The sequence below is a fragment of the Taudactylus pleione genome, unplaced genomic scaffold, assembly GCF_031769625.1.
Source record: "Taudactylus pleione unplaced genomic scaffold, aTauple2 ptg001059l, whole genome shotgun sequence".
Taxonomy (NCBI): Eukaryota; Metazoa; Chordata; class Amphibia; order Anura; family Myobatrachidae; genus Taudactylus; species Taudactylus pleione.
In genome coordinates, this window is record NW_028285460.1 from 21,714 (window position 1) to 310,071 (window position 288,358).

The window sequence follows — 288,358 nt, forward strand, 5'->3', positions numbered from 1 at the left end:
CATATCATACTGTCTCTTATTACCCTGCAGATAGGAAATGACTATGATTAGGATGTCACTGAGTAATATTGTGGAGCAGGAGGCCGGGTACATTGCTGTGTGCACTATACAGAGAGTATAATGTACATATCATACTGTCTCTTATTACCCTGCAGATAGGAAATGACTATGATTAGGATGTCACTGAGTAATATTGTGGAGCAGGAGGCCGGGTACATTGCTGTGTGCACTATACAGAAAGTATAATATACATATCATACTGTCTCTTATTACCCTGCAGATAGGAAATGACTATGATTAGGATGTCACTGAGTAATATTGTGGAGCAGGAGGCCGGGTACATTGTTGTGTACACTATACAGAGAGTATAATGTGTATATCATACTGTCTCTTATTACCCTGCAGATAGGAAATGACTATGATTAGGATGTCACTGAGTAATATTGTGGAGCAGGAGGCCGGGTACATTGTTGTGTGCACTATACAGAGAGTATAATGTACATATCATACTGTCTCTTATTACCCTGCAGATAGGAAATGACTATGATTAGGATGTCACTGAGTAATATTGTGGAGCTGGAGGCCGGGTACATTGTTGTGTACACTATACAGAGAGTATAATGTGTATATCATACTGTCTCTTATTACCCTGCAGATAGGAAATGACTATGATTAGGATGTCACTGAGTAATACTGTGGAGCAGGAGGCCGGGTACATTGCTGTGTACACTATACAGAGAGTATAATGTACATATCATACTGTCTCTTATTACCCTGCAGATAGGAAATGACTATGATTAGGATGTCACTGAGTAATATTGTGGAGCAGGAGGCCGGGTACATTGCTGTGTACACTATACAGAGAGTATAATGTACATATCATACTGTCTCTTATTACCCTGCAGATAGGAAATGACTATGATTAGGATGTCACTGAGTAATATTGTGGAGCAGGAGGCCGGGTACATTGTTGTGTACACTATACAGAGAGTATAATGTACATATCATACTGTCTCTTATTACCCTGCAGATAGGAAATGACTATGATTAGGATGTCACTGAGTAATATTGTGGAGCAGGAGGCCGGGTACATTGTTGTGTGCACTATACAGAGAGTATAATGTACATATCATACTGTCTCTTATTACCCTGCAGATAGGAAATGACTATGATTAGGATGTCACTGAGTAATATTGTGGAGCAGGAGGCCGGGTACATTGCTGTGTACACTATACAGAGAGTATAATGTACATATCATACTGTCTCTTATTACCCTGCAGATAGGAAATGACTATGATTAGGATGTCACTGAGTAATATTGTGGAGCAGGAGGCCGGGTACATTGCTGTGTACACTATACAGAGAGTATAATGTACATATCATACTGTCTCTTATTACCCTGCAGATAGGAAATGACTATGATTAGGATGTCACTGAGTAATATTGTGGAGCAGGAGGCCGGGTACATTGCTGTGTACACTATACAGAGAGTATAATGTACATATCATACTGTCTCTTATTACCCTGCAGATAGGAAATGACTATGATTAGGATGTCACTGAGTAATATTGTGGAGCAGGAGGCCGGGTACATTGCTGTGTGCACTATACAGAGAGTATAATGTACATATCATACTGTCTCTTATTACCCTGCAGATAGGAAATGACTATGATTAGGATGTCACTGAGTAATATTGTGGAGCAGGAGGCCGGGTACATTGCTGTGTGCACTATACAGAGAGTATAATGTACATATCATACTGTCTCTTATTACCCTGCAGATAGGAAATGACTATGATTAGGATGTCACTGAGTAATATTGTGGAGCAGGAGGCCGGGTACATTGCTGTGTATACTATACAGAGAGTATAATGTACATATCATACTGTCTCTTATTACCCTGCAGATAGGAAATGACTATGATTAGGATGTCACTGAGTAATATTGTGGAGCAGGAGGCCGGGTACATTGTTGTGTGCACTATACAGAGAGTATAATGTACATATCATACTGTCTCTTATTACCCTGCAGATAGGAAATGACTATGATTAGGATGTCACTGAGTAATATTGTGGAGCAGGAGGCCGGGTACATTGCTGTGTACACTATACAGAGAGTATAATGTACATATCATACTGTCTCTTATTACCCTGCAGATAGGAAATGACTATGATTAGGATGTCACTGAGTAATATTGTGGAGCAGGAGGCCGGGTACATTGCTGTGTGCACTATACAGAGAGTATAATGTACATATCATACTGTCTCTTATTACCCTGCAGATAGGAAATGACTATGATTAGGATGTCACTGAGTAATATTGTGGAGCAGGAGGCCGGGTACATTGCTGTGTGCACTATACAGAGAGTATAATGTACATATCATACTGTCTCTTATTACCCTGCAGATAGGAAATGACTATGATTAGGATGTCACTGAGTAATATTGTGGAGCAGGAGGCCGGGTACATTGCTGTGTACACTATACAGAGAGTATAATGTACATATCATACTGTCTCTTATTACCCTGCAGATAGGAAATGACTATGATTAGGATGTCACTGAGTAATATTGTGGAGCAGGAGGCCGGGTACATTGCTGTGTGCACTATACAGAGAGTATAATGTACATATCATACTGTCTCTTATTACCCTGCAGATAGGAAATGACTATGATTAGGATGTCACTGAGTAATATTGTGGAGCAGGAGGCCGGGTACATTGCTGTGTACACTATACAGAGAGTATAATGTACATATCATACTGTCTCTTATTACCCTGCAGATAGGAAATGACTATGATTAGGATGTCACTGAGTAATATTGTGGAGCAGTAGGCCGGGTACATTGCTGTGTACACTATACAGAGAGTATAATGTACATATCATACTGTCTCTTATTACCCTGCAGATAGGAAATGACTATGATTAGGATGTCACTGAGTAATATTGTGGAGCAGGAGGCCGGGTACATTGCTGTGTACACTATACAGAGAGTTTAATGTACATATCATACTGTCTCTTATTACCCTGCAGATAGGAAATGACTATGATTAGGATGTCACTGAGTAATATTGTGGAGCAGGAGGCCGGGTACATTGCTGTGTACACTATACAGAGAGTATAATGTACATATCATACTGTCTCTTATTACCCTGCAGATAGGAAATGACTATGATTAGGATGTCACTGAGTAATATTGTGGAGCAGGAGGCCGGGTACATTGCTGTGTGCACTATACAGAGAGTATAATGTACATATCATACTGTCTCTTATTACCCTGCAGATAGGAAATGACTATGATTAGGATGTCACTGAGTAATATTGTGGAGCAGGAGGCCGGGTACATTGCTGTGTATACTATACAGAGAGTATAATGTACATATCATACTGTCTCTTATTACCCTGCAGATAGGAAATGACTATGATTAGGATGTCACTGAGTAATATTGTGGAGCAGGAGGCCGGGTACATTGCTGTGTGCACTATACAGAGAGTATAATGTACATATCATACTGTCTCTTATTACCCTGCAGATAGGAAATGACTATGATTAGGATGTCACTGAGTAATATTGTGGAGCAGGAGGCCGGGTACATTGCTGTGTGCACTATACAGAGAGTATAATGTGTATATCATACTGTCTCTTATTACCCTGCAGATAGGAAATGACTATGATTAGGATGTCACTGAGTAATATTGTGGAGCAGGAGGCCGGGTACATTGCTGTGTATACTATACAGAGAGTATAATGTACATATCATACTGTCTCTTATTACCCTGCAGATAGGAAATGACTATGATTAGGATGTCACTGAGTAATATTGTGGAGCAGGAGGCCGGGTACATTGCTGTGTACACTATACAGAGAGTATAATGTACATATCATACTGTCTCTTATTACCCTGCAGATAGGAAATGACTATGATTAGGATGTCACTGAGTAATATTGTCGGAGCAGGAGGCCGGGTACATTGCTGTGTACACTATACAGAGAGTATAATGTACCTTTATGACAGCAGAGGGAGAATACTGTAGGAGTGTAAGAGTTATGTTTGTGTAAGGAAGAGGTAACCCGGCCGCTCAGTAGCGCACGTCTGTGTGACATCACGTTCCCCAGCATTGTCCCAGATCCGCGTCCATAGATCAGCGCTTGTCCTCCTGTGTCTCTGTTACAGACCATTAATAACAGCTCAGCACAAGGCGTTTCCCTTGTTATGTATATAACGGTCACACCCTTATTACAGTGACTATTCAGATGTTACCATAAATAGAGTATTAGCTTAGTGCCTAATAGAATCTGTGTCTGATTATTATATACGTTACTTTCAGTTTTTGTGAAGGACGATATATTGAGGTTCTCCCCTGGTCTGTCTTTTGCGTTGTATGCGTAGCTGTCCCACGCTGTCGTGCTGCGGTTATCTGCGTTACCCTGATCTTATAACTACTGCAATGAGCAATGGTGATTATATAGCTATCAGTATGGCGTACCGGCCGTTCTGCGTATTTTCACACCTTTTGTCATTTCTGCTTCTGAGACTGTGAAACTTCTGAATATCATATAGCTATCAGTATGGCTGTTTGCGCCATTCGTACACGCAAAACAAGCGTCTGACGTCAAGTGTCCACGTTCTCAAGCCACGTCCAACACGTTACGTCATTAAGGACTTCGTCACGATCCCTTTTTATAGCGCTTTATATATACGTACGTACGTACATACATACATACATACATACATACAGTCAGGTCCATAAATATTGGGACAGTGACAGAAGTTTCAGATTTTGGCCTCTATTCACCACCACAATGGCTTTGAATTGAAACAAACAAGATGAGCTTTACCTGCAGACTTTCAGATTTAATTTGAGGGTAATTACATCCAAATCAGGTGAGCGGTGTAGGAATTACAACAGTTTCATTATGTGCTTCCCACTTTTTAAGGGACCAAAAGTAATGGGACTATCAACTCAAAAGCTATTTCATGGAGAGGTGTGGACTATTCCCTCGTTATTTCATTATCAATTAAGCAGGTAAAAGGTCTGGAGTTGATTCTAGGTGTGACATTTGCATTTGGAATCAGTTGCTGTCGACTCTCAATATGAGATCCAACGAGCTGTCACTATCAGTAAAGCCATCATTAGGCTGAAACATCAAAACAAACCCATCAGAGAGATAGCAAAAACATTAGGTGTGGCCAAATCAACTGTTTGGAACATTCTTGAAAAGAAAGAACGCACCGGAGAGCTCAGCAACACCAAAAGACCCGGAAGACCACGGAAAACAACTGTGGTGGATGACATAAGAATTATTTCCCTGGTGAAGAAAAACCCCTTTACAACAGTTGACCAAATCAAGAACACTCTCCAGGAGGTAGATGTATATGTGTCAAAGTCAACAATCAAGAGAAGACTTCACAAGAGTGAATATAGAGGGTTCACCACAAGATGTAAACCATTGGTGAGCCTCAAAAACAGGAAGACCAGATTACAGTTTGCCAAACAACATCTAAAAAAGCCATTACAGTTCTGGAACAACATCCTATGGACAGATGAGACAAAGATCAACTTGTACCAGAGTGATGGGAAGAGAAGAGTATGGAGAAGGAAAGGAACTGCTCATGATCCAAAACATACCACCTCATCAGTGAAGCATGGTGGTGGTAGTGTCATGACGTGGGCATGTATGGCTGCCAATGGAACTGGTTCCCTTGTATTTATTGATGATGTGACTGCTGACAAAAGCAGCAGAATGAATTCTGAAGTGTTTGGGACAATATTATATGCTCATATTCAGTCAAATGCTTCAGAACTCATTGGACGGCGCTTCACAGTGCAGATGAACAATGACCCGAAGCATACTGCAAAAGCAACCAAAGAGTTTTTTAAGGCTAAAAAGTGGAATGTTATGCAATGGCCAAGTCAATCCCCTGACCTGAATCTGATTGAGCATGCATTTCACTTGATGAAGACAACACTGAAGGGAAAATGCCCCAAGAACAAGCAGGAACTGAAGACATTTGCAGTAGAGGCCTGGCAGAGCATCACCAGGGATGAAACCCAGCGTCTGGTGATGTCTATGCGTTCCAGACTTCAGGCTGTAATTGCCTGCAAAGGATTTGCAACAAAGTATTAAAAAGTGAAAGTTAGATTTAGGATTGTTTAGTTTGTCCCATTACTTTTGGCCCCTTAAAAAGTGGGAGGCACATATAGAAACCGTTGTAATTCCTACACCGTTCACCTAATTTGGATGTAATTACCCTCAAATTAAATCTGAAAGTCTGCAGGTAAATCACATCTTGTTTGTTTCATTTCAAAGCCATTGTGGTGGTGAATAGAGGACAAAATATGAAAATTCTGTCCATGTCCCAATATTTATGGACCTGACTAGGAGAGAGCGGCTTCTGTAACTAATCTGGCTGTGTGAGCAACAGCTTTGCAGACTTGCAGCCCAGAAATGTTGTGTAGAGCTGGGTGCACACTGAGTGATCTGTGCCCAGCTCACTGGCAGACATGTCGGATCCTGGGTGCACACTGAGTGTTCTGTGCCCAGCTCACTGGCAGACATATGGGATCCTGGGTGCACACTGAGTGATCTGTGCCCAGCTCACTGGCAGACATGTCGGATCCTGGGTGCACACTGAGTGATCTGTGCCCAGCTCACTGGCAGACATGTCGGATCCTGGGTGCACACCAGAACGATGTAATGACCAGCGATCGCTCATTTCGGCCCTTATTACACTGCATGGCGCCGCATGCGATATCGTCACGTTTCGTATGCAGCTCATCAGATCTGAAGACGTTGCATTTAACCGCAGGAGCGCGCGTATCGTGCATACACACGGCATGATTTGGCCAAATCGGAACACAATAGCGCTAGTGTACCCAGCTTAAGGATTGCTGAATGCCCTCCCACATCCTATATATCCGGGAGTACCCTCCGCTGTCTGTCATGGAGTCAGAAGTTAATAATTTCTAAGTGATCAGTAATGTCGGCACTTACACCGCCCCTGCCCAGACCCCACCTTCATCTTCTGAAGAGCACTTGGGTGACACTAATTTCTCTTTAGAGGTCCTTGTTTCTGGGACACTACAACAGTCCCGCTATCACAGTGCGCAGGGGCTAGAGTATCTCTTCATATAATAACACTTGTATAACAGACGCGGCATATGATGCGTCACCTCAGTCTCTGCCCTCCGATTTCGGCCTTTCTGCTGTTCCCAGTCCTCCCGTGGCTCCGTCCTGCCCCCACCCCCATCATTTTGTTCCGCTCCCATACGTACCCCAGAGGCCGGTCATCCTCTTCCAGGTCTGTCCCGTCTGCCTCACTCGCAGTAGGAGCGGATGGGGTGCAGGACCAGGCTTCCACTGCCGGCGAATTGAGGAGACGAGGCGGTTTTACACAATTATTATATAGATGTGTCTAGTAAAGGGTTCTGTGCGCGCTGCAGCCCGGGAGGCCTGAATGATGAGACCCTGCTCCCAGTCCCTTTATTGTAATGCCTTATAGCTTATACCCCTGGCAGCTGTTGTGCCCCTTCCTTTATCCCTGGTGATCTGGAGCGGAGGAATGCTGCATTAGTAGCCCCCAAGTCCAGAAGCTGACACTCAGCATTCCAGCCGGCAGCCGCGCTACGTCCCGTTGAAGGTAACATGTGGCCTCCAGAGGTGGAATGACTGTAGCTAAGGAAGTGCGGGGCAGGGTGAGACTTCCATCCTACAGCTTTAAGGGTTCCAGGATCCAAGTGACCGTGTCCTGACATCTGGAGGCCAGGTTCAGCCAGGAGTGGCTAAGTGCCCCAGCAGATACCCCGGAGGTATTCTAGGCATCGAGACTTTCAGATGCCCGCCAGTGTCCAGCAGCTGTGTCTTTCTCCCTGGTAGCTGTGAGTATACAGCCCCCACCCCCCTTTTCCCCCAGCAGGTGGATGCACGTGGCCTGGTGTGTAAGGACCCCCTGCTGTCTTGTGTGCTGGATCTGAATAGGAGGCTACAAACCTGGTTTTAGGGGGAATTCAATTATTTTTTCACTCCCATAAGTAATAGGCGTCCGACAGGCGATATTCATTTGTATTGCTGATAGGCGCGAGTTGGGTGGTCCAAAACAATTCCCCCCTTTGTGTGTATCCTCTTGAAAATCCTGGGGGCGATTCAAATCTTTTCATTTTTTAAGGCGCTCTAATTACTGGACCCCCCAATGTTGCCATTCTGTTGTTTTTGGGAGCCCATTAATGATTGCGCTTGGCTCGCCTAATTACGCCGGGTGCAGCTGTGTGCAATGGCCCATCTAAAGTCCAGGGTAGTCCGAGCAGAAATGCGGCGCTATAGTGCCAGAAAGGATTAACAATTCTCCGAGGGGCACCAAGCACTGACCGCCGACGGCGCCAACGTGAATCACCTACCCCTTGAAATGTGTAACATCTGATTTCTTAATAATATTTATGTATATATAATAATAAGAAATGTGTTTGGTTGTTGGCAAATATCTTCCACAGCTCTCAAGGTAACTCTGCCAAATCTTACATAGTTTTTTAGTATGGAAAAAGTCATCTGTTACACCACAGAGCGGCAGTGTGACGGAGCGGCAGTGTGACGGAGCGGCAGTGTGACGGAGCGCCAGATCATATACATACAATTCATTGGTCGGTCGGTCTGTCTGTTTGTCTGGTTATGCATTCGGACACCCCTGCACTGATTGGGATGAAACCATCGTGAGGTGGTCCAGTTGGATCCTGGCCAGGTTATGGGGGGGTGGGGGGGCCAGGGTCCCGTTGGTACACACTGGGCAGAACTGTGACTCGGGCCCCTGTTCTGGGCCTTTCCCTGGATGGATTTGGATGAAAACTTCACGGAGGGGTGGCAATTGGTCTGGGATGCCTAATGAAGTGGTTTGGGTCCCGGTCGGACCACCTGGCAGAGTGTGCCAAGAGGAACTTTGACCCAGGGAGCCTGTTCTGGGCCTTCCACTGGGTGGATCTGGATAATATCACATAATAAAACTTAATAATGGCGGGTACTTCAGCTAGTCGTCTTCTATATTGCTGATTCCCAATACCTTCTGTTGAGGATAAATATCCTTTTTATTTGGAGCTAATATACCTCACCCGGCTTGGGAGGCACCAGCATCTGCCTATCCATTCCCTGGCTGTCGGGTGTTTAGTGTCTCAGAATTCGCTGCTCACTACCATAGCAGACTGGTGCCCAGTAAGCAGATGGCGGAGAATTACCCCTCACCATAGAGGAGGCACTACGGCAGCCTGACCACACAGACCTAGAAGTAGCCTGGTGGTGGCAGCAACCCTTTATGGCGCAGTAGGAGGAGTTAATAACAGGCGGTTACTGATGGTGAGAGGGAATCCATATACGCCAGTACAGTATCGTGTTTATCCGGCCACCTAATTAGGATGTATTGTTTCTTTGGCTGTGCTTTTGTTGTAGTAAAACTTAATCTTTGGGAGTAATAATCAGGGATCAAAGATAATATTAGGCGCTGTGTTACTCTTGTACAAATACTGCGAGACGTCACCTCTGTAACCAGTGACTACATGTACAGGTGCCTGAAACCCCTCGGAATGCAGAAGGGCCGCTAATGTATTGTGCAATACTTTCTTTTGTTAATGGCAAAGCTACTAATCTGCTCAGCTCTTGTGTAAGTGTACCAGTGTACCAGTCATTGGCAGACACGGATGGTGATCGCATTATTCATGGGCTATGAGCTAGTGTGTCAGCAGGTCGGGCACCTCCAGGTCTCTATTGGGGGTGAATGGAGCCACTTGGCGAGCACTGGCACTTGGGTCTGGTACAGTTGGTGCCTTACAGACGGCATATCACCAGCGTGTATCGTGCCAGTATTATACAGTTACAGACAATGTAGTGATCCACCTATCTATCATTGCTCCCATGTATAGGTTCTCCATTACAATTCCTGTGTTCAGTACAATATATAACATTCCTAGCGGTATAGTTTCTAAAGTGCGGGTTTATAGAAGGAGATGTTGCCCATAGCAACCAATCAGATTCTACTTACCATTTATCTAGCACCATCTAGAAGATAACAGCTAGAATCTGATTTGTTGCTATGGGCAACATCTCCATTTCTATAACCCGCACTATACACCCCCTAGTGTTATCCTTAATGCCCTTGTATCCTGGGGAAGAGGGAGAGATACGTGTTCTCTTTGTAGGGTGAATACAGTCATGGAGAGTGTGTGATCACTGACCCACAAAGAGCCCCCACCATCATACATTGCGTCCCCACGTCAGCAATGACTTCACACGTTCATGTCTCCCTGCATGCGTACGTACACCACGTCAGCAATGACATCACACGTTCTGTCTCCCTGCATGCGTACGTACACCACGGATGCAGGTGCTGGACTCTATGTGCTCTGTGCTGCAGTTAACCCAATGTGCTGCGTTATGTGCTCTGCTTTGCTGCTGAACCGCTGGCGGTTGCGGTTGTGTTACGGGATATACATCGTCTTCTGTGTGTCCTTGGCGGTTGCGCACTGATCGGCGTATGGTTGTGGTGCGGGATATACATCGTCTTCTGTGTGTCCTTGGCGGTTGTGTGCGCACTGATCGGCGTATGGTTGTGGTGCGGGATATACATCGTCTTCTGTGTGTCCTTGGCGGTTGCGCACTGATCGGCATATGGTTGTGGTGCGGGATATACATCGTCTTCTGTGTGTCCTTGGTGGTTGTGCGCACTGATCGGTATATGGTTGTGAGTGGAGCTTTGGCGGCCATGAAGCGCTTTGTGTACGTGTATATTTATATAAAACAGATGATGTATTGTTCAGTTATTAGTCCAGGCAGAGCAGTGTCATTGCGCAGAGAGCGGCGTTAGTGTCATTGCGCAGAGAGCGGCGTTAGTGTGATTGCGCAGAGAGCGGCGTTAGTGTGATTGCGCAGAGAGCGGCGTTAGTGTCATTGTGCTGTGAGCCCCGTATGACGCCGGATATGTGCGGGAGAGAAAGTGCTGGAGCAGCTTCAGGACGACACAGTTTTATCCCGTTGGCGTTGTGCTGACGTAATATAATGTCCGTGTACATGTAACATTGCAGTGAATTGAATGGCTCCGGGACCAACGTGTCGGCGCTATACACATCGCAATGAATGGAATCGCCCCCTGTATTCCCTACCACATGGACGCACACACTAGGGCTCATTTTTCTGTCGGAGACCAATTAACCTTCCAGCACGTTGTTATATTATGGCAGGAAACTGGAGCACCCCGAGGAAACCCACGTACACATGGGGAGAGCATACAAACTCCACACAAATAAGGCCTTGGTGGAAATCAATCCCAAAACCTCAGTGCTGGGATGCAGCAATACTAACCACTACACTGTGCGTGCTGCCCTACAATGGCTGGTGTAATTACCCCATTCACTATTGTAATGCGTCTAAAATAAAATATATTTTTTAGTTTTTTTTTCTGTAGCACCAGAAGTCTGCGCACCTCACCTGTACGTGTGCTGGGGTAGAAGTGAAGCACTGCGATGATAAATGTGATAATAGGTCTAGACAGGACGCGTGAAAGGTGGGAGTTCTGGCCCCTCCGGCAGGGAGTTCTGGCCCCTCCGGCAGACCTAGTTTCCATGTTGGTGACTTTCGCTATTCAGTGGGGGTGTACCATTCTTCCTCCCTTTCCCATAATTCCCTGATCTTCTCCCAATGCTCCACCTGCTTTTGGATTTAATCTACGTAGGAGCATATCCTACAATTACGTCTAGTGTATGTATGAGTGTGTATAGATAGATATCTACAGTATATAGCAAATACATCTTTGAGGTTACAGTCTCTGTAGCACAAGGTGTTTCACCCTAAGGGAGGTTACATGCCGCGTAGGTCTCGCAGGGTGGTTTGTCCCCTGAGAGATTTGTCTGAGCGGAAGATGACCGTGTGGCGATATTCTCATTACCGACAATCGTTACGACACAGTGAAACTTTTTGAAACGTTGTTTTTATTAGCTTTGATGTAAGAGATTTCAGCAGGCGCACAGCCTGTCGGCAATGTACGAGACCGGCCTCTCCTACAGTAGTACAAATTGGAACTCGTTAGGCCACCCCCCCAGCGCTCTCTGATTTATTCTATATCGCTTTTTTCCAGCCCGTGAGGATTGGAGTATTTGTGGGGACATCTCAGATGCTTTTCTATAGAGCAGTAGTCTCGCTGCAGCAGTGTTGTCTTGAGCTGAGGGTAATAGAGTAAAGGTGCGTACACACTAAGCCATGTATCATTCCAACGCGGATTAGCCACATTGCGCCGTGTGTACTGGTAATTTAGTGTGTACGAACCGCCCAATACGTTGTGCCGTTACTTCTTCCGTCACATAGTACACACATCGTCTACTGTGTGCCCAGCATTAGAAAGAGCCAGTAACCGTGCTGCAGTGCAGGGGAGGGGGCAGATGTAGACTGTGGATCTTGGTAACACCGTGCTGCAGTGCAAGGGAGGGGGCAGATGTAGACTGTGCATCTTGGTAACACCGTGCTGCAGTGCAGGGGAGGGGGCAGATGTAGACTGTGCATCTTGGTAACACCGTGCTGCAATGCAGGGGAGGGGGCAGATGTAGACTGTGCATCTTGGTAACACCGTGCTGCAGTGCAGGGGAGGGGGCAGATGTAGACTGTGCATCTTGGTAACACCGTGCTGCAATGCAGGGGAGGGGGCAGATGTAGACTGTGCATCTTGGTAACACCGTGCTGCAGTGCAGGGGAGGGGGCAGATGTAGACTGTGCATCTTGGTAACACCGTGCTGCAGTGCAGGGGAGGGGGCAGATATAGACTGTGCATCTTGGTAACACCGTGCTGCTCCGCAGGGGAGGGGGCAGATATAGACTGTGCATCTTGGTAACACTGTGCTGCTCCGCAGGGGAGGGGGCAGATATAGACTGTGCATCTTGGTAACACCGTGCTGCTCTGCAGGGGAGGGGGCAGATATAGACTGTGCATCTTGGTAACACCGTGCTGCAGTGCAGGGGAGGGGGCAGATATAGACTGTGCTGATTAAATTGAAATATAACCCGTGTATATCTGCTGCGACTTCGCCTGTACACAAAGCAAATCTCAGTCGCACACAGATATAATTACTCAGCACAGTCTCCTGATTGCATCACATTGAGACTATAGTCCCATACATCTGCAATTTGCAATCGATTGTGTGTAAAAATCTTTCCCTTTTTCAATCGATTGTGGCAAATCTTAAGATTCATTTTTGTTCAAAAAAGATGGCGGTCACTAGCACAGGTACCAATGAGCTGGCCCACTTGGCGCTACTGCAGCAGGAATGTATGAGGACACGTGTGTATGCTGGAAGTAGAAGCTTGGGTTTATTTATGCACATACTGCCCGTGGTGATTGTGGGTTGTTTATAGCAAGCATATGTGTAGCGTTCCCGCTAGGCTGTTGTAGCAGGACGCCGCGCCCTCCGATTTCAAAAGGGCAGAATGTGTCCTGCCCCTTTTGGCGGCGCCCCGCTAAAATTGTTTGCTGGTGCCGTCCCCACCCTCGGGCCGCAGTATCCTGCGGGTGGGGAACATTGCGGTGAATAGATGCCGGCCTTTTCTCGTGGCCATGCCCCCTTTTCGGGTGCGTGCTGCGGAGCCCTTTCTCTTGGTCCTAGAATGAACACTATGGGCGGCCCGCATCTCCCGTCTAAAGTGACAGGAGATCGCGGGCCGCTATTCAATTGTGCCAGAATTTCACGCTGATCGCGCCCATAGAGGTCAGGTTTAGCCGCGTAAAGCAGCTAAACCCGACCAAAGTGCTGTTTGGGAGCCCAAACATGTCACTTTTCGCACATTTCAGCTCTCATCCCCCAGGGGCTGCGAGCTGAAATGTAGCGCTTGGCAGCTGATCGCGCCCGACAGGAGCAAGAATAGAATAGCTCCGTCGGGCGCGATAGGGAGTGGAGAGAATTGAATTCCGCCCTATATGTTCATACTGAATAAATTTCATACGGCTGCTTGAGATGGAATAAGTGAGGGTCCTGTGTAATTTAGGTGGTGAGAAGGGCAGTAATTCTCTCTCTGGGATTATCATTGGCTGGAGGCAGGTTCTGCATGTGCGTAACGTCAGGAAATATGAGAATTGCTGATTGTTTTCTATAATTGTAAATGTAAGTTTAGCAACTGTAGGAGCACCTCGCCCTGTCGCCCTATACCGTGGCGTCTGCTGATCTCCTACATCACACAGCTTTGTTACGTGTGACAGGACGGCCTTACTCTGGCTGCCACTCAAGGTTTTAACGAGTAATCTAAAGCCGGGTACACACTGAGCGACATACCGGTACGACAGGCCGACATATCGTACCTCGGCTACACATTAGAATGAGATAATGAACCGCTAAACAATCCCTCGTTCCTTCCTACATTACCTGCAACAGGGCTGCACGGGCGCTCAGGCAATACCGCATGCGACCACGAGAGCGCACATATTCATACACTGAGCTATGCGGTCGATGTGTCGTTCTGATTTGGCCAGAAACGGCATATTGTGCCGACATCATCTCAGTGTGTATCCAGCTGCTGATACTGACCACTCAGACCAGTGTCACCCAGCGTCCAGGCTCTCGTCCCTCTGTAATCTCCCATGGCACGGCGGTAGTAGGAGAGTAGTCCCTTTACCACCAGCGCCTGTAACCACTTATTCTGGGCATTGGTGTAGCCGGTGCAGCCCCTGGTTATTTGCGGCCTTGGCTGGTTCCTCCGGCATTGACTCAGGACAGCCAGGGTGACGGGTCGGAGTGTCATCTCTTCTCTTTAGGCCTCAGGTGTCGGCAGTAGGATCTTATAGCGGGAGTGGTGTTTATTGTTCTAATGCAGATGACGTGTGGTGACCATCCAGGGCCTGCCGCCCGCTTTATACAGTATTTAATAAACAATAATAATCTAATGCGCTCCCCCTGGTGCTGTACTCGTGTTGTCTATTGTAGTTCAAGGAGTATAAGACTGATGACTGTAGAGTAGTACGTAGAACACAGTGGGCGTAATACCGTGTGACGTAGTGATGTATCACTATCTCTAGCGCATAGTGTGTATGAAAGTACACAGCATTTAACGTGATGAAAAACAACAATAAAATACAATAGGATATACTGTTTCTAGCCAGTCACAATGGGGTAACTAGAATATAGGTACAGCAGTACAGAAGGTGAGTCCCAATGCACGTGATAGGTAAAACTGGTAAGGTGGTTATGCTGATATAGTAGGGGGAAGACAACAGGTGGCGTCCTAACCTGAGCTCATCCTTTTCAGTCACTTCTTCTACAAGTGAAGCGATGGGTATAAAGAGGATGATCGCACTGTGTGGGGTAACACAAGTGCGGGGGTACCTGTATGTTGGAGTCTCTTTTTCAGGCTGTCTGGAGTTCTCCGGGTTTCTCTCCAGGGACGCAACAAGCGGCACACCTGGTCCTGGTGGTCCGCCGAGCGTTGACCTGGAGTGTAGCTCCGTGGTTGGTACAGCAAGTTTTGCGGTGTTGCCGGTGGGGGGTGAGCCGCGTTACTGCTGTGCCTTCCCCTCCTTCTCTCATCCTGAGTGGAACAGTCTCCTCTGCGTTGCAGCGCTGATCGTCCGGCTCCTATGTTCTTCCAGGTAGAGTGCGCTCTAGGGGCAGGTAGTGGTCACGTGACTCGGGGAAATATCAGTATCATGCTGGAGATTGAGTGTGGGACCCAACGCGTTTCGGCCCTTTAGGCCTTCCTCTGGGGGTGTGTTAGCATATGTGCTGGTTCCTGCTTGTATTTATAGGGACAGGTAACCATTGATTGGTTCTTGTTGTCATCTATCCAGCATTGTTGTTCCAAATGGTCTTTCAAAGTGGCCATTTTGTTGAAGATGTTTAGCATGGAACAGGTTAATCAGCCATTTTGGGTGGGATATTCTTGATAGAATGTCCCAAATTTTACGTCTGCATCTATATCATAATGTAATTCTAACAATATCCCTGTCTATACAAGAGACAGATTAAGATCATCATTAGGTATACAGACTATTGAATATCAATACTTATGAATACTTAACACCTGAGGACAATGAGAAATCTTGATAAAAAATTCCATCACTACGTCACACGGTATTACGCCCACTGTGTTCTACGTACTACTCTACAGTCATCAGTCTTATACTCCTTAAACTACAATAGACAACACGAGTACAGCACCAGGGGGAGCGCATTAGATTATTATTGTTTATTGTATTTAAACCTAGAGGGATTGGCACCCTCATATCTAAGTGCCGCATACCCCGCGGCACTTAGATATGAGGGTGCGCAGGAAGACCGCATACCCCGCGGCACTTAGATATGAGGGTGCGCAGGAAGACCGCATACCCCGCGGCACTTAGATATGAGGGTGCGCAGGAAGACCGCAAACCCCGCGGCACTTAGATATGAGGGTGCGCAGGAAGACCGCATACCCCGCGGCACTTAGATATGAGGGTGCGCAGGAAGACCGCATACCCCGCGGCACTTAGATATGAGGGTGCGCAGGAAGACCGCAAACCCCGCGGCACTTAGATATGAGGATGCGCAGGAATACCGCATACCCCGCGGCACTTAGATATGAGGGTGCGCAGGAAGCCCGCATACCCCGCGGCACTTAGATATGAGGGTGCGCAGGAAGACCGCAAACCCCGCGGCACTTAGATATGAGGGTGCGCAGGAAGACCGCATACCCCGCGGCACTTAGATATGAGGGTGCGCAGGAAGACCGCAAACCTCGCGGCACTTAGATATGAGGGTGCGCAGGAAGACCGCAAACCCTGCGGCACTTAGATATGAGGGTGCGCAGGAAGACCGCAAACCCTGTGGCACTTAGATATGAGGGTGCGCAGGAAGACCGCATACCCCGCGGCACTTAGATATGAGGGTGCGCAGGAAGACCGCATACCCCGCGGCACTTAGATATGAGGGTGCGCAGGAAGACCGCATACCCCGCGGCACTTAGATATTCCAGTGCGCAGGGATACTGAATCTCTTATTATACAGTATTTATACTTGTTGGCAGGGGGTAAACCAGTCCCCTACCCCTGTTTATCACTCTCCTCTGGGCTATTAGTGTGGCAATGCTCTGCTGCAGGATGAGGCTATAGTGGCTCGCACCTCTGCTGTGGCTCTTACATGTCTTTGAGCTCAGAATGGCCTGTATGGTTGCGCTCTGATGTTGTTCATGATGGATGGTGAATGTGGTCAGGAGATCTGACCTATGTGGACTTATTTGATCGTATGATGTGCATTCAGTGCCCCACCCTTTGCCTATAATAGGTGCTGAGTGTTGGTTATTGCCAGGCAGTTCTCCGAAATACCTATTATTGAGATAGTGTTGGCAGATGTGGGTGTGCATAATAGTTGATTATACTTAATTATATTATATGAATTCATAAAACTTTACAGCATCATATTTCACAATGACCTGTGAAATATTTACCAACATCTCCTACCCAGTGCTGACCATCAATATTCTCCCCTATCTGGTATGGCCTTTCCTTCAGCTACATCCGGTCTTCAGCTCAGTTTCAACAACCAGAGGCTTTCATTAGAGCTGGTGTTATAAAACGGTATTAGATATAGTGAGCAGAGAGCTACTTCTATAGGGCACAAGAGAAGGGAGAGGACATGGAGGAGGGAGCGCATGAGAGAGGGGAGGGGAGATGGAGGAGGTAGTGCACAATAGAAGGGAGGGGAGATGGAGGAGGGAGCGCACAATAGAAGGGAGGGGAGATGGAGGAGGTAGTGCACAATAGAAGGGAGGGGAGATGGAGGAGGTAGCGCACAATAGAAGGGAGGGGAGATGGAGGAGGTAGCGCACAATAGATGGGAGGGGAGATGGAGGAGGTAGAGCACAAGAGAAGGGAGAGGAGATGGAGGAGGGAGGGCACAAGAGAAGGGAGGGGAGATGGAGGAGGTAGCGCACAATAGAAGGGAGAGGAGATGGAGGAGGTAGCGCACAATAGAAGGGAGGGGAGATGGAGGAGGGAGGGCACAAGAGAAGGGAGGGGAGATGGAGGAGGTAGCGCACAATAGAAGGGAGAGGAGATGGAGGAGGGAGCGCACAATAGAAGGGATGTGAGATGGAGGAGGGAGCGCACAAGAGAAGGGAGGGGAGATGGAGGAGGGAGGGCACAATAGAAGGGAGAGGAGATGGAGGAGGTAGCGCACAATAGAAGGGAGGGGAGATGGAGGAGGGAGCGCACAAGAGAAGGGAGGGGAGATGGAGGAGGTAGCGCACAATAGAAGGGAGAGGAGATGGAGGAGGGAGCGCACAATAGAAGGGAAGGGAGATGGAGGAGGTAGCGCACAATAGAAGGGAGGGGAGATGGAGGAGGGAGCGCACAAGAGAAGGGAAGGGAGATGGAGGAGGTAGCGCACAATAGAAGGGAGAGGAGATGGAGGAGGTAGCGCACAAGTAGAGGGAAAGGAGATGGAGGAGGTAGCGCACAATAGAAGGGAGGGGAGATGGAGGAGGTAGCGCACAAGAGAAGGGAGGGGAGTTGGAGGAGGGAGCGCACAATAGAAGGGAGAGGAGTTGGAGGAGGTAGCACACAAGTAGAGGGAAAGGAGATGGAGGAGGTAGAGCATGAGAGGAGGTGGTGGAGGTAGCACACGACAGGAGGAAGGGGAGTTTGTAGAGATAGCATACGAGAGGATAAAGGGAAGGTCGTGGAAGTAGCTAATGATAAGAGAGTGGCTAGGTGGTGGAGGTAGCGCATGATTAGAAGGAAGGGACTCGGTGGAAGTGCTGCACAAGGGGCAGGTGGGCAGATGGATTAGTGCACAAAAGGAGGATTTGGTGTGGGAAGTTGGTGGAGGTAGTGCAGAGGCAAGGACAGGGAGGTGGTAGAGTTAGCGTATAATAGGAGAAAGGGGAGGTAGTACATGACTGGAGGGAGGGAAGGAAGTACACGAGAGTAGTTTGGGGAGGTGGTTGAGGTAGCGAAAGAGAGGAGGGAAGGGAGGTGGTAGAGGAGGTAGCTTATTAGGGGAAGAAGGGGAGGTGGTGGAGGTAGCCCATGAGGGGAGGTAGCAAATGAGAGGAGGGAAGGGAGGTGGTAGAGGAGGTAGCTTATTAGGGGAAGAAGGGGAGGTGGTGGAGGTAGCCCATGAGGGGAGGTTGGGGAGGTAGTTAATGAGATGGGCGAAGGGAGGTGGTATAGGAGTTAGCTTATTAGGGGAAGAAGGGGAGGTAGCAAATGAGAGGAGGGAAGGGAGGTGGTGGAGGTAGCCCATGAGGGGAGGTTGGTGAGGTAGTGAATGAGTGGATGGAAGGGAGGTGTTAGAAGAGGTAGCTTATTAGGGGAAGAAGGGGAGGTGGTGGAGGTAGCCCATGAGGGGAGGTTGGGGAGGTAGCGAATGAGAGGAGGGAAGGGAGGTGGTAGATGAGGTAGCTTATTAGGGGAAGTAGGGGAGGTGGTGGAGGTAGCCCATGAGGGGAGGGAAGGAAGGTGGTAGAGGAGGTAGCTTATTAGGGGAAGTAGGGGAGGTGGTGGAGGTAGCCCATGACACATGTATATACTCTTTACAATAGTGGTACACAGCATATTTTTATGTTACGAGAATACTGTGAGACAGTGGTTCTCAATCCCAGCCCTCAAGCACCATCAGCAGCTCATGTTTTCTGGATTTATGTAATCACGCGCAGGTGGTCAGTTATTATCCCACCGGCTGTCACAGACAGAACTCCCTAAAGCATGAATGTTGGGAAGGGTTGAGGTGGAGAACCACTGCTTTACAGATTTGATTTTCATCTTAATCAGACTCTGGACATTATTCCGAAGCTAGAGATTAAAAAATTAATTTCTGGGCTAAATAATAAGCATTATGTACTATTTAATTAGTCAGCGGTTCAGTCAAGTGCAATATAAAGCAAAACCTTGACCAGTTGAGAACACCTTTGAAAAAGCTGTGAATTTATAACCGCGAAATGTATTAGCTGACCTGCGACATCAGTTCTAACTACTTATGGAGCATACACACGATCAGATTTGTCAGATGAACGATTTGAACGATTTTACCAAAGTTTTGAACGATGGAACGATTTTTGACTGCATTAAAATGAATGGAATCGTCCAAGTCTGACTGCAAACACATCAGATGTCAGATATCGTTATCTGACAAACGGGAACGCGCATCGTTCATCGTCCATCGTTCAGTCATGTCAGATATGTCAGATTTTCCTTCAGATATGAACGACTGAACGATTTTTAAATCGTTATCGTTCAGATCTGAAGGAAAAATCTGACCGTGTGTACGCACCAATAAACTGTGTCTATGGACCAGACTATTGGGACCTCGAGCCTCATCTGGACATTTACAGCTTACACACACTGGATAAAGGGAACCAACATTGATGCTTAGTGCTTTCTTCACTAAAAGAACCCGATACTTTTACACAGAGCTGGATCCATACGACTTACTAGGGACGGGGCATTTTGAGGATTTCATTTCCTATCCACAAGCACTTTCATAATAACTGATGATTGCAAATATTACGTCATGGATTTTTAATACCATCTAATGTTTTTATATTTACCAGTACATTTTATTGTTGTAAAAATAATGTATGGATATTTTTAACAGCACCAGTTATATAGTACTAATCATTGTATACTGTACATAGACCTGAGAGGCTGCTGAGAGCTGTTTTCTTTTTTGTTTTTAAATAGTACCTATTTGTTGGAGACTGACTCTCTCCAGTTAAACAGCTGCACTTTGGAACAATCACCCTAGGTAGCTCCTGATTAGTTATATACTTGCTATAATATCCTTCTCACAGTAAGGTTCAGAGGCCAATAAAAAACGCCAATCTTGAACTTCCCAGCACCAGCTGTCATTCCTGTTACTCGGCCTGACTTCCCACCACCAAGTGCTATTCCTGTTACTCGGCCTGACTTCCCACCACCAAGTGCCATTCCTGTTACTCGGCCTGACTTCCCAGCACCAAGTGCTATTCCTTTTACTCGGCCTGACTTCCCAGCACCTGCTGCCATTCCTGTTACTCGGCCTGACTTCCCAGCATCAGCAGCCAATTATATTGCTCGGCCTGACTTCCCAGCACCAACTGCCATTCCTTTTACTCAGCGTGACTTCACAGCACCAACTGCCATTCCTTTTACTCAGCGTGACTTCACAGCACCAACTGCCATTCCTTTTACTCAGCGTGACTTCCCAGCACCAACTGCCATTCCTTTTACTCAGCGTGACTTCCCAGCACCAGCAGCCATTCCTTTTACTCAGCGTGACTTCCCAGCACCAGCTGCCATTTCTGAAACTTGGCCTGACTTCCCAGCACCAGCAGCCATTCCTGAAACTTGGCCTGACTTCCCAGCACCAGCAGCCATTCCTGAAACTTGGCCTGACTTCCCAGCACCAGCAGCCATTCCTGAATCTTGGCCTGACTTCCCAGCACCAGCAGCCATTCCTGAATCTTGGCCTGACTTCCCAGCACCAGCAGCCATTCCTGAATCTTGGCCTGACTTCCCAGCACCAGCAGCCATTCCTGAATCTTGGCCTGACTTCCCAGCACCAGCAGCCATTCCTGAATCTTGGCCTGACTTCCCAGCACCAGCAGCCATTCCTGAATCTTGGCCTGACTTCCCAGCACCAGCAGCCATTCCTGAATCTTGGCCTGACTTCCCAGCACCAGCAGCCATTCCTGAATCTTGGCCTGACTTCCCAGCACCAGCAGCCATTCCTGAAACTTGCCCTGACTTCCCAGCACCAGCAGCCATTCCTGAAACTTGGCCTGACTTCCCAGCACCAGCAGCCATTCCTGAATCTTGGCCTGACTTCCCAGCACCAGCAGCCATTCCTGAATCTTGGCCTGACTTCCCAGCACCAGCAGCCATTCCTGAATCTTGGCCTGACTTCCCAGCACCAGCAGCCATTCCTGAATCTTGGCCTGACTTCCCAGCACCAGCAGCCATTCCTGAATCTTGGCCTGACTTCCCAGCACCAGCAGCCATTCCTGAATCTTGGCCTGACTTCCCAGCACCAGCAGCCATTCCTGAATCTTGGCCTGACTTCCCAGCACCAGCAGCCATTCCTGAATCTTGGCCTGACTTCCCAGCACCAGCAGCCATTCCTGAATCTTGGCCTGACTTCCCAGCACCAGCAGCCATTCCTGAATCTTGGCCTGACTTCCCAGCACCAGCAGCCATTCCTGAATCTTGGCCTGACTTCCCAGCACCAGCAGCCATTCCTGAATCTTGGCCTGACTTCCCAGCACCAGCAGCCATTCCTGAATCTTGGCCTGACTTCCCAGCACCAGCAGCCATTCATTTTACTCGGACTAGAAAAAATTGAAGCACTCAGATATAAGATAACCTAAATACACAATCAAACCATCTATGGCTCAAACACCATTGGGAAACATAGGAGATGAGCTAGATAAATCTGTCCATCCAAATCTTTCTTTTTTTCTCCTTCGTCGGTGGTTCGGGAGAGAATATATAGAAAGAAGGGAGAAGAAAAGACTATGGGGAAATCCTTTTTTCAACTCAAATGTGGTCACGATAATAAAACTCCAATAATCACTCAGCGCACCTTACTCACATTGACAAGTAAGTATACAAAGGTACCTTTCAACACGCTCTTATTACTTTTAGAAAGAACACCTTAAGTATGTAAGGGACATACCCTACTTAATCAAACATTCGTTTGCAATGCGTTCGCAAGCGGGTCGATGTTGCCCAAGTGCGCATGTGAGACAAGGATTTACGACGGCCAAGCCGTCGTTATGGGTCTCGCACCAAAGGGGGCATGCTGTCGATGGTGATTGACAGCACGCCCCCTTTGGTGGGCGTGCCGTGGGCGTGGCTGCCCAGACGGAGGCGTTCCCATGGGAACGCCTACCGTCTGGGGCCGGCTCCACTGACATATGTCAGTGGGAGTGCTTTTGGCTGTGATAGAGCCAAAAGCACTCCAGGGCTTGCGGCAGCGAGACCATACCGCAAGGGTCTCGTCACAAGCCCGATGGTCGCGATGGTCTTGACCATCGCGACCATCATTTTGTCCGCTCACTATAGCTGTGGGGTGGTCACCCACAGCTATGCGAGCGGCCAGGAGGCCACTCCAAAAGGTAGGTGGGACGGCCCTGATTCAGAGCGAGCGCTCTGTCAGAGCGTCCGGCTCTGAATCAGGGCCTTACTTCGCAGTGCACCAGCAGTCAATCATGTTACTCGGACTAACTTTGCAGTGCACCAGCAGCCAATCCTGTTACTCGGACTAACTTTGCAGTGTACCAGCAGCCAATCCTGTTACTCGGACTAACTTTGCAGTGTACCAGCAGCCAATCCTGTTACTCGGACTAACTTTGCAGTGCACCAGCAGCCAATCCTGTTACTCGGACTAACTTTGCAGTGCACCAGCAGTCAGTTTACACCTCACAGCAAATTATGAGTTTCCAGTTTTGTGTGCTCATCTTGGTTTCATTTGTGATCTGATAGAAATATGTCCTACAGCAGCGTAGGACTGACTCTGGCCGGCAGGTGGTTGATTGATACAATCCAGCATCCGTCTCTCTTCATGTCATGTGCTGATCAAAAGGCTGGCACATCTGGATGCAACCTGTGTGTGTGCTTAGAATCAAAAGGGAATTTCATTTGAATCTATAATGAAACATAGTAAAAAGCTGGGATGCTGCATGTTGATGCACTTTAATAATGATCTATGTATAAAATTGACAAATTCATCTTTCAGCTGAAAGATGAATGCAGTTTTCCCCACCATATGTACATAGACTGTTATTTGCTGGAGTCCTGCCTCAGTGTATGGATAATAGAACCTTTCAAAAGCACCTGTTTCCGCAGATAGGCCAGCGCCCAATGGATCAGCAAACAAACCTAGAATGCCAGCGCAGAAGAAAGGACTTGAATGATCAGTGCATGAGCCGCAGTGACGCCCTGCTGGGCTTTCTTCTAATTTTACCTTATATACTGTTGGTTTTTGTTTTGTTTTTCTTCCATGGAAACCTTTTATTCAATGTAATTTTCTCATTTACAGTGGTGACAATGCTCGTGTATATCACTAGGCTCCATCCTCATCCAGGGTGTCTGATAGGAAGGTCCCAGGATAGACAGTGGTGACAATGCTCGTGTATATCACTGGGCTCCGTCCTCACCCAGGGTGTCTGATAGGAAGGTCCCAGGATATACAGTGGTGACGATGCTCGTGTATATCACTGGGCTCCGTCCTCACCCAGGGTGTCTGATAGGAAGGTCCCAGGATAGACAGTGGTGACAATGCTCGTGTATATCACTGGGCTCCGTCCTCACCCAGGGTGTCTGATAGGAAGGTCCCAGGATATACAGTGGTGACGATGCTCGTGTATATCACTGGGCTCCGTCCTCACCCAGGGTGTCTGATAGGAAGGTCCCAGGATATACAGTGGTGACGATGCTTGTGTATATCACTAGGCTCCGTCCTCACTCACGGTGTCTGATAGGAAGGTGCCAGGATAGACAGTGGTGACAATGCTCGTGTATATCACTGGGCTCCGTCCTCACCCAGGGTGTCTGATAGGAAGGTCCCAGGATATACAGTGGTGACGATGCTTGTGTATATCACTAGGCTCCGTCCTCACTCACGGTGTCTGATAGGAAGGTGCCAGGATAGACAGTGGTGACAATGCTCGTGTATATCACTGGGCTCCGTCCTCACCCAGGGTGTCTGATAGGAAGGTCTCAGGATTTCCAGTGACGGCTGTCAGTATGGAACAGACGCTGTTATAACCTATACAGGGATCAAGCTTTGCCTAATGGAGACCGAGGGGTAAATTTATTAAGCGGTGGCTTTTTCATACTACAGTTTTCGTGTTGCCGTTTTAAATTTCCGGCTTTAAGTCCGCAGAGTGAAATAGTATTGTCTGCTGAAATGTGTATTTGTGTATGGCTGCGTACATCCCCAGGAATTACGGTAGACCAATGTCGCACCTGTTGCTGGGTGCCTCTATGGGGTGCTAGGGAAAATTTGCTGATGTTGGTGTTAGAGAGGTGTTTTCGCTCTGACCGGGACCGTAGCATTCCGACGGCATTGTGCAGCCATCACTGAGAATTCAATTATTCACACAATTTCCCAGCAGCCTCACTGACTGACCTTTTCTGATGCATAGTAGATCCTACTGGGGTAGTGTCTAAAGTAGGGGTTCCCAACCTCGGTCCTCAAGGCGCACTAACAGTCCAAGTTTTAAGGATAGCCATAGTTGAGCACAGGTGACTTAATTAGTACCTCAGTTATTTTGATATAACCATCTGTGCTTAAGCATGGATATCCCTAAAACCAGGACTGTTAGTGTGCCTTGAGGCCTGAGGTTGGGAATCACTGGTCTAAAGGATGTGTGTGGCTTTAGGTGTTCTTAATAGATAGGGGGAGGGGCAGTTAGCGGCAACTCTAAGGGCGTTGCAGGAAAGTCCCTGGGAATATAGTGCCGCACTGATAGTTGTGATGTCACAGTGGGAAGCGCCAGTTGTGATGTCACAGTGGGAAGCGCCAGTTGTGATGTCACAGTGGGAAGCGCCAGTTGTGATGTCACAGTGGGAAGCGCCAGTTGTGATGTCACAGTGGGAAGCGCCAGTTGTGATGTCACAGTGGGAAGCGCCAGTTGTGATGTCACAGTGGGAAGCGCCAGTTGTGATGTCACAGTGGGAAGCGCCGGTTGTGATGTCACAGTGGGAAGCGCCGGTTGTGATGTCACAGTGGGAAGCGCCGGTGGCGATGTGAGTGGGAAGCGCCGGTGGCGATGTGAGTGGGAAGCGCCGGTGGCGATGTGAGTGGGAAGCGCCGGTGGCGATGTGAGTGGGAAGCGCCGGTGGCGATGTGAGTGGGAAGCGCCGGTGGCGATGTGAGTGGGAAGCGCCGGTGGCGATGTGAGTGGGAAGCGCCGGTGGCGATGTGAGTGGGAAGCGCCATGCTTTGTCAGTGGTTCAGCTGTTGATGTTGTGTGAGGGGATGGAAGCTGAATTGCAGATCGTGTCTCTTGGTCAGGGCTTGGCCTGGTGTCCGGTTTAGGGGGAGTCTCCTCACACCCAAGTAACTATTTGTAGGCTGACACCAATAAGCACCATATATGAATGAACAGTGCCATTGCTTAAGCCCCTACCCTGATTTTAAGACTTTGTGTAATTAGGCTAAAATGTAGGAACTGTTCCTTGTTGTTCCTAGGCGTGGTCCTCTGAGAGAAGTGGCGTTTGCATTGTAAAATGGCCTCACAGGCACCAATTAGTACAGTAATATCATTCATAAATATTGATGTTGTGAAAGTGATGAAACAAAAGCAAAAAGAGTAAAAGAATTTCTTTGTCCGGTTCTTCTGGGTAATCTGTAACCCGTGACTGGAGAGAATCTTTACAACTCGGTCATTAAAAATGAATCATCTTTCAGTCCAAACAATCCAGGTCAGTGAATACAGCGTCATCTCTTCTAATAAGATCTATTTCTACTCCAGGGTCCTTAGGGATCCACAGGGATAGCTTGGGGTATAGGCTTGGCTCCAGCCATGGGCACCACATATATAAATCTTTAATCCCAGGATGCACCGGGCCCCTCCTATACCCCGCCCCTCAGTTTCAGTAGGTGCACGGCCGGAGCTGGGTTACCGCACAGGGGGGCTGTGTTTCACGGCCCCTGAAGATCTTCAAGAGCAGTAACATGGACAGTCCAGCGGACGTCCGTGTCACCGCTCCGACACCCCTGCCGGCGCCAATCACCAGTAGCAATCCGGGGAGCTCTGGGGGGGTTCCAGCTAGCGGAACCCCCAGGGGTCTGTGACTGCGGCCGGATGTACGGGGACATCATCAGGTAAGCAGCGGGCGTCTGCGGATAGGCGCGCGCTGATACGCAGTTCGGCGTCCCCAAGGCTGGGGGCTCCCAGGGGACGGCAGTATAGTGGAGCCAGGCATGAGCCTGCTCTCCACTAGACCTCCAAGGATGAGGGTCTGGGAAGCGTTAAGGACGCGCTCCAGCATCCCGGGGGTTAATGGCCTACCAAGGGAGGACGCCTTCCCTGTTCAGCACAGGAGGTTCCTCCCCTTTCACTGTCCTCACACGCCTTACTAATAGGCTTTGGCGGGCTGAGGTAGTGATCCTCCCAGGCCCGCCTCCCTTCACTCCGGCAGCCATTTTATGATGTGCAGGACGCGGTGGATAGCAGGGTGCGGAGCCTGGGTGCCCCTTACATACCTCTCCTTCTAAGGTCAGCGTATGTAAACCTATCACTACCGTGCTACTGCTCTGGGTAGTGAATAGTACAATTAGTGCAGGAAGTTTATGTGCATTGTATGTGACCTTTATGCTAGCGCTGTGTGTCTGGACTTCTCTGTCAGCCATCTTACTATCCCTATTCTTTTTTTCTGCTCAGCCCTCTCTGTGCCAGTACTGTCAGGGTGGGAATCTGCCTTACAGTTTTTGCAGAAAATTGTATTACTGGGCCAGAAGTCGCATACAGATGTGTCCAGTCAGGATTCTGTGTCCATTGGCGCACCTCTCCTATTTTCCTGCTCTAAATGTAAAGCAGGTGTGGGGGAGGGGGCGGTACTTCAGGATGGGTTATGTACTGCATGTTTGGCCTCTCCGGGTACCTCTACTGCACCCAGCAACCCCCAGGAACCACCTTGGGCTTGTTTTGCACAGGCCTTAAATGTCCTTATAAATAGACTGACAGTCCCCATGCGTTTCCCCCAATTGGGGTTCATACAGCAGACAGTAGTCCCGCCTCCAGTACTAGGGGTTCAGGGGCCGTTGGTAATGGCGCCGTGCCCGCAGCAACAGGTTATTGCTTCGGCAGACCCTGGTTGGTCTAATCCAGTGTCAGATCCAGTACAAAATGCTGCGGAGCAGGATTCAGCAAGACCTGCTAAGAGGCCATTATTGTCGTATCCATCCACTCAGGATGATGATGACGGGTCGTCTGAAGATGGGGAAATTCTAGATTTGTCAGACACTGACACCCTTCAAGCAGGGGCGGAGGTTAAATCTAGTATATATATATATACCAGGTCTTATACGAGCGGTCCTTGCGGCCATGGTGATTACTGACGATAACCTAACTGCAGCGCCTTCCCATGCTTATTTCAAAGAAGTTAAAAGTGCTGCAGTAGTGTTTCCTCTATCTGGTCAGCTAGTAGATCACCTAGAGGAGGCGTGGAAATCTCCGGAAAAAAGATTCCAGCCTCCCAAGCGCCTGGCCCGAGCATACCCTTTTGCGGACGATTATTTTGCAAAATGGGAGTCTTAGCCTTAGGTGGATTCTCATGTGACGCGCTTAGTAAAGAGTGCGACTTTACCGATGCCGTCCATGTCTTCTCTGATGGATCCTACAGACCGTAAGGTGGAGATGTGCCTTAAGTCTATCTATTCTCTCGCTGGAGGAGCATCCAGACCAGCTATGACAGTTTGCTGGGTGGCCCAGGCTATGGAAAGATGTAACAGGTTGTGTTAGTAGGTAACATCCGGGATTCTGCTACATATATTAACGAAGCGGCCTTGGATTTGAGCCTTCTAACCCCTAGAATTTCCGCAGCGGCTGTGGCTGCTCGACGCTCTTTATTGCTACGTTCTTGGAGGGCAGATGCAGAATCCAAGAAGGGCTTGGCATGCTTACCTTTATAATGGACAGGTCTTGTTCGGACCAGCTCTGGACAAGATAGTGGACACGCTGGCGGCAGCCAAGTCTGCATGTTTACCTTCAGCTCCGAACCCGTCGGGTTCTAAAAATCCGTCCTTTCGGCCCTATCGCCCACAGGGCAAGCCTAAGGTACAGTCCTTTCCGAGACCTTCAGGCCCCAAAAAGGCCGCCAAGCCCAAGAAACAAGCTTGGAGTACTAGACGTCCAGCCACCAAGCCGGACGACCAACCCTCAGCCTGACTGGTTGGGCCTCCTTTTGGGGGACCCCAAGGTGGGAGGCCGACTTCTGCAATACGCCCAGTGTTGGAACTAGACCACCACAGACACTTGGGTAAGGAAAGTGGTATCTCAGGGATATGCCCTTTCCTTCCCCTCATCAGTTCTTTGCAGCAGGCCCTCCTTCAGATCCAGCGAAGGCTCTAGCGATCCAGGGGGTAGTACGCTCTATGCTCCAGATGGGTGTCATAGAGCCAGTACCGTCACCCCTAAGGGGGACTGGGTACTACTCGAGCCTCTTTTTGGTCCCAAAACCAAATGGATCGTTCCGACCTAACCTCAAATCCCTGAACAAGCTTTTAAGAGTCCCTCTGTTCCGGATGGAGACTCAGCGTTCTATTGTGTTAGCTATGCAACCTGGGGATTTTATGGTGCCCTGGATATTCAGGACGCTTACCTGCATATCCCCATTGCCAGGGCGCATCAGCGTTACCTCAGATTTGCAGTGTTGGACCAACATTACCAGTTTCAAGTGCTACTGTTTGGCCTTTCCATGGCTCCTCACAAAGGTGATGGCGGTCATGGCGGCACACCTGCTGTTGCAAGAAGTTTGCCTGTTACCTTACTTGGACGACCTTCGTTGTTGGCAGGGTCATCACAGATTCTTTGCAGCCATCTGCAACTGACAATATCAGTGTTGCAGGCTCACGGCTGGTTAGTGAACTGGCAGAAATCATCTCTAGTTCCTTCTCAGAGGATGATCCACCTAGGAGCGTTGTTGTACTCTCAACAACAGAGGATCTTTTTGACGGAAGAAAAGATAACCCTGATGCAATCCAAGATACGCAGAGTTCTAAAGAGTCGGCGAGTGTCTCTTCTCTTGGCAATGAAGTTACTGGGTTCCATGGTGTCAACGTTTGACATGGTGGAATATGCCCAGTTCCATTCCAGGCCTCTGCAGATGTTGATCCTCTCCAGATGGGACGGAATTCCCCGTCAAATAAAGACTAGGATGATCAGGCTCACTCCGGAGGTGCGCCTGTCCCTGACCTGGTGGTTACAGAAGTCCCATCTCAGCAGGGGACATCAGTTTTGGATTTCGGATTGGATCCTTCTAACAATGGATGCCTGCCTTCGGGGCTGGGGTGCTGTGACGGGTCCACACGTCTTTCAGGGTCGGTGGACGTCAGAGGAATCGATTCTGCCAATCAATATATTGGAGCTTCGGGCAGTACTCAGAGCACTGCAACAAGCAAGACCTTTCCTGCAGGGAAATCCCGTGCAGATTCTATCGGACAACGCCACTACAGTGGCTTACATAAACCATCAAGGAGGAACTCTAAGTCTAGCGGCTCTAAGGGAGGTATCTCGCATTCTGACTTGGGCAGAACGCAATCTTCCAGCCATCTCGGCCGTGCTCAACTTGGAAGTGGACTTTCTCAGCCGCCACGATGTACACCCGGAGGAATGGTCTCTTCACCAGGAGGTGTTCCAACTTTTGGTGGACAAGTGGGGCCTTCCTGAAATACACCTCACGGCCTCAAGACACAACCACAAGCTGTGGGCATACGGGTCCCGAACAAGAGACGCAGGGGCTCTCCTGGTAGACGCTCTATTGACGCGGTGGCACTTCCAGTTCACGTACCTGTTTCCTCCATTCTCCCTTCTGCCTCTGGTAATTCAAAAGTTCAGGCAGGAAGGAGGCAAGATCCTACTAGTGGCTCCTGCGTGGCCCAGATGGAACTGGTACTCGGATCTTCAGTGTCTGTTCATCAACACTCCATTGCTGTTACTTCAGCGTCCGGACCTGTTGTCTCAGGGTCTTTGTCTCTACCCGGACCCTGAGAGTCGTCTGTCTTTGACGGCGTGGCTCTTGAGACTTCCCTCTTGAGATCAAAGGGTTTCTCCAGAGCGGCGGTTAATACCATACTTCAAGCACGGAAACCTGCTTCAGCTAGAATCTACCACAGGGTGTGACATACTTATTTCGAGTGGTGTCGCCCTAGAGAGGTATGATCCTCAGGAGTTTCGGATATCCAGAGTGCTGGCTTTCTTACAGGCGGGCTTAGAGCTAGGTCTACGACTCGCTTCACTGAAGGTGCATGTTTCTGCCCTGTCGGTTTGGCTTCAGCATAGGATCGCTACTCTCTCTGATACCCGCACTTTTATGCAAGGTGTCCTTCGCATCCAGCCTCCCTTTGTCCCTGCGGTGGCTCCTTGGGACTTGGCTGTGGTCCTAAGGGCGCTTCAAGGTCCTCCATTTGTACCTTTTGGGTCAGTGGATTTGAAATGGCTTACAATAAAGACAGTGTTCCTTCTAGCTATTGCTTTGGCTAGAAGAGTGTCGGATTTTTGTCGCCCCCCCCCCCCTTTCTGATTTTTCATTCGACAGGGCGGTACTTCGGACCCACCCTGGTTTCCTTCCTAAAGTGGTGTCTAGTTTCCACATCAACAAGAAAATTGTAGTCCCAACCTTTAATTCATTGGATCTCTCAGCTGGTAAGGCTTCTTTGGACATGGTACGGGCTCTGCGTATTTATGTGGATCGTACCAGTCCTTTGAGAAAATCGGACTCTTTGTTTGTCCTCTATGGGTTCCATAAGAGGGGTTGGCCTGCCAATAAGCAGACCTTGGCACAGTGGATTTGCATGGCTATTTCTGAGGCTTACGCTCATGAGGGTCTTCCGGTGCCACCCTCGGTGAAGGCTCATTCTACGAGGTCTGTGGGTCCTTCGAGGGCTACTCGCCGTGGTGCCTCGGCTGTTCAGCTTTGTAAGGCGGCCACGTGGTCCTCTGCCCATACGTTCGTCAGGCATTATGCAATTGACACCTTCGCTTCTCAGTTTGCTTCCTACGGGCGGAGGGTGCTCCTTTCTGCACAGGAGCGTCCCCTCCCTTGAAGGATACTGCTTTGGGACATCCCCAAGGTATCCCTGTGGATCCCTAAGGACCCTGAGGTAGAAAACAGGAGATATGGTAAGAACTTACCTTTATCTCTGTTTCTACGAAGTCCTTAGGGTCCACAGGGTGCCCGCCCTGACGCCCTGTGCTTCTGTAGGGTGCTGTTCTGGTCACCAGTTTCTGTGAGAATGTGAATCTCGTGTGTTCCAGACTTTCTTCTTCCTTTCTCTCCTGCTCCAGCCTATGGCTTGTTACTAAAACTGAGGGGCGGGGTATAGGAGGGGGCCCGGTGCATCCTGGGATTAAAGATTTAACTGTGTGTTGCCCATGGCGGAGCCAAGCCTATACCCCAAGGTATCCCTGTGGACCCTAAGGACTTCGTAGAAACAGAGATAACAAAGGTAAGTTCTTACCATATCTCTTGTTTTAGCAGATGTTGGAAGGGGGGGGGGGGTAGTGAGGATTCAGATATTCAGTTATAATAGATGTGGTCGGCTCCTGAGCTTGCCAAACTGATTTATTCAAAACTGTTAGATATGACCAGTTATTGCAAGAATACTACATTAAAGGACGGCAAGAATGGGCGCCAGGGCGCTCTATTGTTTATGCATCTGCAATAGGTTAGTTTTACATTCTGTGCTCTCACAGATACTGTAGTCACCAATCACTTTACAAGGGGAAAGTTTAACCATCTGATAAGTGCAAGAAGTTGGCATAAAGCTGGGGAAAAATTAAATAGTTTCCATTTCTATATATGTACATTCCAAATGATTGAATTACTTTGGTGCTTTCCATTTTCTTAGATAAAATGCGCTGATGCCGTAAGCTGTTCTGTCTGAGTGCTCTCCTAGAAACAATGCCTAAAACAATCTTCTATAGGGCACTGTATATTCCTTCTGTGCCCCCCCAGTATGACATCAGGCTGGAGGTCTGCAGGAGGGCGAGCACTGTAGTGATGGAGGAGACTGTACATTCCCTCTGTGCCCCCTCAGTATAACCTCAGGCTGGAGGTCTGCAGGATGGCGGGCACTGTAGTTATGGAGGAGACTGTACATTCCCTCTGTGCCCCCTCAGTATAACCTCAGGCTGGAGGTCTGCAGGATGGCGGGCACTGTAGTGATGGAGGAGACTGTATATTCCTTCTGTGCCCCCTCAGTATGACCTCAGGCTGGAGGTCTGCAGGATGGCGGGCACTGTAGTGATGGAGGAGACTGTACATTCCTTCTGTGCCCCCTCAGTATAACCTCAGGCTGGAGGTCTGCAGGAGGGCGAGCACTGTAGTGATGGAGGAGACTGTACATTCCTTCTGTGCCCCCTCAGTATAACCTCAGGCTGGGGGTCTGCAGGTGGGCGAGCACTGTAGTGATGGAGGAGACTGTACATTCCTTCTGTGCCCCCTCAGTATGACTTCAGGCTGGAGGTCTGCAGGAGGGCGAGCACTGTAGTGATGGAGGAGACTGTACATTCCTTCTGTGCCCCCTCAGTATGACCTCAGGCTGGAGGTCTGCAGGAGAGCGAGCACTGTAGTGATGGAGGAGACTGTACATTCCTTCTGTGCCCCCTCAGTATAACCTCAGGCTGGAGGTCTGCAGGAGGGCGAGCACTGTAGTGATGGAGGAGACTGTACATTCCCTCTGTGCCCCCTCAGTATAACCTCAGGCTGGAGGTCTGCAGGAGGGCGAGCACTGTAGTGATGGAGGAGACTGTACATTCCTTCTGTGCCCCCTCAGTATAACCTCAGGCTGGAGGTCTGCAGGAGGGCGGGCACTGTAGTGATGGAGGAGACTGTACATTCCTTCTGTGCCCCCTCAGTATGACCTCAGGCTGGAGGTCTGCAGGAGGGCGAGCACTGTAGTGATGGAGGAGACTGTACATTCCCTCTGTGCCCCCTCAGTATAACCTCAGGCTGGAGGTCTGCAGGAGGGCGAGCACTGTAGTGATGGAGGAGACTGTACATTCCCTCTGTGCCCCCTCAGTATAACCTCAGGCTGGAGGTCTGCAGGAGGGCGAGCACTGTAGTGATGGAGGAGACTGTACATTCCCTCTGTGCCCCCTCAGTATGACCTCAGGCTGGAGGTCTGCAGGATGGCGAGCACTGTAGTGATGGAGGAGACTGTACATTCCTTCTGTGCCCCCTCAGTATGACCTCAGGCTGGAGGTCTGCAGGTGGGCGAGCACTGTAGTGATGGAGGAGACTGTACATTCCTTCTGTGCCCCCTCAGTATGACCTCAGGCTGGAGGTCTGCAGGAGGGCGAGCACTGTAGTGATGGAGGAGACTGTACATTCCTTCTGTGCCACCTCAGTATAACCTCAGGCTGGAGGTCTGCAGGAGGGCGAGCACTGTAGTGATGGAGGAGACTGTACATTCCTTCTGTGCCCCCTCAGTATAACCTCAGGCTGGGGGTCTGCAGGAGGGCGAGCACTGTAGTGATGGAGGAGACTGTACATTCCCTCTGTGCCCCCTCAGTATAACCTCAGGCTGGGGGTCTGCAGGAGGGCGAGCACTGTAGTGATGGAGGTGACTGTACATTCCCTCTGTGCCCCCTCAGTATGACCTCAGGCTGGAGGTCTGCAGGTGGGCGAGCACTGTAGTGATGGAGGAGACTGTACATTCCCTCTGTGCCCCCTCAGTATGATCTCAGGCTGGAGGTCTGCAGGATGGCGAGCACTGTAGTGATGGAGGAGACTGTACATTCCTTCTGTGCCCCCTCAGTATGACCTCAGGCTGGAGGTCTGCAGGTGGGCGAGCACTGTAGTGATGGAGGAGACTGTACATTCCTTCTGTGCCCCCGCAGTATGACCTCAGGCTGGAGGTCTGCAGAAGGGCGAGCACTGTAGTGATGGAGGAGACTGTACATTCCTTCTGTGCCACCTCAGTATAACCTCAGGCTGGAGGTCTGCAGGAGGGCGAGCACTGTAGTGATGGAGGAGACTGTACATTCCTTCTGTGCCCCCTCAGTATAACCTCAGGCTGGGGGTCTGCAGGAGGGCGAGCACTGTAGTGATGGAGGAAACTGTACATTCCCTCTGTGCCCCCTCAGTATAACCTCAGGCTTTATCTGGTTGTATTTGAACCAATAAATAGCAAAGCGTCTACTCATCGGGTACCAGCTGAGAATGGTCAGCATATTGATGCAAATGTCTTTGAAACATCTGTGTGGACTCGTCTATCACAGATCTGCTTGAAACATACTCCGTCCTCCTTACAGAAGATATCACTCTGGAGAGCAGCGGCTCTGTGACTGAAGGCTGTACATTGCAGCTCGTCTAGTCCAGCTCATACAGCCATGGCCAAACGTTTTGAGAGTGACACAAGTATTTGTTTTCACAAAGAGGGGTATTCAATATGAAACGTTAACTTCACTGTCGAAGTTAACGTTTCATATCGGAGTTTTTTTCTGCGTTAAAGTCTGGTGCGCGCTCCCACTTATCCCCGTATTCAATATAAAATTAACGAAAACGGGAAACTCCGAAGTTGGATTTGCGTAAAGTTACAAATTTTTCCTTAAAATAATTGTAAGACCCCCCTAAAGTTGTAAAAACATGGGGGAACACTATGGGTTTCCCGGTTTTAGCCTTTAATTGAATTTCGGGGATTTAAATAGCCTCAGCAGGTGTTTTTTTCCCGACATTGAAGAAGTGATGCAGAAGAGCACTTAGGTTATTTTTTTCGTTTTTTTAAGTCGTCCCATCAAATTTGGGGTACATGAAAATGGGTTCTAGCATATGTTTAAGTCCCTAAAGTCAATTTTAAAAAATTCTGCATTTGTGCACCTGCCGCTATAATTCTATTCTTCAAAACACCTGCCGATATAAATCTATTCTAGAATACAGCTGCCGCTAATAATCTATTCTAGAAAACATCTGCCGCATACTTGCAGAATAACCCTGAACCTATTTCCCTATTGTTTAACATTTTTTTTCCATTTTTTTTTTTTTTTTTTTTGCACCTCAATTTTTTAATTAATTTTTTGGGGTGTCCCTATTTTTTTTTTTTTTTTTTTTACTTTTTTTGACCCAGTTCTTTTTTAAATGTCATTCCCAGGGGTGCAGGCTATTTTTTTTAGGCCTAAACCCCAATTCTGCACTTTTTTTTGACACCTATTCAATGGTGAAAAGTTATCACCGTTTTTTATCAAAGACTTGTCAAAACTGCGATAAGTCTTTGAAATTGAATAGGGTGTAAAAGTAAAACCTGCGATAATGACGTCATAAATGCGATATTAACGCAAAAACGATGTTATCGCACCCATATTGAATACCCCTGTTTGTCTGCTGCTTCAGTTTTTATGATGTCAATTTGCATATACTCCAGAATATCATGAAGAGTGATCAGATGAATTGCAATTAATTGCAAAGTTCCTCTTTGCCATGACAATGAATTTAGGGCCTGATTCAGACCCGGTTGCGAGCGATAAGCGCTCACAACCGGGTCGATGTTTGCCCACTGGGCATGCACAAGACGGAGCCGGCTCCGTCGTGCGCATGCGCGAGCCCCGGCTAGTGATGGGTGCTCCGTCGCTCTGGGTCTCGCACCAAAGGGGGCGAACTGTCGATGGTGATTGACAGCTCGCCCCATTTGGTAGGCGGACGGGGGGGGTGGCTGGCCAAACGGAGGCGTTTCCGAAGGAACGCCTGCCATTTGGGGGTGGCCCCACTGACATCACCAGTGATGTCAGTGGGAGAGCTTCCGGCTCTATTAGAGCCAGAAGCTCTCTGGGGCTTGCGGCCACGAGACCCTACCACAAGGGTCTCGTCTCAAGCCCGATTCTCGCGATGGACTTGACCATCGCGAACATCAACCTGGCCGCTCGCAATAGCTGTAGTGATTACTCACAGCTATGCGAGTGGCCAGGAGGCCGAACAAAAAAATAAAAAATTAAAAACTCCCTGATTCAGAGCGAGCGCTCGTTCAGAGCGTCCATCTCTGAATCAGGCCCTTAATCCCAAAAACATTTCCACTGCATTTCATCCCTGCCACAAAAGGACAAGCTGACATCATATCAGTGATGTCCTCGTCAACACTTTCACTTGTGTTAACGAGCAAAAGACTGGAGATCACTCTGTCATGCTGATTGAGTTAGAATAACAAACTGGAAGTTATAAAAGGAGGTTGGAGCTTGGAATCATTGTTCTTCCTTTGTTAATCATGGTTACCTGCAAGGAAAAACGTGCAGTCATCATTGCTTTGCACTAAAAGGGCTTCACAGGCAAGGATATTGTACCACCAGTGCAGAGCTAGCTCAGGTATGGCAGCAGGCAGGTGTGAGTGCATCTTCACGCGCAGTGAGGCGAAGACTTTTGGAGGATAGTCTGGTGTCAAGAAGGGCAGCAAAGAAGCCACTTCTCTCCAGGAAAAACATCAGGGACAGACTGATATTCTGCAAAAGGTACAGGGATTGGACTGTTGAGGACTGGGGTAATGTTATTTTCCCTGATGAATCCCCTTTCAGATTGTTTGGGGCATCTGGAAAAACGCTTGTCGGAGAAGGAAAGGTGAGCGCTACCTTCATTTGTGGGGTTGCTTCTCAGCCAAGGGAGAGGGATCACTCTCACAATTTTGCCTAAGAACACTGCCATGAATAAAGAATGGCACCAAAACATTCTCCAAGAGCAACTTCTCCCAACCATCCAAGAACAGTTTTGTGAGGAACAATGCCTTTTCCAGCATGATGGAGCACCTTGCCATAAGGCAAAAGTGATAACTAAGTGGCTCGGGGAACAAAACATGGAAATTTTGGGTCCATGGCCAGGAAACTCCCCAGACCCAGAGAGGGGGGGGGGTCGGTCACCAGATCAGTGATACAATGTATCTAACCAGGTTCTTTGGCATAATGGGGCACTTACGGTGCCTAAACACATAGCGATGTGCTCGCCATCTGACCTGAGGCACAATTTCCCCTGAACTCTCCCCAGGCAGCTCCCCGGCAGTCGTGGTCATGATTTGGAGTAAAAAATGTCCAATCTGACTTAAGATCCATCGTGCAACCAGTGCATTGTGTCCCTGATTGGCAAATCTGCCCTACAGCACGGCAGATCTGAAGATGCAATGTACGACCAGCGGGTACGCGCATCGTGATCGTGAGTAGAAACTCACGATTTGGGCATATTTTACACGATTCGTCATCACGATTTGTCGAAATCGGGCAAATCGTGTAAAAAAGAAAAAATCGCCATGTGTGTAGGCACCATTAGTGTATTGTCTCATCCTAAGGCTGTCTGTTATAGTGTGCATTGTACAGAGCTGTATAATCTGGTGGCATAGATAGGTCATGGCTAACCCCCTCCTTATCCCCAGTACTGCCCCAACTACTATCTACCCTTATCGTCTCCCTAGCACTGGCCCCTAACCCTCTTGCCCCAACTGCTGCCCACCCCTAGCACTGCCCAAACTGCTACCTACCCATACCATCTACCTGCCCTAACTCCTGCATGCCCTTACCTTCCTCTACCCCAACTGCTACATGTCCCCACCAGTGCCCAAACTGCTGCCTGCTCTCATTACTGCCCAAACTGTTACCTACCCTAACCACCTACCTGTCCTAGCTACTGCATGCCCTTACCTCCCTCTGCCCCAACTGTTACCTGTCCTTACCAGTGCCCAAACTACTGCCTGACCTTAACCTCCTCTCACCCAACTGCTACCTGCCCCCAGCATTGCCCAAGCAGGCACCTGACCCCACCCCCAACTGCTGCCTGCCTTTACCCCCTCTATGCCCCCTTCCCTGCTGCTGTTGGCTATGTGAGATGACGGCAAAGCATTATCAGTACTGAATATATGCCTATGACTTGCCATGATGCATGTGGGGTGGTCTGATGCTTTGTGAGGAAGATATGGTGATGGATCCAGAAATAGTGTAGGACCCCCCCCTGGGACCCACATTGTTTTCACTTCGCGCCATCACATTCTGGGGATTAACTGGGAAATGTAGCATAATGTTTTGTATGGTTGATTGTGCCCCATCGGGAAATAGTTGTGGGATGATTTTAAAGGTGTGGATGGTGATATTGTTACTCCGTGTAACCATCATAGCAATGATAGACCATGGTTGTGTTTACTCCAGAGAGTCGCCCTTCGCAAGCAGCTATTTCTTTACCCTTTGTGTCTTGACTTACATTCAAAAAATACCCTAAAGCTGGATCGATCCTGCAGCGCAACTCAAGGGCCCATTTTGTTTCAATTAAACGCATTTTATGGTCAGGCAGTGTAAGGGACATTGTAATGTTGGGCCTGGGTATGACAATAATTTCATTATTGTACTAGCGTTACAATCCAGTACAGGTTGAGTCTCCCATATCCAAAAATTCCAAGATATGTAATATTCCGAAATACAGAATGTGGTTAGCGCGAGATAGTGACACTTTTTGCTTTTTGATGGTTCAATGTAAGTGCACAAAACGATAAAAAATATGTTATAACTTCATCTTCAGATGGCATCCAGTTAAGAGGCAAAAGGGGGGGGGGTGTTCTTTGGTTTAGGTTCCACCAAGGGTGTTAGGGCTAGGCTGCGGGGGGGGGGGGTGTTAGGGTTAGGCTGTGTGGGGGGGGTTAGGGTTCGGATGCAGGAAGGGAAGGTTAGGAGGTGAAGGGGGGAAGTTTAAGCACTAAGGGGGAGGATTAGGTTTAGGCAGTAAACGGGGAGGGTTAGGCTGTCGGGTGGGGGTGGTGTTAGGTTTAGGCAGTAATGGGGAGGGTTAGGGAGTGAAGGGGGGAGGTTTAGGCACTAAGAGGGGAGGGTCAGGTGTAGGCACTAATGGGGAGGATTCAGATGTAGGAAAGTAGGGTTACGGGGAGGGTTAGGATACTTATCGAGCCCCTGTCAGGATTCTGAGCATCGGAATGTCATTGTCTGTCTCGAGACTGCTGGTCTCCCATATGTATTCCCTTTAAGCTCTGTGTGTATAAGGTGTATAGAATGAGTTGCAGGCTGTGTGTGTATGTATAAGGTGTATAGAATGAGCTGCAGGCTGTGTGTGTGTATAAGGTGTATAGAATGAGCTGCAGCCTGTGTGTGTGTGTATAAGGTGTATAGAATGAGCTGTAGGCTGTGTGTGTGTATAGAATGAGCTGCAGGCTGTGTGTGTGTATAAGGTGTATAGAATGAGCTGCAGGCTTTGTGTATATAAGGTGTATAGAATGAGCTGCAGGCTGTGTGTGTGTGTGTGTGTGTATAAGGTGTATATAATGACCTGCAGGCTGTGTGTGTGTGTGTGTGTATAAGGTGTATAGAATGAGGTGCAGGCTGTATGTGTGTATAAGGTGTATAGAATGAGCTGCAGGCTGTGTGTGTGTATAAGGTGTATAGAATGAGCTGCAGGCTGTGTGTGTGTATAAGGTGTATAGAATGAGCTGCAGGCTGTGTGTGTGTATAAGGTGTATAGAATGAGCTGCAGGCTGTGTGTGTGTATAAGGTGTATAGAATGAGCTGCAGGCTGTGTGTGTGTATAAGGTGTATAGAATGAGCTGCAGGCTGTGTGTGTGTATAAGGTGTATAGAATGAGCTGCAGGCTGTGTGTATAAGGTGTATAGAATGAGCTGCAGGCTGTGTGTGTGTATAAGGTGTATAGAATGAGCTGCAGGCTGTGTGTATAAGGTGTATAGAATGAGCTGCAGGCTGTGTGTGTATAAGGTGTATAGAATGAGCTACAGGCTGTGTGTGTGTGTATAAGGTGTATAGAATGAGCTGCATGCTGTGTGTGTATAAGATGTATAGAATGACCTGCAGGCTGTGTGTGTGTATAAGGTGTATAGAATGAGCTGCAGGCTGTGTGTGTGTGTGTATAAGGTGTATAGAATGAGCTGCAGGCTGTGTGTGTGTGTATAAGGTGTATAGAATGAGCTGCAGGCTGTGTGTGTATAAGGTGTATAGAATGACCTGTAGGCTGTGTGTGTATAGAATGAGCTGCAGGCTGTGTGTGTGTATAAGGTGTATAGAATGAGCTGCAGGCTTTGTGTATATAAGGTGTATAGAATCAGCTGCTGGCTGTGTGTGTGTGTGTGTGTGTATGTATAAGGTGTATAGAATGAGCTGCAGACTGTGTGTGTGTGTGTGTGTGTGTGTAAGGTGTATAGGATGAGCTGCAGGCTGTGTGTGTGTATAAGGTGTATAGAATGAGCTGCAGGCTGTGTGTGTATAAGGTGTATAGAATGAGCTGCAGGCTGTGTGTGTGTGTGTATGTATAAGGTGTATAGAATGAGCTGCAGGCTGTGTGTGTGTGTGTGTAAGGTGTATAGAATGACCTGCAGGCTGTGTGTGTGTATAAGGTGTATAGAATGAGCTGCAGGCTGTGTGTGTATAAGGTGTATAGAATGAGCTGCAGACTGTGTGTGTGTATAAGGTGTATAGAATGAGCTGCAGGCTGTGTGTGTATGTATAAGATGTATAGAATGACCTGCAGGCTGTGTGTGTGTGTATAAGGTGTATAGAATGAGCTGCAGGCTGTGTGTGTTTAAGGTGTATAGAATGAGCTGCAGGCTGTGTGTGTCTATAAGGTGTATAGAATGACCTGCAGGATGTGTGTGTGTGTGTGTATAAGGTGTATAGAATGACCTGCAGGCTGTGTGTGTGTATAAGGTGTATAGAATGATCTGCAGGCTGTGTGTGTATAAGATGTATAGAATGAGCTGCAGGCTGTGTGTGTGTATAAGGTGTATAGAATGAGCTGCAGGCTGTGTGTGTGTATAAGGTGTTTAGAATGAGCTGCTGTGTGTGTGTATGTATAAGGTGTATAGAATGAGCTGCAGGCTGTGTGTGTGTATAAGGTGTATAGAATGAGCTGCAGGCTGTGTGTATAAGGTATATAGAATGAGCTGCAGGCTGTGTGTATAAGGTATATAGAATGATCTGCAGGCTGTGTGTGTATAAGGTATATAGAATGAGCTGCAGGCTGTGTGTGTATAAGGTGTATAGAATGAGCTTCAGGCTGTGTGTGTGTATAAGGTGTATAGAATGAGCTGCAGGCTGTGTGTGTGTATAAGGTGTATAGAATGAGCTGCAGGCTGTGTGTGTGTATAAGGTGTATAGAATGAGCTGCAGGCTGTGTGTGTATAAGGTGTATAGAATGAGCTGCAGGCTGTGTGTGTATAAGGTGTATAGAATGACCTACAGGCTGTGTGTGTGTACAAGGTGTATAGAATGAGCTGCAGGCTGTGTGTGTGTGTAAGGTGTATAGAATGTGCTGCAGGCTGTGTGTGTATAAGGTGTATAGAATGAGCTGCAGGCTGTGTGTGTATAAGGTGTATAGAATGAACTACAGGCTGTGTGTGTGTATAAGGTGTATAGAATGAGCTGCAGGCTGTGTGTATAGAATGAGCTGCTGGCTGTGTGTGTGTGTGTATAATGTGTATAGAATGAGCTGCATGCTGTGTGTATAAGGTGTATAGAATGAGCTGCAGGCTGTGTGTATAGTGTATAGAATGAGATGCAGGCTGTGTGTATAAGGTGTATAGAATGAGCTGCAGGCTGTGTGTGTATAAGGTGTATAGAATGAACTGCAGGCATTGTGTGTGTGTATAAGGTGTATAGAATGTGCTGCAGGCTGTGTGTGTCTATAAGGTGTATAGATTGAGCTGCAGGCTGTGTGTGTGTATAAGGTGTATAGATTGAGCTGCAGGCTGTGTATATAAGGTGTATAGAATGAGCTGCAGGCTGTGTGTGTATAAGGTGTATAGAATGAACTGCAGGCTGTCTGTGTATAAGGTGTATAGAATGAGCTGCAGGCTGTGTGTGTATAAGGTGTATAGAATGAGCTGCAGGCTGTGTGTGTATAAGGTGTATAGAATGAGCTGCAGGCTGTGTGTGTATAAGGTGTATACACACACACAGCCTGCAGTTCATTGTATACACCTTATACACACACAGCCTGCAGCTCATTCTATACACCTTATACACACACAGCCTGCAGCTCATTCTATACACCTTATACACACACAGCCTGCAGCTCATTCTATACACCTTATACACAGACAGCCTGCAGTTCATTCTATACACCTTATACACACACAGCCTGCAGCTCATTCTATACACCTTATATACACAGCCTGCAGCTCATTCTATACACCTTATACACACACACAGCCTGCAGTTCATTGTATAAGGTGTATAGAATGAGCTGCAGGCTGTGTGTATAGAATGAGCTGCAGGCTGTGTGTGTGTGTATAAGGTGTATAGAATGAGCTGCAGGCTGTGTGTATAAGGTGTATAGAATGAGCTGCAGGCTGTGTGTGTGTGTGTATAAGGTGTTTAGAATGTGCTGCAGGCTGTGTGTATAAGGTATATAGAATGAGCTGCAGGCTGTGTGTGTGTATAAGGTGTATAGAATGTGCTGCAGGCTGTGTGTATAAGATGTATAGAATGAGCTGCAGGCTGTGTGTGTATAAGATGTATAGAATGAGCTGCAGGCTGTGTGTGTGTATAAGGTGTATTGAATGAGCTGCAGGCTGTGTGTGCGTATAAGGTGTATAGAATGAGCTGCAGGCTGTGTGTGTGCGTATAAGGTGTATAGAATGAGCTGCAGGCTGTGTGTGTGCGTATAAGGTGTATAGAATGAGCTGCAGGCTGTGTGTGTGTATAAGGTGTATAGAATGAGCTGCAGGCTGTTTGTGTGTATAGAATGAGCTGCAGGCTGTGTGTATAAGGTGTATAGAATGAGCTGCAGGCTGTGTGTATAAGGTGTATAGAATGTGCTGCAGGCTGTGTGTGTGTGTGTATAAGGTGTATAGAATGACCTGCAGGCTGTGTGTGTGTATAAGGTGTATAGAATGAGCTGCAGGCTGTGTGTGTGTGTGTATAAGGTGTATAGAATGAGCTGCAGGCTGTGTGTGTATAAGGTGTATAGAATGAGCTGCAGGCTGTGTGTGTATAAGGTGTATAGAATGAGCTGCAGGCTGTGTGTATAATGTGTATAGAATGAGCTGCAGGCTGTGTGTGTATAGAATGAGCTGCAGGCTGTGTGTATAAGGTGTATAGAATGAGCTGCTGGCTGTGTGTATAAGGTGTATAGAATGAGTTGCAGGCTGTGTGTGTATAAGGTGTATAGAATGAGCTGCAGGCTGTGTGTATAAGGTGTATAGAATGAGCTGCAGGCTTTGTGTGTATAGAATGAGCTGCAGGCTGTGTGTATAAGGTGTATAGAATGAGCTGCAGGCTGTGTGTTTATAGAATGAGCTGCAGGCTGTGTGTATAAGGTGTATAGAATGAGCTGCAGGCTGTGTGCATAAGGTGTATAGAATCAGCTGCAGGCTGTGTGTATAAGGTGTATAGAATGAGCTGCAGGCTGTGTGTGTATAGAATGAGCTGCAGGCTGTGTGTATAAGGTAGAATGAGCTGCAGGCTGTGTGTGTATAAGGTGTATAGAACGAGCTGCAGGCTGTGTGTATAAGGTGTATAGAATGAGCTGCAGGCTGTGTGTGTGTGTGTGTGTGTGTGTGTATAAGGTGTATAGAATGAGCTGCAGGCTTTGTGTATAAGGTGTATAGAATGTGCTGCAGGCTGTGTTTGTATAAGGTGTATAGAATGAGCTGCAGGCTGTGTGTGTATAAGGTGTATAGAATGACCTGCAGGCTCTGTGTGTGTATAAGGTGTATTGAATGACCTGCAGGCTCTGTGTGTGTATAAGGTGTATAGAATGACCTGCAGGCTGTGTGTGTATAGAATGAGCTGCAGGCTGTGTGTGTATAAGGTGTATTGAATGAGCTGCAGGCTGTGTGTGTATTAGGTGTATAGAATGAGCTGCAGGCTGTGTGTGTATAAGGTGTATAGAATGAGCTGCAGGCTGTGTGTGTGTGTGTGTATAAGGTGTATAGAATGTGCTGCAGGCTGTGTGTATAAGGTGTATAGAATGAGCTGCAGGCTGTGTGTGTGTGTATAAGGTGTATAGAATGAGCTGCAGGCTTTGTGTATAAGGTGTATAGAATGTGCTGCAGGCTGTGTGTGTATAAGGTGTATAGAATGACCTGCAGGCTGTGTGTGTGTGTATAAGGTGTATAGAATGACCTGCAGGCTGTGTGTGTGTATAAGGTGTATAGAATGACCTGCAGGCTGTGTGTGTGTATAAAGTGTATAGAATGACCTGCAGGCTGTGTGTGTGTGTGTATAAGGTGTATAGAATGTGCTGCAGGCTGTGTGTGTATAAGGTGTATAGAATGACCTGCAGGCTGTGTGTGTGTGTATAAGGTGTATAGAATGACCTGCAGGCTGTGTGTGTGTGTATAAGGTGTATAGAATGACCTGCAGGCTGTGTGTGTGTATAAGGTGTATAGAATGACCTGCAGGCTGTGTGTGTGTGTATAAGGTGTATAGAATGTGCTGCAGGCTGTGTGCGTGTGCTTGTGCGTGTGTGTGTGTGTGTGTATAAGGTGTATAGAATGTGCTGCAGGCTGTGTGTATAAGGTGTATAGAATGACCTGCAGGCTGTGTGTGTGTATAAGGTGTATATGATGAGCTGCAGGCTGTGTGTATAAGGTGTATAGAATGAGCCTCAGGCTGTGTGCATAAGGTGTATAGAATGAGCTGCAGGCTGTGTGTGTATAAGGTGTATTGAATGAGCTGCAGGCTGTGTGTGTATTAGGTGTATAGAATGAGCTGCAGGCTGTGTGTGTATAAGGTGTATAGAATGAGCTGCAGGCTGTGTGTGTGTGTGTGTATAAGGTGTATAGAATGTGCTGCAGGCTGTGTGTATAAGGTGTATAGAATGAGCTGCAGGCTGTGTGTGTGTGTATAAGGTGTATAGAATGAGCTGCAGGCTTTGTGTATAAGGTGTATAGAATGTGCTGCAGGCTGTGTGTGTGTGTATAAGGTGTATAGAATGACCTGCAGGCTGTGTGTGTGTATAAGGTGTATAGAATGACCTGCAGGCTGTGTGTGTGTATAAGGTGTATAGAATGACCTGCAGGCTGTGTGTGTGTATAAGGTGTATAGAATGACCTGCAGGCTGTGTGTGTGTGTATAAGGTGTATAGAATGTGCTGCAGGCTGTGTGTGTATAAGGTGTATAGAATGACCTGCAGGCTGTGTGTGTGTGTATAAGGTGTATAGAATGACCTGCAGGCTGTGTGTGTGTGTATAAGGTGTATAGAATGTGCTGCAGGCTGTGTGTGTATAAGGTGTATAGAATGACCTGCAGGCTGTGTGTGTGTGTATAAGGTGTATAGAATGACCTGCAGGCTGTGTGTGTGTGTATAAGGTGTATAGAATGAGCTGCAGGCTTTGTGTATAAGGTGTATAGAATGTGCTGCAGGCTGTGTGTGTGTGTATAAGGTGTATAGAATGACCTGCAGGCTGTGTGTGTGTGTATAAGGTGTATAGAATGTGCTGCAGGCTGTGTGTGTGTGCGTGTGTGTGTGTGTGTGTGTGTGTGTGTATAAGGTGTATAGAATGTGCTGCAGGCTGTGTGTATAAGGTGTATAGAATGACCTGCAGGCTGTGTGTGTGTATAAGGTGTATAGAATGAGTTGCAGGCTGTGTGTATGAGGTGTATAGAATGTGCTGCAGGCTGTGTGTATAAGGTATATAGAATGAGCTGCAGGCTGTGTGTGTGTATAAGGTGTATAGAATGTGCTGCAGGCTGTGTGTATAAGGTGTATAGAATGAGCTGCAGGCTGTGTGTATAAGGTGTATAGAATGAGCTGCTGGCTGTGTGTATAAGGTGTATAGAATGACCTGCAGGCTGTGTGTGTGTGTGTATAAGGTGTATAGAATGACCTGCAGGCTGTGTGTGTGTGTATAAGGTGTATAGAATGAGCTGCAGGCTGTGTGTGTGTGTATAAGGTGTATAGAATGAGCTGCAGGCTGTGTGTATAAGGTGTATAGAATGAGCTGCAGGCTGTGTGTGTATAAGGTGTATAGAATGAGCTGCAGGCTGTGTGTGTGTGTAAGGTGTATAGAATGACCTGCAGGCTGTGTGTGTGTGTGTGTGTGTATAATGTGTATAGAATGTGCCGCAGGCTGTGTGTGTGTGTATAAGGTGTGACCATAGGCTGTAATTACTGCGATGTGACCGTAGGCTGTAATTACTGCGATGTGACCATAGGCTGTAATTACTGCGATGTGATCGTAGGCTGTAATTACTGCGATGTGACCGTAGGCTTTAATTACTGCGATGTGACCATAGGCTGTAATTACTGCGATGTGACCGTAGGCTGTAATTACTGCGATGTGACCGTAGGCTGTAATTACTGCGATGTGACCGTAGGCTGACTCTGTGCTGTACCATCCTTATCGGGAGAGCAGCAGCTATTCAGAAATTTCTAATAATACGCTGAGTACTCCCCTGTTCTTCTACCTCATGGCCATGTCTCCCCTAATCTCCCTTATCTCTAGCACCCCCGCTTTCTGATGCCCCCACACTGGCTCACTCCTTGTGTCTCTTCCCTCTAGATTGTAAGCTCCTAGGAGCAGGGTTCTTTTCCCTCTTCCCTCTAGATTGTAATCTCCTAGGAGCAGGGTTCTCTTGCCTCTAGATTGTAAGCTCCTAGGAGCAGGGTTCTTTTCTGTCTTCCCTCTAGATTGTAAGCTCCTAGGAGCAGGGTTCTTTTCCCTCTTCCCTCTAGATTGTAAGCTCCTAGGAGCAGGGTTCTTTTCCCTCTACCGTCTAGATTGTAATCTCCTAGGAGCAGGGTTCTTTTCCCTCTTCCCTCTAGATTGTAAGCTCCTAGGAGCAGGGTTCTCTTCCCTCTAGATTGTAAGCTCCTAGGAGCAGGGTTCTCTTCCCTCTACCGTCTAGATTGTAAGCTCCTAGGAGCAGGGTTCTCTTCCCTCTAGATTGTTAACTCCTAGGAGCTGGGTTCTCTTCCCTCTTCCCTCTAGATTGTAAGCTCCTAGGAGCAGGGTTCTCTTCCCTCTAGATTGTAAGCTCCTAGGAGCAGGGTTCTCTTCCCTCTAGATTGTAAGTTCCTAGGAGCAGGGTTCTCTTCCCTCTAGATTGTAAACTCCTAGGAGCTGGGTTCTCTTCCCTCTAGATTGTAAGCTCCTAGGAGCAGGGTTCTCTTCCCTCTAGATTGTAAGCTCCTAGGAGCAGGGTTCTCTTCCCTCTAGATTGTAAGTTCCTAGGAGCAGGGTTCTCTTCCCTCTAGATTGTAAACTCCTAGGAGCTGGGTTCTCTTCCCTCTTCCCTCTAGATTGTAAATTCCTAGGAGCAGGGTTCTCTTCCCTCTAGATTGTAAGCTCCTAGGAGCAGGGTTCTCTTCTCTCTTCCCTCTATATTGTAAGCTCCTAGGACAGTGGTGGCTAACCTTGACACTCCAGATGTTGTGGAACTACATATCCCAGCATGCCTTGCCACAGTTTTAGCATGCCCTAATAGCAAAATGGTAGCAGTGCATGCTGGGATATGTAGTTCCACAACATCTGGAGTGTCAAGGTTAGCCACCAATGTCCTAGGAGCAGGGTTCTCTTCCCTCTTCCCTCTAGATCAGGGGTTCCCAACCACGGTCCTCAAGGCACACTAACAGTCCAGGTTTTAAGGATAGCCATGGATGAGCACAGGGGACTTAATTAGCACCTTAGGTATTTTGATTTAACCATCTGTGCTTAAGCATGGATATCACTAAAACCAGGACTGTTAGTGTGCCTTGAGGGCCGAGGTTGGGAATCACTGCTCTAGATTGTAAGCTCCTAGGAGCAGGGTTCTCTTCCCTCTAGATTGTAAGCTCCTAGGAGCAAGGTTCTCTTCCCTCTAGATTGTAAGCTCCTAGGAGCAGGGTTCTCTTCCCTCTTCCCTCTAGATTGTAAGCTCCTAGGAGCAGGGTTCTCTTCCCTCTAGATTGTAAGCTCCTAGGAGCAGGGTTCTCTTCCCTCTAGATTGTAAGCTCCTAGGAGCAGGGTTCTCTTGTACTCACACACCAGCTACACATTACACTCTCAGCACTCTGCTCTTTCCTGTTAGTCTCACCCACACTATTGGGTACAGGTATGAGCCGATGCTGAGTGCTCTGCCCACACCCCGTGCTGCTGTACTGTGTAGTGTACTGAGGATTGTATGGTATTACTGCACTGTACGTATTGTTTGCCCTATGTATGGCGCTGCGGAACACTTGTGGCGCCCTATAAATAAAATGTGTTAATAAAAAATCCTTTTTCAACTACAGCTAAATAAATGAATGAAAAGCACATTCTCTTTATGTCCAGGAAATTCTGTTCTTAGTTATAAAGAAACAATATGTATCTTCTGGAAATGCAAAATCTTCTGCTCTAAAAACAAAATATTGCAACTAATAAGAGGCACCTGTTAGTGTCAGCGCGGGGAACACACAGGGTGAGTGTTAGAGGCTGAATCTGAGCCCTAATAGCCTCAGTACAAGGGTGGGAAAAGCCTCAGCAGAGAAAGAGTTAAAGCCTAGCGATCCGCGCTCTACCAACGTTTGCCTGATGTTTAATGTGTTTGAGAAGCAATCATTAATATTATTCTGTTTACATGCGTTAATATTTAATCCTGCTGACTTGTGGCGCTCGGTCCTTACTGTATGTCACCCACAGCATGAATTTGCCAAAGATCTGTGTAATCCGGCTCCGTGTGCCGTCGTCGTTCCTTATTCAACCTGTCTGACTTGAGAATATTCAGGTTTTGTCACCTGTGTCCCCAGTCTCTTGCATGGGATGGACTGTAAGTAATCCTGCTGAGTGACTGGTGGTGAGAATGCAGAGTGACTGCACGGAACGTCTCTGTCCAGGGTTCTTCATTCCACTTTCTCTATTCATCAGATAAGCTGTGTGTGGCCACTCTCCTCCTCTCCTCCTAGTGCCACAAGCTGAGCTAGCGGGAGGGGAATTCCGTGCTTCCCTGCACATCCTGTGTACCTGACAATGCTGGGACTGGTGCTTCCCCTGCACATCCTGTGTACCTGACAATGCTGGGACTGGTGCTTCCCCTGCACATCCTGTGTACCTGACAATGCTGGGACTGGTGCTTCCCTGCACATCCTGTGTACCTGACAATGCTGGGACTGGTGCTTCCCCTGCACATCCTGTGTACCTGACAATGCTGGGACTGGTGCTTCCCCTGCACATCCTGTGTACCTGACAATGCTGGGACTGGTGCTTCCCTGCACATCCTGTGTACCTGACAATGCTGGGACTGGTGCTTCCCCTGCACATCCTGTGTACCTGACAATGCTGGGACTGGTGCTTCCCTGCACATCCTGTGTACCTGACAATGCTGGGACTGGTGCTTCCCCTGCACATCCTGGTACCTGACTATGCTGGGACTGGTGCTTCCTCTGTACATTATAATCCTGTGTACCTGACAATGCTGGGACTGGTGCCTCCTCTGCACATTATAATCCTATGTACCTGAATAGCTGGGACGGGTGCATCCTCTGCACATTGTAATCCTATGTACCTGAATAGCTGGGACGGGTGCCTCCTCTGCACATTATAATCCTATGTACCTGAATAGCTGGGACGGGTGCATCCTCTGCACATTGTAATCCTATGTACCTGAATAGCTGGGACGGGTGCATCCTCTGCACATTGTAATCCTATGTACCTGAATAGCTGGGACGGGTGCCTCCTCTGCACATTGTAATCCTATGTACCTGAATTGCTGGGACGGGTGCCTCCTCTGTCATGTATGCTGTCTGAGACCTCTTCCCTCTTTATTGTATTTTGCAGGCTGAGAACATCTGGCATGCGTTAGGACTGCTGGCTCAGCTGCACATGACTCCTCCGGCAGCCCAGATTCCCCGTCCGCCTCCTGTGCCTTACTCCTCGCTGCCTCGTCCACAGCTTTTCTCAAGTTTTTTAATTCCTCTTCTGTATCAAGTTCCTTTTTGAAGTTTCTCTGCGTGCAGAAAGTGATGAGCTCTGGTGTACTGGTTTGGGTGGGAAACCAGTATGAACTCGCTGCTTACTGAACCTTACAGTGGAATATTGATATACACGATTGCTTCATCCATTGGGTTCTGCCACCGTCATCACTAGAACAAAACATGGTCATCGCTAAAGGCCGTTACTTGCTCATCTTCCTCTGCGTCCAGCTGGTGGTGATGGCGTTGCTGTACCGGGAGGGCTATAGGAAGAGAGTAGCGTACTTCTTTGGTATTTTTTACAAGAATGAACCCCAGTCTATAACGCTGCTGAACCCCCAAAACCTCTCTCTGCCTGGTGACGTTTATGCCAATTTAAGTTTGATCGCCAAGCTCGCCGTTCGGGACGAATTGCTGCCGTATTGCCCAGAGACCTCTCCGTTCATTGGTAAGCTTTAGCTAGCAGGATTTTATGTATTCTGATCTTATTTCCAGCATAATCTAAAATAAAATGTCAAATGTCTTTGTTATGTTATATAAATATAATTACCAGCTTACATGCAGTATTCAGAACCTTGAAGTGCGATTTGTAGGGGGGGTGCTGTGAAATAGGTGTATATCTGAACTCCAACTGGACTGCGCTGAGATTCCACGGTTGTTATTATTATTATCCTTTATTTATATGGCGCCACAAGGGTTCCGCAGCGCCTCACATAGTACATGAACAAATGAGCAAAGTCGTAAAACAGCGACATACAGTACAAGACAATACAGAATAAGAACATGGTATATAAACATTGCTGCAGCGATCATAACGCTCAAAAAAGCAGCATGGCGTCCGCTACCAAGTGTTAGGTGCCATTGTGGGGAGTTTTGAGTAGATAATCGTATGAGCGAGGGAAGGAAAAGCACGTGAGGGAAGAGGGCCCTGCTCCTGAGAGCTTACATTCTATAGGGGGGAGACAGACAGGGGTGACACAGATGGGGGGTAGACGGTGAGGAAGAAGCATGTAAGCAGCAGGTTAGGGTGAGAGCTTACATTCTATAGGGGGGAGGCAGACAGGGGTGACACAGATGGGGGTAGACGGTGAGGAAGAAGCATGTAAGCAGCAGGTTAGGGTGAGAGCTTACATTCTATAGGGGGGAGGCAGACAGGGGTGACACAGATGGGGGTATACAGTGAGGAAGAAGCATGTAAGCAGCAGGTTAGGGTGAGAGCTTACATTCTATAGGGGGGAAGCAGACAGGGGTGACACAGATGGGGGTATACAGTGAGGAAGAAGCATGTAAGCAGCAGGTTAGGGTGAGAGCTTACATTCTATAGGGGGGAGACAGACACGGGTGACACAGATGGGGGGTAGACAGTGAGGAAGAAGCATGTAAGCAGCAGGTTAGGGTGAGAGCTTACATTCTATAGGGGGGAGACAGACAGGGGTGACACAGATGGGGGGTAGACAGTGAGGAAGAAGCATGTAAGCAGCAGGTTAGGGTGAGAGCTTACATTCTATAGGGGGGAGACAGACAGGGGTGACACAGATGGGGGGTAGACAGTGAGGAAGAAGCATGTAAGCAGCAGGTTAGGGTGAGAGCTTACATTCTATAGGGGGGAGACAGACAGGGGTGACACAGATGGGGGGTAGACAGTGAGGAAGAAGCATGTAAGCAGCAGGTTAGGGTGAGAGCTTACATTCTATAGGGGGGAGACAGACAGGGGTGACACAGATGGGGGGTAGACAGTGAGGAAGAAGCATGTAAGCAGCAGGTTAGGGTGAGAGCTTACATTCTATAGGGGGGAGGCAGACAGGGGTGACACAGATGGGGGGGTAGACAGTGAGGAGGAAGCATGTAAGCAGCAGGTTAGGGTGAGAGCTACAAATGTTGCTGAGAAATTACAAATGGCTCCGTTTTAGTTTGAGTTTAGAACCAGTGGTTTCAGCTACAAATCCTATATCAGTTGCCAGAAGTTATTCTGATACAATATATTACTCTCTACAACTTATTGGGTAACGTTGTTTATTGCAGTTATTAGTATTCATTATTAGTACTTATTATCAGTGACATAGCGCGTTACAATTGGGAACAGCGCAGTGATAACATGATACAGTCAAAGTGGTAAGCGGGTGTGCTATATTTCTGGGTGTATACAGTGGTAAGCGGGTGTGCTATATTTCTGGGTGTATACAGTGGTAAGCGGGTGTGCTATATTTCTGGGTGTATACAGTGGTAAGCGGGTGTGCTATATTTTTGGGTGTATACAGTGGTAAGCGGGTGTGCTATATTTTTCGGTGTATACAGTGGTAAGCGGGTGTGCTATATTTTTCGGTGTATACAGTGGTAAGCGGGTGTGCTATATTTCTAGGTGTATACAGTGGTAAGCGGATGTGCTATATTTCTGGGTGTATACAGTGGTAAGCGGGTGTGCTATATTTCTGGGTGTATACAGTGGTAAGCGGGTGTGCTATATTTCTGGGTGTATACAGTGGTAAGCGGGTGTGCTATATTTCTGGGTGTATACAGTGGTAAGCGGGTGTGCTATATTTCTGGGTGTATACAGTGGTAAGCGGGTGTGCTATATTTCTGGGTGTATACAATGGTAAGCGGGTGTGCTATATTTCTAGGTGTATACAGTGGTAAGCGGGTGTGCTATATTTCTAGGTGTATACAGTGGTAAGCGGGTGTGCTATATTTCTGGGTGTATACAGTGGTAAGCGGGTGTGCTATATTTCTGGGTGTATACAGTGGTAAGCGGGTGTGCTATATTTCTGGGTGTATATAGTGGTAAGCGGGTGTGCTATATTTCTGGGTGTATACAGTGGTAAGTGGGTGTGCTATATTTCTGGGTGTATATAGTGGTAAGTGGGTGTGCTATATTTCTGGGTGTATACAGTGGTAAGTGGGTGTGCTATATTTCTGGGTGTATACAGTGGTAAGCGGGTGTGCTATATTTTTGGGTTTATACAGTGGTAAGTGGGTGTGCTATATTTTTCGGTGTATACAGTGGTAAGCGGGTGTGCTATATTTCTAGGTGTATACAGTGGTAAGCGGGTGTGCTATATTTCTGGGTGTATATAGTGGTAAGCGGGTGTGCTATATTTCTAGGTGTATACAGTGGTAAGCGGGTGTGCTATATTTCTGGGTGTATACAGTGGTAAGTGGGTGTGCTATATTTCTGGGTGTATATAGTGGTAAGTGGGTGTGCTATATTTCTGGGTGTATACAGTGGTAAGCGGGTGTGCTATATTTCTTTGTGTATACAGTGGTAAGCGGGTGTGCTATATTTCTGGGTGTATACAGTGGTAAGCGGGTGTGCTATATTTCTGGGTGTATATAGTGGTAAGCGGGTGTGCTATATTTCTAGGTGTATACAGTGGTAAGCGGGTGTGCTATATTTCTGGGTGTATACAGTGGTAAGCGGGTGTGCTATATTTCTGGGTGTATATAGTGGTAAGTGGGTGTGCTATATTTCTGGGTGTATACAGTGGTAAGTGGGTGTGCTATATTTCTGGGTGTATACAGTGGTAAGTGGGTGTGCTATATTTCTGGGTGTATACAGTGGTAGGCGGGTGTGCTATATTTTTGGGTGTATACAGTGGTAGGCGGGTGTGCTATATTTTTGGGTGTATACAGTGGTAAGCGGGTGTGCTATATTTGCGGGTGTATACAGTGGTAAGCGGGTGTGCTATATTTGCGGGTGTGCTATATTTGTGGGTGTATACAGTGGTAAGTGGGTGTGCTATATTTTTGGGTGTATACAGTGGTAAGCGGGTGTGCTATATTTGCGGGTGTGCTATATTTCTGGGTGTATACAGTGGTAAGCGGGTGTGCTACATTTCTGGGTGTATATAGTGGTAAGTGGGTGTGCTATATTTCTGGGTGTATATAGTGGTAAGTGGGTGTGCTATATTTCTGGGTGTATACAGTGGTAAGTGGGTGTGCTATATTTCGGGGTGTATACAGTGGTAAGTGGGTGTGCTATATTTGTGGGTGTATACAGTGGTAAGTGGGTGTGCTATATTTCTGGGTGTATACAGTGGTAAGCGGGTGTGCTATATTTCTGGGTGTATACAGTGGTAAGCGGGTGTGCTATATTTCTGGGTGTATACAGTGGTAAGTGGGTGTGCTATATTTCGGGGTGTATACAGTGGTAAGTGGGTGTGCTATATTTCTGGGTGTATACAGTGGTAAGCGGGTGTGCTATATTTCTGGGTGTATACAATGGTAAGCGGGTGTGCTATATTTCTGGGTGTATACGGTGGTAAGCGGGTGTGCTATATTTCTGGGTGTATACGGTGGTAAGCGGGTGTGCTATATTTCTGGGTGTATACGGTGGTAAGCGGGTGTGCTATATTTCTGGGTGTATACGGTGGTAAGCGGGTGTGCTATATTTCTGGGTGTATACGGTGGTAAGCGGGTGTGCTATATTTGTCGGTGTATACGGTGGTAAGCGGGTGTGCTATATTTCTGGATGTATACAGTGGTAAGCGGGTGTGCTATATTTGTGGGTGTATACAGTGGTAAGTGTGTGTGCTATATTTCTGGGTGTATACAGTGGTAAGTGGGTGTGCTATATTTGTGGGTGTATACAGTGGTAAGCGGGTGTGCTATATTTGTGGGTGTATACAGTGGTAAGCGGGTGTGCTATATTTGTGGGTGTATACAGAGGTGGCCAAAATTGCGGACACTTTTTGAAATTTGAATGTTTTTCAACTTCGAATGCTTATAAAAACTGTTACACGTCACGCAGTGCAAGGATTCATGTATCAAATGAAAGGTAATTTGATGCTTAATTAAACACAATAAACAGAGGTGAAATATTTTACATTACAAGGGAAGTTATGCCGTGAAATCAACAATTTGGGTGAAAATCCCTGTGTACTTATGATGTTACTGTCCTATCAGTATTTCGTTGGGTATCCTTGATTTTTCAAGACAGCAGCACAGCGATGTGTCATTGAGCCAACCAGTGTTTGAAGCTCTTCCTTCTTTATTATATGGTGCCATGTGACAATTATAGCCTCTGCGACCAGACGCCTTTCGCCTAGGCCGTCCCTGGTCACGGGTTAGCGCTTTTGGACTTCCACCTGTTTGGTGTCGGCTGTTCCCACCTGATCCCTCGCAATGGACCAGGTCTGCACGGTAGCTGGCAGAGGGCTTGAACTTGGAGACACGGAGCTCTTACCCAGAACAGCAGGAGAACGGAATAACGTTTTGGCACAATTCTGTTGGTCGCAGGATTGAGGCAATTGAAGTAAAGGCAAACGGTGTTTATTTACTCAATGTCTTAAAGAAGACCCTCCCTTCCGTCTGAAGTGGAATATCACACAGAAATCAAACAGCAATTCTCCACAAAGGATTTCCAAAGATGTACCACACACAGGAACCTTATCAGCAGCTCTTCTCCTCAAACAAGTTACAGGGTTTTACCCATACAGGGCTCACAGTCCCTCTTTTTATGTCATTCTTACACACAACATCACAGGGGGCAAATCCACCCTGTGTTCCTTCTAGCCAATCAGGCTATCTCAGAAAACATTAATTAAACAACATATTACATTTCAAAGGAGTCTCTCAATATCCTCCTTCCTAATCCACCAACACAAACTGATTTATCATACATTATACTGTCTCCTAAAATGTTGATATAACATGTCACAGGAAATGGTAAATGACATTTATCCTTATCAGTTTGACATTTCCAACCTTAACACATTCAGCTTTTAGAAGTGGCATCCAAAAGGATCTTCTTAAAAACAAATTAATTGTCTTTTCAAAAGTAAGTTCTGTACATGAAGAGTTTGGCTATATGACACCATTCACACCTTCACACAGAGACCTTCCAGCCAGAGTTCACTGACCACAACAGGTCTTCCTATTCATCAGACCTCCTGCTAGTTTCTGCAGACACAGAGGCTGGTCATGTCATATACAGGCATATATTCAAGAAGTGCATTTTCTCTACAAAATATACATTTAAACCATATAGTGCATAGCCTATTATATATATATGTTGCCTCATGCACTAATGCATTGCAGATCAGCTGCAGTGCATTACAGCAATACACATATACTTTAATACAGTTTATTATAAACCATGTGCAGTGTTTACACTGTCCTTTTAAAAATGGCGCAATGGCATGAGGGTTAATCCCTTCAGTGCTGTGGCAGCCATTAACCCCGTGTTGCCTGCCTCTGGCCACAGCCTCAATTACTTGCATTTATTGGATGGACGCCTCAGATGTACCAGTGTTTTCAAACGGGACCTCAAATGTTCTATGGGGTTCAGGTCTGGGCTATTCCCTGGCCATCCCAGCACCTGTATGTCATTCTCCGTGAACCTCTTTTTGTATGACCGTGCAGTGTGGCAGGGAGCTGAATCCTGATGGGAGAAAAATGGAGCATTATCTGGGAAAAGATCCCTGATAGAAGGTAGACGTTTTGGTTGTAGGATTGTGTCAATGTACTTTCTGCTGTTCAGTGTGCCATCTATGACATAAAGGCGTCCTACAGCATCTGCTGTCATACATGCCCAGATCATAACACTTGTAGGATGGTATCAGTGTGCCATCTATGACATAAAGGTGGCCTACAGCATCTGCTATCATACATGCCCAGATCATAACACTTGTAGGATGGTGTCAGTGTGCCATCTATGACATAAAGGCGGCCTATAGCATCTGCTATCATACATGCCCAGATCATAACACTTGTAGGATGGTATCAGTGTGCCATCTATGACATAAAGGCGGCCTACAGCATCTGCTGTCATACATGCCCAGATCATAACACTTGTAGGATGGTGTCAGTGTGCCATGTATGACATAAAGGAGGCCTACCGCACCTGCTGTCATACATGCCCAGATCATAACACTTGTAGGATGGTATCAGTGTGCCATCTATGACATAAAGGCGGCCTACCGCATCTGCTGTCATACATGCCCAGATCATAACACTTGTAGGATGGTATCAGTGTGCCATCTATGACATAAAGGCGGCCTACAGCATCTGCTATCATACATGCCCAGATCATAACACTTGTAGGATGGTATCAGTGTGCCATCTATGACATAAAGGCGGCCTACAGCATCTGCTGTCATACATGCCCATATCATAACACTTGTAGGATGTTATCAGTGTGCCATCTATGACATAAAGGCGTCCTACAGCATCTGCTGTCATACATGCCCAGATCATAACACTTGTAGGATGGTATCAGTGTGCCATCTATGACATAAAGGCGGCCTACGGCATCTGCTGTCATACATGCCCAGATCATAACACTGGTAGGATGTTATCAGTGTGCCATCTATGACATAACGGCGGCCTACGGCCTCTGCTGTCATACATGCCCAGATCATAACACTTGTAGGATGGTATCAGTGTGCCATCTATGACATAAAGGCGGCCTACAGCATCTGCTGTCATACATGCCCAGATCATAACACTTGTAGGATGGTATCAGTGTGCCATCTATGACATAAAGGTGTCCTATAGCATCTGCTATCATACATGCCCAGATCATAACACTTGTAGGATGGTATCAGTGTGCCATCTATGACATAAAGGCGGCCTACAGCATCTGCTGTCATACATGCCCAGATCATAACACTTGTAGGATGGTGTCAGTGTGCCATCTATGACATAACGGTGGCCTACAGCATCTGCTGTCATACATGCCCAGATCATAACACTTGTAGGATTCTTTGTTGTCGCTTGAATGCAATCTGGATGTACCTCTTCCCCGATGCGACGTCTCCGATATTTTCTCCCATCACTGCCTAATATGGATATCTTAGTTTCGTCACTCCATATCACTTGTTTCCACTGACCTTCTGTCCATGCAATGTGTTCTTTCGCCCACTGTATTCGTTTCTGCCGCTGCTTTTTATTCAGCAATGGCTTTTTTCGGGGAATCCTACCTTTTTAGGCCAACCTCCGTTAGTCTTCTCCGTTCCGTTCTTGCACTGACAATAACACTATTTGCACTCAGGTCACTGCTAATGGGCGGAGATGACATCCATCTGTCCCTGACGCAAATTCGTTTTATTCTCCTATCATCAACAGCTGTTGTGCACTTTTTCCGGCCTTTTCCGTCTTTGTTTTGTATAGATTGTGTTTCCATAGAGCGTACACAAAACTTTCGTACTCCTGATGTCACATTCCCACCAACTTCTCTCACAATTGCTGCATAGGAAAGACCATTTTCACGTAACACCACAATCCTGGATCTCTTCCTGGCTGACCAGTCCCCACTTTGCCTGGACGACATTGTTGTATTTATTTCTTACACCGTCGTTAGCACTAAACAATACACACAAACATCCGACCGTAATCGCACTTCAGTAACCAACTTTATTCTGCAACATGAAACAGCCAAACTGACCTTTCCCAGCTTTGTACATGACCTCGCACCTGCTCATACACCACAGCTGATTGGTCCTCAGAACGACGATTCCGATTGGCTGGTAGTAGCTGTTACTACAATCCGCTTCTTGAATCTCACGTATCTGTGGTTCTTTGTCTGACTGAAAGTAGCAGAACTTCCCTTGTAATGCAAATATGTCACCTCTGTTTATTGTGTTTAATTCAGCATAAATTTCCTTTCATTTGATACATGAATCATTTCGCTGCGAGAAGTGAAACAGTTTTTATAAGCATTCAAATTTCAAAATGTGTCCGCAATTTTGGCCACCACTGTATACACCCAGAAATATAGCACACCCACTTACCACTGTATACACCCAGAAATATAGCACACCCGCTTACCACTGTATACACCCAGAAATATAGCACACCCGCTTACCACTGTATACACCCAGAAATATAGCACACCCGCTTACCACTGTATACACCCAGAAATATAGCACACCCACTTACCACTGTATACACCCAGAAATATAGCACACCCGCTTACCACTGTATACACCCAGAAATCTAGCACACCCGCTTACCACTGTATACACCCAGAAATATAGCACACCCGCTTACCACTGTATACACCCAGAAATATAGCACACCCGCTTACCACTGTATACACCCAGAAATCTAGCACACCCGCTTACCACTGTATACACCCAGAAATATAGCACACCCGCTTACCACTGTATACACCCAGAAATATAGCACACCCGCTTACCACTGTATACACCCAGAAATATAGCCCCGACCACTTGTTAATACCCTGTGAAATGCAGCTGTCTCAGTGATCACTGGTCTCGGCTGTTCTGTCTATTATACTGACAGAACAGTGCATGTGCGATGAGGAGTGCATGTGCGATGAGGAGTGCATGTGCGATGAGGAGTGCATGTGCGATGAGGAGTGCATGTGCGATGAGGAGTGCATGTGCGATGAGGAGTGCATGTGTGAGTGTGGCCGGAGGCCGACCACACGTGATTAAAATGGCTCCCAAGGCATGGAGGGGATTAACCCTCATGCCATTGCGCCATTTTTGAAAGGACAGTGTAAAAAGCGCACTGCACATGGTTTATAATAAACTGATCTGCAATGCATTAGTGCATGAGGCAACGTATATATAATAGGCTGTGCACTATATGGTTTACATGTATATTTTGTAGAGAAAATGCACTTATTGAATATATGTCTGTATAAGACATGAGCAGCCTCTGTGTCTGCAGATACTAGATGCTGATTGTGATTCCCTTAGCAGGAGGTGTGATGAATAGGGTGACTGGAAGGTCTCTGTGTGAAGGTGTCATATAGCCAAACACTACATGTACAGAACTTACTTTGAAAAGACAATTTGTTGTTAAGAACCTTTTGGATGTCACTGAATGTGTTAAGGTTGGAAATGCCAAACTGACTGATAAGGATGAATGTCATTTACTATTTCCTGTGACATGTTATACCAACATTATAGGAGACAGTATAATGTATGATAAATCAGTTTGTGTTGGTGGATTAGGAAGGAGGATATTGAGAGACTCCTTTGAAATGTAATATGTTGTTAATTTATGTTTTGTGAGATAGAATGATTGGCTAGAGGGAGCACAGGGTGGATTTGCCCCCTGTGATGTTGTGTGTAAGAATGACATAAAAAGAGGGACTGTGAGTTCTGTGTGTGGTACAACCCTGTAACTTCTGTGTGGAGAAGACCTGCTGATCAGATTCCTGTATGTGGAACATCTTTGGAAATCCTTTGTGGAGAATTGCTGTATGATTTCTGTGTGATATTCCCCTTCAGACGGAAGGGAGGGTCTTCTTTAAGACATTGAGCAATAAAAATCTTGCCTGAATTCAATTGTATCTCAATCCTGCGACCAAAAGAATTGCGCCAAACGCTATTCCGTTCTCCTGCTGTTCTGGGTAAGTGGATGGTGACCTACCAGTCTGACAGTGCCTGGTACGTATAAAGGGGATTTATCACATCTGCCAGAGGGATAATGTGGATTAGTTGTGCATTTATCTAACTCAGCCTGTATAATAACATAAGCGGATTGGTTGCTATGGGCAACTTCTCCACTTTATCTCTCCGAGATTTCATACATCTCCCATTCAATTTGCAATCGTACCCCAACAGCTGATCTAAGAACCCATTCATATTATCGCATGACATCCTTTTTTGGCAGGGAGATCATGTATTCTGTAGGTCGCTTGGGATATAGATAATATATATAAATATATATATATATATTTAACTCTAGCTCCAGCGGCAGGCAGGGCGCCAGAGCTAGAGAGGGCAACCTTAAGCGCGCGTGGTCATGAAAAGGGGGCGTGTCTATAAGACTCGTCCCCTTTTCGTCATACTTGGGGGCGTGCCCGGCGCTTACGGACATGCCGGGCAGCCCCCAAGCTCTGCAGAAAGGGAGAATAGATGACGGGCGCATGCGCCCGGCGTCTATTCTCCGGCGGTGACCGGGACGTCACCGCGACACCGCATGTTTCTCAACCCGCGGGGAGAATGGCACCCGCAGGCTGTGAGGGCAGGGCGCCGCGCCCCGCTAAAACAGCCTAGCGGGAACGCTATATATATATATATATATATATATATATATATATATATATATATATATATATATATATATATATATATATATATATATATATATATATATATATATATATATACATATATATATATACACACATATACATATATATACATATATACACACACACACTGCTCAAAAAAATACAGGGAACACTTAAACAACACAATGTAACTCCAAGTCATTCACACTTCTGTGAAATCAAACTGTCCACTTAGGAAGCAACATTGATTGACAATCACTTTCACATGCTGTTGTGCAAATGGAATAGACAACAGGTGGAAATTATAGGCAATTAGCAAGACACCCCCAATAAAGGAGTGGTTCTGCAGGTGGTGACCACCGACCACTTCTCTGTTCCTTTGCTTTTTGGCTGATGTTTTGGTCACTTTTGAATGCTGGCGGTGCTTTCACTCTAGTGGTAGCATGAGACGGAGTCTATAACCCACACAAGTGGCTCAGGTAGTGCAACTCATCCAGGATGGCACATCAATGGGAGCTGTGGCAAGAAGGTTTGCTGTGTCTGTCAGTGTAGGGCCAGTACATCAGGAGACGTGGAGGAGGCCGTAGGAGTGCAACAACCCAACAGCAGGACCGCTACCTCCGCCTTTGTGCAAGGAGGAACAGGAGGAGCACCGCCAAAGCCCTGCAAAATGACCTCCAGCAGGCCACAAATGTGCATGTGTCTGCTCAAACAGTCAGAAACAGACTCCATGAGGGTTGTATGAGGGCCCAACGTCCACAGGTGGGGGTTGTGCTTACAGCCCAACACCGTGCAGGACGTTTGGCATTTGCCAAAGAACACCAAGATTGGCAAATTCGCCACTGGCGCCCTGTGCTCTTCACAGATGAAAGCAGGTTCACACTGAGCACATGTGACAGACGTGACAGAGTCTAGAGACGTCAAGGAGAACTTTCTGCTGCCTGCAACATCCTCCAGCATGACCAGTTTCGCAGCGGGTCAGTAATGGTGTGGGGTGGCATTTCTTTGGGGGGCAGCACAGCCCTCCATGTGCTCGCTAGAGGTAGCCTGACTGCCATTAGGTCCCGAGATGAGATCCTCAGACCCCTTGTGAGACCATATGCTGGTGCGGTTTGCCCTGGGTTCCTCCTAATGCAAGACAATGCTAGACCTCATGTGGCTCAAGTGTGTGAGCAGTCCCTGCAAGACGAAGGCATTGATGCTATGGACTGGCCTGCCCGTTCCCCAGACCTGAATCCAATTGAGCACATCTGGGACGTCATGTCTCGCTCCATCCACCAACGCCACGGTGCACCACAGACTGTCCAGGAGTTGGCAGATGCTTTAGTCCAGGTCTGGGAGGAGATCCCTCAGGAGTCCATCCGCCACCTCATCAGGAGCATGCCCAGGCGTTGTAGGGAGGTCATACAGGCACGTGGAGGCCACACACACTACTGAGCCTCAGTTTGACTTGTTTTAAGGACATTACATCAAAGTTGGAGCAGCCTGTAGTGTGTTTTTTCACTTTAATTTTGAGTGTTGCTCCAAAACCAGACCTCCACGGGTTAATAAATTTGATTTCCAATCATAATTTTTGTGTGATTTTGGTGCCAGCATATGCAACTATGTAAAGAACAAAGTATTTAACAAGAATATTTCATTCATTCAGATCTAGGATGTGTTATATATATATATATATATATACACACACACACTATGTACAGTAGACAAAAGTGATAGGACACCCCTGCTAACACAAAATGCAGTCATTTTACACGCGTTCCAAATGGACACTACTATGGCGGTCTCTACAAGAACACTCGGTAGGGGGACCCATGCACCTGCAGTTCTACAGAAACAACTAATGGTTTTATCAGGATGTCACCTCTCATGTTTCTACTGCGGCACTGGACTGGCATACAAAGCATTAATAACCTGGATGGACTGGCATACAGAGCATTAATAACCTGGATGGACTGGTATACAGAGCATTAATAACCTGGAAGCCCTGGTATACAGAGCATTCATAACCCGGATGGACTGGTATACAGCGCATTTGGTAACCTGGATGTACTGGCATACAGAGCATTAATAACCCGGATGGACTGGTATACAGAGCATTAATAACCTGGATGGACTGGTATACAGAGCATTAATAACCTGGATGGACTGGTATACAGAGCATTAATAACCCGGATTGACTGTTATACAGCGCATTTGGTAACCTGGATGGACTGGTATACAGAGCATTAATAACCCGGATGGACTGGCATACAGAGCATTAATAACCCGGATGGACTGGTATACAGAGCATTAATAACCTGGATGGACTGGTATACAGAGCATTAATAACCCGGATGGACTGGTATACAGAGCATTAATAACCCGGATGGACTGTTATACAGCGCATTTGGTAACCTGGATGGACTGGTATACAGAGCATTAATAACCCGGATGGACTGGCATACAGAGCATTAATAACCCGGATGGACTGGTATACAGAGCATTAATAACCCGGATGGACTGGTATACAGAGCAGTTGGTAACCTGGATGGACTGGTATACACAGAGCATTAATAACCCGGATGGACTGGTATACAGAGCATTAATAACCCGGATGGACTGGTATACAGAGCACTTGGTAACCTGGATAGACTGGTATACAGAGCATTAATAACCCGGATGGACTGGTATACAGAGCACTTGGTAACCCGGATGAACTGGTATACAGAGCACTTGGTAACCTGGATAGACTGGTATACAGAGAATTAATAACCTGGATGGACTGGTATACAGAGCATTAATAACCTGGATGGACTGGTATACAGAGCACTTGGTAACCTGGATAGACTGGTATACAGAGCATTAATAACCCGGATGGACTGGTATACAGAGCACTTGGTAACCCGGATGGACTGGTATACAGAGCAGTTGGTAACCTGGATGGACTGGTATACAGAGCACTTGGTAACCCGGATGGACTGGTATCCAGAGCATTAATAACCCGGATGGACTGGTATACAGAGCACTTGGTAACCTGGATGGACTGGTATACAGAGCACTTGGTAACCTGGATAGACTGGTATACAGAGCACTTGGTAACCCGGATGGACTGGTATACAGAGCACTTGGTAACCTGGATGGACTGGTATATAGAGCACTTGGTAACCTGGATAGACTGGTATACAGAGCTTTAATAAACTGGATGGACTGGTATACAGAGCATTAATAACCCGGATGGACTGGTATACAGAGCACTTGGTAACCTGGATGGACTGGTATACAGAGCACTTGGTAACCTGGTTGGACTGGTATACAGAGCATTAATAACCCGGATGGACTGGTATACAGAGCATTAATAACCCGGATGCACTGGTATACAGAGCATTAATAACCCGGATGGACTGGTATACAGAGCATTAATAACCCGGATGGACTGGTATACAGCGCATTTGGTAACCTGGATGGACTGGTATACAGAGCATTAATAACCCGGATGGACTGGCATACAGAGCATTAACAACCCGGATGGACTGGTATACAGAGCATTAATAACCCGGATGGACTGGTATACAGAGCAGTTGGTAACCTGGATGGACTGGTATACAGAGCATTAATAACCCGGATGGACTGATTTACAGAGCATTTGGTAACCCGGATGGACTGGTATAGAGAGCATTAATAACCTGGATGGACTGGTATACAGAGCATTAATAACCCGGATGGACTGGTATACAGAGCATTAATAACCTGGATGAACTGGTATACAGAGCATTAATAACCCGGATGGACTGGTATACAGAGCATTAATAACCCGGATGGACTGGTATACAGCGCATTTGGTAACCTGGATGGACTGGTATACAGAGCATTAATAACCCGGATGGACTGGCATACAGAGCATTAATAACCCGGATGGACTGGTATACAGAGCACTTGGTAACCTGGATAGACTGGTATACAGAGCATTAATAACCCGGATGGACTGGTATACAGAGCATTAATAACCCGGTTGGACTGGTATACAGAGTATTAATAACCCGGATGGACTGGTATACAGAGCACTTGGTAACCTGGATAGACTGGTATACAGAGAATTAATAACCTGGATAGACTGGTATACAGAGCATTAATAACCTGGATAGACTGGTATACAGAGCATTAATAACCTGGATGGACTGGTATACAGAGCATTAATAACCTGGATGGACTGGTATACAGAGCATTAATAACCTGGATGGACTGGTATACAGAGCATTAATAACCTGGATGGACTGGTATACAGAGCATTAATAACCTGGATGGACTGGTATACAGAGCATTAATAACCTGGATGGACTGGTATACAGAGCATTAATAACCCGTATGGACTGGTATACAGAGCATTAATAACCCGGATGGACTGGTATACAGAGCACTTGGTAACCTGGATAGACTGGTATACAGAGCACTTGTTAACCTGGATGGACTGGTATACAGAGCATTAATAACCCGGATGGACTGGTATACAGAGCATTAATAACCCGGTTGGACTGGTATACAGAGTATTAATAACCCGGATGGACTGGTATACAGAGCACTTGGTAACCTGGATAGACTGGTATACAGAGAATTAATAACCTGGATAGACTGGTATACAGAGCATTAATAACCTGGATAGACTGGTATACAGAGCATTAATAACCTGGATGGACTGGTATACAGAGCATTAATAACCTGGATGGACTGGTATACAGAGCATTAATAACCTGGATGGACTGGTATACAGAGCATTAATAACCTGGATGGACTGGTATACAGAGCATTAATAACCTGGATGGACTGGTATACAGAGCATTAATAACCCGTATGGACTGGTATACAGAGCATTAATAACCCGGATGGACTGGTATACAGAGCACTTGGTAACCTGGATAGACTGGTATACAGAGCACTTGGTAACCTGGATAGACTGGTATACAGAGCACTTGTTAACCTGGATGGACTGGTATACAGAGCACTTGGTAACCTGGATGGACTGGTATACAGAGCATTAATAACCTGGATGGACTGGTATACAGAGCACTTGGTAACCCGGATGGACTGGTTAACAGAGCACTTGGTAACCCGGATGGACTGGTATACAGAGCATTAATAACCCGGATGGACTGGTATACAGAGCACTTGGTAACCTGGATGGACTGGTATACAGAGCACTTGGTAACCTGGATGGACTGGTATACAGAGCACTTGGTAACCTGGATGGACTGGTATACAGAGCACTTGGTAACCTGGATGGACTGGTATACAGAGCACTTGGTAACCTGGATGGACTGGTATACAGAGCACTTGGTAACCCGAATGGACTGGTATACAGAGCATTAATAACCTGGATGGACTGGTATACAGAGCACTTGGTAACCTGGATGGACTGGTATACAGAGCACTTGGTAACCTGGATGGACTGGTATACAGAGCACTTGGTAACCTGGATGGACTGGTATACAGAGCATTAATAACCCGGATGGACTGGTATACAGAGCATTTGGTAACCTGGATGGACTGACCAGCTCATAGTCCAGATCTTAACCCCATTGAGCACCTTTGGAATGAGTTGGAGCGCTGGGTGCGTTCTTGGCCGACTTACCCTTCCTCAGTGTCACAGTTGGTCACTGTACATAAGGCGGATTGTCCAATCATTCTTGTTTCCCGGGGGGGGGGTGTCTACAGGATAGATATGCTATGCTGGAGGCTGTTTTTGTCTATGCTGTAATGCTGGAGGATGAGAGAGTGCGTCACACATCGAAACGTCGCCTTGATGCTTTCTTGAATATATGTATTTTTGTCTTCTTACAAATCTCTGAGTGCCGTCTCGCTTTTGCTGAGATGTGTGACATGTTATGGACGGGCACCGGAGAAAGTTGCAGTTTATGTGATTGGATGCCGGCATATTGGGGATATATATATATATATATATATATATATATATATATATATATATATATATATAAATATGATGGGTAATTAGTTATATTGCATGGCATACAGTACAGTGGTAGAGCTTTGTGTCTCGCCAGTTGGCATTCTGGTATTGCTAGGTGTTGTACCTTGAATATGAATGAATTGAATATCTATCTCGTCTATCTGATTTATCTGTCTGTATCATATCTATCTCTTAGAGGGGTAAAATGTGCCCTGCTGTTTTAATGTAAAAGGGCAAGCCACGCCCCCTCCCCGCTTGGCCTTGTCCCTTTTTCGGGAGCACACGCAGAGGCTCTCTGCGGGCACCCACAGCGCCCTGCCCGCGGTCTATCGGGAACACTATGTACACGCACATTCTCACTGGTAGCTGACCTGCCTCAGTAGTGGTGATAAAGTGACATGTTTTCCACAGACTGTAATAAAACCCTGTTCCCGAGCTCTCATGGAAAATGAGCGTAATGTACATGATGCGCCCAGCAGCGCTCAGACGTGGGGTAATACAGTCAGAAAGTAATGTTCTCCTTTTCTGCATCAGTAGGAATACAGGGAAACATCCATCCCAAGCTGGAGAGGCTGAGAAGAGCTGTAATAATGATGAGAGCACATCTGTATATGCCGGGAGGGGGGCTTTGTGCCGGGAGAGGGGCGTTGTGCCGGGAGGGGGGGCTTTGTGCCGGGAGGGGGGGGTTTGTGCTGGGAGGGGGCTTTGTGCTGGCAGCTTCCTGTGCTCTCACATTTGGATCTTTCTCTCAGGGTTTATGTAATATGCAGCTAGAGGCGTATACGGCAGAGGTAATGCCACCATGCATTCTAGAGGGGGCGATTCAATATTTTATCTCACCCCATAAAGTGACGGGAGATCAATTGTTTTTGGCTGTCCATGTCTCGCCCAAATACATTGGGTGTAGCCGTCTGAATACACCTGGTTTAGTTATCCTGGTTAATCCCAAACAGAAGTTTGGCTGCAGGGTGCGAGCATAAATCTGTGCGTCCATGGCATTCACACCCAAATGTACCGTATATACTCAAGTATAAGTCGACCCGAATATAAGCCGAGGTACCTAATTTTATCCCAAAAAACTGTGAAAACTTGTTGACTCGAGTATAAGCCTAGGGTGGGGAATGCAGCAGCTACTGGTAGTAATCCCTCCCCTGGTACTGCCCCCAGTAGTAATCCCTCCCCTGGTACTGCCCCCAGTAGTAATAATCCCCCTCTGGTAGTGCCTCCTGTAGTAATACCCCCCCTGGTACTGCCCCCAATAGTAATCCCTCCCTGGTACTGCCCCCAGTAGTAATATTCCCCCTCTGGTACTGCCCCCAGTATTAATCCCCCCCTAGTACTGACCCCAATAGTAATCCCTCCCCTGGTACTGCCCCCAGTAGTAATATTCCCTCTCTGGTAGTGCCCCAGTAGTAATATCCCCCCTGGTAGTGCCCCCAGTAGTAATCCCTTCCCTGGTACTGCCCCCAGTAGTAATATTCCCCCTCTGGTAGTGCCCCCAGTAGTAATCCCTCCCCTGGTAGTGCCCCCAGTAGTAATCCCTCCCCTGGTAGTGCCCCCAGTAGTAATCCCTCCCCTGGTAGTGCTCCAGTAGTAATCCCTCCCCTGGTAGTGCCCCCAGTAGTAATCCCTCCCCTGGTAGTGCCCCCAGTAGTAATATTCCCCCTCTGGTACTGCCCCCAGTAGTAATACCCCCCCTGGTAGTGCCCCAGTAGTAATATTCCCCCTCTGGTAGTGCCCCCAGTAGTAATATTCCCCCTCTGGTAGTGCCCCCAGTAGTAATATTCCCCCTCTGGTAGTGCCCCCAGTAGTAATAGCCCCCCCCGGTAGTGCCCCCAGTAGTAATACCCCCCTGGTAGTGCCCCCAGTAGTAATACCCCCCCTGGTAGTGCCCCCAGTAGTAATACCCCCCTGGTAGTGCCCCCAGTAGTAATACCCCCCCTGGTAGTGCCCCCAGTAGTAATACCCCCCCTGGTAGTGCCCCCAGTAGTAATACCCCCCTGGTAGTGCCCCCAGTAGTAATACCCCCCTGGTAGTGCCCCCAGTAGTAATACCCCCCCTGGTAGTGCCCCCAGTAGTAATACCCCCCCTGGTAGTGCCCCCAGTAGTAATACCCCCCTGGTAGTGCCCCCAGTATTACTCCCCCCCCTGGTACTGCCCCAGTAATATTCCCCCTCTTAGTGCCCCCAGTAGTAATACCCCCCTTGGTAGTGCCCCCAGTATTAATCCCCCCCCTGGTAGTGCCCCCAGTATTACTCCCCCCCCTGGTACTGCCCCAGTAATATTCCCCCTCTTAGTGCCCCCAGTAGTAATACCCCCCTTGGTAGTGCCCCCAGTATTAATCCCCCCCCTGGTAGTGCCCCCAGTATTACTCCCCCCCCTGGTACTGCCCCAGTAATATTCCCCCTCTTAGTGCCCCCAGTAGTAATACCCCCCTTGGTAGTGCCCCCAGTATTAATCCCCCCCGGTACTGCCCCCAGTAGTAATATTCCCCCTCTGGTAGTGCCCCCAGTAGTAATATTCCCCCTCTGGTAGTGCCCCCAGTAGTAATATTCCCCCTCTGGTAGTGCCCCCAGTAGTAATATTCCCCCTCTGGTAGTGCCCCCAGTATTAATCCCCTCCCCCTGGTACTACCCCCAGTAGTAATATTCCCCCCCTGGTAGTGCCCCCAGTATTAATCCCCCCCTGGTACTGCCCCAGTAGTAATCCCTCCCCTGGTACTGCCCCCAGTAGTAATATTCCCCCTCTGGTAGTGCCCCCAGTAGTAATATTCTCCCTCTGGTAGTGCCCCCAGTAGTAATATTCTCCCTCTGGTAGTGCCCCCAGTAGTAATCCCCCCCCCCCTGGTAGTGCCCCCAGTATTAATCCCCCCCCCTGGTAGTGCCCCCAGTATTAATCCCCCCCTGGTAGTGCCCCCAGTAGTAATATTCCCCCTCTGGTAGTGCCCCCAGTAGTAATATTCCCCCTCTGGTACTGCCCCCAGTAGTAATATTCCCCCCCTGGTATTGCCCCCAGTAGTAATCCCCCCCTGGTAGTGCCCCCAGTAGTAATCCCCCCCCCTGGTAGTGCCCCCAGTAGTAATCCCCCCCCCTGGTAGTGCCCCCAGTAGTAATCCCCCCCCCCCTGGTAGTGCCCCCAGTAGTAATCCCCCCCTGGTAGTGCCCCCAGTAGTAATCCCCCCCTGGTAGTGCCCCCAGTAGTAATCCCCCCCTGGTAGTGCCCCCAGTAGTAATACCCCCCTGTGGTAGTGCCCCCAGTAGTAATACCCCCCTGTGGTAGTGCCCCCAGTAGTAGCCCCCGCAGTAGAGAGAGATGTAATAAAAAAAACACTTACCTGAAACTCAGCTCCTGGTCCCGACGCTGCTACTGGCTCCTCCGGCCGCTTTGCATTATGGGAGAGACGTCGTCATGACGACGTCTCTCCCATTACCCACTGCGGGAGCCGGAAGATGTCTCCCGCAGTGGGAGCAGCAGCAGCTGATGAGAGTCTGACAGACTCTCATCGGCGGCTGATTACAATAAACACGCAGCTGCCGGCTTCGGCGGCTGTGTGTTTGGCAGTGTGTAGTGCTGACCGAACTCCTGACAGCGCTACACACGCGGTGCAGCTGTGTCACAGAGACACAGACTGCCCGCGGCCCGCATGGTACGCTACTCAGCTGCGTACCATGCGGCCATGACTCCAGTATAAGCCGAGGGGGGGCTTATACTCGAGTATATACGGTAGTTAGTAGCAACGGCAGGAGCAAACACTTGAATCCCCCCCCCTAGGTGTTTGATGTCAGCCTCTCCTGTCTGGTACCTGTGGTGGCAGATTGATGCTGCAGAGTCATTTTAGGACCATTTATCTGATGGTGGTTTAGCAGCTTTTTTGCATGGTGATCGGCCAGAGAGCTGAAGGGGTGTTCTATGATGCCCCCAGTCTCTGTACAATGATCCCAGCTTTTATTTCCTTCCTCTTATTCTGCCTTCAGGTAGCTGCTGATCGCTGCAATATTAGTCTGAAGCCAGCGTACGGAATCACACTAGGGAAGAGAGCAGGGGCGTCCCCAAGGTTCCCTTCCAAGATGGTCACCAGGATATTACCCATACGTTATTTCTCTTTCATCCACTAGGGGACACTGGAGGTGCTTACGCTGGGGTATAGAGGCGTGGATAACTGGAGCTGGCACTTTAATTAATTTTCAAGTGTGAAGCTCCTCCCACTCTATGCCCCATCAGCCCTCAGTTTAGAAAATGTGCCTATGGAGCTGGTCACAATTTGCTGTGCTCCAGCATTACATTTTTTATTTTATTATTTTAACAGCATCTTTTTCACTGTATTGGTACCCTTCACCACCTCTTGAAAGGTGGGGTCCGGGTACCTGGCGCCCTGTTATACAGGAAGGAGTGCACAGCGCTTATTTAAAAAAGCAACTGACAGCTCCTTATCGCCACAGCACTGAGGACAAGACAGTGTGAGAAGCAGGAGTGCTGTTATCAGAGAGGCCATCCAAGGGACGCAGTGAGTACATCAGCTGCGCATCCCCCGGCTCCTGTCCCCGCTGCCGACGCTGGCTTCAGAGCATATCGCTATAGCGCTGCTCTATATTACATACTCCCTCCTTCCCTCTCCCCGCTGGCACCCTCGCATAGCGCTCCTACTCAGCGGGGCTTCACAGGGGGAGGTGAAAGCTCCAGCACGACTGCCATTTTCAGAGCCCTTAGGGCATGAAGAATGGGGCGGAGCCTAACAGCGCGGGCTCTCTGTCTCCATTCAGAGCTGCAGCGGCTGTTAGAACAGCGTGGCTGCTGTTTCACATGTGTCTGACTGCAGCTCTCCAATTTAGGAAGAGTGTAGCAGCACTACTACAGATGGGCTGGTTCTCTTGATGGCATCCCTGGGAGCCGGTGAGCACAGGGGAGAGTACAGCAGGGAATCAATTCTGTGGGAAGGGAGTTGTGTGATCTCCTCCTCTGTTTCCCAAACTAGCCTTCTGTCTTCTGTATCTGTCCCTCTGTATGGGTGACTGTGGTTGAATGCCAAACTCTTTGCAAAAGATGTTTGTTCAAACAGTACAAGCGTGTTATATGATGCTTGTTTAGTAATCTATCACCTATGGCTATTACTGACTCTCCTGCTCCGCCATGGGCCGCTGACATGGTACGAGTGATGGCTGACTTAACGTCACAGTTGGCTGAGGCTCGCACCTCCCGGTATAGGTTATAGGTACCGCTGTTTCTACTCCCTCCACCTCCTACCAATAACGCCCCCTAACGACTGTTCTCCAGTCAGAGAGGGTCTGACAAGGAAATCCTCACAACAGAGGATACTAAGGAACGTGAATGGAGGAAGTTTGTATAATGACGGTACTCCTCAAGATTTTCTCTGCCTTTTGGCTAAGATCAAGTGAAAAAGGCAAAACAGATCAAGAGAGTCCCATGTAGTATCTGTTCTTATCAGTTTAATATCTGATACGCCCCCTATCTGGGGGCCATATATAGAGTCTGCCTCTACTGGGGTGGAATTCTTAATTCTGGCGGTCAGACAGGTATTTAATCTACCTGTGGATATAGTTCCTGCATCCCAGGAGTGTGTATTATTTGAGTACGTTACTCCCTGTGCCAGGGTCAGAGCAGTACTCAGTTAGCCTGGAACAATTACAATGTAATTGGACGCTACCTATCTTCTCAGTGACCAACAAAAAGGTCGTCTGTTTTTTCAGTTTTCGCGGCCCTTGGGACACTCCACCCTGAACACGCCTGATCTCGGAGGGACAGGCCTGGTTAATGGGAGACTGCCTGGGAATACCAGGTGCTGTAGGCTAAAATAGTCTGGAATCAACCATATAAGAGGTTCCAAATTCCTCGTTGGTTCCTGTTAAGCTACCCATTTCCGTCATCCATGATAGAAGAGGGGGAAACATCTCCCCCTGTTGACGCGTCTGCTCACTGTCCCTTTAAGAAAACTACACTCCGAGTACGGGCTGCCTCATTGTTGAGGGACGCTTCTGATTGCAAGTTTGGAGTCAACGCTGCGCTCAATTTATACTGCAGCGGGTGTTTAACTTAGACCTACGCTAGTTACCGCCTGGTTTAACAAGGCTATGGTTTGCTGGGCTGACCAGTTGATTGCGTTGATCAGGTACTTCCAGGGCACAGTTACGTCTTCTGGCAGAACACATTGTGAGTCTGCAGTTTACCTGGGAGAAGCTTCTTAGAGCTCTCATATCTGCTTCTGCTATTTCGAACTGCTGAGCCCTCTGGTTGTGCGCTTGGTTACCAGATGCAGAATCCAAGTGTGCGGTGAAAGGTTTTACCATTCACTGGTGACATGCTTTTTGGCCCGGAACTGGGCAGATGGATAGCCCAGGCCACAGGGGGGGGGCGGTACGTCTTCCTTCCTCACTCCCTTCGACTGCTTCGGCTCCCAGAGGATCTTACATGTGACCTTCGTTTCTTTCCTTTCGTGTGCCACATTCCTTTCGTGGTAGAGCCAGAGGTGCTCCCACACAAGCTAGAGGCGACAGAGGTAGAGGTCGTCCACACAATGTTGCAGGTCGACAGGAACCTTAACTAGCTGAGAAACAGGTGGCATGACGGTCTTCCGCCCCACCTGGGATCTCCTGCGGTGGGAGCCCGTTTTGCAGAAATTTCAACAGGTTTGGAACTAGACCTTTTCAGATCAGTGGATTCACAGACTGATTTCCCTACGGCAGTGGTTCTTAAACTCGGTCCTCAGGACCCCACACAGTTCACGTTTTGCAGGTCACCCAGCAGGTGCACAGGTGTAATCATTACTCAGTGACACATTTTAAAAGGTCCACAGGTGAAGCTAATTATTTCACTTGATTCAATGTGGAGACATGGAAAACATGCACTGTTTGGGTCCTGAGGACCGAGTTTGAGAACCTGTGCCCTACGGTAACGAATAGACTTCGAAGTCCCCCCTCATCTCGGTACTTCCCTACACGTCTGCCAATAACTGCAGACAGGGCCAGGGTTCTACGGGAGGCTATCCTGTCTCTACTCCGATCCTCGGTGCTAGGTCCGGTTCCAGAACATCAACGAGGTATGGGGTTTGTACTCAGACCTGTTTGTAGTACCAAATCCGGATGGATTGGTTTAGGACCTCTATTCCTTTAAAACCTGTATCTTAAGATATATATCGTTTCAACATGGTGTCCCTGCAGTCCATCATTGTGTGGTTGAAACCAGGGGAGTTTCTATTATCCCTGGATATCAAGGACTATCTCCATGGTCCCTTTTGGGAACCAAATCCAACCTTCCCACGTTTTACCGTATTGCAGGATCACTACCAGTTTCGGGCATTGCCGTTCGGGTTATCCTCGGCTCCCCGCATTTTCACCAATCTCATGTCTGTCATGATTGCTCTCCTTCGGTCATCGGGAGTAAACATAATCCCCTGTTTGGACGGCTTGTTCCTCAAGGCTCCATCGGTATCCCTTCTTACAAACCATGCCTTACTGACATATCACACTCTAATCCAACACGGTTGGATAATCAAATTCAAGAAGGGAGCAGTAGAAAGGTGTTCCTAATTCTTTGTCTGCGTCTATTAGGGAAGATGGTAGCTGCCTTCGAGGCACTACAGTTCTGACGGATCCACTCCAGAGTGTTTCAGCTGGACCTGCTGTCACAAGGGTCAGGGTCTCATCTGCTTCTACAGCGACAAATCCGTCTGAGCCTGGTTACCAGAGTGGCCCTCCTCTGGTGGACACAATACAACAGTCTTTTAGCGGGCCGAAAATTCGGTATGGTTCTGGATCATCGTAACAACGCATGCCAACCTTCGAGGATGGGGAGCAGTAGTCCTCGATTTTCACTTTCAGGGTCGATGGTCCCCTCTGGATCAGAAGTGGTCCATAAATGTGTTGGAACTCAGAGCGATCTACTATGCTCTGATAGGAGCAACAGAGTTGCAAAAGACTCGTCCGGTAAGAGTTTAGCCCGACAATGCTACGGCCGTCGCTTACATCAACCGCCAGGGCGGGACTGGTAGTCGCATGGCCATGCGAGTAGTATCTCAGATTCTCCGGTGGGCCGAGGGTGGTATTCATCCAGCGTGTGGACCACTGGGAAGCAGATTACCTAAGTCGCCAGGATATACATCCCGGGGAATGGAAGATTCATCCAAACGTGTTCAACGCGCTGATACGTCAATGGTGTTTTCAGGTGGACCTCATGGAGTCATGATTGAATCTTCAGCTCCCACTATAAGTGTCAAGAACTCGCGATCCATAGGTAGAGGCAGTAGACGCTCTGACAGTTTCATGGATCTACAACTTTGTTTACCTTTTTCCTCCGTTTCCACTTCTTCCTTCTAAAAAGGATTAGACACGAGTCAGCCTCTGTCTTTCTCGTGGCCTCAGAGTAGTTGGTTCTCGGACCTTCGATCCCTATTGGTAGACGACCCGTCGCCCCTTCATCTGCGCACGGATCTTCTACAGCACGGTCCTTTTCGTCCACTCCAATTTAGCGCAACTGCGTTTAACGGGATGGCTCCTGAAACCGATATCTTTTAATGCAGAAGCATCCCAGACTCTGATTCCCACCATGCTACGCGCCAGGAAGCCAGTTTCGGCTGCGCTTTACCGCATCTGGCATTCTTATATCAAATGGTGTTCCAGTCGGGTCTTCCGTCCGATTGTCCCGGTTTCGTTTTTTTTCTTCAGATGGGATTGGATTCTGGTCTTCACCTTTGAACTTTCAAGGTACAGGTTCTGCCCTTTCTATTTTCTTTCAACGAAAATTGGCTCTCATTCCTGAGGGCAGACGATACTTTAGGCGGTCTTGCTTGTGTAGCCTCCTTTTGTACCACCGATAGCTCCCTGGTACTTAGCTTTAATTGAGTATTTGTCTTGGAAGAGTGTCCTCCTCCTGGCTCTAGCTTTGGCTCGTAGAGTTTAGTTTTGGGTGCTCTGTCCTATAAGCCACCTTAGCTTGTGTTCCCAGGGTTGGGTCAGCTTTCCATATAAATCAGCCTATTGGGTACCGTCTTTGGTGGAGGACTCCGGTAATTCTTCTACTTTGGATGTAGTTAGAGTTCTCCGCATCTATATGCCAGGACAGCGTCCCTCCCCAAGTCGGAGTCGTTTTTTGTCCTCTATGATGCTGTTCGGAGAAGTTGACCAGCGTCTAAACGTTGATATGTTGGATTGGGCTGATTATTCTTCAGGCTTATATTAGTGCTGACTGTCGTCCTCCTACGTCCATTCAGCTCATTCCACACGTTCTGTGGGTGCGTCATGAGCGGCCGTTAGGGGCGCCTCCAGGTCACAATTGTGCCGTGCAGCCACTTGGTTTTCAGTTCACATGTGGGTCAAATGTTACAGTTTTGATACGTTTGCTGCTTCAGCATCAAGTTTTGGCTGTCTGGTTCTGCAGGTCCCACAGAGCGCTCCCGCCCGAGGGGAAAACTTTGGGACGTCCCTAGCGTAAGCAACTCCAGTGTCCGCTAGTGGATGAAAGAGAAAATGGGATTTTGGTACCTACCAGTAAATCCTTTTCTCTGATTCCACAGGGGATATTGGACGCCCACCTCTGCGCTCTTAGCCTGCCTGTTCGGTTTGTTATACTTTGGTTGTTGTGTGTTCTTCTCTCCCTTTTTTACTCCGCTTGTTCGCCTTCATTTTCTAAGCTGAGGGCTGGTGGGGAATAGAGGGGGAGGAGCTTCACACTTCTAAATCAATTAAAGTGCCAGCTCCAGTTATCCACGCCTCTATATCCCAGCGTAAGCAACTCCAGTATCCCCTGTGGAATTAGAGAAAAGGATTTACCAGTAGGTACCAAAATCCCATTTTTACCATGTAACACACCACCTACATCCAGTCTGTGGGGCGATCCTATATCCAGGACAGGTGCAAAGTCCCTCTGTGATGTCCCTGGAAAACTGATAGGGCCACATCCGCATGACTTAACACCCCAGTGTTACTGTGGATGTGTGTCGGTGTGGTAACAGCGTTACTGTGGATGCGTGTCGGCATGGTAACAGCGTTACTGTGGAAGTATGTGTGTGTGGTAACAGTGTTACTGTGGATGTGTGTCGGTGTGGTAACAGCTTTACTGTGGACGTGTCTCGGTGTGATGACAGCGTTACTGTGGATGTGTGTGGGTGTGGTAACAGCGTTACTGTGGATGTGTGTCGGCGTGGTAACAGCGTTACTGTGGATGTGTGTATGTAGTAACAGCGCTACTGTGGATGTGTGTCGGTGTGGTAACAGTGTTACTGTGGATGTGTGTATGTAGTAACAGCGTTACTGTGGATGTGTCTCGGTGTGGTAACAGGGTTACTGTGGATGTGTGTGGTAACAGTGTTACTGTGGATGTGTCTTGGTGTGGTAACAGCGTTACTGTGGATGTGTCTCGGTGTGGTAACAGCGTTACTGTGGATGTGTGTGGTAACAGCGTTACTGTGGATGTGTGTGGTAACAGCGTTACTGTGGATGTGTGTGGTAACAGCGTTACTGTGGATGTGTGTGTATGTGGTAACAGCGTTACTGTGGAAGTGTCGGTGTGGTAACAGTGTTACTGTGGATGTGTGTGTATGTGGTAACAGTGTTACTGTGGATGTGTGTGTATGTGGTAACAGTGTTACTATGGATGTGTCTCGGCGTGGTAACAGTGTTACTGTGGATGTGTCTCGGTGTGGTAACAGTGTTACTGTGGATGTGTGTCGGCGTGGTAACAGTGTTACTGTGGATGTGTCTCGGTGTGGTAACAGTGTTATTGTGGATGTGTCTCGGTGTGGTAACAGTGTTACTGTGGATGTGTGTGTATGTGATAACAGCGTTACTGTGGATGTGTGTGTATGTGGTAACAGCGTTACTGTGGATGTGTGTCGGCGTGGTAACAGCGTTACTGTGGATGTGTGTCGGCGTGGTAACAGCGTTACTGTGGATGTGTCACGGTGTGGTAACAGCGTTACTGTGGATTTGTGTCGGCGTGGTAACAGTGTTGCTGTGGATGTGTCTCGGTGTGGTTACAGTGTTACTGTGGATTGGTGTATGTGGTAACAGCGTTACTGTGGATGTGTGTGGGTGTGGTAACAGTGTTATTGTGGATGTGTCTCGGTGTGGTAACAGCGTTACTGTGTATGTGTGTATGTGGTAACAGTGTTACTGTGGAAGTGTCGGTGTGGTAACAGTGTTATTGTGGATGTGTCTCGGTGTGGTAACAGTGTTACTGTGGAAGTGTCGGCGTGGTAACAGTGTTACTGTGGGTGTGTGTCGGCGTGGTAAGTGTTACTGTGGGTGTGTGTCGGTGTGGTAACAGTGTTACTGTGGATGTGTCTCGGTGTGGTAACAGCGTTACTGTGGATGTGTGTATGTAGTAACAGTGTTACTGTGGAAGTGTCGGCGTGGTAACAGTGTTACTGTGGATGTGTCTCGGTGTGGTAACAGTGTTACTGTGAGTGTGTGTCGGCGTGGTAAGTGTTACTGTGGATGTGTCTCGGTGTGGTAACAGCGTTACTGTGGATGTGTGTATGTGGTAACAGTGTTACTGTGGATGTGTGTCGGCGTGGTAACAGCGTTACTGTGGATGTGTCTCGGTGTGGTAACAGCGTTACTGTGGATGTGTGGATGTGGTAACAGCGTTACTGTGGATGTGTGTGTATGTGTTAACAGTGTTACTGTGGAAGTGTCGGCGTGGTAACAGTGTTACTGTGGATGTGTCTCGGTGTGGTAACAGTGTTACTGTGAGTGTGTGTCGGCGTGGTAAGTGTTACTGTGGGTGTGTGTCGGCGTGGTAACAGTGTTACTGTGGATGTGTCTCGGTGTGGTAACAGCGTTACTGTGGATGTGTGTATGTGTGTATGTGGTAACAGTGTTACTGTGGATGTGTGTCGGTGTGGTAACAGTGTTACTGTGGATGTGTGGATGTGGTAACAGCGTTACTGTGGATGTGTGTGTATGTGGTAACAGTGTTACTGTGGATGTGTGTCGGCGTGGTAACAGCGTTACTGTGGATGTGTCTCGGTGTGGTAACAGTGTTACTGTGGATGTGGTAACAGCGTTACTGTGGATGTGTGTGTATGTGGTAACAGTGTTACTGTGGATGTGTGTCGGCGTGATAACAGTGTTACTGTGGAAGTGTCGGCGTGGTAACAGTGTTACTGTGGAAGTGTCGGCGTGGTAACAGTGTTGTTGTGGATGTGTCTCGGTGTGGTAACAGTGTTACTGTGGAAGTGTCGGCGTGGTAACAGTGTTACTGTGGGTGTGTGTCGGCGTGATAACACTGTTACTGTGGATGTGTGTCGGCGTGGTAACAGCGTTACTGTGGGTGTGGTGACTGGTGGCTCGGAGGGGTGGTCTGTTACTTTGCAATAACAAGTGTGACTGAGTGAGTAATGGTCCGGAAACATTGGGACCTTCCATTTCCTACGTTGTGTTTCCTCATAGCCTGGGACGTAATGCTGTAGAAATCCTCCTCCTTGTCATGTGAGCGTCCCAGCCCCATGTGGGGAGACGACTGCTGGAGATCGTGTGTGTGACCAGCACCCGGCTGGCTCTGACGATGGTGTGAGAGGATGGCAGAAGAGCATCGGGGGAAGAACATTTATATGCTGGTGCCACACCCAGTGCTAAACACAGACATATATGTAGTCACTAAAAGGGACAAGTTACACATTTCACAGCTTGTTAGGCTATCGCTGGCTTGCTGCGACTTTAGTGCTGGAACGGCTGTAAGCCAACTAACTGAGGTCCAACTGTCTGTCCATGTGACAACTCTAATCTATGTCCTGTCTCCCACACACAGACGTGGCATGCATCATACAGAGGATATAATCAGACACCTCAGGGCAGCCTGGGATATATACACGGTGCTGGCACAGCTCGGGGCAGTATGAGATATATACAGGGTGCTGGCACAGCTCGGGGCAGTATGAGATATATACAGGGTGCTGGCACAGCTCAGGGCAGCCTGGGATATATACAGGGTGCTGGCACAGCTCAGGGCAGCCTGGGATATATACAGTGTGCTGGCACAGCTCAGGGCAGCCTGCGATATATACAGGGTGCTGGCACAGCTCAGGGCAGCCTGGGATATATACAGGGTGCTGGCACAGCTCAGGGCAGTATGAGATATATACACGGTGCTGGCACAGCTCGGGGCAGTATGGGATATATACAGGGTGCTGGCACAGCTCAGGGCAGTATGGGATATATACACGGTGCTGGCATAGCTCGGGGCAGTATGGGATATATACACGGTGCTGGCACAGCTCGGGGCAGTATGAGATATATACAGGGTGCTGGCACAGCTCAGGGCAGTATGGGATATATACACGGTGCTGGCACAGCTCAGGGCAGTATGGGATATATACAGGGTGCTGGCACAGCTCAGGGCAGTATGGGATATATACAGGGTGCTGGCACAGCTCAGGGCAGTATGGGATATATACAGGGTGCTGGCACAGCTCAGGGCAGTATGGGATATATACACGGTGCTGGCACAGCTCAGGGCAGTATGAGATATATACACGGTGCTGGCACAGCTCAGGGCAGTATGAGATATATACAGGGTGCTGGCACAGCTCAGGGCAGTATGGGATATATACACGGTGCTGGCACAGCTCAGGGCAGTATGGGATATATACAGGGTGCTGGCACAGCTCAGGGCAGTATGGGATATATACAGGGTGCTGGCACAGCTCAGGGCAGTATGAGGTATATACACGGTGCTGGCACAGCTCAGGGCAGTATGAGATATATACAGGGTGCTGGCACAGCTCAGGGCAGTATGGGATATATATACACGGTGCTGGCACAGCTCGGGGCAGTATGGGATATATACAGTGTGCTGGCACAGCTCAGGGCAGTATGAGATATATACAGGGTGCTGGCACAGCTCAGGGCAGTATGGGATATATACACGGTGCTGGCACAGCTCAGGGCAGCCTGGGATATATACAGTGTGCTGGCACAGCTCAGGGCAGTATGAGATATATACAGGGTGCTGGCACAGCTCAGGGCAGTATGGGATATATACAGTGTGCTGGCACAGCTCAGGGGCAGTATGGGATATATACACGGTGCTGGCACAGCTCAGGGGCAGTATGGGATATATACACGGTGCTGGCACAGCTCGGGGCAGTATGGGATATATACAGTGTGCTGGCACAGCTCGGGGCAGTATGGGATATATACAGTGTGCTGGCACAGCTCAGGGCAGTATGGGATATATACACGGTGCTGGCACAGCTCAGGGCAGTATGGGATATATACAGGGTGCTGGCACAGCTCAGGGCAGTATGGGATATATACAGTGTGCTGGCACAGCTCAGGGCAGCCTGGGATATATACAGGGTGCTGGCACAGCTCAGGGCAGTATGGGATATATACACGGTGCTGGCACAGCTCAGGGCAGTATGGGATATATACAGGGTGCTGGCACAGCTCAGGGCAGTATGGGATATATACACGGTGCTGGCACAGCTCAGGGCAGTATGGGATATATACACGGTGCTGGCATAGCTCAGGGCAGTATATGAGGGCACATCAGTATTAGACCAATGTCAGTGGCTGTGTGTGCTGAATATAGGGGAGGCGGATAATCGTGCCCGTTGTTGCTGGCTCTGTAGCAGACCTGAGTGGGGTAGAAGTCTCTAGTTACTGTATATGGGGGCACATCAGTATTAGACCAATGTCAGTGGCTGTGTGTGCTGAATATAGGGGAGGCGGATAATCGTGCCCATTGTTGCTGTCTCTGTAGCAGACATGAGTGGGGTAGAAGTCTCTAGTTACTGTATATGAGGGCACATCAGTATTAGACCAATGTCAGTGGCTGTGCGCTGAATATAGGGGAGGTGGATAATCGTGCCCGTTGTTGCTGGCTCTGTAGCAGACCTGAGTGGGGTAGAAGTCTCTAGTTACTGTATATGGGGGCACATCAGTATTAGACCAATGTCAGTGGCTGTGTGTGCTGAATATAGGGGGGCGGATAATCGTGCCCGTTGTTGCTGGCTCTGTAGCAGACCTGAGTGGGGTAGAAGTCTCTAGTTACTGTATATGAGGGCACATCAGTATTAGACCAATGTCAGTGGCTGTGTGTGCTGAATATAGGGGAGGCGGATAATCGTGCCCGTTGTTGCTGGCTCTGTAGCAGACATGAGTGGGGTAGAAGTCTCTAGTTACTGTATATGGGGGCACATCAGTATTAGACCAATGTCAGTGGCTGTGTGTGCTGAATATAGGGGAGGTGGATAATCGTGCCCGTTGTTGCTGGCTCTGTAGCAGACATGAGTGGGGTAGAAGTCTCTAGTTACTGTATATGAGGGCACATCAGTATTAGACCAATGTCAGTGGCTGTGTGTGCTGAATATAGGGGGGGCGGATAATCGTGCCCATTGTTGCTGTCTCTGTAGCAGACATGAATGGGGTAGAAGTCTCTAGTTACTGTATATGAGGGCACATCAGTATTAGACCAATGTCAGTGGCTGTGCGCTGAATATAGGGGAGGTGGATAATCGTGCCCGTTGTTGCTGGCTCTGTAGCAGAACTGAGTGGGGTAGAAGTCTCTAGTTACTGTATCTGGGGGCACATCAGTATTAGACCAATGTCAGTGGCTGTGTGTGCTGAATATAGGGGAGGCGGATAATCGTGCCCATTGTTGCTGTCTCTGTAGCAGACATGAGTGGGGTAGAAGTCTCTAGTTACTGTATATGAGGGCACATCAGTATTAGACCAATGTCAGTGGCTGTGCGCTGAATATAGGGGAGGTGGATAATCGTGCCCGTTGTTGCTGGCTCTGTAGCAGACCTGAGTGGGGTAGAAGTCTCTAGTTACTGTATATGGGGGCACATCAGTATTACACCAATGTCAGTGGCTGTGTGCTGAATATAGGGGAGGTGGATAATCGTGCCCGTTGTTGCTGGCTCTGTAGCAGACCTGAGTGGGGTAGAAGTCTCTAGTTACTGTATATGAGGGCACATCAGTATTAGACCAATGTCAGTGGCTGTGTGTGTGCTGAGTATAGGGGAGGCGGATAATCGTGCCCGTTGTTGCTGGCTCTGTAGCAGACATGAGTGGTGTAGAAGTATCTAGTTACTGTATATGGGGGCATATCAGTATTAGACCAATGTCAGTGGCTGTGTGCGCTGAATATAGGGGAGGCGGATAATCGTGCCCGTTGTTGCTGGCTCTGTAGCAGACATGAGTGGGGTAGAAGTCTCTAGTTACTGTATATGAGGGCACATCAGTATTAGACCAATGTCAGTGGCTGTGTGTGCTGAATATAGGGGGGTGGATAATCGTGCCCGTTGTTGCTGGCTCTGTAGCAGACCTGAGTGGGGTAGAAGTCTCTAGTTACTGTATATGGGGGCACATCAGTATTAGACCAATGTCAGTGGCTGTGTGCGCTGAATATAGGGGAGGCGGATAATCGTGCCCGTTGTTGCTGGCTCTGTAGCAGACCTGAGTGGGGTAGAAGTCTCTAGTTACTGTATATGAGGGCACATCAGTATTAGACCAATGTCAGTGGCTGTGTGTGCTGAATATAGGGGAGGCGGATAATCGTGCCCGTTGTTGCTGGCTCTGTAGCAGACCTGAGTGGGGTAGAAGTCTCTAGTTACTGTATATGAGGGCACATCAGTATTAGACCAATGTCAGTGGCTGTGTGTGCTGAATATAGGGGGGCGGATAATCGTGCCCGTTGTTGCTGGCTCTGTAGCAGACCTGAGTGGGGTAGAAGTCTCTAGTTACTGTGTATGGGGGCATATCAGTATTAGACCAATGTCAGTGGCTGTGTGTGCTGAATATAGGGGAGGCGGATAATCGTGCCCGTTGTTGCTGGCTCTGTAGCAGACCTGAGTGGGGTAGAAGTCTCTAGTTACTGTATATGGGAGCACATCAGTATTAGACCAATGTCAGTGGCTGTGTACGCTGAATATAGGGGAGGCGGATAATCGTGCGCGTTGTTGCTGGCTCTGTAGCAGACCTGAGTGGGGTAGAAGTCTCTAGTTACTGTATATGAGGGCACATCAGTATTAGACCAATGTCAGTGGCTGTGTGTGCTGAATATAGGGGAGGCGGATAATCGTGCCCGTTGTTGCTGGCTCTGTAGCAGACATGAGTGGGGTAGAAGTCTCTAGTTACTGTATATGGGGGCACAGCAGTATTAGACCAATGTCAGTGGCTGTGTGTGCTGAATATAGGGGGGGCGGATAATCGTACCCGTTGTTGCTTGCTCTGTAGCAGACCTGAGTGGGGTAGAAGTCTCTAGTTACTGTATATGGGAGCACATCAGTATTAGACCAATGTCAGTGGCTGTGTACGCTGAATATAGGGGAGGCGGATAATCGTGCCCGTTGTTGCTGGCTCTGTAGCAGACCTGAGTGGGGTAGAAGTCTCTAGTTACTGTATATGAGGGCACATCAGTATTAGACCAATGTCAGTGGCTGTGTGTGCTGAATATAGGGGAGGTGGATAATCGTGCCCGTTGTTGCTGGCTCTGTAGCAGACATGAGTGGGTAGAAGTCTCTAGTTACTGTATCTGGGGGCACATCAGTATTAGACCAATGTCAGTGGCTGTGTGTGCTGAATATAGGGGAGGTGGATAATCGTGCCCGTTGTTGCTGGCTCTGTAGCAGACCTGAGTGGGGTAGAAGTCTCTAGTTACTGTATATGGGGGCACATCAGTATTAGACTAATGTCAGTGGCTGTGTGCTGAATATAGGGGAGGTGGATAATCGTGCCCGTTGTTGCTGGCTCTGTAGCAGACCTGAGTGGGGTAGAAGTCTCTAGTTACTGTATATGAGGGCACATCAGTATTAGACCAATGTCAGTGGCTGTGTGTGCTGAATATAGGGGGGCGGATAATCGTGCCCGTTGTTGCTGGCTCTGTAGCAGACCTGAGTGGGGTAGAAGTCTCTAGTTACTGTATATGAGGGCACATCAGTATTAGACCAATGTCAGTGGCTGTGTGTGCTGAATATAGGGGAGGCGGATAATCGTGCCCGTTGTTGCTGGCTCTGTAGCAGACATGAGTGGGTAGAAGTCTCTAGTTACTGTATATGGGGGCACATCAGTATTAGACCAATGTCAGTGGCTGTGTGTGCTGAATATAGGGGAGGTGGATTATCGTGCCCGTTGTTGCTGGCTCTGTAGCAGACATGAGTGGGGTAGAAGTCTCTAGTTACTGTATCTGGGGGCACATCAGTATTAGACCAATGTCAGTGGCTGTGTGTGCTGAATATAGGGGAGGTGGATAATCGTGCCCATTGTTGCTGGCTCTGTAGCAGACATGAGTATGGTAGAAGTCTCTAGTTACTGTATATGGGGGCACATCAGTATTAGACTAATGTCAGTGGCTGTGTGCTGAATATAGGGGAGGTGGATAATCGTGCCCGTTGTTGCTGGCTCTGTAGCAGACCTGAGTGGGGTAGAAGTCTCTAGTTACTGTATATGAGGGCACATCAGTATTAGACCAATGTCAGTGGCTGTGTGTGCTGAATATAGGGGAGGCGGATAATCGTGCCCGTTGTTGCTGGCTCTGTAGCAGACATGAGTGGGGTAGAAGTCTCTAGTTACTGTATATGAGGGCACATCAGTATTAGACCAATGTCAGTGGCTGTGTACGCTGAATATAGGGGAGGCGGATAATCGTGCCCGTTGTTGCTGGCTCTGTAGCAGACCTGAGTGGGGTAGAAGTCTCTAGTTACTGTATATGGGGGCACATCAGTATTAGACCAATGTCAGTGGCTGTGTGCGCTGAATATAGGGGAGGCGGATAATCGTGCCCGTTGTTGCTGGCTCTGTAGCAGACCTGAGTGGGGTAGAAGTCTCTAGTTACTGTATAGGGTTATTTCTGGGAATGTGATAGAATAAAGTGGGAAGAATTAGGGGCCTATATCCTCTTCTGCCGCCTGTTCCCTAAAATCTTCCCATACTGTATACGTGCGCTGCCATATGTCAGTCTGTCACAGTGAATAGAGTATCATTATCATTTATTAGGGGGGTGTTGGGGGGTGACTTGCTAGCCCACGTCACCCTGATTACAAGTGTGTACAATGCAAAACAAGTCTAGTCCTGATAAAGCACATTCATTACTATGGCATTTATCACTCTCAGACATGGTTACAGCGGCCCCCTGCCAACAAGGCTATAACATCATTTATCGCTTATATGTATATATCTGGCCTCTTGGCTGCTGATAGACGCCCTATAAGCTCTGTGCTCAATTGAAAATTAATCTTTCAGCTTTTATTGTCCATTTAATTGGTCTCACTCTCCGCCGCCTCTTCACAAGTAATACTGCAGAGCGGTAATAACCCGTCACTGATGGCGGTATCGGAGATTCTGATGATCACTATTCACATGTTAGTCCCTGCAGAAGAGAATGAGTAAAAGCTTGTACCCCTTTATAGGACCTCCTTGTCTGTGTGCCGAGGGAGGAATCCAGCCAAAATCCGGCATCCACAGAGCAACAGATTTACAGAGGAAGCCAAAACAGACTGTCACTTTAGCCCAAACACCTGATTGCACGTTGGGGCTCCAGGGCGAGAGCTGATGGTACTGAGGCTTCGGGAAGGATCTGTAGCCAAAATGTTAAGTAGAACGAGCCCTTGGTGTCCAACCTCTGTGATTACGCCTAATGGTCTCCGCTAATGATGAAAGCACAGAACACAAATGTCAGCACTTACTGGTCATACATTAAAGATGTCATTACTCTTAATATGCCTTTGATGAACCATCCTACAAGCCAAAAATTAATATTATACAACTGTGATACAGATATTTTTCTATATATTTCACAACAAAACTGTTTTTTCTATTTAATATTTACAGTGTAAGCTCTTACGAGCACGGTCCTCTAGCAGGGTGCTACTCCCTACTTTACTTTCATCTTCTTCTTACTCCCCACTAGGGCCCCTGACGCTCCCCACTAGGGCCCCTGACGCTCCCCACTAGGGCCCCTGACGCTCCCCACTAGGGCCCCTGACGCTCCCCACTAGGGCCCCTGACGCTCCTGTGACCGGACACCTTTCGCCTAGGCCGTCCCTGGTCACGGGTTAGCGCTTTTGGACTCCCACTCACCATCAGTGACCGCCTGTCACTGACTCCGCCCACTGCGCCGTGGGCGTTTAACAATGCTGCCACCACAAAACTCTACCATCGGCGTTTCGAACCGCTTATTAGGTACCCTCAGGCTCCTGCCTCGGAACCTGGAACCGCTTCTGCTGCGTATGTGTTTGATTAGCTGCGGACACACCTCCTGTTTGGTGCCGGCTGTTCCCCCCTGATCCCTCGCAATGGACCAGGTCTGCACGGTAGCTTGGCAGAGGGCTTGAACTTGGAGACACGGAGCTCTTACCCAGAACAGCAGGAGAACGGAATAGCGTTTTGGCGCAATTCTGTTGGTCGCAGGATTTGATACAATTAAAGTAAAGGCAAACGGTGTTTATTTGCTCAATGTCTTAAAGAAGACTCAACCTTCCGTCTGAAGGGGAATATCACACAGAAATCAAACAGCAATTCTCCACAAATGATTTTCAAAGATGTTCCACATACAGGATTCTTATCAGCAGGTCTCCTCATAGAAGTTACAGGGTTGTACACATACAGGGCTCACAGTCCCTCTTTTTATGTCATTCTTACACACAACATCACAGCGGGCAAATCCACCCTGTGTTCCTTCTAGCCAATCAGGCTATCTTAGAAAACATAAATTAACAACATATTACATTTCAAAGGAGTCTCTCAATATCCGCCTTCCTAATCCACCAACACAAACTGATTTATCATACGTTATACTGTCTCCTAAAATGTTGATATAACATTTCACAGGAAATGGTAAATGACATTCAGCTTTTAGAAGTGGCATCCAAAAGGATCTTCTTAAAAACAAATTGTCTTTTCAAAAGGAAGTTCTGTACATGAAGAGTTTGGCTATATGACACCATTCACACCTTCACACAGAGACCTTCCAGCCAGAGATCACTGACCACAACAGGTCTTCCTATTCATTAGACCTCCTGCTAGTTTCTGCAGACACAGAGGCTGGTCATGTCATATACAGGCATATATTCAATAAGTGCATTTTCTCTACAAAATATACATTTAAACCATATAGTGCATAGCCTATTAAATATACGTTGCCTCATGCACTAATGCATTGCAGATCAGCTGCAGTGCATTACAGCAATACATATATACTTTAATACAGTTTACTATGAACCATGTACATCTTTGCTTTTAAACTGTCCACTTTAACTGTTTCACCGCTGGTGGCAGTGGGATCTGGCTCTCCCTGTCCCGCAGCGGCCATGACACACACTACCTACTCTCCCCCAGTGCAGCGAGTGCAGGCCGCTGCATATAAAACATTAAAAACACACTTAACACTCAGCGCATAGCGCAGAGTATACATTTACAATGGGCGCCTGGCGCCTTTTTGTCCTTTTAAAAATGGCGGCACAGCACGGGGGTTAACCCCTTCAGTGCTGTGGCAGCCATTAACCCCGTGTGGCCTGCCTCCGGCCACAGCTCCCCACTAGGGCCCCTAACGCTCCCCACTAGGGCCCCTAACACTTGGTTGCTTATGTGGGTGCTATGGTCGCTAATGTAGGAATGTATGTTATCCATGTTCTTGTCCTGCATTGTACTGTAAGTCTTTGGTCACGTAATTGTGTTTGTACTGTGTAAGGCGCTGTGGAACACTTGTGGCGCCATATATATAAATGACGATGATAATATATAATGTCCTAATAGCGAAATAGCAGGACCCTTTCTCCGGACAGCCTGCAATAAGGACGCGCTGTGGCCACACACCCAATGTTAACTCTGATTAGTGTATCAGTTGCCTACCAATCAGATCCTAACTGTCATTGTCCAAAAACAGCTTGTAAAGTGACAGGAGCTGATTCATTGGTACTTTATCAATCTCCACTTTATTACTTTTCAAGGCTTAGTACATCTTCCCCTATGCCTGCAGATTACATGGATGATGGAACACACAACACATGTAGAGTTTCTTCTGTTGTATGTCTGCATGAAATCAGGAATCTGGGCAGCTAATAATATTCCTGAGTATTAATGAGAAGGGGAAGAGCTCATGAGCTGGCAGGGACATGCTCCGTGCTCTCCTGGGGTGCAGGGTGCAGTCATAATGTCCACACCACAATGTGTACAATGTCAGAGCATGGTGCAGGGACCGGAGGGTTAGGTACCAAGGGCAGGAGGAGGAGCAGGCACTGGGGGGGGGGGGGGTTAGGAATGGACACTATGGGGTGGGATAGGCTGCGGGAGGGGAAGGTTAATGTTAGGCACCAGGGGGAGTGTTAGACGTGGGAGGGGGGGGCTAGGATTAGACACTATGGGGAGGGGAAGGATTAGTCACTAGGGGGAGAGATGGGCTGCGGAGGGGAGGGGTTAATGTTAGGCAATGGGGAAGGTTAGGGGGAGGGTGAGAGTTGGGTATGAGGGGGATGGTGAGGGTTAGGTTACAGTTGGGGAGGTTAGGCTTGGGCACTAGGGGGAGGGATAGGCAATGGGGAGGGTTAGGAGGAGGGTGAGAGTTGGGTATGAGGGGGATGGTGAGGGTTAGGTTACAGATGGGGAGGTTAGGCTTGGGCACTAGGGGGAGGGTTAGGCAATGGTGAGGGTTAGGGGGAGGGTGAGAGTTTGGTATGAGGGGGGTGGTGTGGGTTAGGTTACAGTTGGGGAGGTTAGGCTTGGGCACTAGGGTGAGGGTTAGGCAATGGGGAGGGTGAGTTTGGTATGAGTGGGATGGTGAGGGTTAGGTTACAGATGGGGAGGTTAGGCTTGGGCACTAGGGGGAGGGTTAGGCAATGGGGAGGGTTAGGGGGAGGGTGAGAGTTGGGTATGAGGGGGATGGTGAGGGTTAGGTTACAGATGGGGAGGTTAGGCTTGGGCACTAGGGAGAGGGTTAGGCGACATAAAGAGGGGACAGGCTGTGGGAGGGGAGGTCAGGGTTAGGCACTAGTGGGAGAGATAGGTACTAGGCACACGGTTGGGCTGTGTGAGGGGTGGGTTAGGCACTAGGCGGAGGAGGACGGTTAGGCTGTGGGAGGGGATGGGTTAGGGATAGGCAGTAGGCGGAGGAGGGGGGGTTAGGCAGTGGAGGGTTATTCTTTGTTTAGATAAAAACAGAACCAGTGTAATCTTCCTGTAGGTGTTTATGGGGATCACCGGAGGCCATAGTGTTGCACAGTAAAGCTGGGTACACGCCTTACAGATACATCTGCAGATGATGGTTGTTCACACTGACCAACCATCATCTGGCCGGCAGAGGTGTCGCGCCCCCCTCCCCGCGGCCTCTGCAAGTTTACAGGTATCGGCTGGCCGCCTGTACACAGAGCATGATGTCCCATTATATCTGCAGATGCACAACCCCACACATGAATGGTCTCAGGATGCGTTACTGTTGGCATGACACAGGACGAAGACTTTTGGAGGATGTCAAGAAAGGCAGCAAAGCAGCCACTTCTATCCAGGAAAAACATCAGGGACAGACTGATATTCTGCAAAAGGTACAGGGACTGCTGAGGACTGTGATAAAGTTATTTTCTCTGATGAATCCCCTTAAAGATTGTTTGGGGCATCTGGAAAAATACTTGTCCAGAGAAGGAAAGGTGACCGCTACCATCAGTTTTGTGTCATGCCACAGTAAAGCATCCTGAGACCATCCATGTGTAGGGTTGTTTCTCAGCCAAGGGAGAGGGATCACTCAATATTTTGCCTAAGAACACAGCCATGAATAAAGAATGGGACCAAATCATCCTCCAAGAGCAACTTCTCCCAACCATCCAAAAACAGTCTGGTGAGGAACAATGCCTTTTCCAGCATGATGGAGCACCTTGTCATAAGGCAAAAGTGATAACTAAGTGGCTCGGGGAACAAAACATTGAAATTTTGGGTCCATGGCCAGGAAACTCCCCAGACCTTAATCCCATTGAGAACTTGTGGTCAATCCTCTAGAGGCGGATGGACAAACAAAAACCCACAAATTCTGACACACTCCAAGCATTGATTAGGCAAGAAAGGGCGGCCATCAGTCAGTATGTGGCCCCGAAGTTGAGTGACAGCATGCCAGGGCGAATTGCAGACGTCTTAAAAAAGAAGGGTCAACACTGCAAATATTGACTCTCTGCATAAACTTAATGTAATTGTCAATAAAAGCTTTTAACACTTATAAAATGCTGTAATGTTACCTCAGTATACCATAGTAACATCTGACACTAAGGTTTAATAACACTGAAGTAGCAGAATTTGTGATAACCAATACTTGTCATTGTCAAAAGTTTTGGCCATGGCTGTAGATTGGTAATAGAGTCTGTGGCCAGGTCTGCAGAAGGATTGCATAAAGCTGGCCACACACAGCGATATTTTACCCGATCTGGCCGATTCCGACACATTGGAACGACAGCTCATGTAAAATATGCCCAAAGCCTAAGTAAATCGTGAGTCTCCAATCATGATGCTATGCGCGTCCTGGCGGGTCGCACATCGCATCGATTGGACACCAAATTGTGTGCAGAGCTGCCGGGCAGAGTTTCAAGGGAAAATCGTACATACATTGTACACATCGGCTGATCGTGTGCAGATCGCCATGTGTGTGGCCAGCTTAACAGCCTGATCCCCTGAGGACTGGACAACTGTGTATGTATAGATTGGTTATAGAGTCTGTGGCCAGGTCTGCAGAAGGATTGTATAACAGTCTGATGATCCCCTGAGGATTGCACAAGTATGTATGTATAGATTGGGTATAGAGTCTGTGGCCAGGTCTGCAGAAGGATTGTATAACAGTCTGATTCCCTAGAGGAATGGACACGTGTGTATGTATAGATTGGGTATAGAGTCTGTGGCCAGGTCTGCAGAAGGATTGTATAACAGTCTGATTCCCTAGAGGAATGGACACGTGTGTATGTATAGATTGGGTATAGAGTCTGTGGCCAGGTCTGCAGAAGGATTGTATAACAGTCTGATTCCCTAGAGGAATGGACACGTGTGTATGTATAGATTGGGTATAGAGTCTGTGGCCAGGTCTGCAGAAGGATTGTATAACAGTCTAATTCCCTAGAGGATTGGACACGTGTGTATGTATAGATTGGGTATAGAGTCTGTGGCCAGGTCTGCAGAAGGATTGTATAACAGTCTGATTCCCTAGAGGAATGGACACGTGTGTATGTATAGATTGTTATACAATCCTTCTGCAGACCTGGCCACAGACTCTATACCCAGTCTGATTCCCTAGAGGATTGGACACGTGTGTATGTATAGATTGGGTATAGAGTCTGTGGCCAGTGTGTTTGTATCGCTAGATTCCTCAAATACACATTGTGGTATTGGCTGAAATCCCATCCGCTGCAGTAATGGCTCTACAGTATAATATATCTCTGCCAGGTTATGGGAGCGATTACATCAGCGCGTATGAATGAATATGACATGACTTCTATAAGCATATAGGCTCATTCTATGCCAAATCATCACAAAAAAAGTAACTTTTCAACCCGACCGGCTCAGATTTTTGTGAAATTTGGTCGGATGAGAGACAACATAAAGTTATTGTCATATGTAACATTGTAGCCCTCAGTGATACACGGTCAAATAAAACGAATCATAACTTTGCTTCTAATTGTGGTAGAACTTTCATGTTTTTCTTGTTTTGAAGCTTAAAGTGCCTACACGCATATCGATGTGCTCACAATCCCACGATGTGTACAATTTCCCCCTGAACTCTTTGGTCTAAAAAAGCTGCCAGTTTGACACACGTTCTATCGTGCCTCCTAAACTATCCAGTGCATCGTGTCTCCTAAACTATCCAGTGCATCGTGTCTCCTAAACTATCCAGTGCATCGTGTCTCCTAAGCTATCCAGTGCATCGTGCCTCCTAAACTATCCAGAGCATCGTGCCTCCTAAACTATCCAGTGCATCGTGTCTCCTAAGCTATCCAGTGCATCGTGTCTCCTAAGCTATCCAGTGCATCGTGCCTACTAAACTATCCAGAGCATCGTGCCTCCTAAACTATCCAGTGCATCGTGTCTCCTAAGCTATCCAGTGCATCGTGTCTCCTAAGCTATCCAGTGCATCGTGCCTCCTAAGCTATCCAGTGCATCGTGCCTCCTAAACTATCCAGTGCATCGTGCCTCCTAAACTATCCAGTGCATCGTGCCTCCTAAACTATCCAGTGCATCGTGCCTCCTAAACTATCCAGTGCATCGTGCCTCCTAGATACTCCAGTGCATCGTGCCTCCTAAACTATCCAGAGCATCGTGCCTCCTAAACTATCCAGTGCATCGTGCCTCCTAAACTATCCAGTGCATCGTGCCTCCTAGATACTCCAGTGCATCGTGCCTCCTAAACTATCCAGAGCATCGTGCCTCCTAAACTATCCAGTGCATCGTGCCTCCTAAACTATCCAGTGCATCGTGCCTCCTAAACTATCCAGTGCATCGTGCCTCCTAGATACTCCAGTGCATCGTGCCTCCTAAACTATCCAGAGCATCGTGCCTCCTAAGCTATCCAGTGCATCGTGCCTCCTAAGCTATCCAGTGCATCGTGCCTCCTAGATACTCCAGTGCATCGTGCCTCCTAGATACTCCAGTGCATCGTGCCTCCTAAACTATCCAGAGCATCGTGCCTCCTAAACTATCCAGTGCATCGTGCCTCCTAAACTATCCAGTGCATCGTGCCTCCTAAACTATCCAGTGCATCGTGCCTCCTAACTATCCAGTGCATCGTGCCTCCTAAACTATCCAGTGCATCGTGACTTGAGATTGTCAGATCTGCCCTACAGCACGATGCGATGTGCGACCTGCGGGGACGCGCATCGTGATCGTGAGTGGGTACTCACGATTTGTGCATATTTTACACGATCTGTCGTTCCAATGCGTCGGAATTGGCCAGATCGTGTAAAATATCACCATGTGTGAAGGTACTCTAAGGACCAGAGTTTTCATAAAATTGTTTTATATTTAAAAATGTACTTATACATTTCAAGGTCACATGATGTGACCTTTAACCTTGAATATCTAAAAGAGTGTATGTTTAATTTTAATGTACATAGAGTATGTTATACACTTAAGTACAACCTCTCTCTGGTATAAAGGCCCCCATACATCAGCAATCTGAAAACCACAATTGAACAATTTGAAGATTTATTGCCCGATCCTAGGATTTCCCAATCGAGCAATCTGCGCCCATACATTACAGATCTTTTTCAGTGATTTGCAGATCGATTGCAGCAAACGCAGATCTGGCAATCTTGAAAGGCCCATTATTTTGCTGGTAACGGTCTGCAAATCTGCTGATCATGTACATACACTAGCAATCTACAGCCCCAATCGATCTGTGAAATCCAACATGTTGGACTATCTGATTAAACAATTCCAATCACTTTTTAAGGCCCCCATACATCAGAGATTGATTGCAGCAATCGTGCAATTTGCAATCGATTGTGTATAAAAATCTTTCCCTTTTTCAATCGATTGGAGAATTGCCACAATCGATTGAAAAAGGGAAAGATTTTTATACACAATCGATTGCAAATTGCACGATTGCTGTAATCAATCTCTGATGTATGGGGGCCTTTAGTCTCATTATGGGAAGCCTTTGGGAACAGGAGTAAATAATAATTACGGTAGTTGAACCCTCCTTGCACTAACTATGTAACTGGCAAATTCAGACTCTTCTTGTAGTGTCTCTCTGTGTGTACTAGGGATGGCCATCTGTGGTTTTCTATTGATGGTTGCATGGATGGCACCATCGGCGATAACCATCAATGGTACAATATCAATATATGGTGAACCACCGATGGTTTGCAACACTCTATGGCCACTGCTGCCAGGTGCTTGGCAAGCCATGGGCTAAACAAAAATGTGTATTACCTATATGTATGTGTGTGTGTATATATATATATATATATATATATATATATATATATATATATAAAATGTTATGTGTATTACCTATATGTATGTGTGTGTGTATATATATATATATATATATATATATAAAATGTTATGTGTGTTACCTATATATGTGTATTACCTATATGTATGTGTGTGTGTATATATATATATAAAATGTTGTGTATTACCTATATGTATGTGTATTACCTATATGTATGTGTATTACCTATATATGTGTATTACCTATATGTATGTGTATTACCTATATGTATGTGTGTATGTATATATATATATATATGTGTGTTACCTTTGTACTCTGATCTGTTAAACATTTAGTTATCTCTTTGTGGTACACTTTGTCACACAAGCGCTGCACTTGTATTGTATCATATTTGCTGGGAACCTCCCGAAAATCAGGTGGTGCTCCAGGCTCCCCGGAAAAGCAGGTAAGTATCCTTGCCGGCTGCCTATATCCCCCCACCCCGGACCCACTTGCAGCTCCCACACAATCCCCCCGCTTCATGGCTCCGCTCCCTGCTTCACAATTTTTTTAATCTCGTCATTCTGTAGCAATGGCGCTGCCAAAATGCCTCCGCTACTAATGCTGGGTAATGTCCCCTGCCACGCCCCCCGCTCACACCCCCATGCCGCGCCACGCCCCCGAAATCCGGGAGGGTAGGCATGTATGGGTGCAAACCATCAATAGTTCACAATAGATTGTAATTGTTCCATCGATGGTTAACACCGATAATGCCATCAATAGTGACCATCGATGGAAAACCACAGATAGCCATCCCTAGTACACAGAGAGAGGCCCTACAAGACGAGTCTGAACTTGCCCGTCACATGGTTAGTGCAAGAAGGGTTCAACTGCCGTAATTTTTTACTCCTGTTCCCAAAGGCTTCCCATAATGAGACTTATACACTTAAATACAATCTCTCTCTGGTATAACATACTTTATGTACAAAAATATCAAACCTACACTTTTCTAGGTATTCAAGGTTAAAGGTCACATCATGTGACCTTGAAATGTAAAAGTCAATTTTTAAATATATAGCTATTACTTTATGAAAACTCTGGTCCCTTAGCTTCAAAACAAGACCAACATGAAAGCTCTACCACAATTAGAGGGAAAGTTATGATTGGTTTTATTTGACCTTACAGCATAAAAGTTACATTGTCTCATGTGTGCAGCCCTGTAACATGAGCACCGTGTATCACTGAGGGCTACAATGTTACATATGACAGTTACTGTATGTCGTCATGTGTGCAGCCCTGTAACATGAGCACCGTGTATCACTGAGGGCTACAATGTTACATATGACAGTTACTGTATGTCGTCATGTGTGCAGTCCTGTAACATGAGCACCGTGTATCACTGAGGGCTACAATGTTACATATGACAGTTACTGTATGTCGTCATGTGTGCAGCCCTGTAACATGAGCACCGTGTATCACTGAGGGCTACAATGTTACATATGACAGTTACTGTATGTCGTCATGTGTGCAGCCCTGTAACATGATCACCGTGTATCACTGAGGGCTACAATGTTACATATGACAGTTACTGTATGTCGTCATGTGTGCAGCCCTGTAACATGAGCACCGTGTATCACTGATGGCTACAATGTTACATGTGACAGTTACTTTATGTCGTCATGTGTGCAGCCCTGTAACATGAGCACCGTGTATCACTGAGGGCTATAATGTTACATATGACAGTTACTGTATGTCGTCATGTGTGCAGCCCTGTAACATGAGCACCATGTATCACTGAGGGCTACAATGTTACATATGACAGTTACTGTATGTCGTCATGTGTGCAGCCCTGTAACATGAGCACCGTGTATCACTGAGGGCTACAATGTTACATATGACAGTTACTTTATGTCGTCATGTGTGCAGCCCTGTAACATGAGCACCGTGTATCACTGAGGGCTACAATGTTACATATGACAGTTACTGTATGTCGTCATGTGTGCAGCCCTGTAACATGAGCACCGTGTATCACTGAGGGTACAATGTTACATATGACAGTTACTGTATGTCGTCATGTGTGCAGCCCTGTAACATGAGCACCGTGTATCACTGAGGGCTACAATGTTACATATGACAGTTACTGTATGTCGTCATGTGTGCAGCCCTGTAACATGAGCACCGTGTATCACTGAGGGCTACAATGTTACATATGACAGTTACTGTATGTCGTCATGTGTGCAGCCCTGTAACATGAGCACCGTGTATCACTGAGAGCTACAATGTTACATATGACAGTTACTGTATGTCGTCATGTGTGCAGCCCTGTAACATGAGCACCGTGTATCACTGAGGGCTACAATGTTACATATGACAGTTACTGTATGTCGTCATGTGTGCAGCCCTGTAACATGAGCACCGTGTATCACTGAGGGCTACAATGTTACATATGACAGTTACTGTATGTCGTCATGTGTGCAGCCCTGTAACATGAGCACCGTGTATCACTGAGGGCTACAATGTTACATATGACAGTTACTGTATGTCGTCATGTGTGCAGTCCTGTAACATGATCACCGTGTATCACTGAGGGCTACAATGTTACATATGACAGTTACTGTATGTCGTCATGTGTGCAACCCTGTAACATGAGCACCGTGTATCACTGAGGGCTACAATGTTACATATGACAGTTACTGTATGTCGTCATGTGTGCAGCCCTGTAACATGAGCACCGTGTATCACTGAGGGCTACAATGTTACATATGACAGTTACTGTATGTCGTCATGTGTGCAGCCCTGTAACATGAGCACCGTGTATCACTGAGGGCTACAATGTTACATATGACAGTTACTGTATGTCGTCATGTGTGCAGCCCTGTAACATGAGCACCGTGTATCACTGAGGGCTACAATGTTACATATGACAGTTACTGTATGTCGTCATGTGTGCAGCCCTGTAACATGAGCACCGTGTATCACTGAGGGCTACAATGTTACATATGACAGTTACTGTATGTCGTCATGTGTGCAGCCCTGTAACATGAGCACCGTGTATCACTGAGGGCTACAATGTTACATATGACAGTTACTGTATGTCGTCATGTGTGCAGCCCTGTAACATGAGCACCGTGTATCACTGAGGGCTATAATGTTACATATGACAGTTACTGTATGTCGTCATGTGTGCAGCCCTGTAACATGAGCACCGTGTATCACTGAGGGCTACAATGTTACATATGACAGTTACTGTATGTCGTCATGTGTGCAGCCCTGTAACATGAGCACCGTGTATCACTGAGGGCTACAATGTTACATATGACAGTTACTGTATGTCGTCATGTGTGCAGCCCTGTAACATGAGCACCGTGTATCACTGAGGGCTACAATGTTACATATGACAGTTACTGTATGTCGTCATGTGTGCAGTCCTGTAACATGATCACCGTGTATCACTGAGGGCTACAATGTTACTTATGACAGTTACTGTATGTCGTCATGTGTGCAGCCCTGTAACATGAGCACCGTGTATCACTGAGGGCTACAATGTTACATATGACAGTTACTGTATGTCGTCATGTGTGCAGCCCTGTAACATGAGCACCGTGTATCACTGAGGGCTACAATGTTACATATGACAGTTACTGTATGTCGTCATGTGTGCAGCCCTGTAACATGAGCACCGTGTATCACTGAGGGCTACAATGTTACATATGACAGTTACTGTATGTCGTCATGTGTGCAGCCCTGTAACATGAGCACCGTGTATCACTGAGGGCTACAATGTTACATATGACAGTTACTGTATGTCGTCATGTGTGCAGCCCTGTAACATGAGCACCGTGTATCACTGAGGGCTACAATGTTACATATGACAGTTACTGTATGTCGTCATGTGTGCAGCCCTGTAACATGAGCACCGTGTATCACTGAGGGCTACAATGTTACATATGACAGTTACTGTATGTCGTCATGTGTGCAGCCCTGTAACATGAGCACCGTGTATCACTGAGGGCTACAATGTTACATATGACAGTTACTGTATGTCGTCATGTGTGCAGCCCTGTAACATGAGCACCGTGTATCACTGAGGGCTACAATGTTACATATGACAGTTACTGTATGTCGTCATGTGTGCAGCCCTGTAACATGAGCACCGTGTATCACTGAGGGCTATAATGTTACATATGACAGTTACTGTATGTCGTCATGTGTGCAGCCCTGTAACATGAGCACCGTGTATCACTGAGGGCTACAATGTTACATATGACAGTTACTGTATGTCGTCATGTGTGCAGCCCTGTAACATGAGCACCGTGTATCACTGAGGGCTACAATGTTACATATGACAGTTACTGTATGTCGTCATGTGTGCAGCCCTGTAACATGAGCACCGTGTATCACTGAGGGCTACAATGTTACATATGACAGTTACTGTATGTCGTCATGTGTGCAGCCCTGTAACATGAGCACCGTGTATCACTGAGGGCTACAATGTTACATATGACAGTTACTGTATGTCGTCATGTGTGCAGCCCTGTAACATGAGCACCGTGTATCACTGAGGGCTACAATGTTACATATGACAGTTACTGTATGTCGTCATGTGTGCAGCCCTGTAACATGAGCACCGTGTATCACTGAGGGCTACAATGTTACATATGACAGTTACTGTATGTCGTCATGTGTGCAGCCCTGTAACATGAGCACCGTGTATCACTGAGGGCTACAATGTTACATATGACAGTTACTGTATGTCGTCATGTGTGCAGCCCTGTAACATGAGCACCGTGTATCACTGAGGGCTACAATGTTACATATGCAGTTACTGTATGTCGTCATGTGTGCAGCCCTGTAACATGAGCACCGTGTATCACTGAGGGCTACAATGTTACATATGACAGTTACTTTATGTCGTCTCTGATCTGACCAAATTTCACGAAAATCTGAGCCGGTCGGGTTGGAAGCTGTGGTGATTTGGCATGGGATGACCCTATAGCATGATGTCCATGGTCTTTCCAAGCCTGCATTATTCTTTACTGACCTCGTGTTCCCTTCCTGACTTTAGGGGGACCCATCCGGGTGCAGCTGCCAGAGCCCCTGACATTGGAAGAAGTGATGCACAAGAACCCTTATGTGACCAAAGGCGGCCGCTACAAGCCGCCTGACTGCGACTCCACCCATAAGACGGCCGTCATCATCCCTCATCGCAACAGGGAGCAGCACCTGAAATATCTGTTATATTATTTACATCCATTCCTGCAGCGGCAGCAGCTCAACTATGGGATATACATCATCCATCAGGTAGGACTGACGTAACCCTGGCTCTCCGTAAGGAGACAGCAATGCACTGCAAAGGCCTCTGGGACGATCACTGCCTACCGCCATACCGATAGATGCATGGCTCCGCCGCAGTAATACAGCACATATATTTGCCTGCCAATGGCTATAGCAGAAGGCTGAGGTTGTACAATCAAACAATCGGATCCCATGTTTTAGTCTGTTAGTGCTGTTTATGTTGTTACAGCTTTGCTCTTGTGGCACTTTGCAGGGTTGGATAGGTAGGTGCTCTTGTGGCACTTTGCAGGGTTGGATAGGTAGGTGCTCTTGTGGCACTTTGCAGGGTTGGATAGGTAGGTGCTTTTGTGGCACTTTGCAGGGTTGGATAGGTAGGTGCTTTTGTGGCACTTTGCAGGGTTGGATAGGTAGGTGCTCTTGTGGCACTTTGCAGGGTTGGATAGGTAGGTGCTTTTGTGGCACTTTGCAGGGTTGGATAGGTAGGTGCTCTTGTGGCACTTTGCAGGGTTGGATAGGTAGGTGCTCTTGTGGCACTTTGCAGGGTTGGATAGGTAGGTGCTCTTGTGGCACTTTGCAGGGTTGGATAGGTAGGTGCTCTTGTGGCACTTTGCAGGGTTGGATAGGTAGGTGCTCTTGTGGCACTTTGCAGGGTTGGATAGGTAGGTGCTCTTGTGGCACTTTGCAGGGTTGGATAGGTAGGTGCTCTTGTGGCACTTTGCAGGGTTGGATAGGTAGGTGCTTTTGTGGCACTTTGCAGGGTTGGATAGGTAGGTGCTCTTGTGGCACTTTGCAGGGTTGGATAGGTAGGTGCTCTTGTGGCACTTTGCAGGGTTGGATAGGTAGGTGCTCTTGTGGCACTTTGCAGGGTTGGATAGGTAGGTGCTCTTGTGGCACTTTGCAGGGTTGGATAGGTAGGTGCTCTTGTGGCACTTTGCAGGGTTGGATAGGTAGGTGCTCTTGTGGCACTTTGCAGGGTTGGATAGGTAGGTGCTCTTGTGGCACTTTGCAGGGTTGGATAGGTAGGTGCTTTTGTGGCACTTTGCAGGGTTGGATAGGTAGGTGCTCTTGTGGCACTTTGCAGGGTTGGATAGGTAGGTGCTCTTGTGGCACTTTGCAGGGTTGGATAGGTAGGTGCTTTTGTGGCACTTTGCAGGGTTGGATAGGTAGGTGCTCTTGTGGCACTTTGCAGGGTTGGATAGGTAGGTGCTCTTGTGGCACTTTGCAGGGTTGGATAGGTAGGTGCTTTTGTGGCACTTTGCAGGGTTGGATAGGTAGGTGCTCTTGTGGCACTTTGCAGGGTTGGATAGGTAGGTGCTCTTGTGGCACTTTGCAGGGTTGGATAGGTAGGTGCTCTTGTGGCACTTTGCAGGGTTGGATAGGTAGGTGCTTTTGTGGCACTTTGCAGGGTTGGATAGGTAGGTGCTCTTGTGGCACTTTGCAGGGTTGGATAGGTAGGTGCTCTTGTGGCACTTTGCAGGGTTGGATAGGTAGGTGCTCTTGTGGCACTTTGCAGGGTTGGATAGGTAGGTGCTCTTGTGGCACTTTGCAGGGTTGGATAGGTAGGTGCATTATCGGCCTATCTGTGGCAGGACCCATAAGAGGAGACCCAACTGCTGTGGAACAGACTGTCCTGTAGAGATACATCTGGTCGCTACAAACAATGGTTCCATAATAAAAGAACAGGAACTGACATTTTTGTATTGTCTACAACAGGAAATGCTCGGCACAGTCTTATATATACTGTATACATGTTTTCTTCCCATGGTGATCGTTCTATTTCTTGTATTCTGGGTTTTTCCTTCGCCCTTTTGTATTCTCATTTGAGGATGCGTGTTCCCAGTATTAATCTCTCAACAGGGTTATTACTTTCCTCCCTTTACTTAATAGTATTTTGTCTGCTCTCACTGGGTATATTATTTGATAAATCATTGGATTCTGTCATTCTTTTATCCCTATTAAATTTCCTTCCTACTATCATCTTTTCATTCTTTGTAAGGATAGTGTCTATTCTCTTTCTCCCTGTATTCTGGTGTCCATAAATGGTGTGACCATCTCTTGGTAGGTGGTGATCTCTTCCTCCTATATCCCTCCTTCTGTCCTCTACCTTGAGGTTCATTATGGAAAAGGAAAATGTTTTTAAGATATTCCCCCACTCTACCTCTAAGTTTTCACTTGTTTCAGAGAAGGAGCCAGGTTTAAATCAGCCTGAAAACAAATGTATCCGCAACCTCGCATACCACGCAATTCTATTAACAAGCTCTCAACACTCTCTCGCTAAACTTGACCTTTATGCAAATGTGCGCTATTCCAGACGCAGTTGGATATTGGGTAGGTCCATAGTGATGTCTAGTGCACAACAATCATTTCACTACGATCTAGTGACTTCCCTGAGCCACAAGGCACAAATAGATGTGAGGGATTGGTGCAAAGGCAAAGTATCCAGCACTCCGTTACCTGATGGTCTGCAGTCCCTATTTCCGGCGTCTGGAAAGGGCGGCATGACCTCCAGTGTTTACTAGATAAACTAGTGACTTCTAGCACTTTGGTAAGACTGTCCGATAGCTATAGTTGGTTACTGTGTTGAGATAATGATCCTAGATCGCCAAATCATTGTGGCTCACACTTTGTGTCTCTCCAGGCCGGGAACTTCACTTTCAATCGCGCTAAACTGCTGAACGTGGGCTTCAAAGAAGCCATGAAGGATGAAGACTGGGATTGCATGTTCTTTCATGATGTGGACCTCATTCCCGAGGATGATCGCAACTTATACACCTGTGACAAGTTCCCCAAACATGCGTCCATCGCAATGGACAAGTTTGGGTACAAGTAAGTAATTTTGTCTTTCAGAGACCATTCATGCGTCCATTGGTCATTCCCATCGTTGGTTTGGCGTTACAGTATTTGTACAAGATTTCTCTTAATATAAGTAACCTTCCACTACAGACCACTCCTGGTGCAGCTTGGCCACAAGCTGCTTCATAAGACTGCACTGATTAATTTCATGTATACGAGGGTGAGTCAAAAGTTATCCGCACTCCAGTTATATTAAAACTTCTGTTGGCCGCACTGTTTTATGAGCGCGTTCCGTACTATGTCGCTGTCTCCCCAGTCACTGCTGTGCAGGTTTGAACGTGTTGCGGTGTAAGAAAAAATGGCTGCCACACTTGTGATATTCATCAAAGAAGAGAAGCGTGCAGTGATTCGTTTTTTGTGGTCTGAGGGTGTGACTGGTGTTGATATTTATCAAAGACTCCGTGCACAGTATGGAGAAAGTGTTTTGTCACGAAGAAGTGTGTATGAATGTATAGAGAAGTTCAAAGAAGCTCGCACAAGTGTCAGCCATGAAGAAGGAGCCGGACACCCCGTTCACGTCTACGAATAGACAAGTGACAGTGGATTATGTTGCAAATCATTTGCAATTCAGCCATGGCTCTGCATATGCAATAATCCACGACGGACTTGGGTTTGAAAGGTTTGTGCGAGATGGGTACCGAAACAACTCACGGTAGAGTTCTGCCATCTTATCCTCTCCTCTGTGTTACCTCACAGATATACAGCATAGCACTCTGCCACCTTATCCTCCCCTCTGTGTAACCTCACAGATATACAGCATAGCGCTCTGCCAGCTTATCCTCCCCTCTGTGTAACCTCACAGATATACAGCATAGCGCTCTGCCAGCTTATCCTCTCCTCTGTGTAACCTCACAGATATACAGCATAGCGCTCTGCCAGCTTATCCTCTCCTCTGTGTAAACTCACAGATATACAGCATAGCGCTCTGCCACCTTATCCTCTCCTCTGTGTAACCTCACAGATATACAGCATAGCGCTCTGCCAGCTTCTCCTCCTCCTCTATGTTACCTCAGATATACAGCATAGCGCTCTGCCACCTTATCCTCTCCTCTATGTAACCTTACAGATATACAGCATAGCGCTCTGCCACCTTATCCTCTCCTCTGTGTAATCTCACAGATATACAGCATAGCGCTCTGCCAGCTTATCCTCCCCTCTGTGTAACCTCACAGATTTACAGCATAGCGCTCTTCCACCTTATCCTCCTCCACTATGTAACCTCACAGATATACAGCATAGCGCTCTGCCAGCTTATCCTCTCCTCTGTGTAACCTCACAGGTATACAGCATAGCGCTCTGCCACCTTATCCTCCCCTCTGTGTAACCTCACAGATATACAGCATAGCGCTCTGCCAGCTTATCCTCTCCTCTGTGTAACCTCACAGATATACAGCATAGCGCTCTGCCAGCTTATCCTCCCCTCTGCGTAACCTTACAGATATACAGCATAGCGCTCTGCCAGCTTATCCTCTCCTCTGTGTAACCTCACAGAAACACAGCATAGCGCTCTGCCACCTTATCCTCTCCTCTGTGTAACCTCACAGATATACAGCATAGCGCTCTGCCAGCTTATCCTCTCCTCTGTGTAACCTCACAGATATACAGCATAGCGCTCTGCCCGCTTATCCTCTCCTCTGTGTAACCTCACAGATATACAGCAGAGCGCTTTGCCAGCTTATCCTCTCCTCTGTGTAACCTCACAGATATACAGCATAGCGCTCTGCCAGCTTATCCTCCCCTCTGTGTAACCTCACAGATATACAGCATAGCGCTCTGCCAGCTTATCCTCCTCTATGTAACCTCACAGATATACAGCATAGCGCTCTGCCAGCATATCCTCTCCTCTGTGTAACCTCACAGATATACAGCATAGCGCTCTGCCACCTTATCCTCCCCTCTGTGTAACCTCAGATATACAGCATAGCGCTCTGCCACCTTATCCTCTCCTCTGTGTAACCTAACAGATATACAGCATAGCGCTCTGCCAGATTATCCTCTCCTCTGTGTAACTTCACAGATATACAGCATAGCGCTCTGCCAGCTTATCCTCTCCTCTGTGTAACCTCACAGATATACAGCATAGCGCTCTGCCAGCTTATCCTCTCCTCTGTGTAACCTCACAGATATACAGCATAGCGCTCGGCCAGCTTATCCTCTCCTCTGTGTAACCTCACAGATATACAGCATAGCGCTCTGCCACCTTATCCTCCCCTCTGTGTAACCTCAGATATACAGCATAGCGCTCTGCCACCTTATCCTCTCCTCTGTGTAACCTAACAGATATACAGCATAGCGCTCTGCCAGATTATCCTCTCCTCTGTGTAACTTCACAGATATACAGCATAGCGCTCTGCCAGCTTATCCTCTCCTCTGTGTAACCTCACAGATATACAGCATAGCGCTCTGCCAGCTTATCCTCTCCTCTGTGTAACCTCACAGATATACAGCATAGCGCTCGGCCAGCTTATCCTCTCCTCTGTGTAACCTCACAGATATACAGCATAGCGCTCGGCCAGCTTATCCTCTCCTCTGTGTAACCTCACAGATATACAGCATAGCGCTCTGCCACCTTATCCCCCCCTCTGTGTAACCTCACAGATATACAGCATAGCGCTCTGCCACCTTATCCTCCCCTCTGTGTAACCTCACAGATATACAGCATAGCGCTCTGCCCGCTTATCCTCTCCTCTGTGTAACCTCACAGATATACAGCATAGCGCTCTGCCAGCTTATCCTCTCCTCTGTGTAACCTCACAGATATACAGCATAGCGCTCTTCCAGCTTATCCTCCCCTCTATGTAACCTCACAGATATACAGCATAGCGCTCTGCCAGCTTATCCTCTCCTCTGTGTAACCTCACAGATATACAGCATAGCGCTCTGCCAGCTTATCCTCCCCTCTGTGTAACCTCACAGATATACAGCATAGCGCTCTGCCACCTTATCCTCCCCTCTGTGTAACCTCACAGATATACAGCATAGCGCTCTCCCACCTTATCCTCTCCCCTATGTAACCTCAGATATACAGCATAGCGCTCTGCCAGCTTATCCTCTCCTCTATGTAACCTCACAGATATACAGCATAGCGCTCTTCCAGCTTATCCTCCCCTCTGTGTAACCTCACAGATATACAGCATAGCGCTCTGCCAGCTTATCCTCTCCTCTTTGTAACCTCACAGATATACAGCATAGCGCTCTGCCAGCTTATCCTCTCCTCTGTGTAACCTCACAGATATACAGCATAGCGCTCTTCCAGCTTATCCTCTCCTCTGTGTAACCTCACAGATATACAGCATAGCGCTCTGCCACCTTATCCTCCTCCACTGTGTAACCTCACAGATATACAGCATAGCGCTCTGCCAGCTTATCCTCCCCTCTGTGTAACTTCACAGATATACAGCATAGCGCTCTGCCAGCTTATCCTCCCCTCTGTGTAACCTCACAGATATACAGCATAGCGCTCTGCCAGCTTATCCTCTCCTCTGTGTAACCTCACAGATATACAGCATAGCGCTCTGCCACCTTATCCTCTCCTCTGTGTAACCTCACAGATATACAGCATAGCGCTCTGCCACCTTATCCTCCCCTCTGTGTAACCTCACAGATATACAGCATAGCGCTCTGCCAGCTTATCCTCCCCTCTGTGTAACCTCACAGATATACAGCATAGCGCTCTGCCACCTTATCCTCCTCCACTGTGTAACCTCAGAGATATACAGCATAGCGCTCTGCCACCTTATCCTCCCCTCTGTGTAACCTCACAGATATACAGCATTGCGCTCTGCCAGCTTATCCTCTCCTCTGTGTAACCTCACAGATATACAGCATAGCGCTCTGCCAGCTTATCCTCTCCTCTGTGTAACCTCACAGACATTCAGCATAGCGCTCTGCCAGCTTATCCTCTCCTCTGTGTAATCTCACAGATATACAGCATAGCGCTCTGCCACCTTATCCTCCTCCTCTTTGTAACCTCACAGATATACAGCATAGCGCTCTGCCAGCTTATCCTCCTCCTCTATGTAACCTCACAGATATACAGCATAGCGGTCTGCCACCTTATAGCCACAATAAGTTTTCTTCCTTTCCGTGTCAGGGTGCTTTCTGCGCGTTTTTCTGTCTTTCTTTCTGCGCCATTGTTTTTCTCCTAAGCCATGTGTTCGGGTTGTGGTGATTTGTTTGGGACATATGCATATCCTTTTTTATGCCATATGGTTCAAGATGCTGGTGAGACTTAAACAATCCGCCATTGCTTGGCTTCACTTATTAATTCGCTTATAGTGTTCTAAGAGCCAGATTCAGTAAGGATTGCTATTGCGTACGCAGCTGCTAATTCATACAGAACACAGCTCATCCGCCATAGAGACGCCCACTACTACTTTCTCACATCCGTAATACCTCACAGTCCTGTGTATACATCTGTAACATCAGCCACAGCACAGCCAGCATAGAGACACCTACTACTGCTATCTCACATCTGTAATACCTCACAGTCCTGTGTATACATCTGTAACATCAGCCACACCACAGCCAGCATAGAGACCCCCACTACTGCTATCTCACATCTGTAATACCTCACAGTCCTGTGTATACATCTGTAACATCAGCCACAGCACAGCCAGCATAGAGACACCCACTACTATCTCATATCTGTAATACCTCACAGTCCTGTGTATACATCTGTAACATCAGCCACAGCACAGCCAGCATAGAGACACCCACTACTGCTATCTCACATCTGTAATACCTCACAGTCCTATGTATACATCTGTAACATCAGCCACAGCTCAGCCAGCATAGAGACCCCCACTACTGCTATCTCACATCTGTAATACCTCACAGTCCTGTGTATACATCTGTAACATCAGCCACAGCACAGCCAGCATAGAGACACCCACTACTGCTATCTCACATCTGTAATACCTCACAGTCCTGTGTATACATCTGTAACATCAGCCACAGCACAGCCAGCATAGACACCCACTACTGCTATCTCACATCTGTAATACCTCACAGTCCTGTGTATACATCTGTAACATCAGCCACAGCACAGCCAGCATAGAGACACCCACTACTGCTATCTCACATCTGTAATACCTCACAGTCCTGTGTATACATCTGTAACATCAGCCACAGCACAGCCAGCATAGAGACACCCACTACTGCTATCTCACATCTGTAATACCTCACAGTCCTGTGTATACATCTGTAACATCAGCCACAGCACAGCCAGCATAGAGACACCCACTACTGCTATCTCACATCTGTAATACCTCACAGTCCTGTGTATACATCTGTAACATCAGCCACAGCACAGCCAGCATAGACACCCACTACTGCTATCTCACATCTGTAATACCTCACAGTCCTGTGTATACATCTGTAACATCAGCCACAGCACAGCCAGCATAGAGACACCCACTACTGCTATCTCACATCTGTAATACCTCACAGTCCTGTGTATACATCTGTAACATCAGCCACAGCACAGCCAGCATAGAGACACCCACTACTGCTATCTCACATCTGTAATACCCCACAGTCCTGTGTATACATCGGCCCCTCGTGCAGTATTTACACCATGTCTGACCAGCCGCACGCAGTGAGTCCTCCAGCTGTGTGTGTAATCAAGGTGGCTAATTTATACGCACCCAGGAAACTACATTCAGACACCCCTGAGTTTTTTCAGATCCCGTCACCTCCCCCAAACGCTCTGTAATCGCAGTGCGGTGCGTACGCATGTGCAATGTTTAACATTGATCGATATGCTTACATATTTGCAACTGCGTGCGCTGCTGAATCCGGCTCTTAGTACTTCGGATTATTACTTTTGTTGCAGAGGAATTGGTATAAAGTAGCTGATTAAGATGCGTATTTTAATAAAGCCAAATGGTGCGATTTGAGGAGCGGTGTGTGTAGTAGAATATTGGTATAGTCTCTATTACTGGTGATGTAACGATGGGGGGCACTTTCCCATGTTCTCAGGCTCCGTGCATTAAGAGTATTGAGCTGCACGTATTCTCTCTATATGATATAAAAGGTTATAACCCACCATGTGCTGCTGTTTATAACTCGGCCTTTTAATAAGAGTCTGGGAAAACCTGCAGCTCAATACGTTTTCCCCCCGAGCGTCCTTCCTGGTGCCCTGAGTATCACCAGCCGCACCCAGGTTCTGTGTAATGTGAGAGTTACAGGTGTCGCTGTGTATGTGGCTGACGTCACATACTGCTTTTATTTATCTATACAATGGTGTCTGTTAATGCAGAAGTAAGCAACCTGTGTTTTTCCAGCCGCTGTGGAACTACAAGTCTCGGCATGCCTATGCCTGAGTGACTGTATCTGGCTGGAGAGCGTGTTATAAAGCTGGCGTAGATTTGATGCACACGTTCCCTGTTACAGGCTGCCTTACAAGTCCTACTTTGGAGGAGTCTCTGCCCTCACCCCGGAGCAGTACATGAAGATGAACGGCTTCCCGAATAACTACTGGGGGTGGGGAGGCGAGGATGATGACATTGCAGTAAGGTGAGATGTACGGACAATGTCGTGTGTGTGCATGCCAGCTCTACAGCAAGATCTCATTTCCACTGTGCACTTAAAGACCAGCTGAGCTTGGAATACTTACTAACAATGCATTCTTGGTAATCTACGTATCGTTTTCCTTAGGACAACTCTCACCCATTGTCTCTATGGGGGGTATTCAATTAGAACCACTCCCAGGTTAAGCGCCCGGTGCTTTTCAGCTGCTCGCGTGGTAATCCTGCAACCTGATGGTACGAGCAGAAATCTACGTTAAGTAGTACCTTGGAGATAGTCACTGAGTTACTGGTTGAGGTAACAACATCGCGCGTGGCGCTTTTCCCGGGAGTGTACTGTGTGTAAACCCCGGGCATCTGCTGGGTGAAGTGCTGGGCGCGATGCAGTCAGATGAATAGCCTCGGGCACTTAGTAGCTTGTGGAGCGATTTTCTCATTGAATTCCTCCCCGGTGTGTGAAGCGTGAGATTGGCGAGCTGTGTCACGTGGCATGTTGCATGGTGTTACTGAGCAATAAATCGTCTTACACATTGTTATAATCCGAGTGTTCGGATTGGTCGCCCAATGACTGGTAGTTCATTTTGGTTTAACGTTTAGCAGATCAGGGACCAAAAAGTCTCGCAAGATGCCCCTTGTTTCTGTTCCCAGCCCGTCCAATCAGGTTTTGATGTTTTTGCGACTGTGCGAGTGTTGTTGGTGATTGTGGCTCAGGAAAACTGCATGTTATTCATTGAGAATTTATTTCTGTGGTGTAACACTGGATTTTTCTCCTACCCCAAAGAGTTGCGCTCAGCGGCATGTTGATATCTCGGCCGTCAGTCAAACACGGGAGGTATAAAATGATAAAGCACGGGCACGACAAAGGAAATGAACAAAACCCAAAACGGTAAGAGCAAAGACTAAGCCGCAATCGTCCTTCTGCGAGAGATTCCACAATATCTTAACGTTCCCTTTAACGTGTACCGGTCTCCTATACATCGTTCAGGCCGCCATCGTGGCTCTGTCACTACTTCCGTGAAGTCACCATTGTAGCCCATATAATGTCTGCCACCACTTGGTGTAGGTGACCCGTACACATTAAATTAACGCTTTTATCTAATTGCATCTGCCATTAACATTGGAAATCCAGGAATGGCAGCATATCTATAGACCATATATTATTGAATCATTTGTAAATGACTGTAATGCAGAAAGCTTCATGTATTCTAACACAGTGACTGTCATGAACTTTCTTCCTGTATGTGACTAAGCCATTTCCAGGAGGATTCATTTTATTCCATTATTCTAGGAAGTGGTTAATTAGCTGCCCGGGGATAAATGTGTATATAGAAGATCTGTTATGTAGCTTTACTTATTTCCAGGGTTCCAGCACAGATAGGGAAAGCACCGTGCAGGGGGTTATACATTGATGGGGACAGAAGTACACGTGTCCACATACACCTCTACTCACATTGCGCCCAATAGCTCCGATTAGCGCCACGGACTTTGCTACTTAGCTGCGCCAAAACACTGTTACTAAGCACCTTGTACACTATAAGCCAACTAAAATAAAGGGATAGGTACACAATCCGGTTGAGCTGGTAATAGACAGCAGTGACCCCCATCATGCATCGTTCTGCTTCAGCTGCAGCTTTAAATCAATTTCTTTGCAACGAAATTACTAATCCTAATATACCTAATCCTAGTACACCTTATACTGCCTATAGCCATATGGCATAAAAGATAGCGGTGTGTGAGGACACAGCGGCCTTAGGAGTAGTTCCACTCCCCCAAGGTCACTCTGATTAGTGGTGGAAAACAAACAGAGACTGCACTTTGGCTGTCGTGATCTAGGTAGATACGGACGTGGGTCCAGGTGACGCCGCGTTCATGTCCTCAGCATCTGGGACATGTTTATTTCTAATTATTATGTGTAAGAGGGACCCGACCTCAGCACTAGTGCACCAACTCCACTTACAGTACGTGAGAAATAAAATGTAAAGGTGTATTTATACGTTATAGTAACTGACCATGTACAGATACCCTGAGTAATACACGGAGGTGATCCCTGATAGTAACTGACCATGTACAGATACCCTGAGTAATACACGGAGGTGCTCCCTGATAGTAACTGACCATGTACAGATACCCTGAGTAATACACGGAGGTGCTCCCTGATAGTAACTGACCATGTACGGATACCCTGAGTAATACACGGAGGTGCTCCCTGATAGTAACTGACCATGTACGGATACCCTGAGTAATACATGGGGGTGCTCCCTGATAGTAACTGACCATGTACAGATACCCTGAGTAATACACGGGGGTGCTCCCTGATAGTAACTGACCATGTACGGATACCCTGAGTAATACACGGAGGTGCTCCCTGATAGTAACTGACCATGTACGGATACCCTGAGTAATACACGGGGGTGCTCCCTGATAGTAACTGACCATGTACGGATACCCTGAGTAATACACGGGGGTGCTCCCTGATAGTAACTGACCATGTACGGATACCCTGAGTAATACACGGGGGTGCTCCCTGATAGTAACTGACCATGTACAGATACCCTGAGTAATACACGGGGGTGCTCCCTGATAGTAACTGACCATGTACGGATACCCTGAGTAATACACGGGGGTGCTCCCTGATAGTAACTGACCATGTACGGATACCCTGAGTAATACACGGAGGTGCTCCCTGATAGTAACTGACCATGTACAGATACCCTGAGTAATATACGGAGGTGCTCCCTGATAGTAACTGACCATGTACGGATACCCTGAGTAATACACGGGGGTGCTCCCTGATAGTAACTGACCATGTACAGATACCCTGAGTAATACACGGAGGTGATCCCTGATAGTAACTGACCATGTACGGATACCCTGAGTAATACACGGAGGTGATCCCTGATAGTAACTGACCATGTACGGATACCCTGAGTAATACACGGAGGTGATCCCTGAGAGTAAAATCAGTATACAAGGTGGTCACAAGAGAAAACATACTCTCCTTTTCTCCTTCATCCACTAGGGGACACTGGAGGACTTCAAGACAGTGGGGTATAGACTGTGCTGAGTGGAGCTGGCACTTTAAATGTAAATGAAGTGTGACTAGCTCCTCCCCTCTGTATCCCCCTATAGGCCAGTATTAGTTTGTGCCCGAGTGGGAGCAGGTCACTAAAAAGATCTCTCCTGCTCTTAGGCCTAGGATAGTTTTTTAATAAGACAAACACTGAGGACAGACAGGCAGTAGCTGCAACTGCCTGTCTGCTACGCGGGACGCTGCCGGAGGGGACCCACTCGCAAGTGCATGCACTTCGCCTGGGGTCCCCGACACCTGAGAGGGGGGGCCACATGCCGCTGCGTGTAGCGCGCATCTCGGACACCCTACAGTCAGAGCCGCAGCAGCAGCAGGAAGCCTCCAAGCCTCAGCATCTGCCTGATTAGAAGGGCAGCCAGCTTAGGGCTGACACAAGACCTCCCAGAGTGCGCGCTGAAGGCAGTACAGCCAGCGCATCTCTATGTACAGCTGGCTCCCTGATTAGCAGGGCAGCCTGCTTATGGCTGTCAGAGGCGGCTCCCTGTGCGTTCCAGCTCCCTGACAAGCAGGGTAGCCGGCATTGTCCCTGCAGTAGGCGGCTCAGCAGAATACTGCACAGAGGCAGTATGTGTGTGTGTGTGTGTGTGTGTGTGTATGTATATATATATATGTATGTGTGTGTGGTGTGTATATATATATATATATATATATATATATATATATAATGTTGATTTTAAAATTAACCTCTATATCCCCCTGCCTATACCTTCTAAAATCCTTCCTATAAACCTCTAAGGATAACGCCAATTTGCGTACGCAGTCTGACCGCAAATAAAGACAGGAGATGAATCTGTGGTTCCAAAGCACAAGTATTATTCAGGTAAAAGTTCAGTCAGTTACACGCAATTGATACATACACAATTTAGGCGTAAAAGGAAATAATACAGACCCAAGTACAGTATACATACGCTGCGCCTCCGGACACGGAGATAGGCGTCAGTAAGAGACCCTCAGTTCATACAGCATTCAGCATGGACTAAAAAACCAGTATCCGGGCACATGTAAAGATCAGAACAGCGCTAGAATGCAGGGGGCGGAGCATAGCTCCGACTTCCTTCTCCTGCCTCCCATCAGCCCCAGCGTTTCTCTGCAGACTGCTGGCGGCCATTACAGGGAGCGGCAGCGCTGGACAGCCTACGGACCTGTATGATGTATTACAGTAGGGGTTTACGCTGATGTAAAGTGAGCGTTTTGGAGCATAATAATAATTAATCCTTTGCCTGGCGTTCTGGCACTGCCAGGAGCGCTGTTGTGGGCAAGTGTGACCGTCTCCAATCTCTGTACCCCAGTATATTCTGTTTTTCTTACCCTGTCACTTAACCTCTTGTGGTTTGTGTGGGGTCTGTATGTAGCATGACTGGCAGGTCTAAGGCTTCGCAAAACTTATTTACCTGCAAAAAGTGTGGAGTAAAATGTACACAGGGACAGTCATCTACCTCCAGATTGTGTGACGGTTGTTATACGGATCAGCAATCTGCAGAGATGTCAGAACCACCGTCTTGGACGCAGGTTACATCCGTTATGTCCTCTCGGCTGAACTGGAGGCTTCTCGCAGAGAAAGAGAGGCTTATAGGTCAGCTGCTACAGAGGAACCAGCATGGGCGAGATCCCTAGCTGTTTCTATGGAGGGGATTTCCAGAGCCATGACAATGGCGTCCGCTCCGCAGGTCTCTAAAAAGAGATTGTTACCCTCAGTCCTCCATTGGGATGACCCAGAGGAGGAGGAGGATATGCCCGAATTAGAAGAGGGTGAATATGCCCCAGATTCGCCTTAAGAGCCTCTGGAGTCTGATCCTGAACAGGTATTGCACATACAGGGGACACTGGACGCCCACCCTGCGCTGTTCTTCTTGCCATACCAGTTATGCCTGTTGGCGACATGTTTGTTGTCTAGGGTGGTGATATGAATGTTAGAGACATGTTTGTCCTCTCTTGTTTCATTCTATGTTATTTTCTTTTCACCTTTCAGTTATCTGTACAATCGCCTCCTCCTCTTCTTACAATCTATTTTCTCCGCTTCCCTCGGGCACGGTTCTAATACTGGCCTATAGGGGTATAGAGGGGAGGAGCTAGTCACACTTCATTTAAATTTAAAGTGCCAGCTCCACTCAGCACCGTCTATACCCCACTGTCTTGAAGTCCTCCAGTGTCCCCTGTGGAATCGGAGAAAGGGATTTCTACTTCAGGGTCCATAGGGGGTCCATAGGGTTGACCTTGGGGTATAGCTGGATCTGGATCCATGGGCACCACGCAGTTAAAGCTTTGCTGCTCCCAGGATGCACTTGGGTCCGTCCTCCTCTATACCCCGCCCCGGCCACAGGCACCTCAGTTTTAGTTGGTGCCCGGCCGGAGTCGGGTCACCCTGCGCAGTGGGGCTGCATAAGCAGCCCCTAAGCTTTATTCTTTATTTTTAAAAAAAAAAAAAAAAAGAAGAAGATTTTATTATTTTATTTTTACTGTCTTCAGAGCGGCAGCATCAGACTGTCCATCTGGACGTCTATGCTGCCGCTCCAACAGCCCCGCTGGCGCTGCGACGCCGGTACTGATCCGGGGATCGCAGCGGGACCCCGGAGTCAGTGCTAGCGTGGCTCCGGGACCACCCAAGGACTGCTGCCGGACTGAAGGGGCCAGGTAAGCCGCGTGCAGCGCTGTCAGCGCTGCACGCGGGGATAATGCAGTCTTCATGCTGCCGGTCGGCGCTAGTAGCGGCGGCGGGCTCCCTCTCTTCAGGAATACCCCGCGTGTCCGCTGGCCCCCGGGGTGTAAGTACCGGCGGGGAACCGGCTTCCCCGGGGTTTTAGTACTAGCAGGGGAGGCAGCCTTCCCTGCTTCAGCGCTCCTCCCCTCAGCCCAGCGCGCCTTCTCTCATGTGTGCTGGCGTCGCTGGGCTGTAATCTCCTGGCCACTCCTCCTCAGAGCTCTCCGGCGGCCATCTTCCTGAGGCAGCATCGCAGAGCTCCCAGGCAGGCTTCCAGTGGACCAGTCCCCCTGTGTACCTCTCCCCATGCAAAGGACAGTGTTCGCAGCGCTATAGCCCTCCCAGACACTGAATCTGGGAGGTTGATTGTAGCGGAAGGTGCAGTGAGTATAACTTCTCTGCATGGTATGTGACTATTGCTAGTGCTGCTGTCTGTGCTTATTTCTACTTACTGTCAGCTTTTTACCTATCCCTTTCCTTCTCCTACGGCCCGCAGGTGCGTGGGGGAGGGGTGTTCTTTCTGTGTACCTCACTTATATAAATCTACGTATTTGTGAGGTCCGTCACATACTGCGGTGTGCTCCTCAGTACCAGTTTGTGGGCTGTTTGGGTTGCATACTTGGGAGTGCGTGGGTGTTATACGCCTTACCTCGTTTCGGTGAGACACTTTTTTTGCAAAAAAGTTTGTGTCATGTCTGATGAGGGGAATGAGCGCTCCGAGGCTCCTGTGTTGTTTTCCTGCCGACGCTGTTCGGCAGGGGTTGACGGGGCAGAATTGTCTGAGGACGGTCTGTGCGGGCGGTGCCAGTTGGTACCTGGACCCTCTAAACCCCCGGTGGCGCAGGATCCTCCGTGGGCAATGTTTACGCAAGTGCTGGCGTCAATCGCGGACCAGCTAGCGGTCCCGACTGCGGCCCCTTCTAGGGCGTTGCCCCAGCCTACCATGCCCCGTTCCCCGGGTGTGACTCGTCTGGTGCAGTCTCCTCCCGGGTCTCAGACTGTGGGTCCTTATGCGGGTTTGCCGGTATACGTGCAAACCCCCACGGTGCCGCAGCAGTCGATGGTACCTTTTCAGGGGTATCCTCAGGCAGTACCCCCGCCTTGGGTGGACGTCCTCTCCAGCTCTGTTCAGAGTCTGGCGGCTTCGTCTTCGGCTTTTCAACATATGTTGCACAGTGATTTGCCCCCACGGGCGTCCAAGCGTTCCGTTCCGGCTTCACCGGCGGCTCAGTTCACGGACACGGACGTGTCTTCGGATGACGGGGAGATCCATGAAGACTCTGACTCTGATGCCGGGGCCCAGGAGATGGAGGCTAAGTCTTCCATTAATGTGCCGGCATTGGTTAGGGCGGTGCGGGCCATCCTTCACATTGAGGAGGATGTGCCCGCCCCCAGGTCAAAATACCCAAATTTTAAAAAGGCCAAGGTAGCTTCGACGGTTTTTCCCCTGTCCGATCAATTGACAGATCATATGGCAGGGGCCTGGCAGTTGCCCAGCAAGAGGTTCCAACTGCAGAAGCGGTTGGCTTCGAACTATCCGTTTCCGGAGGCTCATTGCAGGAAGTGGGAAACTCCGCCAGCGGTGGGTTCCCACGTTACCCGCTTAATTAAAAGCGCTACGCTGCCTTTGCCGTCGATCTCCTCCCTGAAGGATCCCACGGACAGGAAGGTGGAGACTTGTTTGAAGTCTATTTACTCTCTCGGGGGCGGTGGCCCGTCCGTCCATGGCCATCTCTTGGGTGGTTAAGGCCATCGAGAGCTGGGCCAATGCTTTGGAGGATACCTTTCCGGAAGATGCTCCGGAGATCCAGAGAGCGTTGATAGGTCAAATAAGGGATGCGGCTTCCTACATTGGGGAGGCATCGTTAGACGCAAGCCTGCTAACCTCTCGGGTGTCGGCTGCAGCTGTGTCGGCGCGCCGGTCTTTGTGGCTGAGGTCTTGGAGAGCTGACGCTGACTCCAAAAAGGGACTGGAGGCCTTACCTTTTAATGGGGAGTTGCTTTTTGGTCCAGACTTGGACAAAATTGTGGACACTCTGGCTAAGTCTAAATCAGCCTTCCTCCCTTCGGCTTCTGCTCCTACCAAGGTACGGAGCTCTGCTTTTCGGTCCTTTCGGGTTCAGGGCAAGGCAAAAGGTGAGTCCTTCCCGAGGCAGTCGACGACCAAGGCCGCTTCTAAGCCCAAGAAGCAGCCCTGGAGTGCCAGGCGCCCTTCTTCCAAGCAGGAAGATAAACCTTCTGCCTGATGGGACGGGGACCCCAGAGTGGGAGGCCGACTTCTTCTATTTGCCCAGTGCTGGCACAATACCACCACGGATGCCTGGGTTCGAGAAGTGGTCTCCCAGGGGTACGCCCTGTCTTTTCGGCACAGACCGCCCCACCAGTTTTTCTGCACGAGTCCTTCTCAGGATACGACGAAGTCTTTACAGATTCAGGAAGCTATAGAGTCCTTGCTGACAGCAGGGGTCATTGTTCCCGTTCCTCAATTACAACGAGGGACGGGGTTCTATTCTCTGTTTCTGGTGCGGAAACCCAATGGTTCTCATCGCCCTATCCTCAACTTGAAGTCTCTGAACAAATTCCTCAGAGTTCCCAAGTTCAGGATGGAAACGTTACGTTCCATCATTCTGGCGATGGAACCGGGGGATTACATGGTGTCCCTGGATATCCAGGACGCCTACCTCCATGTTCCGATAGCACCTTCGCACCAGCGGTATCTGAGGTTCGCTATCCTTCAACACCATTACCAGTTCCGGGCGCTACCCTTTGGTCTCTCCACGGCACCGAGGGTGTTCACGAAGATTATGGCGGTCATGGCCGCACATCTTCGGAACCAGAATGTACGGCTACTACCGTATCTGGACGACCTCCTGTTGCTGGCGAGTTCCCCGGAGGTACTGCTTCATCATCTCCACTTGACGGTCGCTTGCCTGCAAGCGCACGGGTGGCTGATAAATTGGAAAAAGTCCTCCCTGATTCCATCTCAGCGGATGGTTCATTTGGGAGCCCTGCTGGATTCTCGGCAGCAAAGTATCTTCCTGACCCCGGAGAAGGTCTCCTCCCTGCAGCTGAGGATACACAGTTGCCTGAGCAGTTGCCGCCTGTCGGTCCATTCGGCTATGAGGGTTTTGGGCTCCATGGTGTCAACATTAGACATGGTGGAATTTGCCCAGTTCCATTCCCGGCCTCTGCAAGGGCTGATTCTATCGGAATGGAACGGGTTACCTCACCGGATCCGCTCTCAGGTGCTGGTGTTGTCCCCGGAGGTTCGGCAGTCTTTGGCTTGGTGGCTTCAGACAGCTCATCTGATCGAGGGGCGTCCCTTTTGGATCCCGGACTGGGTCCTGCTCACGACGGATGCCAGTCTTCGGGGTTGGGGGGCAGTGACCGGCTCGTTGTCACTTCAGGGTCCTTGGTCTGCGGAAGAAGCTCTTCTTCCCATCAACATTCTGGAACTGCGGGCGGTTTATCGGGCCCTGCAGTCGTCCGGTCCCGCTCTTTACGGACGGCCGGTTCAGGTGCAGTCCGACAACGCCACCACGGTGGCGTATATCAACCACCAAGGAGGAACTCGAAGTCGGGCAGCAATGTCGGAGGTGTCTCGCATCCTTGCTTGGGCGGAGTGTCACATTCCAGCGATCTCGGCAGTCTTCATTCCCGGAGTCCTCAATTGGGAGGCGGACTTCCTCAGCCGTCACGACGTGCATCCCGGGAATGGTCGCTTCACCCAGAGGTGTTTCAGCTACTCGTGGACAGGTGGGGGCTGCCGGAGCTGGACTTGATGGCCTCCCGTCACAATCACAAGTTGCCCGTTTACGGGTCAAGGACAAGAGACGCAGGCACCAGTCTGGTAGACGCGCTGTCGGTGAAATGGACGTTTCACCTGGCGTATCTGTTTCCTCCGATATCCTTACTTCCTCGGGTTCTGCGGAAATTCAAGCAGGACGGCGGCACGCTCGTGCTGGTTGCTCCGGCGTGGCCCAGACGTCCTTGGTACTCCGATCTGAGGTGTCTCTCCATCGACGCTCCGTACCTTCTTCCTCAGCGTCGGGACCTGTTGTCTCAAGGGCCCTGCCTTTACCCGGATCTGGGTCGGCTGTCTTTGACGGCATGGCTCTTGAGACAGCCGTCTTGAGGTCTAGGGGTTTCTCCAGTTCAGTCATTGGTACCATGCTTAGGGCACGCAAGCCTGCCTCCGCACGGATTTACCACAGGGTGTGGCGCACTTACTTTCAGTGGTGTGAATCCAGAAACTATGATCCTCAGGTGTTCCGGGTTTCCAGAATCTTGGAGTTCCTTCAATCAGGTTTGGACCTCGGCTTACGCCTGGCCTCTCTGAAGGTTCATGTGTCTGCATTGTCCGTGTGGTTTCAGCGACGGATTGCTACACCGGATGTTCACACCTTTTTCCAGGGTGTTCTCAGGATACAGCCTCCCTTCGTGCCTCCTGTGGCTCCTTGGGACTTGGCGGTGGTGCTACGGGTCTTGCAGGGTCATCTTTTTGAGCCTCTTGAGGCGGTGGACCTCAAGTGGCTGACGTTCAAGACCGTTTTTCTCCTAGCAATTGCTTCTGCCAGGAGGGTGTCAGAGTTGGGGGCGCTTTCCTGTCGCCCTCCTTTTCTGATTTTTCATCAGGACAGAGCGGTGCTCCGCACTTGTCCTGAGTTTTTGCCCAAAGTGGTCTCGAAGTTCCACATTAATCAGGAACTTGTTGTGCCAGCTTTTCAGTCGCCTGATCTTTCAGCTGGTGAGGCTTCCTTAGATGTAGTCCGGGCACTTAGAATCTATGTGGATCGGACTGCTTCGGTTAGGAAGTCGGATTCTTTGTTTGTCCTCTTCGGTTTTCACAAGAGGGGTTGGCCTGCCAACAAGCAAACGTTAGCCCGTTGGCTTCGTTCCATTATTTGTGAGGCTTATGCACAGGAGGGTTTACCTGTGCCAGCCTCCGTTAAGGCTCATTCCACTCGTTCTGTGGGTCCCTCTTGGGCTGCTAGACGTGGCGCCTCCGCTGTTCAGCTGTGTAAGGCGGCCACTTGGTCTTCAATTCAAACGTTTTTGAGGTTCTATGCGTTTGACACCTTCGCCTCTCAGGATGCATCCTTCGGGCGCCGGGTACTCCTTTCAGCACAGGAGCGTCCCCGCCCTTAGTTGAACTGCTTTGGGACATCCCCAAGGTCAACCCTGTGGACCCCCTATGGACCCTGAAGTAGAAAACAGGAGATATGGTAAGAACTTACCTTTGTTATCTCTGTTTCTACGAAGTCCATAGGGTCCACAGGGCGCCCGCCCTGACGCACCTGGCTTCAAATGGGCTGTGTGGCTGGTCACCGGTTTTCCGTCTCCCATTTCTGTGTGTATGGTTTCTTGTGTGTTCCAGTCTTCCTTCTCTCTGTTTAGTCTCCTCCTCCGGCCTTAGCTGCTTACCAACTGAGGTGCCTGTGGCCGGGGCGGGGTATAGAGGAGGACAGACCCAAGTGCATCCTGGGAGCAGCAAAGCTTTAACTGCGTGGTGCCCATGGATCCAGATCCAGCTATACCCCAAGGTCAACCCTGTGGACCCTATGGACTTCGTAGAAACAGAGATAACAAAGGTAAGTTCTTACCATATCTCCTGTTTTATCGGTAAGTACCAAAATCCTGTTTTTGGGGCTCTAATCCACCAATCATAAAATAGGAGTAGAATTTTAAACCTAACTTTAATTTTCAGGGTCCATAGGGATCCACAGGGATTCCATGGGGTAATGTGGATGGAGAGTTCCAGGTACCAAACGGTTAAAGCTTTCAGCTCCCAGGATGCCTCGGGTCCTCCTCCATATCTACCCCAGCCACAGGCCTTCAGTTGTTCTATTTGTTGCGACAGGATTCAGACGCACTGTTGTAACGGGACTGCTCAGACAGTCCTAAGCTTTTATTTTATGTCTTATTTTATTTTCTATGTTGTTGGGTTGGCAGTACTGAGCGTCTAATTTAAGATGCATATTCTGCAACTCCCATCTACCCCCGGCAGGCCACAACACCAGTAACAGGACCGGTGGTTTCGGCTGAGCTTGCTAGCAGTGATGCTGGGACCCGGACTGCAACCGGACGCACGGAGATGTCAGGTAAGGCGATTCCTCGCTTACAGAGAATTGCGCGTGGCAGTCCTTCTGGTTTCAGGGACGCACCGGAAGTCACTGCAGTCAGGGCCCGGAGCGGCTGTGTCCTCACTAGACCACAAGGGCCTTATCGTCTGATGCTGGGGGTCGGCAGCAAACGCTTCTGCTGCCACGAGGCCAGCGTACCTGGCCGGTTGATGCAGCTTAGAGGATGTAGGCGCTCCCCCGGCAGCTCCTCCCCTGAAGGGACTGCGTCTGGGTCTCTACTCACTCCTACCCACCTCGTGTATATGAGACGCTCACAGTCCACTATCTGTGTGCAGCTGTAGCTGTTGGTCTCAGGAGGTTTTGGGTCCGTCTCCCTGTATACCTCTCCCATGGGTCAGGTATATAGTGCTCTGTATCGTACCAAGCATTGTGTTTTTGTGTAGTTGATTCAGAGCCCAGTGCAGCTGAATTACATATGCATGGTATGTGACGGTTTGCTATACTGCCTTTTGTTTCTGACTGTCAGTTATAACTATCACGTTGTTTCTCCTCATCCCTGTTGCAGGTTTGTTGGGTTTTTCTTTATACTACACATTTACTTGTTGTTTGTGAGGGTTGTCACATTACATTGCATTGTTACCTTTATAACTGATCTGTCAAAAAGTAAAGGGAATCAGGAGGGGGAGGCCCTGTGCTGCTTTCATGTAAAGCCTGTTTGGCAGGCGTGTCTTCTCAGGACTTTTTAAAGGATGGTTTGTGTGCTGTCTGTTATAAAGAGCCACCTCACCAGTTCCGTATACCAGTCCCTGTACAGGAGCCATCTTGGGTGTCCTCCTTGTCTCAGGTTATGAAGCATTTTGTGGATCGTATGGCTGCTCCCATACTGCCTCCTTGTATGGGGTATCCACAGCTTACTGCCTTGTATGGGGTATCCACAGCACACTGCCTCCTTGTATGGGGTGTCCACAGCATTCTATGTTTACACCTCCTGTACATACTTTCTGGATGGATGCTTATGCCCACTCAAGTCAGAGTATGGCAAGCAGACCTGTAGTTACTAAGGCGCCAAAGCGAAAGTTATCTTTTTATCTTTCTGCTCAGCATATGGATTCAGACGCATCATCCGAGGAATCGGATGTTGCGCAGGGTTCTTCTCCAGGGTCTAGCTCGGGGAGGAGGACCATCTGTCCACAGTGGATGTTTCTTCTTTAGTGAGGGTGGTTAAATCAATCCTAGATATTCAGGATGATGAACCAACCCCTAGTAAGAAACCTCCAGTGTTTAAATACCGGAAGGTGGAAAAAGCGAACGTTCCTAAATCTGAGCAGGTCACTGAGCTCATGGAGGAGGCATGGGGTAACCTGGATAAACAGTTTTATGTGAATAAAAGTAACATTGTTGTATCCTTTCCCAGCTTCTGAATGTACTAAGTAGAAGGAACCTCCTACTGTGGATGCTCATGTGACGCACTTAGTCAGAAATGTTACTTTGCCTATTCCATCAACATTTTCTCTTAAGGATTCAACAGAAAGATTTAAACATGTCTTAAGCCGATCTTTTCATCATCTGGAGCGTTTACTCGTCCAGCTTTGGCTGGAGCCTGGGTAGCCAAAGCTGTTGAAGAATGGACGGAGGCACTGGAACACTCTACCAGATGCTACCAGAGAACAGAGGATGTATATCTCCCAAATACGGGAAGCGGCCTCTTATTTGGGAGGAGCTGCAGTAGATGCTGGAATTTAGGTTCTAAACCATCAGCAGCGTCAGTAGTGGCACGCAGGGTCCTTTGGTTAAGATCCTGGAAAGCTGATAGCGGATCAAAGAAGGCTCTGCAATCCTTACCATTATATGGAAATATAATTTTTAGAGCAGAGTTAGATAAGATAATATGTACTCTGGCGGCTTCAAAGTCTGCAGGTATGCCATCTACTGGTACAATAAAATCTAGGCAGGTTTCTTTTCGGTCCTTTCGTCCTTAGGGATGAGCAAAGGAACAATCTTCCTCCTGGCCGTCTAGTTTTCACAGGACATCCAGGCGACAAATGAAGAGATCTCGGCCGGCAAGACATCTAGCTTCTAAGCTGGATGACAAACCTTCGGGCTGATGGGGCGGGCCTCCTCCTGGGGGATCCCAGGGTGGGTGGCCGACTTCTTCAATTTGCGGATTACTGGCATCAAACAACAACAGATACCTGGGTCCGAGAAGTGGTCTCTCAGGGGTATGCACTCACTTTCCGGAAGCATCCTCCCCAGAAGTTTTTTTGCACAGATCCTCCATCACGTGAGGTCAAGGCCATGGCTTTTCAGGAGGCCAGTCGCTCACTGCTGCAGGCGTGGGTAATAATCCCGGTTCCTGTCTTGCAACAAGGAAGGGGTTATTATTCCAATCTATTTTTGGTACAGAAACCAAATGGATCTCATCGCCCTATTCTATATCTAAAAACCCTCAACAGGTTTATTTGTATACCCAAGTTCTGTATGGAAACTCTCCGGTCAATTATTTTGGCTATGGAGCCTGGGGATTATATGGTTTCTCTGGACATTTAGGATGCGTATATGCATGTTCCTATTATGCCATCCCACCAACAATTTTTACAGTTTTATGTCCTTCAGCAACATTACCAAATCCAGGTGCTGCCCTTTGGCCTATCAACGGCCCCCTGGGCATTTACCAAGATAATGGCAGGCATGACGGCCTATCTCAGGCATCAGGGAATAAGAATACTTCCGTATCTGGACGATCTTCTGGTTTTGGCACAAACTCCAGTTGTTTTACAACACCATCTTCATCTGACAATAGCCTGCCTACAGAAGCACAGCTGGATCATCAATTGGAAGAAATCCTCTCTTTCTCCAAGACAGCAGATGATACATCTGGGGGCACTTCTGGATTCTCGGGTACAATGGTGTTTCTACCAGAGGACAAGATTGCGGCCCTATCATTGCGAGTAGGCAAACTGCTACGCAAGCAAAGGGTATCCATTCTATCAGCGATTCAGGTCTTGGGATCAATGGTATCCACCTTCGACATGGTGGGGTATGCTCAGTTTCATTCCATGCCTATGCAAAGATTGATTTTTTCCTGGTGGAACGGATAGTATCTGCTAATAAGGTCCCAGATGATCCTTCTCACTCCAGAGGTTTGTCTCTCCCTCCTGCGGTGACTGAAAAAGGATAATCTGGACAAAGGGCGCCCATTCTGGATTCCAACTTGGGTGCTTCTCACCACAGATGGCAGTCTTTGCGGATGGGGGGCAGTGACAGGTCATCACACCTTTCAGGGAAGATGGACAAATCAGGAAAGTCATCTGCCAATAAACATTCTGGAAATGCGAGCAGTATACAAAGCACTTATCATGGCTCCAGGGCAGGCCGGTCCAGATCCAGTCCGAAAACGCGACTACTGCAGTCTCAATCATCAGGGAGGCACAAGAAGTCATGCAGCCATGAAGGAAGTGACAAAGGTTCATCTTGCAGCCATCCCAGCAATTGTTCATTCCGGGAGTCCTCAGTTGGGAAGCAGACTTCCTAAGTCGTCAGGACATACACACCGGAGAGTAGTCTCTCCACCCGGGAGTGTTTCAGCTCTTGGTGAACAAATTGGGTCTACCAGACATAGACCTCATGGCATCACGTCACAACCACATGTTCCCCAGGTACGGGTCCAGATCCAGAGAACCATCAGCAGTATTCATGGACGCACTGGCATTAAGATGGGACTTCAAGCTGGCGTATCTCTTTCCTCCAATGATAACTGCCCCCGGGCGAAGAATAAAATGGTAATGATAAGGATATATGTATAGGACAAAATCCTTCATTTACATCAGCGGCACCCCCACTGTCATAGATCTAATAACACAGATATAATGAATCCAAGCATATATACTAGGTCGTAATGGAGTAAAAAAATTGTATATCAAACAATATAATCAATTTTACATAAGCTCCTGAAATGTGCATAATTAATAAGTGACCAGTATGATCAGAATCATTTTTGCACTAATCAGAATAAGAGTACAGAGATTCAGCTGCTGCATTCCGTTAGCATGTGCAGTGAATGACACTTAAGCGACCTGCTATGATTGTGTCAGGGTAGAATAAGAGTACAGAGATTCAGCTGCTGCGTGCCGTTAGTATGTGCAGTGAATGACACGTGAGCGACCTGCTATGATTGTGTCAGGATAGAATAAGAGTACAGAGATTCAGCTGCTGCGTGCCGTTAGTATGTGCAGTGAATGACACGTGAGCGACCTGCTATGATTGTGTCAGGATAGAATAAGAGTACAGAGATTCAGCTGCTGCGTGCCGTTAGTATGTGCAGTGAATGACACGTGAGCGAACCTGCTATGATTGTGTCAGGATAGAATAAGAGTACAGAGATTCAGCTGCTGCGTGCCGTTAGTATGTGCAGTGAATGACACGTGAGCGACCTGCTATGATTGTGTCAGGGTACTGAAGAAAGTAAATGACATCTGCTGTTGGACAGACACCTCTGCAGCGAGTCTTGTGCTAAGTATTGCAGACACTGCTGTGTGGCGATATCAAAGTACCATGACTGTGCCAGAAATAAGATTTTAGAAAAAATGATGAAGGAAGGGTTAAAAAATGGTTTAGGGTGCAGCTGTCCAGAGTATGTAATAATACGTACAGTGAACCTGGGTTGAGCGGCCCCACAGCGAAAGCCCTAAATTCAGAAAGCAGATAAAGATTAGGCGCCATGTGCCTATCCCCGAGCCCCCAGGCTGCAGACGCTCTGGGGGGGTGAGGACACAATGCACCCACAGAAAGGGAAAGCTACCTGTCTGGTACGTTTCACCGCTTAGGGGCTTCCACAGTGGCTGCTTTCAGCGGTTCTTTAATATGGAACATGGTGGGAATTGACTATATTTTCTGTATTCCTAAATCCCATTCTTTGGTAGATTTGCCCTGGGTACAATTATAAAGTGCATTATTCTGGCACCTCACACCCAGTATAGTGACCATTGGAGATCCTCATATTTAGACGTCACACTGATTGGATTTTGTTATTAAATAATTTTTTGTCTTACGTGTGAGAACATATTTTATCTGCATAATAATAATAATAAAAGTTATGTTTTAAATTCTACTCATTTATGATTGGTGGATTAGTGCCCCCAAAAAATGCATAAATATTGTTATTAAGATGAGGTGTTTTATGTTTTTCGTCTGTTTCTGCCTCGTGACGTAGGAAAAACATGAAAACAAAAATATCACAACTGTATGAACCAAAACTTTTTTTTAAAAAACAGCAAAATGTCAGAAGGGAAATGAGGGAGAGAGTGAGGGGGGGAGAGAGAGAGTGAGGGGGGGGGAGAGAGAGAGAGTGAGGGGGGAAGGGAGGGGGAAAGAGTGTGAGTGAGGGGGTGAGAGAGTGTGAGTGAGGGGGTGAGAGAGTGTGAGTGAGGGGGTGAGAGAGTGTGAGTGAGGGGGTGAGAGAGTGTGAGTGAGGGGGTGAGAGAGTGTGAGTGAGGGGGTGAGAGTGTGAGTGAGGGGGTGAGTGTGAGAGGGGGTGAGAGAGAGTGTGAGGGGGTGAGAGTGTGAGTGAGGGGGTGAGAGAGAGTGTGAGTGAGGGGGTGAGAGAGAGTGTGAGGGCAATGGAGGGGGAGAGCGTGAGTGAGGGGGTGAGAGAGCGTGAGTGAGGGGGTGAGAGAGTGTGAGTGAGGGGGTGAGAGTGTGAGGGGGGAGGGAGGGGGAGGGGAAGAGAGAGAGTGAGGGGGGAGAGAGAGAGAGTGAGGGGGGTGAGGGGGGAGGGAGTGAGGGGGGTGTAGCGTGTAGTGCTGACTGGACGGAGTTCGGTCAGCGCTACACAGTGACTGACAAACACACAGCCGCCGGCACCGGCAGCTGTGTGTTTGTTTTGAGTGGCAGCCTATGAGAGTCCATCAGACTCTCACTGATTGGATTTTGTTATTAAATAATTTTTTGTCTTACGTGTGAGAACATATTTTATCTGCATAATAATAATAATAAAAGTTATGTTTTAAATTCTACTCATTTATGATTGGTGGATTAGTGCCCCCAAAAAATGCATAAATATTGTTATTAAGATGAGGTGTTTTATGTTTTTCGTCTGTTTCTGCCTCGTGACGTAGGAAAAACATGAAAACAAAAATATCACAACTGTATGAACCAAAACTTTTTTTTAAAAAAACAGCAAAATGTCAGAAGGGAAATGAGGGAGAGAGTGAGGGGGGGAGAGAGAGAGTGAGGGGGGGGGAGAGAGAGAGAGTGAGGGGGGAAGGGAGGGGGAAAGAGTGTGAGTGAGGGGGTGAGAGAGTGTGAGTGAGGGGGTGAGAGAGTGTGAGTGAGGGGGTGAGAGAGTGTGAGTGAGGGGGTGAGAGAGTGTGAGTGAGGGGGTGAGAGAGTGTGAGTGAGGGGGTGAGAGTGTGAGTGAGGGGGTGACTGTGAGAGGGGGTGAGAGAGAGTGTGAGGGGGTGAGAGAGTGTGAGTGAGGGGGTGAGAGAGAGTGTGAGTGAGGGGGTGAGAGAGAGTGTGAGGGCAATGGAGGGGGAGAGCGTGAGTGAGGGGGTGAGAGAGCGTGAGTGAGGGGGTGAGAGAGCGTGAGTGAGGGGGTGAGAGAGTGTGAGTGAGGGGGTGAGAGTGTGAGGGGGGAGGGAGGGGGAGGGGAAGAGAGAGAGTGAGGGGGGAGAGAGAGAGAGTGAGGGGGGTGAGGGGGGAGGGAGTGAGGGGGGTGTAGCGTGTAGTGCTGACTGGACGGAGTTCGGTCAGCGCTACACAGTGACTGACAAACACACAGCCGCCGGCACCGGCAGCTGTGTGTTTGTTTTGAGTGGCAGCCTATGAGAGTCCATCAGACTCTCACTGACTGCCGCTGCGCCCACTGCAGGAGCCGCTCCATCTTCCGGCTCCTGCAGTGGGTAATGGGAGAGACGTCATGACGTGTCTCCCATAATGCAGAGCGGCCCGCCCCGAGAGGACAGACGGAGGAGCTGATGGCGGCAGCGGGGATTCAGGTAAGTGTTTTTTTTGTTTTTTTTTTCATTACGTGTGGCACTACAAGGGGGAGAGCACTACTGGGGGCACTACAAGGGGGAGAGCACTACTGGGGGCACTACTGGGGGCAGTACAAGGGGGAGAGCGCTACTGGGGGCAGTACAAGGGGGAGAGGACTACTGGGGGCACTACAAGGGGGAGAGCACTACTGGGGGGCACTACAAGGTGGAGAGCACTACTGGGGGCACTACAAGGGGGAGAGCACTACTGGGGGCACTACAAGGGGGAGAGCACTACTGGGGGCAGTACAAGGGGGAGAGCACTACTGGGGGCACTACAAGGGGGAGAGGACTACTGGGGGCACTACAAGGGGGAGAGCACTACTGGGGGGCACTACAAGGTGGAGAGCACTACTGGGGGGCACTACAAGGTGGAGAGCACTACTGGGGGGCACTACAAGGTGGAGAGCACTACTGGGGGGCACTACAAGGGGGAGAGCACTACTGGGGGCACTACAAGGGGGAGAGCACTACTGGGGGCACTACAAGGGGGAGAGCACTACTGGGGGCACTACTGGGGGCACTAAAAGGGGGAGAGTACTACTGGGGGCACTAAAAGGGTGAATTACTACTGGGGGCACTACAAGGGGGAATTACTACTGGGGGCACTACAAGGGGGGGGGGAGTCCTACTGGGGGCACTACGAGGAGGAGATCATTACTGGGGATACTGTATAGGGGGGGGCACTACCGGGGGCACTATATATGGGGACCACTACTGGGGGCACTGCATAGGGATTGTGGCCGCTACTGGGGCACTGTATAAGGGGGGGGGGGGTGTTACTGGGGCACTGTATAAGGGGGGGTGTTACTAGAGCACTATAAGGGGGCGCTACTAAGGACACTGAAGAGGGAGGACTACTACTGGGGGCACTGCATAGGGGGGACTACTACTGGGGGCACTGCATAGGGGTACCCAAAGCATATTCTTTCATCTGGGTCCACCACTCTCTAGTTCGCCCACTGCCGGTGGTGGCTTTGCTTGCCCAGAGTTTTTTGGCTGTGGAGGGGTGGTCTTTCTTGGGGTTGATTGCCTGGAGAGGCGGGTTAGCTGCTCAGTAATGTGGCTGTGGGAGGGTGGTTTACCTGGGGTACCCCGTTATTGGTGTGGCCATGGGGGTTGATTGCCTGGGACGTATTGCTCAGTAATGCTGCCCTGGGGGAAGAGTGGGGTCTGGCTCCTACACTTTCATCCTGGTTCCTAGGTTTTAGAAACATTTGTTAAGCCCTGCCATAGTATATGACCAGCAGTAGTAGTCCTGCGGTATAATGACAGGGCTCGACAAATCCCGGGCGCCAGGTCGCCATGGCGACTAAGATTTTAGTCCTGGCGACCGGGATTTCCAAGCCACCCCGCCAGCGCTGCAGAGAAGCTCCATTTGTCGGGCGCCCGCTGAAACTTTACCAGCAGGCACCTGACTCCCTGCAGCTGCAGCCGGAGCTTACTCCTGAGCTCCGGCGTCGGGCTTCCCCACAAGTACTATAGCGGCGGCAGCCGGAGCTCCCCCCAAAGGCACTATGGAGAGACGTCATGACATCTCTCCCATAGTTCCGAAGAGCGGCAGACGGCAGCGGAAGCAGCGTCCTGGCATCAGTTAAGTATTCTGTTGGTTTATTTTGTGTGTGTGCGGCACACTTAGAGGGGACTTAATACCGGGGGCACTATTGCAGGGGGCTTACTACTGGGGGTACTACTAGAATGGGGCTTAGTACTGGGGGCACTATTAAACTGGGCTTAGTACTGAGGGTACTATTGCAGGGAGCTTACTTTTGGGGGTACTACTAGAATGGGGCTTAGTACTGGGGGCACTATTAAACTGGGCTTAGTACTGAGGGTACTATTGCAGGGGGCTTACTATTGGGGGCACTAATAGAGGGGGCTTACTACTGGGGGCACTATTACAGGGGGCTTACTACTGGGGGCACTATTACAGGGGGCTTACTACTGGGGGCACTATTACAAAGGGCTTACTACTGGGGGCACTATTACAGGGGGCTTACTACTAGGTTGTGTGGTGGTCTATACAAGCTTTCATATTTTTGGTAATGGACGCTGGTCGATCCCTGATAATGATGTGACTGCACTGGAACAGACCAATCTGGTAGAAGGATTATATACAGCCTCATTACTGGCCTGGAGACGTGCACCGCGCTGGTTATGTCTTCATATATTAGTAACACCATAGATGTAGTTTTTACATCTGCACTGCTGTGTATCAGGGGTCAGTGTAATGTACCCTGTCAGTGTAATGTACCCTGTCAGTGAGCACTGTGGCTAATACACAGGCAGGGGTCACTAGTATACAGTATCTGGCCCCCCATTCTCTCTTCCTCACACACACTGTCTTTGAGTCCATCACTTCCCAGGTTACCCCGCTGCTGGGGGCACTATTACAGGGGGCAGTTCCCATTAGATGGGCACAATAAAAGGCCAGCCACCCGTTTCCATCTGACGCGGAGCCATTAGACCTCTCCCAGGACAGATAGTACATACTGTACATTTGAGCAGTCTAATTACCCATGTACATGTGACATCTGAGCGATGTCAGACCGAGCAACCGGATCAGCCAGTGTCTGACAATAACGTGAAATGGAAGAATTGTAACATGGATGAGAGGAAGAGGAGGAGAATGGTCTGTGCCCGTCCTGAGCGATACCTTCCTCACTGCGGCCGGGGTGCAGCCGGGGTACCTACACTTCAGAGCAGTAATGTGTTAGTGCCGTCTGCTGTACAGGAATGATTTATTACGTCACTGCTTCCTCCGCAGATCGTCCCCTGATTGGTGTAAGAGCCAGGCATGGTCCAGGCTTATATATCTTATTGCAGCTATGGAACCTGTCCTGTGTCTAGCGCCAAAGCAAATGTTAATGACAGATGTCCAGTAACTTGTACAAGCACAATTGTTACGTGCCAGAGCACTTCCTAGCCATTTGTAGCCCTCCATTTTCTTTTGTGCGCGTATGTTGAACTACAAAGTGAGAAGCCACAAGGTGATAAAACAATCTTACACAATCTGCTTATTTGCGCCTGTTTCTCCGCCAAACCCACCTGAAATTGCGCACCACTTCTCCATTTTTACAAATACTCCTGTAGAAGATAACTTGCCGGCATATATGGCCTCGGGATCTACCTGCATACCGTGGGTGTCTTTATGCCATACTGCGCAAGATGCCTCATGCGATTGAGACGCTCTGCGATTAGCTGCGTGCCATTTTATTCTTTACATTTTGCATCTTAGTTGCATCACAGATGCAGAAATAAGCCGACACAGTGTACCATAGGCACTAGGGGAAGGGTTTAGGCTCTAGGGGGAGGGGTAGGATTAGGCTAGAGGCAGGGAAGGTTATGCTATGGGAGGTGAGGGTTAGGCACTAGGGTGAGGGTTAGGCTATTGGAGGGGAGGGTTAGGCACTAGGGTGAGGGTTAGGCACTAGGGTGAGGGTTAGGCTATGGGAGGTGAGGGTTAGGCACTAGGGAGAGTGTTAGGCTATGGGAGGGGAGGGTTAGGCACTAGGGGGAAGGTTAGGCTATGGGAGGTGAGGGTTAGGCACTAGGGGGAAGGTTAGGCACTAGGGGGAAGGTTAGGCACTAGGGGGAAGGTTAGGCTATGGGAGGTGAGGGTTAGGCACTAGGGAGGGTTAGGCACTAGGGTGAGGGTTAGACTATGGGAGGGGAGGGTTAGGCTATGGGAGGTGAGGGTTAGGCACTAGGGGGAAGGTTTGCTATGGGAGGGGAGGGTTAGGCACTAGGGTGAGGGTTAGGCTATGGGAGGGGAGGGTTAGGCACTAGGGGGAGTGTTAGGCTATGGGGGAGGGTTAGTCACTAGGGGGAGGGTTAGGCTATGGGAGGGTAGGGTTAGACTACAGGAGCTGAAAGTAAGGTTTAGGCACTAGGGGGAGGGTTAGGCTATGGGAGGGGAGGGTTAGACACTAGGGGGAGGGTTAGGCTACAGGAGCTGAAAGTAAGGTTTAGGCACTAGGGGGAGGGTTAGGCTATGGGAGGGCATGGTTAGGAATTAGGGGGAGAGTTAGGCTATGGGAGGGGAGGGTTAGACACTAGGGTGAGGGTTAGGCTATGGGAGGGGAGGGTTAGGCACTAGGGGGAGTGTTAGGCACTAGGGGGAGGGTTAGGCTATGGGGGAGGGTTAGGATATGGGAGGGGAGGGTTAGGAATTAGGGGGAGAGTTAGGCTATGGGAGGGGAGAGTTAGGCACTTGGGGGAGAGTTAGGCACTTGGGGGAGGGTTAGGCACTTGGGGGATGGTTAGGCACTTGGGGGAGGGTTAGACACTAGGGTGAGAGTTAGGCACTTGGAGTAGTGTTAGGCTATGGGAGGGGAGAGTTAGGCACTAGGGTGAGGGTTAGGCTATGGGAGGGGAGGGTTAGACACTAGGGGGAGGGTTAGGCACTAGGGGGAGGGTTAGGCACTAGGGGGAGGGTTAGGCACTAGGGGGAGGGTTAGGCTATGGGGGAGGGTTAGGATATGGAAGGGGAGGGTTAGACACTAGGGGGAGAGTTAGGCTATGGGAGGGTTAGGTTTAGGCACTACGGGAATGGTTAGTGTAAGCAATACTCACCTCCAAGCACCACCAGGAATGTTTTGTCGACATTCTAATCATGTCCACATTTCATCAGTGTCGACGTGATACATGTTGAAGTGGTCATTGCGGACATACCAAGCATTTTGATATTCTGATGTCAATAAAATTTATCGCAGCTGCTGCACAGAACACAATGACATCACTACTCCAAATACAAGTTATTTTATAGGTTTTAGTTAGGACAGGGCACCGATAATAGTATAGGGCAACCGACAAAGGGGCATGGTGTCATCATGCACTTCCCTATCCATCACTGATGGGCACGTGCCCAGCACTCATGGAGTGTGCCCAGATCAATGCGCATGGCATCCATTCCCCTGGCAGTAAGTGTTTATAACTTTTCCCACGGCGGGACACTGCAGCACTCTGGGGGGAGCGGCGGGACAGGGAGTGTCGCAGCAGCGTGGGGCTGAGCGCTGCTGGCCCGCCAACGCCAACCTGTGACCAGCCTCCATAAGGGCAGGGCACATTTTAGCTCTTTCCAATCAGGCGCCCCGCTGAGAAAGCCTAGCGGGAACGCCATACTTCTACCGCATACCTGCAAACCTTTATATAAGGAGCTGCTGCTCATTAGGACATTAGTAGAGACCATACTGCTCCGTCACATGTATGATTATTGCGTACTTTGCCCTGAGATCCGTAGTTTTCCGTTTCTGCATAAAGTGAATGACCGCATGCACCTCTAATAGGCAGTGATGCATGTTACATGCTCCTCTAATAGGCAATGATACATGTTACATGCACCTCTAATAGGCAATGATACATGTTACATGCACCTCTAATAGGCAGTGATACATGTTACATGCTCCTCTAATAGGCAATGATACATGTTACATGCACCTCTAATAGGCAATGATACATGTTACATGCACCTCTAATAGGCAATGATACATGTTACATGCTCCTCTAATAGGCAATGATACATGTTACATGCACCTCTAATAGGCAATGATACATGTTACATGCACCTCTAATAGGCAATGATACATGTTACATGCACCTGTAATAGGCAGTGATACATGTTACTAGCTTAGATGTTGTCTATTGGCAGGTAGTATAACTCTGATATAACTATATGTCAGTGACATGGAGCTCTAAAAACACAATGTTGTATTATTGTGGGTACACTCCGCCATCGCCCGTATCTGCCCAGCCGCACCTCCATTCCTACAATAGACTGTTACACAACTCCTGGCTGTATGTACCGTATGCTGCAGATAATGAATAGAATGGCATCTGACTACAACCTCCTCTGCTTGCCTTCAGACGCAGTACCCGGGGGTAACACTTGGGGTGCTAGAGAGCGGGATCCGTGTGTGGCGGGGAGCTGGCTGATTGGTAGCGGTAATGAGGTTTTTCTTGCATGCTGCATGTTTTCCTTTTTTCTAACCTCGGTCTTTTTTTCTTGATTTAGGTTCAACCTCCTGGCAAAAACGCGACGAACATGGAGACAAGATGGTATGAACGCTCTGCGGTATAATCTATTATCCAGGGAGTTCCTCCCGCTGTACACAAATATCACTGTAGACATTGGATCAGAGAAAGGCTTTAAGCCCCTGACGTGAGAGCAGACTTCCACTTACCAGCTGTGGCCTATTTACCAGAAAGTCCTCATTCTGTAATGGAAGGAGCGGGGGCTCGCGTCGGACGCACAATACGTTGCGATAGATAATATACGTTTTCCCTCTTTCTACCTTTCTGAAGAACTGCAAAACCAAAGATTGGATACGGTGTTTGCCGGTTAATCATATAGTGGCGTGTCCTTGTCTGCTATCGCACTAGCGGTCAGTATATACAAGTGATACCGCCCCTCCCCCCCCCCCCCCCATCCACCGCGGAGGATCGCCATCTAGCACCGGAGACGCCTGCAAATCACTGAGGAAGATTTCTGTGGTGCTGCGATTTACTACAGCGTTCTAGATCCCTCACCTCAACTTTATTCTTTTCCTGGAAGTGCAATCTGTGGGATTTCTTTTTCCGGATGGTTTTTCTCTCTTAGGGTAATCGCTGTTTTAATGTAGATTACGCACTATAACAAGTGCGGTTTGGATATTTCGCCATTTATATTTTTCTGCAACTTTGTAACATGTTCGCGGTCCGTTTTCCAGCGGCTGATTGGATCGGAATGGACGTGACTCTCTCCAGGTGGACGGACACTCAGAACCCAATCACTTGGTACCCCCACATTGGTTTCCTTTATCTTTTTTATCTGATCTCCGTACGTCTTTTTTACAGTCTGTCATTTCCTGGTTCTTGTTACTTTTTCTTTTATTGATCTTTTCGGGCTCCGAGCTGTGGGAACACTACGGAAAGTAACAACCAGACACTTGAATGCAAAGGAACTATAAACCAGTATTAACTTTAAATCCAAAGTGCCTTTTTAATGCCAATTTAATGTGTGGGGAATGTGACTTTTTTTCTTTTATTTAAAATGAAGAGTAATCAAACCTGGAATGGTTCTGAGAATGACCTATTGAATGAATTTTGCTAGTTTTCAGTCGACTTTTTTTTTCCTCTCGATGAAATGTGAAATATTATAAAGCATTTCTGAAATAAATAAATAGATATATACTTACATGACGGTGACTGGTTCTTCCTCAGACAACTGACTACTGTGTGACCTGTACACATGTATTTATGCCGTGTGTGTAAGGCGCTGGGTGACTGGCTGAATGTAGCATGGGATCCAGCTGAACGCTAAGGGCGTGATTCAGAGCCGAACACATTGCCAAAGTACACGTAGATGAATGATTTGCGCATGTGTGCAAATTTCTAAAAACTGATACAACGCAAGCGTTACAGAGTGTACACGTCAGGGCGCTGATGCAATCAGAGGCAGTGACTGGGAGCAGGAAATTGGAGCGTCACGGGCACCGACACTTACGGGATGTAGTCATTAGGTCAACAACTCTTGTATCAATATTTTCAGAATGTCAACATTAGGGTTAGGCTGCCGGGAGGGTCAGGGTTAGGCTGCTAGGAGGGTTAGGGTTGGGGGTAGGCTGCTAGGAGGGTTAGTGTTAGGCTGCCAGGAGCAGTGGCATATCTATAATGGGTGCAGTGTGCGCGGGGCACACGGGCCCCTGGGTCCAGGGGGACCCCGCACACACTGCACCTATATTTTTTTAAACTTACCTGTCCGTGGTCCCGTGTCGGGTGTCAGCGCTGCTCTGTACACAGGAAAAATGGCCGCCGTGGCCATTTTCTGGTGCTCTGCGCATGTGCAGTAGACTCCGGACATACTCTAATGCTCCGGTGGCTGGCCAGCCGCGTCAGTCAGCTGCCAACCATCGAGGAGAGAGGAGGGGGCCCCGCACGGGGAGTGCACACGGGCCCCCTCCTCTCTTAAGACGCCCCTGGCCAGGAGGGTTAGGGTTAGATTGCTGGGAGGGTTAGGGTTACTCTGCCGGGAGGGTCAGGGTTAGGCTGCCAGGATGGTTAGACTGCCGGGAGGGTCAGGGTTAGGCTGCCGGGAGGGTTAGGCTGCCAGGATGGTTAGACTGCCGGGAGGGTCAGGGTTAGGCTGCCGGGAGGATTAGGGTTAGGCTGCCAGGATGGTTAGACTGCCGGGAGGATCAGGGTTAGGCTGCCGGGAGGGTTAGGCACTAGTTTGAGGTTAGGGATAGGGGAAGAATACTTACCGGAATTGGAGCATCTGCCACACGACCACTGGAACCCGGAATCCACACTGCAGCCACCGCGAGCAGGTAAGTAAGCGATGGCCCACTTTCATCAGTATCTACATGATGACCATATATCATCCCACACCTGTTGCATGCACAGGAGGCCAGACGGAGAAACCTCACTAGCGTTAGGACTGGTGCAAATACCGATGGTGGCGTATAAGAATCTACCAATCAGTATGACCGCGTGCAAGGGCGCTAAAAGTGGGCGTCTCACTCCTCACACATTCAGCCGCAGGAATATACACTAGAGGGAGTTACAGTAGTAGCAGCAGCATTTGCATAAAGCCACAGTTGGGCGATAGACGCTGTCGCGGGCGAGCTAAGGCTTTGGTCAGGCTATTACAGTTGTCCTATTTGCTAGTGGTGTGCAGGTGACGTCTCCCAGCGCTCAGGGGCCAAGGTTCCAGCTGTCCTCCTGCCATGTAGCTGATGAGATGCTCTCTTGTCTCTGCCCACCACAACATGGGCCCTTGTGTGTAGGCAGCCGCTGAGATGCAGAGTCCTCTTCAGTAGTGCTGAGTACACCCAACACCCCCCCCACACACACACAGAGACAGACACAGCAACACACAGACATGGACACACACAGACAGACACAGCAAAAGGGGATAGCCTAACCCTCCCCCTGGTGCCTAATCCTAACTGTCCTCTTCTGCAGCCTAACCCTCCCCCCTGGTGCCTAACCCTAACTGTCCTCTTCTGCAGCCTAACTCACCACCTGGTGCCTAACCCTAACTGTCCTCTTCTGCAGCCTATCCCTCCCCCTGGTGCTTAACCGTAACTGTCCCCTTCTGCAGCCTAACCCTCCCCCTGGTACCTAACCCTTACTATCTTCTGCAGCATAACCCTCCCCCTGGAGCCTAACCCTAAGTGTCCCCTTCTGCAGCCTAACCCTCTCCCTGTTGCCTAACCCTAAGTGTCCCCTTCTGCAGCCTAACCCTCCCCTGGTGCCTAACCCTAACTGTCCTCTTCTGCAGCCTAACCCTCTCCCTGGTGCTTAACCCTAACTGTCCTCTTCTGCAGGCTATCCCTCCCCCTGGTGCCTAACCCTAACTGTCCCCATCTGCAGTCTAACCCTCCCCCTGGTGCCTAACCCTTACTATCCTCTTCTGCAGCCTAACCCTCCCCCTGGTGCCTAACCCTAACTGTCCCCTTTTGCAGCCTAACCCTCCTCCTGGTACCTAACCCTAACTGTCCTCTTCTGCAGCCTAATCCTCCCCCTGGTGCCTACCCCTAACTGTCCCCTTCTGCAGCCTAACCCTCATCCTGGTGCCTAACCCTAACTGTCCTCTTCTGAAGCCTAACCCTCCCCCTGGTGCCTAACCCTGTCACCTTCTGCAGCCTAACCCTCCCCCTGGTGCCTAACCCTCCCCCTGGTGCCTAACCCTCCCCCTGGTGCCTAACCCTAACTGTCCTCTTCTGCAGCCTAACCCTCCCCTGGTTCTTAACCCTAACTGTCCTCTTCTGCAGCCTAACCCTCCCCCTGGAGCCTAACCCTAACTGTCCTCTTCTGCAGCCTAACCCTCCCCTGGTTCTTAACCCTAACTGTTCTCTTCTGCAGCCTAACCCTCCCCTGGTGTCACAATCGTGGGATTTTGAGGCTGGGTTCCCAGGCTGGGCCTTGGACCTGTATTACTCGGCTCAGATGCTCACTGGAGGAGACTTTGCTTGATAAAGTTTCTCCACATGAGAGGGTGCAGAAGACTGGTAGAGGATTTGGATAATGCGGAAGGAGCTTGGTGCGGCTAAGGATCCGTATCGGGACGTTGATAACGTGGTAGTTGCTTGGAGCGGCTGGATAGCCATGGGGAGAAGGTGGTAGCGTGGACGCTACTTGGAGCGGCTGGTTAGCCGTGTAGAGGAGCTGGTAGCATGGGAGCTACTTGGAGTGGCTGGAAGTGCCGTGTAGAGAAGGTGGTAGCATGGACGCTACTTGGAGCGGCTGGTTAGCCGTGTAGAGGAGCTGGTAGCATGGGAGCTACTTGGAGCGGCTGGAAGTGCCGTGTAGAGAAGTTGGTAGCATGGACGCTACTTGGAGCGGCTGGTTAGCCGTGTAGAGGAGCTGGTAGCGTGGAAGCTACTTGGAGCAGCTGAATAGCCATGTGGAGAAGCTAGTAGCATGGAAGCTACTTGGAGCGGCTGGATAGCTGTGTGGAGAAGCTGGTAGCATGGAAGCTACTTGGAGTGGCGACACCTACAGAGCGCAGTGGGTAGGCTCACTTAGTTGGACAAAGGGACTTGTTGCACTGGCAGCTTGTGTCAGCAGTGGAGATCCTTTTATAGTGGGAACTGGTAGGCTGAGAGAGAAGGCTCCTCGGTGGTAGTGGAGTCACATGGGCGAATCCAAGATGGCCACGCCCATGGACCGGAGGACAGCGCTTCCTGGATTTCAGCAGCGGGGACCAAGCTGTCAGCAGGAGCCGGCGTGGAGGTAGAATAGCAGCGGGACCCGTCAGAGGACAACAGCGGGTCCCGCCCTGAGAGAGGAGGAAGCAGCGCGGGAGCCGGAAGACACCGCGGGTCAGCGCCCGCAAAGGCCAGTGACAGGGTCTGGTTCTGGGGTCTCTGGAGCGACGTGTGACAGTACCCCCTTCTTCACGAGTGGCCACCGGACACTTCTTTGGTATATGAGGAAATTTCATATGGAACACCTTGACTAAACGGGGTGCATGGACATCGGAAGCGTTGATCCAGATTCATTCTTCCAGACCATAATTTTTCCAGTTGATGAGGTATTGAAGACGGTTGTATCGACAAAGAGAATCTAATATTCTGTCAACTTCGAACTCCTCTCCTTGCTGTGTTTGGACACTAGAAGCTTTAGGAAGGACCTTCTGGAATCTGTTTAAGACCAGTGGTTTTAGAAGAGAAATATGGAATGAAGTTGGAATGCAAAGAAATGGAGGAAGCTTTAGCTTATAATGGACCAATGTAACGTGGGGAAAATCTCATCGAGGGTACTCTGAGTATTAGGTTTCGAGTAGAGAGCCAGACCATATCTCTAGGTTGAAGACTTGGAACCGCTCGTCTTTGTGGTCAGCAAATTTCTTGTACCGAGCTGAGGTTTTAGTCAGAGAGGAACAAACCTTTTCCCAGATGTTGGAGAACCGCTGAAGAGACATCTTGGCGGCAGGCACATCCAATGTTGGAAGAAGAGGGAAATCTGGCACCCGAGGATGATGACCAAAAACTGTAAAAAAAAAAAAAATGGAGTTGAATTGGTGGACGTGTGATAATGGTTGTTGTGAGCAAATTCGGCCCAAGGGAGAAGTTCAATCCAGATCTTGGGAGGAGGAGATAAAAGTGCGCAGGAACTGCTCCAGGTCCTGATTGACCCTTTCGGTCTGACCATTGGTCTGGGGATGATATGCGGTAGAGAATTTGAGCTTTACTTGAAGGGCTGAGCAGAGTGACCTCCAGAACTTTGCCACGAACTGTACTCCCCTGTTGGAGATGATTTCTTGAGGAAGGCCATGAAGTCTGAAGATCTGCTTTATAAAGTTCTGGGTGAGTAGGGATGCAGACGGAAGCCCAGTAAGCGGTACGAAATGGGCCATTTTGGAAAATCGGTCCACGATAACCCAAACTGTGTTGTGACCCCGAGACGGAGGAAGATCGGAGATGAAGTCCATAGATAAGTGGGTCCATGGCTTCAATGGAATTGTTAGAGGTTGGAGCTGTCCAAGTGGAGCCTGCCGAGGTGTAACGTCCCCTTTCATCGAAGGCCACCAATAGGACCGCTGGATGAATTCAAGAGTTTTATCCATACCCAAGTGACCAGAGAAGCATGGGCCCACTGTAGTAACTTCTCGCAGAGTTCAGGAGCAACGAAAGTCTTCCCGACGGGGCATTGAAGATAACTTGGTAGAAGCAAAGGTAGCTGGATCTAGGATTGGATATGACTGTTCCATGGGTAGATTAGAGTTACTCGTCGTGGAACGAGAGAGTGCGTCGGCTTTGAGGTTTTGTGAGCCGGGACGGTAGGAGAGTTTAAAATTAAATCTGGAGAAAAACATCGCCCATCTGGCTTGATGAGGGTTCAAGCAATTTGCAGACTTAAGGTAAAGCAGGTTCTTGTGGTCCGTATAAATGGTGATGGGGTATTGGGCCCCTTCTAGAAGATATCGCCATTCCTAGAGCGCCATTTTTATGGCGAGCAGCTCTTGATCTCTGATAGCGTTGTTTTTTTCTGCTGGCAAGAACTTCCGAGAAAAGAAACTGCAGGGATGAAGTTTTCCATCATCAAATCATTGGGAGAGTACTGCACCGACACCTTCGGAGGATGCATCCACTTCCAGGATAAATGGCCGGGTGGAATCCGGTTGCTTTAAGACGGGAGCGGAGATAAATGCTTGCTTAAGAAGTTGGAATGCAGAGGTAGCTTCGACGGACCATTTAGTTGGATTTGCTCCCTTACGGGTGAGTGCTGTGATAGGAGCTACCAGTGCCGAAAAACCCTTCACAAACTTGCGATAATAGTTGGCGAAGCCTAGGAACCTTTGTATGGATTTCAAGGAGGAAGGAAGAGACCAATCAAGAATGGCTTGTAGTTTTGAAGGATCCATTTGAAGGCCGGTTCCGGAGATGATGTACCCCAGGAATGGTACACTTGAGATTTCAAATAGGCATTTTTCTAATTTGCAAAAAAGTTGGTTGGACCGTGATCTCAGAAGAACTTCTTTTACCTGATCACGATGAGTTTGGAGGTCTTGAGAAAAAAATATCAAGATGTCATCCAAGTAAACGACCACACACTTGTATAGAATATCTCGAAAGATTTCATTGATGAAAAACTGGAAGACATCCGGGGCATTACAGAGGCCGAAGGGCATAACAAGGTATTCATAGTGTCCATCCCTGGTGTTGAAGGCCGTTTTCCATTCGTCTCCTGGACTTATACGGATTAAATTATAGGCTCCTCTTAGGCCGAGTTTGGTGAAGACTGTGGCTCCCTTGACTCGATCGAATAACTCTGTTATGAGAGGAAGAGGGCAGCGATTCTTTACAGTTATTTCATTAAGACCCCGGTAGTCAATACACGGACGTAGCCCACCATCTTTTTTTTTTTTTTTTACGAAGAAAAATCCAGCCCCAGCTGGAGACGTGGAAGGTCGAATGAAGCCTTTACTTAAATTTTCCTCAATGTATTTCGACATGGCTTGAGTCTCAGGAAGAGATAGAGGGTTGGGTCGGCCCCTGGGAGTATTCTTCCCGGGAATCAGATCTATGGGACAGTCCTAATCACGATGGGGAGGTAGTAAATCTGCGCTCTGTTTGCTGAAGACGTCCAGGAACACAACATAGGATTCGGGCAGGTCTGTAGAATTGTGTAGGACAGAAGATCGAACAGGTACTACCCGCTGAAGGCAGCCCTTGAAACAATTAGAACCCCAGTAGGTTATTTGCATGGTTGTCCAATCAATTTGTGGTGAATGTCTCTGTAGTCAGGGTAATCCAAGAACTAAAGAATGAGAGGCTTTGGGAATCACTAGGAAGGATAGTTGTTCGGAATGGAGCACCCCGATGGTAAGTTTAAGTGGTGTTGTACGATGGGTGGTGATCCACTAGTAATGCGACTACCATCGATGGAGGTTAAAGTGATGACTCGAGGCAATGCTTCAATGGGATTTTGATGTTTCTGGACAAAGTCCGTGGTGACAAAGTTCTCTGCCGCTCCAGAATCCAGAAGGGCTATTACAGCTTTGGAACCTCGAGGAAGCTTTTAATGAGCCTGGATGGTGGAATCAGACTTCCTATGTGTGTCAATGGCAACTCCTAACTTAACCTCTCTGTCATAAGTTAGGAGGAGGCAGGATTTAACTAAATGTTGAAGAGATCCGCAATACATACATAGATTCTGTCTCTGCCTTTTCTGCCGTTCCTCAGCCGATAAGTGGGAGCGGTTGACCTGCATGGGTTCTTCGCCCATGGGAGGAGAAGGTAATCGAGATGCTGGACGTGGCCTTCCACGATCAAGTATGTCTCTCTCCAAGACTTGCTCTCTGTGTTGAAGATCCACCTTATTGCAGAGAGAGATTAAATTATCCAGACTGGCTGGAAGGTCACGGGAGGCTAGATCGTCTTTGAGTCTTTCTGAAAGACCACTCCAAAAGGCAGCGATGAGGGCTTCCTCGTTCCAGTTGAGTTCCGAGGCAACAGTCCGGAACTGGATGACATATTGGTTGACGGTCCTGCTGCCCTGACGGAGGCGTAGAATATCAGCTGATGCGGAAGTGGTTCTTCCAGGTTCATCAAAAATCCTGCGAAATGTGACAACGAATTCAGAATAATTGGAGAGCAGAGGATCCGACTTCTCCCAGAGGGGCGAGGCCCAATCGAGTGCTTGACCAGAGAGTAGAGAGATAATGTACGCCACTCTGATTCTGGCTGTCGGAAAATTGGCGTATTGAAGCTCGAAATGGATTTCGCATTGGTTCAAGAACCCTCTTCATAATTTTGGGTTGCCATCGAACTTGCTTGGAGGAGAAAGCTGAAGACTAGCATTAGGTGGTACCAGAGGAGCAGGTGACACCACAGGAGGAGAGGCGACTTGAGAGCCAACGGGAACAGAATGAGCCAGCAAAGACTGAATGTTGTCCAGATGTGAGGACGTATCCTGGATAGATTGAATCAACTGGGCCTGAGAGGTATCCTGTCTTTCCAGACAAGTTAGCACATCCTGAGAGGAATCTACCCCAGATCCTTGACCACTTGCCGAGTCCATTGGGCTAGTGCAAACTGTCACAATCGTGGGATTTTGAGGCTGTGTTCCCGGGCTGGGCCTTGGACCTGTATTACTCGGCTCAGGTGCTCGCTGGAGGAGACTTGGCTTGATAAAGTTTCTCCGCATGAGAGGGTGGAGAAGACTGTTAGAGGATTTGGGTAATGCGGAAGGAGCTTGGTGCGGCTAAGGAGCTGTATTGGGACGTCAATAGCGTGGTAGTTGCTTGGAGCGGCTGGATAGCCGTGTAGAGAAGGTGGTAGCGTGGACGCTACTTGGAGCTGCTGGTTAGCCGTGTAGAGGAGCTGGTAGCGTGGGAGCTACTTGGAGCGGCTGGATAGCCCTGTAGAGAAGCTGGTAGAGTGGGAGCTACTTGGAGCGGCTGGATAGACGTGTGGAGAAGCTAGTAGCGTGGAAGCTACTTAGGCTCACTTAGTTGGACTAAGGGACTTGTTTTACTGGCAACTTGTGTCAGCAGTGGAGATCCTTTTATAGTGGACGCTGGGAGCTGGTAGGCTGAGCGAGAAGGCTCCTCATTTGGTGGTAGTGGAGTCACATGGGCGAATCCAAGATGGCCGCGCCCATGGACCGGAGTACAGCGCTTCCTGGATATGAGCAGCGGAGACCAAGCAGTCAGCAGGAGCCGGCATTGAGGTAGAACAACAGCAGGACCCGCCCTGAGAGAGGGCGGGAGCCGGCAGACGCCGCGGGTCAGCGCCCGCAAAAAGGAAAGTGACGGGGTCTGATTCTGGGCTCTCTTCAGCAAAGTGTGACACCTTGTGCCTAAACCTAACTGTCCTCTTCTGCAGCCTAACCCTCCACCAAGTGCCTAACCCTAACTGTCCCCTTCTGCAGCCTAACCCTCCCCTTGTTCCTAACCCTAACTGTCCTCTTCTGCAGCCTAACCCTCCACCAAGTGCCTAACCCTCCACCAAGTGCCTAACCCTAACTGTCCCCTTCTGCAGCCTAACCCTCCCCTTGTTCCTAACCCTAACTGTCCTCTTCTGCAGCCTAACCCTAACTGTCCTCTTCTGCAGCCTAATCCTCCCCTGGTGCCTAACCCTAACTGTCCTCTTCTGCAGCCTAACCCTCCCCCTGGTGCCTAACCCTAACTGTCCCCTTCTGCAACCTAACCCTCCCCCTGGTGCCTAACCCTAACTGTCCTCTTCTGCAGCCTAACCCTCCCCCTGGTGCCTAACCCTAACTGTCCTCTTCTGCAGCCTAACCCTCCCCCTGGTGCCTAACCCTAACTGTCCCCTTCTGCAGCCTAATCCTCCCCTGTAGCCTAATCCTAACTGTCACCTTCTGCAGCCTAACCCTCCCCTGGTGCCTAACCATCATGAAAAATCATTTGTATGAACCAGTTGACCCTGTTGACCATCTGGTGCAGAACTATTTGCTGTCTCGCTAGACACTAGGGGGAGGCTTCTGTAAACCGTTGCTTCTTGGCAGGCTGTGGGTCTATGTATAAAAGGGCACCTGCAGTCAGTGTAAAGCCCGGCGTGCTTAACACTGCAGGTGAGTATGTAAAACGCCATCCGGAGGAATACTGCCAGGAAGCAGCAGGTTACAGAAGCAGCTGCTTCACAAATTCTCCCCGAGATCTCCCATCCCCGAGATCTCCCATCCCCGAGATCTCCAATCCCTGTCCCATCCCCGAGATCTCCCATCCCTGTCCCATCCCCGAGATCTCCCATCCCCGAGATCTCCCATCCCCGAGATTTCCCATCCCCGAGATCTCCCATCCCCGAGATCTCCCATCCCCGAGATCTCCCATCCCTGTCCCATCCCCGAGATCTCCCATCCCTGTCCCATCCCCGAGATCTCCCATCCCCGAGATCTCCCATCCCTGTCCCCATCCTCCTCCTGTCTGTTATTTGCACGTTAGGGATTTGCATTCAGCTGAGGTCAGACTGGATTTCTTGCACCCCTAATGTTTGGGGCTCTGTGCTCATTATTCCTGCCACCGGAACGCTCTCAGATAGTGCTGTGATGATGGAAGTGGGCTCATCCTTGCTCCTCAGAGTATTGATGAGGCGGATGAAATATGTACATAGTGACAGAGATGCCTGTATGCAGCCGGTCAGGTTATTGCATGTAATCGGGTGCCTATGGGTAACCTGCACTGTATGAAATACTTATCATATATCTCTTAGGGGCGTTTATGTGGCTTAGATGCAGACTCACTGTCCAGTATGGAGCAGCTGTGTGGGGTAAGTACACAGGACCTCATTCAGAGGCGGTCGCTAGGGCACGATCGATCGCAACGAGCGATTTTTTTTTGTCATGTGCGCATGCGTGTAGTCGGCATTGCGCGTGTGCAAGCCAGTTCTTGCGAGCTAAATGGAGTCTGTCGTCAGTCATTACTTGGTCGTAACTCTGATTGACAGTTCCGTTTGTGGGGTGGTAACGGGAAGGTGTATGTGAACGGGGGTGTGGCGCTGTGAACGCAGGTGTGTCTGTCGTAAAAAGGGAGTTTCAAAGGCGTGCATAAATTACTGAGCTGGTCATCGCACACCTCATACCGCAGCCTCTAAGATGCTACTTCTCCTAGTGCTTGAGTGAGCCCAGGGTCTACCTCAAGCACTGCGACTGCAGGCCATGGTTTCTGCCTCTGCCGATGTCTGGAGTCAATGAACAAAGTAACAGGTGTTTGTCACTGCAATGTATATTAGCAAACTGGTTGCGTTAATTGGCTTTACATTACATTACATTATATTATATTACATTACATTACATTTGGTCGGTCTCAGTATGTGATATTTATATTACATTTGTTTGCAAAACCATTTAAAATACATTTAATAATCATAATTCCCTTTTTTTTGGTTCAAATGCTAAATACATGTTTTTGCAGATGTTTTTGTATGTTTTTTTAGGTTTGTGGTACTGCACATCCCAGCATGCTTTGTTTTTGTTTTTTTAAATAATAATAATAAAGCCCATAGCCAGATTTCTTAAACCCAACATCAGAAAACACATCCAAAATTTACATTAGAAGAATAGACAAAAATAAACCAAAGCGATTGCACGCTGCTCGCATCCGCATCGAGATAGGCAGAAGAACCATCGAAAGTGCAGATGTGGAAACTTGACTCTGCCAAAAAACCACGATGGTCACATAGCTTGGCGCCAGTGACCGGCAAATTTCTGCGACTGTAGTCCTCGCTCACCCCTTTACGAGACTCAGGAGGTGTGTTTTCATTGTGATGGGAGTTTCCTCACCTACGATGTGCGCTGTGATTTTGCGCTTGATTTGCATTTTCTCGCTCTTTTATGATACGATCGATCGCGCCCTAGCGACCGCCTCTGAATGAGGGCCTCAGTCCTTACATAATCAGCTACACATCATCCTCTCACAGCATGTAGTGCAACACTGCCACACCCTGGCCATCGCCTCACACTACACCAGGCTGTGTAAGAGATGTAAGCTTTTCTGTCTGTGTATGCATCACAAAACCATGTGACACCATCTCCAGCACTGATTGGCTGTGCGTCACCCATATTCCTGTGTGACTATACATTAATGAAGAACTGAATGGAAATGACCAAGGCTCCACCACCCCAGACCTTGAGATGTTCAGTGTCGGCAGTGGTATTGCTGGCAGAAAATCAGCTGTGCATTGGAAAATATTTCCCCCGTGATGACATTTATCTGATCGGGTTCTGGAACTTCTGTCTATTTGGCTACTCAGCAAATGTGTCAGTTATATAAACAATTACATATGTATTTATTAATGTTTCACAAACTAGTAGCACTGTTATACTTCTGTGAGATACGGTGTATATGTACACGCGGTATAATGTGTATATAAATAAGTGATTCATTTTTCAAATGTATGTTAAGATGCATCAACTACCGTGGCTTACACACACACACACACACACACACATATATACACACACATATATACACATATATACACACACATTATTTTTATATATAACACACACATACACAGGTCCATAAATATTGGGACATTGACAGAATTTTCATATTTTGGCCTCTTCACCACCACAATGACTTTGAAATGAAACAAACAAGATGTGATTTACCTGCAGACTTTCAGATTTAATTTGAGGGTAATTACATCCAAATCAGGTGAACGGTGTAGGAATTACAACGGTTTCTATATGTGCCTCCCACTTTTTAAGGGGCCAAAAGTAATGGGACTATCAACTCAAAAGCTATTTCATGGAGAGGTGTGGACTATTCCCTCGTTATTTCATTATCAATTAAGCTGGTAAATGGTCTGGAGTTGATTCTAGGTGTGACATTTGCATTTGGAAACAGTTGCTGTCGACTTTCAATATGAGATCCAACGAGCTGTCACTATCAGTGAAGCCATCATTAGGCTGAAACATCAAAACAAACCCATCAGAGAGATAGCAAAAACATTAGGTGTGGCCAAATCAACTGTTTGGAACATTCTTAAAAAGAAAGAACGCATCGGAGAGCTCAGCAACACCAAAAGACCCGGAAGACCACGGAAAACAACTGTGGTGGATGACAAAAGAATTATTTCCCTGGTGAAGGAAAACCCCTTCACAACAGTTGGCCAAATCAAGATCACTCTCCAGGAGGTAGATGTATATGTGTCAAGTCAACAATCAAGAGAAGACTTCACAAGAGTGAATATAGAGGGTTCACCACAAGATGCAAACCATTGGTGAGCCACAAAAACAGGAAGACCAGATTACAGTTTGCCAAACAACATCTAAAAAAGCCATTACAGTTCTGGAACAACATCCTATGGACAGATGAGACAAAGATCAACTTGTACCAGAGTGATGGGAAGAGAAGAGTATGGAGAAGGAAAGGAACTGCTCATGATCCAAAACATACCACCTCATCAGTGAAGCATGGTGGTGGTAGTGTCATGACGTGGGCATGTATGGCTGTCAATGGAACTGGTTCCCTTGTATTTATTGATGATGTGACTGCTGACAAAAGCAGCTGAATGAATTATGAAGTGCTTCGGGCAATATTATATGCTCATATTCAGTCAAATGCTTCAGAACTCATTGGACGGCGCTTCACAGTGCAGATGGACAATGACCCGAAGCATACTGCGAAAGCAACCAAAGAGTTTTTTAAGGCTAAAAAGTGGAATGTTATGCAATGGCCAAGTCAATCCCCTGACCTGAATCGGACTGAGCATGCATTTCACTTGATGAAGACAAAACTGAAGGGAAAATGCCCCAAGAACAAGCAGGAACTGAAGACATTTGCAGTAGAGGCCTGGCAGAGCATCACCAGGGATGAAACCCAGCGTCTGATGATGTCTATGCGTTCCAGACTTCAGGCTGTAATTGCCTGCAAAGGATTTGCAACAAAGTATTAAAAAGTGAAAGTTAGATTTAGGATTGTTTAGTTTGTCCCATTACTTTTGGCCCCTTAAAAAGTGGGAGGCACATATAGAAACCGTTGTAATTCCTACACCGTTCACCTAATTTGGATGTAATTACCCTCAAATTTAAATCTGAAAGTCTGCAGGTAAATCACATCTTGTCTGTTTCATTTCAAAGCCATTGTGGTGGTGACTAGAGGCCAACATATGAGAATTCTGTCAATGTCCCAATATTTATGGACCTGTGTGTGTGTGTGTGTATATATATATGTATATATATATATATATATATATATACATAAACATATATACACACACACACACATATATATATATATATATATATATATATATATATATATATGTAAACATATATACACGTACAGACATATATACATACATACACATATACGAAGACATATACACATATATATATATATATACACACACACTATATATATATATATATATATATATATAGACACACATACATAGACATATATAGGCACAGACATATATATATATATATATATATATATACACACACAAACACCTATACATAGACATATATACAAAGACACATATACATACATACATACACACAGACACACATATATATAGTATACATTCACATACAAACACCCATTCATAGATATATATACACACACACACACACACATATACATACATACACACAGACGCACATATATACATACACATAAGGAGAACAGAACATCAGACCCAAATACAAAGCTTGATCCCCATTACAGGATAACAGCCTCCGTTCTCCCAGGATGGCTTCCACTACAGTACATTCCCCCCCTCATAAATGTGCTGGAGGGGGCTGATCAAACCATGAGATAAAAAGATTTCTCCCTTGGCACAGACAAACCGAGACAAAAAGAAAATCTGCTGTACATGGTATTATCTACTGAGAGCTTGGTAGTTATATGTAATACTCCCCTGCAGTGCGGCTTGGTAGTTATATGTAATACTCCCCTGCAGTGCGGCTTGGTAGTTATATGTAATACTCCCCTGCAGTGCGGCTTGGTAGTTATATGTAATACTCCCCTGCAGTGCGGCTTGGTAGTTATATGTAATACTCCCCTGCAGTGCGGCTTGGTAGTTATATGTAATACTCCCCTGCAGTGCGGCTTGGTAGTTATATGTAATACTCCCCTCCAGTGCGACTTGGTAGTTATATGTAATACTCCCCTGCAGTGCGGCTTGGTAGCTCACACAGGCAGGAGAACTGCTCTGCACCCTCTGCCACCAGGTATCACACAGACAATCTTGTCTCCTTGGTGTGAGGATAGTGTAGGGATGTTATTTGTGTCTCCTGGCTGTGAGGATAGTGTAGGGATGTTATTTGTGTCTCCTGGCTGTGAGGATAGTGTAGGGATGTTATTTGTGTCTCCTGGCTGTGAGGATAGTTTTACGCTTGAAGTTCCCTAACTCCATTATCGATCTTCTTTATTTTCAATGCAGAAGGGGACAATATTTGCTCTTTGTCATTGGTCACGCTCCCTTTAGATCTAGGGATCACTTAGAAGGTCACGGCAACCAGACGGCTTGGAAAATCCATTTAATACGCAGGGCATGAACTGTGAGGCACCTTTTATAGGCATCATGACAGTGTGACACCTCCCTGTATATAAGCTGCTGTGTTTGTCAGGTTTTATTGTTCTAGTTTTGCCAATAAAATAATACCGCTAATGATAATATTGGGAATCTTTGCTGGATGTGGCTATAACCCTCCTCTGCTGTATCCCTACTATTATGGGAATGTACTGATGAATTAGCTACTTGTAACAAGAAAAGTTTTACTTGGTGCTATTATAGTAATTACAGCAGTGGTTGGTCACAAATTAAACATGTCACCGACAGCCAGGGAAGATGACTATTCTATGGGAAGAACCAAGGTTCAGACTATGGGCTTTAGTAGATGAATGTTTTCAGAATTGGCCGGAACATGAGATAGCAGAGCAGTCACAGGGAGGTGTAATCGGTGGGTCTCTGTCACAGGGAGGTGTAATCGGTGGGTCTCTGTCACAGGGAGGTGTGTTCTGTGGTCTCTGTCACAGGGAGGTGTAATCTGTGGTCTCTGTCACAGGGAGGTGTAATCTGTGGGTCTCTGTCACAGGGAGGTGTAATCTGTGGTCTCTGTCACAGGGAGGTGTAATCTGTGGTCTCTGTCACAGGGAGGTGTGTTCTGTGGTCTCTGTCACAGGGAGGTGTGTTCTGTGGTCTCTGTCACAGGGAGGTGTAATCGGTGGGTCTCTGTCACAGGGAGGTGTGTTCTGTGGTCTCTGTCACAGGGAGGTGTAATCTGTGGGTCTCTGTCACAGGGAGGTGTAATCTGTGGGTCTCTGTCACAGGGAGGTGTAATCTGTGGTCTCTGTCACAGGGAGGTGTAATCTGTGGTCTCTGTCACAGGGAGGTGTGTTCTGTGGTCTCTGTCACAGGGAGGTGTGTTCTGTGGTCTCTGTCACAGGGAGGTGTAATCGGTGGGTCTCTGTCACAGGGAGGTGTAATCTGTGGTCTCTGTCACAGGGAGGTGTAATCTGTGGGTCTCTGTCACAGGGAGGTGTAATCTGTGGGTCTCTGTCACAGGGAGGTGTAATCTGTGGGTCTCTGTCACAGGGAGGTGTAATCTGTGGGTCTCTGTCACAGGGAGGTGTAATCTGTGGTCTCTGTCACAGGGAGGTGTAATCTGTGGTCTCTGTCACAGGGAGGTGTAATCTGTGGGTCTCTGTCACAGGGAGGTGTAATCTGTGGGTCTCTGTCACAGGGAGGTGTAATCTGTGGGTCTCTGTCACAGGGAGGTGTAATCTGTGGTCTCTGTCACAGGGAGGTGTAATCTGTGGTCTCTGTCACAGGGAGGTGTAATCTGTGGTCTCTGTCACAGGGAGGTGTAATCTGTGGTCTCTGCAGGCCGCACTCTGTAATGATTGATGGGCACAAGGACATGACCCACCTGCGTTCCTTTCTGCAACCAGTGTAGTAAAATAATGCTGGAAGGAAGCCTTCTCCCTCTGCGGAGGGTAATTGGCATCAGATGGCAGAATCGCCGCTAACGTCTTATGTATTTCAGGGCAACTCAGCAACCCCAGCATTTTAGTCCTGATAAATTGAATTATCTATCGTAACAATAACAAATTTTGTTTCGGGGTATTTATCAATATTTTCTGGCAGGAACGCTGACACTAATAGGAGCCCATCCGTCCTAAAAGCAAAGCGATCACTTGAGCCATGACCGTATTTCTGCGATCACACTCGCTAGCGCTGCTGGTCATGTGCTGCACAGTATAATATATACATCTTATTGAATTGTCTGCAAAATATGATGAATAAATGATCCCCTTAGCGCGTTATAATGCAGGCCACAGTCCCCGGTTTTGGCATCTTCGCTCATCCAGAAAGTGACTTTAGATTATACTGAGCATATAACACTCTTCCAGCCTCAGCGTTTTCTTTTATAATTTACATCTTGATCCACGGTCTCAGTGGCAGAAACCATCTGTCATTGTCTTTCAGCATCACTATAAAGAGCGCAATCCTGTCTCTGGGCTTTTATGGTAGAAACCTTTCTGGAGGCCCAACGCCTACAGGAATTGTAACTGCTGACAGCTGTAATATCTCCCTAACAAGACATTAAAAAAGGAGGGACGTTGAGATCTACGGCGCCAGTATGGACATGTCTACATAGCTTGTTATCTATTACTGGCTTTAACTCCCCTTAGACATCAAAAGTAAATGGCTGGATTAATATGTAGGCGATGCACGATTCAGCAGAAGTTGCTGTTTTTGTAACCGTTCCAGCTGAGTGTTACATGGACGATCGTTCTCGTAGTGATAGAGGCTCAATCGTACAGGGGAATATAATGCTATATATATAATCATTGTTCAAGAAGATTGTATATACTGTACAATAGACGGTGACAGCCTGATCACCAACAGTACCAGGGAGATCACAGAGAACCCTCTCACATTGCGCAGCTGATGCTTGTTTAGAGCAGATACGAGGAAACGAGTATCGGTGTCTCCTTAGCTGGGGTGGGAACGAATCAGTGATTGGCATCTGCTAAACTGAGAGTGCCCCCTAAGGTGTATTAGAAGTGTTATTTGCCTTGTGACTATGGGGCCTATTCCTGAAGGTGGATCAGTCCGTTACAGGTGTGTTTCAGTAATGGGCCCCTTCACCTTTGCGCCATTTCCCGATGTGGCACGCCGTCCCCAGACACGACTATGTCAACATAAATTCATAGAGATCCAAACACTGAAACTTAGAGTAGGGACGAGACAAAACCAAACCGCTCATCTCTGATGCAAAGAGGGATCTGTCGCCCTCTGTGCGTGTGCGACCGAAGGTGACGCATTAGCAGTAACGCTGGACAGCAGTGTAAACATTCACGGCTGTAATAGCGGCAAAAGTGGCAATTTGGGGCTTCGCAGCGCACCGACTTATCCAAGTGGCCGTCCCAGCACCAGAGCAATACTGATTTGCTGGGATTTAGGCAAACTATTCACAGCTACGATGTCAACATTGAATATGTCAACATGTGGAAACAAAATGTCGTCATTCTGCACGGACCGGTAGCGGAGCGTTAGGCTGTGGGAGGGCAGGTTAGGGGGGCAGTTAGGCTGTGGGAGGGCAGGTTACAGGGGCAGTTAGGCTGTGGGAGGACAGGTTACGGGGCAGTTAGGCTGTGGGAGGGCAGGTTAGGGGGGCAGTTAGGCTGTGGGAGTGCAGGTTAGGGGGGCAGTTAGGCTGTGGGAGGACAGGTTAGGGGGGCAGTTAGGCTGTGGGAGGGCAGGTTAGGGGGGCAGTTAGGCTGTGGGAGGGCAGATTAGGGGGGCAGTTAGGCTGTGGGAGGGCAGGTTAGGGGCGCAGTTAGGCTGTGGGAGGGCAGGTTAGAGGGGTGGTTAGGGTTAGCGATACCACCGGAAGAGCCGCTGGAAGTACTCATCAGCTGACCGCCAAATGCACAGTACCAAGTAAGTCACCAGTAGAACATCAGGGACATTTTGTTGACATTCTAAACATTTCATCAGTGTCAACGTGAAGCATGTCAGTGTTCTTATGTACCTCACCCGATTTGCTCTAGTAGATTGGTGTCTGCTGCTGCAAATTGTGGGGAGTTAGATACATTATTTTTCTTGGGCCATCAGATGTATTAATGAATAGGCTCCAATATTTCATTTCCTCACCCCTTCTGTACTTATGGTGATTAGCACTATAAGTTGGCAGTCGCTGTCTTTAAACCTACCCCAATCTCACACAGGGCATAGGGGGCGCTGTTTGCCATATCAGCAAGTTGGGTACATGCATAGAGCAGCGCTGGTCAAGTGTTTCTATGTGAATGAAGAATACTGGCATGGTTGGTACCATGGGTGTTAGCACAATTGCCCATTTAAGGAGCATTCACTAATAACATTGATATATTATTACATTTTATCTATAGGGCACAAGTATTCTGCAGCATCATACAGAGAGCAGAATAATAAGACAATACAGGGTAAAACAGTACAGTACAATTAGCACTACAAATCTCAGCACAGCCTCTGATAAATGTACAGCGTCAGCTGAAACCTGTAGCTGTCAGTGTGGGCACAATCGTTGGGTCTAGTTTGACTGAAAAAACAAAAACAGATGATTGGGGTCCAGGGGCAGAGAGCCCAGGGAGTATGTGTAGCAGATGTGCAAGAGAAGTAGGTGACGAGAACAGGAGGGAGGAGGGCCTTGCTCATGGAGCTTACAGTCTAAAGGGAAGGGGGAGACAAACGGAAGACATAAGGAGTGAGGCAGTGTAAGGGGAGCTAAGAGGTTGACAATGTGGTGACATAGGTAGGTGGAGGACGGATATGCTTTTGTGAACAGGTGGGATTTTAGCACCCGTTTGAAGCAATGTAGGCTGGGGATGATCTGATGCAATGAGGGAGATTGTTCCAGTGGTGGGGGGCAGCTTGAGAGAAATCTTGAATTCTGGAGTGAGATGTGATAGCTATAGGAGGAACGTCTGCGGTCATTGGAGAGGGCAGGAGGGAGTATGTAAGGAGATGTAGGGAGCGGTGGAGTTGGAGAGGGAGTGTGTAAGGAGATGTAGGGAGCGGTGGAGTTGGAGAGGGTGGGAGGGAGTGTGTAAGGAGATGTAGGGAGCGGTGGAGTTGGAGAGGGAGTGTGTAAGGAGATATAGGGAGCGGTGGAGTTGGAGAGGGCAGGAGGGAGTGTGTAAGGAGATGTAGGGAGTGATGGAGTTGGAGAGGGTGGGAGGGAGTGTGTAAGGAGATGTAGGGAGCGGTGGAGTTGGAGAGGGAGTGTGTAAGGAGATGTAGGGAGCGGTGGAGTTAGAGGGAGTGTGTAAGGAGATGTAGGGAGCGGTGGAGTTGGAGAGGGCAGGAGGGAGTGTGTAAGGAGATGTAGGGAGCGGTGGAGTTGGAGAGGGTGGGAGGGAGTGTGTAAGGAGATGTAGGGAGCGGTGGAGTTGGAGAGGGAGTGTGTAAGGAGATGTAGGGAGCGGTGGAGTTGGAGAGGGCGGGAGGGAGTGTGTAAGGAGATGTAGGGAGCGGTGGAGTTGGAGAGGGCGGGAGGGAGTGTGTAAGGAGATGTAGGGAGCGGTGGAGTTGGAGAGGGAGTGTGTAAGGAGATGTAGGGAGCGGTGGAGTTGGAGAGGGAGTGTGTAAGGAGATGTAGGGAGCGGTGGAGTTGGAGAGGGAGTGTGTAAGGAGATGTAGGGACCGGTGGAGTTGGAGAGGGAGTGTGTAAAGAGATGTAGGGAGCGGTGGAGTTGGAGAGGGAGTGTGTAAGGAGATGTAGGGAGCGGTGGAGTTAGAGGGAGTGTGTAAGGAGATGTAGGGAGCGGTGGAGTTGGAAAGGGAGTGTGTAAGGAGATGTAGGGAGCTGTGGAGTTGGAGAGGGAGTGTGTAAGGAGATGTTGGGAGTGGTGGAGTTGGAGAGGACAGGAGGGAGTGTGTAAGGAGATGTAGGGAGTGGTGGAGTTGGAGAGGACAGGAGGGAGTGTGTAAGGAGATGTAGGGTGCGGTGGAGTTGGAGAGGACAGGAGGGAGTGTGTAAGGAGATGTAGGGTGCGGTGGAGTTGGAGAGGACAGGAGGGAGTGTGTAAGGAGATGTAGGGAGCGGTGGAGTTGGAGAGGACAGGAGGGAGTGTGTAAGGAGATGTAGGGAGCGTTGGAGTGGGAGTGTGTAAGGAGATGTAGGGAGCGGTGGAGTTGGAGAGGGAGTGTGTAAGGAGATGTAGGGAGCGTTGGAGTGGGAGTGTGTAAGGAGATGTAGGGAGCGGTGGAGTTGGAGAGGACAGGAGGGAGTGTGTAAGGAGATGTAGGGAGCGGTGGAGTTGGAGAGGACAGGAGGGAGTGTGTAAGGAGATGTAGGGAGCGGTGGAGTTGGAGAGGACAGGAGGGAGTGTGTAAGGAGATGTAGGGAACGGTGGAGTTGGAGAGGGCCTTGTACGTGATGGTGAAAAGTGTGAAAAAGATTATGTAGGGAATGGGGAGCCAGTGAGGGGATTGGCAGATGTGGAGCGATGGGAGAGGAAGATAAGTCTAGCTGCAGCGTTAAGTAGAGGAGCAAGGTGGGAGCAGGGGAGTCCAGTGAGGAGAAGGTTGCAGTATGGATCTCTCTAACACCTGACCTGTTGGGGAGAAGGTCGGACCGTGTTTGGGAACCTCTGACTCACTGTATTAGGAGCAGAGTTGATAGAGTGCTTTCTCCTGCTAATCTAATTACCATAGCAGCCAAACCTACACTGACTATATAAGGCTACAGACAAGTGAGTAACATGATTAAACCCCCACACCCAAAAACTCTCCACAAAAAGAGGTGCTAATCAATTCAAGTAATGAGGCCTATATACCAACTTACATTTACTATGGTTCCCAAACTTGATCTAGATTTATAATACTTGTATAAACTATTAAGCTGCATACACGCACAATGATTTTGTTACCAACGATTTTATGAACGATTACCTGTCAGATTTTTTAAAATGTAATGAACGACTTTTTTGAACTACAAACGATTTTTGCATATTCCCTTAATGAAAATCGTTCAGTTGATCAGTCTGACTGACCTACAAACTAGAAACGTGAATGTGCATAAACGATAATCGTTCATCGTTTTTACCACGATTGAACGATAACCAATATTGTTAACGATAATTGTTCAAAAAATGGTTGTGTGTGTGTATGCACCTTTAGCGATTACCTGGCCAGTATTGTCACTGCTGTACTACTGAGGCAAAAGCTAAACGGCCTTAAATAAAGACCCTGGGGGAAATGTAATAACCTGTGACCCGCACACCTCAGCCAGGTCCCGGCGAGTCTGCCCAATGTTTTAATGTGGCAAAACTAGTCTGGCCGATGCCTGCGAGTCGCAGGGTGTGTTTGTTCCATATGATTAGTAGTTGTGAGCTGCAGCTGTTTGCAGGAGACCGCGTCTCGTGCGTTCGTCATCTTCCATCCATCGAGGTCCTTTGTGAGCAGAGTTCATAGGATGGTGACTGGAGGAAGTTACCTGTCTGTGGTTTTGTCTCCATGAACAACATGATGATTATCCAAACAAATCCCTGGCCGGTGTCCCAGGTACAGACATGACATCAGCTTGTGCGGGCGCTGGAGCCTTGTTTTCACACATTTATTTACCAGGAACATGTTTTACAAGGAGAATCGATGCCAGCCGCTGAGCAACGTGTTACCTTTACCTGTGCAGCCTGCTAATAACATCCATTGCAACACAACCCCGCGCTGCACTGACGCAGACATGGCCCCCGCGCTGCACTGATGCATACATAAGTAAGCAGATGTAAGATAGCAGTAGTGGGTGTCTCTATGCTGGCTGTGCTGTGGCTGATGTTACAGATGTATACACAGGACTGTGAGGTATTACAGATGTGAGATAGCAGTAGTGGGTGTCTATGCTGGCTGAGCTGTGGCTGATGTTACAGATGTATACACAGGACTGTGAGGTATTACAGATGTGAGATAGCAGTAGTGAGTGTCTCTATGCTGGCTGTGCTGTGGCTTATGTTACAGATGTATACACAGGACTGTGAGATATTACAGATGTGAGAAAGCAGTAGTGGGTGTCTATGCTGGCTGTACTGTGGCTGATGTTACAGATGTATACACAGGACTGTGAGGTATTACAGATGTGAGAAAGCAGTAGTGGGTGTCTCTATGCTGGCTGTGCTGTGGCTGATGTTACAGATGTATACACAGGACTGTGAGGTATTACAGATGTGAGATAGCAGTAGTGGGTGTCTATGCTGGCTGTACTGTGGCTGATGTTACAGATGTATACACAGGACTGTGAGGTATTACAGATGTGAGATAGCAGTAGTGGGTGTCTCTATGCTGGCTGTGCTGTGGCTGATGTTACAGATGTATACACAGGACTGTGAGGTATTACAGATGTGAGATAGCAGTAGTGGGTGTCTCTATGCTGGCTGATGTTACAGATGTATACACAGGACTGTGAGGTATTACAGATGTGAGATGGCAGTAGTGGGTGTCTCTATGCTGGCTGTGCTGTGGCTGATGTTACAGATGTATACACAGGACTGTGAGGTTTTACAGATGTGAGATAGCAGTAGTGGGTGTCTATGCTGGCTGTGCTGTGGCTGATGTTACAGATGTATACACAGGACTGTGAGGTATTACAGATGTGAGATAGCAGTAGTGGGCGTCTCTATGCTGGTTGTGCTGTGGCTGATGTTACAGATGTATACACTGGACTGTGAGATATTACAGATGTGAGATAGCAGTAGTGGGTGTCTATGCTGGCTGTGCTGTGGCTGATGTTACAGATGTATACACAGGACTGTGAGGTATTACAGATGTGAGATAGCAGTAGTGAGTGTCTCTATGCTAGCTGTGCTGTGGCTGATGTTACAGATATATACACAGGACTGTGAGGTATTACAGATGTGAGATAGCAGTAGTGAGTGTCTCTATGCTGGCTGTGCTGTGGCTGATGTTACTGATGTATACACAGGATTGTGAGGTATTACAGATGTGAGATAGCAGTAGTGGGTGTCTCTATGCTGGCTGTGCTGTGGCTGATGTTACAGATGTATATACGGGACTGTGAGGTATTACAGATGTGAGATAGCAGTAGTGGGTGTCTCTATGCTGGCTGTGCTGTGGCTGATGTTACAGATGTATACAATGGACTGTGAGGTATTACAGATGTGAGATAGCAGTAGTGGGTGTCTCTATGCTGGCTGTGCTGTGGCTGATGTTACAGATGTATACACTAGACTGTGAGGTATTACAGATGTGAGATAGCAGTAGTGAGTGTCTCTATGCTGGCTGTGCTGTGGCTGATGTTACTGATGTATACACAGGTCTGTGAGGTATTACAGATGTGAGATGGCAGTAGTGGGTGTCTCTATGCTGGCTGAGCTGTGGCTGATGTTACAGATGTATACACAGGACTGTGAGGTATTACAGATGTGAGATAGTAGTAGTGGGTGTCTATGCTGGCTGATGTTACAGATGTATACACAGGACAGTGAGGTATTACAGATGTGTGATAGTAGTGGGTGTCTCTATGCTGGCTGAGCTGTGGCTGATGTTACAGATGTATACACAGGACTGTGAGGTATTACAGATGTGAGATAGCAGTAGTGGGTGTCTCTATGCTGGCTGTGCTGTGGCTGATGTTACAGATGTATACACAGGACTGTGAGGTATTACAGATGTGAGATAGCAGTAGTGGGTGTCTCTATGTTGGCTGAGCTGTGGCTGATGTTACAGATGTATACACAGGACTGTGAGGTATTACAGATGTGAGATAGCAGTAGTGGGTGTCTCTATGCTGGCTGTGCTGTGGCTGATGTTACAGATGTATACACAGGACTGTGAGGTATTACAGATGTGAGATAGCAGTAGTGGGTGTCTCTATGCTGGCTGAGCTGTGGCTGATGTTACAGATGTATACACAGGACTGTGAGGTATTACAGATGTGAGATAGCAGTAGTGGGTGTCTCTATGCTGGCTGAGCTGTGGCTGATGTTACTGATGTTTACACAGGACTGTGAGGTATTACAGATGTGAGATAGCAGTAGTGGGTGTCTATGCTGGCTGAGCTGTGGCTGATGTTACAGATGTATACACAGGACTGTGAGGTATTACAGATGTGAGATAGCAGTAGTGGGTGTCTCTATGCTGGCTGTGCTGTGGCTGATGTTACAGATGTATACACAGGACTGTGAGGTATTACAGATGTGAGATAGCAGTAGTGTGTGTATGCTGGCTGTGCTGTGGCTGATGTTACAGATGTATACACTGGACTGTGAGGTATTACAGATGTGAGATAGTAGCGGGTGTCTCTATGCTGGCTGTGCTGTGGCTGATGTTACAGATGTATACACTAGACTGTGAGGTATTACAGATGTGAGATAGCAGTAGTGAGTGTCTCTATGCTGGCTGAGCTATGGCTGATGTTACAGATGTATACACAGGACTGTGAGGTATTACAGATGTGAGATAGCAGTAGTGGGTGTCTCTATGCTGGCTGTGCTGTGGCTGATGTTACAGATGTATACACAGGACTGTGAGGTATTACAGATGTGAGATAGCAGTAGTGAGTGTCTCTATGCTGGCTGAGCTATGGCTGATGTTACAGATGTATACACAGGACTGTGAGGTATTACAGATGTGAGATAGCAGTAGTGGGTGTCTCTATGCTGGCTGTGCTGTGGCTGATGTTACAGATGTATACACAGGACTGTGAGGTATTACAGATGTGAGATAGTAGTAGTGGGTGTCTATGCTGGCTGATGTTACAGATGTATACACAGGACAGTGAGGTATTACAGATGTGTGATAGTAGTGGGTGTCTCTATGCTGGCTGAGCTGTGGCTGATGTTACAGATGTATACACAGGACTGTGAGGTATTACAGATGTGAGATAGCAGTAGTGGGTGTCTCTATGCTGGCTGTGCTGTGGCTGATGTTACAGATGTATACACAGGACTGTGAGGTATTACAGATGTGAGATAGCAGTAGTGGGTGTCTCTATGTTGGCTGAGCTGTGGCTGATGTTACAGATGTATACACAGGACTGTGAGGTATTACAGATGTGAGATAGCAGTAGTGGGTGTCTCTATGCTGGCTGTGCTGTGGCTGATGTTACAGATGTATACACAGGACTGTGAGGTATTACAGATGTGAGATAGCAGTAGTGGGTGTCTCTATGCTGGCTGAGCTGTGGCTGATGTTACAGATGTATACACAGGACTGTGAGGTATTACAGATGTGAGATAGCAGTAGTGGGTGTCTCTATGCTGGCTGAGCTGTGGCTGATGTTACTGATGTTTACACAGGACTGTGAGGTATTACAGATGTGAGATAGCAGTAGTGGGTGTCTATGCTGGCTGAGCTGTGGCTGATGTTACAGATGTATACACAGGACTGTGAGGTATTACAGATGTGAGATAGCAGTAGTGGGTGTCTCTATGCTGGCTGTGCTGTGGCTGATGTTACAGATGTATACACAGGACTGTGAGGTATTACAGATGTGAGATAGCAGTAGTGTGTGTATGCTGGCTGTGCTGTGGCTGATGTTACAGATGTATACACTGGACTGTGAGGTATTACAGATGTGAGATAGTAGCGGGTGTCTCTATGCTGGCTGTGCTGTGGCTGATGTTACAGATGTATACACTAGACTGTGAGGTATTACAGATGTGAGATAGCAGTAGTGGGTGTCTCTATGCTGGCTGTGCTGTGGCTGATGTTACAGATGTATACACAGGACTGTGAGGTATTACAGATGTGAGATAGCAGTAGTGGGTGTCTCTATGCTGGCTGTGCTGTGGCTGATGTTACAGATGTATACATAGGACTGTGAGGTATTACAGATGTGAGATAGCAGTAGTGAGTGTCTCTATGCTGGCTGAGCTATGGCTGATGTTACAGATGTATACACAGGACTGTGAGGTATTACAGATGTGAGATAGCAGTAGTGGGTGTCTCTATGCTGGCTGTGCTGTGGCTGATGTTACAGATGTATACACAGGACTGTGAGGTATTACAGATGTGAGATAGCAGTAGTGGGTGTCTCTGCTGGCTGAGCTGTGGCTGATGTTACAGATGCATACACAGGACTGTGAGGTATTACAGATGTGAGATAGCAGTAGTGGGCGTCTATGCTGGCTTAGCGGTTGTATCCACTAGCATATTTTGCAGCAGGACTGTGTGCGATTTCTCATCCGCCATCACTATAGTTATCCGTAATGAACCAGGCCCAAAGTCCTTAAACATACTAGATAAATTCCTCCAGGGTACGTTATATAATAGGCTTTGTTCTCTTATTTTCTATTAGCACATGGTGCCGGCCTGGGGCATAATTAGAACTTTGTGGGCCCCCTAGCAAATTATTGTAAGGGCCCCCCTCCCCCTCTTGCACCGAGAGGTAAAAACAGACATATCTACTGCATCTTATATATATATATATAATCAAAAACCAAGGGAAGGGGGGTCAGGGAGTGATTCTGAGCACAGGATTAAAGAGATTAGATTAATTATATTTTATGTTATTAAAGTAGTCCACATTAATACAATTATACCTCTATATGGCTACTGTAAATCTTATCATCTTTAATCAATTAAACAGATATTTGTAACTCATAATACTCATGTAGCAAAAAACATGCTTTTAAATTAAGCCACATGACATTTGACCATGTACAAAGAGAGCATGCTCTCTTTGTACATATCTGTTATCGGTTTAATTGATTAGCCCACCTAATATATGGTTATGTGATTGGTGATTAGCCCACCTAATATATGGTTATGTGATTGGTGATTAGCCCACCTAATATATGGTTATGTGATTGGTGATTAGCCCACCTAATATATGGTTATGTGATTGGTGATTAGCCCACCTAATATATGGTTATGTGATTGGTGATTAGCTCACCTAATATATGGTTATGTGATTGGTGATTAGCCCACCTAATATATGGTTATGTGATTGGTGATTAGCCCACCTAATATATGGTTATGTGATTGGTGATTAGCCCACCTAATATATGGTTATGTGATTGGTGATTAGCTCACCTAATATATGGTTATGTGATTGGTGATTAGCCCACCTAATATATGGTTATGTGATTGGTGATTAGCCCACCTAATATATGGTTATGTGATTGGTGATTAGCCCACCTAATATATGGTTATGTGATTGGTGATTAGCCCACCTAATATATGGTTATGTGATTGGTGATTAGCCCACCTAATATATGGTTATGTGATTGGTGATTAGCCCACCTAATATATGGTTATGTGATTGGTGATTAGCCCACCTAATATATGGTTATGTGATTGGTGATTAGCTCACCAATACCTGAAGAAAAGGCTCACTATGCTTTTTAACAATTATTTTTTGTATGTCTGCTGACACTATGATTGGTCATGGTACCATGATAATGCAGAGGATAATCATGGCATTTTGATTACTATATATATAGAGAACATTAATATTGATCTGTCACTGTACTACTAAATACTGTTTGCTAATTGAGGGTCTAGACCTCACACAGTTCTCTGTTATTATCTTGGAATACTTCGCTTAGCTTTCCTAGAGTAAATCAATTATATATGTTTGTGTGTTTTGATGTTAATTGTATGTATTGTCACATCTGTATATGTATATCGGATATCAAGCAACACATGCACTGCATGGCTGAGTTGATCCAAAATTCTTTTTAATGCATATTCATTAAAAGTTAAGTATTTATTTTACATAACTAGTATAATCACACAGAGTACCCCCAAAAAGAGAGTTTTTCCTTCTTTTGTCTCTTCATATATATAATACACACACACACACACACACACACTCAGGTCCATAAATATTGGGACATTGACAGAAATTTCATATTTTGGCCTCTATTCACCACCACAATGGCTTTGAAATGAAACAAACAAGATGTGATTTACCTGCAGACTTTCAGATTTTATTTGAGGGTAATTACATCCAAATCAGGTGAACGGTGTAGGAATTACAACGGTTTCTATATGTGCCTCCCACTTTTTATGGGGCCAAAAGTAATGGGACAAACTAAACAATCCTAAATCTAACTTTCACTTTTTAATACTTTGTTGCAAATCCTTTGCAGGCAATTACAGCCTGAAGTCTGGAACGCATAGACATCACCAGACGCTGGGTTTCATCCCTGGTGATGCTCTGCCAGGCCTCTACTGCAAATGTCTTCAGTTCCTGCTTGTTCTTGGGGCATTTTCCCTTCAGTTTTGTCTTCATCTAGTGATATGCATGCTCAATCAGATTCAGGTCAGGGGACTGACTTGGCCATTGCATAACATTCCACTTTTTAGCCTTAAAAAACTCTTTGGTTGCTTTTGCAGTATGCTTCGGGTCATTGTCCATCTGCACTGTGAAGTGCCGTCCAATGAGTTCTGAAGCATTTGACTGAATATGAGCATATAATATTGCCCGAAATACTTCAGAATTCATTCTGCTGCTTTTGTCCACAGTCACATCATCAATAAATACAAGGGAACCAGTTCCATTGGCAGCCATACATGCCCACGCCATGACACTACCACCACCATGTTTCACTGATGAGGTGGTATGTTTTGGATCTTGAGCAGTTCCTTTCCTTCTCCATACTCTTCTCTTCCCATCACTCTGGTTCAAGTTGATCTTTGTCTCATCTGTCAATAGGATGTTGTTCCAGAACTGTAATGGCTTTTTTAGATGTTGTTTGGCAAACTCTAATCTGGTCTTCCTGTTTTTGAGGCTCACCAATGGTTTACATCTTGTGGTGAACCCTCTATATTCACTCTTGTGAAGTCTTCTCTTGATTGTTGACTTTGACACATATACACCTACCTCCTGGAGAGTGTTCTTGATTTGGCCAACTGTTGTGAAGGGGTTTTTCTTCACCAGGGAAATAATTCTTTTGTCATCCACCACAGTTGTTTTCCGTGGTCTTCCGGGTCTTTTGGTGTTGCTGAGCTCTCCGGTGCGTTCTTTATTTTTAAGAATGTTCCAAACAGTTGATTTGGCCACACCTAATGTTTTTGCTATCTCTCTGATGGGTTTGTTTTGATGTTTCAGCCTAATGATGGCTTGCATCACTGATAGTGACAGCTCTTTGGATCTCATATTGAGAGTCGACAGCAACTGATTCCAAATGCAAATGTCACAGCTAGAATCAACTCCAGACCTTTTACCTGCTTAATTGATAATGAAATAATGAGGGAATAGCTCACACCTGTCCATGAAATAGCTTTTGAGTTAATAGTCCCATTACTTTTGGCCCCTTAAAAAGTGGGAGGCACATATTGAAACCATTGTAATTCCTACACCGTTCACCCGATTTGGATGTAATTACCCTCAAATTAAATCTGAAAGTCTGCAGGTAAAGCACATCTTGTTTGTTTCATTTCAAAGCCATTGTGGTGGTGAATAGAGGCCAAAATCTAAAAATTCTGTCAATGTCCCAATATTTATGGACCTGACTGTATATAATATTAATGGGCATATTATATTTATAAAGAAATGATAAATTTGCTTAATGGCAGCAGAACAGTTTGTCATTCCTTTAAACACCTGCGCCGTTCGGAAGCTGCTGCGTGCTGTGCCACACGACCATCCTACTACCAGTCCCTGCCTGCTACCCAAAGAGAGAGACTTGTGAGATGATGTCTTCTCGCAATACTAGTAGCAATGTACATTTATGTTACTTTCTATGTTTTCCCCTCAGAGAATTTCTCATTGAAAAGTACATTTTAGAAGACAATTATCTCCTAAATTCTGGAAAATCCATTCAACATGAGAAATGACTTCTACCCAGCCACGTTATTACAGCACAGCCATGAAACGCTCATTTCTGCCGCAGAGAGAAATATTCGCTGTAATCCTATGTACCGGCTGGGAGGGGAAACTGGCAATGGATTTATCTAAGAATTTAGCCTCCTGGATATATTTGCTTATGGTTGGGAATCACTGGAATGAATCAGGTTGGCAATAATTACAATGTATGTCAGTATACATGTGCACACTTGTGTTACATACGGTACATCACACTGTGTTATACAAGGATATAAATTACTTAGAGCACAATTATCACTCAGCACGTGCTGAAGTCAGACACCAGCAAATTCTTCAAATTGGGATCCTGTAACTATAGGAGATTATACTGTCTACTATTTAATCTATAATAATGATCAACTTAAAAAATATACCATTAAGATGTAATAAAGAGATAATATGTCTTAGTCCTTGGTATGTAGCTCATCTTGCGCTAATCACAAACACGTATCCTTCCATGGGACAGGACGGATATTTGTAATTTCCAGGTGCCTGCAACATGCATGGAATACATCATTATGGTATGGTTACTGCATGGAATACATCATTATGGTATGGTTACTGCATGGAATACATCATTACGGTATGGTTACTGCATGGAATACATCATTACGGTATGGTTACTGCATGGAATACATCATTACGGTATGGTTACTGCATGGAATACATCATTATGGTATGGTTACTGCATGGAATACATCATTACGGTATCGTTACTGCATGGAATACATCATTACGGTATGGTTACTGCATGGAATACATCATTACGGTATGGTTACTGCATGGAATACATCATTACGGTATGGTTACTGCATGGAATACATCATTATGGTATGGTTACTTCATGGAATACATCATTATGGTATGGTTACTGCATGGAATACATCATTATGGTATGGTTACTGCCTGGAATACATCATTACAGTATGGTTATGCATGGAATACATCATTACGGTATGGTTACTGCATGGAATGCATCATTACGGTATGGTTACTGCATGGAATACATCATTATGGTATGGTTACTGCATGGAATACATCATTATGGTATGGTTACTGCATGGAATACATCATTACGGTATGGTTACTGCATGGAATACATCATTATGGTATGGTTACTGCATGGAATACATCATTATGGTATGGTTACTGCATGGAATACATCATTACGGTATGGTTACTGCATGGAATACATCATTACGGTATGGTTACTGCATGGAATACATCATTACGGTATGGTCTCTGCATGGAATACATCATTATGGTTTGGTTACTGCATGGAATACATCATTATGGTATCGTTACTGCATGGAATACATCATTATGGTATCGTTACTGCATGGAATACATCATTACGGTATGGTTACTGCATGGAATTCATCATTATGGTATGGTTACTGCATGGAATTCATCATTATGGTATGGTTACTGCATGGAATACATCATTATGGTATGGTTATGCATGGAATACATCATTATGGTATGGTTACTGCCTGGAATACATCATTATGGTATGGTTACTGCATGGAATACATCATTACGGTATGGTTACTGCATGGAATACATCATTACGGTATGGTTACTGCATGGAATACATCATTATGGTATGGTTACTGCCTGGAATACATCATTATGGTATGGTTACTGCCTGGAATACATCATTTTAGTATGTTTATGCATGGAATACATCATTATGGTATGGTTACTGCATGGAATACATCATTACGGTATGGTTACTGCCTGGAATACATCATTACGGTATGGTTACTGCATGGAATACATCATTACGGTATGGTTACTGCATGGAATACATCATTATGGTATGGTTACTGCATGGAATACATCATTACGGTATGGTTACTGTTTTATCTTCATTATCTTTAGCAAATAATTTGTATAACATACAAATATAAGACTTGCAGGCAGGTGGCGCTAATGGTCTGTTAGAATAGCTACAAGAGTATTATTTGTAGATACTGTATGAATAGAAACCGTATATATGACTCAGTTTCTGTTGCAATAAAACACGTCATGTAATCAGTTTAAGATCTGCAAAAAGAAAAAATGAGAGAATGTGTTCCCACGTTAAGCCGCCTTACACCATGCGATAGGCACCTTGCGCTGCAACTTGCAATCCAACAGCCGACATATCGGGGGGTCCCTACACATGGAGCGATCCGCTGCCCGACATGCCGGCACCCCTCCCCCTTTGCATAGCGCTGCATGGGATCGCACATCGCATCTCCAGATTATGTGAACATGCAGTAAGATCAGGAGGGGCAATGTACGATCCCACGGGAGTGCGCTTTGTCCGATATCATATACGGTACGATATAGCAGCGATATCCTACCAATCCATCGGATCGGCTGGTTTATCGCACTGTTTATGGGGACCTTTACATAGTACAGTATGTGTTGTGTATGTCTATACTCGTCATCCTGGGGGGGGTTGTATTTGTGCTGCTTTTTATACATTTGTAGCATTTGGGGTCATCGTCTGACAAACAGAGACACTAAGACAACAGTTTCCAAAATCTGGACTTTCAGTCCTCGGGGAAGGGGGCTACTGCTGTTCAATTGCCATCCAATTACAAATCCCAGCATGGCTGGCCAGTCTTTAGCATCTGGGCATCTAAATATTGCCCCTCTCTATTCAATGAGGGAGAGTAGGTTGGCAGAGGTATTAGTATATGCTTGGATTTGTAGTTCCACAATGACTGGTGAGGCAATGGTCGCCACCTCTTCAGTTATTGCTGGGTATGGTTGGACTTGTAGTTCCACAATAATTAGCACCTTTCGGGTACAACTCTTAGTCCTGCCATGAGGTGAACAATGCTTCTGCATAGTCTCTCCTCATTACCCTCTCTCTTTCCCATTTGATGTTCCTTCGGAAGGCGCAGTAAGCCGGCTCTGCAGTATACAGCCAGACGGACAGATGAGAGAGGAAGATAGCACAGAGCAGGAGAATGATGGGAATTGATGCTGGCACTGAAAAGAGAGATTGCCGAGGAAATAAAAAACATTTCTCAGTAGAACAATTGTTAATCCGTTGATATTATTTTGTGTTCTGCGTTTCTGCTACAAAGCAAATTTATATCCGCGATCTGGTGTATTCACAAACTACAGCGGAAATGTTGTGCGGAAAGTCGGAGCAGTACTTATCTGACTGAGACCCAAATCCAGCCTCTGCTTCACCATTGTATCCAGATGTGTCCATGTAACCTATCCGCACACAGAATCGGTATGAATCACCGCTGCAGCTAAGCCTGGCAAATGAAATACTGATGCCGGCAGCTGAAGATCCTGATTGCGGTATGTAACCCCCCTAACCCTCCCTTAGGGTTGCCTAACCCTAACCTCCCCCATAGGGGTGCCTAACCCTAACCTCCCCCCCAGGGGTGCCTAACCCTAACCTCCCCCCCAGGGGTGCCTAACCCTAACCTCCCCCCCAGGGGTGCCTAACCCTAACCTCCCCCCCAGGGGTGCCTAACCTCCTCCCCAGGGGTGCCTAACCCTAACCTCCTCCCCAGGGGTGCCTAACCCTAACCTCCCCCCCAGGGGTGCCAAACCCTAACCTCCCCCCCAGGGGTGCCTAACCCTAACCTCCCCCCTAGGGGTGCCTAACCCTAACCTCCCCCCTAGGGGTGCCTAACCCTAACCTCCCCCCAGGAGTGCCTAACCCTAACCTCCCCCCTAGGGGTGCCTAACCCCCCAGGGGTGCCTAACCCTAACCTCCCCCCTAGGGGTGCCTAACCCTAAACTCCCCCCTAGGGGTGCCTAACCCTAACCTCCCCCCAGGGGTGCCTAACCCTAACCTCCCCCCTAGTGCCTAACCCTAACCTCCCCCCTAGTGCCTAACCTCCCCCCTTTTGCCTAACCCTAACCTCCCCCCTATTGCCTAACCCTAACCTCCCCCCCCTAGTGCCTAACCCTAAACTCCCCCCTAGGGGTGCCTAACCCTAAACTCCCCCCTAGGGGTGCCTAACCCTAACCTCCCCCCAGGGGTGCCTAACCCTAACCTCCCCCCTAGTGCCTAGCCCTAACCTCCCCCCTAGTGCCTAACCTCCCCCCTTTTGCCTAACCCTAACCTCCCCCCTATTGCCTAACCCTAACCTCCCCCCCCTAGTGCCTAACCTCCCCCCAGGGGTGCCTAGCCCTAACCTCCCCCCAGGGGTGCCTAGCCCTAACCTCCCCCCAGGGGTGCCTAGCCCTAACCTCCCCCCAGGGGTGCCTAACCCTAACCTCCCCCCAGGGGTGCCTAACCCTAACCTCCCCCCTAGTGCCTAACCTCCCCCCTTTTGCCGAACCCTAACCTCCCCCCTTTTGCCTAACCCTAACCTCCCCCCTATTGCCTAACCCTAACCTCCCCCCCCTAGTGCCTAACCTCCCCCCAGGGGTGCCTAACCCTAACCTCCCCCCAGGGGTGCCTAACCCTAACCTCCCCCATTTTGCCTAACCCTAACCTCCCCCCCTATTGCCTAACCCTAACCTCCCCCCCCTAGTGCCTAACCTCCCCCCAGGGGTGCCTAACCCTAACCTCCCCCCAGGGGTGCCTAACCCTAACCTCCCCCCTAGTGCCTAACCCTAACCTCCCCCCTAGTGCCTAACCTCCCCCCTTTTGCCTAACCCTAACCTCCCCCCTATTGCCTAACCCTAACCTCCCCCCCCTAGTACCTAACCTCCCCCAGGGGTGCCTAACCCTAACCTCCCCCCAGGGGTGCCTAACCCTAACCTCCCCCCAGGGGTGCCGAACCTCCCCCCTAGTGCCTAATCCTAACCTCCCCCCTAGTGCCTAACCTCCCCCCTTTTGCCGAACCCTAACCTCCCCCCTTTTGCCTAACCCTAACCTCCCCCCTAGTGCCTAACCTCCCCCCTTTTGCCTAAACCTAACCTCCCCCCTATTGCCTAACCCTAACCTCCCCCCCTAGTGCCTTACCTCCCCCCAGGGGTGCCTAACCCTAACCTCCCCCCAGGGGTGCCTAACCCTAACCTCCCCCCAGGGGTGCCTAACCCTAACCTCCCCCCAGGGGTGCCTAACCTCCCCCCTAGTGCCTAACCCTAACCTCCCCCCTAGTGCCTAACCTCCCCCCTTTTGCTGAACCCTAACCTCCCCCCTTTTGCCTAACCCTAACCTCCCCCCCTATTGCCTAACCCTAACCTCCCCCCCCCTAGTGCCTAACCTCCCCCCAGGGGTGCCTAACACTAACCTCCCCCCAGGGGTGCCTAACCCTAACCTCCCCCCAGGGGTGCCTAACCCTAACCTCCCCCCAGGGGTGCCTAACCCTAACCTCCCCCCTTTTGCCTAACCCTAACCTCCCCCCCTATTGCCTAACCCTAACCTCCCCCCAGGGGTGCCGAACCCTAACCTCCCCCCAGGGGTGCCTAACCCCCCCCCTATTGCCTAACCCTAACCTCCCCCCAGGGGTGCCTAACCCCCCCCTATTGCCTAACCCTAACCTCCCCCCCTAGTGCCTAACCTCCCCCCAGGGGTGCCTAACCCTAACCTCCCCCCAGGGGTGCCTAACCCTAACCTCCCCCCCAGGGGTGCCTAACCCTAACCTCCCCCCCAGGGGTGCCTAACCCTAACCTCCCCCCCAGGGGTGCCTAACCCTAACCTTCCCCCTAGTGCCTGACCTCCCTCCTCGCACCCTAAACCTAACCTCCCCCCGGTGGTGCCTGACCTTAACCCCCCTTCCCCTAGCCTAAACCTAACCCTAACTCCCTAATCCTAACCCCCCCCCCCCCCCTGCAGCTAAGCGCTCCCGACGCCCGGCCTAACTACGATCGGTATGCCGGGCTTCGGGATTTCGGCGTGGTGCTGATGATAGGCGTCAGTATTTAGACACCTATCATTAGTCACATGCTGGGATGTCATGGGAAGTCGGCATTTTGACCGCCGGCTTCCTAACTGCATCCCCCTCAGACTGCCCCAGTTGGCACGTCATGGACTTTGCGACTAAACCACGCCAAGCGTCTTGCCAGAAACTTTATCATAAAATATGGGTTTAATCGCATCGCTAATGTGACAAAATGACAATGTACGAGTCCCTAGACACTGGCATTACGTGCAGGTGCCGACTGCGACTAGACGCCAACCTGGGTGATAAGGTGACTGATATAGGTGAGCTACGCCATCCATCATGCCGCGCATTGTGCTTAATCTGCGACCTTATACCGATTCCTTTGTGATAATAATACTGACCCTATGCGCCTAGGAACCTGTACGTAACTTTGTATTCAGCTACAATGCACATAAGTGCGGGAATCGCTTCCGGTGGCGGAGTATCTAGTTCCTGCTCTATGGCGCATAATGGATAGATGTACGATGACAGACAGACGGCCACATTCTCCTGCAATGCTGCATAGAGAGTGACAGACAGACAGACGGCCTCATTATCCTGCAACGCTGCATAGAGAGTGACAGACAGACGGCCTCATTCTCCTGCAACGCTGCATAGAGAGTGACAGACACAGACGGCCTCATTCTCCTGCAACGCTGCATAGAGAGAGACAGACAGACGGCCTCATTCTCCTGCAACGCTGCATAGAGAGAGACAGACAGCCTCATTCTCCTGCAACGCTGCATAGAGAGAGACAGACAGACAGCCTCATTCTCCTGCAACGTTGCATAGAGAGTGACAGACAGACGGCCTCATTGTCCTGCAATGCTGCATAGAGAGCGACAGACGGCCTCATTCTCCTGCATCGCTGCATAGAGAGTGACAGACAGACAGACAGATGCCACATTCTCCTGCAACGCTGCATCGAGAGTGACAGAGAGACAGACAGGTGCCACATTCTCCTGCAACGCTGCACAGAGAGTGACAGACAGACGGCCTCATTCTCCTGCAACGCTGCACAGAGAGTGACAGACAGACGGCCTCATTGTCCTGCAATGCTGCATAGAGAGCGACAGACGGCCTCATTCTCCTGCATCGCTGCATAGAGAGTGACAGACAGACGGCCTCATTCTCCTGCAACGCTGCATAGAGAGTGACAGACAGACAGCCTCATTCTCCTGCAACGCTGCATAGAGAGTGACAGACAGAAGGCCTAATTGTTCTGCAACGCTGCATAGAGAGTGACAGACAGACGGCCTCATTGTTATGCAACGCTGCATAGAGAGTGACAGACAGACGGCCTCATTATCCTGCATCGCTGCATAGAGAGTGACAGAGAGACAGACGGCCTCATTCTCCTGCAACGCTGCATAGAGAGTGACAGACAGATGGCCTCATTCTCCTGCAACGCTGCACAGAGAGTGACAGACAGATGGCCTCATTCTCCTGCAACGCTGCCTAGAGAGTGACAGACAGATGGCCTCATTCTCCTGCAACGCTGCATAGAGAGTGAAAGACAGACGGCCTCATTCTCCTGCAACGCTGCATAGAAAGTGACAGACAGACGGCCTCATTCTCCAGCAACGCTGCATAGAGAGCGACAGACAGACAGCCACATTCTCCTGCAACGCTGCACAGAGAGTGACAGACAGACGGCCTCATTGTCCTGCAATGCTGCACAGAGAGTGACAGACAGACGGCCTCATTGTCCTGCAATGCTGCATAGAGAGCGACAGACGGCCTCATTCTCCTGCATCGCTGCATAGAGAGTGACAGACAGACAGACAGATGCCACATTCTCCTGCAACGCTGCATCGAGAGTGACAGAGAGACAGAAGGCCTCATTCTCCTGCAACGCTGCACAGAGAGTGACAGACAGACGGCCTCATTCTCCTGCAACGCTGCATAGAGCGTGACAGACAGACGGCCTCATTATCCTGCAACGCTGCATAGAGAGTGGCAGACAGACAGCCTCATTCTCCTGCAACGCTGCTTAGAGAGTGACAGACAGACGGCCTCATTCTCCTGCAACGCTGCATAGAGAGTGACATACAGACGGCCTCATTCTCCTGCAACGCTGCATAGAGAGTGACAGACAGACGGCCTCATTGTTCTGCAACGCTGCATAGAGAGTGACAGACAGACGGCCTCATTATCCTGCATCGCTGCATAGAGAGTGACAGAGAGACAGACAGACTCATTCTCCTGCAACGCTGCATAGAGAGCGACAGACAGACGGCCTCATTCTCCTGCAACGCTGCATAGAGAGCGACAGACAGATGGCCTCATTCTCCTGCAACGCTGCATAGAAAGTGACAGACAGATGGCCTCATTCTCCTGCAACGCTGCATAGAGAGCGACAGACAGACAGCCTCATTGTCCTGCAACGCTGCATAGAGAGTGACAGACGGCCTCATTGTCCTGCAACGCTGCATCGAAAGTGACAGACAGACGGCCTCATTCTCCAGCAATGCTGCATAGAGAGTGACAGACGGACAGCCTCATTCTCCTGCAACGCTGCACAGAGAGCGACAGACAGACGGCCTCATTGTCCTGCATCGCTGCACAGAGAGTGACAGACAGACGGCCTCATTCTCCTGCAACGCTGCATAGAGAGTGACAGACGGCCTCATTCTCCTGCAACGGTGCATAGAGAGAGAGAGACAGACAGATGCCTCATTCTCTTGCAACGCTGCATAGAGAGTGACAGACAGACGGCCTCATTCTCCTGCAACGCTGCATAGAAAGTAACAGACAGACAGACGGCCTCATTCTCCTGCAACGCTGCATAGAGAGTGACAGACAGACGGCCTCATTCTCCTGCAACGCTGCATAGAGAGTGACAGACAGACGGCCTCATTGTTCTGCAACGCTGCATACAAAGTGACAGATAGACGGCCTCATTCTCCTGCAACGCTGCATAGAGAGTGACAGACAGACGGCCTCATTCTCCTGCAACGTTGCATAGAAAGTAACAGACAGACGTCCTCATTCTCCTGCAACGCTGCATAGAGAGTGACAGACAGAAAGACGGCCTCATTCTCCTGCAACGCTGCATAGAAAGTGACAGACATACAGACGGCCTCATTCTCCTGCAACGCTGCATAGAGAGTGACAGACAGATGGCCTCATTCTCCTGCAACGCTGCACAGAGAGTGACAGACAGATGGCCTCATTCTCCTGCAACGCTGCATAGAGAGTGACAGACAGATGGCCTCATTCTCCTGCAACGCTGCATAGAGAGTGAAAGACAGACGGCCTCATTCTCCTGCAACGCTGCATAGAAAGTGACAGACAGACGGCCTCATTCTCCTGCAACGCTGCATAGAGAGTGACAGACAGACGGCCTCATTCTCCTGCAAAGCTGCATAGAGAGTGACAGACAGACGGCCTCATTCTCCAGCAACGCTGCATAGAGAGCGACAGACAGACAGCCACATTCTCCTGCAACGCTGCACAGAGAGTGACAGACAGACAGATGGCCTCATTCTCCTGCAACGCTGCACAGAGAGTGACAGACAGACGGCCTCATTGTCCTGCAATGCTGCATAGAGAGCGACAGACGGCCTCATTCTCCTGCATCGCTGCATAGAGAGTGACAGACAGACAGACAGATGCCACATTCTCCTGCAACGCTGCATCGAGAGTGACAGAGAGACAGACAGATGCCACATTCTCCTGCAACGCTGCACAGAGAGTGACAGACAGACAGACGGCCTCATTCTCCTGCAACGCTGCACAGAGAGTGACAGACAGACGGCCTCATTGTCCTGCAATGCTGCATAGAGAGCGACAGACGGCCTCATTCTCCTGCATCGCTGCATAGAGAGTGACAGACAGACGGCCTCATTCTCCTGCAACGCTGCATAGAGAGTGACAGACAGACAGCCTCATTCTCCTGCAACGCTGCATAGAGAGTGACAGACAGACGGCCTCATTGTTCTGCAACGCTGCATAGAGAGAGACAGACGGCCTCATTGTTATGCAACGCTGCATAGAGAGTGACAGACAGACGGCCTCATTATCCTCCATCGCTGCATAGAGAGTGACAGAGAGACAGACGGCCTCATTCTCCTGCAACGCTGCATAGAGAGTGACAGACAGATGGCCTCATTCTCCTGCAACGCTGCACAGAGAGTGACAGACAGATGGCCTCATTCTCCTGCAACGCTGCATAGAGAGTGACAGACAGATGGCCTCATTCTCCTGCAACGCTGCATAGAGAGTGAAAGACAGACGGCCTCATTCTCCTGCAACGCTGCATAGAAAGTGACAGACAGACGGCCTCATTCTCCTGCAACGCTGCATAGAGAGTGGCAGACAGACGGCCTCATTCTCCTGCAACGCTGCTTAGAGAGTGACAGACAGACAGCCTCATTCTCCTGCAACGCTGCATAGAGAGTGACAGACAGACGGCCTCATTATCCTGCAACGCTGCATAGAGAGTGGCAGACAGACGGCCTCATTCTCCTGCAACGCTGCATAGAGAGTGACAGACAGACGGCCTCATTCTCCTGCAACGCTGCATAGAGAGTGACAGACAGACGGCCTCATTGTTCTGCAACGCTGCATAGAGAGTGACAGACAGACGGCCTCATTATCCTGCATCGCTGCATAGAGAGTGACAGAGAGACAGACAGACTCATTCTCCTGCAACGCTGCATAGAGAGCGACAGACAGACGGCCTCATTCTCCTGCAACGCTGCATAGAGAGCGACAGACAGATGGCCTCATTCTCCTGCAACGCTGCATAGAAAGTGACAGACATATGGCCTCATTCTCCTGCAACGCTGCATAGAGAGCGACAGACAGACGGCCTCATTGTCCTGCAACGCTGCATAGAGAGTGACAGACGGCCTCATTGTCCTGCAACGCTGCATCGAAAGTGACAGACAGACGGCCTCATTCTCCAGCAATGCTGCATAGAGAGTGACAGACGGACAGCCTCATTCTCCTGCAACGCTGCACAGAGAGCGACAGACAGACGGCCTCATTCTCCTGCAACGCTGCATAGAAAGTAACAGACAGACAGACGGCCTCATTCTCCTGCAACGCTGCACAGAGAGTGACAGACAGACGGCCTCATTGTTCTGCAACGCTGCATACAAAGTGACAGATAGACGGCCTCATTCTCCTGCAACGCTGCATAGAAAGTGACAGACAGACGGCCTCATTCTCCTGCAACGTTGCATAGAAAGTAACAGACAGACGTCCTCATTCTCCTGCAACGCTGCATAGAGAGTGACAGACAGAAAGACGGCCTCATTCTCCTGCAACGCTGCATAGAAAGTGACAGACATACAGACGGCCTCATTCTCCTGCAACGCTGCATAGAGAGTGACAGACAGACGGCCTCATTCTCCTGGAACGCTGCATAGAGAGTGACAGACAGACAGACTGCCTCATTCTCCTGCAACGCTGCATAGAGAGCGACAGACAGACGGCCTCATTGTCCTGCAACGCTGCATCGAAAGTGACAGACAGACGGCATCATTCTCCAGCAAGGCTGCATAGAGAGTGACAGACTGCCTCATTCTCCTGCAACGCTGCATAGAGAGTGACAGACAGATGGCCTCATTCTCCTGCAACGCTGCACAGAGAGTGACAGACAGACGGCCTCATTCTCCTGCAACGCTGCATAGAGAGAGACAGACAGACAGACTCATTCTCCTGCAACGCTGCATAGAGAGCGACAGACAGACGGTCTCATTCTCCTGCAACGCTGCATAGAGAGTGACAGACAGACGGCCTCATTCTCCTGCAACGCTGCATAGAGAGTGACAGACAGACTGCCTCATTGTCCTGCAACGCTGCACAGAGAGTGACAGACACAGGCGGCCTCATTCTCCTGCAACGCTGCATAGAGAGTGACAGACAGATGGCCTCATTCTCCTGCAACGCTGCATAGAGAGCGACAGACAGACGGCCTCATTGTCCTGGATCGCTGCATAGAGAGTGACAGACAGATGGCCTCATTCTCCTGCAACGCTGCATAGAGAGCGACAGACAGACGGCCTCATTGTCCTGCAACGCTGCATCGAAAGTGACAGACGGCCTCATTCTCCTGCAACGCTGCATAGAGAGTGACAGACAGATGGCCTCATTGTCCTGCAACGCTGCATAGAGAGTGACAGACGGCCTCATTGTCCTGCAACGCTGCATCGAAAGTGACAGACAGACGGCCTCATTATCCAGCAATGCTGCATAGAGAGTGACAGACGGACAGCCTCATTCTCCTGCAACGCTGCACAGAGAGCGACAGACAGACGGCCTCATTGTCCTGCATCGCTGCACAGAGAGTGACAGACAGACGGCCTCATTCTCCTGCAACGCTGCATAGACAGTGACAGACGGCCTCATTCTCCTGCAACGCTGCATAGAGAGTGACAGACAGATGGCCTCATTCTCCTGCAACGGTGCATAAAGAGAGACAGACAGACGGCCTCATTCTCCTGCAACGCTGCATAGAAAGTGACAGACATACAGACGGCCTCATTCTCCTGCAACGCTGCACAGAGAGTGACAGACAGACGGCCTCATTGTTCTGCAACGCTGCATACAAAGTGACAGATAGACGGCCTCATTCTCCTGCAACGCTGCATAGAGAGTGACAGACAGACGGCCTCATTCTCCTGCAACGCTGCATAGAAAGTGACAGACATACAGACGGCCTCATTATCCTGCAACGCTGCATAGAGAGTGACAGACAGATGGCCTCATTATCCTGCATCGCTGCATAGAGAGTGACAGAGAGACAGACGGCCTCATTCTCCTGCAACGCTGCATAGAGAGTGACAGACAGATGGCCTCATTCTCCTGCAATGCTGCATAGAGAGTGACAGACAGACGGCCTCATTGTCCTGCAACGCTGCATAGAGAGTGACAGACAGACGGCCTCATTCTCCTGCAACGCTGCATAGAGAGTGACAGACAGATGGCCTCATTCTCCTGCAACGCTGCATAGAGAGCGACAGACAGACGGCCTCATTGTCCTGCAACGCTGCATAGAGAGTGACAGACGGCCTCATTGTCCTGCAACGCTGCATCGAAAGTGACAGACAGACGGCCTCATTCTCCAGCAATGCTGCATAGAGAGTGACAGACGGACAGCCTCATTCTCCTGCAACGCTGCACAGAGAGCGACAGACAGACGGCCTCATTGTCCTGCATCGCTGCACAGAGAGTGACAGACAGACGGCCTCATTCTCCTGCAACGCTGCATAGAGAGTGACAGACAGACAGACGGCCTCATTCTCCTGCAACGCTGCATAGAGAGTGACAGACAGACAGACGGCCTCATTCTCCTGCAACGCTGCATAGAGAGTGACAGACAGACGGCCTCATTATCCTGCAACGCTGCATAGAGAGTGACAGACAGACGGCCTCATTCTCCTGCAACGCTGCATAGAGAGTGACAGACAGATGGCGTCATTCTCCTGCAACGGTGCATAAAGAGAGACAGATGCCTCATTCTCTTGCAACGCTGCATAGAGAGTGACAGACAGACGGCCTCATTCTCCTGCAACGCTGCATAGAGAGTGACAGACAGACAGACGGCCTCATTCTCCTGCAACGCTGCATAGAGAGTGACAGACAGACGGCCTCATTATCCTGCAACGCTGCATAGAGAGTGACAGACAGACGGCCTCATTCTCCTGCAACGCTGCATAGAGAGTGACAGACAGATGGCCTCATTCTCCTGCAACGCTGCATAGAGAGCGACAGACAGACGGCCTCATTGTCCTGCAACGCTGCATAGAAAGTGACAGACATACAGACGGCCTCATTCTCCTGCAACGCTGCACAGAGAGTGACAGACAGACGGCCTCATTGTTCTGCAACGCTGCATACAAAGTGACAGATAGACGGCCTCATTCTCCTGCAACGCTGCATAGAGAGTGACAGACAGACGGCCTCATTCTCCTGCAACGCTGCATAGAAAGTGACAGACATACAGACGGCCTCATTATCCTGCAACGCTGCATAGAGAGTGACAGACAGACGGCCTCATTGTCCTGCAACGCTGCACAGAGAGTGACAGACAGACAGGCGGCCTCATTCTCCTGCAACGCTGCATAGAGAGTGACAGACAGATGGCCTCATTCTCCTGCAACGCTGCATAGAGAGCGACAGACAGACGGCCTCATTGTCCTGCAACGCTGCATAGAGAGTGACAGACGGCCTCATTGTCCTGCAACGCTGCATCGAAAGTGACAGACGGCATCATTCTCCAGCAACGCTGCATAGAGAGTGACAGACGGCCTCATTCTCCTGCAACGCTGCATAGAGAGTGACAGACGGCCTCATTCTCCTGCAACGCTGCACAGAGAGTGACAGACAGACGGCCTCATTCTCCTGCAACGCTGCACAGAGAGTGACAGACAGACGGCCTCATTCTCCTGCAACGCTGCACAGAGAGTGACAGACAGACGGCCTCATTATCCTGCAACGCTGCATAGAGAGTGACAGACATACAGACGGCCTCATTCTCCTGCAACGCTGCACAGAGAGTGACAGACAGACGGCCTCATTGTTCTGCAACGCTGCAAACAGAGTGACAGACAGACGGCCTCATTCTCCTGCAACGCTGCACAGAGAGTGACAGACAGACGGCCTCATTCTCCTGCAACGCTGCATAGAAAGGAACAGACAGATATCCTCATTCTCCTGCAACGCTGCATAGAGAGTGACAGACAGAAAGACGGCCTCATTCTCCTGCAACGCTGCATAGAAAGTGACAGACATACAGACGGCCTCATTCTCCTGCAACGCTGCATAGAGACAGACAGACAGCCTCATTATCCTGCAACGCTGCATATAGAGTGACAGACAGACAGACAGCCTCATTCTCCTGCAACGCTGCATAGAGAATGACAGACAGACAGACGGCCTCATTCTCCTGCAACGCTGCATAGAGAGCGACAGACAGACGGCCTCATTCTCCTGCAACACTGCATAGAGAGCGACAGACAGACGGCCTCATTCTCCTGCAACGCTGCATAGAGAGTGACAGACGGCCTCATTCTCCTGCAACGCTGCATAGAGAGTGACAGACATACGGGCTCATTCTCCTGCAACGCTTCATAGAGAGTGACAGACAGACAGACGGCCTCATTCTCCTGCAACGCTGCATAGAGAGCGACAGACAGATGGCCTCATTCTCCTGCAACGCTGCATAGAGAGTGACAGACAGCCTCATTCTCCTGCAACGCTGCATAGAGAGTGACAGAGAGGCAGACTCATTCTCCTGCAACGCTGCATAGAGAGTGACAGACAGACGGCCTCATTGTTCTGCAACGCTGCATAGAGAGTGACAGACAGACAGACAGACGGCCTCATTCTCCTGCAACGCTGCATAGAGAGTGACAGACAGACGGCCTCATTGTTCTGCAACGCTGCATAGAGAGTGACAGACAGACGGCCTCATTGTTATGCAACGCTGCATAGAGAGTGACAGACAGACGGCCTCATTATCCTGCATCGCTGCATAGAGAGTGACAGAGAGACAGACGGCCTCATTATCCTGCAACGCTGCATAGAGAGTGACAGACAGATGGCCTCATTCTCCTGCAACGCTGCACAGAGAGTGACAGACAGATGGCCTCATTCTCCTGCAACGCTGCATAGAGAGTGAAAGACAGACGGCCTCATTCTCCTGCAACGCTGCATAGAGAGCGACAGACAGACTGCCTCATTGTCCTGCAACGCTGCATAGAGAGTGACAGACAGACGGCCTCATTCTCCTGCAACGCTGCATAGAGAACGACAGACAGATGGCCTCATTCTCCTGCAACGCTGCATAGAAAGTGACAGACAGACAGACGGCCTCATTCTCCTGCAACGCTGCATAGAGAGTGACAGACAGACGGCCTCATTCTCCTGCAACGCTGCATAGAGAACGACAGACAGATGGCCTCATTCTCCTGCAACGCTGCATAGAAAGTGACAGACAGACAGACGGCCTCATTCTCCTGCAACGCTGCATAGAGAGTGACAGACAGACGGCCTCATTCTCCTGCAACGCTGCATAGAGAGTGACAGACAGACAGCTTCATTCTCCAGCAACGCTGCATAGAGAGTGACAGACAGACAGACGGCCTCATTCTCCTGCAACGCTGCATAGAGAGTGACAGACAGACAGACGGCCTCATTCTCCTGCAACGCTGCATAGAAAGTGACAGACATACAGACGGCCTCATTCTCCTGCAACGCTGCACAGAGAGTGACAGACAGACGGCCTCATTGTTCTGCAACGCTGCATACAAAGTGACAGATAGACGGCCTCATTCTCCTGCAACGCTGCATAGAGAGTGACAGACAGACGGCCTCATTCTCCTGCAACGCTGCATAGAAAGTAACAGACAGACGTCCTCATTCTCCTGCAACGCTGCATAGAGAGTGACAGACAGAAAGACGGCCTCATTCTCCTGCAACGCTGCATAGAAAGTGACAGACATACAGACGGCCTCATTCTCCTGCAACGCTGCATAGAGAGTGACAGACAGACGGCCTCATTCTCCTGGTACGCTGCATAGAGAGTGACAGACAGACAGACGGCCTCATTCTCCTGCAACGCTGCATAGAGAGCGACAGACAGATGGCCTCATTGTCCTGCAACGCTGCACAGAGAGTGACAGACAGACAGGCGGCCTCATTCTCCTGCAACGCTGCATAGAGAGTGACAGACAGATGGCCTCATTCTCCTGCAACGCTGCATAGAGAGCGACAGACAGACGGCCTCATTGTCCTGCAACGCTGCATAGAGAGTGACAGACGGCCTCATTGTCCTGCAACGCTGCATCGAAAGTGACAGACAGACGGCATCATTCTCCAGCAACGCTGCATAGAGAGTGACAGATGGCCTCATTCTCCTGCAACGCTGCATAGAGAGTGACAGACAGACGGCCTCATTATCCTGCAACGCTGCATAGACAATGACAGACAGACAGCCTCATTCTCCAGCAACGCTGCATAGAGAGTGACAGACAGACAGACGGCCTCATTCTCCTGCAACGCTGCATAGAAAGTGACAGACATACAGACGGCCTCATTCTCCTGCAACGCTGCACAGAGAGTGACAGACAGACGGCCTCATTGTTCTGCAACGCTGCATACAAAGTGACAGACAGACGGCCTCATTCTCCTGCAACGCTGCATAGAGAGTGACAGACAGACGGCCTCATTCTCCTGCAACGCTGCATAGAAAGTGACAGACATACAGACGGCCTCATTCTCCAGCAACGCTGCATAGAGACAGACAGACAGCCTCATTATCCTGCAACGCTGCATATAGAGTGACAGACAGACAGACGGCCTCATTCTCCTGCAACGCTGCATAGAGAGCGACAGACAGATGGCCTCATTCTCCTGCAACGCTGCATAGAGAGCGACAGACAGACGGCCTCATTCTCCTGCAACGCTGCATAGAGAGTGACAGACGGCCTCATTCTCCTGCAACGCTGCATAGAGAGTGACAGACATACGGGCTCATTCTCCTGCAAAGCTTCATAGAGAGTGACAGACAGACGGCTTCATTCTCCTACAACGCTGCATAGAGAGTGACAGAGAGACAGACTCATTCTCCTGCAACGCTGCATAGAGAGAGACAGACAGACGGCCTCATTGTTCTGCAACGCTGCATAGAGAGTGACAGACAGACGGCCTCATTGTTCTGCAATGCTGCATAGAGAGTGACAGACAGACAACCTCATTCTCCTGCAACGCTTCATAGAGAGTGACAGACATACGGGCTCATTCTCCTGCAACGCTGCATAGAGAGTGACAGACAGACGGCCTCCTTCTCCTGCAACGCTGCATAGAAAGTGATAGACAGACGGCCTCATTCTCCTGCAACACTGCATAGAGAGTGACAGACAGACGGCCTCATTCTCCTGCAATGCTGTATAGAGAGAGACAGACAGACGGCCTCATTCTCCTGCAACGCTGCATAGAGAGTGACAGACAGACAGACGGCCTCATTCTCCTGCAACGCTGCATAGAGAGCGACAGACAGACGGCCTCATTCTCCTGCAACGCTGCATAGAGAGTGACAGACAGACGGCCTCATTCTCCTGCAACGCTGCATAGAAAGTGACAGACAGACGGCCTCATTGTTCTGCAACGCTGCATAAAGAGTGACAGACAGACGGCCTCATTCTCCTGCAACGCTGCATAGAGAGTGACAGACAGACGGCCTCATTCTCCTGCAACGCTGCATAGAGAGCGACAGACAGACAACCTCATTCTCCTGCAACGCTTCATAGAGAGTGACAGACATACGGGCTCATTCTCCTGCAACGCTGCATAGAGAGTGACAGACAGACGGCATCATTCTACTGCAACGCTGCACAGAGTGCGACAGACAGACGGCCTCATTATCCTGCAACGCTGCACAGAGAGCGACAGAGAGATGGCCTCATTCTCCTGCAACGCTGCACAGAGAGCGACAGACAGACGGCCTCATTCTCCTGCAACGCTGCATAGAGAGTGACAGAGAGACAGACTCATTCTCCTGCAATGCTGCATAGAGAGAGACAGACAGACGGCCTCATTGTTCTGCAACGCTGCATAGAGAGTGACAGACAGACGGCCTCATTCTCCTGCAACGCTGCATAGAGAGCGGCAGACAGACAACCTCACTCTCCTGCAACGCTTCATAGAGAGTGACAGACATACGGGCTCATTCTCCTGCAACGCTGCATAGAGAGTGACAGACAGACGGCCTCATTCTACTGCAACGTTGCACAGAGTGCGACAGACAGACGGCCTCATTCTCCTGCAACGCTGCACAGAGAGCGACAGACGGCCTCATTCTCCTGCAACGCTGCATAGAGAGTGACAGACGGCCTCATTTTCCTGCAACGCTGCATAGAGAGTGACAGAGAGACAGACTCATTCTCCTGCAATGCTGCATAGAGAGTGACAGACAGACGGCCTCATTCTCCTGCAACACTGCATAGAGAGTGACAGACAGACGGCCTCATTCTCCTGGAACGCTGCATAGAGAGTGACAGACAGACAGACGGCCTCATTGTTCTGCAACGCTGCATAGAGAGTGACAGAGAGACAGACGGCCTCATTCTCCTGCAACGCTGCATAGAGAGTGACTGACAGACGGCCTCATTCTCCTGCAACGCTGCATAGAGAGTGACAGACAGATGGCCTCATTCTCCTGCAACGCTGCACAGAGAGCGACAGACAGATGGCCTCATTCTCCTGCAACGCTGCACAGAGAGCGACAGACAGACGGCCTCATTCTCCTGCAACGCTGCATAGAGAGTGACAGACAGACAGACGGCCTCATTCTCCTGCAACGCTGCATAGAGAGTGACAGACAGACGGCCTCATTCTCCTTCAACGCTGCATAGAGAGTGACAGACAGATGGCCACATTCTCCTGCAACGCTGCATAGAGAATGACAGACATACGGGCTCATTGTTCTGCAACGCTGCATAGAGAGTGACAGACAGATGGCCTCATTGTCCTGCAATGCTGCATAGAAAGTGACAGACAGACAGATGGACTCATTCTCCTGCAACGCTGCATAGAAAGTGACAGACGGCCTCATTGTTCTGCAATGCTGCACAGAGAGTGACAGACAGACAGACGGCCTCATTGTTCTGCAACGCTGCATAGAGAGTGACAGACGGCCTCATTCTCCTGCAACGCTGCATAGAGAGAGACAGACAGACGGCCTCATTCTCCTGCAACGCTGCATAGAGAGAGACAGACAGACGGCCTCATTCTCCTGCAACGCTGCATAGAGAGAGACAGACAGACGGCCTCATTCTCCTGCAACGCTGCATAGAAAGTGACAGACAGCCTCATTGTTCTGCAACGCTGCACAGAGAGTGACAGACAGACAGCCTCATTCTCCTGCAACGCTGCATAGAGAGTGACAGACAGACAGATGGCCTCATTGTCCTGCAACGCTGCATAGAAAGTGACAGACAGACGGACTCATTCTCCTGCAACGCTGCATAGAAAGTGACAGACAGACGGCCTCATTGTTCTGCAACGCTGCATAGAGAGTGACAGATAGACGGCCTCATTCTCCTGCAATGCTGCATAGAAAGTGACAGACAGACGGCCTCATTCTCCTGCAACGCTGCATAGAGAGTGACAGACAGACGGCCTCATTGTCCTGCAATGCTGCATAGAAAGTGACAGACAGACAGACGGCCTCATTCTCCTGCAACGCTGCATATTGAGTGACAGACAGACGGCCTCAGTCTCCTGCAACGCTGCATAGAGAGTGACAGAGAGACAGCCTCATTCTCCTGCAACGCTGCATAGAGAGTGACAGACAGACAGACAGCCTCATTCTCCTGCAACGCTGCATAGAGAGTGACAGACAGACAGACAGCCTCATTCTCCTGCAACGCTGCATAGAGAGTGACAGACAGACAGCCTCATTCTCCTGCAACGCTGCATAGAAAGTGACAGATAGACGGCCTCATTCTCCTGCAACGCTGCATAGAGAGCGACAGACTGATGCCCTCATTCTCCTGCAACGCTGCATAGAGAGTGACTGACAGACAGACGGCCTCATTCTCCTGCAACGCTGCATAGAGAGCGACAGACAGATGGCCTCATTCTCCTGCAACGCTGCATAGAGAGTGACAGACGGCCTCATTCTCCTGCAACACTGCATAGAGAGTGACAGACAGACGGCCTCATTTTCCTGCAATGCTGCATAGAGAGTGACAGATAGACAGCCTCATTCTCCTGCAATGCTGCATAGAGAGTGACAGACAGATGGCCTCATTCTCCTGCAACGCTGCATAGAGAGTGACAGACAGACAGCCTCATTGTTCGGCAACGCTTCATAGAGAGTGACAGACATACGGCCTCATTCTCCTGCAACACTGCATAGAGAGTGACAGACAGATGGCCTCATTCTCCTGCAACGCTGCATAGAGAGTGACAGACAGACAGCCTCATTGTTCTGCAACGCTGCATAGAGAGTGACAGAGAGACGGACGGCCTCATTGTCCTGCAATGCTGCATAGAAAGTGACAGACAGACGGCCTCATTCTCTTGCAACGCTGCATAGAGAGTGACAGACAGACGGCCTCATTCTCCTGCAACGCTGCATAGAAAGTAACAGACAGACGGCCTCATTCTCCTGCAACGCTGCATAGAGAGTGACAGACAGACGGCCTCATTCTCCTGCAACGGTGCATAGAGAGAGACAGACAGACGGCATCATTCTCCTGCAACGCTGCATAGAGAGTGACAGACAGACGGCCTCATTGTTCTGCAACGCTGGATAGAAAGTGACAGACAGACAGACAGACGGCCTCATTCTCCTGCAACGCTACATAGAGAGTGACAGACAGACGGCCTCATTCTCCTGCAACGCTGCACAGAGAGTGACAGACAGACAGCCTCATTGTTCTGCAACGCTGCATACAAAGTGACAGACAGACGGCCTCATTCTCCTGCAACGCTGCATAGAGAGTGACAGACAGACTGCCTCATTCTCCTGCAACGCTGCATTGAAAGTAACAGACAGACGTCCTCATTCTCCTGCAACGCTGCATAGAGAGTGACAGACAGAAAGACGGCCTCATTCTCCTGCAACGCTGCATAGAAAGTGACAGACATACAGACGGCCTCATTCTCCAGCAACGCTGCATAGAAAGTGACAGACATACAGACGGCCTCATTCTCCTGGAACGCTGCATAGAGACAGACAGACAGACGGCATCATTCTCCTGCAACGCTGCATAGAAAGTAACAGACAGACAGCCTCATTCTCCTGCAACGCTGCATAGAGAGTGACAGACGGCCTCATTCTCCTGCAACGCTGCATAGAGAGTGACAGACAGACAGATGGCCTCATTCTCCTGCAACGCTGCATAGAGAGCGACAGACAGATGGCCTCATTCTCCTTCAACGCTGCATAGAGAGTGACAGACAGACAGACGGCCTCATTCTCCTGCAACGCTTCATAGAGAGTGACAGACAGATGCCTCATTCTCCTGCAACGCTGCATAGAGAGTGACAGAGAGACGGCCTCATTCTCAAGCAACGCTGCATAGAGAGTGACAGACAGACAGACGGCCTCATTCTCCTGCAACGCTGCATAGAGAGCGACAGACAGATGGCCTCATTCTCCTTCAACGCTGCATAGAGAGTGACAGACAGACAGACGGCCTCATTCTCCTGCAACGCTTCATAGAGAGTGACAGACAGATGCCTCATTCTCCTGCAACGCTGCATAGAGAGTGACAGAGAGACGGCCTCATTCTCAAGCAACGCTGCATAGAGAGTGACAGACAGACAGACGGCCTCATTCTCCTGCAATGCTGCATAGAGAGTGACAGACAGACGGCCTCATTCTCCTGCAATGCAGCATAGAGAGTGACAGACAGACGGCATCATTCTCCTGCAACGCTGCATAGAAAGAGACAGACAGATGGCCTCATTCTCCTGCAATGCTGCATAGAATGTGACAGACAGACGGCCTCATTGTTCTGCAATGCTGCATAGAGAGTGACAGACAGATGGCCTCATTCTCCTGCAACGCTGCATAATGAGTGACAGACAGACGGCCTCATTCTCCTGCAACGCTGCATGGAAAGTGACAGACAGACGACCTCATTGTTCTGCAACGCTGCATAGAGAGTGACAGACAGATGGCCTCATTCTCCTGCAACGCTGCATAGTGAGTGACAGACAGACGGCCTCATTCTCCTGCAACGCTGCATAGAAAGTGACAGACAGACGGCCTCATTCTTCTGCAACGCTGCATAGAGAGAGACAGACAGACGGCCTCATTCTCCTGCAACGCTGCATAGAGAGTGACAGACAGACGGCCTCATTCTCCTGCAACGCTGCATAGAGAGTGAGACAGACAGACAGACGGCCTCATTGTTCTGCAACGCTGCATAGAGAGTGACAGACAGATGGCCGCATTGTCCTGCAATGCTGCATAGAAAGTGACAGACAGACAGACGGACTCATTCTCCTGCAACGCTGCATAGTGAGTGACAGACAGACGGCCTCATTCTCCTGCAACGCTGCATAGAAAGAGACAGACAGCCTCATTGTTCTGCAACGCTGCACAGAGAGTGACAGACAGCCTGAATCTCCTGCAAAGCTGCATAGAGAGTGACAGACAGACAGACAGACGGCCTCATTGTTCTGCAACGCTGCATAGAGAGTGACAGACAGACAGCCTCATTCTCCTGCAACGCTGCATAGAAAGTGACAGACAGACGGCCTCATTGTCCTGCAATGCTGCATAGAAAGTGACAGACAGACGGCCTCATTCTCCTGCAACGCTGCATATTGAGTGACAGACAGACGGCCTCATTCTCCTGCAACGCTGCATAGAGAGTGACAGACAGACGGCCTCATTATCCTGCAACGCTGTATAGAGAGTGACAGACAGACGGCCTCATTCTCCTGCAACGCTGCATAGAGACAGACAGACAGACAGCCTGATTCTCCTGCAAAGCTGCATAGAGAGTGACAGACAGACAGACGGCCTCATTGTCCTGCAACGCTGCATAGAAAGTGACAGATAGACGGCCTCATTCTCCTTCAATGCTGCACAGAGAGCGACAGACAGACAGACGGCCTCATTCTCCTGCAACGCTGCATAGAAAGTGACAGACAGACAGACGGCCTCATTGTTCTGCAACGCTGCACAGAGAGTGACAGACAGACGGCCTCATTCTCCTGCAACGCTGCATATTGAGTGACAGACAGACGGCCTCATTCTCCTGCAACGCTGCATAGAGAGTGACAGACAGACGGCCTCATTCTCCTGCAACGCTGCATAGAGAGAGACAGACAGACGGCCTCATTCTCCTGCAACGCTGCATAGAGACAGACAGACAGACAGCCTGATTCTCCTGCAAAGCTGCATAGAGAGTGACAGACAGACAGACGGCCTCATTCTCCTGCAACGCTGCATAGAAAGTGACAGATAGACGGCCTCATTCTCCTTCAATGCTGCACAGAGAGCGACAGACAGACAGACGGCCTCATTCTCCTGCAACGCTGCATAGAAAGTGACAGACAGACAGACGGCCTCATTGTTCTGCAACGCTGCACAGAGAGTGACAGACAGATGGCCTCATTCTCCTGCAACGCTGCATAGTGAGTGACAGACAGACGGCCTCATTCTCCTGCAACGCTGCATAGAAAGTGACAGACAGACGGCCTCATTCTCCTGCAACGCTGCATAGAGAGTGACAGACAGACGGCCTCATTCTTCTGCAACGCTGCATAGAAAGAGACAGACAGACGGCCTCATTCTCCTGCAACGCTGCATAGAGAGTGACAGACGGCCTCATTCTCCTGCAACGCTGCATAGAGAGTGACCGACAGACAGACGGCCTCATTCTCCTGCAATGCTGCATAGAAAGTGACAGACAGATGCCTCATTCTCCTTCAACGCTGCATAGAGAGTGACAGACAGACGGCCTCATTCTCCTGCAACGCTGCATAGAGAGTGACAGACAGACGGTCTCATTCTCCTGCAATGCTGCATAGAGAGTGACAGACAGACGGCCTCATTCTCCTGCAATGCTGCATAGAGAGTGACAGACAGACGGCATCATTCTCCTGCAACGCTGCATAGAAAGAGACAGACAGACGGCCTCATTCTCCTGCAATGCTGCATAGAATGTGACAGACAGACGGCCTCATTGTTCTGCAATGCTGCATAGAGAGTGACAGACAGATGGCCTCATTCTCCTGCAGCGCTGCATAATGAGTGACAGACAGACGGCCTCATTCTCCTGCAACGCTGCATGGAAAGTGACAGACAGACGACCTCATTGTTCTGCAACGCTGCATAGAGAGTGACAGACAGATGGCCTCATTCTCCTGCAACGCTGCATAGTGAGTGACAGACAGACGGCCTCATTCTCCTGCAACGCTGCATAGAAAGTGACAGACAGACGGCCTCATTCTCCTGCAACGCTGCATAGAGAGTGACAGACAGACGGCCTCATTCTTCTGCAACGCTGCATAGAAAGTGACAGACAGACGGCCTCATTCTCCTGCAACGCTGCATAGAGACAGAAAGACAGACGGCCTCATTGTTCTGCAACGCTGCATAGAGAGTGACAGACAGATGGCCGCATTGTCCTGCAATGCTGCATAGAAAGTGACAGACAGACAGACGGACTCATTCTCCTGCAACGCTGCATAGTGAGTGACAGACAGACGGCCTCATTCTCCTGCAACGCTGCATAGAAAGAGACAGACAGCCTCATTGTTCTGCAACGCTGCACAGAGAGTGACAGACAGCCTGAATCTCCTGCAAAGCTGCATAGAGAGTGACAGACAGACAGACAGACGGCCTCATTGTTCTGCAACGCTGCATAGAGAGTGACAGACAGACAGCCTCATTCTCCTGCAACGCTGCATAAAGAGAGACAGACAGATGGCCTCATTCTCCTGCAACGCTGCATAGAAAGAGACAGACAGCCTCATTGTTCTGCAACTCTGCACAGAGAGTGACAGACAGACAGCCTGATTCTCCTGCAAAGCTGCATAGAGAGTGACAGACAGACAGACAGACAGCCTCATTCTCCTGCAACGCTGCATAGAAAGTGACAGACAGACGGCCTCATTGTCCTGCAATGCTGCATAGAAAGTGACAGACAGACGGCCTCATTCTCCTGCAACGCTGCATATTGAGTGACAGACAGACGGCCTCATTCTCCTGCAACGCTGCATAGAGAGTGACAGACAGACGGCCTCATTATCCTGCAACGCTGTATAGAGAGTGACAGACAGACGGCCTCATTCTCCTGCAACGCTGCATAGAGAGAGACAGACAGACGGCCTCATTCTCCTGCAACGCTGCATAGAGACAGACAGACAGACAGCCTGATTCTCCTGCAAAGCTGCATAGAGAGTGACAGACAGACAGACGGCCTCATTCTCCTGCAACGCTGCATAGAAAGTGACAGATAGACAGACGGCCTCATTGTTCTGCAACGCTGCACAGAGAGTGACAGACAGACCGCCTGATTCTCCTGCAACGCTGCATAGAGAGTGACAGACAGACGGCCTCATTCTCCTGCAACGCTGCATAGAGAGTGACAGACAGACAGCCTCATTCTCCTGCAACGCTGCATAGAAAGTGACAGACAGACGGCCTCATTGTCCTGCAATGCTGCATAGAAAGTGACAGACAGACGGCTTCATTCTCCTGCAACGCTGCATAGAGAGTGACAGACAGACAGACGGCCTCATTCTCCTGCAACGCTGCATAGAGAGTGACAGACAGATGGCCTCATTGTCCTGCAACGCTGCATAGAAAGTGACAGACAGACGGACGGCCTCATTGTTCAGCAACGCTGCACAGAGAGTGACAGACAGCCTGATTCTCCTGCAAAGCTGCATAGAGAGTGACAGACAGACAGACGGCCTCATTCTCCTGCAACGCTGCATAGAAAGTGACAGATAGACGGCCTCATTCTCCTTCAATGCTGCACAGAGAGCGACAGACAGACAGACGGCCTCATTCTCCTGCAACGCTGCATAGAAAGTGACAGACGGCCTCATTCTCCTGCAACGCTGCATAGAGAGCGACAGACAGACAGACGGCCTCATTCTCCTGCTACGCTGCATAGAGAGTGACAGACTGACGGCCTCATTCTCCTGCAACACTGCATAGAGAGTGACAGACAGACGGCCTCATTCTCCTGCAATGCTGCATAGAGAGTGACAGAGAGACAGCCTCATTCTCCTGCTACGCTGCATAGAGAGTGACAGACAGACCGCCTGATTCTCCTGCAAAGCTGCATAGAGAGTGACACAGACGGCCTCATTCTCCTGCAACGCTGCATAGAGAGTGACAGACAGACGGCCTCATTCTGCTGCAACGCTGCATAGCGGATGACAGACAGACAGACGGCCTCATTCTCCTGCAACGCTGCATAGAGAGTGACAGACAGATGGCCTCATTGTTCTGCAACGCTGCATAGAAAGTGACAGACAGATGCCTCATTCTCCTGCAACGCTGCATAGAGAGTGACAGAGAGACGGCCTCATTCTCAAGCAACGCTGCATAGAGAGTGACAGACAGACAGATGGCCTCATTGTCCTGCAACGCTGCATAGAAAGTGACAGACAGACGGACTCATTCTCCTGCAACGCTGCATAGAAAGAGACAGACAGACGGCCTCATTGTTCTGCAACGCTGCACAGAGAGTGACAGAGAGACGGCCTCTTTCTCAAGCAACGCTGCACAGAGAGTGACAGACAGACAGATGGCCTCATTGTCCAGCAACGCTGCATAGAAAGTGACAGACAGACGGCCTCATTGTTCTGCAACGCTGCACAGAGAGTCACAGACAGACCGCCTGATTCTCCTGCAAAGCTGCATAGAGAGTGACACAGACGGCCTCATTCTCCTGCAACGCTGCATAGAAAGTGACAGACAGACGGCCTCATTCTCCTGCAATGCTGCATATTGAGTGACAGACAGACGGCCTCAGTCTCCTGCAACGCTGCATAGAGAGTGACAGAGAGACAGCCTCATTCTCCTGCAACGCTGCATAGAGAGTGACAGACAGACAGCCTCATTCTCCTGCAACGCTGCATAGAAAGTGACAGATAGACGGCCTCATTCTCCTGCAACGCTGCATAGAGAGCGACAGACAGATGCCCTCATTCTCCTGCAACGCTGCATAGAGAGCGACAGACAGATGCCCTCATTCTCCTGCAACGCTGCATAGAGAGTGACAGACAGACAGCCTCATTGTCCTGCAATGCTGCATAGAAAGTGACAGACAGACGGCTTCATTCTCCTGCAACGCTGCATAGAGAGTGACAGACAGACGGCCTCATTCTCCTGCAACGCTGCATAGAAAGTGACGGAGAGACAGACTGGCTCATTCTCCTGCAACGCTGCATAGAGAGTGACAGACAGACGGCCTCATTCTCCTGCAATGCTGCATAGAGAGTGACAGATAGACAGCCTCATTCTCCTGCAACGCTGAATAGAAAGTGACGGAGAGACAGACTGCCTCATTCTCCTGCAACGCTGAATAGAAAGTGACAGACAGACGGCCTCATTCTCCTGCAATGCTGCATAGAGAGTGACAGATAGACGGCCTCATTCTCCTGCAACGCTGCATAGAGAGTGACAGACAGATGGCCTCATTCTCCTGCAACGCTGCATATAGAGTGGCAGACAGACGGCCTCATTGTCCTGCAATGCTGCATAGAGAGTGACAGACAGATGGCCTCATTATCCTGCAACGCTGCATATAGAGTGGCAGACAGACGGCCTCATTGTCCTGCAATGCTGCATAGAGAGTGACAGACAGATGGCCTCATTATCCTGCAACGCTGCATATAGAGTGGCAGACAGACGGCCTCATTGTCCTGCAACGCTGCATAGAGAGAGACAGACAGACGGCCTCATTGTCCTGCAACGCTGCATAGAGAGAGACAGACAGACGGCCTCATTCTCCTGCAACGCTGCATAGAAAGTGACAGACAGCCTCATTGTTCTGCAACGCTGCACAGAGAGTGACAGACAGACAGCCTGATTCTCCTGCAAAGCTGCATAGAGAGTGACAGACAGACAGACAGACGGCCTCATTGTTCTGCAACGCTGCATAGAGAGTGACAGACAGACGGCCTCATTGTCCTGCAATGCTGCATAGAAAGTGACAGACAGACGGCTTCATTCTCCTGCAACGCTGCATATTGAGTGACAGACAGACGGCCTCATTCTCCTGCAACGCTGCATAGAGAGTGACAGACAGACGGCCTCATTCTCCTGCAACGCTGCATAGAGAGTGACAGACAGACGGCCTCATTCTCCTGCAACGCTGCATAGAGAGTGACAGACAGACAGACGGCCTCATTCTCCTGCAACGCTGCATAGAGAGTGACAGACAGATGGCCTCATTGTCCTGCAACGCTGCATAGAAAGTGACAGACAGACGGACGGCCTCATTGTTCAGCAACTCTGCACAGAGAGTGACAGACAGACAGCCTGATTCTCCTGCAAAGCTGCATAGAGAGTGACAGACAGACAGACGGCCTCATTCTCCTGCAACGCTGCATAGAAAGTGACAGATAGACGGCCTCATTCTCCTTCAATGCTGCACAGAGAGCGACAGACAGACAGACGGCCTCATTCTCCTTCAACGCTGCATAGAAAGTGACAGACAGACGGCCTCATTCTCCTGCAACGCTGCATAGAGAGCGACAGACAGACAGACGGCCTCATTCTCCTGCTACGCTGCATAGAGAGTGACAGACTGACGGCCTCATTCTCCTGCAACACTGCATAGAGAGTGACAGACAGACAGCCTCATTCTCCTGCAATGCTGCATAGAGAGTGACAGAGAGACAGCCTCATTCTCCTGCTACGCTGCATAGAGAGTGACAGACTGACGGCCTCATTCTCCTGCAACGCTGCATAGAGAGTGACAGACAGACGGCCTCATTGTTCTGCAATGCTGCATAGAAAGTGACAGACAGATGCCTCATTCTCCTGCAACGCTGCATAGAGAGTGACAGACAGACGGCCTCATTGTTCTGCAACGCTGCACAGAGAGTGACAGAGAGACGGCCTCATTCTCAAGCAACGCTGCACAGAGAGTGACAGACAGACAGATGGCCTCATTCTCCTGCAACGCTGCATAGAGAGTGACAGACAGATGGCCTCATTGTCCTGCAACGCTGCATAGAAAGTGACAGACAGACGGACTCATTCTCCTGCAACGCTGCATAGAAAGTGACAGACAGACAGACGGCCTCATTGTTCTGCAACGCTGCACAGAGAGTGACAGACAGACCGCCTGATTTTCCTGCAAAGCTGCATAGAGAGTGACACAGACGGCCTCATTCTCCTGCAACGCTGCATAGAAAGTGACAGACAGACAGCCTCATTCTCCTGCAACGCTGCATAAAGAGTGACAGACAGACGGCCTCATTGTCCTGCAATGCTGCATAGAAAGTGACAGACAGACGGCCTCATTCTCCTGCAATGCTGCATATTGAGTGACAGACAGACGGCCTCAGTCTCCTGCAACGCTGCATAGAGAGTGACAGAGAGACAGCCTCATTCTCCTGCAACGCTGCATAGAGAGTGACAGACAGACAGTCAGCCTCATTCTCCTGCAACGCTGCATAGAGAGTGACAGACAGACAGCCTCATTCTCCTGCAACGCTGCATAGAGAGTGACAGACAGACAGCCTCATTCTCCTGCAACGCTGCATAGAGAGTGACAGACAGACGGCCTCATTCTCCTGCAATGCTGCATAGAGAGTGACAGATAGACAGCCTCATTCTCCTGCAACGCTGAATAGAAAGTGACGGAGAGACAGACGGCCTCATTCTCCTGCAACACTGCATAGAGAGTGACAGACAGATGGCCTCATTATCCTGCAACGCTGCATATAGAGTGGCAGACAGACGGCCTCATTGTCCTGCAATGCTGCATAGAGAGTGACAGACAGATGGCCTCATTATCCTGCAACGCTGCATATAGAGTGGCAGACAGACGGCCTCATTGTCCTGCAACGCTGCATAGAGAGAGACAGACAGACGGCCTCATTCTCCTGCAACGCTGCATAGAGAGAGACAGACAGACGGCCTCATTCTCCTGCAACGCTGCATAGAGATTGACAGACAGACAGACGGCCTCATTCTCCTGCAACGCTGCATAGAGAGTGACAGACAGACGGCCTCATTGTCCTGCAATACTGCATAGAAAGTGACAGACAGACGGACTCATTCTCCTGCAACGCTGCATAGAAAGTGACAGACAGACGGCCTCATTGTTCTGCAACGCTGCACAGAGAGTGACAGACAGACAGACGGCCTCATTCTCCTGCAACGCTGCATAGAAAGTGACAGACAGACGGACAGCCTGATTCTCCTGCAAAGCTGCATAGAGAGTGACAGAGAGACGGCCTCATTCTCAAGCAACGCTGCATAGAGAGTGACAGACAGACAGACGGCCTCATTCTCCTGCAACGCTGCATAGAAAGTGACAGACAGACCGCCTGATTCTCCTGCAAAGCTGCATAGAGAGTGACAGACAGACGGCCTCATTCTCCTGCAACGCTGCATAGAAAGTGACAGACAGACGGCCTCATTGTCCTGCAATACTGCATAGAAAGTGACAGACAGACGGACTCATTCTCCTGCAACGCTGCATAGAAAGTGACAGACAGACAGACGGCCTCATTGTTCTGCAACGCTGCACAGAGAGTGACAGACAGACAGACGGCCTCATTCTCCTGCAACGCTGCATAGCGGACGACAGACAGACAGACGGCCTCATTGTTCTGCAACGCTGCATAGAAAGTGACAGACAGATGCCTCATTCTCCTGCAACGCTGCATAGAGAGTGACAGAGAGACGGCCTCATTCTCAAGCAACGCTGCATAGAGAGTGACAGACAGACAGACGGCCTCATTCTCCTGCAACGCTGCATAGAAAGTGACAGACAGACGGCCTCATTCTCCTGCAACGCTGCATAGAGAGTGACAGACAGACAGACGGCCTCATTCTCCTGCAACGCTGCATAGAGAGTGACAGACAGATGGCCTCATTGTCCTGCAACGCTGTATAGAAAGTGACAGACAGACGGACTCATTCTCCTGCAACGCTGCATAGAAAGTGACAGACAGACGGCCTCATTGTTCTGCAACGCTGCACAGAGAGTGACAGACAGACCGCCTGATTCTCCTGCAAAGCTGCATAGAGAGTGACAGACAGACGGCCTCATTCTCCTGCAACGCTGCATAGAAAGTGACAGAGAGACAGCCTCATTCTCCTGCAACGCTGCATAGAGAGTGACAGACAGACAGACAGCCTCATTCTCCTGCAACGCTGCATAGAGAGTGACAGACAGATGGCCTCATTCTCCTGCAATGCTTCATAGAAAGTGACAGACATAAGGGCTCATTCTCCTGCAACGCTGCATAGAGAGTGACAGACAGACGGCCTCATTCTCCTGCAACGCTGCATAGAGAGTGACAGACAGATGGCCTCATTCTCCTGCAACGCTGCATAGAGAGTGACAGACAGACAGCCTCATTGTTCTGCAACGCTGCATAGAGAGTGACAGAGAGATTGACGGCCTCATTGTCCTGCAGCGCTGCATAGAGAGTGACAGACATACAGCCTCATTATCCTGCAACGCTGCATATAGAGTGGCAGACAGACGGCCTCATTGTCCTGCAATGCTGCATAGAAAGTGACAGACAGACAGCCTCATTCTCCTGCAACGCTGCATAGAGAGTGACAGACAGACGGCCTCATTCTCCTGCAACGCTGCATAGAGAGTGACAGACAGACGGCCTCATTCTCCTGCAACGCTGCATAGAGAGTGACAGACAGACGGCCTCATTCTCCTGCAATGCTGCATAGAGAGTGACAGACAGAAAGGCTCATTGTTCTGCAACGCTGCATAGAGAGTGACAGAGAGACAGACGGCCTTATTGTCCTGCAATGCTGCAAAGAAAGTGACAGACAGACAGACGGCCTCATTTTTCTGCAACGCTGCATAGAGAGTGACAGACAGACGGCCTCATTCTCCTGCAACGCTGCATAGAGAGTGACAGACAGCCTCATTCTCCTGCAACGCTGCATAGAGAGTGACAGACAGAAGGCCTCTTTCTCCTGCAACGCTGCATAGAGAGTGACAGACAGAAGGCCTCATTCTCCTGCAACGCTGCATAGAAAGTGACAGACAGACAGCCTCATTCTCCTGCAACGCTGCATAGAGAGTGACAGACAGACGGCCTCTTTCTCCTGCAACGCTGCATATTGAGTGACAGACAGACGGCCTCATTCTCCTGCAACGCTGCATAGAGAGTGACAGATAGACGGCCTCATTCTCCTGCAACGCTGCATAGAAAGTGACAGACAGACAGACGGCCTCATTCTCCTGCAACGCTGCATAGAGAGTGACAGGCAGACGGCCTCATTCTCCTGCAACGCTGCATAGAGAGTGACAGACAGACAGCCTCATTCTCCTGCAACGCTGCATAGAGAGTGACAGACACACAGCCTCATTCTCCTGCAATGCTGCATAGAGAGTGAGAGACAGACGGCCTCATTCTCCTGCAACGCTGCACAGAGAGCGACAGACAGACGGCCTCATTCTCCTGCAACGCTGCATAGAAAGTGACAGACGGCCTCATTCTCCTGCAACGCTGCATAGAGAGTGACAGACAGACGGCCTCATTGTCCTGCAATGCTGCATAGAAAGTGTCAGACAGACGGACTCATTGTCCTGCAACGCTGCATAGAAAGTGACAGACAGACAGACGGCCTCATTGTTCTGCAACGCTGCACAGAGAGTGACAGACAGACAGACTGATTCTCCTGCAACGCTGCATAGAAAGTGACAGATAGACGGCCTCATTCTCCTTCAATGCTGCACAGAGAGCGACAGACAGACAGACGGCCTCATTCTCCTGCAACGCTGTATAGAAAGTGACAGACAGACGGCCTCATTCTCCTGCAACGCTGCATAGAAAGTGACTGACAGAAGGCCTCATTCTCCTGCAACGCTGCATAGAGAGTGACAGACAGACAGACGGCCTCATTCTCCTGCAATGCTGCATAGAGAGTGACAGAGAGACAGCCTCATTCTCCTGCTACGCTGCATAGAGAGTGACAGACTGACGGCCTCATTCTCCTGCAACGCTGCATAGAGAGTGACAGACAGACAGCCTCATTCTCCTGCAACGCTGCATAGCGGACGACAGACAGACAGACGGCCTCATTCTCCTGCAACGCTGCATAGAGAGTGACAGACAGACGGCCTCATTGTTCTGCAACGCTGCATAGAAAGTGACAGACAGACCGCCTGATTCTCCTGCAAAGCTGCATAGAAAGTGACAGACAGACGGCCTCATTCTCCTGCAACGCTGCATAGAGAGTGACAGACAGACGGCCTCATTGTCCTGCAATGCTGCATAGAAAGTGACAGACAGACGGCCTCATTCTCCTGCAACGCTGCATATTGAGTGACAGACAGACGGCCTCAGTCTCCTGCAACGCTGCATAGAGAGTGACAGAGAGACAGCCTCATTCTCCTGCAACGCTGCATAGAGAGTGACAGACAGACAGACAGCCTCATTCTCGTGCAACGCTGCATAGAGAGTGACAGATAGACGGCCTCATTCTCCTGCAACGCTGCATAGAGAGCGACAGACAGATGCCCTCATTCTCCTGCAACGCTGCATAGAGAGTGACAGACAGACGGCCTCATTCTCCTGCAACGCTGCATAGAAAGTGACGGAGAGACAGACTGCCTCATTCTCCTGCAACACTGCATAGAGAGGGCCAGACAGACGGCCTCATTCTCCTGCAATGCTGCATAGAGAGTGACAGATAGACAGACTCATTCTCCTGCAACGCTGCATAGAAAGTGACGGAGAGACAGACGGCCTCATTCTCCTGCAACACTGCATAGAGAGTGACAGACAGACGGCCTCATTCTCCTGCAATGCTGCATAGAGAGTGACAGATAGACAGCCTCATTCTCCTGCAACGCTGCATAGAGAGTGACAGACAGATGGCCTCATTCTCCTGCAACGCTTCATAGAGAGTGACAGACATACGGGCTCATTCTCCTGCAACGCTGCATAGAGAGTGACAGACAGACGGCCTCATTCTCCTGCAACGCTGCATAGAGAGTGACAGACAGATGGCCTCATTCTCCTGCAACACTGCATAGAGAGTGACAGACAGACGGCCTCATTTTCCTGCAATGCTGCATAGAGAGTGACAGATAGACAGCCTCATTCTCCTGCAACGCTGCATAGAGAGTGACAGACAGATGGCCTCATTCTCCTGCAACGCTGCATAGAGAGTGACAGACAGACGGCCTCATTCTCCTGCAACGCTGCATAGAGAGTGACAGACAGACGGCCTCATTCTCCTGCAACGCTGCATAGAGAGTGACAGACAGACGGCCTCATTCTCCTGCAATGCTGCATAGAAAGTAACAGACAGACGGCCTCAGTCTCCTGCAACGCTGCATAGAGAGTGACAGACAGATGGCCTCATTCTCCTGCAACGCTGCATAGAGATTGACAGACAGACAGCCTCATTGTTCGGCAACGCTTCATAGAGAGTGACAGACATACGGGCTCATTCTCCTGCAACGCTGCATAGAGAGTGACAAACAGACGGCCTCATTCTCCTGCAACGCTGCATAGAGAGTGACAGACAGACAGACGGCCTCATTCTCCTGCAACGCTGCATAGAAAGTGACAGATAGACAGCCTTATTCTCCTGCAACGCTGCATAGAGAGTGACAGACAGACAGACAGCCTCATTCTCCTGCAACGCTGCATAGAGAGTGACAGACAGACAGACAGCCTCATTCTCCTGCAACGCTGCATAGAGAGTGACAGACAGCCTCATTCTCCTGCAACGCTGCATAGAAAGTGACAGATAGACGGCCTCATTCTCCTGCAACGCTGCATAGAGAGCGACAGACAGATGCCCTCATTCTCCTGCAACGCTGCATAGAGAGTGACAGACAGACGGCCTCATTCTCCTGCAACGCTGCATAGAAAGTGACGGAGAGACAGACGGCCTCATTCTCCTGCAACACTGCATAGAGAGTGACAGACAGACGGCCTCATTCTCCTGCAATGCTGCATAGAGAGTGACAGATAGACAGCCTCATTCTCCTGCAACGCTGCATAGAAAGTGACGGAGAGACAGACGGCCTCATTCTCGTGCAACACTGCATAGAGAGTGACAGACAGACGGCCTCATTGTTCTGCAACGCTGCATAGAGAGTGACAGACAGATGGCCTCATTGTTCTGCAACGCTGCATAGAGAGTGACAGACAGATGGCCTCATTCTCCTGCAACGCTGCATAATGAGTGACAGACAGACGGCCTCATTCTCCTGCAATGCTGCATAGAGAGTGACAGATAGACAGCCTCATTCTCCTGCAACGCTGCATAGAGAGTGACAGACAGATGGCCTCATTCTCCTGCAACGCTTCATAGAGAGTGACAGACATACGGGCTCATTCTCCTGCAACGCTGAATAGAGAGTGACAGACAGACGGTCTCATTCTCCTGCAATGCTGCATAGAGAGTGACAGACAGACGGCCTCATTCTCCTGCAACGCTGCATAGAGAGTGACAGACAGACAGACGGCCTCATTCTCCTGCAATGCAGCATAGAGAGTGACAGACAGACGGCATCATTCTCCTGCAACGATGCATAGAAAGAGACAGACAGACGGCCTCATTCTCCTGCAATGCTGCATAGAATGTGACAGACAGACGGACTCATTCTCCTGCAACGCTGCATAGAAAGTGACAGACAGACGGCCTCATTGTTGTGCAACGCTGCATAGACAGTGACAGACAGATGGCCTCATTCTCCTGCAACGCTGCATAATGAGTGACAGACAGACGGCCTCATTCTCCTGCAACGCTGCATGGAAAGTGACAGACAGACGACCTCATTCTTCTGCAACGCTGCATAGAGAGTGACAGACAGATGGCCTCATTCTCCTGCAACGCTGCATAGTGAGTGACAGACAGACGGCCTCATTCTCCTGCAATGCTGCATAGAGAGTGACAGACAGACGGCCTCATTGTTCTGCAACGCTGCATAGAGAGTGACAGACAGACAGCCTCATTCTCCTGCAACGCTGCATAGAGAGAGACAGACAGACGGCCTCATTCTCCTGCAACGCTGCATAGAAAGTGACAGACAGATGGCCTCATTCTCCTGCAACGCTGCATAGAAAGAGACAGACGGCCTCATTGTTCTGCAACGCTGCATAGAGAGTGACAGACAGACAGCCTCATTCTCCTGCAACGCTGCATAGAAAGTGACAGACAGACGGCCTCATTGTCCTGCAATGCTGCATAGAAAGTGACAGACAGACGGCCTCATTCTCCTGCAACGCTGCATATTGAGTGACAGACAGACGGCCTCATTCTCCTGCAACGCTGCATAGAGAGTGACAGACAGACGGCCTCATTATCCTGCAACGCTGCATAGAGAGTGACAGACAGACGGCCTCATTCTCCTGCAACGCTGCATAGAGAGAGACAGACAGACGGCCTCATTCTCCTGCACCGCTGCATAGAGAGAGACAGACAGACGGCCTCATTCTCCTGCAACGCTGCATAGAGATTGACAGACAGACGGCCTCATTCTCCTGCAACGCTGCATAGAGAGTGACAGACAGACAGATGGCCTCATTCTCCTGCAACACTGCATAGAGAGTGACAGACAGATGGCCTCATTGTCCTGCAACGCTGCATAGAAAGTGACAGACAGACGGACTCATTCTCCTGCAACGCTGCATAGAAAGTGACAGACAGACAGATGGCCTCATTGTTCTGCAACGCTGCACAGAGAGTGACAGATAGACGGCCTCATTCTCCTTCAATGCTGCACAGAGAGCGACAGACAGACGGCCTCATTCTCCTGCAACGCTGCATAGAGAGAGACAGACAGACAGACGGCCTCATTCTCCTGCAACGCAGCATAGAAAGTGACAGACAGACGGCCTCATTCTCCTGCTACGCTGCATAGAGAGTGACAGACTTTCGGCCTCATTCTCCTGCAACACTGCATAGAGAGTGACAGACAGACAGACGGCCTCATTCTCCTGCAATGCTGCATAGAGAGTGACAGAGAGACAGCCTCATTCTCCTGATACGCTGCATAGAGAGTGACAGACTGACGGCCTCATTCTCCTGCAACGCTGCATAGAGAGTGACAGACAGACAGATGGCCTCATTCTCCTGCAACGCTGCATTGTGAGTGACAGACAGACGGCCTCATTCTCCTGCAACGCTGCATAGAAAGTGACAGACAGACGGCCTCATTCTCCTGCAACGCTGCATAGAGAGTGACAGACAGACGGCCTCATTCTTCTGCAACGCTGCATACAAAGTGACAGACAGACAGACGGCCTCATTCTCCTGCAACGCTGCAAAGTGAGTTACAGACAGACGGCCTCATTCTCCTGCAACGCTGCATAGAAAGTGACAGACAGACGGCCTCATTCTCCTGCAACGCTGCATAGAGAGTGAAAGACAGACGGCCTCATTCTCCTGCAACGCTGCATAGAAAGTGACAGACAGACGGCCTCATTCTCCTGCAACGCTGCTTAGAGAGTGAGACAGACAGACAGAAGGCCTCATTGTTCTGCAACGCTGCATAGAGAGTGACAGACAGACAGCCTCTTTCTCCTGCAACGCTGCATAGAAAGTGACAGACAGATGGCCTCATTCTCCTGCAACGCTGCATAGAAAGAGACAGACAGCCTCATTGTTCTGCAACGCTGCACAGAGAGTGACAGACAGACAGCCTGATTCTCCTGCAAAGCTGCATAGAGAGTGACAGACAGACAGACAGACAGACGGCCTCATTGTTCTGCAACGCTGCATAGAGAGTGACAGACAGACAGCCTCATTGTCCTGCAATGCTGCATAGAAAGTGACAGACAGACAGCCTCATTCTCCTGCAACGCTGCATAGAGAGAGACAGACAGACGGCCTCATTATCCTGCAACGCTGCATAGAGAGTGACAGACAGACGGCCTCATTCTCCTGCAACGCTGCATAGAGAGTGAGACAGACAGACAGACGGCCTCATTCTCCTGCAATGCTGCATAGAGAGTGACAGACAGATGGCCTCATTCTCCTGCAACGCTGCATAGAAAGTGACAGACAGACGGACGGCCTCATTGTTCTGCAACGCTGCACAGAGAGTGACGGACAGACAGCCTGCTTCTCCTGCAAAGCTGCATAGAGAGTGACAGACAGACAGACGGCCTCATTCTCCTGCAACGCTGCATATAAAGTGACAGATAGACGGCCTCATTCTCCTTCAATGCTGCACAGAGAGAGACAGACGGCCACATTCTCCTGCAACGCTGCATAGAAAGTGACAGATAGACGGCCTCATTCTCCTGCAACGCTGCATAGAAAGTGACAGACAGACGGCCTCATTCTCCTGCTACGCTGCATAGAGAGTGACAGACTGACGGCCTCATTCTCCTGCAACGCTGCATAGAGAGTGACAGACAGACGGCCTCATTTTCCTGCAACGCTGCATAGCGGACGACAGACAGACAGACGGCCTCATTCTCCTGCAACGCTGCATAGAGAGTGACAGACAGACGGCCTCATTCTCCTGCAACGCTGCATAGAGAGCGACAGACGGACTCATTCTCCTGCAACGCTGCATAGAAAGTGACAGACAGACAGACGGCCTCATTGTTCTGCAACGCTGCACAGAGAGACGGCCTCATTCTCAAGCAACGCTGCACAGAGAGTGACAGACAGACAGATGGCCTCATTCTCCTGCAACGCTGCATAGAGAGTGACAGACAGATGGCCTCATTGTCCTGCAACGCTGCATAGAAAGTGACAGACAGACGGACTCATTCTCCTGCAACGCTGCATAGAAAGTGACAGACAGACAGACCGCCTGATTCTCCTGCAAAGCTGCATAGAGAGTGACAGACAGATGGCCTCATTGTCCTGCAACGCTGCATAGAAAGTGACAGACAGACGGCCTCATTCTCCTGCAACGCTGCATAGAAAGTGACAGACAGACGGCCTCATTCTCCTGCAACGCTGCATAGAGAGTGACAGACAGACGGCCTCATTGTCCTGCAATGCTGCATAGAAAGTGACAGACAGACGGCCTCATTCTCCTGCACTGCTGCATATTGAGTGACAGACAGACGGCCTCAGTCTCCTGCAACGCTGCATAGAGAGTGACAGAGAGACAGCCTCATTCTCCTGCAACGCTGCATAGAGAGTGACAGACAGACAGCCTCATTCTCCTGCAACGCTGCATACAGAGTGACAGACAGACAGCCTCATTCTCCTGCAACGCTGCATAGAAAGTGACAGATAGATGGCCTCATTCTCCTGCAACGCTGCATAGAGAGCGACAGACAGATGCCCTCATTCTCCTGCAACGCTGCATAGAGAGTGACAGACAGATGCCTCATTCTCCTGCAACGCTGCATAGAGAGTGACAGACAGACAGACGGCCTCATTGTTCTGCAACGCTGCATAGAAAGTGACAGACAGATGCCTCATTCTCCTGCAACGCTGCATAGAGAGTGACAGAGAGACGGCCTCATTCTCAAGCAACGCTGCATAGAGAGTGACAGACAGACAGACGGCCTCATTCTCCTGCAACGCTGCATAGAAAGTGACAGACAGACGGCCTCATTCTCCTGCAACGCTGCATAGAGAGTGAGACAGACAGACAGCCTCATTCTCCTGCAACGCTGCATACAGAGTGACAGACAGACAGCCTCATTCTCCTGCAACGCTGCATAGAGAGTGACAGACAGACAGACGGCCTCATTGTTCTGCAACGCTGCATAGAGAGTGACAGACAGACCGCCTGATTCTCCTGCAACGCTGCATAGAGAGTGACAGACAGATGGCCTCATTCTCCTGCAACGCTGCATAGTGAGTGACAGACAGACGGCCTCATTCTCCTGCAACGCTGCATAGAAAGTGACAGACAGACGGCCTCATTCTCCTGCAACGCTGCATAGAGAGTGACAGACAGACGGCCTCATTCTTCTGCAACGCTGCATAGAAAGTGACAGACAGACAGACGGCCTCATTCTCCTGCAACGCTGCATAGTGAGTGACAGACAGACGGCCTCATTCTCCTGCAACGCTGCATAGAAAGTGACAGACAGATGGCCTCATTCTCCTGCAACACTGCATAGAGAGTGACAGACAGACGGCCTCATTCTCCTGCAACGCTGCATAGAGAGAGACAGACAGACGGCCTCATTCTCCTGCAACGCTGCATAGAGAGTGAAAGACAGACGGCCTCATTCTCCTGCAACGCTGCATAGAAAGTGACAGACAGACGGACTCATTCTCCTGCAACGCTGCATAGAAAGTGACAGACAGACAGACGGCCTCATTGTTCTGCAACGCTGCACAGAGAGTGACAGACAGACCGCCTGATTCTCCTGCAACGCTGCATAGAGAGTGACAGACAGATGGCCTCATTCTCCTGCAACGCTGCATAGTGAGTGACAGACAGACGGCCTCATTCTCCTGCAACGCTGCATAGAAAGTGACGGAGAGACAGACGGCCTCATTCTCCTGCAACACTGCATAGAGAGTGACAGACAGATGGCCTCATTCTCCTGCAACACTGCATAGAGAGTGACAGACAGACGGCCTCATTCTCCTGCAACGCTGCATAGAGAGTGACAGACAGATGGCCTCATTATCCTGCAACGCTGCATAGAGAGTGAAAGACAGACGGCCTCATTGTCCTGCAATGCTGCATAGAAAGTGACAGACAGACAGCCTCATTCTCCTGCAACGCTGCATAGAAAGAGACAGACAGCCTCATTGTTCTGCAACGCTGCACAGAGAGTGACAGACAGACAGCCTGCTTCTCCTGCAAAGCTGCATAGAGAGTGACAGACAGACAGACGGCCTCATTCTCCTGCAATGCTGCATATAAAGTGACAGATAGACGGCCTCATTCTCCTTCAATGCTGCACAGAGAGCGACAGACAGACAGACGGCCTCATTCTCCTGCAACGCTGCATAGAAAGTGACAGACAGACGGCCTCATTCTCCTGCTACGCTGCATAGAGAGTGACAGACTGACGGCCTCATTCTCCTGCAACACTGCATAGAGAGTGACAGATAGACAGACGGCCTCATTCTCCTGCAATGCTGCATAGAGAGTGACAGAGAGACAGCCTCATTCTCCTGCTACGCTGCATAGAGAGTGACAGACTGACGGCCTCATTCTCCTGCAACGCTGCATAGAGAGTGACAGACAGACGGCCTCATTTTCCTGCAACGCTGCATAGCGGACGACAGACAGACAGACGGCCTCATTCTCCTGCAACGCTGCATAGAGAGTGACAGACAGACGGCCTCATTCTCCTCCAACGCTGCATAGAAAGTGACAGACAGATGGCCTCATTGTCCTGCAACGCTGCATAGAAAGTGACAGACGGACTCATTCTCCTGCAACGCTGCATAGAAAGTGACGGAGAGACAGACTGCCTCATTCTCCTGCAACACTGCATAGAGAGTGACAGACAGACGGCCTCATTCTCCTGCAATGCTGCATAGAGAGTGACAGATAGACAGCCTCATTCTCCTGCAACGATGCATAGAAAGTGACGGAGAGACAGACGGCCTCATTCTCCTGCAACACTGCATAGAGAGTGACAGACAGACGGCCTCATTCTCCTGCAATGCTGCATAGAGAGTGACAGATAGACGGCCTCATTCTCCTGCAACGCTGCATAGAGAGTGACAGACAGATGGCCTCATTATCCTGCAACGCTGCATATAGAGTGGCAGACAGACGGCCTCATTGTCCTGCAATGCTGCATAGAAAGTGACAGACAGACAGCCTCATTCTCCTGCAACGCTGCATAGAGAGTGACAGACAGACAGACGGCCTCATTCTCCTGCAACGCTGCATAGAGAGTGACAGACAGAAAGCCTCATTGTTCTGCAACGCTGCATAGAGAGTGACAGAGAGACAGACGGCCTTATTGTCCTGCAATGCTGCATAGAAAGTGACAGACAGATGCCCTCATTCTCCTGCAACGCTGCATAGAGAGTGACAGACAGACGGCCTCATTCTCCTGCAACGCTGCATAGAGAGTGACAGACAGCCTCATTCTCCTGCAACGCTGCACAGAGAGTGACAGACAGACAGCCTGATTCTCCTGCAAAGCTGCATAGAGAGTGACAGACAGACAGACGGCCTCATTCTCCTGCAACGCTGCATAGAAAGTGACAGACAGACGGCCTCATTCTCCTGCAACGCTGCATAGAAAGTGACAGACAGAAGGCCTCATTCTCCTGCAACGCTGCATAGAGAGAGACAGACAGACGGCCTCATTCTCCTGCAACGCTGCATAGAGATTGACAGACAGATGGCCTCATTGTCCTGCAATGCTGCATAGAAAGTGACAGACAGACGGACTCATTCTCCTGCAACGCTGCATAGAAAGTGACAGACAGACAGACTGCCTCATTGTTCTGCAACGCTGCATAGAGAGTGACAGACAGACAGCCTGATTCTCCAGCAAAGCTGCATAGAGAGTGACAGACAGACAGACGGCCTCATTCTCCTGCAACGCTGCATAGAGAGAGACAGACAGACAGACGGCCTCATTCTCCTGCAACGCTGCATAGAAAGTGACAGACTGACGGCCTCATTCTCCTGCAACACTGCATAGAGAGTGACAGACAGACAGACGGCCTCATTCTCCTGCAATGCTGCATAGAGAGTGACAGAGAGACAGCCTCATTCTCCTGCAACGCTGCATAGAGAGTGACAGACAGACAGACGGCCTCATTCTCCTGCAACGCTGCATAGAGAGTGACAGACAGAAAGGCTCATTGTTCTGCAACGCTGCATAGAGAGTGACAGAGAGACAGACGGCCTTATTGTCCTGCAATGCTGCATAGAAAGTGACAGACAGACAGACGGCCTCATTTTTCTGCAACGCTGCATAGAGAGTGACAGACAGACGGCCTCATTCTCCTGCAACGTTGCATAGAGAGTGACAGACAGCCTCATTCTCCTGCAACGCTGCATAGAGAGTGACAGACAGAAGGCCTCATTCTCCTGCAACGCTGCATAGAGAGTGACAGACAGAAGGCCTCATTCTCCTGCAACGCTGCATAGAGAGTGACAGACAGACGGCCTCATTCTCCGGCAACGCTGCACAGAGAGCGACAGACGGCCTCATTCTCCTGCAACGCTGCATAGAGAGTGACAGACAGACGGCCTCATTGTCCTGCAATGCTGCATAGAAAGTGTCAGACAGACAGACGGCCTCTTTCACCTGCAACGCTGCATATTGAGTGACAGACAGACGGCCTCATTCTCCTGCAACGCTGCATAGAGAGTGACAGACAGACGGCCTCATTCTCCTGCAACGCTGCATAGAGAGTGACAGATAGACGGCCTCATTCTCCTGCAACGCTGCATAGAAAGTGACAGACAGACAGACGGCCTCATTCTCCTGCAACGCTGCATAGAGAGTGACAGGCAGACGGCCTCATTCTCCTGTAACGCTGCATAGAGAGTGACAGACAGACAGCCTCATTCTCCTGCAACGCTGCATAGAGAGTGACAGACAGATGGCCTCATTCTCCTGCAACGCTGCACAGAGAGCGACAGACAGACTGCCTCATTCTCCTGCAACGCTGCATAGAAAGTGACAGACGGCCTCATTCTCCTGCAACGCTGCATAGAGAGTGACAGACAGACGGCCTCATTGTCCTGCAATGCTGCATAGAAAGTGTCAGACAGACAGACGGCCTCTTTCTCCTGCAACGCTGCATATTGAGTGACAGACAGACGGCCTCATTCTCCTGCAACTCTGCATAGAGAGTGACAGACAGACGGCCTCATTGTCCTGCAATGCTGCATAGAAAGTGACAGACAGACAGACGGCCTCTTTCTCCTGCAACGCTGCATATTGAGTGACAGACAGACGGCCTCATTCTCCTGCAACGCTGCATAGAAAGTGACAGGCGGCCTCATTCTCCTGCAACGCTGCATAGAGAGTGACAGACAGACGGCCTCATTGTCCTGCAATGCTGCATAGAAAGTGTCAGACAGACAGACGGCCTCTTTCTCCTGCAACGCTGCATATTGAGTGACAGACGGCCTCAGTCTCCTGCAACGCTGCATAGAGAGTGACAGAGAGACAGCCTCATTCTCCTGCAACGCTGCATAGAGAGTGACAGACAGACAGCCTCATTCTCCTGCAACGCTGCATAGAAAGTGACGGAGAGACAGACTGCCTCATTCTCCTGCAACACTGCATAGAGAGTGACAGACAGACGGCCTCATTCTCCTGTAATGCTGCATAGAGAGTGACAGACAGACGGCCTCATTCTCCTGCAACGCTGCATAGAGAGTGACAGACAGATGGCCTCATTATCCTGCAACGCTGCATATAGAGTGGCAGACAGACGGCCTCATTCTCCTGCAACGCTGCATAGAGAGTGACAGACAGACAGACGGCCTCATTCTCCTGCAACGCTGCATAGAGAGTGACAGACAGAAAGCCTCATTGTTCTGCAACGCTGCATAGAGAGTGACAGAGAGACAGACGGCCTTATTGTCCTGCAATGCTGCATAGAAAGTGACAGACAGACAGACGGCCTCATTTTTCTGCAACGCTGCATAGAGAGTGACAGATAGATGGCCTCATTCTCCTGCAACGCTGCATAGAGAGCGACAGACAGATGCCCTCATTCTCCTGCAACGCTGCATAGAGAGTGACAGACTGACGGCCTCATTCTCCTGCAACACTGCATAGAGAGTGACAGACAGACAGACGGCCTCATTCTCCTGCAATGCTGCATAGAGAGTGACAGACAGACAGACGGCCTCATTCTCCTGCAATGCTGCATAGAGAGTGACAGAGAGACAGCCTCATTCTCCTGCAACGCTGCATAGAGAGTGACAGACAGACGGCCTCATTCTCCTGCAACGCTGCATAGAGAGTGACAGACAGAAAGGCTCATTGTTCTGCAACGCTGCATAGAGAGTGACAGAGAGACAGACAGCCTCATTCTCCTGCAATGCTGCATAGAGAGTGACAGACAGACGGCCTCATTCTCCTGCAATGCTGCATAGAGAGTGACAGACAGACGGCCTCATTTTTCTGCAACGCTGCATAGAGAGTGACAGACAGACGGCCTCATTCTCCTGCAACGCTGCATAGAGAGTGACAGACAGCCTCATTCTCCTGCAACGCTGCATAGAGAGTGACAGACAGAAGGCCTCATTCTCCTGCAACGCTGCATAGAGAGTGACAGACAGAAGGCCTCATTCTCCTGCAACGCTGCATAGAGAGTGACAGACAGACGGCCTCATTCTCCTGCAACGCTGCACAGAGAGCGACAGACGGCCTCATTCTCCTGCAACGCTGCATAGAGAGTGACAGACGGCCTCATTCTCCTGCAACGCTGCATAGAGAGTGACAGACAGACGGCCTCATTGTCCTGCAATGCTGCATAGAAAGTGTCAGACAGACAGACGGCCTCTTTCACCTGCAACGCTGCATAGAGAGTGACAGACAGACGGCCTCATTCTCCTGCAACGCTGCACAGAGAGCGACAGACGGCCTCATTCTCCTGCAACGCTGCATAGAGAGTGACAGACAGACGGCCTCATTGTCCTGCAATGCTGCATAGAAAGTGTCAGACAGACAGACGGCCTCTTTCACCTGCAACGCTGCATAGAGAGTGACAGACAGACGGCCTCATTCTCCCGCAACGCTGCATAGAAAGTGACAGACTGACGGCCTCATTCTCCTGCAACGCTGCATAGAGAGTGACAGACAGATGGCCTCATTCTCCTGCAACGCTGCATAGAGAGTGACAGACTGACGGCCTCATTCTCCTGCAACACTGCATAGAGAGTGACAGACAGACAGCCTCATTCTCCTGCAACGCTGCATAGAGAGTGACAGACAGATGGCCTCATTCTCCTGCAACGCTGCACAGAGAGCGACAGACAGACTGCCTCATTCTCCTGCAACGCTGCATAGAAAGTGACAGACGGCCTCATTCTCCTGCAACGCTGCATAGAGAGTGACAGACAGACGGCCTCATTGTCCTGCAATGCTGCATAGAAAGTGTCAGACAGACAGACGGCCTCTTTCTCCTGCAACGCTGCATATTGAGTGACAGACAGACGGCCTCATTCTCCTGCAACGCTGCATAGAGAGTGACAGACAGACGGCCTCATTCTCCTGCAACGCTGCATAGAGAGTGACAGATAGACAGCCTCATTCTCCTGCAACGCTGCATAGAGAGTGACAGACAGACAGCCTCATTCTCCTGCAACGCTGCATAGAGAGTGACAGACAGACGGCCTCATTCTCCTGCAACGCTGCACAGAGAGCGACAGACAGACGGCCTCATTCTCCTGCAACGCTGCATAGAAAGTGACAGACGGCCTCATTCTCCTGCAACGCTGCATAGAGAGTGACAGACAGACGGCCTCATTGTCCTGCAATGCTGCATAGAAAGTGTCAGACAGACGGCCTCATTCTCCTGCAACGCTGCATAGAGAGTGACAGACAGACGGCCTCATTCTCCTGCAACGCTGCATAGAGAGTGACAGACAGACGGCCTCATTGTCCTGCAACGCTGCATAGAGAGTGACAGACAGACAGACGGCCTCATTCTCCTGCAACGCTGCATAGAGAGTGACAGACAGAAAGCCTCATTGTTCTGCAACGCTGCATAGAGAGTGACAGAGAGACAGACGGCCTTATTGTCCTGCAACGCTGCATAGAGAGTGACAGACAGATGGCCTCATTCGCCTGCAACGCTGCACAGAGAGTGACAGACAGACGGCCTCATTCTCCTGCAACGCTGCATAGAGAGTGACAGACAGACGGCCTCATTCTCCTGCAACGCTGCATAGAGAGTGACAGAGAGACAGACGGCCTCATTGTCCTGCAACGCTGCACAGAGAGTGACAGACAGACAGACAGACAGACGGCCTCATTGTTCTGCCACGCTGCATACAAAGTGACAGACAGACGTCCTCATTCTCCTGCAACGCTGCATAGAGAGTGACAGACAGACGGCCTCATTCTCCTGCAACGCTGCATAGAATGTAACAGACAGACGTCCTCATTCTCCTGCAACGCTGCATAGAGAGTGACAGACGGACGGCCTCATTCTCCTGCAACGCTGCATATTGAGTGACAGACAGACGGCCTCATTCTCAAGCAACGCTGCATAGAGAGTGACAGACAGACGGCCTCATTCTCCCGCAACGCTGCATAGAGAGTGACAGATAGACGGCCTCATTCTCCTGCAACGCTGCAGAGAAAGTGACAGACAGACAGACGGCCTCATTCTCCTGCAACGCTGCATAGAGAGTGACAGACTGGCGGCCTCATTCTCCTGCAACACTGCATAGAGAGTGACAGACAGACAGCCTCATTCTCCTGCAACGCTGCATAGAGAGTGACAGACAGATGGCCTCATTCTCCTGCAACGCTGCACAGAGAGCGACAGACAGACTGCCTCATTCTCCTGCAACGCTGCATAGAAAGTGACAGACGGCCTCATTCTCCTGCAACGCTGCATAGAGAGTGACAGACAGACGGCCTCATTGTCCTGCAATGCTGCATAGAAAGTGTCAGACAGACAGACGGCCTCTTTCTCCTGCAACGCTGCATATTGAGTGACAGACAGACGGCCTCATTCTCCTGCAACGCTGCATAGAGAGTGACAGACAGACGGCCTCATTCTCCTGCAACGCTGCATAGAGAGTGACAGATAGACAGCCTCATTCTCCTGCAACGCTGCATAGAGAGTGACAGACAGACAGCCTCATTCTCCTGCAACGCTGCATAGAGAGTGACAGACAGACGGCCTCATTCTCCTGCAACGCTGCACAGAGAGCGACAGACAGACGGCCTCATTCTCCTGCAACGCTGCATAGAAAGTGACAGACGGCCTCATTCTCCTGCAACGCTGCATAGAGAGTGACAGACAGACGGCCTCATTGTCCTGCAATGCTGCATAGAAAGTGTCAGACAGACGGCCTCATTCTCCTGCAACGCTGCATAGAGAGTGACAGACAGACGGCCTCATTCTCCTGCAACGCTGCATAGAGAGTGACAGACAGAAAGCCTCATTGTTCTGCAACGCTGCATAGAGAGTGACAGAGAGACAGACGGCCTTATTGTCCTGCAACGCTGCATAGAGAGTGACAGACAGATGGCCTCATTCGCCTGCAACGCTGCACAGAGAGTGACAGACAGACGGCCTCATTCTCCTGCAACGCTGCATAGAGAGTGACAGACAGACGGCCTCATTCTCCTGCAACGCTGCATAGAGAGTGACAGAGAGACAGACGGCCTCATTGTCCTGCAACGCTGCACAGAGAGTGACAGACAGACAGACAGACGGCCTCATTGTTCTGCCACGCTGCATACAAAGTGACAGACAGACGTCCTCATTCTCCTGCAACGCTGCATAGAGAGTGACAGACGGACGGCCTCATTCTCCTGCAACGCTGCATAGAGAGAGACAGACAGACAGACAGACGGCCTCATTCTCCTGCAACGCTGCATAGAGAGTGACAGACAGAAAGACGGCCTCATTCTCCTGCAACGCTGCATAGAAAGTGACAGACATACAGTCGGCCTCATTCTCCTGCAACGCTGCATAGAGAGTGAGACAGACAGACAGACGGCCTCATTGTTCTGCAACGCTGCATAGAGAGTGACAGACAGACGGCCTCATTCTCCTGCATCGCTGCACAGAGAGCGACAGACAGACGGCCTCATTCTCCTGCAACGCTGCATAGAGAGTGACAGACAGACAGACGGCCTCATTCTCCTGGAACGCTGCATAGAGAGTGACAGACAGCCGGCCTCATTCTCCTGCAACGCTGCATAGAGAGTGACAGACAGACGGCCTCATTCTCCTGCAACGCTGCATAGAGAGTGACAGAGAGACAGACGGCCTCATTGTTCTGCAACGCTGCATAGAGAGTGACAGACAGACGGCCTCATTCTCCTGCAACGCTGCATAGAGAGTGACAGACGGCCTCATTCTCCTGCAACGCTGCATAGAGAGTGACAGACGGCCTCATTCTCCTGCAACGCTGCATAGAGAGTGACAGACAGACAGACGGCCTCATTCTCCTGCAACGCTGCATAGAGAGTGACAGAGAGACAGACTGCCTCATTGTCCTGCAACGCTGCACAGAGAGTGACAGACAGACAGACAGACGGCCTCATTGTTCTGCCACGCTGCATACAAAGTGACAGACAGACGTCCTCATTCTCCTGCAGTGCTGCATAGAGAGTGACAGACAGACGGCCTCATTCTCCTGCAACGCTGCATAGAATGTAACAGACAGACGTCCTCATTCTCCTGCAACGCTGCATAGAGAGTGACAGACGGACGGCCTCATTCTCCTGCAACGCTGCATAGAGAGAGACAGACAGACAGACAGACGGCCTCATTCTCCTGCAACGCTGCATAGAGAGTGACAGACAGAAAGACGGCCTCATTCTCCTGCAACGCTGCATAGAAAGTGACAGACATACAGTCGGCCTCATTCTCCTGCAACGCTGCATAGAGAGTGAGACAGACAGACAGACGGCCTCATTGTTCTGCAACGCTGCATAGAGAGTGACAGACAGACGGCCTCATTCTCCTGCAACGCTGCATAGAGAGTGACAGAGAGACAGACGGCCTCATTGTTCTGCAACGCTGCATAGAGAGTGACAGACAGACGGCCTCATTCTCCTGCAACGCTGCATAGAGAGTGACAGACAGACAACCTCATTCTCCTGCAACGCTTCATAGAGAGTGACAGACAGACGGCCTCATTCTCCTGCAACGCTGCACAGAGAGCGACAGACAGACGGCCTCATTCTCCTGCAACGCTGCATAGAGAGTGACAAACAGACAGACGGCCTCATTCTCCTGGAACGCTGCATAGAGAGTGACAGACAGCCGGCCTCATTCTCCTGCAACGCTGCATAGAGAGTGACAGACAGACAGACGGCCTCATTGTTCTGCAACGCTGCATAGAGAGTGACAGAGAGACAGACGGCCTCATTCTCCTGCAACGCTGCATAGAGAGTGACAGACAGACGGCCTCATTCTCCTGCAACGCTGCATAGAGAGTGACAGAGAGACAGACGGCCTCATTGTTCTGCAACGCTGCATAGAGAGTGACAGACGGCCTCATTCTCCTGCAACGCTGCATAGAGAGTGACAGACGGCCTCATTCTCCTGCAACGCTGCATAGAGAGTGACAGACAGACAGACGGCCTCATTCTCCTGCAACGCTGCATAGAAAGTGACAGACAGATGCCTCATTCTCCTGCAATGCTGCATAGAAAGTGACAGACTGACGGCCTCATTCTCCTTCAACGCTGCATAGAGAGTGACAGACAGACGGCCTCATTCTCCTGCAACGCTGCATAGAGAGTGACAGACAGACAGACGGCCTCATTCTCCTGCAATGCTGCATAGAGAGTGACAGACAGACGGCTTCATTCTCCTGCAACGCTGCATAGAAAGTGACCGACAGACGGCCTCATTCTCCTGCAGCGCTGCATAGAATGTGACAGACAGACGGCCTCATTCTCCTGCAATGCTGCATAGAGAGTGACAGACAGACGGCCTCATTGTTCTGCAACGCTGCATAGAGAGTGACAGACAGATGGCCTCATTCTCCTGCAACGCTGCATAGTGAGTGACAGACAGACGGCCTCATTCTCCTGCAATGCTGCATAGAGAGTGACAGACAGACGACCTCATTGTTCTGCAACGCTGCATAGAGAGTGACAGACAGATGGCCTCATTCTCCTGCAACGCTGCATAGTGAGTGACAGACAGGCGGCCTCATTCTCCTGCAACGCTGCATAGAGAGTGACAGACAGACGGCCTCATTCTTCTGCAACGCTGCATAGAAAGTGACAGACAGATGGCCTCATTCTCCTGCAACGCTGCATAGAGAGTGAGACAGACAGACAGACGGCCTCATTGTTCTGCAACGCTGCATAGAGAGTGACAGACAGATGGCCTCATTGTCCTGCAATGCTGCATAGAAAGTGACAGACAGACAGACGGACTCATTCTCCTGCAACGCTGCATAGAAAGTGACAGACAGACGGCCTCATTCTCCTGCTACGCTGCATAGAGAGTGACAGACTGACGGCCTCATTCTCCTGCAATGCTGCATAGAGAGTGACAGACAGCCGGCCTCATTGTCCTGCAACGCTGCATATTGAGTGACAGACAGACGGCCTCAGTCTCCTCCAACGCTGCATAGAGAGTGACAGAGAGACAGCCTCATTCTCCTGCAACACTGCATAGAGAGTGACAGACAGACAGACAGACAGCCTCATTCTCCTGCAACGCTGCATAGAGAGTGACAGACAGACAGATAGCCTCATTCTCCTGCAACGCTGCATAGAGAGTGACAGACAGACAGATGGCCTCATTCTCCTGCAACGCTGCATAGAGAGTGACAGACAGACAGATGGCCTCATTCTCCTGCAACGCTGCACAGAGAGTGACAGACAGACGGCCTCATTCTCCTGCAACGCTGCATAGAAAGTGACAGATAGACGGCCTCATTCTCCTGCAACGCTGCATAGAGAGCGACAGACAGATGCCCTCATTATCCTGCAACGCTGCATAGAGAGCGACAGACAGACGGCCTCATTCTCCTGCAACGCTGCATAGAAAGTGACGGAGAGACGGACGGCCTCATTGTCCTGCAACGCTGCATAGAGAGTGACAGACATACAGCCTCATTATCCAGCAACGCTGCATAGAGAGTGACAGACAGACAGACGGCCTCATTCTCCTGCAACGCTGCATAGAGAGTGACAGACAGACAGACGGCCTCATTCTCTTGCAACGCTGCATAGAGATTGACAGAGAGACAGACGGCCTCATTGTCCTGCAACGCTGCACAGAGAGTGACAGACAGACAGACAGACGGCCTCATTGTTCTGCCACGCTGCATACAAAGTGACAGACAGACGTCCTCATTCTCCTGCAACGCTGCATAGAGAGTGACAGACAGACGGCCTCATTCTCCTGCAACGCTGCATAGAATGTAACAGACAGACGTCCTCATTCTCCTGCAACGCTGCATAGAGAGTGACAGACGGACGGCCTCATTCTCCTGCAACGCTGCATAGAGAGAGACAGACAGACAGACGGCCTCATTCTCCTGCAACGCTGCATAGAGAGTGACAGACAGAAAGACGGCCTCATTCTCCTGCAACGCTGCATAGAGAGTGACAGACAGACAACCTCATTCTCCTGCAACGCTTCATAGAGAGTGACAGACAGACGGCCTCATTCTCCTGCAACGCTGCACAGAGAGCGACAGACAGACGGCCTCATTCTCCTGCAACGCTGCATAGAGAGTGACAGACAGACAGACGGCCTCATTCTCCTGGAACGCTGCATAGAGAGTGACAGACAGCCGGCCTCATTCTCCTGCAACGCTGCATAGAGAGTGACAGACAGACAGACGGCCTCATTGTTCTGCAACGCTGCATAGAGAGTGACAGAGAGACAGACGGCCTCATTCTCCTGCAACGCTGCATAGAGAGTGACAGACAGACGGCCTCATTCTCCTGCAACGCTGCATAGAGAGTGACAGAGAGACAGACGGCCTCATTGTTCTGCAACGCTGCATAGAGAGTGACAGACAGACGGCCTCATTCTCCTGCAACGCTGCATAGAGAGTGACAGACGGCCTCATTCTCCTGCAACGCTGCATAGAGAGTGACAGACGGCCTCATTCTCCTGCAACGCTGCATAGAGAGTGACAGACAGACAGACGGCCTCATTCTCCTGCAACGCTGCATAGAAAGTGACAGACAGATGCCTCATTCTCCTGCAATGCTGCATAGAAAGTGACAGACTGACGGCCTCATTCTCCTTCAACGCTGCATAGAGAGTGACAGACAGACGGCCTCATTCTCCTGCAACGCTGCATAGAGAGTGACAGAGAGACAGACGGCCTCATTCTCCTGCAACGCTACATAGAGAGTGACAGACAGACGGCCTCATTCTCCTGCAACGCTGCATAGAGAGTGACAGAGAGACAGACGGCCTCATTCTCCTGCAACGCTGCATAGAGAGTGACAGACAGACGGCCTCATTCTCCTGCAACGCTGCATAGAGAGTGACAGACGGACGGCCTCATTCTCCTGCAACGCTGCATAGAGAGTGACAGACAGACAGACAGACTGCCTCATTGTTCTGCAACGCTGCATAGAGAGTGACAGACGGACGGCCTCATTGTCCTGCAACGCTGCACAGAGAGTGACAGACAGACAGACAGACGGCCTCATTGTTCTGCAACGCTGCATACAAAGTGACAGACAGACGGCCTCATTCTCCTGCAATGCTGCATAGAGAGTGACAGACAGCCGGCCTCATTCTCCTGCAACGCTGCATAGAGAGTGACAGACAGACAGACGGCCTCATTGTTCTGCAACGCTGCATAGAGAGTGACAGAGAGACAGACGGCCTCATTCTCCTGCAACGCTGCATAGAGAGTGACAGACAGACGGCCTCATTCTCCTGCAACGCTGCATAGAGAGTGACAGAGAGACAGACGGCCTCATTGTTCTGCAACGCTGCATAGAGAGTGACAGACAGACGGCCTCATTCTCCTGCAACGCTGCATAGAGAGTGACAGACGGCCTCATTCTCCTGCAATGCTGCATAGAGAGTGACAGACGGCCTCATTCTCCTGCAACGCTGCATAGAGAGTGACAGACAGACAGACGGCCTCATTCTCCTGCAACGCTGCATAGAAAGTGACAGACAGATGCCTCATTCTCCTGCAATGCTGCATAGAAAGTGACAGACTGACGGACTCATTCTCCTTCAACGCTGCATAGAGAGTGACAGAGAGACAGACGGCCTCATTCTCCTGCAACGCTGCATAGAGAGTGACAGAGAGACAGACGGCCTCATTCTCCTGCAACGCTGCATAGAGAGTGACAGACAGACGGCCTCATTCTCCTGCAACGCTGCATAGAGAGTGACAGAGAGACAGACGGCCTCATTCTCCTGCAACGCTGCATAGAGAGTGACAGACGGACGGCCTCATTCTCCTGCAACGCTGCATAGAGAGTGACAGACAGACAGACGGCCTCATTGTCCTGCAACGCTGCACAGAGAGTGACAGACAGACAGACAGACGGCCTCATTGTTCTGCAACGCTGCATACAAAGTGACAGACAGACGGCCTCATTCTCCTGCAATGCTGCATAGAGAGTGACAGACAGACGGCTTCATTCTCCTGCAACGCTGCATAGAAAGTGACCGACAGACGGCCTCATTCTCCTGCAGCGCTGCATAGAATGTGACAGACAGACGGCCTCATTCTCCTGCAATGCTGCATAGAGAGTGACAGACAGACGGCCTCATTGTTCTGCAACGCTGCATAGAGAGTGACAGACAGATGGCCTCATTCTCCTGCAACGCTGCATAGTGAGTGACAGACAGACGGCCTCATTCTCCTGCAACGCTGCATAGAAAGTGACAGACAGACGACCTCATTGTTCTGCAGCGCTGCATAGAATGTGACAGACAGACGGCCTCATTGTTCTGCAACGCTGCATAGAGAGTGACAGACAGATGGCCTCATTCTCCTGCAACGCTGCATAGTGAGTGACAGACAGGCGGCCTCATTCTCCTGCAACGCTGCATAGAGAGTGACAGACAGACGGCCTCATTCTTCTGCAACGCTGCATAGAAAGTGACAGACAGACAGACGGCCTCATTGTTCTGCAACGCTGCATAGAGAGTGACAGACAGATGGCCTCATTGTCCTGCAATGCTGCATAGAAAGTGACAGACAGACAGACGGACTCATTCTCCTGCAACGCTGCATAGAAAGTGACAGACAGACGGCCTCATTCTCCTGCTACGCTGCATAGAGAGTGACAGACTGACGGCCTCATTCTCCTGCAACGCTGCATAGAGAGTGACAGACAGCCGGCCTCATTGTCCTGCAACGCTGCATATTGAGTGACAGACAGACGGCCTCAGTCTCCTCCAACGCTGCATAGAGAGTGACAGAGAGACAGCCTCATTCTCCTGCAACGCTGCATAGAGAGTGACAGACAGACGGACAGACAGCCTCATTCTCCTGCAACGCTGCATAGAGAGTGACAGACAGACAGATGGCCTCATTCTCCAGCAACGCTGCATAGAAAGTGACAGACAGATGCCCTCATTATCCTGCAACGCTGCATAGAGAGCGACAGACAGACGGCCTCATTCTCCTGCAACGCTGCATAGAAAGTGACGGAGAGACGGACGGCCTCATTGTCCTGCAACGCTGCATAGAGAGTGACAGACATACAGCCTCATTATCCAGCAACGCTGCATAGAGAGTGACAGACAGACAGACGGCCTCATTCTCCTGCAACGCTGCATAGAGAGTGACAGACAGAAAGCCTCATTGTTCTGCAACGCTGCATAGAGAGTGACAGAGAGACAGACGGCCTTATTGTCCTGCAATGCTGCATCGAAAGTGACAGACAGACAGACAGACAGACGGCCTCATTCTCCTGCAACGCTGCATAGAGAGTGACAGACAGACAGACGGCCTCATTCTCCTGCAATGCTGCATAGAGAGTGACAGACAGACAGACAGCCTCATTCTCCTGCACCGCTGCATAGAGAGTGACAGACAGATGGCCTCATTCTCCTGCAACGCTGCATAGAGAGTGACAGACAGCCTCATTCTCCTGCAACGCTGCATAGAGAGTGAAAGACAGACAGATGGCCTCATTCTCCTGCAACTCTGCATAGAGAGTGACAGAGAGACAGACGGCCTCATTCTCCTGCAACGCTGCATAGAGAGTGACAGACAGACAGCCTCATTCTCCTGCAACTCTGCACAGAGAGTGTCAGACAGACGGCCTCATTCTCCTGCAACGCTGCATAGAGAGTGACAGACAGCCTCATTCTCCTGCAACGCTGCATAGAGAGTGACAGACAGATAGACGGCCTCATTCTCCTGCAACGCTGCATAGAAAGTGACAGACAGACAGCCTCATTCTCCTGCAACTCTGCACAGAGAGTGACAGACAGACGGCCTCATTCTCCTGCAACACTGCATAGAGAGTGAAAGACAGACAGATGGCCTCATTCTCCTGCAACTCTGCATAGAGAGTGACAGAGAGACGGCCTCATTCTCCTGCAACGCTGCATAGAGAGTGACAGACAGACAGCCTCATTCTCCTGCAACGCTGCATAGAGAGTGACAGACAGACAGCCTCATTGTCCTGCAACGCTGCACAGAGAGCGACAGACAGACGGCCTCATTCTCCTGCAACGCTGCATAGAAAGTGACAGACAGACGGCCTCATTCTCCTGCAACGCTGCATAGAGAGTGACAGACAGACAGACGGCCTCATTCTCCTGCAACGCTGCATAGAGAGTGACAGACAGACAGATGGCCTCATTCTCCTGCAACGCTGCATAGAGAGTGAAAGACAGACAGACGGCCTCATTCTCCTGCAACGCTGCATAGAGAGTGACAGACAGACAGCCTCATTCTCCTGCAACTCTGCACAGAGAGTGACAGACAGACGGCTTCATTCTCCTGCAACGCTGCATAGAGAGTGACAGACAGACGGCCTCATTCTCCTGCAACGCTGCATAGAGAGTGAAAGACAGACAGATGGCCTCATTCTCCTGCAACGCTGCATAGAGAGTGACAGACAGACAGCCTCATTCTCCTGCAACGCTGCATAGAGAGTGACAGACAGACAGCCTCATTGTCCTGCAACGCTGCACAGAGAGCGACAGACAGACGGCCTCATTCTCCTGCAACGCTGCATAGAAAGTGACAGACAGACGGCCTCATTCTCCTGCAATGCTGCATAGAGAGTGACAGACAGACAGACGGCCTCATTCTCCTGCAACGCTGCATAGAGAGTGACAGACAGACAGATGGCCTCATTCTCCTGCAACGCTGCATAGGGAGTGACAGACAGACAGACGGCCTCATTGTCCTGCAACACTGCATAGAGAGTGACAGAGAGACAGACGGCCTCATTGTCCTGCAACGCTGCATAGAGAGTGACAGACAGACGGCCTCATTGTCCTGCAACGCTGCATAGAGAGTGACAGACAGACAGCCTCATTGTCCTGCAACGCTGCATAGAGAGTGACAGACAGATGGCCTCATTCTCCTGCAATGCTGCATAGAGAGTGACAGACAGACAGACGGCCTCATTCTCCTGCAACGCTGCATAGAGAGTGACAGACAGCCTCATTCTCCTGCAACGCTGCATAGAGAGTTACAGACAGACAGACAGACGGCCTCATTCTCCAGCAACTCTGCATAGAGAGAGACAGACAGACGGCCTCATTCTCCTGCAATGCTGCATAGAGAGTGACAGACAGATGGTCTGATTCTCCTGCAACGCTGCATAGATAGTGACAGACAGACAGATGGCCTCATTCTCCTGCAACGCTGCATAGAGAGTGACAGACAGACGGCCTCATTGTCCTTCAATTCTGCATAGAAAGTGACAGACAGACAGACGGCCTCTTTCTCCTGCAACGCTGCATAGAGAGTGACAGACAGAAGGCCTCATTCTCCTGCAACGCTGCATAGAGAGTGACAGAGAAACAGACGGCCTCATTCTCCTGCAACGCTGCATAGAGAGCGACAGACAGACAGCCTCATTGTCCTGCAACGCTGCATAGAGAGTGACAGACAGACAGCCTCATTGTCCTGCAACGCTGCATAGAGAGTGACAGACAGACGGCCTCATTGTCCTGCAACGCTGCATAGAGAGTGACAGACAGACAGACAGCCTCATTCTCCTACAACGCTGCATAGAGAGTGACAGACAGATGGCCTCATTCTCCTGCAATGCTGCATAGAGAGAGACAGACAGACGGCCTCATTCTCCTGCAACGCTGCATAGAGAGTGACAGACAGACAGACGGCCTCATTCTCCTGCAACGCTGCATAGAGAGTGACAGACAGACAGCCTCATTCTCCTGCAATGCTGCATAGAGAGTGACAGACAGACAGCCTCATTCTCCTGCAACGCTGCATAGAGAGCGACAGACAGATGCCCTCATTCTCCTGCAACGCTGCATAGAGAGTGACAGACAGACGGCCTCATTCTCCTGCAACGCTGCATAGAAAGTGATAGAGAGACAGACGGCCTCATTCTCCTGCAACGCTGCACAGAGAGCGACAGACAGCCTCATTCTCCTGCAACGCTGCCTAGAGAGTTACAGACAGACAGACGGCCTCATTCTCCAGCAACTCTGCATAGAGAGAGACAGACAGACGGCCTCATTCTCCTGCAATGCTGCATAGAGAGTGACAGACAGACGGTCTGATTCTCCTGCAACGCTGCATAGATAGTGACAGACAGACAGATGGCCTCATTCTCCTGCAACGCTGCATAGAGAGTGACAGACAGACGGCCTCATTGTCCTTCAATTCTGCATAGAAAGTGACAGACAGACAGACGGCCTCTTTCTCCTGCAACGCTGCATAGAGAGTGACAGACAGAAGGCCTCATTCTCCTGCAACGCTGCATAGAGAGTGACAGAGAGACAGACGGCCTCATTCTCCTGCAACGCTGCATAGAGAGCGACAGACAGACAGCCTCATTGTCCTGCAACGCTGCATAGAGAGTGACAGACAGACAGCCTCATTGTCCTGCAACGCTGCATAGAGAGTGACAGACAGACGGCCTCATTCTCCTGCAACGCTGCATAGAGAGTGACAGAGAGACTGCCTCATTCTCCTGCAATGCTGCATAGAGAGTGACAGACAGACGGCCTCATTCTCCTGCAACGCTGCATAGAGAGTGACAGACAGACAGCCTCCTTCTCCTGCAACGCTGCATAGAGAGTGACAGAGAGACAGATGGCCTCAGTCTCCTGCAACGCTGCATAGAGAGTGACAGACAGACGGCCTCATTCTCCTGCAACGCTGCATAGAAAGTGACAGATAGACAGACGGCCTCATTCTCCTGCAACGCTGCATAGAGAGTGACAGATAGACGGACGCCTCATTCTCCTGCAACGCTGCATAGAGAGCGACAGACAGACGGCCTCATTCTCCTGCAATGCTGCATAGAGAGTGACAGAGAGACAGACGGCCTCATTGTCCTGCAACGCTGCATAGAGAGAGACAGATAGAAGGCCTCATTCTCCTGCAACGCTGCATAGAGAGTGACAGACAGAAGGACTCATTCTCCTGCAACGCTGCATAGAGTGACAGACAGACGGCCTCATTCTCCTGCAACGCTGCATAGAAAGTGACAGATAGACAGACGGCCTCATTCTCCTGCAACGCTGCATAGAGAGTGACAGATAGACGGACGCCTCATTCTCCTGCAACGCTGCCTAGAGAGTGAAAGACAGACGGCCTCATTCTCCTGCAACGCTGCATAGAGAGTGACAGACAGACAGACGGCCTCATTCTCCTGCAACGCTGCATAGAGAGTGACAGACAGATGGCCTCATTCTCCTGCAATGCTGCATAGAGAGTGACAGACAGACAGACGGCCTCATTCTCCTGCAACGCTGCATAGAGAGTGACAGACAGACAGACAGGCGGCCTCATTCTCCTGCAATTCTGCATAGAGAGTGACAGACAGACGGCCTCATTCTCCTGCAACGCTGCATAGAGAGTGACAGACAGACAGACAGCCTCATTCTCCAGCAACGCTGCACAGACAGTGACAGACAGACGGCCTCATTCTCCTGCAACGCTGCATAGAGAGTGACAGACAGACTGCCTCATTCTCCTGCAACGCTGCATAGAGAGTGACAGACAGACTGCCTCATTCTCCTGCAACGCTGCATAGAGAGCGACAGACAGACAGCCTCATTGTCCTGCAACGCTGCATAGAGAGTGACAGACGGACGGCCTCATTCTCCTGCAACGCTGCATACAGAGTGACAGAGAGACAGATGCCTCATTATCCTGCAACGCTGCATAGAGAGTGACAGACAGATAGCCTCATTCTCCTGCAACGCTGCATAGAGAGTGACAGACAGACAGCCTCATTTTCCTGCAACGCTGCATAGAGAGTGACAGACAGACAGACGGCCTCATTCTCCTGCAACGCTGCATAGAGAGTGACAGACAGAAGGCCTCATTCTCCTGTAATGCTGCATAGAGAGTGACAGACAGAAGGCCTCATTCTCCTGCAACGCTGCATAGAGAGTGACAGACAGACAGCCTCATTTTCCTGCAACGCTGCATAGAGAGTGACAGACAGACAGACGGCCTCATTCTCCTGCAACGCTGCATAGAGAGTGACAGACAGAAGGCCTCATTCTCCTGTAATGCTGCATAGAGAGTGACAGACAGAAGGCCTCATTCTCCTGCAACGCTGCATAGAGAGTGACAGACAGACGGCCTCATTCTCCTGCAACGCTGCACAGAGAGCGACAGACAGACGGCCTCTTTCTCCTGCAACGCTGCATATTGAGTGACAGACAGACGGCCTCATTCTCCTGCAACGCTGCGTAGAGAGTGACAGACTGACGGCCTCATTCTCCTACAACGCTGCATAGAGAGTGACAGACAGACAGACGGCCTCATTCTCCTGCAACGCTGCATAGAGAGTGACAGACAGACAGCCTCATTGTCCTGCAACGCTGCATAGAGAGTGACAGACAGACGGCCTCATTCTCCTGCAACGCTGCATAGAGAGTGACAGAGAGACAGACAGCCTCATTCTCCAGCAACGCTGCACAGACAGTGACAGACAGACGGCCTCATTCTCCTGCAACGCTGCATAGAGAGTGACAGACAGACGGCCTCATTCTCCTGCATCGCTGCATAGAGAGTGACAGACAGACGGCCTCATTCTCCTGCAACGCTGCATAGATAGTGACAGACAGCCTCATTCTCCTGCAACGCTGCATAGAGAGTGACAGACAGACAGACGGCCTCATTGTTCTGCAACGCTGCATAGAGAGTGACAGAGAGACAGACGGCCTCATTCTCCTGCAACGCTGCACAGAGAGCGACAGACAGCCTCATTCTCCTGCAACGCTGCATAGAGAGTTAGACAGACAGACGGCCTCATTCTCCAGCAACTCTGCATAGAGAGAGACAGACAGACGGTCTGATTCTCCTGCAACGCTGCATAGAGAGTGACAGACAGACAGATGGCCTCATTCTCCTGCAACGCTGCATAGAGAGTGACAGACAGATGGCCTCATTCTCCTGCAACGCTGCATAGAGAGCGACAGACAGACAGCCTCATTGTCCTGCAACGCTGCATAGAGAGTGACAGAGAGACGGCCTCATTCTCCTGCAACGCTGCATAGAGAGTGACAGAGAGACAGACAGCCTCATTCTCCAGCAACGCTGCACAGACAGTGACAGACAGACGGCCTCATTCTCCTGCAACGCTGCATAGAGAGTGACAGACAGACTGCCTCATTCTCCTGCAACGCTGCATAGAGAGTGACAGACAGACTGCCTCATTCTCCTGCAACGCTGCATAGAGAGCGACAGACAGACAGCCTCATTGTCCTGCAACGCTGCATAGAGAGTGACAGACAGACAGCCTCATTCTCCTGCAACGCTGCATAGAGAGTGACAGAGAGACAGATGGCCTCAGTCTCCTGCAACGCTGCATAGAGAGTGACAGACAGACGGCCTCATTCTCCTGCAACGCTGCATAGAGAGCGACAGACAGACGGCCTCATTCTTCTGCAATGCTGCATAGAGAGTGACAGAGAGACAGACGGCCTCATTGTCCTGCAACGCTGCATAGAGAGAGACAGACAGAAGGCCTCATTCTCCTGCAACGCTGCATAGAGAGTGACAGACAGAAGGACTCATTCTCCTGCAACGCTGCATAGAGTGACAGACAGACGGCCTCATTCTCCTGCAACGCTGCATAGAAAGTGACAGATAGACAGACGGCCTCATTCTCCTGCAACGCTGCATAGAGAGTGACAGACAGACAGACGGCCTCATTCTCCTGCAACGCTGCATAGAGAGTGACAGACAGATGGCCTCATTCTCCTGCAATGCTGCATAGAGAGTGACAGACAGACAGATGGCCTCATTCTCCTGCAACGCTGCATAGAGAGTGAGACAGACAGACAGGCGGCCTCATTCTCCTGCAATTCTGCATAGAGAGTGACAGACAGACGGCCTCATTCTCCTGCAACGCTGCATAGAGAGTGACAGACAGACGGTCTCATTCTCCTGCAATGCTGCATAGAGAGTGACAGACGGACGGCCTCATTCTCCTGCAACGCTGCATACAGAGTGACAGAGAGACAGATGCCTCATTATCCTGCAACGCTGCATAGAGAGTGACAGACAGATAGCCTCATTCTCCTGCAACGCTGCATAGAGAGTGACAGACAGACAGACGGCCTCATTCTCCTGCAACGCTGCATAGAGAGTGACAGACAGAAGGCCTCATTCTCCTGCAATGCTGCATAGAGAGTGACAGACAGAAGGACTCATTCTCCTGCAACGCTGCATAGAGTGACAGACAGACGGCCTCATTCTCCTGCAACGCTGCATAGAAAGTGACAGATAGACAGACGGCCTCATTCTCCTGCAACGCTGCATAGAGAGTGACAGACAGACAGACGGCCTCATTCTCCTGCAACGCTGCATAGAGAGTGACAGACAGATGGCCTCATTCTCCTGCAATGCTGCATAGAGAGTGACAGACAGACAGATGGCCTCATTCTCCTGCAACGCTGCATAGAGAGTGAGACAGACAGACAGGCGGCCTCATTCTCCTGCAACGCTGCATAGAGAGTGACAGACAGACGGCCTCATTCTCCTGCAACGCTGCATAGAGAGTGACAGACAGACGGTCTCATTCTCCTGCAATGCTGCATAGAGAGTGACAGACGGACGGCCTCATTCTCCTGCAACGCTGCATACAGAGTGACAGAGAGACAGATGCCTCATTATCCTGCAACGCTGCATAGAGAGTGACAGACAGATAGCCTCATTCTCCTGCAACGCTGCATAGAGAGTGACAGACAGACAGACGGCCTCATTCTCCTGCAACGCTGCATAGAGAGTGACAGACAGAAGGCCTCATTCTCCTGCAATGCTGCATAGAGAGTGACAGACAGAAGGCCTCATTCTCCTGCAACGCTGCATAGAGAGTGACAGACAGACGGCCTCATTCTCCTGCAACGCTGCACAGAGAGCGACAGACAGACGGCCTCTTTCTCCTGCAACGCTGCATATTGAGTGACAGACAGACAGCCTCATTCTCCTGCAACGCTGCATATTGAGTGGCAGACAGACGGCCTCATTCTTCTGCAATGCTGCATAGAGAGTGACAGACTGACGGCCTCATTCTCCTGCAACGCTGCATAGAGAGTGACATACAGACGGCCTCATTCTCCTGCAATGCTGCATAGAGAGTGACAGACTGACTGCCTCATTCTCCTGCAACGCTGTATAGAGAGTGACAGACAGTCAGACGGCCTCATTCTCCTGCAACGCTGCATAGAGAGTGACATACAGTCGGCCTCATTCTCCTGCAATGCTGCATAGAGAGTGACAGACTGACGGCCTCATTCTCCTGCAACGCTGCATAGAGAGTGACAGACAGACAGACTGCCTCATTCTCCTGCAACGCTGCATAGAGAGTGACAGACAGACGGCCTCATTCTCCTGCAACGCTGCATAGAGAGTGACAGACAGACAAATGGCCTCATTCTCCTGCATCGCTGCATAGAGAGTGACAGACAGACGGCCTCATTGTTCTGCAATGCTGCTTAGAGAGTGACAGAGAGACAGACGGCGTCATTCTCCTGCAACGCTGCATAGAAAGTGACAGACAGCCTCATTCTCCTGCAACGCTGCATAGAGAGTGACATACAGCCTCATTCTCCTGCAACGCTGCATAGAGAGTGACAGACAGACAGCCTCATTCTCCTGCAACGCTGCATAGATAGTGACAGACAGACAGCATCATTCTCCTGCAACGCTGCATAGAGAGTGACAGACAGACAGACGGCCTCATTCTCCTGCAACGCTGCATAGAGAGTGACAGACAGACGGCCTCATTCTCCTGCAACGCTGTATAGAGAGTGACAGACAGACAGATGGCCTCATTCTCCTGCAACGCTGCATAGAGAGTGAGACAGACAGACAGATGGCCTCATTCTCCTGCAACGCTGCATAGAGAGTGACAGACAGACGGCCTCATTCTCCTGCAACGCTGCACAGAGAGTGACAGACAGACAGCCTCATTCTCCTGCAACGCTGCATAGAGAGTGACAGACAGACAGCCTCATTGTTCTGCAACGCTGCATAGAGAGTGACAGAGAGACAGATGGCCTCATTGTCCTGCAACGCTGCATAGAGAGTGACAGACAGACAGACAGACAGCCTCATTGTCCTGCAATGCTGCATAGAGAGTGACAGTCAGACAGACAGACAGACAGACGGCCTCATTATCCTGCAACGCTGCATTGAGAGTGACAGACAGACAGACGGCCTCATTCTCCTGCAACGCTGCATAGAGAGTGAGGCAGACAGACAGATGGCCTCATTCTCCTGCAACGCTGCATAGAGAGTGACAGACAGACGGCCTCATTCTCCTGCAATGCTGCATTGAGAGTGACAGACAGACAGCCTCATTCTCCTGCAATGCTGCATAGAGAGTGACAGACAGACAGCCTCATTCTCCTGCAATGCTGCATAGAGAGTGACAGACAGACAGACAGCCTCATTCTCCTGCAACGCTGCATAGAGAGTGACAGACAGACAGATGGCCTCATTCTCCTGCAACGCTGCATAGAGAGTGACAGACAGACAGATGGCCTCATTCTCCTGCAACGCTGCATAGAGAGTGACAGACAGACAGCCTCATTCTCCTGCAGCGCTGCATAGATAGTGACAGACAGACAGCCTCATTCTCCTGCAACGCTGCATAGAGAGTGACAGACAGACAGACGGCCTCATTCTCCTGCAACGCTGCATAGAGAGTGACAGAGAGACAGATGGCCTCATTGTCCTGCAATGCTGCATAGAGAGTGACAGACAGACAGCCTCATTCTCCTGCAATGCTGCATAGAGAGTGACAGACAGTCAGACGGCCTCATTCTCCTGCAACGCTGCATAGAGAGTGACAGACAGACGGCCTCATTGTCCTGCAATGCTGCATAGAGAGTGACAGACAGACAGCCTCATTCTCCTGCAATGCTGCATAGAGAGTGACAGACAGTCAGACGGCCTCATTCTCCTGCAACGCTGCATAGAGAGTGACAGACAGACGGCCTCATTGTCCTGCAACGCTGCATAGAGAGTGACAGACAGACGGTCTCATTCTCCTGCAATGCTGCATAGAGAGTGACAGACGGACGGCCTCATTCTCCTGCAACGCTGCATACAGAGTGACAGAGAGACAGATGCCTCATTCTCCTGCAATGCTGCATAGAGAGTGACAGACAGTCAGACGGCCTCATTCTCCTGCAACGCTGCATAGAGAGTGACAGACAGACGGCCTCATTGTCCTGCAACGCTGCATAGAGAGTGACAGACAGACAGACAGACGGCTTCTCTACAACTGCATCACAGTAATAAAATGCTTGTTTCTACCAAGGAAAGAATTACTGGTTGCATTATGGCTTTAAGACTATACGCAGAGATGTGAACTTAGGGTTTTGGATTCGGAGCCTCCAGGATGATAACAGACGGCAGTTCTGACAACCTATTCCCGATATGTTATATACCTTTCCCAGTGATAGGTTACTTACAATGAGACATGGGCGATTGTTCAATATGCAAAATTGTAAAATAGTAAAATAAATAACTAGAGAAATGTATCTACTAAAACACACAATACCGTGTAATAGTCTTAGGCAGGTGTGGGAAATGCTGCAGAGTGAGAATGCTTTCATACATAGAAGTGTTACTAGTTTATTTTTATCAATTAACAAAATGCAAAGTTAATGAGCAGTAGAGCAATGTAAAGCAAATCAATAGTTTATGTGACCACCCTTTGCCTTCACAACAGCATCAATTCTTCTAGGTACACTTGCACAAGTCAGGGATTTTGTAGGATTATAGTCAGGTGTATAATTAACCAATCATAACAAACAGGTGACAATGATCAGTTTCATATGTAGGGTGAAGCACAGTCATTAACTGATACAGAAACAGCTGTTTAAGAAGCATAAAACTGATAAAACAAACTAGTAACTCTTCTATGTATGAAATCATTCTTACTTTGCAGCATTTTTACCACACCTGCATAAAACTTTTGTATAGTATTGTATGTCCGAAAGGGACACAAAATAAGGTGAGTATTGCGATGGATTCAAGTACAATTCAATGTAAATTTTGTATATGTACAATATACCATTGGATTTAATAGTTCAGATCTTTTTGTATCCCTGGGTAACTTCTTAAGACTCCTGATAGAGAGGACTGAAGGGGTATGGTTTCCTCTTATTAGATCCTGAATCAAGACCCCCCACACCAGATACACCAAATAAAACAGCCATGCACTTATCCATAAAAGGTCATTTGAATCGTTTTTATTGTATAAAATGTATATTTATAATAATCTTTCTTGACCTACAATTTTATGCCACTCTTAGGAATATTATGTTTTCCACTTGCTGTCACATCCTTAGGGTGTGATCTTCCCATCACAGTCCTTTCTGTATATACCCAATGCGGTTCATCTAAAATGACTTCCTCAGGGGTGTGATCTTCCCATCACAGTCCATACTGTGTGTATGTATATATATATATATATATATATATATATATAGTACACCCAACGCGTTTCATCTGAAATGACAATCTGGGGTGTGATCACCCCATCGTGCTCCATACTGCATATACCTATAACGCGTTTCATCTAAAATGACTTCCTCAGGGTTCTGATTTTCCCATCTTGTGCTCCATACTCTATATACACCCAATGTGTTTCATCTAAAATGAATTCCTTAGGTGTGTGATCTTCCCATCGCAGTCCATACTACATATACAACCAACGCGTTTAATCTAAAATGACTTCCTCAGGGGTGTGATCTTCCCATCATGCTCCATACTGCATATACAGCCAACGCGTTTCACCTAAAATGACTTCCTCGGGTGTGTCTTACTAAAGCAAATTGGGTATTATACTAAAATATTAATTAAAATGGTGATGGTCTTAATGACATTGTCTTGCATTTAGTTTTTATATACAGTAAGGGAAGTATTCTTATTTATTAAAAAAACATTCTTATTCAAAATTAGAAATACATCAAAGTACTTTCTGTGCATTACTTCATTCTGTGCAAACACTTTATTATCTTCAAGGACACAGCGTAGACGTTACACATTTGCACTTTGCACAACTTTAAACAGATTTTCTAGGCCTGTTAATCCCACTCACCAAACCAGCAAGGCAGCGCCTGGTCTCTGCAACGCGGAACGCGGCTAGCAGAAGGATCCCACAAATTCACCACTTGTAAAAATCTGCTTACTAACTAACGGCTTCTCACCCGTCGGTTATGTCAGATTTGGATACACGAGGTGGCTGCCTAGCACTAGTTATGCCAACCACAACAACAACAAGGAATTCGCACTAGAAAATATATATATATTGGTCTGCGCAGAAGAGCCTATAACTGGCACATAAATATTTGTTACACAAAAACCAACTCAAAGTATTCCATGTACAGAAAACCCGTATTAAACACACAAATGTTGGTGCTGCTCCCACTGAGCCAGAATACACAAAATTCATACAAAAAGGAGAGAAAGCCGACTCTTATATGGGGCACTCTTATATGGGGCACTCTTATTGCTTTGTATGAGTCAGCTAAAATATAACCTTTATTAATGTATTAGTTAAAATGAATGAGTCCAAAAATTATTTAGACAAACTAATGTTAATAATCAGGCTCTGGGCATACACTGAAAAAATTTTGTTCAAAAAACATCCGCAAATATCACTTGACGCGAGTTTAGTATAATATATATATATATATATATATATATATATATATATATTTTGTCGAAGCTGGTTTAGTGGCTGAGACAGAATCAGTGTAAAATTAGCTTGGAGCGACGCCATCTTGCTAATGGAAACCATACTCCATCTTAAAAATAAGAATCTGCATGACGCCATTTTAAGTTACAACTCTCGAGCTAAGTACAGATGGCAATGTTTTTGGTAATCCCTTTAGAAGCTATGACAGGCCCATTCTGGGGACAACCTTGCATAGAAATATACCAAAACAAACACAGGATCATTTAGTAACTAGAAAAACAGCCTCCTGAGAAAAGTACATAGAAAAAGACAATACACCAGGAACTGTGGGTGTGTTTGCATGTAAAGGGAGAGACCCCACATGTGGACAGGTGTAGCTGTGGCAACTGTAATACGGCCCAGAGACTTGAATTTGACAATGAACAATGGGAAGAAATCTGCTTTTTTAAACTCACTGTCAGACAGGCTGGGACCAGCACAGTTGGGGGTCTCCACCCTGTTTGAGAGTGAAGCTCACTGCCCATAACACATTTGCATTGCAGTTTAAAAAATGTTAGTAAGAAATTATATTTTATATATATATTTATTAAATCCATCATAAATAGAATCACATGCATAAACACCGCACATTACGCACAGTTGCGCTGTTAACATGACGCACATTAGCGAATGCACAATATCCTGCATGCGAACGCTGTTTATTAGCTGCATGCGTGCTCATCTGCCCCAAATCAGATAAACCTAACTAGCATCTTTTCCCAAACCCCTAATACTTAAATAATGCACACTCACATATAAGGTTCCATAGCTATAAAGTATAAGATCCAAGTTTTATCCATTTATTAGAAATGCTGTGAAATAAAGACTATTTTGGTATCTAAGGTTTAATACATGATAAGTAAGTCATGTTTGGTGTTATACTGATCTGCACTCTCTCAACAGCTTTCCAGTATCATCAGTGTGAAGATCGCAACATGCATTCTCAACTTATGGACCATAGAGATATAAACACCAAAATGTATTTTGTGAAACCAACAGCTTAGATTTGCATGCAGGGAGAATAGAGGAGACAATAGGCTGTCGGAGGCTGACCTGTGTCCATTTGAATCAACCTGTTAAATGTCCTGTAACAAACGCACCGTGATGGGGAACCAATGGGATCAACAACAAACCTCTCTATTGTGTTGTCTGTTTCTGTAAGGGTATAAATGTGTGTGTTGTGACTCCAGTCGGAAGTCTTCTTACTGATTGCTGATTGACGGAGGTTTCTTGCTGGTATCTGGTCCAGAGCGCGTGCATATGTATAACTGTATCTTGGGTCTGTATAATTCTTTGCGCTAAATTGTACTTAGATCACAGCGTGTAACTGACTGTACTTTACTTGAATAATACCTTGTGCTTTGGAAACACATTTTCAAGGTCTAAAGTCTTTATTTTACGGTATGACTGCGTACGCAAATAGCGTCAATGTTAGAGGTTTATAGGCAGTTTTTAGAAAGTATAGGTAGGAGCGTATAGAGATTAAAATTCAATATCCTTAATATATATTTATATGTATATATGTGGCTACCCAATTCTGCCGCTCCTACTAATCATCAAATATATGGGTGGAACATGCATGCAATAGCGAATATTGAGTTCCACATAAATGCACCCACATGTAATAAATTGTGTATTAAATTCAAAAGAAAAAAACTTTAGTACAAAACCCTTCAGTCCTGCAATAAATAATATATAGGCCGACAGAGCAGGTCTGATTTATATCATATCACAAAATCATGTAATGGACACACAGTTCCAACCTGGTTTATCACATTCATTAAATATACATTGTGACTTTTTATGCTTGTGACATGTAACTAGTGTTCCCAGTATATTGTCATAGGATTTAATCCTGTTTATAGTAACACAATTACCACATCCATATATCCATTATAGCCATGAGCTGCGGTGTCATATGTATCAATGTATACAGAGAAAGTCTGTGTATGTGCGTCAGTGTTATATCATCCAACTACTGTCCGTATATCAATTGCCACAATATTATTAGTAAGTGAATAAGGGGAAAAGGAAATAACCTCCGTTCTAATGACGTCTGATGTAATCTCAGCATGCCGGTACATATATACCTAACATCAGAATATAACACATCAACCCACACATGCTAATGAGCACTCTAATACAGACAGGACTCTCAGAGCTCTCGGTTCCTGTATCACATGCTAATGAGCGCTCTAATAGAGATAGGACTCTCAGAGCTCTAATAGAGACGGGACTCTCAGAGCTCTAATAGAGACGGGACTCTCAGAGCTCTAATAGAGACGGGACTCTCAGAGCTCTAATAGAGATGGGACTCTCAGAGCTCTAATAGAGACGGGACTCTCAGAGCTCTAATAGAGACGGGACTCTCAGAGCTCTAATAGAGACGGGACTCTCAGAGCCGGGTTACCTAGTGACATAAAGGCACGCCGGGTTACACAGTGACATAAAGGAACGCCCGGTTACGCAGTGACATAAGAATGCACCGGGTTACGCAGTGACATAAAGGCACGCCGGGTTACACAGTTACATAAGGACGTGCCCGGTTACGCAGTGACATAAGAATGCACCGGGTTACGCAGTGACATAATAAAGGCACGCCAGGTTACACAGTGACATAATAAAGGCACGCCAGGTTACACAGTGACATAAAGGCACGCCAGGTTACGCAGTGACATAAAGGCACGCCAGGTTACGCAGTGACATAAAGGCACGCCAGATTACACAGTGACATAAGGATGCGCCAGGTTACACAGTAACATAAAGGCACGCCGGGTTACACAGTGACATAAAGGCACGCCAGGTTACACAGTTACATAAGGACGTGCCCGGTTACGCAGTGACATAAGAATGCACCGGGTTACGCAGTGACATAATAAAGGCACGCTGGGTTACACAGTGACATAAAGGCACGCCAGGTTACGCAGTGACATAAAGGCACGCCAGATTACACAGTGACATAAGGATGCGCCAGGTTACACAGTGACATAAAGGCACGCCGGGTTACACAGTGACATAAAGGCACACCAGGTTACACAGTGACATAAAGGCACGCCGGGTTACGCAGTGACATAAAGGCACGCCAGATTACACAGTGACATAAGGATGCGCCAGGTTACACAGTGACATAATAAAGGCACGCCGGGTTACACAGTGACATAAAGGCACGCCGGGTTACGCAGTGACATAAAGGCGCGCCGGGTTACGCAGTGACATAAAGGCGCGCCGGGTTACGCAGTGACATAAAGGCACGCCGGGTTACACAGTGACATAAAGGCACGCCAGATTACACAGTGACATAAAGGCACGCCGGGTTACACAGTGACATAAGGATGCGCCGGGTTACACAGTGACATAAAGGCACGCCGGGTTACGCAGTGACATAAAGGCACGCCAGGTTACGCAGTGACATAAAGGCATGCCGGGTTACGCAGTGACATAAAGGCACGCCGGGTTACGCAGTGACATAAAGGAACGCCGGGTTACACAGTGACATAAGGATGCGCCGGGTTACGCAGTGACATAAAGGCGCGCCGGGTTACACAGTGACTACTGTATGCCAGAAACAAGCATTAATACAGCCTGTATCATGCTGAAGCAATCTAGCAAGTTCTGGGCTTAATGATGTTACATATCTCCAGCAAGAAATGGGTTGGTAGTAAATACTTTCCTGAATTGGCCCTTCTGTGACAGCCCATCTGTAGGCTGAATGTATTATCAGTCAAAGCTTTGAACACTTTGAAAGGTTATTAGCCGCTGCGATCAGCTCAGTTGGCTGCGTGTGTTCTCTGTGATCTGCGGCTTTGCTGTTGGTAAGGCTGGTGGATGCTGAGACCCCCACTTACCCCTCCACACACAGCAGTTATCACCCCTCACATCCTTGTCTCCTGCTGCCTCTAGAACATCTCATCAGTCTGTCTGCAGATTGTCTTCTGGCCACCTCAGACACTGACAGCAGCGAGCTTGTATCTCATGGATCTAATATGTCCTGTACTCCACCACACAGAGCGTGTGACCTGCAGACAGGCAAAGAGGTGGGGGGGGGGGGTCTGTTATTATTGTACTGAAGCATATTCAGAAAGCGGGAATCTAAATTTATAACAAAGCAGGAACATATGTACATGGTTTATTGCCCATGATTCTCGTGGTTACCTAATTGACAGCTGCTCTCTTCCTTTAATGTGATTCTCAGTATTGGTGCTAATTCTCTTTGGATGGAAGGGAGGCAAAATCGCTTATCTTGCGCTGCGCTCATTGGGGTCCATACAAGAGGGTTCCCAAATTGGTGTTTTGGCTGCTTTGTGCACAAGACAAGCAGCATTATTCTGAGGAACCTAGTTACCACGGTGGACAGACGGCCACACAGCCTGACAGATCTCAATACCTACGAGCAGTATGTGGACCCCAGAATTGGCGATTAATAATCATGTACAATTATACTGCCGACGCGCAGTGACATGCATGCCTGAGCTCCAGGGTCCACCTAGGTCTTGTTGACATTATGTATAGCATACGCTATTCTACATCTGGTCAAACCTGATCAGATGTCAATTGAAATCGTTGGTTGTATTGGGCACACTTGGGAAGTTTGGAGACGGTTTGGTCTTAGACATTTCGCCAATTGCAAATTTACCTAACAGACCCCAAAGTAGGATACTAAGGGCCATATTCAATATGGGGCGAAAAGTCCGTTATCAGTGATAATTTATAGCCGATGACGTCATTCTCGCCTGTTTCAATTATCCACCTATTCTATTTCAAAGACTTTTCACCGGTGCGAAAAGTCTTTGTAAATAAATGGGAATAACTTTTTTCCATGTTTTACATGGCAAAAAAAAAGGTGCAGAATTGGGGTTTAAGGGTGCAATGGTTGCTAATCATCGCTAGCCTCCTTGCTATGCCAGTCCAATGGTTGCTAATCATCGCTAGCCTCCTTACAATGCCTGTCCAATGGTAGCTAATCATCGCTAGCCTCCCTTACACTGCCTGTCCAATGGTTGCTTATCATCAATAGCCTCCTTGTGATGCCTGTCCAATGGTAGCTAATCATCGCTAGCCTCCTTACACTGCCTGTCCAATGGTTGCTAATCATCGCTAGCCTCCTTACACTGCCTTTTCAATGGTTGCTACTCATCGCTAGCCTCCTTACACTGCCTGTCCGATTGTTGCTAATCATCACTAGCCTCCTTGCTATGCCTGTCCAATGGTTGCTAATCATAGCTAGCCTCCCTTACACTGCCTGTCCAATGGTTGCTAATCATCGCTAGCCTCCTTACACTGCCTTTTCAATGGTTGCTACTCATCGCTAGCCTCCTTACACTGCCTGTCCGATGGTTGCTAATCATCACTAGCCTCCTTGTGATGCCTGTCCAGTGGTAGCTAATCATCGCTAGCCTCCTTACACTGCCTGTCCAATGGTTGCTAATCATCGCTAGCCTCCTTACACTGCCTTTTCAATGGTTGCTACTCATCGCTAGCCTCCTTACACTGCCTGTCCGATGGCATGCTAATCATAACTAGCCTCCTTGCTATGCCTGTCCAATGGTTGCTAATCATAGCTAGCCTCCTTACACTGCCTGTCCAATGGTTGCTAATCATCGCTGACATCAGAAGGGTACTGCATAAAAATTATTCTGGCACTGAAGCAAGACTTAAAGCCCCAATGTAGAAGTGTTTTTCCCCAGGTTCCTGCGGTATTTAAATGCTCCTATTCCACCATTATGCTCTGGCCAACTACAGAGGAGGTGCCTCCATCTCTCGGTGCCTCCATGTGATGTGCAGGTATGACTTGTACAATTAATATTACTAAACAACGGATTCAGGCCATTACCTAAGGAAGCAAAAAGGTAGAGGCAATAAGGTTCTTTTCAGGGCTGTAAGGGTGGTTTAGCCTGGCAGCTGTGTGATATGGGACAGTTATCCCTCACAGAAAGAGATATAACAATATAAAAATAATAAAACATCTATCTATTAACAGCAGGAGGAGTAATCTGAGTTTATGACCTCCGGAGAGTATATATAAGGATTGCTGAAGAGTAAATGGGTTAGAATGTGATCAGGTGGTTAAAGAACGTAACATTTTAATTGAATTTGAGAGGATCACATTAGTTATTCAGATCACCCCAGACTCACTTACTCTATGACAACCCCCAAAACACGTTCACAGGATTAATAATAAAACCTCTGTTCCCTTCACCCATGAAGATACAGAGTAACCACTTCCTGGTAGGTTCTGGTTACGATGGTGACTATCGATGGGGGAACATGACTGTGTCATGAGACTAATATGATGTAACTGGGAAATATTCCAATAGCTATAGATGTTTCCAATCATGATTGGACGGACATGGTCACGTGATATGTATTGCAAACCTCGTTTTCGTGATGAGAATTAGAATTGTAAACAAATACGTCAGCTTTATGCAGAAACGCAACACATGGCATGACCCATTGGGTTTGACTTATAAATTATTAAGGATAAGGGAACTCAAGGTGCGTACACACGGTATGATATCTATGAATGATATGAAAGATAACAACATTCAACGATAAATCGTTAATAAAGTTCATTTTTATGCAGTGACCGTTCGACCAACGATGCGCGTTCCCGCATGACGATAACAATGTCTATAATCGTCAGTACATGCAGCCAACTTGTATGATATCACCACGATTTGCATATTCAGAGATGTGGCAGGGTGACCTCACTGAGAGATATCTGTCATATATACCTATCAGTGTATACACCCAATGTCTATCATATCTATCAGTGTGTACACCCAATGTCTATCATATATATCTATCAGTGTGTATACCCAATGTCTATCATATATATCTATCAGTGTATACACCCAATATCTATCATATATATCTATCAGTGTATACACCCAATGTCTATCATATATATCTATCAGTGTGTACACCCAATGTCTATCATATATATCTATCAGTGTGTACACCCAATGTCTATCATATATATCTATCAGTGTGTACACCCAATATCTATCATATATATCTATCAGTGTGTACACCCAATGTCTATCATATATATCTATCAGTGTGTACACCCAATGTCTATCATATATATCTATCAGTGTATACACCCAATATCTATCATATATATCTATCAGTGTGTACACCCAATGTCTATCATATATATCTATCAGTGTGTACACCCAATGTCTATCATATATATCAGTGTGTACACCCAATGTCTATCATATATATCTATCAGTGTGTACACCCAATGTCTATCATATATATCAGTGTGTACACCCAATGTCTATCATATATATCAGTGTGTACACCCAATGTCTATCATATATATATATATATATATATATATCTCTATCAGTGAATTGGGAGAATAGGGAGATATAAATTACAAAGTTGTTGTGATATGGGTGGGGGATCTACCTAGGGCAGAAGTTGCCTCATTTCTCATATGTACCAAGCTCCGAAATGCAATACCCACCAGGTCCAAGGTCTGGCCGGTTTTTTTTGTCATCACCCAACAGAGGCCTATAGGCTCCTTATCAGGTTTCTTCAATCGAATCCCACCCCTTGTTCCCTGCTGTGGCGCACACTGTTCTGCGCAGATGGTCTGAGTAATAAACCCGGAAGTCACTCTAGCATCTAGCTATTGCAAAGGCCAGCTCTTATTGGGAGAGCTGTGCTTCGCGGCTTTAATTGCATTCATATTAAGTACATACCAGTATGTACCCAATAAGTGGTGGGCTGTACAGCATGGCGGATGTGATGCTTAGTACATCCCACCCTACAGTATATCTTTTTATGGATGTGACCGGACGCCTTTCATCTAGGCCGGCCCTGGTCACGGGTTAGCGCTTTTGGACTCCCACTCACCGTCAGTGACTGACTGCGCCCACTGCACCGTGGGCGTGTAACGATGCTGCCACCACCAACTCTACCATCGGCGTTTGGAACCGCTTTTTACGTTACCCTCAGGCTCCTGCCTCGGCACCTGGAACCGCTTCTGCTGCGTATGCGTTTGACTAGCTGCGGCCACACCCCCTGATTGGTGTCGGCTGATTTCTCCTGATCCCTCGCAATGGACCAGGTCTGCACGGTAGCTGGCAGAGGGCTTGAACTTGGAGACGCTGAGCTCTTACCCAAAACAGCAGGAGAACGGAATAGTGTTTGGCGCAATTCTTTTGGTCGCAGGATTGAGATACAATTGAATTCAGGCAAGATGTTTATTGCTCAAAGTCTTAAAGTAGACCCTCCCTTCCATCTGAACGGGAATATCACACAGAAATCAAGCAGCTATTCTTCTCCTCAAAGAAGTTACAGGGTTGTACCACAAAACAGAGGCTCACAGGCCCTGTATATATAGTCATAGCACATAATACAGCATGGTGACATCCACCCACAGTTGGTCTTGTAACCCAATCAGACCATCTATCACAAATGTAATTACAACTCACATTCCACAGGAACTGGTCATTTACTTTCATCCTTTTATACATGTATCACACAGTGACAATATATATATGTAGGATAACCAGCAATAATATTCACTTTGTTTTTTCATGATTATTGCAGGAAGACCAAACACTTCTCTCCCCCAGAAGTGCAGACACACAGTGGATAGTCTCAGGGCATTTCACCCTCTTCTCACCACACAGAGGCCTTCCAGCCAGGTCTAATCTGGAATACACTTCAAAGAAAGCTTTGTTACACAATGGGTCTGACCACTGTCATAGGTCAGGACAAGTAACATATCACTTCCTATGTCAGGAGGTGAGAATGTCTCATAACCATTTCACTTATAGCTACAGCCTTCTAACACAAAACAAATTATACATTCCTTATAAGTGCATTTTCTCTACAAAATATACATGTAAACCATATAGTGCACAGCCTATTATATATACGTTGCTTCATGCACTAATGCATTGCAGATCAGCTGCAGTGCATTACAGCAATACATATATACTTTAAAACAGTTTATTATAAACCATGTGCAGTGTGCTTTTACACTGTCCTTTTAAAAATGGCGCAATGTCATGAGGGTTAATCCCCTCCATGCCTTGGCAGCCATTTCAATCACGTGTGGTCGGCCTCCGGCCACAATGGATATAGATTTTTATTAAATTATAACTATTTTAATTTTCTCATGTTATATATTATTGTGATCATTATTACCTCAATAGAGCGATGCTATTTTGATATTGTTGTGGACATTACCTGAGAAAAGTTTTTTTTTACTTGTTATATATATTACCTGCAGAAGCTCAGACGTCACCAGTAAATGTAGCGGGAAGATCAGAGAAAGTGGGACAAATATATCATGGAATCACACAGGTCTGTCTAGTGTTATAGTTATTGTTTTTGCATGTAATTTGCTTTCTATCTAACAATAATAATATGTTTCTCCCAAGCATTATTATAATCTCTTACTATACATATGTGGTCTCACCATAGCTCCAGACAGAACATTCCATGGACCCATCACACTTTTCAAGGTCCTTCCCTTTCACAACATTTTTAAAATGGACGTAGCGTTTCGAGCATCAGGACTGGAACAGAAAAGTAGCTAAACATCGCCGACACAATCTGACCATTGTGGGGGAACCTATACGCATCTGAGTAATCACTAAGAACCAGTGATATCACTGAGGCATGAGGCACAAACTTCTCTAGACTTCTTTTTTCAGCTTACTAAATTCTGCCCCCACAATGTGTAACTGACAGGTGCACATGAGTTTTGTGGTTTTACAGCTGTCTTATATGTTCAGGATATTATGTTATTGTCCTGTAAAATTTGGATGTCAAGATTTTAAAAATGAATTCAAAGTTTGCATAGAAAACATACCATTCAGTCTGTCCTTAAATCCAATACATATGTAGCTCACATGCCAAAATTTACAACACAGAAATAAAGGTGCAGAGAGTTACCCTGGAGTTACCTATTTCTGAAAACAAAGAGACCTCGGTAGTAAATATTTAGGCTGTCTTATCTCTAATATACCCAAATTCCGTAGGTACATAATGTAATTGAGACCACGCAAGACCACATATCTGCAGAACTCATTCCACAAATGTCTAAATTATTAAAGCACCTCCTTGGTTAATTTCGGGCCAGGCTCTAGAAGTCTTTCTATAATTAATGTCCTGAACTCGATCTGCCGGATTTCCATCGCTTCCAAATTACATTACGTTCTGCTAATTTGCTTTTATTCGTTCTCTGCGTGCTCTGTACGTGTGTATTATTTTGGACATCAACAAGGATTGTACTGCTGTAATATCTGTATGCTGCGATACCCGCAAGGAAAAGACTATTTGAGCAATAACCATCTTTGCCTTTAAGGCGGCTACAACTGTGTCCTACAACAGCAGAAATGTGTCAAATACTATTCTGTTCTCCGGCTGTTCTGGATTGAGCCCAGTGCCTCCACCTCAAGTCCGCTGCCAGCTACCCAGCAGAGACAGGTCCATTGTGAGGGACCAGTTGGAACTAGACGACACCAATCAGGACGTGTGGCCGCAGTGGTTCTAGGTGCTGACATAGGAGCTTGGGAGAAGTGGTTTCAGGTACCAGTGTAGGAGACTGTGTGGAAATAAATGGTTAGAAGTGCCGGTGAAGGAGCTTGATGGTGGCAGCGAGGTTACACACCCACGGCGCAGTGGGCGGTGTCAGTAACAGGCAGTTACTGGCAGTAAGGTGGAATTCTAAATACTCCAAGATCCAGTGGGATCAAAAGTAATCTATGGCCGCTTGGCGTATAATAGGTGAGGTCATCCGTCACAGCCACCTTTTATTCATAGTCACAACTTAACAAAAATCTTTTTTCCCCCCCAAGAACCTCTTAGCAGCTGGAACCCCTGAAGGTATTTTGACAGGTCCGGGAGTCTCCCCAAGAACCCAGACAATACCGGTGGTATACTGTACTGTTTACCTGATTTTTCAATTGGACCAGTATCTCCCTGAATACCTCAAAACGCACAGAATCTAAACAAAATGGTGGTTCAAAAGAATTGCTATATATGCAGGCTGCAACCGGAACTGAATGCTGGTATATGCAGCAGGCTGTAGCTGCGAGCTATTTTATCCAGGCTGTAACTGCCCGCTGGGATATGTAGGCTGCAACTGGAGCTACTGTACACAATGGGATATGCAGACTGGGGCAGTGAAGCTACTGTACACAATGGGATATGCAGACTGGGGCAGTGAAGCTACTGTACACAATGGGATATGCAGACTGGGGCAGTGAAGCTACTGTACACAATGGGATATGCAGACTGGGGCAGTGAAGCTACTGTACACAATGGGATATGCAGACTGGGGCAGTGAAGCTACTGTACACAATGGGATATGCAGACTGGGGCAGTGAAGCTACTGTACACAATGGGATATGCAGACTGGGGCAGTGAAGCACACTGGTGTATAATTAGAACTGAAGCAGCAAGACACAAGTGCTCTCAGCTAGGAGCACTACAGGAGAAACAAGAGCCAGAAGGCAGAGCTGCTAATATCATATTATTAAACTGGCAATGAGCAGGGAGAAGTGAGGGGCCTAAATAGGGCACTGTGAACAGTCATTGGTTGCAGAGGTCATGTGGAAACTAATTCCTCACTGGTTGGACAAATCCAGAGTCAGCTGACTAAAGCAAAATGCAGCGCAGGCTTCAGAAGAAACACCAAGATACTACTTTGTCACAAGAAGAGATCACAAGACACTTGCCCACCTTCTTGGAATGGCTGGAAGGCTCTTAAAAATCAGGTGGTGCTGCCAGGATAAGTGGACAAGTCTCCCGGCGGCTGGGAGCACCTGGGCGGCCACATCTACAGTGAAGTGGGCAGCACAGATGGTTGATGACGCAATTCATGTTGAATAGCACCATTGTAGCTCTGCCCCCTGCTTCACAATGATGGTGATTGCGGCATTTACATACCGGTGGCATACACACACACATATATATATATATATTAGGGGTGAGCGGGTTTGGATTTCTGAAATCCGAGCCCCCCCACCCCCCCCCCCCCCCCCCAATCCGAGTCAAGCCCGACTTTTCCCGCCTGACTCGGATCTGAAATCGAGGCAAAACGTCATCATCCCGCCTTCCGGGTCTCGCGGGTTTTGGACTCTATATAAGGTACCCGCGTCGGCGCCATTTTCTCACTCGGCTGTGGACAGTGAAGAGGGAGGGTGGGAGTTAGGGCTGGCTGGGCTATGTAGTGTAGTGTAGTGTAGTGCTGTGCTGCTGTTGTCCATAGGGGCTGGCTGTGTCCACTCCTCCAAAGTCCATAGGGGCTGGCTGTGTTGTGCTGTGCTGCTATTGTCCATAGGGGCTGTGTGCACTCCTCCAAAGTCCATAGGGGCTGGCTATGTTGTGCTGTGCTGCTGTTGTCCATATGGGCTGTGTGCACTCCTTCAAAGTCCATAGGGGCTGGCTGGACTGTGTTGTGCAGTCAGTTGTCCATAGGGGCTGTGTCCTCTCCAAAGTCCTGTGCAGTGTCCCAGGCCTAAAGGGGTGCTGTAGTGTTGTCCAGGGGGTGCTCTGTCCATCAGGGGTGCTCCCCCCAAGTGCAAAAAAAACAAATATTTTTTCTGTGTTTGTGAATTGTGTGCGCAGTAGCCGCACGTGCATCAACAAAGGAGCAGCGCCAAGCGTGCGCCTGTGTCCCATAAGTAAATGGCCGGCTGGCTTGTCCGGTAAAGGGTGCTGTAACCCCCAAAGTGCACTCCAAACAAAATAAAAAAATATTTTCTGTGTTTGTGACTTGTGTGCACTGTGGCTGCACGTGCATCAACAAAGGAGCAGCGCCAAGCGTGCGCCTGTGTCCCATAAGTAAAGAGCCGGCTGGCTCATTTCTTAAAGGGTGGTGTAACCCACAAAGTGCACTAGTCTCCAACAAAAATAAAAAAATATTTTCTGTGTTTGTGTGCGCCTTAGCCGCACGTATATATCAATATAACATAAATGGAGGACCAAACTTTCTCCGATAAAATAGGGAAAGATCAAGAACCACTTCCTCCTAGTGCTGAAGCTGCTGCCACTAGTCATGACATAGAGGATAACATGCCATCAACGTCGTCTGCCAAGGCCGATGCCCAATGTCATAGTAGAGGGCACATACAATCCCAAATGACAAAGTTCAGGAAAATAACCTTAAAAAAACATTTAAATCATCTGAGGAGAAACGTAAACTTGCCAATATGCCATTTACGACACGGAGTGGCAAGGAACAGCTAAGGTCTTTCCTTATGTTCATGACTAGTGGTTCAGCTTCACATGACGATGGAAGCCCTCCTCCCACTAAAAAAATCAAACGAGTTAAGCTGGCAAAAGCACAGCGAAGAACTGTGCGTTCTAAGAAGATATCACAAATCCCCAAGGAGAGTCCAAGTGTGGTGGCGGTTGCGATGCCTGACCTTGCCAGCACTGGATGGGAAGAGGTGGCTCTTTCCACCATTTGCACGCCCCCTGCAAGTGCTGAAAGTGCACCCACAGTCCACTTGCTGATATGCAAATTGAAGATGTCACTGTTGAAGTACAACAGGATGAGGATACTGGTGTAGCTGGCGTTGAGGAGGAAGTTGGCAAGGAGGATTCTGATGGTGATGTGGTTTGTTTAAATCAGGCTCCGGGGGAGACAGTTGTCCGTGGGATGAAAAAGCCCATCACGGTCATGCCTCGGAAGACCAAACATTCCACCTCTTTGGTCTGGCAATATTTCTATCCAAATCCGGACAACAACTGTCTTGCCATATGTACCATATGGAAAGGTGGAATAAGTAGGGGTAGGGACGTTAACCACCTAGGAACATCCTCCCTTATACGGCACCTGCAGCGCGTTCATAAAAAGTTACTGTCAAGTTCAGAAACTTTGGCTAAGACCGTAAGCAGTCCAGGGACACCTAAGTCCCGTTGTCCTGTTGTATCCAAGCACCTGCAAACCACATGGTCAACTCCCTCCTCGTCAATTTCCTCCTTAGTCAGGATCAGAAGTAGTCCTGCAGGCCATGTCACTGGCATGACTGACTCTCCTATCCGGGATTCCTCCGGCGGATCCTGCATTGCTACGCCTACTGCTGCCGCTGCTGCTGTTGCTGCTGCTGGGAGTCGTTCATCATCCCAGAGAGGAAGTAGGAACACCACTACTTTTGCTAAACAATTGACCCTCCAACAGTCCTTAGCGAGGAGGATAAAGTACGACAGCAGTCATCCTGAAGCAAAACGTATAACTGAGGCCTTGACTGCTATGTTGGTGTTAGACGTGCGTCCGGTATCCGCCATTAGTGTAGTGGGAATTAGACAATTGATGGAGGTAGTGTGTCCCCGGTACCAAATCCCATCTAGATTCCACTTCACTAGGCAGGCGATACCGAGAGTGTACAGAAACATCAGAAAAAGTGTCCTGAAAAATGCGGTTGTACCCAATGTCCACTTAACCACAGACATGTGGACAAGTGGAACAGGGCAAACTAAGGACTAGATGACTGTGAGAGCCCACTGGGTAGATGTATCACCTTACGCAGCAACAACAGCAGCATCACCAGTAGCAGCATCTCAGAAACGCCAGCTCGTTCCAAGGCAGGCTACGCTGTGTATCACCGGTTTCAGTAAGAGGCACACTGCCGACAACCTCTTAGCGAAACTGAGGGAAATCATCGCCCAGTGGCTTGCCCCACTTAGACTCTCCTGGGGATTTGTGATATCTGACAATGCCACCAATATTGTGCGGGCATTACATCTGGGCAATTTCCAGCATGTCCCATGTTTTACTCACACAATAAACTTGGTGGTGCAGAATTTTCTGAAAAGCGACAGGGGCGTGCAGGAGACGCTTTGGGTGGCCCAAAAAATTTCTGCCCACTTTCGCCATTCAGCGACTACGTGCCGAAGACTGGAGCGCCAGCAAACACTCTTGAACCTGCCCCGCCATCACCTGAAGCAAGAGGTTGTGATGCGGTGGAACTCAACCCTCTATATGCTTCAGAGGATGGAGGAACAGCAAAAGGCCATTCAAGCCTATACATCCACCTATGACATAGGCAAAGGAGGAGGTATACACCTGACTCAAGCACAGTGGAGAATGATTTCCGTGTTGTGCAAGGTTCTCCAACCCTTCGAACTTGCCACACGTGAAGTCAGTTCAGACACTGCCAGCTTGAGTCAGGTCATTCCCCTCATCAGGCTTTTGCAGAAGCAGCTGGAGAAAGTGAAGGAGGAGCTAATACGGAGCGATTCCACTCGGCATGTGGGACTTGTGGATGAAGCCCTTCATTCGCTTTGCCAGGATTCCAGGGTGGTCAATCTGTTGAAATCACACCACTACATTTTGGCCACCGTGCCGACACAAGCCTGCAGAGGTGCAAAGACCTGCTGGTAAAAACACTGTCAGCTAAAGCGGAACGTGACACGTCAACAGCTCCTTCTTCATTTTCTCCCGCAACTGCGGCTGCCAGGAAAAAACTTTGGTATCCTAAGCAACCCGCTGGCGGTGATGCAGGGCAGGCAGGACCAAGTTTTGACATCTGGTCCAGACTGAAGGACCTGGCAACAATTTCTGACATGTCTACTGTCACTGCATATGATACTGTCACCATTGACAGAATGGTGGAGGATTACATCGGTGACAGCATCCAAGTAGGCATGTCAGACAGTCCGTACCTGTACTGGCAGGAAAAAGAGGAAATTTGGAGGCCCCTGTACAAACTGGCTTTATTTTACCTGAGTTGCCCCCCCTCCAGTGTGTACTCTGAAAGAGTGTTTAGTGCAGCCGGGAACCTTGTCAGCGAAAGGCGTAGGAGGTTGCGTCCACAATTGTGGAGAAGATAATGTTCATAAAAATGAATTATCAACTCTTCCAGGGAGACCAGCCTCCAGAACGTACAGAGGGACCTGTGGTGGTGGATTCCAGCGGGGACGAATTAATACTCTGTGAGGATGAGGATGAGGATGTACACAACACTGAAGAGGGTGAGGAATCGGTGGATGAGGAGGATGAGGATGATGAGGATGACATTTTGCCTCCGTAGAGCCAGTTTGTGCAGGGACAGATTAATTGCCAGCTTGTTTTGTGGGGGCCCAAACGAACCAATCATTTCAGCCACAGTCGTGTGGCAGACCCTGGCGCTGAAATGAATGGTTTGTTAAAGTGTGCATGTCCTGTTTATACAACATAAGGGTGGGTGGGAGGGCCCAAGGACAATTCCATCTTGCACCTCTTTTTTTTCTTTGCATTATGTACTGTTTGGGGCCTAGTTTTTCAAACTGCCATCCTGTCTGCCACTGCAGTGTCACTCCTAGATGGGCCACGTGTGTGTGCCGCCCACTCGTGACGCTTAGCATAGTCATCCAGCTACCTCGGTGCAACCTTTTTGACATAAAAACACTATTGTGAGGTGTTCAGAATAGACTGAAAATGAGTGGAAATTAAGGTATTGAGCTTAATAGGAGCAGAAAAACCCACAAATTCTGTGATTTTAGCTGTTTTTATGCTTTTTTTAAAAAAAAAAAATACAGATCCAAAACACAAAACCCAGAACCCAAAACACGGAAGGGTGGTTTTGGCAAAACCAATCCAGATCCAAAACACGAAGAAAGATCCAGATCCAAAACCAAAACACACACTAGCTGAAGTACCCGGCATTGCCAAGGTTTAAATCTTTAAGTTATTACATTTTATTATTTAATGTCATCCAAATACATTCAGTGGAAGGCCCGGAACAGGCTCCCTGGGTCATAACTCTGCCCTGCGCACTCCACTGTGAGGTCCGACTGGGACCCAACTACTACATTAGGCATCCAGGACCAATTGCCACTCCTCTGTGGAGTTTTCATTGAAATCCATCCAATGGAAGGCCCAGAACAGGCTCCCCGGGACAAAGTTCTGCCCAGCGTACATCAACAGGAGGTCTGACTGGGACATTAACCCTCTTGTCTTCTGGTGTCCAATGTTACTACTCTGAAATTTTCATCCAAATCCGTCCAGTGAAAGGCTTAGAACGGGCTCCCCAGGTCCAAACAGTCTCCCTCGGTCAAAGTTCTGCACAACGCACTCCACTGTGAGGTTCTGCCGGGACCCCAACCACTCCATTAGGCATCCCAGACCAATTGCCACCTCTCTGTGAAGTTTTTATTAAAATCTAATCAGTGGATGGCCTAGAACAGACTCCCCGGGTCATAATTCTGCGCATCGTACACCAACAGGACATCTGACTGGGACCTCAACCCCCTATCATATCTTCTGGGATGATGCAATGTTACCACTCTGTGAAGTTTTTGTTCCAATCCATCCAGTGGAAGGCTCAGAACAGGCTCCCCGGGTCATACACCAAAGGGAGATCTGATTAGTACCCTAACCCACCTAAAACCTGGCCAGGATTCAAATGGACCACCTCACGTTGGTTTCATCTCAATCGATGCAGAGGTATCCGAATGCATAACCAGACAGACTTACAAACTTATCTTAATAAATAAGATACATACACACACATGCAATTGTATTTAGCCCTGCAGTTTGCACAGGTCCTGGAGCATGACCCATAATTGCGTCTCTCTCTGCATTTGGTCATCTGGAACATTTGTCAGCAGGATTTCACTTCTGTTATTGTGTGTAAGATGCTGGGATCATGGAGGAACAATGAGCCCTCTAATGATCCATATGATGAGCATAAAGGGATATGTACTGTAGGTGGGTTGGGTACAGGATGTCGCTGCTCAGAATCCCAGCAGTCAGAATCCTGATAGCGACACCTGCAGGTAAGTGTCCTAACCCTACATCTAACCCTTCCCCTAGTGCCTAACAGCAACCCCAATACTCACCGTCCGGATGCTGGCACTGGGATTCTGACTGGTGTCGGGATTTTGGTGTTGGCATTCTGAGCACCGCCATCCTGACAGCCGGGATATGAACTACATCCCCTGAAGGTGGTACAGCAAACGGACATGAAGAAAGGGTCAATACTGTAACAATATCACCTGCACTTCCGTTTAGCTGTCCCTCAGAACCACTGCACTAATGACAGCAGTACAAATCCAGGACCAAACAACAAAAACTTGGAAAACCTGGTCCTCAAGTCGCAGAACATGATAATAAAAGCATCTGACAGAACTTATTTAAAACCTTAAGATAAAACTAGAAGACACCAATCAGACCTCCATTACTAGACTATAACTCTTTGCAGAGGAACCAGAAGTGTCCCCAAGACAAAATATCCTGCTAAAGGTGCGTACACATGGTACGATACCTACTGTATGAACGATAACTATATCATTCATATCATTCATTTTTATGCAGCGAACGACCAACGTTGCGTGTTCCTACATTAATATCTATGATCATCTGAACATGCAGGGTAACTTGCACGATATTGTAAACTTTGCCTGTACAGAGATGTGGCAGGATGACTTCACTGAAAGATGTCTTTCAAGTCACTGGTGACTTCAATGCAGCTTTATCTCCTCACTCACATATAGCCAACACCTCTACACATCACTGGTGGTACAGATCATACCGTGTGTATGCAGCTTTATCCCCGCACTCACATATAGCCAACACCTCTACATGTCACTGGTGGTACAGATGGTACCGTGTGTATGCAGCTTTATCCCCACAATCACATATAGCCAACACCTCTACAAGTCACTGGTGATACAGATCGTACCGTGTGTATGCAGCTTTATCCCCACACTCACATATAGCCAACACCTCTACACATCACTGGTGGTAAAGATCGTACTGTGTGTATGCAGCTTTATCCCCACACCCACATATAGAAAACACCTCTACACGTCACTGGTGGTACAGATCGTACCGTGTGTATGCAGCTTTATCCCCACACTCACATATAGAAAACACCTCTACACGTCACTGGTGGTACAGATCGTACCGTGTGTATGCAGCTTTATCCCCACACTCACATATAGCCAACACCTCTACATGTCACTGGTGGTACAGATCGTACCGTGTGTATGCAGCTTTATCCCCGCAGTCACATATAGCCAACACCTCTACACGTCACTGGTGATACACATCGTACCATGTGTATGCAGCTTTATCCCCACACTCACATATAGAAAACACCTCTACACGTCACTGGTGGTACAGATCGTACCGTGTGTATGCAGCTTTATCCCCACACTCACATATAGAAAACACCTCTACACGTCACTGGTGGTACAGATCGTACCGTGTGTATGCAGCTTTATCCCCACACTCACATATAGCCAACACCTCTACATGTCACTGGTGGTACAGATGGTACCGTGTGTATGCAGCTTTATCCCCACAATCACATATAGCCAACACCTCTACAAGTCACTGGTGATACAGATCGTACCGTGTGTATGCAGCTTTATCCCCACACTCACATATAGCCAACACCTCTACACATCACTGGTGGTACAGATCGTACCGTGTGTATACTGCTTTATCCCCACACTCACATACAGCCAACACCTCTACACATCACTGGTGGTACAGATTGTATCGTGTGTATGCAGCTTTATCCCCGCTCTCACATATAGCCAACACCTCTACACGTCACTGGTGGTACAGATCGTACCGTGTGTATGCAGCTTTATCCCCACACTCACATATAGCCAACACCTCTACACGTCACTGGTGGTACAGATTGTACTGTGTGTATGCAGCTTTATCCCCGCATTCAGATATAGCCAACACCTCTACACGTCACTGGTGGTACAGATCGTACCGTATGTATGCAGCTTTAGAAGAATAAAAGTGAACTAAGGTGATTTCACATCCCAAAAATCCAACATCATTCCCAGACTGAGATCCTTCCATGATCCTAGTTAGTCAGTGATGGAGCCTTTAGGAAATATTTATAATTACATAAAAAGGTTTTGGAGGATTTTGCTTATTTGCCGAGTAACTTAATTTACTTATTTCCCCACTTTATAATCTGTCACACCGCTGGTTTTTATGGTAAATCTTTCATCCCACAGATTGTACGATGACGCTCTCCGGCTAGTTGGCGTTCCCCAAAAGAATATGGAAAATGCAACACATTTTTTTTATTGTTGTTAAAAATAGACTGATACATCTTAAATACAAAATAAATAAAGTGATAATTGCTTCTTTTAACAGTGTAAGTTCAACAACAATCGCGGCAGTTACAGAGTCACAGTGTAAATGATTTGTATGATGGGATGATTCAGGCAATCAGAGCTGCTGGGAAATGAGCCCTTGAAATCTGCATTTAGAAAGAGCTGTTGAGAGGATTTGACTACGCGGAAGTGACTGGATGGAAACTGTGACCAGACGCAGCCGATGGGTCTCTAGACTTGTTTTTAAATGAATAAAACATTTTCTCCACTCAGCAAAAGTTTTTGAAAGTCAAATACTTGTGTTTAGTAAGAGGAACTTCAACGGGATGGTTTATTGGCACCACCACTGTCTGAGTCACGGTGTCCCCTGCCAATGTAGAGGAGAGTAACATTACAGTAAAACTTTTTGTGTGTGTATGTATGTGTATATATAATATATATATATATACACACACACAAATAGTATGAGAGAAATGGGTGGCACTCGCAGCTGTACGGGGGATCGATCAATCGGAGGTCCCGCTCTCCTTCAGTTCAACGTTTCAAATTTATTAAAAGATTTTCATCAGGAACAATAGATGCAAACAACATCTTACCTTAAGTACACATGTGAATCACCCACCGACTGTGCACACCCGACACCACTTGTGCCCGGACTTCCGCTGACGTCACTGGGAGCGTGCCAGATCGCGGCGGACCTGACGTCAGACGCCGGGACTGTTGCTTAGCAACCCAACAAAGAGTCTACACATAACCATAGTAACGGACACTCACAAAGGAAGAGCAAGAGACCATCTGTACATAAAAATGGCACAGTGATAATAACGAACATGTCACATAGTGGAAAGCCGATCAGACCGCACAACACACTGAGCTAGAAAGTATGATAAGACCCATATAGCTAAGTACAGCACAAGGTGATATGGGAAACAGCAGCTATAAGAAGCATGTAAATGACAAATACTCATTAAGACCAGGCCGTCTGACAGTGCTTAAATCATGAATCCATTTAGCTTCTTCTTGCAACAGTTTCCTGGCCCCATCTCCTCCTCTCACATCGGCTGCTACAAAATCCATCATTTTATATTTCAAGGAAGCTAAACTATGCCTACACCCCTTAAAAGTTAAGTTAGATGCTGTGGAAACATTACTAACAATGTGTTTTACAAAGGCCCACAAATTCCATTCTTTTTGGAACTCCTGAAACTGGTTCTTACTAGAAATTATTTTCTTTTCAATGGGGATCTATACATTCAACTCTCAGGCTGCACTATGGGGTCTGGGGTAGCTCCGGCGTATGTGAATTCCTTCATCTTCGGTGTGGAAAATGATCTGTTTCTAAATAACTTGAACTTTGCTCCTCACATTTTATTTTACACGCGGTACATAGACGATGTCTTTATGGTAAGGGGAGATTCAAAAGAAAGTTTTTTGGAGATGATGTCTAATGTTAACCAAATGGACCCTAACATCAAATTTACATTTGAGATTAGTCGTGATGAAATACACTACTTGGATGTTTTGATTAAAAACGAGGACGGAGTGCTTAATACAATGGTATATCGTAAACCAACAGACACAAATAACCTCCTATCTGCCTCCAGTTCCATTCCGGCTCTCCTCAAAAAGGGATTGCCATTTTCTCAATTTTTGAGAGTACATCGTATATGTTCCAGTGAGAAGAAAGAAAAACTCCAGGTGGACATCACTTTTAACAAATTTCTACAGAGGGGATACTCTAAAAAGTTACTGATGGAAGCTAGAGAGAGGGATCTATTCCGAGGAGTGAAACATTACAGAAATCAGAATCCAAGAATGTTGATAAGAATACCATCTACATCAATCAGTGATTCTTTCACTAGCCCTTGAAAACTAAGACTGCCAAGAAATTTTGGCCACTTGTGAATTGTGATACTACACAACCATTATTGAAGGATAACAAGCTTGTGCCATGCTATAAACAAGGAAAAACCATGAAGGACTATGTGGTGCTCACTGATATCACTAGTCATGTGAGGGTTGAAGTGAGTCATTTTTTACACCTTAAACGGGAATTTTAAGTGTTGGGGCTGCACTACTTGTAGCTACTTAGAAATAGGAGACACTTTCCATCATCCCCATTCTGGAAGAGAATATAAAATCAGACATAGGTTATCTTGTAACAGCCAGTATGTGATTTATTTCATCAGATGCCTGTGTGGTTTATATTACATAGGAAGGACAACTAGAAAATGTAAAGAATGAATGGCTTTGCATAGAAGTGCCATCAGGTTGGTGCTTGAAGGTAGATCTACGGACCAACCGGTGGCACAACATTTTAAGGGGTGTAGGCATAGTTTAGCTTCCTTGAAATATAAAATGATGGATTTTGTAGCAGCCGATGTGAGAGGAGGAGATGGGGCCAGGAAACTGTTGCAAAAAGAAGCTAAATGGATTCATGATTTAAGCACTGTCAGACGGCATTTTCTTAATGAGTATTTGTCATTTACATGCTTCTTATAGCTGCTGTTTCCCATATCACCTTGTGCTGTACTTAGCTATATGGGTCTTATCATACTTTCTAGCTCAGTGTGTTATGCGGTTTGATCGGCTTTCCACTATGTGACATGTTCGTTATTATCACTGTGTCATTTTTATGTACAGATGGTCTCTTGCTCTTCCTTTGTGAGCGTCCGTCACTATGGTTACGTGTAGACACTTTGTTGGGTTGCTAAGCAACAGTCCCGTGGTCTGACGTCAGGCCCGCCGCGATCTGGCACGCTCCCAGTGACGTCAGCGGAAGTCCAGGCACAAGTGGTGTCGGGTGTGCACGGTCGGTGGGTGATTCACATGTGTACTTAAGGTAAGATGTTGTTTGCATCTATTGTTCCTGATGAAATCTTTTAATAAATTTGAAACGTTGAACTGAAGGAGAGCGGGACCTCCGATCGATCGATCCCCCGTACAGCTGCGAGTGCCACCCATTTCTCTCATACTATATATTTTTTTTTCTACAAGGGAAGGCACCCAGCGCCTTGTTGCTTACATTTGTGCTACAGTGCCGAGTATTCCATATTTTTTTTGCTCTCTCTCTCTAACAAAATTTAAGTAGATGAAAGTAAAAACATTACAACAAAGTTAGGTAATTGCCTTTTTTAATATTGCAGATATTTTTTATGCTACTGGAACAACCATGTACTGTATGTGTGTCAGACGTTCAAAAATGTTTTAAAAAACTTTATATGTAGTTATGTACCCTTCTAAATATACACGTATTAATGACATATTGTTTCCTTCTTATTAAAAAAAAGTTAATAAAATGAAATATCATGGGCAGCAGCAGCAGCAGAGGTTACCGTATAACTGCAGCCTAAAGAGAAAACAGGGTTCCCCTGACCCTTAGGGGTAAGTACAGTAAGTAGCTCAATAAAGTAGAGATGAGCAGTTTTCCCGGAGACAGAACACACCTGAACTTAGGGATTCCAAGTGGATCCGAGTCTTCCCTCCAAGCTCCGATCCCAAAAATAAGGCAAATTGTCATCTTCCCGGTGTCAGATTTTGCGTATTCTGGATTACATACGAAAGTCCTTCCCTTGTGATCAGGCGCCATTTCACCCAGGAGAGCGGAGGGAGAGGGCCTGTGAGGCGTGCATAGAAAACGCCACTAGGAGGATGCTGATTTCAGTGGACGGAGATGTTGTGAGACTGCAGGGTGTACACCAGTGGCATAACTAGGGTATATGGAGCCCAGGGCAAGTTGAAAAAAGGAGCCCCCCCCCTCCCCATATGCACGCATGCCAAAAAATGGACAGGGCCACTGAAAATGGGGTGTGTCAACATGACTCACACCCCTTTCTCGGCACTCTGGAAACATTCCATTCCATATGCACCTTAATGCAGTGCCCCTTATACATTACCCCTAGTATGCAATGCCCCCGTAGTGGTCCCCCTTATGCAGTACCCCATTAGTGCCCAGTGCCCCTTACACAGTGCCCTCCAGTAGTGGTCTCCCTTATGCAGGCCCCCATTATAGCCCATTGCCCCCAGTAGTGATCCCCCTTATGCAGGCCCACATTAGTGCCCCTTACACAGTGCCCCCCCAGTAGTGGTCCCCCTTATGCAGGCCCCCAACAGTTCCCCCAGTAGTGGTCCCCCTTATGCAGGCCCCCAGTAGTTCCCCTTACACAGTGCCCCCCCAGTAGTGGTCCCCCTTATGCAGGCCCCCAGAAGTGATCACACAAAACAGACTTACCTGAATCCCTGCTCCTTCGTCTCCGTCCTCCTGCCTGGTCCTATGGGAGAGATGTCATGACGTCTCTCCCATCACACACTGCAGGAGCCGGAAGGCAGAACTCTTGAGTGATCTCCAGCCCGGCTCTGGCAGCCAAAGAGAGTCTGTCTGACACACAGCGCCGGCGGCGATGTGTGTGTAAATGTGTAGTGCGGCTGCGCTCAATGCGGTCTGCAGTACATCGGCTAACTAGGACGTGCCTGTACCATGGCCGGTGGCGCCCCCCACTTGCTGCCCATCCCACGGCACCCAGAGCACGAGCTCCGGGGGCCCGGCCCTAGTTACGTCACTGGTAGTTGTTGGAGTAGGTAGGTGCAGTGGGTGTGGGTAGGGTGGCTGCACGGTCACTCAGAGTTAGTGTATATATGTGTATATGTGTGTGTGTATATGTGTGTGTATATGTGTGTGTGTATATGTGTGTATATATGTGTGTGTGTCATACATTGCAGCAGACGTACAGGCTCCTCAGTGTGATGTTACTGATTGTTTCTGTTTGTTATAGTGAACCCGCAGTTATCTCTTTACTATCACTACAGTATATTATTATTATTATTATCTCTTTACTATCACTACAGTATATTATTATTATTATTATCTCTTTACTATCACTACAGTATAATATTATTATCTCTTTACTATCACTACAGTATATTATTATTATCTCTTACTATCACTACAGTATAATATTATCTCTTTACTATCACTACAGTATATTATTATGATCTCTTTACTATCACTACAGTATAATATTATTATGATCTCTTTACTATCACTACAGTATATTATTATTATCTCTTACTATCACTACAGTATAATATTATCTCTTTACTATCACTACAGTATATTATTATGATCTCTTTACTATCACTACAGTATATTATTATTGTCTCTTTACTATCACTACAGTATAATATTATTATGATCTCTTTACTATCACTACAGTATAATATTATTATGATCTCTTTACTATCACTACAGTATATTATTATTATCTCTTTACTATCACTACAGTATAATATTATTATGATCTCTTTACTATCACTACAGTATATTATTATTATCTCTTTACTATCACTACAGTATAATATCATTATGATCTCTTTACTATCACTACAGTATATTATTATTATCTCTTTACTATCACTACAGTATAATATTATTATCTCTTTACTATCACTACAGTATAATATTATTATGATCTCTTTACTATCACTACAGTATATTATTATTATCTCTTTACTATCACTACAGTATAATATTATTATCTCTTTACTATCACTACAGTATATTATTATTATCTCTTTACTATCACTACAGTATAATATTATGATCTCTTTACTATCACTACAGTATAATATTATTATGATCTCTTTACTATCACTACAGTATAATATTATGATCTCTTTACTATCACTACAGTATATTATTATTATCTCTTTACTATCACTACAGTATAATATTATGATCTCTTTACTATCACTACAGTATATTATTATTATCTCTTTACTATCACTACAGTATAATATTATGATCTCTTTACTATCACTACAGTATATTATTATTATCTCTTTACTATCACTACAGTATATTATTATTATCTCTCCAACAAATACGCTGCTGTCTCTGAGGCTGCTGCTCCCCAAGAAGATCTTTTTGTTTTCAGTATTTTTTCCTGTTCTCTAAAAAAGTATTTTCTAATTCAAAGTAAAAATATTGTGTATTACATAAAGTGCGTGTTGAGACAAGTGACGCAGCGTATATTACTATTTGGTGTGCGGAGGTAACCCCCTTCCCCCATCATCTGTTCCCAAAACAGTTCTTGCATAGGAGACCAGTTCCTCCTGGTGCGGGAAAACTATTCCCAGTGTTTGTGTAAAAAAAAAAAAGAAATTATTTAAAATTATCTCATAGTGTGTTCTCCTTTCAGTGTAAGTGACTGTGGGCCTCATTCATATTTGGATGCAAAAGCCGATGTTCCACACTACCGAGCGATGTTTTACAACTGCGCATGCTCACGCCCAAGGGAAGACAGGCATAATACGCTGCGTGAATGGACGCGTGGAAAAGAACACGCAAGTCCTACAGAGATGGACAAGACACCGTGCAAAATGGGAGGTCCTGGGTGTTAGACCATACTTGCCGACATTCTGTCTGCCGCCTCTAGGGCAGGCTCCCAACCATCCCGATTTTGGCGGGACAGTAGTAAAGGGTCAGCGGGCATCCAAACACTGTAGAGAGAGGTTGTGGGCAGCCCAACAGCTTCACCAGCGACTGATACGCCACCAGCATGACGAGCAACGGGAGTGTGATGTGCAGACATACACCAACATGGGGAGCGCACAATGGCCCAATTCCCACCTTCCAAAATATTGGGAGGCATGCTATAAATAAAGTAAGAGCAGCCGCTGGCTCAGACGGAGCGTTGTACGCAAACGCCAAGTTCCTGACACTTCTCACAATGACGAGATGAACTGTGAGTGACTGTTCCTGCGCTGGAGACAGAGAACATCCTGTACCGACCACACAAGGAAACCGCAGCATGGACGAGGGGCGAGGAAGTCAGACTCAGAGATGTTTCTATAGCAACCACTTATATCGGCTGCAGCTCAGCAACATTGAGGGGCCGGTGACCTCCGCCAAGCAGACAAGTGGCTTCTACGCTTTATAATTCATTTTCCATTTGCACTTCAGGCCTGAGAGGTGACCTCATGAAAATTCATGGCTGCAGCACAGCGACCCCAGGCTTCAGCTCCACGAAGGCATCGGGCTATGTACGACCCCCGCACTGGAATAATCACCGATAATTATACTACAGTGTACAGCGACGTGCCAGCGTGAGACGCCGGAGATGGCAGAGTGATCGCGGTGTACTAACAAATATGATGCTCAATAATAAAGAATCACAGATGATATTTACCGTCCGACCTATTCAAGCTTATTTTATTTACTTAATAATTATCAGGTTTTATATATATAATTATAATTTCTCACTTTCGCTTTTGCAGCAGCAAGAAATGATAGATCACCTGAGTGTATTATTAATGACATGCGGGCGCCCGTCCCTGCGATGTGTAGGAAGTAACATGATGGTAAATATTATTTGATAAATACACCCCCTACAGCTCCTGTACTTCCATTTGCTCTATTACAGTAACGTCTGACCTGAAAGAAAAAAACAGAGGATATAATAAGTGTATTTTTCTTCTTTGTTTTGTTTTAATTGTTAGTTAATTCATTCAATGCTCATCTGTGTATGATTAAGGGGCCTATTCATCAACACTAAAATAACGTTTTTAAGGACATTTTCCTTAATTACCGATATTTTAGTATTCATGAAGTATCTTACCCAGGTGATATCAGTGATATTTCCTGTGTTAAGTCCCCCTGCGTTCATTTCCACACTCCCCATACATTAGTACATTAGTATGGGTACATTAGTATGGGGATATTAGTACACTAGTATGGGTACATTAGTGTGGGTACATTAGTATGGGGATATTAGTACACTAGTATGGGTACATTAGTGTGGGTACATTAGTATTAGTACGGGGATATTAGTACATTAGTGTGGGTACATTAGTATGGGTATATTAGTACATTACTATGGGTATATTAGTATGGGGATATTAGTACACTAGTATGGGTACATTAGTACATTACTATGGGTATATTAGTATGGGGATATTAGTATGGGTACATTAGTGTGGGTACATTAGTATATTTGTATGGGTACATTAGTGTGGGTACATTAGTATATTTGTATGGGTACATTAGTGTGGGTACATTAGTATTAGTATGGGTATATTAGTATGGGGATATTAGTACATTAATATGGGTACATTAGTACATTAATATGGGTACATTAGTATGGGTACATTAGTACATTACTATGGATATATTAGTATGGGGATATTAGTACATTAGTATGGGTACATTAGTATGGGGATATTAGTACATTAGTATGGGTACATTAGTATGGGTACATTAGTACATTAGTGTGGGTACCTTAGTACATTAATATGGGTACATTAGTATGGAGATATTAGTACATTAGTATGGGTATATTAGTATGGGGATATTAGTACATTAGTATGGGTACATTAGTGTGGGTACATTAGTACATTAATATGGGTACATTAGTATGGGTACATTAGGACATTACTATGGGTATATTAGTATGGGGATATTAGTACATTAGTATGGGTACATTAGTGTGGGTACATTAGTAAGGGGATATTAGTACATTAATATGGGTACATTAGTATGGGTACATTAGTGTGGGTACATTAGTACATTAATATGGGTACATTAGTATGGGTACATTACTATGGGTATATTAGTATGGGGATATTAGTACATTAGTGTGGGTACATTAGTATGGGTACATTAGTACATTACTATGGGTATATTAGTATGGGGATATTAGTACATTAGTATGGGTACATGGAAATTATGGTATTCATCAAATTCTGAAAACTATGTATTTTCGAAATTTGATGGGAGTTACTATACACTGCTGTGAGGTGGGGAATAGCAGGTAACACTTACCTGTGTGCAGGTCACCCGGCGTCTTCCTTCGGTGCTCTGGTCCGTCTGGCTCCGGTGGCTGGTCTGACACGTGTTCTCCCAGCAGAACACAATAAAGTTTAGAAGAAACTACTGTGGTCAGCTGAGAGAACACAGTGTTAGACCAGCAGGATGGAGCCGGAGGCACTGCAGCGGGCAGGTAACTGCAGGACGGGGGTAGGTGAGCGGGGAGGGGGGTTACACACAGAATTATCCCAGCTGTAGGCAGTGCTGCACATGCGCTGGTTGTTGTGAATGTAACAGTGCATGCGCAGCACTGACTACAGCTGGGGTAAGGTAGAGCACTGATTACAGCTGGGGTAAGGTAGAGCACTGATTACAGCTGGGGTAAGGTAGAGCGCTGATTACAGCTGCGGTAAGGTAGAGCACTGATTACAGCCGGGGTAAGGTAGAGCTCTGATTACAGCTGTGGTAAGGTAGAGCGCTGATTACAGCTGGGGTAAAGTAGAGCGCTGATTACAGCTGCGGTAAGGTAGAGCGCTGATTACAGCCGGGGTGAGGTAGAGCACTGATTACAGCCGGGGTAAGGTAGAGAGCTGATTACAGCCAGGGTAAGGTAGAGCACTGATTACAGCTGGGGTAAAGTAGAGCGCTGATTACAGCTGCGGTAAGGTAGAGCGCTGATTACAGCTGCGGTAAGGCAGAACGCTGATTGCAGCCGGGGTGAGGTAGAGCGCTGATTACAGCTGGGGTAAGGTAGAGCACTGATTACAGCTGGGGTAAGGTAGAGCGCTGATTACAGCTCCGGTAAGGTAGAGCACTGATTACAGCTGGGGTAAGGTAGAGCTCTGATTACAGCTGTGGTAAGATAGAGCGCTGATTACAGCTGGGGTAAAGTAGAGCGCTGATTACAGCCGTGGTAAGGTAGAGCGCTGATTACAGCCGGGGTGAGGTAGAGCACTGATTACAGCCGGGGTAAGGTAGAGCGCTGATTACAGCCGGGGTAAGGTAGAGCGCTGATTACAGCCGGGGTAAAGTAGAGCGCTGATTACAGCTGCGGTAAGGTAGAGCGCTGATTACAGCCGGGGTAAGGTAGAGCGCTGATTACAGCCGGGGTAAGGTAGAGCGCTGATTACAGCCGGGGTAAGGTAGAGCGCTGATTACAGCCGGGGTAAGGCAGAGCGCTGATTACAGCCGCAGTAAGGCAGAGCGCTGATTACAGCTGCGGTAAGGCAGAACGCTGATTGCAGCTGGGGTAAGGTAGAGCGCTGATTCCAGCTGGGGTAAGGTAGAGCGCTGATTACAGCTGGGGTAAGGTAGAGCGCTGATTACAGCCGGGGTAAGGTAGAGCTCTGATTACAGCCGGGGTAAGGTAGAGCGCTGATTACAGCCGGGGTGAGGTAGAGCACTGATTACAGCCGGGGTAAGGTAGAGCGCTGATTACAGCTGCGGTAAGGTAGAGCGCTGATTACAGCCGGGGTAAGGTAGAGCGCTGATTACAGCCGGGGTAAGGTAGAGCGCTGATTACAGCCGGGGTAAGGTAGAGCGCTGATTACAGCCGGGGTAAGGTAGAGCTCTGATTACAGCCGGGGTAAGGTAGAGCGCTGATTACAGCCGGGGTGAGGTAGAGCGCTGATTACAGCCGGGGTGAGGTAGAGCGCTGATTACAGCTGGGGTAAGGTAGAGCGCTGATTACAGCCGGGGTAAGGTAGAGCGCTGATTACAGCCGGGGTAAGGTAGAGCGCTGATTACAGCTGCGGTAAGGTAGAGCGCTGATTACAGCTGCGGTAAGGCAGAACGCTGATTGCAGCTGGGGTAAGGTAGAGCGCTGATTACAGCTGGGGTAAGGTAGAGCGCTGATTACAGCTGGGGTAAGGTAGAGCACCGATTACAGCTGGGGTAAGGTAGAGCACCGATTACAGCTGGGGTAAGGTAGAGCACCGATTACAGCTGGGGTAAGGTAGTGCACTGAAGTCATTTACCCACTCACACGGCACATACGGTTATCGATATATCACCAAAGGGTGGAGTGGCCACATGCAGGGTTTACCTGCAACCGCTCGGTGCTGAGAGATCGCTACCCGTTTTCGTGTAAGCCAGGAATGCTGACTAGAATCCAGGGATAAGAGAGGAAAAAGTTTGTTTTCCTTTGTTGATAGAACCTAAAGCAGTATTGAACACGCGGCTGAGTCACAGTTTTGCGCACAGTAAAGACGCACTTTTTGTGTACGCAGCTAAATGGTCATATGGTTGTGTGGTAGTCGCATTATTGTGTATGCGACTGGTCGCACAATAGCGTATATGTACTTCCGGTTGTACTGCCACATGTTTAAACAAAGCCATTGAGATTACATTATCAATTGTTGCTAAATATCTGGGTTAACGTGTATTTTTCTGCGCAGGAAAAAAGTGTGTAACTGTGAGTATTTGTTTAGGGTGTAGCACGGGACCTAAATGTTAAGGGTATCGCAGGACCCTTAAGTGCTAGGCGCAGGAGTTGGCCTAGTGACTCGGTAGCAGCTTACCGTTTACTTTACACAGAGCAGGTGTATGGGTTGTAATTTTTGTTAGGGTTCAGCCCCCAGCATGATTATAGCGTTCAGTAATCAATGTGCGTGATCTGTTAGGCTTATTTGAACACTATAATTGAACGACATAATCTTGGCTAGATTATGATTGTGAGCTGGTGGGAGAGTGGACGAAATCAACTGGAACACAAAGGGTACTTTGCTGCCCCCTAGCAGTTGAGAAGTAGTCAAAAAGGGATTGCTGAGCGAAAGCGGCCTTTACTTCCGTAGGTAAGTGGAAGCATCTAGAAGTCCTCCATAGGGTTTGCGGATACACCCTTTTTCCAAGGCGTCCGCAGGTAAGTGAAAGTATCTTAATTGTCTTTCACCAGTTTAAATTTTTATTGAAAAACATAGGAGTTGTCTCAGAATGGGAGCCACGCAAACAATAGAGATGTTAGACAATGATGTGCTGCTAATGGAAGCGCCGTTTGGATCAGCTCGTCGTATTATGCATACTAAGTACGGTACTTATGCAATAAGGTATTGTGATGTATGGTTTAAAATTACGATGAAGAGTGTTAGACCGTTTCCCAGAATTGGTAGTTTTGATAAAAATGTGTTAGATAATGTCCGGGATCACATCAGTATGGTGCGATCCCGAGAGAAAAAGGTCAAATATTATAAATGTTTAAAGTTGTGGCAGCATGAAGGGGATGAGTGGCTTAAAAATGCGCTAGCGACGCAAACTAGCGTTGCGACCGCATTGCCATAGAATACATCCGCTACGCTAAATTGCAATACGGGCGAGCTGCAAAATGATGCGCACGTGCAGCAAGGTAGCATTGCGGAAAGTATTTCCAGCAGTTCACGCGCACCACCCCCACCTTATGTGGATGGAGGTGCAAGTACAGTTATCAAAAATACCCATAAAACTGTAACAAGCAATTTGTACCCTCTCTTAAGCAACTATAAAGACAATGTTTATGATGTGGATGATGAGCCTATTGTAATGTCTGCCATTTCCCATGCTGTGCAGATGATAGATGCTGCATCACCACAATCATGAGTGGTGCCACCATCTCCATCGGTAACAGCAAGGGAAGTGCTAACACACTCTGCACCCGTAGAGGAAGTTGTTAATACCATACGTAGCAGCAACAGATTAAACCCCCAGCCAGGTAATAAGGTCAAAGGTAGCAGCGCTACCGGTCTGCATCCCATTCGGACAATAACTGTTCCGAATGGAAATGCAGATGCGAACGTTGTAGTGCCCACGAGGGAAGTGGTAATGCATTGTCCTTGGACAAGAGCAGAACTAAATTCCATCATAAATTATTTCCCCGAACCCAAAAAGGAACTAGCCAAATGTCAAAGATTTTTGAGGAATTTGCATAGTTCTCATGAGCCAACTAATAAAGATTGGCGGGTTGTGTTAAGGGCCTGTCTACCACGCAATACCGACATGACAAAATTTATACCGGATTGTGTATTGGATGGTGACGTTCCCTTAACAGACCAAGTAAACCAAGGTAACATTTTCCGCATTGTAACTCAACTGGGTATATATTTTCCGGTAGTAGTTAACTGGAACCAAATTTTCACCATAAAGCAAAAGGAGAGTGAATCTGCAGAAGAGTATTGTGACCGGGCTCTGCAGGCTATCACCCAGTACACTGGGATAGAAGATATTAAAGATAGCACTCACCACAGGGGAATGATAGTCACGGTACTCATGTACGGTCTTAAGGAAAACTTAAAGACTCTGGTTCAGACCTCACAGCCTGGCTGGAGGGGAGTCACAATAGATAACTCATAGAATCTGCCATAGAACATGACACGAACATCTCAAAGAAGAAAGAGACCCACAGCGAAAAATTAATGGCTGTCAGTATACAAGCTCTGGAAGGAATGACAATAACATCACAGCCAACCGACACACTCGCATCTGCACACACACTTACACCTGAACAGTTATATGCCCTCACTAATCCCACACAACAGCAAACACAGCTCTATTCTACTAACCCTACACAACCACAGGTCCCACACTACACACAATCTTCATATCCCCCACAATACCCTTATTCTCCATATCCCTACCCATATCCACCACTTTTTCCCCCTGCTCATACCTCACAACAACCCGTGTCTTCATCTGATCCACGAGTATGTTTTAATTGTAACCAGCCAGGACATTTAATTAAAAACTGCAGAGTAAAAAGGGTAGGACCCCCAAACCAGAGAGTACCTGGATATCCCCATAAGGGATATGCACAGAGAACAGCAAATGTCCAGCAGGCACCAGCTCCAATTGTAGCCGTTAATGCTTTATTGAAGAATGGTAGCCAATGCTAGGGGTCAGGTCATACCTGTAGTCTACAGATAGTCAGGTTAACGGGAAGTACTAGGGAAGAACCGGTAATGATGGTTGATGTAGCTGGTACTGAATATTCTTTTCTTGTAGACACAGGGGTGACCAGGTCAGTGATAAAATCTCCCGTTAATTTACAGGTGACAAATGAGACAGTACCAACAATGGGTGTAACAGGTAAAGTGGAACATTATCCTTTAACAATGTCCACAGAGGATACAATTGGGCCGTTGCATACCAGGCATTCTTTCCTTCTGGCTGCTGCGGCTCCTACTAACCTGCTGGGTAGAGACTTGTTATGTAAGATGAGATGTGTTATATATTGCACCCCTGATGGTGTATTTTTAGATATCCCTGAGAGAGTTGCGCATGAGGTGCGGGATATGTTGGACACTCCCCAAAGGATAATGTATCACTCTACCAGTTTAAATAAAAATCCATCCCAGATAGATCAAATGTTGTCCCAAATCCCAGATTCCCTTTGGAATAAGGATGGACAGGACACTGGATTAATGGCAAATGTAAGCCCCGTAATGGTAAATTTAAAAAGCGGTAGGCAAGCTCCAAAAATTCCCCAGTACCCATTAAAACAGGAGGTAGAATTAGGGATTTTTCCAATAATTGAACGATTATTGCAACAGGGAATTTAAGTCCGTACAGCTAGTGTAGCCAACAGTCCCATCTTTCCGGTGATAAAGAGTGGTGGGAGGGGTTATAGGCTGGTACAAGACCTTAGAGGTGTTAATAAGGTCGTAGAGAGCCAATTCCCCGTAGTGCCAAATCCAGCTGTCATCCTGATGCAGATCCCACCACATGCAACCCATTTCACTGTCATTGACCTCTGTTCTGCTTTCTTCTCTGTGCCTCTCCACCCTGACTGTCAGTATCTATTTGCATTTACATACAGAGGTGTACAATACACATGGACACGGTTACCCCAAGGTTTCATAGACAGCCCCAATATCTTTTCCCAGGCATTGCACGACTGTTTACAATCTTTTCAACCTGCAAATGGATCTGTTCTAATTCAATATGTGGATGATTTATTGCTGTGTTCTGATTCGTTTATGTCAAGTTTGAATGATACTAAACATTTGTTGCTTCATCTCTCGCATACAGGACACAAGGTGGCTAAGGACAAACTACAGCCCTGCCAATCCAGAGTAAAATATTTGGGACACTGCCTAACCCAAGGTTTAAGACACCTCACAAATGATAGAATCCAGGCCATACAGAACATGACACTGCTGCTGAATCAACAGCAAATTCGTACCTTCTTGGGAATGTGTGGATACTGTAGAATGTGGATCCCAGGTTTTTTCTATTTTGGCCTTGCCTTTACAGGATTTAATCTCTTCCTCAAAGCCCGATCGTGTCATACACACAGAGGAATCAGAGCAGGCTTTCCTTAATCTTAAGGATAGTCTGACAAAAGCACCTGCATTGGGAATACCTGATTATGAAAAACCTTTTGATTTATATTGTATGGAAGCCGATGGTTGTCCTGCAGGTGTCCTTACACAAAAACATGGTGATGCCAGTAGGCCCGTAGCATACTACAGTGCCCAATTGGACACTGTGGCGAGATCATTCCCCACCTGCTTGAGAAGTGTAGCAGCTACCGCTTTATTGGTGAGTAAAAGTGAGGACGTAGTATTGGGTCATGATATGATTGTATACACTCCCCATGCTGTATCTGCTCTGCTGAACTCTGCTCAAACCAGAGACGTCTCTTCGGCTAGGTTTACCAAATGGGAACTAGCTCTAATTACACCTGCAAACATCACTGTTAAACGTTGCAGCACGCTGAATCCAGCAACGTATTTACCATATGTACAACATGATGTACAAAGGGTGGAAGGAGACGAGTTGCTGGTGGAGGGTGAGTTCAGCGGACCTAATGATACACACGATTGTATGGAATATCTGAATCAGACCTTTACTGCTAGACCTGACATACACGACACACCTTTAGAGAATGTAGATGTGACTTTTTACATGGGTGGGAGTTGTCATAGACAAACAGACACAGGTGAATTATGTACAGGTTATGCTGTTGTAAATGACACAGACATCATAGAAGCTAAACCTCTTGGTCCTCCTCACTCAGCCCAGGTGGCAGAGTTAGGTTCACTAACTAGAGCGTGTGAACTGGCATCAGGCAAATCTGTGAACATTTACACTGACTCGAGGTACGTGTTCAGGGTGGTGCACGATTTCGGGGCTCTATGGCATCTGAGAAATTTTATGACAGCAGCAGGCACACCAATTGCACATTCCCGACACATAAAACATCTTTTAGAAGCAATCCAACTGCCCAAAGCGGTGGCAGTAATCAAGTGTAAAGCCCATACATGTGAGGATGATCCGGTGTCACTGGGCAACAACAGAGCCAATGAAGCTGCAAAATGGGCAGCAGGGCTAAAAATGTCTTCTAAAACTGAAAAAATGATGTCTTTCCAAACAATCGATATGCTGAAATTAATTGAGATGCAAAATTTGTGTTCAATTCAGGAAAAGTCCATTTGGAAGTCCAAGGGATGTGGGCAAGTGTCCTCTGGGCTCTGGAGGGATGGACAAGGTAAGCCAGTAGCCCCCAAGGCATATTACCCCAGCCTGGCTGAGGCAGCACACGGTCTGACTCATCTGGGAAAGCAAGGTATGTGCAAGTTGGTGAGAGCATACTGGTGCGCACCAGGTTTTTCTTCACAAGCACAAAAGATAGCAATGTCCTGCCTGACCTGCTTGGGGAAGAACATAGGAAAAGCGATCCCTACCGAACCGTACCACATTCCACCGTCTGATGGACCTTTCCAGGTGATTCAAATTGATTTCATCCAATTACCACCCTGCAGGAACCTTAAGTATGTATTAGTGTGCACTGATGTATTTTCTAATTGGGTTGAGGCCTACCCAGTGGCCACTAATACTGCTGCGTTCACTGCCAAGAAAATAGTTCAGGAATTTGTATGCAGGTACGGTATCCCTAAAATCATTGAGAGTGACAGGAGTACTCATTTCACAGGTGATGTTTTTCAAAATATGTGTAAGCTGATGGGTATTAATAGCCAATTTCACATCACCTACCGACCGCAAGCCAGTGCCAAGGTAGAGAGGATGAACGGGACTATTAAAAATAAGTTGAGTAAAATCATGGCAGAGACTGGACTAGGATGGCCAGAAGCGTTACCTTTGGTCCTACATAGCATAAGGACCACTCCTAGACCCCCTCTAAATCTGTCCCCATTTGAAATACTGTTTGGTAGACAACCTCATTTGATTATAAGTCCACAGGAAGACCTGAAGGGTAACAACGAAGTAACTGTAAAGTATCTTATATCAATGAGTAAGCAGTTGAAGCAACAGCAGCAGAAACTGAAATTGTTGTCCTATGATATGCCTGAAAATAACTGTCATGATGTTGAACCAGGAGAATATGTAATGATCAGAAATTTCTTGCGTTCAGGTTGTTTGACTGATCGGTGGGAAGGTCCTTACCAGGTGCTGCTGACAAGTACTACATCTTTGAAGGTGGCCGAGAGAGATACCTGGGTCCATTCCACTCACTGCAAAAAGGTCAATCAACCGGTGGAGAAACAAGTTGGAGACAAGGCTGATAGCGTGGACCTGTCACTCGCGAACTTGTTCCGGGAGGATTGAAATGGTTGTAGTGAGATACCTGAACTAAAAGAAATCTGCAGGTCTTGTTGTGGCAATGGACGGGCCTGCTGTGTTCATTTTCATGTTCTCTTTTAGAGAGTGTTCACCATCCTGGTCGGTTCGGGAATGTCCGGTTTCTGTGAAGGGGGACCGATTGTGGAGAGGGGAGTTGATGGCAGTGCTGATGGAGTGGAGTCAGAAGAAGTGCAATGCCAATCAGGGGAGTGTCTGACCAATCTTAATACTGTTATTGTTAAGAGCTGTTATTCCGGATACTTGGGGACGGTGTGGAAGTTTATCGTCTGAAGATTCCTGTATTTGTGAGCTTTGTGGTTCCCTAGTTGATGAGAACTGTATCCAACGGTGCCAGCCTAAATATAACCCATACTGGGGTGGGTATCCTTTAGAGGATTATCATAGCATGGTAGGCAAAGTGTTAAATCAAACTGATTGCTGGGTGTGTTCACATGTGCCACAGGGACAGCATAATGTAGGGTTGGTGCTATTTCCACTGAATAGCATGGACATTTTAGAATTACAAAAAGGGAAAACCTTGGATGGAAAACTCCTCTCATCCAAACCACCTCATTTCAAACTCTATCAATTCCAAGTAGATAGATCACTTTTGTGTTTAAACATAACCAACCCCAATAAACTCGGGAGTTGGGAAGTGACAGGGAATAATTAGACGATGACCTTCTCACAAAGAGCTGATAATGAGTCCGTAAACCATGATCTTTTACACTCAATTAAATCTAGTGGGAGACATTTTAGGTACCGGTATACATTGAGTTCCACCAATGAAATTATTGGTAAGGTGCCAGATGGTTATTGTGCTAAAATAATACAGCCAGAAACTTGCATGTACCAGATGGAAGACCCAGAAATAGGATTGTTTGCAAAGGAAATGTGCTTAATGATAATGATGCATACCATTCCTTATGTTCTCCCTGATAATGTATATTTTATATGTGGAAGAAAAGCGTATTAGTGGCTCTCCTCGAGTTCCGAAGGTTTGTGCTACCTGGGAAGAGTAGTCCCAGAGGTTATGACCCTCACACATGTTGAAATGCTTGGTATACATAAAAACACACCATCACCATATCTTCACACGCAATATGAACACAGAGGCAAACGAAATATGATACCTGGTGACGTGCATAAAGCCACTCAGTTAATTAGTGAGACAACCGGCTTTCAAGTTTTAGTTGCATTGGATACCACCAGGATCGCTCGGGGTACATTAAATTTTAGATATATTCAGGAACTTGCAAAATTAATAGATAATATCACTGAGATGTACAATGACACATTCAGGTATACAGGGAGAGAATTGCAAGCGTACAAGAAAGAACTGGTGCAACACAGGCTAGTGTTAAATTATTTAACTGCTGTCACTGGAGGGTATTGCGTAACATTGGCCACCCAATTTGGAGTAAAATGTTGCACCTATGTCACCAATGATACCAGCCATCCCAAGGAGGTGATAGACCAAAAGATGGATGAAATTCTGCAGCTAAAATGGGAATTTCGTTAGAACCATAATGCTTCAGTGTCTGAAGTAGGGGAGAAGATAGAAGGATGGGTTTCATGGCTGAACCCAGTAAAATGGTTCTCAGGTCTAGGGGAATGGGTCCAGGAAGTGTTCGCCAGCATAGGCAAATTCTTGATCCTTATACTGATTGTCACCATAATAATTGCTATATGTGTCCGGTGCGTTCCTATTGTGTTGAAGCATGGAAAATTTAAAAATAGAGTAAAACAAAAGAACGAAATTATGATGGTGGTCAGTATGAATACCGAGGTAAATACAGAACTGCATTACAACCCTGAACTAGGAAATACCATCATTTAATGTATTATATTCAGACTTGCATAGAATGTATTATTGAAATGTTATTTATTTATTTATTTTTTTAAAAACACCTCGGATAATGTAAAGTCTCAAATTCCCCTTCAAGACTGCCTTTATAGGACTGGTGTATCCCCACACCTTTCACATGATCTTCCAAGATCCGTGGTGTGCGTATAATAATAGTTTTATGTTCCCACTCAGAGACACATTATTGATGGATTAAGAACCACCTTGTGCCATCCCATAATAACACTAAATAGTATATAAATGTAAGCCTAAATTATATTTTAAAATCAGATTGTGATAGCATGTTGTTCGCTATCAAAGGGTGGACTGTCAAAGCTGGATAATTGGCTGAGACAAGATCAGTTTAAAATTGGATCGCAGCGACGCCATCTTGCGATTGTCCGCAAGACGCCATCTTGGAAATGAGATCGCAAGATGCCATTTTGCGAATGGCCGCCCAAGTGGCATTTTAGATAAATTCACACTTTAGTACATGTGGCGATATTACTATTAGCATCATGCGATTACATCTTATACCATTTCTCATACAAACATTAATACGCACAATAGCGCTGTTAACTAGTCGCATATTAGCGAATGCATAAGATCCTGTATGAAAACGCAGAATATTAGCTTCATGCACACGCATCCGCCCCAAGTTAACTAGCGTCTTTACATCAAACCCCACATACTCACACATTACATGTTCACATACAAGGTTCCGTAAGCTTTAAAGTATAAGATTCAAGTATGCACATTTACTATAATTGCTATGAAATAAAGATTATTTTGTAACTAAGGTTTTATACATGATAAGTAAGTCATGTTTGGTATTGTACTGATGCGTACTCTCTCAACAGTATTCCGGTAACATCAATGCAGAGATCGCAACAAGCATTCTCAACTTATGGACTGCAGAGACTTCAAGCAACAAAATGTACATTATATGACCAACTGTTTGGTTTTCCGCCTCATGCAAATCCTGAGACCACCAGTTGTTGGAGGCTGGACTGTGTCTATTTGAACCAAACTGTTATATGCCTTGTAACATATGCCCTCTCCTTTAGGACCAATGGTATTAACAACAAACTTCTCTATTGTGTTGCCTATCTCTGGGGGGTATAAATATGCTCTGACCATTGGTTTCTAGTCATCGTGCTGAATGCTGATTGACGAGGGGTTTCTTGCTGATGCCTACATCTGGTCCAGAGAGCGCTGCATATGTATAACTGTACTTGGGTCTGTATAATTTCTTTGCGCTAAGATTATATGAGGGTCATAGCGTGTAACTGCTGTACTTTTACTTGACTAATACTTTGTGCTTTGGAACCACAGGTTTCTAGGTCTGAAGTCTTTATTTACTGTATGACTGCGTAGGCAAAATAGCATCATCCTTAGAGGTTTATAGGAAGGATATTAGAAGGTATAGGCAGGGGTATATAGAGGTTCAAAGTCAGTATCGTTAAGGTGTACTCATTACTCACTGACACATTTTAAAAGATCCACAGGTGGAGTAATTATTTCACTTGTTATTCTGTGAAGAGACCTGGAAAACATGCACTGTTGGTACTGTAGCTTTTATGTCAGATAGAGAATGATACATAGATATTCTTCTTTATATAATGTGTTCCCATTCAATTTTAAATTTGACGTATTATGTCTTAGCGCAACGCATGTATAGTGTTCCTGTCGTCTTTCCCTCATTCTCCCCCCCCCTCTTTCCTAACTAGTATCCCTTTTGTTTCCATTGTTTTATTGTATTTTTGTGTATTTTATTTTATACTGTGTATATTGTGTATTTTATATTATACTGTGTATATTGTGTATTTTATATTATACTGTGTATATTGTGTATGACAGGCTTTTTTTCAATGTGTTTTTTGATCTTATTATGTGATCTTTCACGGATATACATTTTGATTGCTATACTTTGTAATGAATTTCTTTACATCTTATATACATACAGTATTTTCACTAATGTTTGAAAATTTATTTCTAATCATACACTCTGTTTGTTCGGCTATTTGTAACTTTGTAAAAACCCAATAAAACGTCTTTTAAAAAAAAAGTGGTAGGTTTTTAATGTTTAAATTAACGTTTACAATTGGTAAATTCACCTTTAAATAATCCCATAGCTTCAGGATCAAACACCACCTGCACTTATAGATTCCCCACTTGTACCTCGTCTAGGGTCTGTTTCTGAGTAGTGGCGTAACTAGGGTATTTGAAGCCCAGGGCAAGTTAAAAAATACCCTCTTCCCCCCCCCCCCTGCAAAGTATGTGCGCACGCCGAAGGCACTCACCGAAACAGTGGACGCAGTCACATGCCACAAGGGGTGTGGCCACTGGAAAATGGTGGCGTGTCAACATGACACCACCGTTTCTCGTCACTCTGGGAATATCCATTTCCATTCCATATGCAACTTAATGCCCCAAGTAGTTGTGCCCCTCTTGCAATGCCCACTGTAATAGTGCCCCTTATGCAATGTCCCTAGTAGCAGTGCCCCCTGTAGAAGTGCCCCTTACACAGTGCCCCCAGTAATGCCCCTTACTCAGTGCCCCCAGTAATGCCCCTTATACAAGGCCCCCTGTAATGCACTCTTATATAGTGCCCCTTATACAGTGCCCAAAATAATGCCCCTTATACAGTGCCCCCAGTAATGCCCCTTATACAAGGCCCCCTGTAATGCACCCTTACACAGTGCCCCCAGTAATGCCCCTTATACAGTGCCCCTGGTAATGTACCCTTACACAGTGCCCCCAGTAATGCCCCTTATACAAGACCCCCAGTAGTGGTCCCCCCTATGCAGTGCACCCAGTAGTGGTCCCCCCTATGCAGTGCCCCCAGTAGTGGTCCCCCCTATGCAGTGCCCCTTATATAGTACCCCCTGTAGTAGCCCCCCATGCAGTGCCCACAGTAGTCTGCCCTTTGTTGTGCCCTCAGTAGTGTTCCCCCCTATGCAGTGCCCTCAGTAGTAGCCCCCATGCAGTGCCCTCAGTAGTAGTGCACCCTATGTAGTGCCCCCTATGTAGTGCCCCAGTAGTGGTGCGCCCTATGCAGTGCCCATTATATAGTGCCCCCAGTAGTAGTGCCCCCTATGTAGTGCCCCCAGTAGTAGTGCGCCCTATGCAGTGCCCCCAGTAGTAGTGCCCCCAGTAGTAGTGCGCCCTATGCAGTGCCCATTATATAGTGCCCCCTATGTAGTGCCCCCAGTAGTAATGCCCCCTATGCAGTGCCCCCAGTAGTAGTGCACCCTATGCAGTGCCCCTTATATAGTGCCTCCAGTAGTAGTGCCCCCTATGTAGTGCCCCCAGTAGTAGTGTGCCCTATGCAGTGCCCCTTATATAGTGCCCCCAGTAGTAGTGCCCCCTATGTAGTGCCCCCAGTAGTAGTGCCCCCTATGTAGTGACCCCAGTAGTAATGCCCCCTATGTAGTGCCCCCAGTAGTAGTCCCCCCTATGCAGTGCCCCCAGTAGTAGTGCCCCCTATGCAGTGCCCTCAGTAGTAGCCCCCATGCAGTGCCCTCAGTAGTAGTGCGCCCTATGTAGTGCCCCCTATGTAGTGCCCCCAGTAGTAGTGCCCCCTATGCAGTGCCCCTTATATAGTGCCCCCAGTAGTAGTGCCCCCTATGTAGTGCCCCAAGTAGTAGTGCCCCCTATGTAGTGCCCCCAGTAGTAGTGCGCCCTATGCAGTGCCCCTTATATAGTGCCCCCAGTAGTAGTGCCCCCTATGTAGTGCCCCAAGTAGTAGTGCCCCCTATGTAGTGCCCCCAGTAGTAGTGCGCCCTATGCAGTGCCCCTTATATAGTGCCCCCAGTAGTAGTGCCCCCTATGTAGTGCCCCCAGTAGTAGTGCCCCCTATGTAGTGCCCCCAGTAGTAATGCCCCCTATGTAGTGCCCCCAGTAGTAGTCCCCCCTATGCAGTGCCCCCAGTAGTAGTGCCCCCTATGCAGTGCCCTCAGTAGTAGCCCCCATGCAGTGCCCTCAGTAGTAGTGTGCCCTATGTAGTGCCCCCTATGTAGTGCCCCCAGTAGTAGTGCCCCCTATGCAGTGCCCCTTATATAGTGCCCCCAGTAGTAGTGCCCCCTATGTAGTGCCCCCAGTAGTAGTGCGCCCTATGCAGTGCCCCTTATATAGTGCCCCCAGTAGTAGTGCCCCCTATGTAGTGCCCCAAGTAGTAGTGCCCCCTATGTAGTGCCCCCAGTAGTAGTGCGCCCTATGCAGTGCCCCTTATATAGTGCCCCCAGTAGTAGTGCCCCCTATGTAGTGCCCCCTATGTAGTGCCCCCAGTAGTAGTGCACCCTATGCAGTGCCCCCAGTAGTAGTGCCCCCAGTAGTAGTGCGCCCTATGCAGTGCCCATTATATAGTGCCCCCTATGTAGTGCCCCCAGTAGTGCGCCCTATGCAGTGCCCCCAGTAGTAGTGCGCCCTATGCAGTGCCCCTTATATAGTGCCCCCAGTAGTAGTGCCCCCTATGTAGTGCCCCCAGTAGTAGTGCGCCCTATGCAGTGCCCCTTATATAGTGCCCCCAGTAGTAGTGCCCCCTATGTAGTGCCCCCAGTAGTAGTGCCCCCTATGTAGTGCCCCCAGTAGTAGTGCCCCCTATGTAGTGCCCCCAGTAGTAATGCCCCCTATGTAGTGCCCCCAGTAGTAGTCCCCCCTATGCAGTGCCCCCAGTAGTAGTGCCCCCTATGCAGTGCCCTCAGTAGTAGCCCCCATGCAGTGCCCTCAGTAGTAGTGTGCCCTATGTAGTGCCCCCTATGTAGTGCCCCCAGTAGTAGTGCGCCCTATGCAGTGCCCCTTATATAGTGCCCCCAGTAGTAGTGCCCCCTATGTAGTGCCCCCAGTAGTAGTGCGCCCTATGCAGTGCCCCTTATATAGTGCCCCCAGTAGTAGTGCCCCCTATGTAGTGCCCCCAGTAGTAGTGCCCCCTATGTAGTGCCCCCAGTAGTAATGCCCCCTATGTAGTGCCCCCAGTACCCCTATGCAGTGCCCCCAGTAGTAGTGCCCCCTATGCAGTGCCCCTTATATAGTGCCCCCAGTAGTAGTGCCCCTTATGTAGTGCTCCCAGTAGTAGTGCCCCCAGTAGTAGTGCGCCCTATGCAGTGCCCCCAATAGTAGTGCCCCCAGTAGTAGTGCACCCTATGCAGTGCCCCTTATATAGTGCCCCCAGTAGTAGTGCCCCCAGTAGTAGTGCCCCCTATGTAGTGCCCCCAGTAGTAGTGCCCCCTATGTAGTGCCCCCAGTAGTAATGCCCCCTATGCAGTGCCCCCAGTAGTAGTGCCCCCTATGCAGTGCCCTCAGTTGTAGCCCCCATGCAGTGCCCTCAGTAGTAGTGTGCCCTATGTAGTGCCCCCTATGTAGTGCCCCCAGTAGTAGTGCGCCCTATGCAGTACCCCTTATATAGTGCCCCCAGTAGTAGTGCCCCCTATGTAGTGCCCCCAGTAGTAGTGCCCCTTATATAGTGCCCCCAGTAGTAGTGCCCCCTATGTAGTGCCCCCAGTAGTAGTGCCCCCTATGTAGTGCCCCCAGTAGTAATGCCCCCTATGTAGTGCCCCCAGTAGTAGTGCCCCCTATGCAGTGCCCCTTATATAGTGCCCCCAGTAGTAGTGCCCCTTATGTAGTGCCCCCAGTAGTAGTGCCCCCTATGTAGTGCCCCCAGTAGTAATGCCCCCTATGTAGTGCCCCCAGTAGTAGTGCCCCCTATGCAGTGCCCCCAGTAGTAGTGCCCCCTATGCAGTGCCCCTTATATAGTGCCCCCAGTAGTAGTGCCCCTTATGTAGTGCCCCCAGTAGTAGTGCCCCCAGTAGTAGTGCGCCCTATGCAGTGCCCCCAGTAGTAGTGCCCCCAGTAGTAGTGCGCCCTATGCAGTGCCTCTTATATAGTGCAGCCAGTAGTAGTGCCCCCACTATGTAGTGCCCCCAGTAGTAGTGCGCCGTATGCAGTGCCCATTATATAGTGCCCCCTGTAGTAGTGCCCCCTATGTAGTGCCCCCAGTAGTAGTGCGCCCTATGCAGTGCCCATTATATAGTGCCCCCAGTAGTAGTGCCCCCTATGTAGTGCCCTCAGTAGTAGTGCGCCCTATGCAGTGCCCCCAGTAGTAGTGCCCCTTATATAGTGCCCCCAGTAGTAGTGCCCCCTATGTAGTGCCCCCAGTAGTAGTGCGCCCTATGCAGTGCCCATTATATAGTGCCCCCTATGTAGTGCCCCCAGTAGTGCGCCCTATGCAGTGCCCCCAGTAGTAGTGCGCCCTATGCAGTGCCCCTTATATAGTGCCCCCTATGTAGTGCCCCCAGTAGTAGTGCACCCAGTAGTAGTCCTCCTATGCAGTGCCCCCAGTAGTAGTGCCCCCTATGCAGTGCCCCTTATATAGTGCCCCCAGTAGTAGTGCCCCCTATGTAGTGCCCCCAGTAGTAGTGCCCCCAATGTAGTGCCCCCCCCATGCAATGCCAGTGTCCCTTACTTAGGACAAAAACACCCCCCACAAAAAAACACACTTACCTGTATCACCAGTAGCGCACTCAGGGGTGGTTTTTGAGTACCCAGAAACCCCCCCTGACAGACTAGGCGAGCGAGCACCATATTATTAAGCCGAGATTCGCGGGTCAATCGGGAGGAGGCTCAGCCAATATAATGCAATTCCATTAGAAGTAAATCATTTGGCCCCGCCCCCTCCCGATTGACCCACAAATTGCTACATTTTGTCACTAGGGGGAGGAGCCTAATGACAGTGCCAGGTAAGTGTATGTGTAATGTGTGTGTGTGTAATGTGTGTGTGTGTAATGTGTATGTGTAATGTGTATGTGTTTAATGTGTGTGTAATGTGTGTGTGTTTGTTGAATGTGTGTGTGTTATGCATGTGTAATGTGTGTGCATGTGTAGTGTATGTATATGTAAAGTGTGTAATGTGTGTATGTGTGTGTATATATAATGCGTGTATGTGTGTGTATATGTAATGTGTGTTTAATGTGTGTGTAATGTGTGTGTGTGTGAATATGTAATGTGTGTGCATGTGTAGTGTATGTATATGTAATGTGTGTATGTGTGTGTATATGTAATGTGTGTATGTGTGTGTATATGTAATGTGTGTATGTATATGTAATGTGTATGTGTATTGTGTGTGTAATGTGTATGTGGTATGTCTGTATGTGTAATGTGTGTGTGTGTAATCATGTGTGTGTGTATGTATGTGTGTAATGTGTGTGTGTGTAATCATGTGTGTGTGTATGTATGTGTATTGTTTGTATATGTGTAATGTGTGTGTGTAATGTGTGTATGTATATGTAAAGTGTGTAATGTGTAATCTGTGTGTGTATGTATATGTAAAGTGTGTATGTGTAATGTGTGTGTATGTGTAATGTGTGTGTATGTGTAATGTGGTATGTGTGTAGTGTGTGTGTGTATGTATGTGTGTGTGTGTGTATGTGTGTAGTGCGTGTATGTATGTGTAATGTGTATATGTGTACTGTGTGTATGTGTGTTCCTACCTATATGCATGTGTATATAATATATATATATATATATATGCTTGTGTGTGTGCAGTGGCGTAAGTTCATCACAGACGCCTGGAGGTAAGTTATAATATGGTGCCCCCCCCCCCCGTCACAGCCGCTGACACTGTAATGTAGTGATGTGCATGTAGACAGTATATAGATAAGACAAAGGCAGCAGCTGATGGTCTGACATGGAGCTCTGCACTAGTGTATGGTGGCTTCTCAGGTGCCGGGAAGGGGTGCCATGTATTGGGCGGCCATGTCGGTACACTCCGGGTACAAAGTTATAGCCTTAAGTGGGGTGAATGTTGTGAACAATGGAAGAGGTGCCCTTCAGAGCTGGAGCCCGGTGGCAAATGCCTCCATTGTCTCCCATAGTTCTGCCCCTGTGTGTGTGTGGAGCTTATGAGTGAGCTCCAGCCATGGGTGCAGCAGCCAATGAGAGTCTGTTTGACTATCATTGGCTGCCAAAACAAACACACCACAGCGGGGTAATACGAGTGTACTATGCGGCGCTGGCGGTGGTGTTTGGTTTCAGTATCCATGTGGTCTGCACTACACAGTAACAACAGTGTTCTGGACCATGGCCGGCGGGGTGGGGGGCACGTGCCCTGGTAAACCTCCCCCACGTTACGCCACTGGCTCTGAGTTGCATGCGATGCCAATATTCACAAAGTTACGCTATGTTTTGCTACTGCATGAAAATCCCTAAAACCGCGTACGGCACATGGGTAACACTATGGGTGCGTGCAGAGTCGCAGTAGCGATGGAGATGCAGGGTGTATGAAATGTATCGGGCATTCCTGCGCGGTGACTGAGAGGTTGCCATGCGGACCCACGGAGACGCACTGTGAGAGCCAAACAATCATGGAGAATCTGCACCAAGTGGGCATCTCAGCCGTGAACATTCAGAAGCTCGCCTGTACCCAGGGAAGGGCTTATACTAGCATTAGCACTACCCCTTAGTGCATAGTTATTATCCTGGTCTAGATTCAGATGTGCTTAATTCATCCTAGCAGGCGGATTGCGCCATGTGTTACCAGGTGATCGGTGGTGAAATGCCCCCACCCCTCCCTGCCAGGGGAACTACAATAAATACAAGGAAAATATCTTCCTTCCATCACAGCTTCCAACAAAGCTCTTTACTCTCCACATCTCCTTAAATGCTCTAAATTCACAAGTTCTAGAACAAATCCCATCAGCCGCCGCCTCTGTCTTATTTATCTTATTTCCCCGTCTGATATTAAAGCAGATTCATAGGCAGCTGATCCCCGGGCGTTTCTTCTATGACAGTCAAGTCTCCATCAGTGTTAATTGATTTAATCCACTTTCTCCCACAGGAAATTAGATTCATCATTAGCCGAATGTTTCATAAAATGATAAGGGGTATCCTGATAATAATTGCCCCCGTGCCCACAGCAGACAGATGACTAATACACAAACAGACCAGAAACAGGCAGCGATCCAGGTAAAACCCATGGTGGGAGCTGATATTCCACTTTATGTACAATACGCCGCTGTACAGGGAAAGGAAGACTGTAGTGTCCTCACATTGGGTGTGGTATATTTTGGCAACATTCATGTCAACACATCTACAAGTTTGTCACATCAACATTGACCACATCAACATTCATCATGTAGACCATGGGTCTTCAACCTTGGCCCTCCAACTGCTGTGGAACTACACATCCCACCATGCACTGCCATAGTTTTAGCATGCTGTTATATCAAAAAGGTGGCAGTGCATGCTGGGATGTGTAGTTCCACAGCAGCTGGAGGGCCAAGGTTGAAGACCCCTGATGTAGACACTGATGAATAGTCAACATGATTAGAATGTCGACAAAATGTCCCTGGTGGCCTAGTGGTGACATTCCTGGTACAGCGGCTCCAGCGGTGTCTTCCGGGTCCTGCGGTAACGTCCTAATGACTTCCAGCAGAGCCTGTGATGCTTCCATCCTTAACGCTCCCCCCTACTGCCTAATTTCCATTCTAGTAGTCTAACCCTAACACTCCTCATAGTGTCTAACCCTTCCTAAAAGCCTAACACTCCTCCTAGTGCCTAATCCTTCCCCCATAGCCTAACACTCCTCCTAGTGCCTAACCCTTCCCCCATAGCCTAACACTCCTCCTAGTGCCTAACCCTTCCCCCATAACCTAACACTCCTCCTAGTGCCTAACCCTTCCCCCATAACCTAACACTCCTCCTAGTGCCTAACCCTTCCCCCATAGCCTAACACTCCTCCTAGTGCCTAACCCTTCCCCCATAGCCTAACACTCCTCCTAGTGCCTAACCCTTCCCCCATAGCCTAACCCTCCTCCTAGTGCCGAACCCTTCCCCCATAGCCTAACCCTCCTCCTAGTGCCGAACCCTTCCCCCATAGCCTAACCCTCCTCCTAGTGCCGAACCCTTCCCCCATAGCCTAACCCTCCTCCTAGTGCCGAACCCTTCCCCCATAGCCTAACACTCCACTACTGCAGCCTAACCATCCAGTCCCTACAGAATATCAACATTTCACATGTCAACATTCTGCAGATGCCGACATGGCATGGTGTCGACATTGTGAACCCTCTCATATTCATATGAAGTGCTACTAATACCCCTATCAGACATCTCTAGATTCCCGGGAATTTGGCCTGCCTCAGCCAAATTCCCGGGTAGCCGTGTCTGTCTGAAAGGTACCTATCCGGGAACACGTTCCCGGGTAGCCGCACCTTCAATCGACCAGGGTTTTTCCCAGGACTTAAGTCCCGGGAAATTACCCTGCTTCTGTCTGAATGGTGCTACCCGGGAATTTACTACTCCTGGGCAGCACCAAGCGGCTTTTAGTTGACAGCGCAGAGCGTCCTATAGGACGCTCAGTGCTGCAGCTCACCACCCCCAGCGCCGGCCGGCTGTGTACAGGGAACCCTAGCCGGATGGTGGGAACACCCGCCGGCGGGTCTCTGCCACAGCGGGCCATCCGCCACGCTGGTCGCTGCGTGACACAGGACCCCAGCCGGACGCCGGGGATACCCGCGCTGGAGACTGCCGACTGGTCCCAGCCATAGTGGGCCACCCGCACTCCCGCTGGACAACCTGGGAATTAAATGAAATTTTAAAAAAATTATAATTTAAAAAAAAAAATCTGCATTATGAGTGGCCATCTTCCGGCAGCTGAATGATGACATCATCAGCCAGAGAGGGGATAGGGTAGGAGGAGCAGATGGCAGAGAAGAGGCAGGTAAGCAGAAAAACCCTGCTCTTGTCTGAAAGGGGTCTACCTGGGAATTTCCCGCGTAGACACTGAAGTGTGAAAGGGGGGTCTTGACCAAATAGCCGGGAATTTGCACAGGAGAAATTCCCGGGTCTGAGCAGGAAATTTCCGGGGTTGTATATCTGAAAAGGTTATAAGTAGTTTGTCTCTAAGTTTAGAGTTTAGAGATGAACAAAGCCTATCTTCTATATAAAAGCGAAAATTCTGTCTTTCTATACAAATCCTCAGTTTACAAGCCACGATCGTGAAATGTTACGTACGAGCAGAGGCAACTAAAAAAATTTGAAATCGAAATTCATTACTGTAAATTTTTAATTAATGAAAAAACCACAATTTTTGCATAGCATTCGCCCTCTACAGGTCAGGTACGGAATTACAAAAGGATTTAGCTTATCTACTATTTTTTCTTTTCTATCTTCTCTACTATATCAAAGCGAAAAATTGTCCTTCTGTCTTTCTATACAAAACCACAGTTTACAAGCAAAGATCGTGACATTTTATATACGAGCGTATTAAAACACGGCGGAGGCAACTAAACGTTTTTTAAATTGAAATTAATTACTGTTCATTTTTATTTCATTTAGAACCACAATTCTTGCTGGACGCTCATTGTGGGGCCTCACAGCATATGGGTAGGGCCTCGGAGCGAGCGTTTTGATTTGTCATGATCTTAATGTTTATTATAGAAGAGAGCTTTAGCCGGCTTTCCCAGCATTCTCAGCTCTCTAACTATACCAAATTATGCAGCAACATTTACTTCTTTCTTCCAACTGTCCCATAATGATGACTTTGCAAGGACCCTGCTGTACTGTGAGCTGCCAAAATATTACACATGGAATGCTTCTCCCAAGCGGCTTGATGGTTTGAGTATGCACATGCGCACGCTTTGTTCTGTGCGTGCGTGAACTACTCTGTGTGATCGCAGCCTGCTTGCTCGCCCAGCAAAAACAGCCCAGTGAAATGAGTGACAGGAGAGGCCATTTATGGGTGGTAACAGGGGCAGGACACTAATAACGGGGGTGTGGAGGTGCAAACGCAGGCGTGCCTGGGTGTTTCCACGCCGTTTTTAAGGTGTGCATAATTAACAGGCAGCGTCATAATACCAGTCACATGCCTGTTCTTGTACGCAGTGCTTGCGGCAGGGTAAGGCACTCACAAGTGCTGCGATCGCAACTGATGGTGCTCGATGCACAAATGTTTTAATACACTTCCAGGAGATGACTTGCGCTAGTGGGCGTCTCTACATTCACTAATGGGTGACTGCATATACAGAGCGATCGCTTGCACAGCCAAAGTTGGTTTGCTAATGCCTTGGCGAGCAATCGCTTCCCATGTAGTCACTTTGACAAATTTGCATATGCTGGATGCGAGCGATCACATCTAACGAGCGGCTCTGAATGAGGTCCAAAGTTTGTATGCGCAGAAAACAGGGAGTCGCTGTAGATGGTCATCCTGGTATCAGAGCAACAGAAGCTCTTGGCCGTGTTATACTGTAGATCCTACAAATTTTTAATGCTTCTATCTCCAAAGTTTGCTTTACACCGTTACAGGTCCTACTTCCTTCAAAGACCTTAGGACTGTGGATGGGGAAGTTTGTCACACTTTTCGTGAGGCTCTGCCTAAGGAGAGGTTGATTGGAGGATGATGTGTAAACAAACATTCTTAAAATCCCGGGCAACGCCGAGTACTCCAGCTAGTACAGTATATAAAATACTTGAATTGTAATTGTGAAATGTACAGGAAACTGCTGCATGGTTTATTATAACAAAACACAAGAGCGTAATATGTGCAGGTCCCAAGACAGACGGTGACAGAGTGATGATATCATAGTGACCGTCACACATAACATAAGTATATGTGCCATAGAAGAAGATAAATAATACACAGGTGTATTACACTCATACGTGTACCGTGGCCCCAATGAGCCAATTACAGTATTTTCCTCTTTGTTTCATGACGCAGGACCAGGCCATCGCGATTTGTCATTATCTAACGTCACATCAAGAATCACTTATGGAGCTGCAAACACGTGACGTCTGCTGTAAATGAGGATTTTTCGGTATTTTGAACCTAGATTTACATAAGTGTAAACATTAAGGGAAACGAATTTGCATATCAAGATGGCAGTGTCCAAGGGGCTGCCAAAGCGTGCATCCTGTGATGAGAGAAAGCGGGTATTCTGCGGTGAGAGAAAGCGGGCATCCTGCGGTGGGAGAAAGCGGGCATCCTGCGGTGAGAGAAAGCGGGCCTCCTGCGGTGAGAGAAAGCGGGCATCCTGTGGTGAGAGAAAGCGGGCATCCTGTGGTGAGAGAAAGAGGACCTCCTGCGGTGAGAGAAAGCGGTCATCCTGCGGTGGGAGAAAGCGTGCATCCTGCGGTGAGAGAAAGCAGGCCTCCTGCGGTGAGAGAAAGCGGGCATCCTGTGGTGAGAGAAAGAGGACCTCCTGCGGTGAGAGAAAGCGGTCATCCTGCGGTGGGAGAAAGCGTGCATCCTGCGGTGGGAGAAAGCGGGCCTCCTGCGGTGAGAGAAAGCAGGCCTCCTGCGGTGAGAGAAAGCGGGCATCCTGTGGTGAGAGAAAGAGGACCTCCTGCGGTGGGAGAAAGCGGACCTCCTGCGGTGAGAGAAAGCGGGCCTCCTGCGGTTGGAGAAAACGGGCCTCCTGCGGTGAGAGAAAGCGGGCATCCTGCGGTGGGAGAAAGTGGGCATCCTGCGGTGAGAGAAAGTGGGCATTCTGCGGTGGCAGAAAGAGGACCTCCTGCGGTGAGAGAAAGCAGGCATCCTGCGGTGAGAGAAAGTGGGCATCCTGCGGTGGGAGAAAACGGGCCTCCTGCGGTGAGAGAAAGAGGACCTCCTGCGGTGAGAGAAAGCGGGCATCCTGCGGTGGGAGAAAGCGGGCCTCCTGCGGTTGGAGAAAACGGGCCTCCTGCGGTGAGAGAAAGCGGGCATACTGTGGTGAGAGAAAGCTGTCATCCTGCGGTGAGAGAAAGCGGGCATCCTGCGGTGAGAGGAAGCGGGCATCCTGCGGTGAGAGAAAGCGGTCATCCTGCGGTGAGAGAAAGCGGGCATCCTGCGGTGAGAGGAAGCGGGCATCCTGGGGTGAGAGAAAGCGGGCATCCTGCGGTGAGAGAAAGCGGGCATATTGCGGCTTTCCCAAGATAAATGCCTGTTAGTTGCCTGGCATTACACCCTCACACAAAGTCTGAGATATATAGACGGGGGGTGGACACGGTACAGGCCTCAGAGGTGCTGGAGCCCCAATAAAGTGTTATAAAGCATCAGAGATAGTGATCAGTTATTTGCATTACAAAACGCAGCAACCACTGGAAATGAAATATGAACAGATAACACAATATCATACTTATTATTCGGCATAATCCTCAGCACAACAACAATCTGGCATGTTCTGTATCAGCCGCTATATCCGTGTTTATCAGCCGCTACATCCGTGTGCATGAGCCGCTACATCCGTGTGCATGAGCCGCTACATCCGTGTGCATGAGCCGCTACATCCGTGTGCATGAGCCGCTACATCCGTGTGCATGAGCCGCCACATCCGTGTACATCAGCCACCACATCCGTGTGCATCAGCCGCCACATCCGTCTGTTACACCAATAATAGGACTGGTGCTAGGGTGCCCTGATAATGAGGACGGCTAGGAAATCAAGCGCACGGATGGGGCGGTCTGGCCACAGAAATGCTTACGTCCCTGTATACGGTTGGATATACGCACACATGCCTTAAACAAAGTAATGAAATTAATGCAATAAAATTCCTTTGTGTCTCATCTCACATACCTGTCACCCGATAGCAGACAAAGTACACAGAGGTGTCTTAAGAGAGGAGGGGGCCCGTGTGCATTCCCCGTACAGGCCCTCTCCTCTCTCCC

General features: G+C 48.4%; 1 protein-coding gene and 1 pseudogene across 1 annotated transcript; both read left to right on the plus strand.

The window, feature by feature from the left end:
• The first annotated feature begins 49,314 nt into the window (after window positions 1–49,314).
• Window positions 49,315–136,012, plus strand: LOC148453937 (beta-1,4-galactosyltransferase 3-like). The gene is made up of 7 exons (XM_088461469.1): window positions 49,315–49,336; window positions 50,344–50,925; window positions 100,323–100,558; window positions 103,191–103,378; window positions 109,802–109,924; window positions 110,717–110,821; window positions 134,852–136,012. The coding sequence occupies exons 2-7, from the start codon at window positions 50,661–50,663 to the stop codon at window positions 135,000–135,002; spliced, it is 1,068 nt and encodes a 355-aa protein (XP_088317595.1). The 5' UTR covers window positions 49,315–49,336; window positions 50,344–50,660; the 3' UTR covers window positions 135,003–136,012.
• On the plus strand, window positions 72,828–72,880 carry LOC148453938 (U2 spliceosomal RNA; annotated as a pseudogene).
• Window positions 136,013–288,358: the final 152,346 nt, after the last annotated feature.

Coding starts and splice junctions, on each gene's coding strand:
- LOC148453937 (XM_088461469.1), top strand. CDS start 50,661: ATGGTCATCGCTAAAGGCCGTTACTTGCTCATCTTCCTCTGCGTCCAG. Junction 109,925..110,716: donor GATGATGACATTGCAGTAAG/GTGAGATGTACG, acceptor CCTACCCCAAAG/AGTTGCGCTCAGCGGCATGT. Junction 110,822..134,851: donor AATGAACAAAACCCAAAACG/GTAAGAGCAAAG, acceptor TTCTTGATTTAG/GTTCAACCTCCTGGCAAAAA.